This window comes from Schistocerca nitens, chromosome 10, assembly GCF_023898315.1.
Source record: "Schistocerca nitens isolate TAMUIC-IGC-003100 chromosome 10, iqSchNite1.1, whole genome shotgun sequence".
Classification (NCBI taxonomy): Eukaryota; Metazoa; Arthropoda; class Insecta; order Orthoptera; family Acrididae; genus Schistocerca; species Schistocerca nitens.
The window spans coordinates 172130149-172418506 of record NC_064623.1 but is presented as its reverse complement, the minus strand read 5'-3'; the positions used below and the strand labels follow the sequence as shown (position 1 = coordinate 172418506).

At 43.5% G+C, this 288358-nt stretch overlaps 1 protein-coding gene across 1 annotated transcript; it reads right to left on the bottom strand.

Moving 5' to 3' along the window:
- Positions 1 to 69362: 69362 nt before the first annotated feature.
- Positions 69363 to 251902, bottom strand: LOC126210197 (cytochrome P450 4C1-like). Its single transcript, XM_049939375.1, has 7 exons — positions 251789 to 251902; positions 233568 to 233817; positions 145422 to 145623; positions 138005 to 138232; positions 105828 to 106058; positions 91739 to 91939; positions 69363 to 72685 (listed from the first exon to the last, which is right to left on the bottom strand). The coding sequence occupies exons 2-7, from the start codon at positions 233780 to 233782 to the stop codon at positions 72257 to 72259; spliced, it is 1506 nt and encodes a 501-aa protein (XP_049795332.1). The 5' UTR covers positions 233783 to 233817; positions 251789 to 251902; the 3' UTR covers positions 69363 to 72256.
- Positions 251903 to 288358: the final 36456 nt, after the last annotated feature.

Sequence of the window (288358 nt, the reverse complement as noted above, 5' to 3'; positions counted from 1 at the left end):
GGTTGAGCAATGGTGGAGTTAAAATAAAGTAAAAAAATAAGTAAGTCCTGGTAATGTTCTCCACTTGTAATCATGTCAAGTAGAGATGTTTACATCTGAATGTGTTCTTACAATTTCTTTTCAAATGTTGAAAAACTGTGTAAATTTCAGTGGATAATTCAATTCAGAATGCTACATTTTTTATAATATAAATGTTTGCGTACCACTTCCAAAGTGTAAGTAAAACATTCTATTTTAAACTTTACAATAAATAAAGGACATTATGAATATGTTCTCTTACTAAAACCATATATTTATTTGGTATTTTTATTTATAGGCTTTAGTTTGTATATTTGGTGTATTGTTCTCCTTTCTGGGAGTCCCTTTGTGTATTTTACAACTGTAAAACTTTGTACTGCAACCTACTGTATGTATATTCCTTGTGCTAATTGTTAATAGAATTGTTTTTTACTGTGCTGATGTTTCTTACTGAATAAAACAGCTAAACTTACTAATTTCTGTTTTCTAAATACATTGTCAAAAGCGGACCTCTTCCCCACTCCCGAAAACTGTCACTGTGCACCATCTTGCCAAAGTGTAGCAGTAAAGCCACCAATTTTACTGATATATTTCAATGTTGTGAATCTGCATAAACTATGACATTTTCTGATTAGAAATGTGTATAGTAAAATGTGTAAGGTAAGTTGTGAAATGAATGCATGAAAACTTCGGAATACAAATGGAATAGAAATTGTAAATATTGTTCCCAATCTATGCTTGCATTCACATTACATCTGCTACAGTGTTTACAGTTTTGTTGGTAGAAATTTGGCTTTGTCGTAATAAACTCCAGCTTAGCCAAAGAAACTTTTATTAAATATATACACTGGGAACCCACTCAGAGCACAGTTTGTGTACACAAACTCTACAGCTAACAGAGAAATACAAAAAAAGTTTTCTGAATCACAATGTTCCAGGAAAGACTTGTGTAAAGGCACTGACTCTACAGACTATCCACTTACTAGAAGCAATGGAATTGCATTTTGAAGGCCTAACTAATCAAAATTATAGGCGTTAATTCTGTGGAAACAGAAACTTAGATAATGTAACACGAGCTAACAAACTAGGTGATCATGACAGTCGCTTCCGTGCTTTATGGCCGTGTGTTATACCTAGACAGAGCTACAAAGCTATGTTCTGATATTTTTTCAACACTCTCACTGAGTTGAACAGACCTACTGATTAAATGAGAGAGGAAATTATTAATAAAAATTCGTTTCATTGGAACATGATACAATGTTATTTCCATTTCCCCCCCCCCCCCCCCCCCCCGTCGTGTACAATAAAAATGCCGCATTTCTTAAAGTATGTACTCATCATTTAAAAAATATCATTTTTGCAAGTGCCTATATACGGACAAAAATTAATAAATGCCTTGAGTTTGTTACTGCATAATGCCCATATTTGATTTTGCAGAATATTGGGACCGAGTTCATTATTCATCACATTTAATATTTACGAAATACTGCTCAAGTTCCAGGTCCACATTTCATAACCATGTAATATTACATTTCAGTTATCGTGTTATGTAAAATTGGCATTCTAAAGATCTCTCTAAACATGAATTGCCGTTCGGTGAACTTCCTATATGCAATACCAAATCCTTTATAACAACTATCGTAAAAAGTCACGTGAATAGGTTAACCACCCTTAAGGTAAACAATGCTGAAACGTCAGAGTTGAGGAAAACATGGGGGACGATTCAACCTGGTTTATAGGAACTCTAGGCGACACAGTTACGTCAACTACAACCTTGTACCCCGTCACATAGGTCGACTCTTTCAGGCCGATTACCCCCTCCATGCAACTGGATTCGCCCCTTTGAATCCAGCCACGTATTGATCAGTTTGATTACAGTTAAATATTACGACTACATCACCAGTCTGGTGACATTCGACAATGAGCGAAGTATCGGAAATACGTCCTCGTGACGAATCTCACATTGAAATATCAATATACCATTCTTCTGATGTAAAATCTCCCATACTCGTTACAGTTATCGATGGGTCGAATACGCGTTTTTCGACCCCAAATCTGTAAGTTCCTTATGGCCAGTCACAGTCATTTTCTTTGCATATGTTGTATCATAAGACACAATAACTTCATGTTCAAGCAGCATATCATTTCTATTATTTATAGGCGTATAGCGTCTGATAAAATTATGGTATGTCCACACTCACATCAGCTAGGTGTCTCGATTCTCCTCAGCTGTAGGATATTATTTGATTTAGTTCTTCTAGCCAATCAGATCCGAGAACAGACTGTAAGTATTTTCAGTCAGCACTTCCAGAAGGTGCCACATCTCACCAAGACTCTCTAAAACAAGTGTTGTACAGCACAGGCGTCTAGCACTATGTGATGATTGTAGTGGTTAATAAAAAAAGAAAAGAGAGAGAGAAGAGAAAAAGAAAAAGAGGTTGCAAATGTGGGAAGAAATCGTAAACGAAAATGGTTTTTTTTTAAATCGTTAATGACCGTGAAAAAAGGAAAGAATGAAATGCATATCGGACTTCGTATTACAGAAAATCTATCGGACTTCGTTATTCGGAAAAGCTATTGTTGGGGTGGTCCTTGTGGCGTTTTTGAGCAAAAGTTAAACCAATTTCCACTACAAAACTTACTGAAAAGAAACAGAGAATAACAGAATGTAACTGACAGGCGGAAGTGGCGTAGATGAGAGATCATCCTTTACCAGGTTAACTTGTCTTCTTTCGGGCGGCGTCCAGGTTTTCAAAAAATCTCCTTCATTTCTGCGTGAAAAGTCTGCTCCGAAATCTTGCAATAGTCCAGGAACCACTAATTTATACCAATTAAAATCATCTTGATACTGTATGCAATTTAATTTACTTCGCTACTTCCATCCTCCGAATTTCTTAACAACTTCCACAACATGTCTACACATTAAAATCAGATCAAGACTAGCTAATAAGTTTTGTTTAACATCTTCATCAGATCACGTCTGCCTTCCGCTTCGGCTAACAAGAGACAACTGAAAACGGATAGAAAACAAAAAAGGTTACAATTTTGGTATTTTCTCTGCCGTCGAGCGCTCATACCGCTGCGACGGGATATTTTTATCTGAGGGAACGAGTGTAGCGCGGCGAAATTCAAAGTCCCGCTACATCGCCCCCTCGACTGTCACGCTAAAACACTTAGCGTGGCAGGCTAGCAAACCTAAAAGTCAATACATGTATGTTTTCATTGGAAAGGCCACGTGCATCCATAGGGGATAATCTTAACCAACACTTACTTTCTAAACCTATATACTAAATACAATTATTACAGTTTGGATCCTTTTTACACAATTTATATATATATATATATATATATATATATATATATATATATATATATATATATATATATATATATATATATATATACAGTTTGTGTGAACAAGCTGTTCGCCAGAGCAATTAATGTTGTGTGTCCCCAGCGTTGGTTTCCCAATGCACCTCTGGCAGCACGTAGTCTTTGTGCATGCGAAGTAGCATCACTGAATTTCGCGTGCGGCAGTTTCAAATTCGCTGTGTTATGACAGTCTTCAACAGTATTCACTCTCACATAGTGTTCTTTACAAGTTGTTATTCCAGCATAAATGGCGTGTTAAGTCCGGTGACACCATAAGATTGAGCGAGTGCGTGATCTGAAGCAACGTCCATGTCTTCTGTTACGACACAACACTCCAGGTCCTTGTGCGTTTTCGTGACTATTGTTCCCGGGGCATATATGGTCGATGTAGTTTTTAGCCTCCACATCGCCTACGACAGGTGCTGAGTTTATTGTCTCCAAAGATCTGAAGGCCGGCCAGGAACAACGGCGTCGATGTTCGCAAAGGTAGGTGTTTCACCACATTGTTTACACTTGTCAACAAACGTTCATTTGCAGTGTGAAAATCCTCATTATCGTCGAAGTAAATTGCAGTTTATATCGATTTACAAACAGTTATTTGGTTTATGCACCATAAGTTTCACAAACAACACAAAATTCGTCGTTTACAACGTTCACTGTTTAACACAGTTTGCAACACTTTTTTGCCATATTTACATTTTAACAAAGTTCACTGTGTCGCAGCATGTTTACATAGTTAATTACGAAAGCTTACATTTCGTGGTCACATTTCAAAATATGTTGACAATATGCAAAGTTTTTATACATATACAAATACATATAAATTTACAAGAATATGCATGTGAAATATCTATACTAAAAAAAATTATACTAAGTTCCATTGGCTTTCTTTTATTGGGGTATTAATTTTTTTATTCAGGTTTGGGCGTGCCAAGGGATATAAGACTTAATGTTTAAAAGCACGGGCTTTCCTTCATTTCTATGTATCTCTTTCTTTTGATTCCATTTCTTGGCTAGTGGTTGACCAGGCTTATAATGCCATACTCAGCTTTCTTCATGTCTTTTTATTCATACCTGACAGTTTACTATCACACAATATATTCTTACATTCCATAAACGAACAATACCCAGCTGCAGGAGGTGGTAGGATAATGGAGAAAGAAATAAAGATAGACTGGAAGAAACTATTCACTACCTATAAACTACCAAATCCTACAGCTAATACATAAAAAGATAACATAATACATCGTAACATTTGCATCACCTTCAAGGGGCGTGTGAAAAGGAGGTGCTTACAATTTACCAAATTATGGGTAAATGTCAGTGTCCTTACGTCAAGTCTGTGTAGTGTAACATCATGACAGATTCTCTGTTTGTGTTGTGATTGTTCATATGACTTAGTGTATTATACCTTAACAAATCCTTGCATGAGTGAATCGCATATCTGCTCAGTACTTCCTCAATATCTCCACTTCTTGTGGATACCGTCTATACAAATGGAAAATGTATCTCAGAGATTGTCTCTCTCATAATGTGTATTATATAATGACATATCAAATTTCCTCTCAAGAGTTCAACCATGAACTTTCTTCTACTTTAGTGAAGGTTAAACATAATGTATGCGGTGTATATATATCATTTCTTTCTATAAATCATAAATAAAGAACATAGTATTATAATTGACAGTAAAATGTCTCTTTCTCAGTGTCCGTTGCTCGACGTCGGCTGCACTGCTCCTTTGCACTTACCTTGCATAGCCTGAAAAGTCAAATGTCTTCAACGTAGATGTAATTTTGTCATCTGTTCGCTTAAGTGGAGGTGTTGTACGAGTCGCAAAAACAGCCTTAATAACTCTCCTATCTTTTGCTTCCTCAGGATTTTCTGTCATATGTAAGTATAAGTATAATAAAGGCTAATATGGCACTAATTTCACTTTCGTAAAAAAAAAAAAAAAAAAAAATTATACAAATGTATTCAGATGAGGGCTGTGTAAAATCTATATTTCAACTTAAGTTCCTTAAAATATCATTCTCATGTCTGAACACGAACTATAAATGTTTTCTTCCGCACAATGGCTTAACAAAACTTAACGAAAGGTTACTAAGTTACACTTCTGAAATAAATTAAAGCTTATGCGTTTACGAGCCACATTCTTATTACACTTCTTTCAACAGCTGTAATCATCATTATGTTCACTCTGCTTTTCTTGCATTCGTTCATTTTCAAGGGCACTGTAAATAGATTCACATTTAACGTCTTGTACTCACGTGTTCTAACTCATCACAAATGTTTTCCTTCAAACTGAAATTCTTACGTAATCTTAAAGATGTAGACTGTTTACTCACTTCTCTATGTAGCACAATATTACCAAAACATTCTCACTCATTCCTTACTCACATATTCATCATAATAGATATATATTCTTATACATTAAACATATTCCTCATCAAACATTAATATATCACATACGTGGGGCCATTTGGTATTTCCATTCTCATAAAACTCCAGTAATATTTTCCTCAAATAATCTGTCTCCATCAACTACTTCACAGTAACTTACCTTCTTATGTTAACCTAAATATTAACTCATTCATACTGATCATTCATTCTTACATCCTCATTCATTCTGCTACATACCTATGTCATTACTGATTTCAACAGCTGTTATCTCCTGTCATTAGAGTGCATTGAAATAACTAACTAATTGTTGATTCACCTTATAATTTACAATTAACCAATGTAACCTGCGTAGACCTCATTCCTATTTGAATATCTTTTCTCATTTAGTAAGTGTACTCACCTGGGTTTACATTCTCTTCATAATTATGTGTACAAGTGTAACTGCAGTATATAATTTCCATAAATTAACGTTTGTGTTCTTAGGCTGTATAACTTAATGTTCGTGTATTCAATACAAATATTTACGATCTCGTTCTCACAGCAACTTGCTCAAGTTCAAATTAGTTGTCATTATATTATGTTGTTTTAGTGCACAAAGGATTTCAAATGTCTGTGGGGATGCAGCCCCCTCGGCTTGTGAGATAACAGGTATTCTAGAGAGTAACAACCTGGGTGAGGTATGCTTGCTATTCTGAAAGTACCTGAGTATAATAGCTGTCATTTTCTGTTCAGTTGTTTTAATTTTGTAGACGTGGGATGTGAAAGCAAAAGAACAAGGTCATCAACCTGATAGATTTGTTAATTCCTGTTCTACTGTCATTTTGTCATCGTACCTGAGGAAACAAACCGTCTCAGCCGTTGCGTTCTTACCACACCTCACGACCGAAGCACGAGCGCTTAGCTCGGTCGTCGTCTGTTTTCCGTCGTCTGCTATGTTTGGCCGGGTTCATTGACCAGCTCCACTATGTTTACATTCCGGCCGCTTGGCGCCCACGCGTCAGCTGATGGCGCGTCGCAATTGTTATTGCTACTTCGTGGCGGGGAGTGCATAACTGTACTAGGGAACGGGGGCGGATTCCGTGGAGGGTTATGATTTGTCATGCGTGAATTTTGTGTGTTCCACATATTCTGTCGGTGATTGTTAGGATTGTTATTGTTTTGGTGGTAATTATGTCTGTTATATGTCATGTTCCTATCAAAGTAGCCCGGGTTGAACCGGTTATTCTCACGTCTCCTATTGCTGTTGTTGTTGTACTGTCTGTGATTTTCATTTTGCATGTAGTTACCATTTTGATATGGGTGATAATTATTGTTGTTATTATTATTATTCCACGAATTTCTGCGGTTGTTCCTACCGTCATACACGTTTCCATTTGAGTATGTTTCGCGCGCAGGCATCGTATTGTGTCGCGGCGTGGACGGATGGTTCCACCAACCACCGTCACTACGATTCCCTTGGGGTGGGTACTGATTTTGTTTACTAATATGCGTAAAATTTGAATGGCGTGAATCGCCTCTGTAAACTACGTCCATTTGATCTAAGAAGTTTAAGAAAGTCTTAACGTCATTCTCCGGTACTCCTATTAATCTGTCTCGGTATGGAAAGGGTAAGTGGCTCTTTAAAGTGTCAATTATAGCTGGCAAGTCGGCTGGTTTGGACCAGTACAGTGTCTTGTCTAGGTACCTCTCAAAGTATTGTCTTAATGTCTCTTTTTTAGGGTCATAGGTCTCGGGGTTGCACACTTCTCCCCTTAGACTCTGTTGCTCATTCTCGGACCAGAATTCGTCCAAGAAGGCTTGTTCGAACTGATCAAACGTAAGGCACCGCCGTTTCATAGCGGCACCCCACTTAGCTGCTCGTCCTCTCATGAGATTGGTGACGTATCTGATTTTATCGACTTCTGACCAACTACGTGGAAAAACACCGTCAAATGATCTAATAAACACAATAGGGTGGACTTTGTGCTTGTCCTCACTGGAAAATGTCTGGAAATACCCATGTCTTACAAACGTGTCATCGGCCATGCCGGTTGGTATAACTGTATTGACGTAGTTTGTGTCACTTGCTACTCGAGGTGTCGTATCGTAATATTGCTCGTTTGGTGGAAAAGAAGGCGGCACATTGTAATTTTGATTGGAAATAGGTGATTTCACAATAGGTGTTCTGTCTGTGTCATTAGCCATGGTTTTAGCTGTTTTGTCGTTTCCTAGCGATGCGTTTGCACCAATCGCCAAACACGGCACAACATTGTCTCGTAATTTTGTCACTTCGTCTTCTGTGTGTTTTGTCTCGTCTTTAACATGTGTCTTTGCTTTTGAAAGTATGTCCTGTGTAATTGTTTCAAGTTTTTTGTCCAGATAGTCGTCACACAATTTACATTCATGTACAATTCTTTCGGCCATGTTGGTGTCGTTGTTTAGTGACGCGAGGTCCGCTCGGTCTTCTAATTTTTCTATCTTTTCTTTGAGGTGGGTTTGTTCAAGAACTACCATTGTGAGTTGTTGGGTAATACACTCCTGGAAATAGAAAAAAGAACACATTGACACCGGTGTGTCAGACCCACCATACTTGCTCCGGACACTGCGAGAGGGCTGTACAAGCAATGATCACACGCACGGCACAGCGGACACACCAGGAACCGCGGTGTTGGCCGTCGAATGGCGCTAGCTGCGCAGCATTTGTGCACCGCCGCCGTCAGTGTCAGCCAGTTTGCCGTGGCATACGGAGCTCCATCGCAGTCTTTAACACTGGTAGCATGCCGCGACAGCGTGGACGTGAACCGTATGTGCAGTTGACGGACTTTGAGCGAGGGCGTATAGTGGGCATGCGGGAGGCCGGGTGGACGTACCGCCGAATTGCTCAACACGTGGGGCGTGAGATCTCCACAGTACATCGATGTTGTCGCCAGTGGTCGGCGGAAGGTGCACGTGCCCGTCGACCTGGGACCGGACCGCAGCGACGCACGGATGCACGCCAAGACCGTAGGATCCTACGCAGTGCCGTAGGGGACCGCACCGCCACTTCCCAGCAAATTAGGGACACTGTTGCTCTTGGGGTATCGGCGAGGACCATTCGCAACCGTCTCCATGAAGCTGGGCTACGGTCCCGCACCCCGTTAGGCCGTCTTCCGCTCACGCCCCAACATCGTGCAGCCCGCCTCCAGTGGTGTCGCGACAGGCGTGAATGGAGGGACGAATGGAGACGTGTCGTCTTCAGCGATGAGAGTCGCTTCTGCCTTGGTGCCAATGATGGTCGTATGCGTGTTTGGCGCCGTGCAGGTGAGCGCCACAATCAGGACTGCATACGACCGAGGCACACAGGGCCAACACCCGGCATCATGGTGTGGGGAGCGATCTCCTACACTGGCCGTACACCACTGGTGATTGTCGAGGGGACACTGAATAGTGCACGGTACATCCAAACCGTCATCGAACCCATCGTTCTACCATTCCTAGACCGGCAAGGGAACTTGCTGTTCCAACAGGACAATGCACGTCCGCATGTATCCCGTGCCACCCAACGTGCTCTAGAAGGTATAAGTCAACTACCCTGGCCAGCAAGATCTCCGGATCTGTCCCCCATTGAGCATGTTTGGGACTGGATGAAGCGTCGTCTCACGCGGTCTGCACGTCCAGCACGAACGCTGGTCCAACTGAGGCGCCAGGTGGAAATGGCATGGCAAGCCATTCCACAGGACTACATCCAGCATCTCTACGATCGTCTCCATGGGAGAATAGCAGCCTGCATTGCTGCGAAAGGTGGATATACACTGTACTAGTGCCGACATTGTGCATGCTGTGTTGCCTGTGTCTATGTGCCTGTGGTTCTGTCAGTGTGATCATGTGATGTATCTGACCCCAGGAATGTGTCAATAAAGTTTCCCCTTCCTGGGACAATGAATTCACGGTGTTCTTATTTCAATTTCCAGGAGTGTATTTCCCACTTCTTCAGTCAGCTTTTCATGGGTGGAGCTAGCTGAAGTGTGGGCCTGAGCTAACTCTTCCACACGAGTGTTGACTTCCTGCTGCACATTAACTATTTGAGTTAACTGATTCTCACATCGGGTGATATTGTGTTTTGTTTCGTGTGTGAATGTAACCAAAGTTTCTTCCTGTTTAGTGACTCGATCGGACAATGTCTCAAATCGCTGGCTGAGCTGTTGAGTGGTGTTATTTAATTCTGTCATCTGTTTTGTCGTTCGTTCAAAATTTTCGGTCATAGTATGGTTTAATATGTCAATTTTCTGACTAACGTCTCGTTTCATGTCTGCATATAACTCTAATAGTCGGTCCAGTTTGTCAGTTTCCTGTGTCCGATTTGTGTCACATTGCTGAATTTGTCTCATATTCGGTTCTGACATTGATGTTAACAATGGCGCTGACGGTCTAGTCTCGCGTCCATTCCACATTTCGTCATTTAAAGTCGCCATCTGTGTATTATCACAAATGTTGCGAGTTTGAGGCAAAACCATTGCATTGATCTGTGAATTCGTCCATGGAGGGAAACGCGGACTTTCTTGTTGGTTGCACGATGAATCTAGTTCACTTAACTCATCTGCCGGAACTATCTCTACCTTACCACGTTCCATTGTAATAGGATGTATAGTCGTAAGTCAAAAGGGAATAATATGAGTCTGATTAATAAAGATTTGACTCAAATTTAGGTTGAAATATTTTCTCGTCAATGTAAATGATTGCTGTATTGCAAACAATGGTTGAGAAAGATGCAGCAGGGCAGACAAAATTTTTCGTAACAAATGACTGTTTGGCGGTCAAATTTACGACCTTCATATGCACTTACAACAATACTATAATTACCACAACCTACAATAGAGATAGATAATTTTGGAAAAATCTAGAAGAAAACTACAGGATGTGTGGAAAGGGAAAAATGTATTCTGCAGTTGGCTATTGAATGCTGGAATGAAACATAATTGCGTGACTCACCATTAAATTTTCTGTCCTGCAGCGGCTGGTCAATCACTTCTGCGTAAATCGTATTCGTCAAAATATGGATTTTCTTAATACATCTCCATCGGATAATCACCAAAAGGTCTCAAAATAACAGTTTTCCATCAATATATGCCATGAAAAGAAAAACAGATTGAATTAGTTACAAAAATTCTTTACAATATTGTTGTATATTCATTTGCTTAGGTACAATAAAGTTGGTGTTTTCGTTACCATTTAAACTTCAGGATTTTTTGTTATTCTCTGTTGGGAAAAAATACAAAGTAAAGTTTCAAATTTGCTCAAAAACGACACATCCGAAAATTGCGTCCTGTCGCGGGAGCCAGTTGTAGTGGTTAATAAAAAAAGAAAAGAGAGAGAGAAGAGAAAAAGAAAAAAAGGTTGCAAATGTGGGAAGAAATCGTAAGTGAAAATGGGTTTTTTAAAATCGTTAATGACCGTGAAAAAAGGAAAGAATGAAATGCAAATCGGACTTCGTATTACAGAAAATCTATCGGACTTCGTTATTCGGAAAAGCTATTGTTGGGGTGGTCCTTGTGGCGTTTTTGAGCAAAAGTTAAACCAATTTCCACTACAAAACTTACTGAAAAGAAACAGAGAATAACAGAATGTAACTGACAGGGGGAAGTGGCGTAGATGAGAGATCATCCTTTACCAGGTTAACTTGTCTTCTTTCGGGCGGCGTCCAGGTCTTCAAAAAATCTCCTTCATTTCTGCGTGAAAAGTCTGCTCCGAAATCTTGCAATAGTCCAGGAACCACTAATTTATACCAATTAAAATCATCTTGATACTGTATGCAATTTAATTTACTTCGCTACTTCCATCCTCCGAATTTCTTAACAACTTCCACAACATGTCTACACATTAAAATCAGATCAAGACTAGCTAATAAGTTTTGTTTAACATCTTCATCAGATCACGTCTGCCTTCCGCTTCGGCTAACAAGAGACAATTGAAAACGGATAGAAAACAAAAAAGGTTACAATTTTGGTATTTTCTCTGCCGTCGAGCGCTCATACCGCTGCGACGGGATATTTTTATCTGAGGGAACGAGTGTAGCGCGGCGAAATTCAAAGTCCCGCTACATGATCAACATCATTTCTGTGGACGAATGGGTTGGAAAGACATCGTCGATATGGGCTGGTGTACTGCAATAAACATCGCAGCCAAAAGTGCGACAAAGGAAATGTGAGGATCTGCTAAGCCGATGGGAGGACGTCCTTCATGTCCATGACGTTACAGCCCTATTGTCTTCCCTGTTTGTACACTATAGCAGATCCAGTTGAACTCTTGCACTACTATGTCGTGCAGATGTTTACAAAATGAATCTGCCACCCCTTACAGTCGGCTGTACTTCCAACTGGTCGAAATCACAGTTCCCCACGTCAGATGAATCCTCCTTAGAATATTTAGCATACACACCTCACGACTAACTTTAGTATTACTTTCCAATGGCATAACATTACCGACAAGTAGAATGATTCCCAATTATAGGTGTATAGCGTCAGAAAAATTATGGCATCTGAGAGGCACACAAGCTGTGTATCGTTTTTCACAGCCTGCCATGGCTTCCCAGTATCAAAACCCTCCCGCTTCATCGTCGTTTTCACATGTTCATCGAGGAATAAAGGGCGTAAAACGCCCTTACATCTCTTATTTATGTTATATACGAGGCCTGTTCAGAAAGTAAGCTCCGATTGATTGCCAAATTGAAACCACAGTGAACATCAGAAATGTTTTACTTGTAACAATTAGCTACACCTTTCAGCTACTTCTCTACGTAGTCGCTGTTCTGACTTAGACTTTTGTCATAGCGTTGTACCAACGTTTCAATAGCCTCATCATAGAAGGCAGCCGCCAGTGCTTTCCGCCAATTCTCCACGCTGGCCTACACCTCGTTGTCTGTGTCAAAATGTTGTCTTCAAAGACAGCGGTTCACGTGACCAGAGATGAAACTCAGGGGGAGACAATTGCGGACTGTATTGTGGGTAATCTAACATTTCCATTTGAAAACGATGCAGGAGCATCCTCATTGCCCCTGCAGAATGCGGCTGAGAATTGTCTTGAAGAAGAAACAGCACGACAGTTATGTAATGTTAGCTGCATAGCTTCAGGCGAAATTTCTCACCAGGCCCTCGTACTAGGCGGCAGACACTATTTTCTAGACATCTTTACGCACTCACTGCGAGCTCAGAAATGAGAAGAGCGACGTGATGCTAACTGGGGTTATACTAGAGACACTACCCAACACATCTGTGCAAAGCTTTATCGGATTTTCATAGTCGTTTCCATTTCGCGACCGATCGGAGCTTACTTTCTGAACGCCCCTCGTACATTATTGCACGATAATTGGCATTTGCCAGTGCAGGAAATGATAGGCATAAAGAAGTCACGGACGCCTGATAATTCTTTCGGATTCCCTTCACGTTCAGACAGCACTTTTCCACGGCTAGAAGGCTGTCGGGTACTTCATCCGTCACTCACTAGGTAGAGCACTGACACAAGGAGAAAAATGGCACACAGACTTACAGGGGGAAATTCACAACCGTGTAGAGTATGGGACTGCACAAAGAAATTCAGAAGCATAACACCTATGATTCATCGATACGAATGACAGTCTACAGTTATCCACCTATACATCTCTCAACCTCCGTATCATGTTCCTGTGACTTTCACACTGCAAATACGTCAGTGTAACAGTGTCTGAGTCTTTACTGACAGCACAGTCTCAGTGGTAAGGGGACAAAGTGGACATCAGCACACATTGTGGGTTGTCTACATCAGAGATAATATACAGAATGAGATTTTCACTCTGCAGCGGAGTGTGCGCTGATATGAAACTTCCTGGCAGGTTAAAACTGTGTGCCCGACCGAGACTCGAACTCGGGACCTTTGCCTTTCGCGGGCAAGTGCTCTACCATCTGAGCTACCGAAGCACGACTCACGCCCGGTCTCACAGCTTTACTTCCGCCAGTATCTCGTCTCCAACCTTCCAAACTTAACAGAAGCTCTCCTGCGAACCTTGCAGAACTAGCACTCCTGAACGAAAGGATATTGCGGAGACATGGCTTAGCCACAGCCTGGGGGATGTTTTCAGAATGAGATTTTCACTCTGCAGCGGAGTGCAGAGGTTTCGCAGGAGAGCTTCTGTAAAGTTTGGAAGGTTGGAGACGAGATACTGGCGGAAGTAAAGCTGTGAGACCAGGCGTGAGTCGTGCTTCGGTAGCTCAGTTGGTAGAGCACTTGCCCGCGAAAGGCAAAGGTCCCGAGTTCGAGTCTCGGTCGGGCACACAGTTTTAATCTGCCAGGAAGTTTCAGAGATAATATACATTATGGGGCAAGCCCATTGTTCTCTTTTGACTGACAGGTCCTTAACCTATTATTCGGCCAAGAGGATTATAGCTCCCTGGGGATAATCTACCATTTTGATTCACAGGTCATTAACCAGTTAAGTGGTTTTCCAAGAGATCCGTACACATCCCCCTTCCTCTCCTCCTACCTCTCCCCCTTCTCCTCCCCCTCCCTTTCCCTCCTCCATCCATCTGGGATTTCTCGTCACTGATACAATCACACATTTGATATCAATTTGTTGCAGTAATGAATTAAACCGGTAGAGTAATTAACCCCTCCCCCCTGGGGAACCCAACAGCTCCCTCCTCCACCTTGAAATCGGCGGGAAAAACACTGATTAGCTATTTGATGGGAAATCTATTGCAATGTGTGGAATATTGTTAAAACAATTTAGACAAACTGTGGTTTATTTAAACAATTTATGAGACACGAGGTAGTGTATGAAGTATATAGTTTATTTACTCATTTGTTTAGTGGATTTGGCGGGAAACCGATTGCAGTCTATGGAATAGCGTTTAAACAATTTAGACAATGTGCGAAATACTGGCTGGCCGCTGGGGCCGAGTGGTTCTGGGCGCTTCAGTCTGGAACCGAGCGACTGCTACAGTCGCAGGTTCGAACCCCGCCGCGGGCATGGATGTGTGCGATGTCCTTAGGTAGGTTAGGTTTAAGTAGTTCTAAGTTCTAGGGGACTGATGCCCTCAGATGTTGTTAAGTCCCATAGTGCTCAGAGCCATTTGATACATTTTTGTGAAATATTGTTTATTTAAACAATTTATGGGATACAAGGCAGTGTATGGAATATAGTTTATTTATTTATGTAAGGATATTAGCGTGAAATCGATTGCAGTGAATGGAATATTTTTTAAACAATTTAGACGATGTGTGAAATATGGTTTATTTAAACAAATTATGGGACAGGAATTAGTGTATGGAATATAGTTTATTCATTTATTTACAGAATTTGGTGGGATATCGACTGCCGTGCTATGGATTAAAGCGTAAACAATTTACACAATGTATGGAATATTATATTTTTATACAATTTACGGGATGCAAGGTGGTGTATGGAATATTTAAACTATTGCCAAGCTGTTTCCTTCCGATCACAGAGAGAAACATGTAATTAAACCGTCACAGATCATTTAAACATATCTGAAAAATTTTATCGCGTCTCGCCACCCGTGTGGGCTGTCCGCAGTCAACAAATACCTGAGTCGTAATCGATCCTGAAACACTGCTGAAAGTAGTAAGTAACTAATTCCCGGCCACATGATCGTGATGTAGGGAGTACAAGGCCGACGAAGTAGCTACTTCACACACACACAAATTTACGATATCACAAAACTAGTAGCAGGCTGTCACGTAATACACTTTAAAAAAATCGCTGCATACAAAGAAAGAGGGAGATCTGTACTCTGTTTTGCAGATGACGCAGGGATTAGCATGGGATATTTTATTCCGCCGTGGACTCTAAAACTGCCTCAGCCTTGATGGTGCACTTCCTTGTGGTACACTTCACGAACTGCTTCAGAAGTTATTAAATCTGGTGTGGAATATCACATCTTGACTATGTCAGAAATGTTGCTTCAAAAGATGTGCCACAGGAAATATTAATTAAATCATTAATACAGGCGTTTAAACAATTTGCTTCACACAGTTTAAATGTACTCAGAAGAAAAAAAAGATCGTCACTGCACAGTATTTTGCGTGCAAAAACAATAGTGTTTTGTTCATGACGATAAATTTCAGTAAATAATGCAACCTTATTATTATTATTATTCGATGTCACAATTCGAAGCGGTGATGTATGAAATGATAGCTGGAACTTTAAATTTAAACATGATTTTATACCGTGTCGGTTATGGAATTTCTGAGCACTACATGTCTGATAACTATATTTCCTTTTTTAAAACGCTATACAATTCCTAGATTGGTTCTCTCTGCTACACCAGGACGAAGAAGGAGGGAGGAAAGGTCTACCATGTAATGTATAGTAACAGCCAGTGACGTGGCATGGTTGTAAGGGTTGGGGTGACTCTACAGTTATTACTGAGAGACAAAATAGTACGATAAACAATCATTTAAACAACTACTACTACCACTGCCACCGTCACTAATAATAATAGTAATAATAATAATAACTAACTTCTTCAAGGAACGATGACAAATTTGTAGAACTCCAGCAGCAAGAGAAGAAGCACATATTTTCTTGTACACAAGTGCAATGTGCCTGTCTTTTCTTTCCACGAATGACTCTATAACTCGGTCTACAAAGATCTGATCACTGGATAGCTCTCCAAGTAGTGTCTTTTCTATTGCTAATGTGCTCAAACACGACAGCCAGATGTTGGACATTGAATTCCTGAAATAATTCTTCACTCGTTTAAGAGTACTCATGCTTCATTGACTGCTTGCTGTAGTTGCGGGTATGGTCAAAACCAAACGCAGGAACATTGTTGTTTCTTCATTAAGACAGTCTAAATCATTGCTGACAATGTACTTTAAGAGGATTCTCGGAGAAAAGTGTCTTTTCTCATCAGTGTATATGTTACACAGTTCACTTTCAAGTTGTTCTCGTTTGAAAAAAGGGTACTGTTCTAATAACTGAACTTGTTTCAAGTTTGGGAATTCTTTTTGATAGTTCGGGAAACACTTTTCGCTCAAACGTTCAACAAACTGAATTTGGGGAAAGTCTTGAAATCTTGTTTCCATCTGAACAATTTGCAAATCCAGTATTTCATAACTTAATGCCCTGAGAGATGTCTTTTGACTGACACAGAATGATATGTTGCCATTCAAACACAAGCTGCATTTAATACATTCATCAACGAATGTTTCCATTCTTAATTGTCGTAAGAGTCTCAAAACAGTTCTTATTTGGTCGTGGCAAGCAGTTATACTGAAAGATTTTAACTGAAGAACATTAAAGAGATGCTCAACATAAACAAAGCATCCTCGGTATAAGCAAAGCAAGTAGCCAAACATAGGATCATCCATTCGTCATTTCATTCCCACAGCACAGCTCAAAGATTCTGGGTCCTCTGAGAGTCTGTATCATAAATTATATAATTAAAAACACTATATAGCTCTGAGAAATGGGTAGATATTGTTGAATCTGCCCTGGAACGAAACTTCCAGAGAGTGTTGCTTGGATGTGGCAGTTTAAATCCTTTCTCAGTTAGCAATACAGTTCGTTTTGACGATTTGATGAAAAACGAATGGAATGCCCTAAGATCAACATGCACACTTGTCGTATGGTTTTTGAAGCATGTAACAGTACTAAATTCAGTTGGTGTGCGTAACAATGAATAAACAGCTCATAGGGACAGAACAGCTTCACTAATTGTTGTAGTCCTCTTTCTCTGTCCGCCATTATTAAAGCGGCATCAAATGTTTGGCTAAGTACTTTTCCTTCCACATTCCATTCTTTCAATACTGCATGAATAATGTTTGACAAACCTTCAGTAGTTTTACCTCTAGAAACATCGTAAAATCCAACGAATCTTTCCTCAATTTTTTCTGCCATACAGTACCTGAATGTTATACTCATTTGACTCTTGCATGGGACGTCTAATGTTTCATCAGCCTGAATCGTAATGAAATTGCAGTTGTGAATTTCAGATTTTATTTTCTCATTAACTGCCAGAGTTATAATTTCCGTTACATGATTCTGTATACCTGGAGAGGTTCCCTTAAAGGTTGAAGATGATGGCAGATGGTCTCGGATTAACTGCTCTCCTTGAGCTAGTAAATCCAGCAATTCCAGATAGTTACCTTTGTTGCTGGAAGACTCGTCTTCTCGATGGCAGCAAAAGGCTAGTTCTTGTTTACAAAGAAATACAATTGCCTGAATAAGACGAGCCAATACTCTCCTGCTGGATGCAACTTGTTTGTTGTATTTTATTGCTGTCAGACGCACGGCTTCAGAAAGGGCGTGCTAAATTCTACTTTTGCCCAATAGCTAGAAATGGTTCTTTGTTCTGCAGGTGGCGTTTTGATATCTGATGCTTTTTGTGCTTTCCTGTCAACGTTCTTTATTGTACAAATGCACCATTCCTTTTCACCACCAAACAGAAGACATATATAACAATATAATCCGTTATTAACTGCATTCGCAGTCAACCAAGTATACTTTTCGTACAAGGCTGTCTGAAAAGCTCATTTTTGTTGGGCTTCACTGAAAACTACACTGAGTATAGGAGTAGGTCGTTTGTCCTTCAATTCGCACTTTCTTTCGTACGTTAGTGTAGAAAGAGGCGGTTTTGATAAAAATTTTATCAGGTGTTCAGTTGCTGGCTCACTCATGTTTCCGACACACCGAAAATAGGCACTAAAATCACACAAGAATAACTATGAACACAAACCGCGCGACTGTTTACTTCCGTGTTACAAGCCAGCATAGAAGCGGCAGAGACTAGTTGGGATGGCGAAGTACGTAGGGGTCATTATGGGAGTGACAGTGACCAATGTCTTACAAATATTTACTATTAAAAACAGTTCAAATGGTTCAAATGGCTCTGAGCACTATGGGACTCAACTGCTGAGGTTATTAGTCCCCTAGAACTTAGAACTAGTTAAACCTAACTAACCTAAGGACATCACAAACATCCATGCCCGAGGCAGGATTCGAACCTGCGACCGTAGCGGTCTTGCGGTTCCAGACTGCAGCGCCTTTAACCGCACGGCCACTTTGGCCGGCTATTAAAAACAGTCTTGATCACGATTTATTTATCAAGGTGACCGGTTTCGACCACTACTGTGGTCATCTTCAGACCATTGAGTGGGAACTTATTTCTATTGGAGAATCAGTACTTCTCCAACAGAGAGAAGTTTCTACACAATGGTCTGAAGATGATGATGATGGTCGAAACCGGCCACCTTGATAAATAAATCGTGATCAAGACTGTTTTTAATAGTAAACCTAGGGGTCACCCTAGGCCGCAGGCTCACCAGGAAGCATCACATCTGTGAAGTCAAAGGGAGAGCAATAGGACGCCTTCGCGCCCTGTATCCGCTGCTAAACCCGCAGTCATCATTGCCACCACAACACGGCATCACGCTATACCTAACATTGGTCCGCCCACTGTTAATGTATGCAGCCATGGTCAGGGGGAAAGCCGCAGATGCTCACATTGTGACCCTGCAGCGGATACAGAACCGCGCACTGAAGACTGCCAAGCATCTTCCGAGGCGCTACTCGACAAGCCAACTCCACGAGGACTCCAGGATCCTGCCTCTCCGAGACAGGATTCGCCAAGAAGTTCTACGAGGAAGCGGGACACTCCCGCAACTGGATCATCCGAGGACTGGGCCAACAACCTCTCAGCACAGGCCAACCACGTGTTGGCCTGACCTGCTGAGGGATCAAGTTTTACTAATTCCACATCAGACTGTGTTTATCTCTTTTACCGGCTCCACCGGCAACGACAAATCAACAAGAATGGTAAGATCTATTCTCTCCCCCTCTAACAAGCCAACCACAACAAAGGTAAAAAATTAACTATGATTGCAGTGTTGCTCACGCTGCTAAATATTACATTTTCGGGCAACAACAAAGTTATATCATGTGGCAGGTGTCATTAGAGCACAGTTAATAAAGTCATTTCTTGAAATAATGGATAAAATAGGCACTCTTCTTTTCGTGTTCCCCACGCTTGTCTCGTTGTGAACTCGTGGCTCAATCGTCGAAAATGTAGGTAGTTCTCTTGTTCGCATTGACCGCACTTTTCAACAGTGAATGTTACACTTCAGATGTGTTACGACCCGTGGCTCTATCCTTCATTCGATCCCTGCGAAACTCTACATTTCAGCAAGATAATGCAAGACCGCATGTTGCAGGTCCTGTACGGGCCTTTCTGGATACAGAAAATGTTCGACTGCTGCCCTGGCCAGAACATTTTCCAGATCTCTCACCAACTGAAAACGTCTGGCCAATGGTGACCGATCAACTGTGTCGTCTTAATACACTACTCACTACTCTTGATGAAGTGTTGTATCGTGTTGAAGCTGCACGGGCAGCTGTACCTGTACACGCCATCCAAGCTCTGACTCAATGCCCAGGCGTATCAAGGCCGTTATTACGGTCAGAGGTGGTTGTTCTGGGTACTGGTTTCTCAGGATCTATGCACGCAAATTGCTTTAAAATGTAATCACATGTAGTTCTCGTATAATATATTTCTAGGCTGAATACCCGTTTATCATCTGCATTTGTTCTTGGTGTAGCAATTTTAACGGCCAGTAGTGTATACAACAACCCTGTTTCTTTGAGTTGCAGACTCCTCGCGCTGCCCTTGCAGACAGCCACGGTGCACTGCAAGGCAAGCAGCTGCAGCTCCGACGTATACAGTACCTCTAAACAATTCCACCACGACGAAGACCCCCAGTTTAAAAGCAAACTTTCTCCTAATTTCGCATGGTATCCTACTTCCAAATGAATATAGCAATAACTATGGCCATTAACGAAACGATGGGCACGTCATAATGAACCTGGCATATAAAGCTACAAGTAAAGAAAAAAATGCATTTTTTTTACCGAATAATTTCCTTAAAGTCGTTTGAGAAAGATTGCAGGGCGTGCGCCTCGATTATCATATCGCCGACCGTGCTAAAAGTGTGGTGTCACCGCCAGACACCACACTTGCTAGGTGGTAGCCTTTAAATCGGCCGCGGTCCGTTAGTATACGTCGGACCCGCGTGTCGCCACTGTCAGTGATTGCAGACCGAGCGCCACCACACGGCACGTCTAGTGAGACTTACTAGCACTCGCCCCAGTTGTACAGCCGACGTTAATAGCAATGGTTCACTGACAAATACGCTCTCATTTGCCGAGACGATAGTTAGCTTAGCCTTCAGCTACGTCATTTGCTACGACCTAGCAAGGCGCCATTACCAGTTTATATTCAGTGTAATAATGTCTAAACAAGAGCGATGTTCTCCAATTGTGGATTAAAGTTAAGTATTCCAAGAACTACGTTCTTTTATTTATAGGATAATTACTTTACCTTGTTCCAGACCTCACGCCAATCTGCGTAGGCTTAACGCGTGCCTTTCGGCTACCTCCGAGTGGCTTGGCTGTCTTGTCACGCCACTACAAAAAGTGTCAAACGCTTGCCGGCCTCCCCTTGTGAACAAACGAAAGAACACGCCCAGCGCTTTGGACGCAGACTGCCAGCCCTGCACGACCTGTACCTCGAGGATTTCAGAAGACGACAGTACGAAGACACGCAGAAAAATGACACATAACAGTGGATACAGCATATCGCTATTTTTCGATTTGGAATACATGTTGTGGCATAGCTGCAGAGTGTGCTACTAGGCAGTGGGCGTTCAGATCGTGTAGACCATTGAAGCGTTTCTCTCTGTCTGTCTCTCTCTCTCTCTCTCTCTCTCTCTTGTTTAAAGGCTGAAACGTTTTAAATAAATCTTTTGTCAGTCAGTCACAGCAAGCAGAGAACATAATCCTAAAACCGTATTGATAACCATACCAGCGCAGCGAGAATGAGTGGCCTCCAATGACGATGAACCTAATCCACATTTTTAGACATAAACGATTAAATGCTGATGAAATATCATCAATAAACACTTCCGGGCTAAGTTGCCGTGGTCGATCTGTAAAACTTCTTCTCCCTAACGTTTCGTTCTCAACTACGGAGAACATCTTCGGAGGTGAGTCAACGACTGGCTGCTAGGAGCTGGGGCCGCCGCTTATATGGATATCGTAGGGGGCGCCACCGCACGTCACGTGGCGTCGATGTGCAGCTATCTCTGGCTATCGTCTGTTCTCTCGATTGCAGGCAATCGATTGTCACGTGATTGATGCAACGTCGACCGCCATATCTTATCCAATTTTAGTCCTTCTTCCTTACGATTAAAATTGTATTGATGTTTGTGGATTTCAATTGCCTCTCTACACATGCGTGTATAATAATGCGACGTCCTCGCTAGCACGCTGGTTTCACCAAATTTAGGGAGAAGAAGTTTTACAGATCGACCACGGCAACTTAGCCCGGAAGTGTTTATTGATGAAGACGCCGGCCGTGAAAGCCTACATGGAATGATGCTGATGAAATATGTAATTATTATACACTCATGCTCATAAATTAAGGATCATGCTGATAAACGGTGAAACAACGCTCTGGTGGGCGGTTTGCGGGTTTAAATCACCTCGGGGTATGACCGTGCGGTGCATTTGACCTGCGGTCGTAGCACGGTGCCGCTGCCAGCAGTCTAGATACGCAGACGTGTGTTGGTGCATGTCAGAGTACGGTGCAGCGAGTAAGTGTGCAGACGTTTTAAGAAGTGCTAATGGTAACTGTGTGTTGAAAATAGCTCAGAGAACACGTATTGATGACGTTATGAGGGGTAGAATACCAGGATGACTGGAGGCTGGTCAAACACAGTAGGTCGTAGCACTGACCTTCCGTGTGGCACAAAATGTGATCTCAAGATTATGGAAACGATTCCAGCAGACGGGAAACGTTTCAGGGCGCTACAGTACGGGACGTCCACAGTGTACAAGACCACAAGAAGACCGATATGTCACCATCAGTGCCCGCAGACGGCCACGGAGTACTGCAGGTAGCCTCGCTCGGGACCTTACCGCAGCCACTGGAACAGTTGTCTCCAGACACACAGTCGACAGACGACTGAACAGACATGGTTTATTCGCCCGGAGACCTGCAACGTGCCTTCCACTGACCCCTGGTCACAGGAGAGCCCGTAAAGCCTGGTGTCAAGAACAAAGTACAAGGTCATTGGAACAGTGGTCCCAGGCTATGTTCACCGACGAGTCCAGGTCTAGTCCGAACAGCGATTCTAGCCGGGTTTTCATCTGACGTGAACCAGGAATCACATACCAACACCTTAATGTTCTTGAAAGGGACCTCTATGGAGGTCGTGGTTTGATGGTGTGGAATGGGATTATGATTGGTGCACATACACCCCTCCATGTCTTTGACAGAGGAACTATAACAGGGGTGCAGTGGGTCCCTTCTTCCTGATGGATGATAACGCACAGCCCCACCGAGCTGTCATCGTGGAGGAGTACCTTGAAACAAAAAGATATCAAGAGTGGCTTCCCTGTTCTCAGACCTAAACCCCATCGAGAACGTCTGGGATGCTCTCGGTCGACTTATCGCTGAATGTCTTCAAACCCCTACGACACTTCAGGAGCTCCGACAGGCACTGGTGCAAGAATGGAAGGCTGTACCCCAGCAGCTTCTCGACCACCTGATCCAGAGTATGCCAACCAGTTGTGAGGCATGTGTAAGTGTGCATGGTGATCATATCATATATTTATGTCGGGGTACATTCGCCGGAAACAGTGGCGTTTAGTACCATATGTGTTTCGGGACGGTTTTCTCAACTTATCACCAATACCGTGGACTTAAAGATCTGTGTCATGTGTGTCCCCTATGTGCCTATGCCACCAGCGCCAGTTTTCTACATCTACATCTACATCTACATGATTACTCTACAGTTCACATTTAAGTGCTTGGCAGAGGGTTCATCGAACCACAATCATACTATCTCACTACCATTCCACTCCCGAACAGCGCGCGGGAAAAACGAACACCTAAATCTTTCTGTTCGAGCTCTGATTTCTCTTATTTTATTTTGATGATCATTCCTACCTATGTAGATAACTGAAATACGTAAATAGATTTTGCCGCAACGAAAAACGTCTTTGCTTTAATGACTTCCATCCCAACTCGCGTATCATATCTGCCACACTTTCTCCCCTATTACGTGATAATATAAAACGAGCTGCCCTTTTTTGCACCCTTTTGATGTCCTCCGTCAATCCCACCAGGTAAGGATCCCACACCGCGCAGCAGTATTCTAACATAGGACGAACGAGTGTAGTGTAAGCTGTCTCTTTAGTGGACCTGTTGCATCTTCTAAGTGTCCTGCCAATGAAACGCAACCTTTATCTCACCTTCCCCACAATATTATCTATGTGGTCTTTCCAACTGAAGTTGTTCGTAATTTTAACACCCAGGTACTTAGTTGAATTGACAGCCTTGAGAATTGTACTATTTATCAAGTAATCGAATTCCAACGGATTTCTTTTGGAACTCATGTGGATCACCTCACACTTTTCATTATTTAGCGTCAATTGCCACCTGCCACACCATACAGCAATCTCTTCTAAATCGCTGTTCAACTGATACTGGTCTTCGGATGACCTTACTAGACAACCTAAGAGAACTGTTCAGATTGTCACCCAGGTCATTTATATAGATCAGGAACAGCAGACGTCCCAGGGCGCTTCCCTGGGGAACACCTGATATCACTTCAGTTTTACTCGATGATTTGCCTTCTATTACTACGAACTGCGACCTTCCTGACAGGAAATCACGAATCCAGTCGCACAACTGAGACGATACCCCATAGGCCCGCAGCTTGATTAGAAGTCGGTTGTGAGGAACGGTGTCAAAAGCTTTCCGGAAATCTAGAAATACGGAATCAACTTGAGATCCCCTGTCGATAGCGGCCATTACTTCGTGCGAATAAAGAGCTAGCTGCGTTGCACAAGAACGATGTTTTCTGAGACCATGCTGATTACGTATCAATAGATCGTTCCCTTCGAGGTGAGTCCGCAGCTCGTGGTCGTGCGGTAGCGTTCTCGCTTCCCACGCCCGGGTTCCCGGGTTCGATTCCCGGGGGGGGGCAGGGATTTTCTCTGCCTCGTGATGACTGGGTGTTGTGTGATGTCCTTAGGATAGTTAGGTTTAAGTAGTTCTAAGTTCTAGGGGACTGATGACCATAGCTGTTAAGTCCCATAGTGCTCAGAGCCATTTGAACCATTTTTTTGAACCTTCGAGGTGATTCATAATGTTTGGATACAGTATATGCTCCAAAACCCTACTGCAAACCGACGTCAATGATATAGGTCTGTAGTTCGATGGATTACTCCTACTACCCTTCTTAAACACTGATGCGACCTGCGTAATTTTCCAATCTGCAGGTACAGATCTATCGGTGAGCGAGCGGTTGTATATGATTGCTAAGTAGGGAGCTATTGTATCAGCGTAATCTGAAAGGAACCTAATGGGTATACAATCTGGACCTGAAGACTTGCCAGTATCAAGCGATTTGAGTTGCTTCGCAACCCCTAAGGTATCTACTTCTAAGAAACTCATGCTAGCAGCTGTTCGTGTTTCAAATTCTGGAATATTCCATTCGTCTTCCCTGGTGAAGGAATTTCGGAAAACTGCGTTCAATAACTCCGCTTTAGCGGCACAGTCGTCGGTAACAGTACCATCGGCACTGTGCAGTGAAGGTATTGACTGCGTCTTGCCGCTTGTGTACTTTACATGCGAACAGAATTTCTTCGGATTTTCTACCAAATTTCGAGACAATGTTTCGTTGTGGAACCTATTAAAGGCATCTCGCATTGTGTAGTGCCACGTTGTGTGCCACCACATTGTGCAATTATCCTTAATTTATGAGGATGAGCGTATATCACGGTACAACCGTTCACCGTCTGACTTGTCTCACGCAGCCAGGGACATCAAAAGAATGAAGCGATTGCGACGTCGTTGTTCAGTAGTAAATAAGTTATCAATGTAACAAAATAAAAGAAGTGTACGTAAAAGCTGAAAGAAATTGTAGGCAAAAGGCTCTCAGGGTGCTACTGCTCAGCAATCATGAGCAAATAACGAAAGAACGCGTCATGTGTGTGGCAGTTGTACCACCGGGAAGTCCGCTCTCAATCTTTTCTCTAAGGCCCCTGAAAACTGCAGAAATACATAAAAAAATTATTTTTATCGACATAGGAATGGAACAGGTCAAATATTGCAACATTAATACAACAGACTTCTATCTACAACCAGTGTCAGCGTATCGAAACGCACACGCTTGCGGTACAAGAACAGGTCCAGAAAAGGAGCGAAAGTGCAGAAAGAAAAAATGAAGCACAAACCTTCCTCTGCTAAAACAGAAAACTTTCGCAGGTTTTTCCGCTCTTGACCTAATGATAAGAGTGTTTGGCCGTAAAATTTTACTTTGAGTTGACAAAATGAATTATTTTATAGATAAAGCAGAATAGAACTTACGTAACATGACAGTAATTACACCGTTGGATATATATATAGATTTTTGCCTTGGGTATTTTCATAATTTCACGTATGGACCTTAAGCATTTCTCATGATTGATTGGATGGTTGATTCGGGGAAGGGACCAAACAGTGAAGTCATCGGTCCCGTCAGATTAGGGAAGCCTGGATAAGGAAACGGCCATGCCCTTTCAGAGGAGCCATCCCGGCATTTGCCTGAAGTGATTTAGGGAAATCACGGAAAACCTAAATCAGGATGTCACGATGCGGATTTGAACCGTCGTCCTCCTGAATTTTTTGAAAACTTATTGCTGGGAAGCAGTGAAGGGTTTGACCCCCGGGGTAAGAAGTAGCTTATCGCCTGACTATGTATTTCTTGTATTGTTTGGCATTGATAATGGCTAGGCACAAGCCAAGATCGAGATTTCCCGAATAAAACCAGAAAAAAAGGACAACTGACTGCTGCGCTCTGTCGTTTGAAAGAACATTAAGTGGCACACACCTGAACTTAACAATAATAGGCAAAATATAGTATGTTTGTACCACACCCTTAAATAAGGACCTGAGCAGCAAGATGAATTGTACAAAGCTTGTCTTGAATGTAAGAGAACCTACAGAACTAAGCTTAGAATGCCAGAAAGAACATCGTTCAAAAGGTACTTTTAAAGTGCTCCTAATAGGTGCAAAGCTGCATGAAATGTTGTTGCACATGAGCATCACACGTTTCACGAATATCATATAGTTCTTGATACAATCAAAGTTATTTTCTTCATGGATTCTGTAAGCGATACTAGGAACAAAATCAAAACTACTAGTATTAATGCAGAAGATCTGCTTGAGCAACACCAACGTGGAATCTATAGCTTCAAATGGAGGACAATAAACCCACTGAGATCACAAAAGTAGTGGCAAAGTTCTCAAATTCCAAGAGCATGGACTACTCTGGTCATATAATTAGAAAAACAGTGCATATAATTATTGAAACATTGGCCTTCCTTTTTAATAGATGGTCAGAGTATGGAGTATTTCCTGCAATACTAAAAATATTGAAAGTTATCTAATATATAAAAATGAATCGCAAAATGTGTTGGTAAGCGCATAACTCAACAACGCCTCGACCAATTTGGTCAAATCTTTTTTTAAAATGTTCGTTGAAGTTCAAGGATGGTTTTTACGGCGAGAAAAATTAGAATTATTGCTGGAAAAACCCTAAAAATAGCCTTTTTCTTTTTGTAACTAAAACGTAGTCAATTTGAGCTTTATTGCTATGGTATAAAGTTCATATTAAAATGAATCGCAAAATGTGTTGGTAAGCACATAACTCAACAACGCCTCGACCAATTTGGCCAAATCTTTTTTTAAAATGTTCGTTGAAGTTCAAGGATGGTTTTTACGGCGAGAAAAATTAGAAATATTGCTGGAAAAACCCTAAAAATAGCCCTTTTCTTTTTCCTATACAAATGATTTGTAACTAAAACGTAGTCAATTTGAGCTTTATTGCTATGGTATAAAGTTCATATTAAATTACAAGCACTCACTGTTGTCTAAGCAATGTAGGTGTGTTCCTAACGTCAAAGATCATATCTATCAAAACAATGTGCGTGTGTGCGTTGGAGCACAGAATACATAGTTGGAGAAGTTTAATGTCGCGTTCCGAAACTCGCGTTTCTTTTGTATTAGTTTCGGCACGCGAGATAAAATGCATCAGTTTCCACGTCATTACATCAGTCAAACAAAAATCGCGTTACAATTCGTACGGCTTAAAAGGATTTGACTTCAAGTCATATAAAATTAAAAAAAAAAAAAGTTGTCTGTGACCTAATCTACTGAGTTTGCTTTTGTCAACTGATACACGAAACAAATTCGTGTTTTGTGCAGAGTGTTTACTTAGTTAGTGTTTGTTTAGTTCGTGATTAGTGAAAAACTAATTTATATTTCATATGCCTCCTATAAGACGAAGCAATTTAGGTAGAAGAACCAGAAATGCTACAAACCAAGCTAATTACCGATCTAATCGTACGGCACAAGAACGTGACGACGGAAATGAACGTGAAAGAATTCGGATATCACAAACGCGTGAAGCGCGAGCGCGACATTCAACTAATAATCGCGCAAGTTTGAATCGAGCTGCTTTCAGTTACGATGTGTCAATTGACTACAGTAACTACCAATGTGTTGTTATTGGTTCTATGAACTCGGTTTGCTCACACTGTAAGGCATTAAAATACAAAAACGAAGCCAATGGATTGTGTTGCGCAAATGGTAAAGTGAAATTGATACCATTGGACCCACCACCAGAACCATTGTACTCATTGGTTTCAGGAATAGGAACAGATTCTATACACTTTTTGACACATATCCAACAATATAACAATTGCTTTCAAATGACTTCATTTGGGGCAACAAATGTAGTTCGGGAAAATTTTATGCCAACTTTCAAGGTATGTATTATAGCAGTTACTCATAATTATTTTAGCGAACAAAATTTTCTGTCACAAAAGTTAAGATGTGTCACTAATCTTCAATTTCTTAATCACCTATATATCACTTAGTCATCATATTATATGGTGATTCAGTTTCAGTGACACTTTTATTATATTTTATATTTGATAGATATTAGTTCAAACTAAATATATACTTTTTAAGATCAAATATTATTTAAGTTTGATCACTGACAATCCATTAATTTATACCACACCATAATATTTTATTTTATTTACAGATACAAGGGCAAATATATCACAGAGCAGGTTCACTGTTACCAGTGTCAGATAGCGACAACAAATTCCTGCAAATTTATTTTATGGGCAATTCAGCTAGATATTAGTTCAAACTAAATATATACTTTTTAAGATCAAATATTATTTTGATATCAGCTGAAATCCCTAATGTACAAGTAGATCCTGGATTGCATGAGGTAGTTATCAAAAACATGATACATGGTCCCTGTGGAACTCTTAATCAAAATTCACCGTGTATGATGGATGGTAAATGTTCAAAACGATATCCACGGACATTAATATCGGAAACAATTACTGGTAATGACGGTTATCCATTGTATCGTCGCAGATCGACAGCAGACAATGGAAAATCAACAATTGTCAAATTAAATCAACAAGATATTGAAATAGATAATCGTTGGATTGTTCCATATTCACCCATTTTATCAAAGACATTCAAAGCACACATCAACGTTGAATCTTGCCATTCAGTGAAATCTATTAAATACATTTGCAAATATGTAACCAAAGGGAGTGATATGGCTGTGATTGGAATTGGTGCAGAGAATTCCAATGATGAAGTTACCCAATACCAAATGGGCCGCTATGTCAGTAGTAATGAAGCAGTTTGGCGAATATTTTCTTTTCCTATTCATGAGAGACACCCTTCTGTTGTTCACTTAGCTGTGCATTTAGAAAATGGACAAAGAGTGTATTTTACAGCACAGAACGCAGTACAAAGAGCTGCTCAGCCACCATCTACTACATTAACCAGTTTTTTTGAGACATGCCAAAACGATCATTTCGCACAAACATTGCTATATTCTGAAATGCCAAAATATTATACCTGGAATCAATCCTCAAGGAGATTTATACGACGGAAACAAGGAAAACCAGTTCCAGGATATACAGATGTATATTCCACCGATGCGATTGGCCGGATTTATTCAGTACATCCAAGCAATGATGAATGTTTTTATTTACGACTGCTATTAGTCAATGTACGTGGCCCAACATCATTCCAACAGTTACGAACTGTTCATGGTGAATTGTGTGGATCCTACAGAGAAGCCTGTCAACGTTTGCAATTGCTTGAAAATGACGCTCATTGGGAGCAAACTCTCAATGATGCTGTAATATCATCACACGCTCATCAAATACGAACATTGTTTTCTATAATCATATCTACATGCTTCCCATCAAACCCAATTGATTTGTGGATCAAGTACAAAGATTATATGTGTGATGATATTTTGTATCAAATACGGAATAGAATGGGAAATCCAAATGCATTGATTTCCATTGAGGACATGTGCTTTATAATGTCAAACAAACTATTAATTCAATTAGGCCTGACCGCGCCCAATCGTCCAATGCATGACGCTTTTAACCAAGAGTTGCACCGAGAAAAACTGTATGATCTCAACGCTTTGAAAGAATTAATTCAAACAAATCTTCCACTGTTAACTGAACAACAGAAGTATGTATTTGAAACTCTTATGAAAGTAACAAATGATGAAACTGGAGGGATTTACTTCTTAGATGCACCTGGTGGTACAGGAAAAACTTTTTTGATTTCATTAATATTAGCAACAATTCGCTCACAAAATAAAATTGCACTTGCACTCGCTTCGTCGGGAATCGCAGCAACTTTGCTTGAAGGTGGTCGAACAGCCCATTCAGCACTAAAATTGCCATTAAATATGCAAAGCAATGAAACTCCAACCTGCAACGTTTCGAAGAACTCTGCAATGGCAAAGGTTCTGCAGCAATGTAAATTGATTGTTTGGGATGAATGCACGATGGCACATAAAAAATCTTTGGAGGCTTTAGACAGAACCTTAAAAGATCTACGGAGCAATAATAACCGATTTGGTGGTGCAATGATTTTATTAGCAGGAGATTTTCGTCAAACATTGCCAGTGATTCCACGATCAACGCCAGCTGATGAACTCAATGCATGTCTAAAGTCCTCCAATTTGTGGAAACATGTCAAAGTACTTCATTTAAGCAAGAATATGCGTGTCGAGTTGCGAAATGACCAATCTGGAAACATATTCTCTAAACAACTCATTGACATTGGTAATGGCAAATTTCCTATAGACATGTTGACTGGCTGCATTAACTTCCCTCAAAGTTTTTGTCAGTTAACTCGATCAAAAGATGAACTTATTCAGAAGGTGTTTCCAGATGTTTCTCAAAATTACAGAAACCATGATTGGTTGAGCGAACGAGCTATACTGGCTGCAAAAAACATAGATGTAAATGAATTAAATTTCAAAATTCAAGAACAAATTACAGGCGAATTGAGGATATATAAATCAGTTGATTCGGCTACTAATCAAGATGATGTAGTCAACTATCCACCGGAATTTTTAAACTCGCTGGATTTGCCAGGATTGCCACCTCACAATCTTCAATTAAATGTTGGATCGGTGGTTATAATGTTACGAAATATCAACCAACCGCGTCTTTGCAACGGTACACGGTTAGCGATAAAAAAATTACTAAACAATGTGATAGAAGCAACTATACTCAAAGGAAAGTATAAAGGAGAAGATGTTCTCATACCGCGCATCCCAATGATTCCGACTGATGTGCCATTTGAGTTTAAACGACTACAGTTTCCAGTGCGGCTTGCTTTTGCTATGACTATAAACAAGTCCCAGGGGCAATCATTAAGTGTTTGTGGTATTAATCTAGAAAACCCATGTTTCTCACATGGTCAATTGTATGTTGCCTGTTCCCGTGTTGGAAAACCATCAGATTTGTTTATCTATGCGCCAGGTAATCAAACAAAAAACATCGTATACCACAAAGCACTACAATGATAATAATAATAATTATGATTCACATGATTAACAATAAAGCGATTACTTACTTTTAAATCCTTATATATGTTTTATTTAATTATTTTTTATTCACAACACCCTATCACCAGGGTGACGGTTCTGTTCAGGAGAATTTTTTTAAATACGTAGGCAAAAAAACTGCCATATTACAAATCTTTTTGACAGGACGAAGTCTGTCGGGTCAGCTAGTTTCAGTATACAAAAAAGGGGACAAACATGATCTCCAAAATGATGGCTTCTTTGCAAGAATCGGTACTGGGGACGAAACCTGGGTTCACTTCTACCAACCGGAAACGAAGAGAGCGAGCAAAGAATAGCGCAATTTCTCATCACCAAAACCAAAGAAGTTTCGAACAGAACCACCAGCAGGGAACGTTATGCTGACTCTCTTTTGGGATGAAAACAGGCGGCATTTTAGAGCATTACATGCCTAGAGGGACCACTGTCACCAGTGCATCATACACAGATCTCCTAAAATATCATCTGTGGCCTGCAATCAAATCAAAGCGACGTCGATTGCTGACAGCAGGTGTCTTTTTGCAACATGACAATGTAAGGCCCCACACTGCCCCTACGACAGTTGCAACAATCACAGACCTGCATTTTGGGTGTCTTCCTCATCCACCATACTCACCAGACCTTGCCCCAAGTGAATTCCATATGTTTGGACCAATCAAAGACACACTGGGAGGAAAGAAGTTCCTTTCTGAAGAAGAGGTACGCCACACGGTGCATGAGTGGTTGCGCGGACTACCAAAAGAACTTTTTTCTAAAGGAATTTATGCAGTTTGTAAGCGCTGGAGGACTTGCATTGAGTGTGGGGGAGATTATGTTGAAAAGTGATACAGCTTTGTACCTCTTCTGCACAATAAATAATATTTTAAAAAATATTTAAGGCTTTCATTTGACTCACCCTTGTAATTCAAAATTCTTAATGAAAGTATCCACGTGACCGCTTGGAGATCTGTGGAGAGCTATAATGGTTACGTTATTATGCACAAGTTTTACAGAGTTAAATTCCCTGACACGTTCCACATCATTACAAAGTGTCGTATTCATGATCTATGGAACAAGTATTAATCTAATCTAATCTAATCTTTCGAAACAATATGTGTCAATATTAATTTTTATGAATCTTGTACCTCCTTAACAAATCAGCTGGCCGCGCCATTTATTTCCACTTTACGGCACATCGCATCTGCAGAAACGTATCCCTGAGGAATAAAGAAATCTACTTAATTACTCCTCAGTCAGTGATCTGATACACATGTAACATCCGCAGAGATGCACCAGTTCCAACAATGTATTGCTAATGCAACACAAATTCACTTCCGTTTATTAATATGAGGATGTTCTCGAGTCATACGATAGCATTCAGTCTCACGATCTGTCCTGCGTCCTGGTGAAAATCCAAAAATCCTTGAGAAGCACCTGTTTCCTGCACCTCACGGGTCGCGCTCTGGGCTGCGAACTGAGCGAGGTGGCGAAGTGGTTGGGACAGTGGTCTCGCATTCGGGAGGACGACGGTTCAAACCCGCGTCCAGCCATCTTGATTTAGGTCTTCCGTAATTTTCCTAAATCGCCTCAGGTAAATGCCAAGACGGTTCCTTTCAAACGGGACGGTCGAATTCCTTCCCCATCCTTCCCTAATCCGACGGAATCGATGACATCACTGTTTGGCCCCTTCCCCCAAATCAATCAACATCTGGGCTGCAGTGAGTAGTTTGCTGCCGCTGCTGTTTTCTCCATATACTCTGATCAGCCACAACACCATAACCACAACCTACCATCTGGTGAGCAAGATGTATGAGACAGGCGAAATTCCCTCAGACTTCAAGAAGAATATAATAATTCCAATCCCAAAGAAAGCAGGTGTTTACAGATGTGAAAATTACCGAACTACCAGTTTAATAAGTCACAGCTGCAAAATACTAACGCGAATTCTTTACAGACGAATGGAAAAACTGGTAGAAGCCGACCTCGAGGAAGATCAGTTTGCATTCCGTAGAAATGTTGGAATACGTGAGGCAATACTGACCCTACGACTTACCTTAGAAGAAAGATTAAGGAAAGGCAAACCTATGGTTCTAGCATTTGTAGACTTAGAGAAAGCTTTCGACAATGTTGACTGGAATACTCTCTTTCAAATTAAGTCGGGTGATGCTGAGGGAATCAGATTAGGAAATGAGACACTTAAAGTAGTAAAGCAGTTTTGTTATTTGGGGAGCAAAATAACTGATGATGGTCGAAGTAGAGAGGATATAAAATGTAGACTGGCAATGGAAAGGAAAGCGATTCTGAAGAAGAGAAATTTGTTAACATCGAGTATTGATTTAAGTGTCAGGAAGTCGTTTTTGAAAGTACTGTATTTGTATGGAGTGTAGCCATGTATGGAAGTGAAACATGGGCGATAAATAGTTTAGACAAGAAGAGAATAGAAGCTTTCGAAATGTGGTGCTACAGAAGAATGCTGAAGATTAGATGGGTAGATCACATAACTAATGCTGAGATATTGAATAGAATTGTGGAGAAGAGGAGTTTGTGGCACAACTTGAAGAAGGGATCGGTTGGCAGGACATGTTCTGAGGCATCGAGGGATCACCAGTTTAGTACTAGAGGGGAGAGTGGAGGGTAAAAATCGTAGAGGGAGACCAAGAGACGAATACACTAAGCAGATTCAGAAGGATGTAGGCTGCAGTAGGTACTGGGAGATGAAGAAGCTTTCACACGGTAGAGTAGCATGGAGAGCTGCATCAAACCAGTCTCAGGACTAAAGACCACAACAACAACAACTATAGATGTAAACCTGTACAGGCAGCGTCACCTGGCAAGGAACTACTGCTAGTCAGACACACACACACACACACACACACACACACATACACACACACACACATACACTCACACACACACACACACACACACAGTGCATGTAGAATCTGTGAGCATGCTGTCCGTGTGTAGAATGGGAAAGACTTGCGAACCATTAGAGTTTGAACGAAGGTTGTCATGGCCCAGTGGCTCGGTGTGAGCATTCCGGAAGGTATACGATTTGTCGGAAGATCGAGGAGTGCTGTGGTGAGTGTCTTCAACATGTGCCGAAACCAAAGTGAAACCACGTCAAGGTGTCATTGGGTTGGTTGGCCATCCCTCATTACAGACGCAGGTCGTCGAAGGCTGGGCAGACTAGTAAAACAGTACAGGCATCGAACTGTGGCGGAACTAATATCATAGTTTAATGCTGGGCAGAGGACAAGTGTGTCTGAACACACAGTGGACCTACCACTCCTGACAATGGGTCTCCGCACCCAATGACCCATGCCTGTGTCAATGTTAACACCACGACATCGGCAACTACGACTGAAATGGGCACGTGACCATGGGCAGTGGACATTGGCGCAGTTGCAGAGCGTTGCACTGTCTCCTAAATCCTAATACCTTCTTCATCATGTATATGGGAGGGCGCGAATCCGTCGTCTTCCAGGGGAACAGCTCCTTAACATCTACGAGGGCAGTTCAATAAGTAATGCAACACATTTTTTTCTGAAACAGGGGTTGTTTTATTCAGCATTGAAATACACCGGGTTATTCCCCAATCTTTTAGCTACACAACACTATTTTTCAACGTAATCTCCATTCAATGCTACGGCCTTACGCCACCTTGAAATGAGGGCCTGTATGCCTGCACGGTACCATTACACTGGTCGATGTCGGAGCCAACGTCGTACTGCATCAATAACTTCTTCATCATCCGCGTAGTGCCTCCCACGGATTGCGTCCTTCATTGGGCCAAACATATGGAAATCCGACGGTGCGAGATCGGGGCTGTAGGGTGCATGAGGAAGAACAGTCCACTGAAGTTTTGTGAGCTCCTCTCGGGTGCGAAGACTTGTGTGAGGTCTTGCGTTGTCATGAAGAAGGAGAAGTTCGTTCAGATTTTTGTGCCTACGAACACGCTGAAGTCGTTTCTTCAATTTCTGAAGAGTAGCACAATACACTTCAGAGTTGATCGTTTGACCATGGGGAAGGACATCGAACAGAATAACCCCTTCAGCGTCCCAGAAGACTGTAACCATGACTTTACCGGCTGAGGGTATGGCTTTAAACTTTTTCTTGGTAGGGGAGTGGGTGTGGCGCCACTCCATTGATTGCCGTTTTGTTTCAGGTTCGAAGTGATGAACCCATGTTTCATCGCCTGTAACAATCTTTGACAAGAAATTGTCACCCTCAGCCACATGACGAGCAAGCAATTCCGCACAGATGGTTCTCCTTTGCTCTTTATGGTGTTCGGTTAGACAACGAGGGACCCAGCGGGAACAAACCTTTGAATATCCCAACTGCTGAACAATTATTACAGCACTACCAACAGAGATGTCAAGTTGAGCACTGAGTTGCTTGATGGTGATCCGTCGATCATCTCGAACGAGTGTGTTCGCATGCTCCGCCATTGCAGGAGCCACAGCTGTGCACGGCCGGCCCACACGCGGAAGATCAGACAGTCTTGCTTGACCTTGCGGCGATGATGACACACGCTTTGCCCAACGACTCACCGTGCTTTTGTCCACTGCCAGATCACCGTAGACATTCTGCAAGCGCCTATGAATATCTGAGATGCCCTGGTTTTCCGCCAAAAGAAACTCGATCACTGCCCGTTGTTTGCAACGCACATCCGTTACAGACGCCATTTTAACAGCTCCGTACAGCGCTGCCACCTGTCGGAAGTCAATGAAACTATACGAGACGAAGCGGGAATGTTTGAAAATATTCCACAAGAAATTTTCGGTTTTTTCAACCAAAATTGGCCGAGAAAAAAAATGTGTTGCATTACTTATTGAACTGCCCTCGTATACAAGCCCGCCTGGTTAGTTGATCGGTCTAACGCACAGCTTTCCGGAGGGGGAAGGAGCCCCTGGTCCCCGGCACGAACCCACACACTGGACTTATGTCGAGGTCAGGTGAGCCGGCTAGTCTGTGGATGGTTTTTAGGCGGTTTTCCATCTGCTGTAGGCTGGTTCCCCTTATTCAACCTCAGCTACGCCATGGAGGCGATTGCTGCGCAAACAAGTTCTCCACGCACGAGTACACTACCATTACTCTACCATGCAAACATAAGGTTACACTAGTCGGGTGTGTGCCCCCGGGGGGAGGGGGGGGGATCCACTAGGGGCCAGACAGCACAATAACCCTGGGTTCGGTGTGGGGCGGCGGAGGGGTCAAGTGGACTGCGGTGGTCATCATGGGGTTGTGGACCACTGCAGCTGCGGCGGGTTCAAATGGACCAAATGGCTCTGAGCACTATGGCACTTAACATCTGAGATCATCAGTCCCCTAGAACTTAGAACTACTTTAACCTACCTAACCTAAGGACATCGGCCGGCGCCTGCGGCGAGGATGGAGCCTCTCCGTCGTTTCTAGGTCCCCAGTTAACATACAATACAGCACCTGTACAACAGGACGGAGACAAGCTGGCTGCGTTTCCATTGTGCTCTGGGGAATATTCACATGGGCGTCCCAGGGACCAGCGGAGCTCCTGGAAGGCACCGTGACGGCCAAGGAGTATCTTACGCTGGTTGCAGTCCATATAGACCCCTTCATGAAGATCATGTTTCCCAACTGTAGTGGCACTTTTCAGCCAGATAGTGCGGCATGTCTCAAGGTCAGGATTGTGATGGAGTGGTTCGAGGAACAAAGTGGGGAACTAAAACTGATGTACTGCTGCCCTTCCCCTTTCCCACCCCACCCAGTCGCCAGATCTGAGCACGATCGAACACATTTGGGTATTGACTGGATGTGTTGTCAGAGCTCATCGCCCCTTCTCCGGAATTGACTGGAATTGGGTGACTTGTGTGTGCAGATGTGGTGCTAAGTCCCTCCAGCGACCTACTAAGGCTTCATTGCTTCCATTTCACGAGACACCACCGCTGTTATCGGTCCCAGAGGTGGACATACCGGCTGTTGGGTACATGTTCATAGTGCCGGCTGATCAGTGAATGTTTCCGCTGATGCTGCTGCTGCTGTTACTGATCCTTCTGGTGCTTGCATTTTCACTACTACTATGCTCTCCTGTGAGTTTCTAGTGTTTCTTTGAGATGTTTCTGGAGGCTGACAGTAGTCAGTCAGATGATGTATCAGGCACGCTATATGATCATCATCATCATCATCATCATCATCATCATCATCATCATCATTTAAGACTGATTATGCCTTTCAGCGTTCAGTCTGGAGCATAGCCCCCCTTATACAGTTCCTCCATGATCCCCTATTCCTTGCTAACATTGGTGCCTCTTCTGATGTTAAACCTATTACTACAAAATCATTCTTAACCGAATCCAGGTACCTTCTCCTCGGTCTGCCCCGACTCCTCCTACCCTCTACTGCCGAATCCATGAGTCTCTTGGGTAACCTTGCTTCTCCCATGCGTGTAACATGACCCCACCATCTAAGCCTGTTCGCCCTGACTGCTACATCTACAGAGTTCATTCCCAGTTTTTCTTTGATTTCCTCATTGTGGACACCCTCCTGCCATTGTTCCCATCTACTAATACCTGCAATCATCCTAGCTACTTTCATATCCGTAACCTCATCCTTGTTGATAAGGTAACCTGAATCCACCCAGCTTTCGCTCCCGTACAACAAAGTTGGTCGAAAGATTGAACGGTGCACAGATAACTTAGTCTTGGTACTGACTTCCTTCTTGCAGAAGAGAGTAGATCGTAGCTGAGCGCTCACTGCATTAGCTTTGCTACACCTCGCTTCCAGTTCTTTCACTATGTTGCCATCCTGTGAGAATATGCATCCTAAGTACTTGAAACCGTCCACCTGTTCTAACTTTGTTCCTCCTATTTGGCACTCAATGGGCATCTCGGACATATTCTGAGTCGTGGTCACCTTTGTGCTCATACGGCAAAGACTACCAAATCCACCGGTTAGTCCCTCAGCCGTTAGGGGTCAAACCCAATGGGACTCGGGGCAACTAAGGCTAGCAACCTGCTTCCCTGGTGCTTTAAATATGATGCTGGCAACAATCAGAGCAAAATGCCTCGCTATATGATCATTTTCTTCTAATTCTTCTCCGTAAACTGGTGTCATGTTGGGACTTTGCTTCCTTTAACATCTCACCGCTGGCTTGGACTGGTGTAGATCCACTGGCGGTAGAAATTACGTTCGATTCTCAGGTAACATACACTTTCCCTCCATGCGAGATACGACCTATGTAGCATCAGCTGGCACATTTGAGATTTTATTTACTATATCTAACACCTCCGTTATTGTAACGTTTTTCCCTAGTCTATTTAAGTGAAAACCGTGTGTAGTGTGCAAGCTATTCCCCAGATGGCTAATGTCCACAAATGTTGTATTTTCAAAACGACTGCAGATTTTCTGCATCTCTGTATTACCATTTTGAGTTTCCTTGTTGACGCACGTGCACCCTATCAAGTCGTGTTGAAGTGGCACTGAAAAGACAACGACAATTGTCTCTCTCAGTTTAAATAGTCTTCTTTTAGGCCTGATTAAGAAACCTTTCTTTCGCACCTTTAAAGGAAGGCGGAAAACTCTTTGTTAGTTAATAACGAAATATTTTCTGAACTCATTGGTGCAACTGCAATAAATTTCGCTCCTGGTTTTATAAAGCAGAAGACCAATGTGTATTCACAAAACATAATCTGGTGGAAGAACGACGGTGTGGTGTACTACGAAATGCTTCCCCCAGGTGTAGAAATCACTACTGCCATTTGTCGTGAACAAGTGGGACGTCTTGCAGACGCAATCCAAGAACAAGTACCTGGAAGACAACATGAAGTGATGCTACTCCAATATAAGGCCCGTCCGCATTCTGCTAGACTGAAAAAAAAAACACTATACAGGAATTCTTTTGGGAAGTCATGCCACTACCATCTTATTCACCTGGTCCTGTGCCCTCATATTTTCACTTTTTCCGCTGTGTGTTGAAAAATCTCCATAAACTTCCTTTACGGATGAAAATGCGCTCTGAACATCGTTCGGCGAATTCTTCGCCTCAAAACCTAGTGATTTGTACAGTCCAGAATCGAAAAGTTATTCCTGCACTGACAGACTGTTATAATCAGTGGAGGATAATATACAGTAGAGGACTGAAGTATCTTTTATGTGTACTTGTTGTGTTTACACTTATGGAAAAACGCTGCGAACGTATGCACGAACCTACTAATATACGCGATAACAACAATGGCTACATTAAACACTGTTGGAGGCTACCATTATAGCAGGAGTCAGTTCATTGTAGCAGAACCGCGTTCGTCACATATTTTCGTGCAACATCACCTGTTAGAAATACACAGGATTAAAAGCATTGATGGATACATCAAACGATTACTTCCGTAACCAGTTTCAGCAGAGGCCAGTGTCGGTTCACATTCTATTGTGCGTCTTCAAATGTTCCACTTCCATTTCCTGAGACAACATCGAGAGTAAGTGTTCTGACTTCACACTCAATTAGACTGCGTTCTACACAGACTCGCTTAGTCTACATTTCTATACATTTCGATGTATCCTCGATAGCGAATATAAATCGTTTATCTATTCAGTTCCCACGGATCATGAAATTTGTCACAATATTAAACCTAGTTACTTATTTTATGTTTTTCTCTTCTTTTTTTAGAGGTGTAGCTATATACAATTCTTTTCATCCGCTATTTATTTGGCCGTGTTTGTAATTACTTAGCTGAGTACCCTTACGTTTACATAGGAATTGTTTGCTCAAACAGTAAAATTGTGTGTTTCTCCGTAGAAAACACCTATGCACGGAAATCTAAAACGTATTCGCACGAATCGAAAAACAAAAATTATGGAAAGAGAATTCGTCCATCGTGTATGCAAACTAAAACGTGTATCAAAACATACACCAAGTAAAATTTGTTTAGCCTTAAGATCGACTAAATATTGCAGTAATTATAGTTAATACTTTGACTTTATTTCCTTCGAATACGAAAAAGAACCAAGCTTAACTTATTTACTAAATTAAGAAACTTTAATTATTCATTTAAAATAATAAATCTAAATCATAAGTCATATTTAAGAAATACTCGTGTACTGAATTTTACTTACTTAGCGAGCGTTTTATATTTACATGCCTTTTGTCGTGCATTGCAAACATAACTGACTGCCTTTACAGCGAAATTGTTATTTTACCATCGACATTTTATTACTCGTAGATACACTATACGTATATACCTGTCGTACATTACAATATTTGAATTACATTACGTACGTGGCGGTTCATATGTTCACATGTCACTTTCTAAACACTTCACGAGTTGAAACCACTTCTTACTACATTCTGAAATCATGTTCAGTCTCACCCACTATGTACAAAAGTGTATAAATATATGTCAGTTTGGTTAAAACCAACTGCTTACGTTTCTTTTACTGGTTAGTCCTGTGTAAGGTGTATGTAGCTACTACACAAGTATATAAGTTTTTGTAATTTAGCTCAAGTACTTTTCTCACTTATATACTACGAAATCTTGACTTCAGAATCTATAATATGTATAAATGGTGAATTGTACAAATAACTACATGCTATTCATATTTCACATAACTTCCATACGCAAATGTCTGTACTTCCTGGGCCTAGGTGCAAAATTATCGTTACACATTTATACACAAATGCATAAATTTATATTATAATATATTAGTTATGACATGGTGTAACAGAAGTTAGTACAAATGGAAGTCTTTACTGCAGATTCTTCTGAATAGCCTCTTGGAGATTAAGTCATTTTATCCTACTAGGATATGTATAAGCTACCAGGTGCGACATTCGTGTGGGATTCGGATATTCGTATACGGGCCAGTAAGTAACTGTCCTTATTTCTCTTGTGTAACAGTCACGGTTTAGTGTGTGTTCCCAGGAGAATATTTTTTTCACACACTTGAAATTTTGTGTACCTCCCAATACTTTGTTGATGGCAGAATTATAAATTTTCTGTGGCTGTAACTGCAATCAATGTTCAAGAATCTTCTTTATTCACGTCAATACCAAGCTTACATGGAAGAGAGTCTACCTACTCGTTTTTTTCTTCACGGGCACCTAGTATAACTTCAACTGGAATTTGTTGTTAGAAGCATGCGACAAGTTATTTACAATTGGCTCAAATAAAATGACATATAGAATCCATTTCGTTTGTTGTTTGTTGGTGTGGTTTGTAAGTCTTATTCCTAAATACCCTTACTGTCAGGTTGGACTCTGGATGAAATTTCGAGATGGGTGTCTGTTTAACTTTCTGATCATGCATAAATGATCTCCGTGCTTTTGAGGTAAAACTGGAAGCCTTATCAGAGAGTATTGCTTGAGGATTGGCAAGTCTTGAAATATAATCATCAGTCTCTTGATTACTTTAACAGCATTTGTAGATTTGGATGCACGTAATCTGACATACTTGGTAAAGAAATTGTACAGATTAACGAGGTGTCTAGCACCTGCTCTTGCCTGTGGGCGGGATCGAGTTACATCAATGGCCAAATTCTCTCCATGTGTAAACGTTAGAATGGGATGTAATTGTGTTACAAACGTTTAAAGGTGTAGCCTGTGACAGGTAGTGTAGGTACATCATAATCTGTGGTATGTCTATGTAAGTTAGGAACATAACAGGGTAGGACAAACTTTCTTTCGCTTTACTCCTCTCCAAAACACCCTCAAGCTAAGTGTGCAAACCAAATAAGATTATCTTGGCAGACAGAGGGAATGCATACACACCATGCATTTGAATCTGTACCTTATTGGTAAAACAATACGTTATTTTAAAACTTGTAGCATGGTGCCAATTTGTGTTATGGCTGTTGTAACAACAATTGTCTTACTATTCTCCACCTTGGATCTGCATCCTGTAGCCTTTTCGTGTCCTTGCGCAGCTCTAAATAATAACGCCTATTTTGCTGATAATATCATCAGCAACACCTTATAATTTGACATATGTCCAGTTAGCTCCACACATTGTGGAAGACCTTGAGGTAACCTACAAAGAGCGCAAGCGACATTTTCCTTACCTTTAACAGATGAAATTGAAAAACCGTAGTCCTGTATAAATGGAAATCATCTACCTAATCTTCGGTATAAGGGCTGATGATCATCTTGCCATAGTTGATGAAACTTTGTTAAGGACCATACAGCTGCAAGTGCTCCTAACTCCATCGTTGAGTAAGGCCTTTCACATCCTACTAGCGAAGCTGACAATGTTTACGTAGTTTTCTCAGTCTTACTCTGAGTAATTCGAAATAAGAAAGTTCTCAAATCAGAGCATGCTGCATCTACGGCGATGAAAAATTGTTTCTCCACACCTGGATGCTGCAAAATCTCAGAGGAAAAGAAAGCGTCTTTTATCCTCTCAAATGCATCCTGACGTTGAACTGACCAAAACCAACTAAGATTGTTATGTAATAGACTAAGTAAGATATTGCTGCTTAACAGCTGATTGAAAACCTAAATTTTCATCAACCGTTGATGTCTTTTCTTTAGAGATTCGATCAAGACTCTTACTTATCTGCTCGGGGCACTCTTTTGAAACTTACTCAAGAATTCTGTTGATCTGAGCTGCCTGGCCATCCGCTAGGCGGTCGCAATTGGCATTCACTTGATCGGTTTGTTTCTTTGCCAAACATGGAAAATTTTCACTCATCATATTAGCTAATTTATTGAAGAGTTCCTTAAATGGGTCAGTAGTTTCAGGAATCTTCTCTGCAGACTCAGACTGCATTTGTGATTCAGTCTCTGTATTATCAGAAGCCACATTTTATATTGGTGGATCGACGACAATGTCGCCAGCCATACTCGCACCTGTACCTACGTTCTCTGTATTATCCATCCCCACTTTGTGTTTAGCCAAATTTGGTCATACTATAAAGTAACAGATGTTATTAAAATCCGGTCATATATATCACCAAGAATAACTCAGTGAAATGCCATACAGCAAAACTAACTTAACACAAAATAACAAGATGGATGCCTGTACTTAAAACATGGCAACGTCCATCCATCTCGTTTACGGAGTGTTTAATAACGGCCATGTTGTGTATGAATGTCTTAAATTATGAGCTTAATAAATACTTACATTTTTCACTTATAAACATCTGAAGCATATATAAATGTACAAGTCGGTCGTAGTTCTTTAAGGCACTGTTTCAAAATTAGTGGCAACACAAAATGCAAGCATCAAACGTACTTTACTGCAACGTTTTGCAACTTTTTATGCAGTAAGGCTGTTTGCACATCAAGTATAAAGATTTTTATCCTTTTGTTATGTTTTTGTCTTATGAATTATCTCACACTTTGGCTTTAGATCAATTTTCTTGCTTCCATCCACGTTTGTTAACCCTGGCACATGCAGCAAAAGAAAAAATATTTTATAGTCATTTACACCGAAATTTCAGTTATCGGGTGAGTCAACGTTGGGGGCGATTTAAAGCGTTTGTCGCTCTCTGTTTCTCTCTCTCTCTCTCTCTCTCTCTCTCTCTCTCATTTAAAGGCTGAGATGTTTTAAAAAAAAATTTATAAGTAAGTCACGGCAAGAAGAGGTTTCAAATACCAAAACCTTTCTTTATGACTGTCATGTGCAATGAGGAAGAGTAACCCCGAATGATGATGAACCCAATCTAAATTTTTAGATAAAATGTTTAAATGATAAATTCCTGACAATTATACAGAAGTGAATGATTTTTATTCACCATCTGTATTATGTCATGGGTTCTTACACATCAAGTAGACTGTGACATATACATGGGGCGTTTGGAAAGTCCGTGCAAAAATAAAACTTACGTGTTTGGAGTAAACCTTTTTTTTTATTTTTCTACATAGTCTCCTCTACACTTATACACTTCGTCCAAAGCTGTTCTAATTTACTGACCGCTTCCGAATAATAGGAATTGTCCTAGTCTGCAAAATAGCTATTAGTTGGTGCAATCACTTCCACGTTTGAATAAAGTCTTTGTTCCGCCAGCCATTTCTTCGGGAAACAAACAAGTAGTCCGAGGGAGCCAAATCTGGAGAATAGGGGGGATGTGAAACGATTTGCAATCCTATTTTTCGACCAAAACTGTTGAGGTATGTACTGGTGCATTGTTGTGATGGAAAAGGACATTTTTGCGGGCCGATCGCCGGCGTTTTTCTTGCAGCTCGGTTTCCAAACGGCCCAATAACGATGAACAATATGCAGCTGCAATAGTGTTACCCTTTTCCAGACAGTCGATGAGGATTACCCCTAGCGAATTCCAAAAGACAGTCGACATAACGTTTCCGACCGAAGGAATGGTCTTCGCCTTTTTTGGTGCAGATTCTCCCTTAGTAACCCATTGTTTAGATTGTTGTTTGGTCTCAGGAGTACAGTAATGTATCCATGTTTCATCCACAGTGACAAAATGACGCTTAAAGCCCTGCGTATTCTTCCTGAACAGCTGCAAACCATCCACGCAACGCTTCACACGATTCCGTTTTTGGTCAAGCGTGAGCAATAGCGGAACCCATGTTGCGGATAGCTTTCTCATGTCCAAATGTTTATGCAAAATATTATGCACCCGTTCATTCGAGATGCCCACAGCGCTAGCAATCTCACGCACCTTAACTCTTCTGTCGTCCGTCACCATATCATAGATTTTATCAATGATATCTGGAGTCATAACCTCCACAGGGCGTCCAGAACGTTCAGCATCACTTCTGCCCATATGGCCACATCGAAAATTTTGAAACTACTTATAAGCTGTTCTAGTCGAAGGTGCAGAGTCACTGTAATGTTTATCAAGCTTCTCTTTAGTCTGCTGAGGTGTTTTTCCTTTCCTAAAGTAATGTTTAATCACCACATGAAATTCTTTCTCGTCCATTTTTTGGCAATCATTTGATTCACACGAATGCCAAACACCATTATGGCTGAAACATGGTGTGCGTTCTTTCCAAAGACGCTACCAACTAAACATGACCTCGATACTCGCCGGTGGTGCCATCTATCGGACTTTGCACGGACTTTTGAAACGCCCCTCGAACAGTGTACCCACCTCTGGTGGCAGTGAAGGTCTGCATTCTCGCGTGCAGACGACCATAAAAAGTGGCGAATGACAACAATCAAAAGATTGTGCCAAGCATCTTGCACCTTTCGTTGCAATCCGGATTTCGTTCTTGCATTCCCATTTCGCCATCCCTCACACGTGTTCAGTTGGCGAGAGATGTTATCTTGCTGGGCAGGGGAGTTGTTGTACACCTTGAAGATAATGTCGCAAAGCAACAGTCGTATGCGGATGTGCATTATCCTGCTGAAAAAGCAGATTACCTTGTTGTCTATGAAACGACAGTAGCATGTTTACAACTGCGCAGTCTAGCGGGCGATGGCTACTGCGCACTGCAGGAACACCAGATTTGAATGCGAGTTGTAGCTAATGGGCCCCACATAATGAAGCATGGTGTCGGACCTGTGTTTTGTGGACGAGTGCATTTCGGAACAGGTCGCTCGCCTGGTGTGTGCCACACACGTGTACATGCATCACTAGCATAGAGACAGGATCTGCTTTCGTCAGTGAGTGCCATTCCACTGTCCGGCCAACTCTTTCACGACACCCGAGCAGCTGTGCTCAGTGGTGTCATGGTCCCCTCGTTAGCCTGGCCCAGCACACGTGTTCATAGTCCTGCTACAAGCAGGTTGTCCCCAATTTTCCTTGGTGATAATACAGCAGGTGTTGCGTATGCCTGGATTTCTTCCCCGTATGTTGTTTGGTAGGCCACCGCTGTATGCTCAATGTGTCAGAGGACGTCCAGAATATGGCCCAAATATGTGAGAATGTTTCTCAGACCACGGCTAAAATCAGCGACACACCACCACGTTAACTCAGCTTCCAGCCAAATTCAAAAGGCTGTAGCTGTTCAACAGGAGAATGCACTCGGATGGCGGGACATGGTTTTACCCTAAAATGATTGTTGCATACACTGCTCTCACCTCTAAATTCAGCACAGTGACCGCCTGTAGTACCAACACAGAGGGTGCACAGCGAGACCTACTGAACACCGTGCCATCACCGATGATCATGACAAACGTAACACTAACACTAAAATCATGAGGATATTCATGTGATGAAACCAATTGCTGTGGCCGAGCGATTCTAGGCGCCTCAGTCTGGAAGCATGCGGCTGCTGTAGTCGCAGGTTCGAATCCTGCCTCGGGCATGGATGTGTGTGATGTCCTTAGGTTAGTTAGGTTTAAGAAGTTCTAAGTCTCGGGGCAGATGTGGACTCTGACCACAATCTATTGGTTATGAACTGTAGATTAAAACTGAAGAAACTGCAAAAAAGGTGGGAATTTAAGGAGATGGGACCTGGATAAACTGAAAGAACCAGATATTGTACAGAGTTTCAGGGAGAGCATAAGGGAACAATTGACAGGAATGGGGGAAAGAAATACATTAGAAGAAGAATGGGTATCTTTGAGGGATGAAATAGTGAAGGCAGCAGAGGATCAAATAGGTAAAAAGACGAGGGCTAGTAGAAACCCTTGGGTAACAGAAGAAATATTGAATTTAATTGATGAAAGGAGAAAATATAAAAATGCAGTAAATGAAGCAGGCAAAAAGGAATACAAACGTCTCAAAAATGAGATCGACAGGAAGTGCAAAAGGGCTAAGCAGGGATGGCTAGAGAACAAATGTAACGATGTAGAGGCTTATCACACTAGGGTTAAGGTAGATACTGCCTACAGGAAAATTAAAGAGACCTTTGGAGAAAGGAGAACCACTTGCATGAATATCAAGAGCTTTGATGGAAACCCAGTTCCAAGCAAAGAAGGGAAAGCAGAAAGGTGGAAGCAGTATATAGAGGGCCTATATAAGGGCGATGTACTTGAGGACAATATTGTGGAAATGGAAGAGGATGTAGATGAAGATGAAATGGGAGATACGATATTGCGTGAAGAGTTTGACAGAGCACTGAAAGACCTGAGTCGAAACAAGGCCCCCGGAGTAGACAACATTCCATTAGAACTACTGGCAACCTTGGGAGAGCCAGTCCTGACAAAACTCTTCCATCTGGTGAGCAAGATGTATGAGACAGGCGAAATACCCTCAGACTTCAAGAAGAATATAATAATTCCAATCCCAAAGAAAGCAGGTGTTGACAGATGTGAAAATTACCGAACTATCAGTTTAATAAGTCACAGCTGCAAAATACTAACGCGAATTCTTTACAGACGAATGGAAAAACTGATAGAAGCCGACCTCGGGGAAAATCAGTTTGGATTCCGTAGAAATGTTGCAACACGTGAGGCAATACTGACCCTATGATTTATCTTAGAAGAAAGATTAAGGAAAGGCAAACCTACGTTTCTAGCATTTGTAGACTTAGAGAAAGTTTTTGACAATGTTGATTGGAATACTCTCAAATTCTAAAGGTGGCAGGGGTAAAATACAGAGAGCGAAAGACTATTTATAATTTGTACAGAAAGCAGATGGCAGTTATAAAAGTCGAGGGGTATGAAAGGGAAGCAGTGGTTGGGAAGGGAGTGACAGGGTTGTAGCCTATCCCCGATGTTATTCAATCTGTATATTGAACAAGCAATAAAGGAAACAAAAGAAAAGTTCGGAGTAGGTATTAAAATCCGTGGAGAAGAAATAAAAACTTTGAGGTTCGCCGATGACATTGTAAAGCTGTCAGACACAGCAAAGGACTTTTCCAAGTTGAACGGAATGGACAGTGTCTTGAAAGGAGGGTATAAGATGAACATCAACAAAAGCAAAACGAGGATAATGGAATGTAGTCGAATTAAATCGGGTGATGCTGAGGGAATTAGATTAGGAAATGAGACACTTAAAGTAGTAAAGGAGTTTTGCTATTTGGGGAGCAAAATAACTGATGATGGTCGAAGTAGAGAGGATATAAAATGTAGACTGGCAATGGCAAGGAAAGCGTTTCTGAAGAAGAGAAATTTGTTAACATCGAGTATAGATGTAAATGTCAGGAAGTCGTTTCTGAAAGTATTTGTATGGAGTGTAGCCATGTATGGAAGTGAAACGTGGACGATAAATAGCTTCGACAAGAAGAGAATAGAAGCTTTCGAAATGTGGTGCTACAGAAGAATGCTGGAGATTAGATGGGTTGATCACATAACTAATGAGGAGGTATTGAATAGAATTGGGGAGAAGAGGAGTTTGTGGCACAACTTGACGAGAAGAAGGGACCGGTTGGTAGGACATGTTCTGAGGCATCAAGGGAATACAAATTTAGCATTGGAGGGCAGCGTGGAGGGTAAAAATCATAGAGGGAGACCAAGAGATGAATACACTAAGCAGATTCAGAAGGATGTAGGGTGAAGTAGGTACTGGGAGATGAAGAAGCTTGCACAGGTTAGAGTAGCATGGAGAGCTGCATCAAACCAGTCTCAGGACTGAAGACCACAATAACAACAATAAGTCTAGGGGACTGATGACCTCAGATGTTAGGTCTCATAGTGCTTAGAGCCATTTTTGAAACCGATCACAGTCCTCGAGGGTGTTGGATATTTTTCTGGCAGTGTATATCGCGCTCTGGAGCAGTATGTGCAGAGCTGTAAGCTGGTAAATTTTAGCACCTTCCATGAGACTGATTCAGAAAGTAAATGACAAATACCACGCAGACAGGTATAGCCGTTAGGCAGAATAATATTGATAGCAAAGCCAAGATCCATACTGGTACGTATAATTTTGAGAGCTTTGCATGTTATCTACATCTACATCTACATCTACATACATACTCGGCAATCCACCATACGGTGCGTGGCGGAGGGTACCCCGTACCACAACTAGCACCTCCTCTCCCTGTTCCACTCCCAAACAGAACGAGGGGAAAATGACTGCCTATATGCCTCTGTACGAGCCATAATCTCTCTTATCTTATCTTTGAGGTCTTTCCGCGAAATGTAAGTTGGCGGCAGTAAAATTGTACTGCAGTCAGCCTCAAATGCTGCTTCTCTAAATTTCCTCAGTAGTGGTTCACGAAAAGAACGCCTCCTTTCCTCCAGAGACTCCCACCCGAGTTCCTGAAGCATTTCCGTAACACTCGCGTGATGATCAAACCTACCAGTAACAAATCTAGCAGCCCGCCTCTGAATCGCTTGTAGGTCCTCCCTCAATCCGACCTGATAGGGATCCCAGACGCTCGAGCAGTACTCAAGAATAGGTCGTAATAGTGTTTTATAAGCGGTCTCTTTCAGAAATGAACCACATCTTCCCAAAATTCTACCAACGAACCGAAGACGACTATCCGCCTTCCCCACAACTGCCATTACATGCTTGTCCCACTTCATATCGCTCTGCAATGTTACGCCCAAATATTTAATCGACGTGACTGTGTCAAGCGCTACACTACAAACATTGCAGGATACTTTTTCCTATTCATCTTCATTAATTGACATTGATCTACACTCCTGGAAATGGAAAAAAGAACACATTGACACCGGTGTGTCAGACCCACCATACTTGCTCCGGACACTGCGAGAGGGCTGTACAAGCAATGATCACACGCACGGCACAGCGGACACACCAGGAACCGCGGTGTTGGCCGTCGAATGGCGCTAGCTGCGCAGCATTCGTGCACCGCCGCCGTCAGTGTCAGCCAGTTTGCCGTGGCATACGGAGCTCCATCGCAGTCTTTAACACTGATAGCATGCCGCGACAGCGTGGACGTGAACCGTATGTGCAGTTGACGGACTTTGAGCGAGGACGTATAGTGGGCATGCGGGAGGCCGGGTGGATGTACCGCCGAATTGCTCAACACGTGGGGCATGAGGTCTCCACAGTACATCGATGTTGTCGCCAGTGGTCGGCGGAAGGTGCACGTGCCCGTCGACCTGGTACCGGACCGCAGCGACGCACGGATGCACGCCAAGACCGTAGGATCCTACGCAGTGCCGTAGGGGACCGCACCGCCACTTCCCAGCAAATTAGGGACACTGTTGCTCCTGGGGTATCGGCGAGGACCATTCGCAACCGTCTCCATGAAGCTGGGCTACGGTCCCGCACACCGTTAGGCCGTCTTCCGCTCACGCCCCAACATCGTGCAGCCCGCCTCCAGTGGTGTCGCGACAGGCGTGAATGGAGGGACGAATGGAGACGTGTCGTCTTCAGCGATGAGAGTCGCTTCTGCCTTGGTGCCAATGATGGTCGTATGCGTGTTTGGCGCCGTGCAGGTGAGCGCCACAATCAGGACTGCATACGACCGAGGCACACAGGGCCAACACCCGGCATCATGGTGTGGGGAGCGATCTCCTACACTGGCCGTACACCACTGGTGATCGTCGAGGGGACACTGAATAGTGCACGGTACATCCAAACCGTCATCGAACCCATCGTTCTACCATTCCTAGACCGGCAAGGGAACTTGCTGTTCCAACAGGACAATGCACGTCCGCATGTATCCCGTGCCACCCAACGTGCTCTAGAAGGTGTAAGTCAACTACCCTGGCCAGCAAGATCTCCGGATCTGTCCCCCATTGAGCATGTTTGGGACTGGATGAAGCGTCGTCTCACGCGGTCTGCACGTCCAGCACGAACGCTGGTCCAACTGAGGCGCCAGGTGGAAATGGCATGGCAAGCCGTTCCACAGGACTACATCCAGCATCTCTACGATCGTCTCCATGGGAGAATAGCAGCCTGCATTGCTGCGAAAGGTGGATATACACTGTACTAGTGCCGACATTGTGCATGCTCTGTTGCCTGTGTCTATGTGCCTGTGGTTCTGTCAGTGTGATCATGTGATGTATCTGACCCCAGGAATGTGTCAATAAAGTTTCCCCTTCCTGGGACAATGAATTCACGGTGTTCTTATTTCAATTTCCAGGAGTGTATATTTCGAGTTAGCTCCCATTCTTAACACCAATCACAAATTCTTCTCAACTCATCTTGTATCCTCCTACAGTCACTCAACAGCGACGCCTTTCCGTACACCAGAGCATCATCAGCAAACAGCCGCACATTGCTATCCATCCTATCCAAAAGATCATTTATGTAGATAGAAAACAACAGCGGACCTACCACACTTCCCTGGGGCACTCCAGATGATACCCTCACCTGCGATGAACACTCACCATCGAGGACAACGTACTGGGTTCTATTACTTAAGAAGTCTTCGAGCCACTCACATATTTTGGAAACAATCACATATGCTCGTACCTTAGTTAGGAGTCTGCAGCGGGGCACCGATTCAAACGCTTTCCGGAAGTCAAGGAATATGGCATCCGTCTGATACACTTCATCCGTGGTTCACAAGATATCATATGAAAAAAGGGCGAGTTGTGTTTCGCAGGAGTGATGCTTTCTAAAGCCGTGCTGATGCGTGGACAGCAACTTCTCTGTCTCAAGGATATTCATTATATTCGAACTGAGAATATGTTGGAGAATCCTGCAAGAAACCGATGTTAAGGATATTGGTCTGTAATTTTGAGGATCCGTCCTTCTACCCTTCTGATATACAGGCGTAACCTGCGCTTTTTTCCAGTCGCTCGGGACTTTACGTTGGGCAAGAGATTCGCGATAAATGCAGGCTAAGTAAGAGCCAATGCAGTAGAGTACTCTCTGTAAAACGGAATTGCAATCCCATCAGGACATGGCGATTTATTTATTTTCAACCCATTCAGCTGCTTCACAACCCCAGGTATGTCTATCACCATGTTCTCCATATGGGATTCTGTACGAGACTCAAACGGCGGTATGTGTGTACGATCCTCCTGGTTGAAAGATTTCTCAAATGCTAAATTTAAAATATCAGCTTTCGTTTTGCTGTCTTCCGTTGCCAGGCCAGACTGATCATTGGGAACGTGCTTTGAACGGACACAGGGGAGAGCTGTTTTGAGCTGTGGAACAAGCGAGGTAGGCGGCGGGTGGTCGGAGCTTCACAAGGAGGCTTCTTTGTTGGCTGAGTGTCACCAGTGGCCGAAGTTGCCACTGGGCGAGTCTGAGACCACACAGGAGTAAGGAGGGAGATAGAGAGAGAGAGAGAGAGAGAGAGAGAGAGAGAGCGCATGCGAGACACAGAGAGACTGCTTCTCGCCGCTGAGGTTATACAGCGGCCGGAACGGGACAGAAATACGGTGCGACCATGAAAGGTGGCAGAAGCGCGAGAAATTTCAGAGTTCGGATTGGCCGAAAACGCGTAGGGTTACATGTGAGAGGAACTGGGAAGCTTGGCGGCAACAAGAGGTAGAAGACACTGGTTTCTGGTCTGGTGCTGGGCAGACACGGAGTGTCTCGTCTGCGAGTGGAGGCCTAGACATAAGCTAGAACTGACATGTGATTACATTTTCACGCAATTTGAGTGCATAGATCCTGAGGAATCAGTACCCAGAACAACCACCTCTGGCCGCAATAACGCCCTTGGTATGCCTGGGCATTGTGTCAAACAGAGCTTGGATGGCGTGTACAGCCACAGCTGCCAATGCAGCTTCAACACAATACCACAGTTCATCAAGAGTAGTGACTGGCGTATTGTGTCGAGCCAGTTGCTCGGCCACCATTGACCAGACGTTTTCAGTTGGTGAGAGATCTGGAGAATGTGCTTGCCAGGGCAGCAGTCGAACATTTTCTGTATCCAGAAAGACCTGTACAGGACCTGCAACATGCGGTCGTGCATTATCCTGCTGAAATGTAGGGTTTCGCAGGGATCGAATAAAGGGTAGAGCCACGGGTCGTAACACATCTGAAATGTAACGTCCACTGTTCAAAGTGCCGTCAATGCGAACAAGAGGTGACCGAGAGGTATAAACAATGGCATCCCTTACCATCACGCCGGGTGGTACGACAGTATGGCAATGACGAATACACGCTTCCAATGTACGTTCGCCGCGACATCGCCGAACACAGATCCGACCATCATCATGCTGTAAACAGAACCTGGATTCATCCGAAAAAAATGACGTTTTGCCTTTCGTGCACCCAGGTTCGTCGTTGATTACACCATCGCAGGCGTTCCTGTCTGTGATGCAGCGTCTAGGGTAACCGCAGCCATGGTGTCCGAGTTGATGGTCTATGTAGCTGCAAACGTCGTCGAACTGTTCGTGCAGATGGTTGTTGTCTTGCAAACGTCCCCATCTGTTAACTCAGCTATCGTCGCTGCACGATCCGTTATAGCCATGAGGATAAGATGCCTGTCATCTCGCGGTCGCAGGTTGGAACCCTTCCTCGGGCATGGATATGTGTCATGTCCTTAGGTTAGTAAGGTTTAAGTAGTTCTAACAAGGGAACCTCCCCATCGCACCCCCCTCAGATTTAGTTATAAATTGACACAGTGGATAGGCCTTAAAAAACTGAACACAGATCAATCGAGAAAACAGGAAGAAGTTGTGTGGAACTATGAAAAAATAAACAAAATATACAAACTGAGTAGTGCAAGTGTAACATATCCAACATCTAGGACTATATAACACGAAGAGCGCCGTGGTCCCGTGGTTAGCATGAGCAACTGCGAAACGAGAGGTCTTTTGTTCGAGTCCTCCCTCGAGCAAAAATTTTACTTGCTTTATTTTCGCAAAGTTACGATCTGACCGTTCATTCATTGACGTCTGTGTTCACTGTAATAAGTTTAGTGTCTGTGTTTTGCGACCGCACCACAAAACCGTGCGATTATTAGACGAAAGGACGTGCCTCTCCAATAGGAACCGAAAACATTTGATCGCAAATTCATAGGTCAACCGATTCCTCCACAGGAAAACACGCCTGAAATATTCTATACGACACTGGTGACGGCATGTGCGTCACATTACAGGAGTATGTTGTCGACCCACCTAACTTGCACACTTGGCGAATGGGTAAAAAGATTCTTCTACCTTGCCCGATTTAGGTTTTCTTGTGGATGTGATAATCACTCCCAAAAAAAGTGATGAAAACATTGAGTTTGTCGCATAAACGGCAACAAATGAATGCAACAATTTCACAGTCGCACGGTTTTCCCTGTGCTCTGTCAAAACAAACGTTTTTAACGTTTTCAAGTTTTTCCGTGTGTAGACCGTCAAATCCTGCATGTGTCCAAGCAAATCTGAACATGTCCTGGAATTTGGAGAGCAAAGTTGATCATGTCTGAGTGCATGAACTTTGATAATTGTCTGAAAATAAAAGATTAAAACTTCTCACTCGAGGGAGGGTTGAACCAGGGACCTTCCGTTCCGTAGCTGCTCACGGTAACCACGGGACCACGGTGCTCCTCAGTGAACAGGTACCTAAATGTGACATATCTTGCACACGGACTACTCAGTTTGTATATTTTGCTTATTTTTTTTATAGTTCCATACAACTTCTTCCTGTTTTCTCGATTGATCTGTGTTCAGTTTTTCATGGCCTATCCCTGTGCCAACTTATAAATAAATCTGAGGGGGGTGCGATGGGGAGGTTCCCTTGTAAGTCCAGGGGACTGATGACCTCACATGTTAAGTCCCATAGTACTTACAGCCATTTGAACCATTTGAATCTAATCAAAAATTTATAGTTATTAAAATTCTTTTTCAATAGCTGTATTTATAATAAAAAGAGGCACTGAAGGTAGAAAGAGCAATAAAAAAATCAGACTTTTCTTTCAAAATATCTTCATAAGGAATGGAGAACCCTACTATATTCTTTCTATTCAATTTTTTTAAAATTAAAGTCTCGTATCTCTGCTCCAAATCCTCTTCTCTTCTCACTTTTCTATGTATTGCAGTGTTATATTTAACCCTCCTAAATCATCTTGGACTTCCTAGAACAAACTGTTCTTGCTTCTGTTTTTTCAAACGTAGTTGAAAAGTTGTTTTGGTAGACTGATTTCTGACAATCTTTAAATGTGGCAGAAAAATTAATTTTGCTTCCTCACATTGTATTTTCTATTGATTAAAAATGCATTTTTGAGAATTTTTGGAACCTACCATGGTCCTTTGCATAATCCATGAGCAAGTTGTTGTAAATCAACGTTTGTGATTTGGTCTCTGTGACAGATATTCTAACATATTGTATTTCATCTAGTTTTCCCATAAAGAGGAGTAGCCCTATATATTATGCTAGTGTGCCGTTGGGATCCAGCACGGCGTTCCCTATTTTTTTTTTCCTTTATTGTATTTCAATTCCCCAACGGGGCGGGCTGGCAGCAGCATAGGCGCTGCTCTTCAGCCGAAAGACATAGAACAAAACAATAGAAGACATTTAAAAACAGCAAAGGAGAGAATAAAGTGAACATCGAGATAAAAAAGGGGAACATCATGGAAGACAATAGACAAAAAACGGGGTGACTGTAAAATGGAGATAAAAAAAACTGTTTAAAAGTAGCACACACAAAAAGCCACACACTGCGACGGTTAAAAGAACTCAAGGCACAGTATGACTGGAGCATAAAGGTAGCGACGGATGGCATAGCACATAATGTAACACTGACGGTGAACCTCAAGGCAGGACACAATTAAAAGCACACCTCTTGACGCACACGAGAAACAGCACTAAACACCAATGTGGCACACTGAGGAAGAGCAATACAGAGGATCTGCCAGGCGCTAGGAGATGAGGGAGACCTGAAGAAGGGAGAGAGGGGAAGAGATGGGGGAGGTGAGCGGGGGGCGCGCGAAAAAGGGCCAGGTAGGGAGGGATGTGGGAAGGAGAGAGGCAAGTATGGGGTGCAGGGTCTCAGGGGAGGGGGGGACGGAGGAAAATCCGCTCTGGGAGAAGGAGGAAAGAGGAAAAGGGGGCCCTGGGGAGAGGGGGGAGGGGGAACAAGGCCAGGTTATAGTTGGAAGGAAGGGTAGATGTCACGGCGAAGTTCGTCATCCGGGGCGTTCCCTATTACCCTCCTGAACCCACCGATTCCATATTCTGCTACCAGTCATTGGATCTCGACCAACGCGAGCAGCAATGTCGCGATACGATAAACCGCAATGGTGACAGGCTACAATCCAACCTTTAACAAAATCGGAAACGTGGTGGTATGCATTTCTCCTCCTTACACGAGGCGTCACAATAACGTTTCACCAGACAACGCCGGTCAACTGCTGTTTGTGTATGAGAAATCGGTTGGAAACTTTCCTCATGTCAGCACGTTGTAGGTGTCGCCACCGGCGCCATCCTTATGTGAATGCTCTGAAAAGCTAATCATTTGCATATCACAGCATCTTCTTCCTGTCGGTTAAATTTCGCGTCTGTAGCACGTCATCTTCGCGGTGTAGCAATTTTAATGGCCAGTAGTGTATATTGCTGGCATTGCGACTAGTGATCCCACTCCAATTTTTCAGAGTTAGTTTTCTCCACAAAAAATGGTTCAAATGGCTCTGAGCACTATGGGACTCAACTGCTGAGGTCATTAGTCCCCTAGAACTTAGAACTAGTTAAACCTAACTAACCTATGGACAGCACACACATCCATGCCCGAGGCAGGATTCGAACCTGCGACCGTAGCGGTCTCGCGGTTCCAGACTGCAGCGCCAGAACCGCGCGGCCACTTCGGCCGGCTTTCTCCACAAAAGCAGAATCGTCTGTTGCTCTGAGAAAAGAGAACAGAATTGTACTCACTTGTGGCGTTCGAATGCAACATTAAGTGTTCCTTTGCTACCGTGCACTTGAATCTACAATCATTCCAGGCATTTGTGCAAGTAGATTGTGTATCGACTGGTGACGGACTCCGCAACTCAGCAACTTACGGTCAGGATTTTTCAGACGGAAATCACGTCCACGGTTTGAGATGAAGTCGAGATTTCAGAGGGGAAAAACGAATGACGCCGGTGCCTGGGACGACTGTCGTGATCTTCACACTGAATTACCGTAATGTTTGCGCAAACAGCTGGCAAAGTAGGGAGCTGTAATTATAAATAAGTACGTGTTCCACTAGCTGTTTGCTTGAGCTCTCTAATTCTGTCCGTCTAGTTAGAGGTCAGTAGAACGATGACTTGCGTGAAAGTGTCAACCAAAGTAAGTTAGGAAATGAGGCGCGGTAAGAAATAGAGTTTCCATTGTTCCAATGGAATGGTAGTTAGTTCAAGAAGTTAAATCTGATTGGTGTTGTAATGTCTTAGGCTAGTAACATTGCTCATCCTGTTTTAACAAGTAAATTTGTCATTTGATTACATACCATAATTAAATTTATTGTCATTTCCATTAGTAGTGAACCACTTATTGAGAATACGAGTTTTTATTGATGGAAATTATTATTCAAATTTGATGCCAACGGTATTGGGGGTATTATTCGCGCAATTACACAGAGCCAAAGTCGGGTCGCACTAAATAAGAAAGGACGTTTGTATAAACATTATAACCCCGTACGTTGCATAATAAGTGGATTAACTACGGAAAAGACCCTTCGTGGTATAATAATAAATGCGAGAAATACTGGTGAAACTGAAACTGTTCCATTCCCGGCAAAAAAAGCGATCACCGAAATTTCGGCAGGTAAAACTTAATTCGTGTAAATTTTGTACATGCCTGCACGTTCAGAGACCATGAATAGTTACAACTGAAAGAAAACAGCCCTTGGTCACTATTTTTAACGATTAACCGGGTTTCAACACAGCTAGGAGTGTCTTCCTCAGAATTTAAATCAAAGAATGGTCTAAATTCTGAGGAAGACACTCCTAGGAGTGTTGAAACCCGGTTAATTCGTTAAATTTAGAGCATTCTTTGACTTAAATTCTGAGGAAGACACTCCTAGCTGTGTTGAAACCCGGTTAATTCGTTAAAAAATAGTGACCGAGGGCTGTTTTCTTTCATTTGCTTCAAAAATGGGTCTGAGCACTATGGAATTCAACTTCTAAGGTCATTAGTCCCCTAGAACTTAGAACTAGTTAAACCTAACTAACCTAAGGTACACCACACACATCCATGCCCTAGGCAGGATTCGAACCTGTGACCGTAGCGGTGTCGCGGTTCCAGACTGCAGTGCCTAGAACCGCACGGCCACTTCGGCCGGCTTCATGTGCTTAATTCGTGTGTCTATAAAAAGATCGATCAGTGAAGAGTACGACAATTTCCACCGTCATACATCAATTAAAGATGTGGCCGATAAATCCAGAAAATTCTGATCCTACATAAAATCGCTTAGTGGGTCAAAGGTAGCTGTTCAGTCACTCGTGGAACAGTCTGGTGTGGATACTGAAGTCAGCGAAAGGAAACCTTAAGTTTTAAATTTCACTTGTACAACACCGTTCACGGAAGAGGATCGCGAAGACATACCCCCGTTTAATGTTATCCAGGCTACTATTTTGAGGACATAGAAATAGATAATTGTGGTGCCGAGAACGAACTAAACGAGTTGGAAACACTTAAGTCACCAGTTCCAGATTGAATCCCATTCGGTTTTACAGAAAGTGCTCTTCCACATTGGAACATTACTTAGTTTACAATTATCACGAAACTCTCGCCAAGTACAACGTTCAAAGCGACTGGAAAAAAGCGCTGGTGACACCTGCGTACAAGAAGGGCGAAAGAACGGACCAGCAGAATTACAAACGAATATCCTTAAGGTCGGTTTGGTGGAGAATTCTTGAGCTTGTACTAACTCAGAATATGATAAGTTTCATTGAGACAGAAAACCTACTACCTCAGATCAGCACATATTTAGAAAACATCGCTCGTGGGAAACTCAACTTGCGAATCATGGATGAAGGGCAACAGGCAGATTCCGTATTCCTAGATTTCTGGCAAGCATTTGAGACGGCGCCCCCTATGCAGACTGCCAGAAAAAGTCCGAGCATAGAAATTAGATTCTCAGATACGGCAGTGGCTCAAAGACTTCTTAAGTAACAGAGTCCAGCGCGTTGATCTGGACAACGAGTGTTCGCCGCCAGAAGTGCCTCAGGGATGTGTGGCAGGACTGCTCACGTTCTGCATGTACATTCGTGCTCAAAAGTATCCGAACGACCTGAATTGCATTTCGCCTGATTCGGATGCAACCCACATAACGCAGCTGTCTAGCAGGTCCTGCCACAAATGACTGTTGATAGGGAGAGACAGATTCTATTATCTTCTGGCTACGCCAAAAGAAGAAGGAGTAATGGCATTGTGGTCTGAAATTCACATTAATCATGATATTCCTTCTCTACCAAGTAGACGTTAGGTTGAACCACAATAAAGTCAGGACTGGCGATATGTAGAAACTCTATCACCAGTAACCTTTATTATACTAGTTATTTATTTCTAGTGACGAAACAAACGCTATGTAGGGTCAGAGGACGCTTATTCCATCTTCTATTTGAGCTTCTGTATGTCGATAAAATTGTTTCTGAACTGGGAATGCAACTCAGACCGACCTTAACGCGGAATTTGTTCCCTTCGTGACAATACAGCTCGACTACAATTTGTCGTTTGTTCAAAACTGCAGATTCTTCAACATCTCCACGTATTGCGCGTGAATGGGTTCGAATCCTGGCCCAGCACTAAAGTTTTCATTATGTATTATCAAGCTCTTGCATGAGAACACCTATCTGCTGGTGGATAATAATTTTGATTTTTAATGTATTTTCAATCGTTGTCAACACTAATGATATCTGACGTTTTTAACTCCCAGAGAGACACATAAATATTTGCGAGATAACTGTAAGTTCAAGGATGCTGGTGGAGAAAAATTCGGCAGCTGACGTCTCTTTGTGTGTAGTCAACAACGATATGTGTGGGGTTCGATTCCCAGTCAGCACTAAACTCTTCGTCATATTATTTCTGCTTCAAACATGCTTACATGTCGCTGCTGGTGTAACAAACCCATACTTATCGTTTGCTTTCTGTAGAATTTAACAGCGATAGAGAAAATCCGATATGCGCAGTTGATTGTGCTTCGATAACAATCTGATTAGGTTCTGGATTCGAATCCCTGTCCAACACAAAACTTTACCTCAAGGCATTTCAAGTACGTTACTTGTGAAGAAGCAATATTTAACATCTCTCGTAGTTCCTTAACAGGTACAATAGATGCTGGGTAGGAATTCCTGTCCATTAAAAATGTTTACGTTATGTAATTTAAAGTTGATATTTGCTAATTGCTACTGTCTAAAATCGTGGTATATCACTCTCTGTATGCATACAGGAATGACAGTTTCCGTCAGTCACGAAATCTTTGCTTAGTCTGCATGACCTGGGTTTGAATCCATATGCAGAACGAGGCGGTTCGTTGTGTCATTTGAAGTTCATACATATTCTGAACTAGCTGGTCGTGAATAATTAAATTTTTAATGTCAATTTTGTGTTAAATAGTAAGTACAGTATGTTACTTTGAACGGGAAATCATGAATACGACGAACTTACTACGTGCATTACCTATCTGACGTAATAATGAGAGTGGCAACATTTCACGTATGTCATTTATTGTAATAAATGTGAGCTTACAAGCCGTAAGGACAGTCTTATCTGTGATAAGGTGTTCCCTGGTATTTGTAGTATTGTGGAATATCTTTACATCTTGAGTTATTGCGATACAGAGCAGCGTCTTCTAGTGGTGACTTGGAACCAATTTCAATAGTCAAACGACTGTATCGAGGAGCCATTAGAGGACCTGCTAGACAGCTGCGTTATGTGGGTTGCATGCGAATCAGGCGAAATGCAAATCAGGTCGTTCGGATACTTTTGAGGATGACTGTACATACCTGGTATGGCGTATCAGAGTGAGCAGCAGTCTACAACTGTTTGCAGAGGATGATTTACACCAGATTTACATTTGGTGTACTAAATGGCAGCTTGCCGAAAATGTATATAAAGGTAAGTTGGCGCAGTTAGCAGAAAAAAGGTGTCGTGTAACGCTCGAATACAGTACTAATTGCTTGACACAGTTATGTCGACTAAATATCTAAACGTAACACTGCACAGTGCACAATGTGGAACGACCTCGTGAAGTCCGTAGTAGGGAAGGCGAACTGTCCACATTGGTTTACTGGGAGAATTCTAAGAAAGCGTAAGGTAGCTCATCTGTAAACATAACTCGTCGTAGAACACTTGTGCCATCCATTCCACAGTAGTGCTCGAGTGTTTTGGGCCCTCATTAGCTCAAGGTTATAGTATACACTAAAAGACATGCAGTATTGGACGCTGAAGGTCCTCTGGATTTGCAGCAGCAGAGGAATGTTTTATACAACATTTAGTGTCTTCGAAAGTCGCCAGTGTATTCTTGTAGTCTTATTTTAATTTTTCCCACAGATAAAAGTGCAGACGTGTTAAGTATAGTGAGCGTGTAGGCCATTTTCTGTTTCCCCAGCGAACGACCCAACGATCTTCTGATGTTCTGAAGAGAATGTCTAAAAATTTCTGTTTCGAACATGTGATACATTGATCATGTTGGTGCCGCACGGATTGTCCTTTGTATATATGGGAATTCTTCTGGTAAGTGTGGCACCAAGAACATCTTCGCAGTGTACTGGCCGATGTAGATAGTGTTTACCTCTAGCTTCTTGCAGGAGATACGTGGTATGAAAGAAACCCCTCTGGGACGTTGGGACGACTTTCAGTACTGTTGATCGCGGTCCTACGTGCTAGAGCCTTGCAGAGACATGTAAGGAATCCTGATGGTCTTCACTGCGTTTAGGCCGACAGGAAGAATGAAGATCGTCAGTGTGGCTATGTAGCAGGGAGCAGACACTCAGAAATTTTAATTCAGTACTTAGATTGTTTTGTTCTTTGTAATTCGATTCACATGTCTGCACATTGCAATGTACTCCTGGCAATGTTGGTGTTCAGCTGATTTAATGATTACTTTGGCGAGGTTTAATATGAATTAATTGAAGCTGAGTAGCCAGTTTTGTAATTTTTAACTCATATAATTGTATCTCGACTTTGAATCTTTGTAAGTTAGTCTCTCAGTAATTTTATTCGTATGAAGAGGGAACAAACTCTCAAGCATTGTTCCCCATACTAGCATTATCTTTCAGCTAGAACATATGCCCCTGCATAATTTTTTTTGAGCCAAGATGTTACTTGATGCCCTGGTTAGGCAAAGAAGTTTAATGCTGACATTGAACTTTGTTCAGCAAGTTATTAGCTTTTTGCCAAGTGAACTTCAAGAAAATAATTTTTAGCTTCATTGGGTTATAAATAACAGCCAACCAGATAGAAAAAAGACTATTAAACCTTGACCATCGTTTGGACGGTCAGTTGACAGCTCGCTACTGGCTTCTGCAGAGTGTTTATTTTCCTCGAAACTCTATGTTCAGTAAGAAAACGTCTCTCGTTATATTACAATGCACTTTGTCATCCACAGTTGGTTGCTTTTCAAAATTTTAGTAATATACCATCCTAGACCTATTCCCTCCACTCCTTTCTGTGTTTTAAAGTGCGCGTCATTTACGACGGCGGCCGAGTTTAGGATCGTTCTGCGTAACTGACGTCACAAAACACAGTCAGCCAATGAACAGAGAACGACGTTGGCGAAGCTCGACTGCAGTGCAGAGCACGGACGAGTGTCTTCAGTTTTAGAAACGTTCCGTTATATATAAAGTAATAGAAGAAAAGCAATGTCTTGATAGCAGACTTTCTTTTATAGAAAGTTTGGAAAAAGCATTCTTTATACCAATTGCTTTATATTCTATTAATTAAACCAAACATGCAACAAGCCTCCTAATTCAGGCGATAGCAAGGAAAGGTGTTTGTATCATTGTCACGAACCGCTTTTTCGCAATAAAGAACGGCGGTAATTGTTTATTTCCTATCGTACTTCGACGAAATGTGAGTAATTCATAGTCATACCATCAGTGTTGTCGGTATATTGCGTGATATTTTAGAGTCCTTCAGGAGTCCTATCGAATGACAAGCTACGTTAGCCTAATGGTTAAGGTGTTTGGCTGCCAAGCGTGAAGTTCTGAGCTCATACCTTGTTTGGAGTATAATATTTTCTTTATTTAAAAATAATATCGAAGTGTCTTACATCATGAATTTTATTCGTTTGAATGAATTTTTTTGAAATTTCTAATGCTTTCTCTCTTCATTATAACCATAATAGGTTTTCGGTTTTTCTAATTTTGTCCTCCAATATTTCTTTTCACAGCAATTAAAAACAATGAGAAAAGGCACACATACAATATTCATGTTATCTCTTTTGTTTGTATATCTTCTCTTCCGCAGTCGCTGTTTTACTATTCATATTGAGATATATTCTTTTGTGACAGTATTAAAAGTATTATTTAGAGCCGAATTTGAAATATATTCCTCTTCTGAAACTGCAATAAGCTTCTTATTTAGACCAGATGCGTTTTTCTCTCTTGAAGCATCTTCAGTGGACAGTATTTTGTCTCCTCCATTACCAAGTAACCTTTCGTAGTTTTCTGCTGCGGTAACAAAATATTCAACGTTTGTGTTGACTGATCAGTGTTTTAGCAAATAAATGCTGTTTGTGTGTGCCACACACAAAAATTTCATTTGACCTAGCTCAGAGCTTTTTACTGATACACAGTATATTCAAGTCCTAATGTTTTTATAAGTCCACAGTTTTGTTTAATGTATTTTGTCTACTTCCTTTTGCTTGATTGAAGTGCTTTAAAATAAAGCCAAACGCGCCCGGTGTAAGTAAAACTTTTATTGCAGTCACGAAAGACGGAATATTTCTGAATATTACATATGATACCTATCAGGTACTTAAATTAAATGAGATATTGTTATACAGTAAATTTTATAAGAAATTTAGGTATCTTGTCCACATTTCATTCTCAACATTGTGGCAACTAAATTCGACCATACGGAAAGTATACGCTATGGACTTTCACCTCTGCAAACTTTTCAAAATTTCGTGCAATGGTTTACCACATTTAATGCTGCACAATAACTGCGTAGAAAATCGAAACAAAATTAAGTCATTTATGGGGGGAAGGTATCAGTCAAGAAGATGTGTAAAAATCAAATTTTTGGGCCAAATAGTTTTTGTGAAAGCAGTCGGAACACAATGTTTCTGCACAGGCGAGCAGTGAAGTGACGACAAAATCGCGCACAGCGCGGAATGCGGGGAGCACGTCTCTGTAGCAGCGAAAGGGTTAATGCGGCCGTGTTGGCTTCACTTCATAAACTGCGCGCTCCCCCCTAAACGTAAGCTTGCGAACTATACTATACTATGGCGCTGCTTCTCTTGGCGCGTGCGTCGTTTGCAACTGGCAACGCAGCAATCTCCCGCGTCTGGGCGTCTGGGCGTCTGGGCGGGCCGCCAAGATAAAAGAAGTGAACTATAATGTGTTTTTATCCTACCTATAACATCGTGATTTCTAGGCATATACGCTGGTTAGTGAGGCTTCGTTTACTATTCCATTGTTTATTTTATAATATCCCCTCCTAGTTTGTTAGTTCATATAGCATGCTTTATCAGTACAACCACTCCCCGTAGCATGATTCCTTACAAGTATAGATTTACCCTCCAAATTCCACGCCCCCCCCCCCCCCCCAATATTCTTTTACCAATTTGCATTTTTCTTTCACTATCTGCAGTTTCTCTGTCGCAGTGTGTCCTTTTACAGTAGACCAGCATGATACGTGTCAGTTGGATACATCTAATGTTGGGGCCCTTATGCAGTGATAGTGTTCCTGGAAGCAGTTTGCTTTGATGCCCACGCTTATCGCGGTTGAGTAATCACGCAAAAGTGCTTCTCGTGTGATCTGCACATTTTTTAAAGATTCTGCCCTGTTTACCTCAGCCTGCGGGCTCTTTATAAGCCACATGGTTTTAATGAAACTCTGCTTAACCCTTCCCCTCATCTCTCCCTCTTTTCAGCTATTTAGTTACTATGTTAATTCTGTTAATAAAATTCACTAGTGAAATCACACATGCGACTCATTGCAGCTACACGCATATTGGACACGCAGGATCGCCACCTACCAGATGTAACTTAAAGATAGCGCCTTTGCTCTTCAAACCAGTCAGCGCATGTCACTAGCTCTGACCGTGACATATTGAGGCTCTGTAGGGAGTGATACCACGTTTCGTATTTGAATGTCGGTTTTGTACTAATCTTTCAAGTGTCACACTATATGTTGTTGTATCCCTCGTCAAATATACGTCTAAAAAAATTTCATCGTTTTACGACAATGCCCTACAGCAGAGGTTCAAATGGCTCTGAGCACTGTGGGACTTAACTTCTAAGGTCATCAGTCCCCTAGAAATTAGAAGTACTTAAACCTAACTAACCTAAGGACATCACACACATCCATGCCTGAGGCAGGATTCGAACCTGCGACCGTAGCGGTCGCGCGGTTCCAGACTGCAGCGCCTAGAACCGCTCGGCCACCCCGTCCGGCTACAGCAGAGGTCCACTTTTATATAATACATTTGAAATGGTGATTAAGTGAATGACTTGGACCAGACAGAGTCGACGAATCCCACATTGACTAAGAGAATGTGATTTTACGTGAGTATGCTTCTGTAAAGAAATTTTTGTAACATTTTGTGTATTTTAATGTTACTATCTTTGTTCCATACACGATGTCGTAATCTCGTTAATAGGAATTAGATCTTCTGCAGAAGACGGTTTTAAACTGTTGAAAACAAGGTCCAGTTTTAATATGTTGCATGCATGCATGCTGTCTGTTCATTCGGACATATCCGAAATAATAGACATCAAGCGGACTCCGCAGATGTGATAATTACAAGTAAATCGAAGATGGAGGGGAGGCAATCAACGATGTCAGCAGCATCGAGAGATTATGCCGAATCAGCGACGATGATTGAAAGGTGTGTCGGACTGGGATTCCAACATGGAATCTTCTGCTGACTAGGCAGTCGCCTTAATACTGCACCACCCAGAACAAGTGACTACCGCACGACAAGTGGCGCTCGTTAGGAATGTGGGTCGGCTGTAAGGTGTACCGAGACAGTCCGCTCTCTGTCCCGGATGGCGCAACTGCCTAGTCAGCAGAAGATCCCGACTTCGAATCCCGGTCGAACATATTTTCACTCGTCATCGTTAATTCCGCTTGATGCTCCGATGAAGATCAGTAATCCCTTCCCTTTCCTTTGCTTTCTCCCTCCCCCCTTTCCCTCCATCTTCAATTCACATACAAGGTTTAAAAAACCTGTATCCTGTGGCCTTCTCCACCAGCCATCAAGGCGCCTAGAGTATCAGCAACCAAACTGACAGCCTGCAGTAGCGGGTTGCCCGCATCGCAGGCACACCGAAGCACTACACAACCGACAGGCAATATTGATGAGCGGCCACAGCAACAACCACAACAACAACACCCCAGCAAAGCCACCAGCGGCTACTAGGGGCCACTACCGGCCCACATAAACATAAGGAAGAGGTCGCTGTAGATCCCGGAACTATTTTCACACAACAAACCACGTGATGGAACATAGTTCCAAGGTACTCTTTTTTTTTTACTTTATTGTTATTTTAATACCTGTACAAATCAGGTAGGCTGGCAGCGGCACACTAAGCCGCTCTTCAGCCATAGTGTGTACAATAGTATAAGAACGGAGAATGATAATGAACACAGTGACAGGCAAAAGAGAGAGGTCACAGAGACACAAAAAAACACGGAGTCGTTCACACGTGACTATAACAACACTGAAAACACGTTGGCACGGCGCACAGAACACTGATGAATCCGACGGCACAAGTGAACGTAGTAGTGGGACGGCAGACACCAAAAACACTAAACGACGTCACACACACGAGACACAGAAGGCGATGATCTCCGGCGCGCGAATGTTCACTATGCGTGTGCTAGTCCGGGGACCTGCCAAGAGAGGAGGAGGAGGAAGGGGAGTGGGAGAGCGAGAGGGGAGAGCAGAGATGCCACGGGCAGGTGAGATAGGGGGGAGGGAGGAAGGGGGAGAGGAAGCCCGGGGGAAGAGGGGGGAGGGAGGGGACGGGGAAAAGGAAAAAGAAGGGAAGAGAAGAGAAGGGAGGGAGGGTGCCGAAAGGAAAGGACACCGGAAGTGGGGGGCGGGGCAGGGTTAAAGTTGATAGGAGGGGTAGATGGAGGGGACGAGGACATCATCAGGGAGAGGGAGCTGGCGGAAGCCACCTTGGGAGAGGGTAAGGAAGGTAGAGAGATGGAGACCGGGCGGGACGTGGGAATACAGGCGCGGCAGCGGGCAGGGGTGGGAGAGGAGCGGGGATACGAGCGGGTGAGGAGGATCAAGTTTACAGGAGGTGTACAGGATCCATATCCGTTCAAGGAAAAGGAGGAGGTGGGGAAGGGGATGAGATCATACAGGATCCGCGTGGGGGAGGGGAGACGGATGCGATAGGCAAGGCAGAGAGCATGGCGTTCAAGGATTTGGAGGGATTTATAAAGGGTAGGGGGGGCGGAGATCCAGGCTGGATAGGCGTAACAAAGGATAGGGCGGATGATGGATGTATAGGTGTGGAGGATTGTGGAGGGGTCCAGACCCCACGTACGGCCGGAAAGGAGCTTGAGGAGACGGAGTCGGGAACGTGCCTTAGCTTGGATTGTCTGGAGATGGGGAGTCCAGGAGCGGCGACGGTCGAGGGTGACACCAAGGTACTTAAGGGTGGGAGTGAGGGCAATGGGACGGCCATAGACGGTGAGATAGAAATCAAGGAGGCGGAAGGAAGGGGTGGTTTTGCCTACAATGATCACCTGGGTTTTGGAAGGATTGACCTTGAGCAACCACTGGTTGCACCAAGCGGTGAACCGGTCAAGATGGGATTGGAGAAGGTGTTGGGAGCATTGCAGGGTGGGGGCAAGGGCAAGGAAGGCGGTGTCATCGGCAAACTGGAGAAGGTGGACGGGGGGTGACGGCGGCGGCATGTCCACCGTGTACAAAAGGTACAGAAGGGGGGAGAGGACGGAGCCTTGGGGCACACCGGCGGAGGAGAAAAAGGTGTAGGAATCTGTGTTATGGATGGTGACATAGGAAGGACGGCGGGAGAGAAAGGAACCGATCAGACGGACGTAGTTAATGGGAAGGGCAAAGGTTTGGAGCTTGAAGAGGAGACTGGAATGCCATACGCGGTCATAAGCGCGTTCGAGGTCAAGAGAGAGGAAGATTGCGGAGCGACGGGAATTGAGCTGTTCGGAAAGGAGATGAGTGAGGTGAAGGAGAAGATCGTCGGAAGAGAAGGACGGCCGAAAGCCACACTGGGTAACGGGAAGGAGGCGGTGCTGGCGGAGATGCTGGTGGATGCGTCGGGTGAGGATAGATTCCAGGACGTTGCTGAAGACCGAGGTAAGGCTGATGGGACGGTAGGAGGAGACGGCGGACGGCGGTTTGCCAGGTTCCAAGGTACTCATCCGCGGAAGCGCTATAAAGGCCGGCGCTCGGCCAGTTCATCGACCGCCAGCAGACTTGGATAGCTGCCACCTCGGCAGCCCGGCCTTGATCTTCTCGCTGATCTCTGAATTAGGCTTGGTATATCGGAGAAGTCCCTGGCGGAGAATAGTTGGAAATTATTTCAGTTATTTTCTGTCTTATTCTTGTATGTAGTTGTGATTCGAAGATGGATCACTGTTTTGTGTTGTTGTTATACTTGGAGAGTTTGTTTTGGTTAATTGAACAGTCCAATAAATTGTTTTCGGACTTTGATCGTTAGTTTCTTTTGGTTACGCAGACATATCACTGTATTTTGCAACTGGTGGGCTGTTATTTCTAATTCATTGAAGCTCTTGCGTGCACAGTTGCTGAAGCGCAGTCGAATTCTAAATCTTGAATACTTAGCTTCCATCTCAATTGCTGATATTTGATGGTGGAAATCGTCAAAATTGCTTAATAAATAAAGAAATTTAAGTGATCTGCACGGTTTTATTCATAAAATATTCTGAACGTTTGCGGACTCAAAACAAGAACATAATTTCGTTATTTACCTCCAACTCCAGAACGGTAAAGAGTATTCTGCTTTTTTATTCCAGTCTCTGATCGCAAATGAATTCTTTAGACAATGACCAGTTTCAGTTTGTAATGACCATCTTCAGATCTAAAATACATAAATATATACACCTAGTAAGCAGTGAGTTTAACATAAAACAGTAATATGTATCACAACGTACTGTCATACACCAAGGAAATGTACAGATAAAATATGGTGTAACGTACCTTTTTTTAAGCCAAGTCCTAAAGCGATACGGCCATAATGACATCGTCAAAACATTTATATAATCAGCATAGCATCGTCACGTAGATTTAAAATATGGTGTAGAATAGGCCACATCGTCCACATAGTGATTATTGCCAACTAGCTACTGAGGTACAGTAGCATCCAGAAACCTGTTTGCCTACACCCTCCCTAGATGTAGCTATTGTGGGCTTGCTTATATGTAGTCATCATTTACACAAAAACATGATCTGATAAAAGCACATTAGATAAAATGCATGTAGCAGACTTATTAAAATTGATGACTATCGTAGAAACCAATTGTGATATACTAAAAGATCAATGCAGTTCCCTATGTAAAATTATTAAAAGAAAACATATGAAGTGAAAAAAAGACAGGTCAATGAACAGCGCCCTCTGTTGGGTCGGCCGCTAGGATCTCATGTAGGCGCGCACCGATCGTAAGGTCATCAGTTCTAATAAGTCTGCTACATGCATTTTATCTAATGTGCTTTTATCAGATTATGACTTTGTGTAAATTTTGACTACATATAAGCAAGCCCACAGTAGCGACATCTAGGGAAGGTGTAAACAAACAGGTTTCAGGATGTTACTGTACCTCAGTAGCTAGTTGGCAAAAATCACTATGTGGACGATGTGGCCTATTCTACACCATATTTGAAATCTATTTGAGATGCTATGCTGATTATATTTGTTTTGACGATGCCATCATGGCTGTATCACTTTAGGTCGTGGTGGAAAAAAAAAAAGGTACGTTACACCATATTTTATCTGTAAATTTCCCTGGTGTATGACAGTATATTGTAATACATATTGCTGTTTTATGTTAAGACACATTGATCAATAGATGTTTATATTTATACAGGGTGTTACAAAAAGGTACGGCCAAACTTTCAGGAAACATTCCTCACACACAAATAAAGAAAAGATGTTATGTGGACATGTGTTCGGAAACGCTTAATTTCCATGTTAGAGGTCATTTTAGTTTCGTCAGTATGTACTGTACTTCCTCGATTCATCGCCAGTTGGCCCAATTGAAGGAAGGTAATTTTGACTTCGGTGCTTGTATTGACATGCGATTCATTCCTCTACAGTACTAGCATCAAGCACATCAGTACGTAGCATCAACAGATTAGTGTTCATCACGATCGTGGTTTTGCAGTCAGTGCAATGCTTACAAATGCGGAATTGGCAGATGCCCATTTGATGTATGGATTAGCACGGGGCAATAGCCGTGGCGCAGTGCGTTTGTATCGAGACAGATTTCCAGAACGAAGGTCTCCCGACAGGAAGACGTTCGAAGCAATTGATCGGCGTCTAAGGGAGCACGGAACATTCCAGCCAATGAGTCGCGACTGGGGAAGACCTAGATCGACGAGGACACCTGCAATGGACGAGGCTATTCTTCGTGCAGTTGACGATAACCTTAATGTCAGCGTCAGAGAAGTTGCTGCTGTACAAGGTAACGTTGACCACGTCCCTGTATGGAGAGTGCTACGGGAGAACCAGTTGTTTCCGTACCATGTACAGTGTGTGCAGGCACTATCAGCAACTGATTGACCTCCACGGGTACACTTCGGCGAATGGTTCATCCAACAATGTGTCAATCCTCATTTCAGTGCAAATGTTCTCTTTACGGATGAGGCTTCATTCCAACGCGATCAGATAGTAAATTTTCACAATCAACATGTGTGGGCTGACGAGAATCCGCACGCAATTGTGCAATCACGTCATCAACACAGTGAACGTTTGGGCAGGCATTGTTTGTGATGTCTTGATTGGGCCCAATGTTCTTCCACCTACGCTCAATGGAGCACGTTATCATGATATCATACGGGATACTCTACCAGTGCTGCTACAACATGTGCCTTTACAAGTACGACACAACATGTGGTTCATGCACGATGGAGCTCCTGCACATTTCAGTCGAAGTGTTCGTACGCTTCTCAACTACAGATTCGGTGACCGATGGATTGTTTCAGGCGGACCAATTCCATGGCCTCCACGCTCTCCTGACCTCAACCCTCTTGAAAGCTCTTGTCTACTCAACCCCGGTACCAAATGTAGAGACTCGTCGTGCTCGTATTGTGGACGGCTGTGATACAATACGCCATTCTCCAGGGCTGCATCAGCGCATCAGGGATTCCATGCGACGGAGGGTGGATGCATGTATCCTCGCTAACGGACGGCATTTTGAACAATTCCTGTAACAAAGTGTTTGAATTCACGCTGGTACGTTCTGTTGCTGTGTGTTTCCATTCCATGATTAATGTGATTTGAAGAGAAGTAATAAAATGAGCTCTAACATGGAAAGTAAGCGTTTCCGGACACATGTCCACATAACATATTTTCTTTGTTTGTGTGTGAGGACTGTTTCCTGAAAGTTTCGCCGTACCTTTTGTAAGACCCTGTATATTTTAGATCTGAATGTGGACGCTACCGACTGAAACCGGTCATTGTCTAAAGAATTCATTTGTGATCAGAGACTGGATTAAGAAAGAATTTTACAGTATTAAATCACTGTTTGTACACGCGATTATGTCACAGATGGTGAAAAGATGTTCTTATGTACCAGAAGGAAGCAGAGGCACGCAAGAGACTCTTATCGGCTCCATGGTGTGAAGGCTGATGGAGACTGAGGCGTCCTCCAGGTCCTCCCAGCGGCTGTGCGGCAGGAAGCGGAAGCGCCGCAGGATTTCCGCCAGGAAGACCTTGAGCTGCAGGCGGGCGTACTGGGTGCCCACGCAACTGCGTGCGCCCAGCCCGAACGGCAGGTAGCTGCACGCGTGCTCCTCCCCTCTGGGGCCGTCCAAGAAGCGTGAAGGGTCGAACCTCAGAGGGTCTGGGTGAAACTGTGGCAGGCGTTGCGTGAGGCTGGGCACCAACAGCAGCACGGTGCCCTTAGGGACCAGCACCCGCCTTCTGGGCAGCCGGAGGTCCTCCGAGGCCACCCGGGAGATCACTGGGACCGTCGGGCATATGCGCAGCGTCTCCTGTGGAAGTTAGGTTTACGTTCTGTTCCTATCACTTCGGTACTTGAGCGGAAAAAATTCTTTGGGTTGGTAGTGAAACAGGTGTTTAACAATAGGTATGGTAAACATAGACTGAGGTGACAAATATCATGGGATAGCGATCTGCACATATGTCAGATGCTGGTAGTATCTTGTAGCTGTTGTTGTGGTCTTCATTCCTGAGACTGGTTTGATGCAGGTCTCCATGCTACTCTACCCTGTGCAAGCTGCTTCATCTCCCAGTACGTATTGCAGCCTACATCCTTCTGAATGTGCTTAGTGTATTCATCTCTTGGTCTCCCTCTACGATTTTTACCCTCCACACTGCCCTCCAATACTAAATTGGTGATCCCTTGATGCCTCAGATCACGTCCTACAAACCGCTCCCTTCTTCTAGTCAAGTTGTGCCACAAACTTCTCCCCAATCCTATTCAATACTTCCTTATTAGTTATGTGATCTACCCATCTAATCTTCAGCATTCTTCTGTAGCACCACATTTCTAAAGCTTCTATTCTCTTCTTCTCCAAACTACTCATAGTCCATGTTTCACTTCTATACATGGCTACACTCCATACAAACACTTTCAGAAACAACTTCCTGACACTTAAATCTATACTCGATGTTACCAAATTTCTCTCCTTCAGAAACGCTTTCCTTGCCATTGCCAGTCTACATTTTATATCTTCTCTACTTTGACAATCATCGGTTATTTTACTCCCCAAATAGCAAAACTCCTTTACTACTTTAAGTGTCTCATTTCCTAATCTAATCCCCTCAGCATCACCCGAGTTAATTCGTCTATGTCGGCCGCGGTGGCCGTGCGGTTCTAGGCGCTCCAGTCCGGAGCCGCGCTGCTGCTACGGTCGCAGGTTAGAATCCTGCCTCGGGCATGGGTGTGTGTGATGTCCTTAGGTTAGTTAGGTTTAAGTAGTTCTAAGTTCTAGGGGACTAATGACCACAGCAGTTGAGTCCCATAGTGCTCAGAGCCATTTGAACCCGTCTATATTCCATTATCCTCGTTTTGCTTTTGTTGATGTTCATTTTATACCCTCCTTTCAAGACACTGTGCATTCCGTTCAACTGCTCTTCCAAGTGCTTTGCTGTCTCTGACAGAATTACAATGTCATCGGCGAACGTTAAAGTTTTTATTTTTTCTCCATGGATTTTACTTCCTACTCCGAATTTTTCTTTTGTTTCCTTTACTGCTTGCTCAATATACAGATTGAATCACATAGGGTAGAGGCTACAAACATGTCTCACTCCCTTCCCAACTACTGCTTCCCTTTCATGTCCCTCGACTCTCATAACTGTCATCTGCTTTCTGTACAAATTGTAAATAGCCTTTCGCTCCCTGTATCTTACCCCTGCCACTTTCAGAATTTGAAAGAGAGTATTCCAGTCAACATTGTCAAAAGTTTTGTCTAAGTCTACAAATTCTAGAAGCGTGGGTTTACCTTTTCTTAATCTAGGTTCTAAGATAAGCCGTAGGGTCAGTATTGCCTCACGTGTTCCAACATTTCTACGGAAGCCAAACTGATCTTCCCCGAGGTCAGTTTCTACCAGTTTTTCCATTCGTCTGTAAAGAATTCGCGTTAGTATTTTGCATCCGTGCCTTATTAAACTGATAGTTCGGTAATTTTCACATCTGTCAACACCTGCTTTTTTGGGATTGGAATTATTATATTCTTCTTGAAGTCTGAGGGTATTTCGCGTGTCTCATACATCTTGCTCACCAGATGGTAGAGTTTTGTCAGGACTGGCCCTCCCAAGGCTGTCAGTAGTTCTAATGGAATGTTGTTTCCTCCCGGGTCCTTTTTTTCGACTTAGGTCTTTCAGTGCTGGTAGTATCTTATACATAAGATATACAAACGGTAGTGAATTGGAGGAGTTGTTGTTTGTACTCAGGTGAATCATTTCTAAAGGTTATGGCCTCACAAAGAGGATGAAAAGACTTTGAACAAGGAAGAGGTAGTTGGAGCTAGACGCATGGGACATACCATTTCGGAAATGGATAGGGGATCCAATATTCTGAGATCCACAGCGTCAAGAGTGTGGCAAGAATACTAACTTCACTTAACGACCCAGAGCAGCGGCGTTTGCGTCCAGTTATTAGTGCTAACAGACAAGCAACACAGCGTGAAATAACCGCAGAAATCAGTGCAGAACGTACGACTAACGTATCCGTTAGGACGGTGGGCGAAATCTGGCGTTAATGACCTGTGCCAGCAGAGGACTGGTCTGAGTGCCTTTGCTAACAGTCAGTGCACATGCTCTGCTTTCGCAGTTATGGTCAGGTACTGAAACATCATTGCTCAACATTACTAGAGGGTATTTCCACGACTTGTATCAATTGCACGACTTAATGCACTACGCCAGGCAAAATGAGGTCCGACACGATATTAGGAAGTATCCCATGACTTCTGTCGCTTCAGTGTACAGTCAGTCGCTACGAGGGCAGTTCAATAAGTAATGCAACACATTTTTTTTCTGAAACAGGGGTTGTTTTATTCAGCATTGAAATACACCAGGTTATTCCCCAATCTTTTAGCTACACAACACTATTTTTCAACGTAATCTCCATTCAATGCTACGGCCTTACGCCACCTTGAAATGAGGGCCTGTATGCCTGCACGGTACCATTCCACTGGTCGATGTCGGAGCCAACGTCGTACTGCATCAATAACTTCTTCATCATCCGCGTAGTGCCTCCCACGGATTGCGTCCTTCATTGGGCCAAACATATGGAAATACGACGGTGCGAGACCGGGGCTGTAGGGTGCATGAGGAAGAACAGTCCACTGAAGTTTTGTGAACTCCTCTCGGGTGCGAAGACTTGTGTGAGGTCTTGCGTTGTCATGAAGAAGGAGAAGTTCGTTCTGATTTTTGTGCCTACGAACACGCTGAAGTCGTTTCTTCAATTTCTGAAGAGTGGCACAATACACTTCAGAGTTGATCGTTTGACCATGGGGAAGGACATCGAACAGAATAACCCCTTCAGCGTCCCAGAAGACTGTAACCATGACTTTACCGGCTGAGGGTATGGCTTTAAACTTTTTCTTGGTAGGGGAGTGGGTGTGGCGCCGTTTCATCGCCTGTAACAATCTTTGACAAGAAATTGTCACCCTCAGCCACATGACGAGCAAGCAATTCCGCACAGATGGTTCTCCTTTGCTCTTTATGGTGTTCGGTTAGACAACGAGGGACCCAGCGGGAACAAACCTTTGAATATCCCAACTGCTGAACAATTATTACAGCACTACCAACAGAGATGTCAAGTTGAGCACTGAGTTGTTTGATGGTGATCCGTCGATCATCTCGAACGAGTGTGTTCGCACGCTCCGCCATTGCAGGAGTCACAGCTGTGCACGGCCGGCCCGCACGTGGGAGATCAGACAGTCTTGCTTGACCTTGCGGCGATGATGACACACGCTTTGCCCAACGACTCACCGTGCTTTTGTCCACTGCCAGATCACCGTAGACATTCTGCAAGCGCCTATGAATATCTGAGACGCCCTGGTTTTCCGCCAAAAGAAACTCGATCACTGCCCGTTGTTTGCAACGCACATCCGTTACAGACGCCAATTTAACAGCTCCGTACAGGGCTGCCACCTGTCGGAAGTCAATGAAACTATACGAGACGAAGCGGGAATGTTTGAAAATATTCTACAAGAAATTTCCGGTTTTTTCAAACAAAATTGGCCGAGAAAAAAAATGTGTTGCATTACTTATTGAACTGCCCTCGTAGATTACGTCGTCAAATTCCGTTGATTTTTTTTTTTTTTAAAGGTACGACTACCCAATACCTGCAGGCAGTCTCTGGTCGATTGCTCGGCAGAAGAAATTATAGCAAGCGTTCAGAAGACTGCCTGTGGGGCTGAGATGGGGGTAGGGGCAACAGTCGTTCCCGTCACGGTCTTCTTCCCCACAGCTGCCCTTGGACTCTGTTGCTGGCTGTATAAAATATATCGCCTTCATGTACGCCATTTTCGACGTGTCACTGTATTTGGTTTCTCATTTTCTGTACTTGTTCATGCAATAGCTCCATACTTAGCAATCATATAATCTAAAGAGCCAAAGCAACTGGTACATCCGCCGAATATCGTATAGGGCCCCCGCGTGCACGCAGAAGTGCCGCAACACGACATGGCATGGACTCGACTAATCTCTGAAGTGGTGCTGGAGAGAATTGACACCATGAATCCTGCAGGGCTGTCCATAAATCCGTAATAGTACGAGGTGGTGAAGATCTCTTCTGAACAGCACCTTGCAAGGCATCCCAGATGTCTGGGGAGTTTGGTGGCCAACGGAAGCGTTTAAACTCCAAACGAGTGTTCCTGGAGCCACTCGATAGCAATTATGGACGTGTAAGGTGTCGATTTTTGTCCTGCTGGAATTGCCCGTCGGAATGCGCAATGGAAATGAATGGATGCAGGTGATCAGGTAGGATTCTTACAGACGTATCATCTGTATCTAGACGCATCAGGCGTTCCATATCACTCCAACGACACAAGCCCCACACCATTACAGAGCCTCCACCAGCTTGAACTGCCCCCTGCTAACATACACGTTCCATGGATTCATGAGATTGTCTCCATACCCGTACACGTCCATCCGCTCGGTACAATTTGAAACGAGACTTGTCCGACCAGGCAACATGTTTCCACTCATCAACAGTCCGTTGTCGATGTTGACGATCCCAAGCAAGGCGTAAAGCTTTGTGATGTGAAGTGATCAAGGGTACAGGAGTGGGCCTTTGACTCCGCAGGCCCATATCAAAGATGTTTCGTTGAATGGTTCGCACGCTGACACTTGTTGATGGCCCAGCACTGAAATCTGCAACAATTTGCTGCAGGGTTGCGCTTCTGACACGTTGAACGATTCTCTTCAGTCGTCGTTGGTCCCGTTCTTGCAGGATCTTTTACCGGCCGCAGCGATCGCGGAGATTCGATGTTTTATCGGAATCCTGATATTCACGGTACACTCGTGGAATGGGCGTACGGGAAAATTCCCGCTTCCTCTCTACCTTGGAAATGCTGTGTCTTATCGCTCGCGTACCGACTACAACACCACATTCAGACTCACTTAAATCTTGACAACCTGCCATTATGACAGCAGTAACCAATCTGACAACTGCGCCAGAGACTCGTTGTCTTATATAGGCCTTGCCGACCGCAGCGCCGTATTCTGACTGTTTGCGCATCTCTGTATTTGAATACGCATGCCTATACTAGTCTCTTTGGCACTTCGGTGAACAACCGCTCCCTCGACAAAAGATCCGTACCCAAAGACTGGACAGTTGCACAGATGACACCAATATTCAAGAAGGGTAATAGCAATAATCCACTATATTACAGGCCCATATCATTAACATCGATATGTAACAGGATTTTGGAACACATATTGTGAAGACAACGGTCTATTGGCACACAGTCAAGATGGATTTAGAGAACATAGTTCTTATCAAACATAACTAGCTCTTTACTCACCCAAAGTGTTGAATGCAGTTGACAAGGAATATCAAATTGGTTTCGTTTCTAGATTTACAGAAGGCTTTCGACACTACCACACAAGCAGCTTGTAGTGAAATTGCGTGCTTATGGAATATCATGTGAGTTATGTGACTGGATTCGTGATTTTCTGTCAGAGAGGTCACAGTTCGTAGTGATTGACGGAAAGTCATCGAGTAAAACAAGTGATTTCTGGTGTTCCCCAAGCTACTGTTATAGCACCTTCTTATCTATATGAACGATTTTGGAGACAATCTGAGCAGCCGTCTTAGAATGTTTGCAGATGCTGCTGTTTGTTACCGTCTAGTGAAGTCATCAGAAGACCAAAACAGATTGCAAAACGATTTAGAAAAGATATCTGAATGGTGCGAAAATTGGAAATTGACCCTACATAATGAAAAGTGTGAGGTCATCGACATTAATGCTAAAAGGAATTCGTTAAACGTCTGTCACACAATAAATTAGTCTATGCTAATAGCCGTAAATTCGACTAAATATCTTGGAATTACAATTGAAAACAATTTAAATTGGAAAGAACATGTGGGGAAGGCAAACCAACGACTGGGATTTATTAACAGAACACTTGGAACACGCAACAGATCTACTACTCTTGTCAGACCACTGTAGGAGTACTGCTGCGTGGCGTGGGATCCTTACCAGATATTAACAGAGTGCATCGAGAAAGTTCAGCGAAGAGCACCACGTTTTGTATTATCGCGAAATAGGGGTGAGACATGATGCAAGATTTGGGACGGTTACATTAAAACAAAGACGTTTTTCGTTGCGGTGGATTCGTTTCACGAAATTTCAGTCACCAACTTTCTCCTACGATTGCAATGATACTTTGTAGATCATAATAAAATAAAGGAAATCATAAATCGCACGGAAAGATATAGGTGTTCGTTTTTTCCGTGCGCTGTTTGAGAGTGGAATAACAGAATTATTTTGAACGTGCTTCGATGAACGCTCTGCCATGCGCTAAGTGTGTCTTTTGCAGAGTACCCATGTAGATGTAGATTTAATTTAAAGGCTCTAGTCCCAAAGGGGAATATTCTTGGGAAACATGAAATCAGATATCACGTCCCGTTAATGAGCATGAAACAGTCAGTGAAACCCTGCTACTGACGATATTTTAACTACCAAAAAGGAAAACGTGTATCGTTACAAAACAGCACATTAAAGTCATTCGTCATAAAATAGTCATATTATTGCATCATTCATAAGGCATCTACTGGAACCATGGCCACAAAAACGTAGAATGAGACTGGTACTTCTCCTGTATAGGTAACATGCTGAATACGTATGATGATCGTCAATCTTATTCAGTTCTACATTGAGCAAGCAGTGAAGGAAAGCAAAGAAGAAATTGCAGTAGGAATCAAGAAATAATAACTCTGAGTATATCGATAACATTATAATTCTGTCCGAGACAGCAAAGGATTTGGAAGAGCAGTTGAACGGAATGGACGACTTGGAAGGAGGGTACAAGATGAACATGAAAAAAAGCAAAAGAAGAATAATGAAATGTAGTTGCTGAGGAAATCAATTTATGAAATGACACAGTTAAAATAGTAGATAGGTTATGCTATTTTTGAAGCAAAATTACTGGTGAAGGCGAAGGTATAGAGAATATAAAATGTAGACTAACAATGACAAGAAAAGTGTTTCTGAGGAAGAGAAGTTTGTTAACGTCGACTTAAGTTTAGGAATATTTTCTGAAGATATTTGTCAGTACTGTAGCCATGGAAGTATGGAAGTGAAACATGTGCGATAAACTGTTTACACAAAAAAGAGAACGGAAGTTTTAGAAATCTGGTGCTACAGAAGAATGTTGAAGATTAGATGGGTCGATCACGTAACATATGAGGAGGTCCTGAACAGAACTGGAGAGACGTGAAGATTGTGGCATAACTCGACCAAATCAAGGGACCAATTTTGTATTGGAGGGAAGTGTGTGGAGTACAAACCGTAGAGGGAGACCAAGAGATGAATACAGAAATCAGAATTAGACAGATGTAGGTTGTAGTACTCATTCAGAGATGAAGAGGATCACACAGCATAGAGTAGCATGGAGAGATGCATCAAACCAGCCGCCGAAATGAAGACCACGATAACTTGCCAGTCGAACCTTATCAACACAGTCACAAATACAACGTTGATCTAAGTGCCTACATGGGAATAACGTTTACTATTCTGTGCTAGAATACTTACCAGAAAAAGGAGAGGAAGAGAAAACGATAGTTTTATGCTTTTGTGCCAAATGAAGCAGACATGCACACAGAAATGAGTTAATAATATTACCTCAAGATTTTAAAGCGAGAGCAGGGAAACTCTAACTAATGTAACTGGCACAACAAATATTTCAGTCTGCGTTTTAACCAAGCCTTCATCTACCAACGATATGAGTATTCGCTGGGAGCGACATATGATTCGGATTTCACATTAAACTGTAGGTCTCTTTTCGCCACTTTTGTAATTTGAATAGTTTCGGGACATGCAAGCAGCTGGAGAGGTGTCCAGTTGAAAGACTTGCAGAATACAATTGAGCTTGAGTAATTTAAATAAAAATGGAGAAGAATTAAAATAGTTTGTCACTTATGATAACCTGAGAATTAAAAAAGGATGTTCACAGCTATACCTGCTCACCTCAAGATCATCATTCACTCACTACAGAATATTTCACGGAAAAGAAGCATCTGTAGTATCTAACACAAGGAAGTGAGATCTGTTTGAATCATTTTTCAGTAAATTCTGAAATTTATATTTTAACGTGATGAACAAGGAATAACAACACCTAAACAAATAAGGAAACAACATTCAGAGTAAATTTATTACAATACAAAAGCACATATCTATTATGCCAAATGCTAATGCAACACAGGACAGAAGATATTAAAGAACAATGGAAGAACATAAATGGTAATGTTCACAAGGCAGCTTTTGAAGTATTGCAAACAAGATTAAAGAGATATGATCAGGAGGGATTAAGAATAGGGAACGAAGAATTAGAAAAAGCAATAAGTGGGAGAAAAGGAAAGCATACCTAAAAGACTCCAGAATTAAAGAAAGGAATATCGTCAAAGAATAGCTAAACGAGACTGTAGAGAAGAATACACAACAATATGGGACAAATACACTGACGACAAAAGAAATCGCAACAACAGGAGGGAGTTGTGCGACGCAACCGAAAGTTGTTGGGCTGTTTCTACATGTGAAAGATGTGGTATGTTAGAATTTCCCACCACTCTCGTAAGAATGGCACATAAAAGAGTCTTCAATGCTTAATGTGGTGAGTTGATGTTAGTCAAGAATGCCTTAATGCTACAAAGACGCCATTATCAACACCTCACTGAGTCTGAACGAGGTAATGTTATAGGGCTATAAGAAACTGGATGTTCCTTCTGTGATATTCCAGAAAGACTTGCAGGAACGCAGCCACTGTACATGATTGCTGCCAGCTCAACAGATCGAGTTTTGTTTATTTCTCTGCTAATTATTAACTGATCTTAAAAATTCAAAATGCTATCCTAATGCGCATAAGAAGAACTATTCAGAAAAATAATAATGAATAAACTTGGATATATTTAAATACACAATTCTTCAGTTTCAAAAATTACTGTTAATATTCTGTGTTTTGCATCAAACGTGAGAGACTTCTTTCCATAGATAGTTATGAAGGCGTTTGTGTCGTTCGGTAATTTATTGCTGAGTATTGCACATAATTTCATAGTAGTCTTCTGAGTGAGAGCAATATTCTTTCTGATAGTCATGTTTATTACATAGATAGATCAATTTGTTATGAAATTAAATGGACTTACGTCTCTATCACGTTTCAGCTGGATAACTCGTTTAAAATAAAGGAAATGCATCATATGCCTTCAGATAATTCTTTGGTGGATCCAAATTTCACATTTCTTGAGGAAATATTTTGTTCCTTCCATTTTAATATAAATACTCCAAAGTTAAATGTGATCATATAATGAAGAATCAGTCAACTGTTTATTTTGTCGATTAGTCTGAAACACGACGAAAACTAAATATTGCATATCAAACTCACTGAATTAGAGAAACTTGTGTTAGCTAGCTCGAAATTTTGCTTGCCTCTTAATCTTCCTACCTCACCTGTTCGAAATTCATAAAAAAAGAGGTCTTTTAGGGTTTTCCAATATATTTTCTCATTGTTCAAGCTGATAATTTGATTCCTATTTTGCTATAGGTATATGAAGTTGAATAGATTCTGCTATGATTTTCCCTTCATTTGGTAATGTATCGTTTATTTCAGTTAGTTTCATTATAATCAGGCCACCTAAGAATAGCATCTACAGTACTTGAATACCAAGTGAAAATTACAGTACATTCTGCTTCCCATTATATTTGTTTGTAATCCCTAAAGAAACCACCAAACACTCCAACTAGATAAAGCACCACATTTTTCTTACTCTTCATTTTTCTGTTGGTAAGTATATGCCCTTCCATACCATCACCAAGAAATGAAATTAAATGTAACAAAACTGATTAGGAAATAGAAGAGGGTCTGTTCTAGACAGAATATTATTTCCTTTCTTTATGGTTATAAAATCAAATAACTTTGCCACATAATTATCAATTAGTTTTTTATTGGAATTACAATCATATGTTGTGATCAATCAGCTTCAACAGTCCTAAAGCTCATGTACAAATGTGTATGGAAAGTATGTAGCCATGCACCACCAATATTTACATTAATCCCAATATCCTTGTCAGGAGTATTTGTGTTATTACTTTTCTCATTCAAAGGGAGTGAGAGGAACTGATAGCTCTCCATTTTGTTAATTACTGGTTAAAGAATATACTTTTAATGGGACTTTTCTTAAACAACTGTCATGTAAGCTCCACTGAGGTCCATTAAATTAGCCTTTTCATCAGTTATAGTTATTTATAATTCCTGTGCAGTATCAAAACTAGGAACATGTACAGTATAATGTGGTTCATGAATTATTGGTCCACAAAATTCAGCATTAGGCTTGAATGAAGCATAATATTAGTCTCTTGATGCAGATGAACAATATGTTTTACAAAAACTCCATCAGCTAGATTAAAATTTATATTGATTAATTTGAATGGAATAATTTTAGGAACATCATTAGGAACAGTTTTTTATGGCTTGAATAGTTTGGTTACTAAATCTAAGCACACATCCAATACTATCTTTTGTATCCCTGTATAATTTAACATCACTCTTAATAATAATTCCATTTAAAATTCATCTGTGTTCATGTGGATATTACACTTTTTTGTATCCAGAAACCCTTCCTAGATTTTCAAACTACATTGGCCAACAGGAATTTCTATAATTTCTCCATCACAATATAATTCATCATTTTCTTGTGAAATATTTGGAGTTAGAAATGTTGTTTACAACCCAAATAGTGCTACATTATTAGAACATTCCCATGCAGGTATAGTCAACATTTTTGAGGAAAGATGACTTACCACTCAATTGAAATATATGACTAATCTCATATTAACAAAATTTTATATAATTAAACGAAAATATTTGGGAATCAAAAACAAGAATTCCAGAGAAGAAATCAAAAATTATACATTGGTAAACTTTTACCTAAATCTATTTGAGGCACTATAATAGGTCAAAGGGGTTGTGGGAAAACAAACCTAATGATTGATAATTATAATCTAGCTCCAGGATGGTTGAACTGGAATAAGATGAATGACATGTATGTTCATTCGAAAGGTTTAGATTAGCCGAAATATTAAGAAGTTTCAAAAGTGTGTGAAAAAATTGAAGATAAAAGTATTAAGATTACTACCTTTATTGACACCAGTGATGAAATTGTACCACTAGATAATTGCCAAGGTAATTCACCTGTAATATTCAATGATTTCATTCTTGAAATTCATAATGCAGTTACACAATATTTTACTAGAGTAAAAAATGAAGGAAAAAATTTGTTTTTATTTTGTTCATACGTATCCAAAAATTCCAAAACAATTGTTAAGTGATAATCTAATTTTTTAAATGATGTTAGACCAAATGAAAGCTAATTTAAATCACATTAATCATCAGTTTGTTGGTGGTGATTCAAAATTTGATGATTTGAAAGAAATTTGAAGTAAATGCTGGATTGATCAGTTTGGATCTTTTTTACAGTAGATATGAATAGGAAACTTAATGAAGTGAAATGCAGATATTGTACAAAATAGTCCTAACCTCATTATAAAATGAGCAGTTTAAAAGATGGTATTGCATGTTTCTTAGACCATATGATGATATTTTACTTCAAAACATACATGAATTTAAAGAAGCACTTCCCTACATAATAAAATATGAGAAATTAAGAAATTGATCAACACTATACTAGTTGTTAATGGGCTATTAAAGACCCTAAATGTGGGTCAGGTACATGTGGCTGTTATTTTTTGATAAGTGTAAAAGCAGAATAAGTTTTCTTATTTCCTTTGGAAATTCACACATAAAAATAAATTTATTAATCTACATCTACGTGATTACTCTGCTATTCACAAGAAAGGGCCTGACAGAGGGTGCAGTGAACCACCTTCAAGCGGCCTCTCTACCGTTCCACTCCCGAACGGCGCGCTGGAAAAAACGAACACTTACATTTTTCTGTGCGAGCCCTGGTTTCTCTTTTTTTGTCATGATGATCTTTCGTCACTATGCAGGTGGGTGCCAACAGAATATTTTTGCAATCAGAGGAGAAAACTCGTGATTGAAATTTCATGAGATCCCATCTCAACGAAAAACGCCTTTGTTTTAATGATTGCCACTCCAATTCACATATCATTACTGTGGCACTATCTCCCCTACTTCGCAATAATACAAAACGAGCTGCCCTTCTTTGTGCTTTTTCAATGTCATCCGTCAGTCCCATCTGATGCAGATCCCACACTCCGGAATAGGGCGGACAAACATGATGTAAGCAGTCTCTTTAGTGTACCTGTTGCACATTCTAAGTGTTCTGCCAATGAATCGCAGTCTTTGGTGGGCTATACCCTCAACATTATCTATGTGATCGTTCCAATTTAGGGTATTTGTAATTGTAATCCCTAGGTATTTAGTTGAATTTACAGCCTTCATATTTGTGTGACTTATCGTGTAATCGAAATTTAGCGGATTACTTTTAGTATTCATGTGAATAACTTCACACGTTTCTTTATTCAGGGTCAACTGCAACTTTTCGACCCATACAGATATCTTATCTAAATCATTTTGCAATTCGTTTTGATCATCTGATAACTTTACAAGACGGTAAATGACAGCATCATCTGCAAACAGTTTCAGACGGCTACGGAGATTGTCTCCTATATCGTTAATGTACATTAGGAACAATAGATGGCCTATAACACTTCCTTCGGGAACACCGGATATTATTTCTGTTTTACTCGATGACTTTCCGTGTATTACTATGAACTGTGACCTTTCGACAATAAATCACGAATCCAGTCGCACAGCTGAGGCGATATTCCATAGGCATGCAGTTTGGTTATAAGATGCTTGTGAGGAATGGTGTCGAAAGGCTCTTGGAAGTCCAAAAATATGGAATCAATTTGCCATCCCATATCGATAGCACTCATTTCTTCACGAGTATAAAGAGCTAGTTGTGTTTCGCAAGAACGATATGTTATGAATCGGTGCTGACTATGTGTCAATAAATCGATTTCTTCTTAGTACTTCATAATGTTCGAATATAGTATATGTTCCAAAACCCTACTACAAATAGACGTTAGTGATATGGGCCTTTAATTCAACAGATTACTCCTACTTCCCTTTTTGGGTATTGATGTGACTTGAGTAATTTTCCAGTGCGGATCTTTGTGTGAGTGAGCGGTTGTATATAATTGCTAAATATGGAACTATTGTATCAGCATACTCTGAGAGAAATGTGACTTATATACAATCTGGACTGGAACCCTTGCCTTTATTAAGTGATTTAAGCTGCTTTGCAACGTCGAGGATATCTATTTCTATGTTTCTCATCTTGGCAGTTGTTCTTGACTGGAATTCAGGAATATTTACTTCATCTTCTTTGGTGAAGGAAATCGTGTTTAATAACTCTGCTTTAGTGGCACTGTCATCAGTGACTTCACAGTTGTTATCATGCAGTGAAGGAACTGGTTGCATCTTGCCATTTGTGTGCTTTATGTATGGCCAGAATCTCTTTGGGTTTTCTGCCAGATTTCGAGACACAATTTCGTTGTGGAAATTATTAAAAGCATCTCACATTGAAGTACGTTCTATATTTCGGACTTCTGCAAAACTTTGCCAGTCTTGGGAATTTAGCATTCTTATAAATTTGGCATGCTTTTTTTCGCTGCTTCTGCCACAGAGATGTGACCTGTTTTATGTACCATGGGGCATCAGTACCATCACTTATTAATTTATGTGGTATATACCTCTCAATTGCTGTCGATGCTATCTCTTTGAAATCATTCCTCAACTTTTCTACGCTTACATGATCAGATCGGAATGAGTGCAGACTGTCTCTTAAAACGGTGTTAGAAGTATTTTGATCAGCTTTTTTTAAATAGATATACTTTGTGTTTCGTTTTGATGGTTGTAGTACTTACGGTATTCAGCCTAACAGTTACTGCCTTGTGGTCGCTAATCCCTGTATTCGTCACGATACTCGCTATTTGTCCATGGTTATTTGTTGCTAAGAGGTCAAGTATGCTTTCGCAACCATTTGCGCTTCGAGTAAGCTCATGAACTAATTGTTCAAAATAATTTTCTGAGAAAGCATTCAGTATAATTTCGGATGACGTTTTATGCTTGCCACCGACTTTAAATGTATAATTTTTCCAGCATATAATTTTATGTATAGACTGCCTGTAACAAGCAATAATAGCCAACTTTATGTAATGGATAAATGGGTATAAAATGGTAGTTAAAAGTCAATGATTGTTTACACACATCTTACAACTAGCCAACGTCACATCATCTTCCAGCTATGAAGTAGCTGGCTGGGACAAAAAGGAGTAACGCGAACCGTGGTGTGTGTGTGTGTGTGTGTGTGTGTGTGTGTGTGTGTGTGTGTGTGTGTGTGTGCGATAATTTTGGCGAAATCTAGGTGTTAAGGTGATAACAGTGAACGACGCGAATTATGACAAGTCTAGAAAGTTATAACTAATCTAACAAAATCTTTTGCACTGGAAGGATCTGCCAGTCATTCAGCAGACAGATTCCGCCTGCTGCCATGCTGTCGCCCTTACGTCATGAGAGAGAGTTTAAGGAAAAGGAAGATGTGCAGAAATGCACGAGGGTCTGATTGGTATTATCATGCAGATAACATAAATTATTGAAGACTGACAACAGCATTGTGGAATTGTTAACAGCATTTTGGGAAATTTAATTATGATACCCACCCATGGATACCAAACTGGGAAACCAATTATCGTTGCACATCCAAACAGTCACCTGAAGAGCGAGATACTTGCCACAACCACACGTAGAAAGATTTGCTGTGTTCCAGTCATAGCAGCCCATGTAACTGTAGCTCAAAGTAGAGGAAGAGGTTTTGCCTAACTTTGCAATTGTCAGTCCATTGTAATGCTATTTGGAATTTACTTTAGGTGCAAAGAAAGCGTACGGTAGCGTTCTCGCTTCCCACGCCCGGGTTCCCGGGTTCGATTCCCGGCGGGGTCAGGGATTTTCTCTGCCTCGTGATGGCTGGGTGTTGTGTGCTGTCCTTAGGTTAGTTAGGTTTAAGTAGTTCTAAGTTCTAGGGGACTTATGACCACAGCAGTTGAGTCCCATAGTGCTCAGAGCCATTTGAACCATTTTTTTGCAAAGAAAGATTATCCACAACCAAATTCTTTGGGTGAAATCAGAAATTTGCTTCACTTTGACACAATGTAACTTTTCTGGTAAAAATCAAGTCACAACAGATTCATTGAACGAAATACATTACAGGGTTCCACATACAATTAATTTCAGGGAAGGTAGATTCCAAATTGAGTTTCATTGAAAGAATCTGCAGGAAGTGAAGTCCACAAACGAAGGTGATAGGCTGGTACTTGGCTAGGCCCTAGTGCTTTGACAGCATCGCCATCAACATAAAACTAAAGTGAACTCTCTAAAATGTGATCCTTATGGGGATCCTTAGGGGCAATCTCTTCTTTAGGGTGCCTTCTCACACTAGTCTTGCACAGCAGTTTTATGTGCATGATAGCTCATCTAAATACTACTGTTTACTGGCACCAGCACCATCATCACCATCACCACCAACACCATCACCGTCATTATCATCACAAATAAGAATAAAAACAAGAACAACAACAATAGCAGCACGAAGTGCTGTCCATACATGCTAGGCAATAGCTTAGGCTGTTGTTTACCTAGACCCAGACACACTGACAGCAACGCCAACAATAAGAAAATGAACTCTGTATAATATGAAACACATACTGAACCTTGAGGATATTCTCTCACAACATGCCTTCTCACAGCAGTCTAGCATAACAGTATCTTATGTGGGTGATAGCTCATCTAGATGTTGCTATTCACTGGCACGACCACCACCAATACTGCCACCATCACCACAACCACCACCACCACTATCATCACCATCTCCACCATTGCCATCACAAATAACGATAATCAACCAAAGTCGCAAAGTCGTTGTACACATATCAAAGCTAAGGGATATTGTCTTCCACCACACTTTATCAGTAAGGTCTTGAGATACAGCACACACTTCCAGAATACTATCCAAGCCCACCAACCATTCTGCCACTCCAAGCCTCATTAACATTAACAACAGAAAAACTGAGTGTTGCATGACTCAGCACTCGTCGTGTACACAAGCTAGCTCACTGCAGAATTTTGTTCCTGAAGTAAGGAAGTCATTTATCAGTTACCCGCTCTGCTTTCCTTTCTGATCACAATACTGACATACAGATTTATGAGTTTGCAGAAACAGAGATGTTGCTGCACTAACAAAACAAATATGCCATCTCGAAATTACCTTGAGGACTTCCATCATAGCTCAACCCCAGAGTCACTGTCATCTGCTTGTCATTAACAGTATGCAGCACATATACACTACTGGCCATTAAAATTGCTACACCACGAAGATGACGTGCTACAGACGCGAAATTTAACCGACAGGAAGAAGATGTTGTGATATGCAAATGATTAGCTTTTCAGAGCATTCACACAAGTTTGGCGCCAGTGGGGACACCTACAACGTGCAGACATGAGGAAACCCTCCAACCGATTTCTCATACACAAACAGCAGTTGACCGGCGTTGCCTGGTGAAACGTTGTTTTGATGCCTCGTGTAAAGAGGAGAAATGCGTACCCTCATGTTTCCGACTTTGATAAAGGTCGAATTGTAGCCTATCGCGATTGCGGTTTATCGTATCGCGACATTGCTGCTCGCGTTGGTCGAGATCCAATGACTGTTAGCATAATATGGAATCTGTGGGTTCAGGAGGGTAATAAGGATCACCGTGCTGGATCCTAACTGCCTTGTATGTCGACATGACAGGCATCTTATCTGCATGGCTGTAAAGGATCGTGCAGCCACGTCTCGATCCCTGAGTCAACAGATGGGGACGTTTGCAAGACAACAACCATCTGCACGAACAAAAAAAAAATGGCTCTGAGCCATCACGAGGCAGAGAAAATCCCTAACCCCGCCGGGAATCGAACCCGGGAACCCGGGCGTGGGAAGCGAGAACGTTACCGCACGACCAGGAGATGCGGGCTCTGCACGAACAGTTCGACGACGTTTTCAGCAGCATGGACTATCAGCTCGGAGACCATCGCTGTGGTTACCCTTGACGCTGCATCACAGACAGGAGCGCCTGCGATGGTGTACTCAACGACGAACCTGGGTGCACGAATGGCAAAACGTCATTTTGTCGGATGAATCCAGGTTCTGTTTACAGCATCATGATCGTCGCATCCGTGTTTGGCGCATCGCGGTGAACGCAAATTAGAAGCGTGTATTCGTCATCGCCATACTGGCCTATCACCCGGCGTGATGGTATGAGGTGCCATTGGTTACACGTCTCGATCACATCTTGTTCGCATTGACGGCACTTTGAACAGTGGACGTTACATTTCATATGTGTTACGACCCGTGGCTCTACCCTTCATTCGATCCCTGCGAAATCCTACATTTCAGCAGGATAATGCACGACCGCATGTTGTAGGTCCTGTAAGGGCCTTTCTGGATACTGAAAATGATCGACTTCTGCCCTGGCCAGCAAAGTCTCCAGATCTCTTAGCAATTGAAAACGTCTGGTCAATGGTGGCCGAGCAACTGGCTCGTCACTATAAGCCAGTCATTACTCTTGATGAACTGTGGTATCGTGTTGAAGCTGCATGGGCAGCTGTATCTGTACACGCAATCCAAGCTCTGTTTGACTCAATGCCCAGTCGTATCAAGGCCGTTATTATGGCCAGAGGTGGTTGTTGTGGGTACTGATTTCTCAGGATCTATGCACCCAAACTGGGTGAAAATGTAATCACATGTCAGTTCTAGTATAATATATTTGTCCAATGAATACCCATTTATCTTCTCTTCATAGTGTAGCAATATTAATGGGCAGTAGTGTACATATGGCTCCCACCTTGTTCACTGGATTACCTTAACTCTATTACACATGCAGTTACATGTGGCTAGACTAGTAATCTAGACTAGTACTCTAGCCCTCTCTGATGCTGTAGAATGTCGAAGCAAAATTAAAAAAATAAAAACACATCTGGGCCCCAACACTCTGGCACAACCACCAACAGCAACTCTGTACTAAATTCCGCCCCAACAGGCCATGAAGGCCCAATGGTACTGACCAGCCACCGTGTCATCCTCAGCCCATAGGCATCATTGGATGTGGATATGGAGGGGCACGTGGTCAGCACAGCACTATCCTGAATATATGTCAGCATATGAGAATGGAGCCACTACTTCTCAATCAGGTATCTCCTCAGTTTGCTTCACAAGGGTTGAGGGCATCCTGGTTGCCAGCATCACTTGGCAGACTGGTTGGTGACCCATTAAGTGCTGGCGAAGCGCAACAGAGCTTAACTTCAGTGATCTGGCGGGAACCAGTGGTACCACTGTGGCCAGGCCTTTGGGAACCATCTACAGTGATCAACCTAAAATTTTGGGTTGTGTTCTTGTTGCATGCATCATGACTACTGCCTTGGTTCACTTAGGTGTTCGTATTTAATACCACAAGTACCATAGTCGTACCTAGTACCACTATCACAAATACTACCAACACCAACACTTACAAGAACAACCTAAACTTTAGTCTGTCATCTGTATGTGGATAACTGGAGGTAGCCTCTCAGTACCCCTGATGCTTGCAGATGTGAGTCACAGCAGATGCTAAGTGGTAATTACCTTGGTATTGCAATACCGTATAATATCGTCACCACAATCAAAATATAAACAGTCGCGTCTATGTATCTGTGTATATTGATGCATATGTGGAGCACTGGGGACGTTCTCCATAGCAGACTTTGTGACCACACCCAGTATGCAGTTGGCGGCAGCTCACCTTGATGATGCTCTCCAGCACCCTGAGGCTGTGCAGGTCTGCGAGGCTGGCAGCCCGCAAGTAGTCATCCCCGTCGCCGAAGACGTCCCTCAGCTCCTTGTGAGCTGCGTCCTGCCACTCGGGGTGGAGGGCCAGCAAGGCCAGCACGAAGCAAATTGATACAGCCACTGTCTCGGTGCCGGCCATCACCACGTTCACGAGCTGCAAAGCGTTTCAGTTAGGCTAGCTTACAAATGGTTCAAATGGCTCTGAGCACTTTGGGACTTAACATCTGAGGTCATCAGTCCCCTAGAAGTTAGAACTACTTAAACCTAACTAACCTAAGGACAGCACACACATCCACGCCCGAGGCAGGTTTCGAACCTACGACCGTAGCGGTCGCGCGGTTCCAGACCGTAGTGCCTAGAACCGCTCGGCCCCCCAGGCCGGCACTAGCTTACACACGCTGTTCGTTCTCTAAATGCACAGCAAGGAATAACTTTGTATAACAAATAAAAAACGCACTAGGAGCCAAAATCTACACAAGCACAAGGACAGAGGAGAGTTGTAAAATGAATCAGTTGTTCAAGATTTACTTTGACACTCTACGTCGTCGGTTGCTGTGGTGCGAGATATGTATAATAAATAAGCCCCAATATTTTTCAAGCGTATGTAAACACAGAAAAGATTTTTTTACAAGCTTCAAATTTGTGTACGAAGTTTCGAGGAATTCCGACAAATGGAAGTCACGAAACGAACCATCGAACTGATGTAATTCCAAGACACTCATTATGAGAAATGTTCTGTAATTGAATTCCTGGTTGTAGAAAAAGGACTGTAATAAACTTTCACAAACGGTTTTTTGATTGTGAGAGAGTTGTTGTTGTTGTGGTCTTCAGTCCTGAGACTGGTTTGATGCAGCTCTCCATTCTACTCTATCCTGTTCAAGCTTCTTCATCTCCCAGTACCTACTGCAACCTAAATCCTTCTGAATCTGCTTAGTGTATTCGTCTCTTGGTCTCCCTCTACGATTTTTACCCTCCACGCTGCCCACCAATACTAAATTGGTGATCTCTTGATGCCTCAGAACATATCCTACCAACCAGTGAGAGAGTAATCCAAAGGTAATATAGATGTAGGTCATAGGAGAAGTGTTGGGCCATGGGTAACGGAGAGCAGGAAGTACGCTCCTTCAGCAGCCATGTTTAGACGTCTAGTCAGAACCACTGCAACCGACGTGGTGAATGGTGCAGTTGCTATTATGTCAAAACTGGCAGTGTGTGTTCAGTGACAGAGACTCATGGATATTCAATGGTTTGCTCAAGATAGAATCTGTGAATAGCTTTAACAAACTATAAGATTAAAGAGAAAATAATTCATTTTCTCTGAAATATTGGAACATATTGATTCCAATGAGAGACCTTTTAGTCATGAACGAAACCAGGATGCATAACTTTGAACCGGTAACAAAAAAGCAGCCACTAGATTGGTACCACCAGTAGCTACCAACAAAGAAGAAATTTGAGGCAGCTCCTTCTGCTGGGAAAGTTATGATTACAGTCTCTTGGATTAGCGTTGGTGTGTTGGCAAAAGCGTTAACCAGTTCTTCATAGGCAAAGTGAGGACTTTTAACAAACTCAAGAACGATTTCCGACGTTTCCGCTCTGACAACAAAAAAAAAAAAATGGTTCAAATGGCTCTGAGCACTATGAGACTTAACTTCTGAGGTCATCAGTCCCCTAGAACGTAGAACTACTTAAACCTAACTAACCTAAGGACATCACACACATCCATGCCCGAGGCAAGATTCGAACCTTGGACCGTAGCGGTCACGCGGTTCCAGACTGTGGCGCCTAGAACCGCTCGGCCACTCCGGCCGGCGCTCTGACAACAACGCGAAAGAAATCTTGACCTGGCCATGCATGTCAGCATACAACTCTCAGAACCTGGGAATACATCACCATATTGTGTTGGACATCATTGCCTCATCCACCCTGCAGTCCATACCTTGGGCCCTGGGACTTCCATATATTTGGACTACATATGGATTCGCTAAATGCGATACACTTTGAAGACAGTGAGACAGTGATTCCTGCAGGGAAAATATGGCTATGGGCACCTGACGAGAGGGTTTCCTCCAGTAAATACGTACTATTTATAACTGGCGGGAGAAGAAGACACATTTCCGTCGACACTTACAGACGAGTTTCTGGGATGGCCGGGGGTGTGCACTGGTTCTCTGGCAAAGTTGTATGCAGGCGCAGCACAAGAAGGTCGTTCGTGAATACAAGAACTTATTTATTGTCATTTGTTTACCGTCACTGGACGTCAAAGACGAGCAAGGCGAAGACATTATCATAGTGTGGGGAAGCAAATGTCATTGCTGTGTAGTAAGAGTGAGGAGATAGACGGGGAGTGTAAGACCTCCCCCCTACTGCACACTCAGCCTCAAGATCAAACCGAGCGCACCCTCTGCTTCTAATGGTGGCAGACAAAAGTTGCACTCCCGTGAAACGCAAAAATATAATACTATTAATAATTTGTAATTTTTCATAGAATAGTGTAGAATTATGTACGCTTAAGATATACTAAGTTTGAGCAAAATCCAATAAGTAGTTTCCACAACAAAATCGCTATTTTTTGTAATTTTAATCTGGTAGGGAGATACAAATCTCAAATTTTGACAATTACGTATTTTCACTTTAAAATTTTATGCAGAATGTTTGGGAACGTTATTTTCAGTACTTTTTGCGATTTTTAAGGAAATGTGAATTTTGAACTAAGATTAGAGAGCTTAGTTGGTTATTCTGTAGAAAAATATGACTGAGATTACACAAAATACATTGCGTTTAACTGATTTTAGAATGGCATATAGCGATAACAAAAGAGGAAGTTCTGATGGTTGAACCCACTCACGATTCTATTGAAAACATCGTGAAAGTCATGATGAATAAAATATGAAAGCAAAATTCCAGCGAAATGTTAATTAAGTAGAGATTTACAATCTGATGAGTTACAGAAGCTAAACGATCTCCAATGAAGAAGCCTTTAGTACACTCCTGGAAATTGAAATAAGAACACCGTGAATTCATTGTCACAGGAAGGGGAAACTTTATTGACACATTACTGGGGTCAGATACATCACATGATCACACTGACAGAACCACAGGCACATAGACACAGGCAACAGAGCATGCACAATGTCGGCACTAGTACAGTGTATATCCACCTTTCGCAGCAATGCAGGCTGCTATTCTCCCATGGAGACGATCGTAGAGATGCTGGATGTAGTCCTGTGGAACGGCTTGCCATGCCATTTCCACCTGGCGCCTCAGTTGGACCAGCGTTCGTGCTGGACGTGCAGACCGCGTGAGACGACGCGTCATCCAGTCCCAAACATGCTCAATGGGGGACAGATCCGGAGATCTTGCTGGCCAGGGTAGTTGACTTACACCTTCTAGAGCACGTTGGGTGGCACGGGATACATGCGGACGTGCATTGTCCTGTTGGAACAGCAAGTTCCCTTGCCGGTCTAGGATTGGTAGAACGATGGGTTCGATGACGGTTTGGATGTACCGTGCACTATTCAGTGTCCCCTCGACGATCACCAGTGGTGTACGGCCAGTGTAGGAGATCGCTCCCCACACCATGATGCCGCGTGTTGGCCCTGTGTGCCTCGGTCGTTTGCAGTCGTGATTGTGGCTCTCACCTGCACGGCGCCAAACACGCATACGACCATCATTGGCACCAATGCAGAAGCGACTCTCATCGCTGAAGACGACACGTTGTAACGACAACTGTACTTATAAAAAAAATTTTTTTTTAATTTAGACAAATTAATGTAAGCAATGTTTTGAACTTCTTTTTCGGTTTGTATCGTGATGTTAAAGAAACTATGAGTAACTTTTGAAATGAATATTATTACTTATGTTGGATTTCAAATAATGTGGTAATCAAAGGGAAGTGTATTTAATGTTAAAACTATTGTAAGATGTGAAAATTGTAATTTATACACTTGGTCCATACGTAGGTAATGCATTAGGATATGTGTAGTAGAAAACCTGTGGTGAATACCCTACCTGTAGGGGAGCGGGAAAAGGTGGAGGCAGGCGAGGCGGGAAAACGCACACTGGGCGCGGTTCGGCACAACGGGCTCAGTATAACAGTCGGAGGCGAGCAACAGTCGGAGTTGTGAATCGGTCAGAGGAACACGTACTGTACCGAGGCGGCTACCCAGGAAAAGTGGATTCCATTGAGCCTCGGATGCACCGATTCCAAGGACTACTTGGCGTGGCTATATTCTGAGGCACAAAGTTGGAAAGATTACGACGCTAAGAAGATGGAAAGTGCCGATGTAGTGTGAGCCCTAGCCGTGCTTGTATGTGTGCCGTGCTGCCCGCTATCTCGCTGCCCGCCAACCGTCGCACCGACTTGCACAGGTCAAACATTTGTTTCATCTTTAGAAGTGTATCTGTGTGGACCAGTGTCGAAAATGTTTCTAACTGTTCAATAATAATGTGACTTTTACCAGAATTGCCTTAGCCATGACTTATCCTGATCACTGACCTAGACAGGATCCTTACCTCGTATTGTGCAACCCGAGTATCCTGAACTGAAAGTTTAAAAATTAGTGTTAATAAGGATTATCAGTAGATCAATCTATGCTATAAAGAAGTTTAAAAGTTCTGTGTGTTATTGCAAATGTTGGTAAAGAACAAAAGTATGACTAAATTGGAAGAGAGTTTTTTGAATTGAGTTAGCGATGTTATATAATTAATTTGAGACAGAACTAATGACAGTTAAATTATTCAGAAGTAAGACAAAAGAGTAGTTATCCATAGATTGATAATTTTGAGTGATAATTTGCCTTTTAATACTTAACAGTTTCAGTATAACGACCATAACAGTTTCAGGGCCCCCCCCCCCTTCTCTTTTCCATGCTTTCAAACCTTGAAATGTGCTGATCAGATTTGACCAGTAAAGTTCTATATTAATCCTAAGTGTATTAGTGTTGTTTTCCAATTTTAATAGTGACATTGTATGTGTGCTTTCAAAACTGCTCATTCTAGGACAATCTATGCCCGATTTCAGTCTGATCAATATAGCAAATGCAGTTCGTAGTAATCATTGCTGTGTGGTGTTGTGTGAATTTATCTCGTCCAAATTAGTACAAAAAGAGAAAACTTTAGTTCAGTGGATTTTTCTGGTTCCAAACTTTGCCATATAACGCATCATTACTACGTGTTACTATGCTTGTACATGCACCCACTTGTACAAGGAAAAACTCACTCATTGCCTAAGTAGGCTGGCGACCGAATTATTAATTATAGGTAGCATCTACTGTGTATACTTCTTGTCCATGCGAACGAGCAATTATACTTTACATTTGCTTGATGCATCACTGTAGTTATCGACTGGGTACAAGTCCGATCTTGCTTCTATTAGGTACACGCGGTCAACTTATGTACTAAAATCCTTGTTTATAAGGTGAAGCCCGTGAACTTATTACAGTACAGGCTTTATACAGCTAACGTACGTCCGATAGGGCGGGAGCGTTACAACGTCTCCATTCGTCCCTCCATTCACGCCTGTCGCGACACCACTGGAGGCGGGCTGCACGATGTTGGGGCGTGAGCGGAAGACGGCCTAACGGTGTGCGGGACCGTAGCCCAGCTTCATGGAGACGGTTGCGAATGGTCCTCGCCGATACCCCAGGAGCAACAGTGTCCCTAATTTGCTGGGAAGTGGCGGTGCGGTCCCCTACGGCACTGCGTAGGATCCTACGGTCTTGGCGTGCATCCGTGCGTCGCTGCGGTCCGGTCCCAGGTCGACGGGCACGTGCACCTTCCGCCGACCACTGGCGACAACATCGATGTACTGTGGAGACCTGACGCCCCACGTGTTGAGCAATTCGGCGGTACGTCCACCCGGCCCCCCGCATGCCCACTATACGCCCTCGCTCAAAGTCCGTCAACTGCACATACGGTTCACGTCCACGCTGTCGCGGCATGCTACCAGTGTTAAAGACTGAGATGGAGCTCCGTATGCCACGGCAAACTGGCTGACACTGACGGCGGCGGTGCACAAATGCTGCGCAGCTAGCGCCATTCGACGGCCAACACCGCGGTTCCTGGTGTGTCCGCTGTGCCGTGCGTGTGATCATTGCTTGTACAGCCCTCTCGCAGTGTCCGGAGCAAGTATGGAGGGTCTGACACACCGGTGTCAATGTGTTCTTTTTTCCATTTCCAGGAGTGTAGTTTAGTACGCAGAGGGGGAGCTTTTCGAGAACAGAGGACTGGGACTAGCAGTTCAGCAGCCACCATTTCACTCCACAGTCCCCTCTGAACTGGACCGAGGTTATACAACTAATGGCGACCCGCCTCGTGGCTCACTCTCTCGCAGTCGCCAAGAGCGCGTGTCACTGTCAGTATCGCGTTCCAAGATGAGTCGAGTCGTGATGTAATCTGCAACTGGAAATGCGAGCCATCGAGTAGCCGTGTATGGAAATCTTTGAGTGATAACGCGAAACCTTAACATCGCATGGGATAGAACAGGTTGAATTGAACATTCCGTGAATTGCAAATACATGAGATGCCTCCTTCGTTTTGGTATAATATGGTTTGTGTGCTGCCCATCATATTCCAAGCTTCGAATCGCAAATGGAGTAGAAATTTAGCATTTTCAGGCGTGTAACAAACAGAACCTTGAGTTAATACAACTAATTGTTTCAGAACTGTAGTCAACACGAAATGGAGTTATGAGAAATCTAGGCTCTGAAATGTGCCAAATGATGATTGATGTAGTAATAACTGATAGGCTTTGAAAATGATTTTGTGTCTGTCAATCAACTGTTTTTCGAAAATACGTTTCCATTGAAGACAGTGAACATTTCATTTATCGCTGTCATTTCCTTACTCTTTTTTAAGTAAAGTGTACGGCATAACTTCTCAAGTCAGGTGAGCTAAAATGTGAACAAGTGGAGTGCTCATGATGAGTATCAAGTTTTAGACTACTTCTGTATGCTCATCAAAGGAATTTGCAACCCCTTGTGACGTAGCAGTCATAAAAACGAAGAGACAGAACCTATACACCACCCCACAGTGGCATCTCTCAGAACCTTGGCCTCTAGCCTGGCCTTCCTGCTGAAACCACTGAGTGTTTGCACCCGTTGTAGCCGCTGCTGCATCGAGGATATCTCGTGGTACCCTGCCATAATGTGGATGGTCCTATGTGACTGCCTTGCTGTGAATACCCCGCCATGGTACAGAGCGAGGAAGTCCGCATTGGTAACCAAGCGAGGTGGCGCAGAGGTTAGCACACTGGACTCGCATTCGGGAGGACGACGGTTCAAACCCGTGTCCTCCTGATGTAGGTTTTCTGTGATTTCTGTAAATCGCTTCAGGCAAATGCCAGGATGGTTCGTTTGAAAGGTCACAGCCGACTTTCTTCCCCATTCTTCCCTAACCTGATGGGACCAATGACCTCACTGTTTGGTCCCTTCCCCTTAAATCAACCAACCAACCATCCTCACTGGTACCTCGGCTGAGGCAGGAACGACTGGAAACCCTGTGTCGTTCTTCTGAGTAGACAGCAAAGTGCTGAGCTGCCAAAATGCTTGCATGCTCAAGCGGCAGACTGATTCGAGACCTGGTGATGGACTGTATGTCACATTGCTGCCCATCTCTTTGCCAATGATGATTGGTCCAGAATGGGGTTTGAATGCAGCTACTCATTGCTAACTTGCGGAAGTGACCATGTTTGTGTCTTGTTTAGGAATTTTCTGAAACAGAACCAATGGTCGAAGCGGCTGTTGGCGATTGGAACTTGATCAAACCAGAGTAGATTTGAGACGGCTGGCCCATGGCATTGACACATGTAACAATGTCAGTGAAACACCTTGTTGCTGCTGAGGGTACTGAGCAGGAAGATCAACGACCATCAGTGGTAGATGGCACTCTCCTGAAGCTCCATCCTGAGCTCCAAACACTGCTAAATTTAATACCTTTACGATTCCTTTCCCCTAGGAAAAATCAAGCTCCCAGACTTCTCTAAAAACAGGCTGTAATGTAAGCACTGGTTTTTTTTATACAGGGTGTTACAAAAAGGAACGGCCAAACTTTAGGGAAACATTCATCACACACAAATAAAGAAAATATGTTATGTGGACATCTGTCCGGAAACGCTTAATTTCCATGTTAGAGCTCATTTTAGTTTCGTCAGTATGTACTGTACTTCCTCGATTCACCGCCAGTTGGCCCAATTGAACGAAGGTAATTTTGACTTCGGTGCTTGTATTGACATGCGACTCATTCCTCTACAGTACTAGCATCAAGCACATCAGTACGTAGCATCAACAGGTTAGTGTTCATCACGATCGTGGTTTTCCAGTCAGTGCAATGTTTACAAATGCGGAATTGGCAGATGCCCATTTGATGTATGGATTAGCACGGGGCAATAGCCGTGGCGCAGTGCGTTTGTATCGAGACAGATTTCCAGAACGAAGGTGTCCCGACAGGAAGACGTTCGAAGCAATTGATCGGCGTCTTAGGGAGCACGGAACATTCCAGCCTATGACTCGCGACTGGGGAAGATCTAGAACGACGAGGACACCTCCAATGGACGAGGCAATTCTTCGTGCAGTTGACGATAACCCTAGTGTCAGCGTCAGAGAAGTTGCTGCTGTACAAGGTAACGTTGACCACGTCACTGTATGGAGAGTGCTACGGGAGAACCAGTTGTTTCCGTACCATGTACAGCGTGTGCAGGCAATATCAGCAGCTGATTGGCGTCCACGGGTACACTTCTGCGAATGGTTCATCCAACAATGTGTCAATCCTCATTTCAGTGCAAATGTTCTCTTTACGCATGAGGATTCATTCCAACGTGACCAAATTGTAAATTTTCACAATCAACATGTGTCGGCTGAGGAGAATCCGCACGCAATTGTGCAATCACGTCATGAACACAGATTTTCTGTGAACGTTTGGGCAGGTATTGTTGGTGATGTCTCGTTTGGGCCCCATGTTCTTCCACCTACGCTCAATGGAGCACGTTATCATGATTTCATACGGGATACTCTACCAGTGCTGCTACAACATGTGCCTTTACAAGTACGACACAACATGTGGTTCATGCACGATGGAGCTCATGCGAATTTCAGTCGAAGTGTTCGTACGCTTCTCAACAACAGATTCGGTGACGGATGGATTGGTAGAGGCGGACCAATTCCATGGCCTCCGCGCTCTCCTAACCTCAACCCTCTTGACTTTCATTTATGGGGGCATTTGAAAGCTCTTGTCTACGCAACCCCGGTACCAAATGTAGAGAGTCTTCGTGCTCGTATTGTGGACGGCTGTGATACAATACGCCATTCTCCAGGGCTGCATCAGCGCATCAGGGATTCCATGCGACGGAGGGTGGATGCATGTATCCTCGCTAACGGAGGACATTTTGAACATTTCCTGTAACAAAGTGTTTGAAGTCACGCTGGTCCGTTCTGTTGCTGTGTGTTTCCATTCCATGATTAATGTAATATGAAGAGAAGTAATAAAATGAGCTCTAACATGGAAAGTAAGCGTTTCCGGACACATGTCCACATAACACATTTTCTTTCTTTGTATGTGAGGAATGTTTCCTGAAAGTTTGGCCGTACCTTTTTGTAACACCCTGTATAAGTATTTACAGTTTCTGTCCCCTACTTCACCCACAGGGTCACTTGGTTCTTCATACCATTTACAATTACTTTTTGACCTTATTAGCATGTGGCATATGTACTACGTTTCTCTTTATGAGTGATTCTCTTCTGTCTCAGGCTATTTCTCGTTGCTGCCACTTTTACTGGATTTAACCCATTGGCTGAAGGTCGGCAGGGGTGACATTGGGGTAGCTTTCTCTTTGAACTGGTATTGAGTAATAACTATTATAGCTAAAATCAGACAGGGAGCTGCAGCTGAGGTTCGTATAGTTACGAGTTGGTGCTGATATTCTGTGCAGTACCTTTTCGTGTGTTCTAATGGATGCTCCTTTGATATGAATCTATTTTCCACAGCTAACGTCCGCTTTAGAGAGGCGAGCAGAGATGGTTCTAAAGTGGTATTCAAGTAAGTTAGGTTTTCAAAGAGTTGGTTGGTAAGTACATTAAAATGTGGGTGATATTTAGGGTGGACGTCCCAGTGATGGTTGCGTGTAATTCAAAAGTTTGTCGGGAAACACTGCATCGTGTCCTATTGATCAAAAACCTTTAACCTTGTGACCCTACACACTGCATGCCACTGTAATGTCCATGCTCGTAACAAGTAAAAATACTAACCAGTGGGTTTGCCACGTATTGCAAGCAATGTTATAAAACTCTTTGGAAATATTCTGGTTTCTTTGTGACTATTTTCTTAAGAGCATTGTCTTGCAGACTTTTGGGAGCAGAATCAGGTGAACTCACACGACCTGGGGATAGTGTGTTCCAATGTGTAGGGCAGATGATCTGCCTTGCCTGCTGTGCAGTAATTCTTGCATCGAGAGTAGTGTGTTGTACTTTATGTCCAATACTATCATTCATCTTGCAGATATAAAATGTTTTAGCAAAAAATATTTATTATTACAGCTAAATACACATGAATTACATGTACACATATACACACGTCCACCCAAACACTACCTTCTTGTTCTTCTATCGTGCTGAGAGTTAACCATTACTTCCACATCAAATAAGCGAGCACTCACCACAGAATAATAAAGATACTAATGTTTTACTATCCTTAACAATATTTTAATAAAATTACACGCACAATTCCTTCAGTCCAATAACCAAACATAATATTTCATTTATGTTCATTGGTAATCCCCTTTCATGAAAATAATACCGCTGTGCCTTGTTATGTCTTAAAACGTAGACACAAATGTAAGCTGTACACTGATAGGCTAGAACATTATGACCACCTACCTATTATCGATATAAATCCGACCAAGGTGAAAGCACATCCAGAAGTCGTGCTGTTGGGTGGCCACCCTTCATTACAGATGTCAGATGTTGTAGGCTGGGCAAACTGGTAAACCATTACAGGCAGCGAACTGTGGTGGAACTAACATCAGATTTTAATGCTGCATGGAGTACAACATACAGTGCACCCAACACTACTAACAATGGGCCTCTGCACCTGACAACTCATGCATGTGCCAATGTTAGCACCATGACATCGGCAACTACGACTAAATGGGCACGTGAACATCAGCACCAGACTTTGGTGCAGTGGCAGAGTGTTACATGGTCTGATGAATCCTGATACCTTCTTCATCTTTGCCTTTGGGAGGGTGTGGACGCGTCGCCTTGCAGGGAAAATCTCCTTTACATCTATACTGCAGGACAGAGGCAATATGCAGCGGTTACATTATGCTCTGGGTAACATTCATGTGGGCATCCATGGGCTCAGTGAAGCTTGTGCAAGGCACCATGATGGCCAGAGAGTATCATGCTCTGGTTACAGATTACGTACATCCCTTCATGAAGATAATGTTTCTGAATGGCGGTGGCATACATCAGCAAGACAGTGCCCCATGTCATAAAGCTAGGAGTTTGTTGGAGTGGTTCAAGGAAAACAGTTGATGTGTTGGCCCCCTCACTCGCCAGGTGTGAAACCGATCGAACACATTTGGGAATTTACAGGAGTTAGGTGACTTGTGTGTGCAGCCTCATTGCTTCCATGCCACAATGCGTCGCTCCTGTTATTCGTGCCAAAGGTGGACATACCAGCTTTAAGGTAGGTGGTATTGTTCTGGCTGATTAGTGTATACACACATAGGCCTAGTAATTAATAAGACAAGGTATAAAATTCATGTCACATCACATCCTCACCTATCTTGTAATCTTCCTTGTGACCTTCAAGAGTAAGGTGTGGTTTGGGATAACTGTAAACGTCTCCTGCTTTGTTTCCCTAATTTTAGCCTGCTCTTTATTTGTCCTGGGAATTCCCTGCCCCCTCTCCCCCCCCCCCCTGTCCTCCTCAATGTGCTGCCAGAAATGGTGCTCCTTTGAAAGTGGGAACAAGACCTTACATGTACCACTGTGGCACAAGTCTGAAGTCGTAATTTAACGTTAATTGGTGATGCCATTTCTACCACTTGATAGAGTAGCTCCTAAGGCCTAACAAAATTTTCAGTCTGATCATTTGGTATGTATGGGTTGGTTAATGTAATTCCTTGTCTGACATTATATTCCTGTTGTTCCAAGGCTTTAGCGTTAATTCTTCTAACCTGGCGCCAAATAATTTTTTCGCATTTTTAAGGGAGTTTTTGCTGATCATATATCTTTTGCTGGGTAGATCTTACAGAGCCGGAAAGGAGAGGGTGTCATTTGAGCGAAAGTAACCCTGGACAAGCGTGTACGCCCCTGGATTTTTGAATTATTTGTCAATGGTCCATATGGGAGTAGGGCATCCCAGACAGTCTGTTTATAGTTGCTGTAGTAATTCAATATTTTTCTTGTCATCTAGTTGACTATTTCAGTTCGGCCATTTACTTGTGGCCACTGATTTCTGACCCTGCGTTCCTTAATGTGTAATTGAAAGGACAATTGCTGTATTACATTGGACATGAAATTCCCTCCTTGGTCTGTATTCCTGTCTCAAGTGTTCCAAATTTTAGTATCGACTGGTTCACCATCACCTGGATCACTGTTTCTGTTTGTTGGCTAGGCATTTATATCATGGAAATAAAATGTGAAAAAGATCTAGTATTCTCAGCACATAACCATTACCTCCTCATGTTTGAGAAAATGTTCTGAGTATGCCCATGCCAATCATCTGAAATGGTTTATCTGCCTTTATTAAACTCTGCAGTGTAATATTTTAACGACTGTATTCCACTCTCTGCATGCATCTCACACAAATTTAGCTGTAATGGATGATGTCTCCTTTGTTTGTCATCTGCGAGTACTTCTGTGCAGCTCTGCTTCCTGGTGCTTTGGTGCTTTTTGGCCACTGCATCTGGCTAGAGGTGAATCATGAGCCTGACTCAACACATCATTTTGTAATATCACTGGTACCGCTATGCATTACCCACATCTAATCTTTCTACACAGCACTCCATCTTCCACACTGAATTGTGTCTGTTAGCAATTGCTGACAGTCTGGATCAGCACTTTGTCCTTCTGTCCATTCATCTGTGTCTACTCTCACACATTCTATAGTGTATATTTTGCGACAGAGATGGTAAGGCTTTCCTGTGTAATTTGTCCAGTTGATGTACTAACTGAAAACAAAAATCAGCCATTTGTAATACTTATCTAATTAAACATCTAGCTAGATATTTAAGGCGCAGTAACCATTTCAGGGCAGCATGATCATTTGCTGCTTTGAAACATCGTCCATACAAATGGCAGCTGAAGCAATTTACTCCATATAATAGTGTTAGCATTACTTTCTCAGTAATCAAATAATTTTCCTATTTTACTAATGCATCTTAATCTATATACTATTGTATGTTCTTATTCATCTACCTCGTGGCTTAAAATGCACCTTGAGGCAAACCTGTCAGTATTGCATATCAATACAAACTGCAAAATTGGGAACTGCAGTAGTTGCATGCAGACATTTCAGATTCACGAATGCCATTACACAATGTGGCGACCACTGAAACATTGCTCTTTTTTTCAATAATTATGTGAGACATCTTGCAGTTTTAGTGAATATAGGAATAAATTTTCTGTAAAAACTGACTATCATTAGATTTGTGAAGCCTCCATGTCTACTGTAAAGATATCTATGGAAACCAGTTTGATATAGTGGTTCCTTTGGTAAGCATAAAAGAGTGGGCAGTTTAAGTCGTTTCATGTATAGGTGCCTGTAGACCATACATTTATGGTTGACAGACATGTGTATTCTGCAAGTTGTCAACCAGCTGCAGTCCCATTCGTCCATTTCTACAAGATGGAATTACAGAAAACAGTAGAGAAGAAGTTAGATAACTAGGAGATGCATGAGGCAGCAGAGGAGCAAGAGAAGGAGGAGGAGGAGGAAAAGGCGAAGAAATGGATGAAGTGAAGGACAAAGCAGTACACAATGGGCAGAAAGAGGAGAATAATGAAAAGAACGAAGCCACCCTGGGTGTGCCTGTGACTCACTTCGTCTCGAACCTCGCTGACTGGCAACATGGTCTGTCCGCCTGGCTTGACGAGAGCTTCCAGTAGATTCAGATGTTTCTTTGGAGATCGTTCCTTGATGGCTGCTGACCTCATGGCGATGCACTGCATGATCTGGTCCTGCAGTATTTGCACGTAGTCGAACACTCCACGCCCTGTGGGGGTCAGCCGCATCAGTAGCTTACTCTGCAGCCATGGTCTCATCATAATCGTCTGGAAACAGCAAACGCCATGTGTCACTCGTCAGTGGTAGTCTTCACTCGGAGGGAACACAGTAGACCAAGCAACGCTGTTCTCCATTAATCAGATAAACTCCAAACAATTACGAATACAGTCCAAACTCTCTATGAAAAATTGGGAATGTGTGTCTGTAAACTGCTAACGCTGTTCATGGCAGGCGGTCTCAGTTGTGGGCTGCCTGTGTAACAGCTTCAACGAAAATTATTTCCTTCAGTATCTCATAGAACTATTATATAAAAATTTTATATGCTGTAATATTCTACTCATTAGGAAGTATAATCTTATGATATAAGTTTGACACAGTAAGAGAAGTATTATACATAGAAACTGTGTATACGTCATGATAAAGCAAAACCGAAAGTGCACAAATTACCCATACAATATTCATCCAGCAATTGCGACTGGCGACTGAGAGCTCTGAGAGAGTTCCAACAACCTTTACACAATATTTTAAACCTTCGCGAAACTTCTTCTCGCTGACATCGTCCAAAAAGTTGGTAAAAGGAAAAATTTTTGTTGTCTTCTGAACTTTCGCTGTTTATGCGCTAAAACTTTAGCATGAGGCAGCACATTTACATTGATTATTTCATTATTACTGATTCTATTTACAATACATTATAAAGACAATGTCCACACATACCACTTAACGTACCTGCAAAGTTATGTCACTTCATGGAACATAGTTCAGAAGATATGACGCCACGCATATCTAAATGAAGGAGAAAATAGGTTTCGCTTAAACGAAGCGCAAATTAGCTACACTGTTTTCATCCATTGTTAGATAATGACAGGACTTATATGCAATAATCTTTAATCATAATTTCAAATATCACTTGTCACTTGCACGCTTAACGTCAAATATTTAATACACAAATCATTTACAAAGAAATCATAGTGTGAAGCTGTGGTAAAAGTGAGAGTTCTATTCTTTAGAAAATTAGTGGTCGGGTGTTTGCTTGTATAAGAACTATTACGTAATCCATGTCCAGAATTAAAACACTGATGAGGCAGCTAAACTGTAACATATGAGTTGCTGGCCACAACTGCGTGCTACATTTTAAACACCAGAGCCAGTTTTCCAGTCTCTGGGAGACGAGAACTATTCTTCAGCCTGGAGTTAACGGCTCGCTTTCCGTTAATTCAGCCAAATTTTGCTGATCTGCCCAGGCCCTGCTGATTTTCAAAGTCAAGTGTTTCCCATAGCATGGCCAGTATTTCCTAGCACCGTTTGGAGGGTTGGCAGCAAGTGCTATAAGCACTAGCGGGAAAGGGCCCATTGAAGTACCTACATTTTGCTTCAGAGGCAGATTCGCCGAAATGTCCTGATATGAAATAAGTTTTTTGAGCAGCGCTCGTAGTTTGCAATGTCGGGGAATCTCACAAAGGTAGCATGGGGATCATGCACCCTGCTAAGTATAGCGGAGGCTTAAAAGATGTTGTGGGCAGGTCACGAAATTTTTGGAGGTTCTGAGATACCAAACTGTATCCTACTTTGAGGTACCAAAAGAAACTAGGACCCTGATAACAACATACATCAGCTTTTTGCTTATAAACTTAAATTTCTATTGTGCAGTTTACGAATTTTAATTAAATTGTATATTATAAGCAAACTGATCATTCGAATCTTCAGAGGGAGGCTTGAGGTTATTGAAGTAAATGCAACAATGCTCAAAACTTCTTAAAACATAACTGCGTCAAAGAGCTTTAGGACCTATGTGGTACTGAGGTAACATGCTCAGTTGAGACATTGTAGGTTTTTAATATTGCCAAGATAACACATATTACATTTTATTGTTAAATTCTTTATTGATCTACCAAGCCATCGCACATCCATTCTTCTACTTTGCGGGCGTAAACTTAACTTGTTCTTTATCAAACGTGACAGGTCTGTTACTTTCCCAGGTTATACTCATCCACTCTTTTTTAAGCTGACATTCAAGGTTATATTCTGTCTGTACATATTTGCACTAAAAGACTTTACAAACAGCATGAAATTTCTTAAACACTCATCAATGGCTCGAACACAATCATCCGTTGTACTCTTTAAACATTAATTCATTCTTATTCATATTCCAGAAAATTTTTTATATTAACCTCATTCACACTCTTGTAAAACATGGAAGGTAGAGCACCATAACAAAACTATAAAATTTTACATCATCACATAGTAAGAAAGACAGTATAAGATACACAAACATAAAAGTATATATAGCAGCAAAAGTAATTCGAAATTCAGATACATGACATAAGATTTACTTACATGACAGTACGTAGAATAATATCCTCACATCGAATATTACCAATTCGAGAACAACTACCAAATTCATATTTCCACATACAATTTACACGTTTATCACTGTATGTGAAATGCAGTACAAGTCCGTAAACAATATTTAAATTGGTATGTTCATTGTTAAATTATAGTTATATGTTTAACATTTTCAGAAGTGGGTTCTCCACAAAAGATCATGATTACGTAAGACAAAAATAACAAAATTTCACAATCATGACTCATAATGTTCATTCATAAGAACTACAGTTCCAGAAAGAATATAATACACACAAAATACGTTAGAGACACAATGAGTTTTTCGCAACAGAATCGCAGTATCACAGACCTGGTACGAGAAGAATGCCATTAAGATCGATGACACTTTTCATGGAAGCACGTTTATTTCATTGTAGCAGATTGGCCCTAGTCTGACAACAGGCAAACTGACAGCAATGCAAGATCATACGCTGTGTTATGTTTTTCCTTATGATTTTTGTCACATACACACACACGCATTGAATTTCAGTTCAGTAGTTCAGAGCGTTGGGTGACTTGCCTATGCAAGTCTATGATTAGATCATAGCTGCACACATCAAATTTTTAAATGCATGAGTCGGGTTGAGGTTGAAACTGCGTCCTTGCCAATGAGGGATTATACTCCTTCTACCTTCAGAGTTATGGATTGTGAACTGTGTCTCTGTAAGGAGGTGGTCAGACTTCTGCTCTTTCTCAGTAACAGTCTACCCGTTTATTTGATACGAAATCACAGTCTCATGGTTCCGTAAGTATGAAAACACTTTCTCATATTTTTTGGGTAATACGCAACAGTTTGTTGACAGGCTGAGTGAATTGCCCCGTTGACGTCATAAACAGTCTGTGTGCGCAAATAGTGTTGCAGGTACTCGCTCTGTAACACTAGTGCCTGATACTGCTATACCATGACCTCTAAGGTGGAAGCAGTTCGTGTAATGAAATTATTTTTATTAAAACAATTCCTGTATAAAGAAACAGAGCAGTGTTACCCTCTGAAAGGAATTTTGTAGTGTTGACCATGATGTACCTAACGGAGGTGTTTTATTGGAAGTGGAAGTCACAATTACGTAAATATTTAAACACTAAAAAACTATAATTTACCTATTCACAGTGTCCAAATGATGATAAAAACGTCGCCAGTCTAATTAGGCATGCGAATAAGTAACATTCTTGTTCAAGAAAATAGATATGAGTAAAGTTAATGGAAACACACAGCCTATATAAGGCTATTTGCATAAGGACAACAGAAAATGACATACACTTTTGCCTCCAAGGCTTGATCAAACTGAATGGTTTCAATAATATTACTATTAAAGTGCACTTTAGGAATATACAGTCTAGCATAGACTGAGTCTCACTTTTCAAACATTTTCCTATCTGACATGAGATGTGAATAAAGTTCACTCCAAAATTATAAATTGATCATAGGTTTAATCTTTCTATTACCAATTACTTTTCTATCTGACATGGAAAAAAAGTATTTCACTAGCAAACTATTTCTCACTGTCCTCTGAATAAAAGAAGTTACTGTTTTCAGAGGTAGTGGTCGTTTTGTTACTTGTTACCTAGTATAAGCACAATAGACAAACTTTGGATCCTGTTACGCTATTAATATGCACTTCCAATACCGAAGAGAGACAAGCATGTAGCAAACATGAGTATATAACTCTCCACAAGTGCAGTTCACGACTTTTAATGCAGTGAGACACAATATTGAGAAATCTGTAAGAAACTTACTCACCTTTTAAAATTTACAACAGGCAGCACTATGATCATTAACTAAGCAAAACTTTATAAGCCTCAGTTTTAAGAACTTTTAAATTTTAAAAGTAACAGCAAATTGTCTTTATTACCACTGTCTTCTACTTTCAAGTCAATGATTAAATAGGTAACTTTGAAAGTCCACAAAACTTTAAAGTGAACTGTTTCAATCACTCGGAGGCTTTCACAATGCTACATTTATTACCTCCTACAATTTTACCAAATCCACAGTAAATGTGACTACTACCTTCTTACTAAATATCAAATAACATTATTTAATTAACTGTTTCGCTTTGAGGCTTTCATTTTTTCCACAACAAGGACACTCGGTAATCATAGTTCAAACGGAGAGGAACCTGAGAGGTGTTGTGATAAGGAAAAAATGAAGGTAGGTACATAAATTCAGTTATAAGTTACCTCATTTTTAGCACACTAAAACATCCAATGAGCTGTTCCTTCACTTTACATATTTACAGTTGTTTGGTTCCTTTTCAGTGATTGCACAACGTGGTGGCGATTGCATGTCGGTGGATGGATTTTCAGGCAGAAATGCTGGACTCTGTCATTTCTTGGTGGCGATGACAGGTACCAATTCCAGAATAGTTCCAGCTCTTTATCCGTCCATCCAAGGCATTGGAAAGTGGCACGAAAAGCCTCTCTCGGCACCATCACAATACAAAACTTTTACATGAGAAGCTGGCAGTTTGGTAGCTCGTCCCCGACTGACTCCTGATTCCACCTTTCTTTCCATGCCCACCACATTTTGCGCGCGCTACGCAGGTCCACACCACCTTTTACTTACAAAATAGCTAAGAACCCTATGTGAAGGTCAACAGTTTACATAACAGCAACCAAACATATTAAATAAAACAGAACATGGGCACATATTGACATTTCTACAAAAAAATTATTTAAACAAAATTATTCAACCTCAAAGATAACCAAAGAGATTATGTGAGAAAGACCAAACATATCATTTGCTCTTATTGTGCATATTACAGAGATTACACTTTATTACAGTATCGAATTAATCATACACTAATTACAGACGTTCAACGATGGGATGTTGAACAAAATGTATGTATTTTGTAAGCTATGGTGTTACAACTCGTCCGGGTAGTGGTGTGGCTGTGGGACACCATCTGGTGCAGGTGGCGAGTCAGTGGCGCCCTGTCAGTTCCTCAGAGTGTTGGCTTAGGCCGCAGGGCTCCCCTTCTCTTGTCGACAGGTAAGTCACGGCGCGGGGACGCCGCAGGAAGTGGTTTCAGGTCGCAGGCAGTGACCAGAGGTACATTCTTCAGCTGTCCAGCTTGCTGGCCCAGTTTTACATACTCCGTATGTGTGGGTAATGGCAGTTTCACTGTGGTTCAGCGTCTAACCATTCTGTGTTTCTACATCCCATCTCTGTTTCTGCCACAAATCTGTCCCCATTTGATTTTTGTGACTTGATACGAGTTTACAGACTTTCATTAACAATACAGTTCACATTAATACAAATACAGTCTGTTTGTACAATCCTTTTGCAATAGCTTTTTACCATTACCTTACATCAAGATGTCAGTTTTAGTCTCAATTAATTAATTTATTTATTAATTTAAAGTGCATTTTTAAAACTGTAATTACTTATTACCTCTTATCCCTTTAATACTTGACGTTTACGAACTTAAAATGCATCCTTACTAAATCCTGACCTCCAGCAGTTTCCAGCTTCCCATTTCTAATGAAAATTCATGATCTCATAGGAAGTTTTTAAAGTAGAGTACAAAATTCTTTTGGTTGGGACCTCAGACCTTCTCTCAATTATCCATGCATCGCTATGTGATATATGCTATGTGGTTTTCCACCATTGCGTTATGAGCCGAAAGTATTGTCCTGCGATTTCCTTATTAATGTTTGATCTGACTGCTTGTAGCTCTTTCACAGAAGGGATAAAAACGTTACAGTCAGCGAGACTGAAACCGCGAACCGTAACAGACGCTTTTTCACAGGTCAGCACATTACCATAGAGCTGGTTTAGATGTATGTGTCTTGGCTTCCTCTTACGAGGCCATTAGTGCCTAGAACTCGTGAACCGCTGTTTAATGGTGAAAAACTTACTATGCTGCACAACAGGTAACGCCTCTTTCCGCTGCTGACAAGCGAATTTTCGGTTTCTAGGAATACATAACTTTATTTATGAAATGCCACATTTGCATACCTCTTGCGTATGACACAGCATACCAATTAAACACAGACCCGATCGAAATCCAAGCGAGTAGTATTTTACTAATTTCTGCCGACAGAGGCACCCTTATGTACAGACACTTAGTTTCATTAAAACAGAGTTTCGTCGTAAGGTCATCGTGGGTAGTTTTACTTCATTTCTTCTATACAGTGCACAATTTTCGTAAGAGTTCTTTTAGTGTTGTTAAAACAATAGTAAACATGAGAGAGAAATGAATCATCAACGATATATGAGAATTCTCTGATGTTATCTATAACAGTCTGACAATAAACATGCAGTTTATTAATTACATACATGTAGAAAACTTGTTCTGAGTTAAAGCTGTCAAACAAGGTTTGAAGGAGAATAAAATGCCACTACCACACGACAGCTAATGTAGAAAATACTTTTCTGACGTATTTTGGCACGATGCGCTCTCCTCAAACATAATAGAAAAGTTTCGAAATGCATCTGCTGCCTGGCCGTCTATTAAACCTGAAAAGAACAAAATGTCACAGAAGTTAGCCCTTTCTCCACATGCGACTATTTTGGGTAGAGAAGTAAAGGGAATTATGTTCGAAGTTCCATTAGAATGATAAATTCAGCAGACACCAGAATTGTGTTTTAAAAAATGTAGCCGTAAATGTACTCGCGACGTCTTATCTATTGTGCACAACACTTACAGTTGCGCTACCAGCTAACACGTAACTATAGCAGCTCCAGAAGTGGACAACAATTCCTCCAGAACTTCCATATTCCACAGTGCTGTGAGATAATGCATATGGCCGGATCTAGACTTCTGAGAGACACACAGTTACAGCTTTTCTTTCGCACTGCACGACGTTTTCAACAAACACATAGCGCAATAGAGTAGCTCAAGAGGAAATGAACGCTTCCTGTTTAAATTTCTGCATCCTAAACTGTTGGCAGCTCTGTGTAGGTGGCAGTTACGTGACTTTATTTCGGTGATTACAAAATAGAGTCGAATGTATGCACTGGGTTGCCGAGGCAGCTATCTCATGGCGATTCGGTCAACCAAGTAAATGAATGTACTGAACATGCTGCAAACCACTACTCTAGCCTGTGTAACAAAATATTCATTCAGTGTGGCGCAACGGCTTTACGATAGAAATTGAGTCACAGAGAAGAGGATTTGGTGATCTGTTGGATGGATATGGTCTGGGTTCGATTCCAACTTCTGCCAATGATTTTTGATAGGGAGATGCACATTCTATTCTCTTCTGGATACACCAAGTGAAGAAGGTATAATGGCATTGTGGTCTGAAATTACATTAAACATGATTTGCCTTCTCTACCAAGTAGACGTTAGGTTGAACCACAATAACATAGTTTTAATGGTTGGCACTCAGAGTATTTATAGTCCAGCCAATCCGAGCAAAATTAGTATGGTAAAATTGAGAAATATGAGATGTCCTTTTAAGAGCCAGTCGGTACAAAATCTCTTATCCTTTTAACTACTTCTTCGTCTCGCCATTAGGAGCCATCTCCTCCGATGGATTACGCCGCCGTTCAGGGTACATCTCTGGAGAGATGAGTTGAGAGACTAAGAAAGATTTTGGACAAATCAAAACTTAGCTGCCACCAAGGCCCGATTCTGCAGCCGCTTCAGCCTCCGCACAGACACAGATACGGAGAGATGAAGCCACAGCAGTGAGATGGCGCGTTGCTAGAGTAGAGTCATTTTTATAGAATTTCAGTAAACTCGAGATTCACTCTGAAGACTTTCATTCAGATTCAAATGAGCAATTAGCCTCCACAGGTGGATGGTATTTCCTTCTCTGGTACTACCCGTCTTTTATATTGAGATAGTGACCATCACTGTACACCTTCATTATTGCCATTGTTTTAGTTTTGTATGTGTTATTAGAAACTTACGCCAGTCACTTCAGTCAGATGTGCTAAGGTGTTACTGTAGAAACGTAGCTGCTGTTTCTCACTGTATTTTCTACAGGGTGTTAGAAAAAGGTACGGCCAAACTTTCAGCAAACATTCCTCACACACAAAGAAAGAAAATATGTTATGTGGACATGTGTCCGGAACCGCTTACTTTCCATGTTAAAGCTCATTTTATTACTTCTCTTAAAATCACATTAATCATGGAATGGAAACACACGGCAACAGAACGTACCTGCGTGACTTCAAACACTTTGTTACAGTTAATGTTCAAAATGTCCTCCGTTAGCGAGGATACATGCATCCACCCTCCGTCGCATGGAATCCCAGACGTGCTGATGCAGCCGTGGAGAATGGCGTATTGTATCACAGACGTCCAAAATAAGAGCACGAAGAGTCTCTACATTTGGTACCGGGGTTGCGTAGACAAGAGCTTTCAAATGCCCCCATAAATGAAAGTCAAGAGGGTTGAGGTCAGGAGAGCGTGGAAGACCATGAAATTGGTCCACCTCTACAAATCCATCGGTCACCGAATCTGTTGTTGAGAAGCGTACGAACACTTCGACTGAAATGTGCAGGAGCTCCATCGTGCATGAACTACATGTTGTGTCGTACTTGTAAAGGCACATGTTCTAGCAGCACAGGTAGAGTATCCCATATGAAATCATGATAACGTGCTCCATTGAGCGTAGGTGGAAGAACATGTGGCCCAATCAAGACATCACCAACAATGCCTGCCCAAACGTACACAGAAAATCTGTGTTGATGACGTGATTGCACAATTGCGTGCGGATTCTCGTCAGCCCACACATGTTGATTGCGAAAATTTACAATTTCATCACGTTGGAATGAAGCCTCATCCGTAAAGAGAACATTTGCACTGAAATGAGGATTGACACATTGTTGGATGAACCATTCGCAGAAATGTACCCGTGGAGGCCAATCAGCTACTGATAGGGCCTCCACACGCTGTACATGGTACGGAAACAACTGGTTCTCCCGTAGCACTCTCCATACAGTGACGTGGTCAACGTTACCTTGTACAGCAGCAACTTCTCTGACGCTGATATTAGCGTTATCGTTAACTGCACGAAGAATTGCCTCGTCCATTGCAGGTGTCCTCGTCGTTCTAGGTCTTCCCCAGTCGCGAGTCGTAGGCTGGAATGTTCCGTGCTCCCTAAGACGCCAATCAATTGCTCCGAACGTCTTCCTGTCGGGACACCTTCGTTCTGGAAATCTGTCTCGATACAAACGTACCGCGCCATGGCGATTGCCCTGTGCTAATCCATACATCAAATGGGCATCTACCAACTCCGCATTTGTAAACATTGCACTGACTGCAAAACCACGTTCGTGACGAACACTAACCTGTTGATGCTACGTACTGATGTGCTTGATGCTAGTACTGTAGAGCAATGAGTCGCATGTCAATACAAGCACCGAAGTCAACATTACCTTCCTTCAATTGGACCAACTGTCGGTGAATCGAGGAAGTACAGTACATACTGACGAAACTAAAATGAGCTCTAACATGGAAATTAAGCGTTTCCGGACACATGTCCACATAACATGTTTTCTTTATTTGTGTATGAGGAATGTTTCCTGAAAGTTTGGTCGTACCTTTTTGTAACACCCTGTAGATGTTATGTCTGGTGTGCTCTAAGGTAATATGGTTTTCTGCGTTTTGTTCACAGTAGTCCGTTTTCTGGACTGTGCTAAAATCAGTATTGCTCCTATTCCCACTTTCTAGCCCGTAAAAATAGTCACTGTTGGACACCTTACAATTTGAGAGATCATATCTACACCACCTACACTGGCTGTAGTGTGCCTAGTATCCCGCTGCAGCAACTCGGAAAGAACGTCTGGTCAAGCGAGTAACAGCGCGCTGCGGCCCATCCAGCGCGCTCTTCTGAGAATCCCCCCAGGGGTGATCCCTCTGTCTGCCTGCAGCGCCTCTCCCAGCTCGCCTGGTCAGTGGCAGCTCGTCACAGTGTCCTTCCAAATGCCTACACGCCTAATGATTTTTCCACCGTTTGCAAGCTCTAGGGACTGACAGATGAGATATGAATATGAAGATGGTATCTGTTCTTTCGGACATCTTCCAGCTCTCGAAGACTGAAATTACAATGAAATCCAGGCCAATAGCTGGTTGAAGGTGTTGATAAAGATCAGCGGGGACAGTTGAAAATGTGTGTCTGAAAGAACAGATACTATCTTCGTATACAGGGTGAAAAGTATTTAAACCGACAAACTCTGGGAGGTTGTAGGGGACATCAAAACAAATATTTTTCCCTCATGTCATTTTTTCCTAGGAGGCTTATTTAAACCGGTGGAGTTGTTAGAGGTCGTATTATGATCTTCAGTTGTTAGAGGGCGTATTACACTCTTCAGTTGTAGGCAACTTCTGTCCACCAGTGTAGTAGTGCATTGTCTCTGTTTACTAATGGAGCGATACCCCTGGAGTGAGTACACTGATATCGTTGGTGCGTACTACGTAGCGCACCACAACGGACGAGCTGCACAGCGGGTTTATCAACAGTAATATCCTAATCGCCGTATCCCGCATCATACGACCTTTGCTGCTGTGTACCAACGTCTGCGTGAGACCGGGTCATTTAGCAGATTACCTGGACAGGGACGCCGTCGCACGGTAAGAACGCTGCAATTTGAGGAAGCTGTCTTGCAGCATGTGGAGCGGGATCCTTCAGTCAGCACTCGTGCAATTGCACGTAACATGGGGACGAATCAGACGAATGTCCTTCGAGGGCAATTGTTACGTCCATTTCACTTACAGCGTGTCCACAGCCTGGAGCCAGTTGATTATCCACCTAGAGCACAGTTTTCGCAGTGGTACCTGGAACAGTGTGAAATGCATCCTACATTTCCATCCTCTGTGTTGTTTACCGATGAAGCAACGTTCGGGCGAGATGGAGTCTTTAACATGCACATTAGCATGTTTGGAGTGAGGATAACCCATATGCCACACTTACTAGCGCTCATCAAGTGTGGTTCTTCGTTAATGTGTAGGCTGGTGTTGTTGGGGACTGTTTAATTGGTCCGTATCTGCTACATAGGCCATTAAATGCCAGGCACTATTGGAATTTTCTCGCCAGAGCATTGCCAGAATTGCTGGAAAACGTCACGCTCCCTACAAGACAACGCATGTGGTTCCAACATGACGGGGCGCCGGCACGTTTCAGCCATCGTGTGCGTCAATTCCTGGACCGACGGTTCCCAAAACCGTGGATTGGCAGAGGCAGAGTGTTTGTTGGTTTAATTAATTTGCCACCAGAGAAATCTTCCTCTACCGGTTTAAATACTCCTCATAAAAAAATGACATTAGGGGATAATGTTTGTTTTAATGCCCCTTCAACCTCCCAGAGTTTGTCGGTTTAAATACTTTTCACCCTGTAGATAAGGTTTACCGGCCAATGATCTTCTTCACTGCTGATGCACTCACATTGCCCGAACTCTTAAGGGAATCGGTAGACTGTCTGCCGCGAGTAATGGGTATAGGCACTACAAACTTAGTATGTGGACGGTAAGTTGGGAATGTGGGTGTCACAGGGACTGTGCCAGAGATAAGTCCCTGCAGTCACATTATTGTCTGTGTCCTCGATGGCCCTTTCAAAGTTCAGTTCGGTACGTTAACTTTACCTTCGTCCAAAGGTGGCCTTAACCTCATTAATGTACACAAACAGGGACCAGCATCATCACATACCTCATTCAGCGGTGGAAGCCTCATAGCCTTGACCCACCCGTTAATATCACCGGCATTCCACTTTCTTACCGACATGTGCGACTGTACTACATGGAAATGTGCTACATTCGACACAACATCGTCGATAACGGAAGCCTGACGAACATGAAACTTTATGCCCTTCTCATGACAACAAACCACAGAAATCATCTCGAAGAAAAACGTCGACATACACATTGGAGTATAGTGTGGCGTAATGTGCACAGCGGCATGTTACCATCACGCGTCGTAGACGACTGGTATGTAACAGTCAACGATAAAGTAGCAACGAATGAAAAGCTACATAAGGTAGGCCTTCATCCAACGCCGAACTGTAACGCATGCGGAAGAGTCGATACGCTTATTCATAGGCTCACGCGCGGACATGCAGAAGAAATTACAACATTTCTTCGTCAACGATTGTCGGTGATAGACCGTACGACGCTGAGTGGTGTAGACCTTTTAGAGATCACTCAGCCACAAAAACTGAGATATCCACGAGCATCAAACAACGCTGCAACTTGGATCATGGGCCACACAGCATCGTTTATTACGCGGAATAGGCATGCTACTTTCCTAGACTATTAATCTAACACAGAAAATGAACACTTTAAAATGAGCGAACATTGTGACCACAGGAGGATATTTGGAAATATTCTGCAAATCATAATTGACGGTTAAATACTTCAAATACAATATTTCGGATAGCAGAGGTTGCCAGTGATCTGTATGTATGAATCCTAATTGCTTCCTGGGACTTTAGTTCTTGCCGGAATTTTAAGATAATATCCAGAAGCTCACCAATGCAGAAGGCATTTTTTCTTTCCCATTTTCGTTTTAACATTTTCCTTCTCTCGCAGAGCAGCGGAGCATCTTTCCTTCAACAATGAAGTGGCAGTCCTTTGTGCACCATAAAATTTTCTGTTTACTACTTAGCAGAAAGAAACAAAAAGAATCTCAAGAAGACATTTCATTTCTTATATTGAGCAACGGCAGCCTGGAAATGATATATACTTTGTTCATTCTATTCTCATTACAAATTGGAGCAAATGTTTATTTTCCCTTCCTTATAAAAAAAATAAATTAAATTAAATAAAACAAAAAAAACAACCCTCAAGAAATCATTTCATTTCCTATATTGCGCAACGGCAGCCTGAAAAAATAAAAATAAAAAAAATAAAAAATAAAAAAAGAAACAGAAAATGGATAGTGCGTCTGCAAAAATAAAAAAAGCTCTTGCCCGCGAAAAGCAACAAGAGAAAGGTCGGACAGAGCGTCTGCCATGTAAGCAGGAGATCCCGGGTTCGAGTCCCGGTTGGGACACACATTTTCCACCGTCCATATTGATATTTTTCAACACGTGTAAGCAGTTAAAAAAAATCGGATAGAACGTCTCCTATGAAAGCAGAAGATGATGCTGGGTTCGAGTCCTGGGCGCGGCATAGATTTTCAACTGTCCCCTTTGATCTTTATGAACGTCTGTGAGTTGCTAATGGTCTGGATTTCATTGAAATTTCATTCTTTGCTCGATGAGAGAATACGGAACAAAAATGTCTCATTAAATTATAATGGAAATGCATGGTGTGAGTGTTAGAGACCGTTTATTCAGTCATACTTTGTTACAGAGGTGGTCTAATACAAGCTGTACCATGCAGCCCGTTATGGTATGCATGGTTTGCTTCCAGAAGGTGGCAGTGTTCCTCATATGTCATGCCCCAGAGCCTTCTCCTGCCATAGTAATTGATAATGTTGTATCCGGTTCACTTCTCTTGCTGACTCACTTTGTAGTGGATGTGATACAGCGTTGTACACAGTGGTTCCGTATTCGAGCTTTGCGAAGTTGTGTTTAGTGAAGGAAAGGCACGCGGCAACGGGCTGCGGGCAGCGAGGTTGTATCAGGAGACCTGTCCCCGTCATCAGCAACAAACAGCATCCAAAGTTTGCACCAGTGATTAGCCATTTGTCTGAGCAGGAAACCGTGAAGGACGTACCCGAAATGTTCGGACACCAGGCTTGGAGGAAAATGTGATTAACACTGTGGAAGGCGACCGCCATGTCAGCACCAGGCAGTTGACCCTCCAGTATATGGTAAGCCATTCTCCATGGCATCACTTAGATCGTGTGCAGGGTTTACGAGCGACAAACTTTTCACCTCGGATGCAGTTTTGTCACTGGTTTCTTCACCAGGCAACCACGATTCTGGGATTTGCGTCATCTATTCTATTCAGAGATGACGCCACATTTACGCAGAGTGGTATCTGAGCCAGATCGCTGGTCGATCATCAGCGATCGGCTTGTTATCTTTGGCGCGTCCCCGGGCATGAACATCTTTGCAATTTCGGCTGGGGCGCGCGGGACGGCAAGAGGCAGTCGGCTTGGGGCGGCCGGTGAGACGGCAGGAGTTGTGGCTCGGGCGTAAGCACATGTGTGATGTCTGTTACGCTGGGGCTGTTTGCGAATCGTGAAACTCCTGCGGCGGTTACTGGTTGCCTGGAAGGCATTTCGTATAAACTGTACCAAGCACCGCGGTGAGAGGGGAGTCCGGAGTTGGTGTTGGCCGAGATGTTTGTACAAATTGAGGTGCCTGTGTGAGAAGCACGGCGTGGGCCTGTCGGTTGCTTCGTCCTTCTGGCAGCCACCGCAAGCGGATGTTCGGCCGGAATGTCTACAGTTTGTGGTGAGCATAGTGTGAACAAGTTCTCGTAGAATGCGTTCCCGACCTGACTCTTAGCCCGTGTTATTTGTGGGTGCTGCCCCCTTGTCTGTTACTGCTTCCGGGTGTCCTGTACGATTTCACAGCAAAACTGTGTTCTTGTGGCATTCTGTGTTTCCGGCTCAGCCTCCGCCTAGAAAAGGGAAAGATTTGGAATCCTTAATGCTGTAATTTAAACATATATAAAAAAAATTTTAATTCCTGTTCAGTACCAGACAGATTCAAATTCAGTTTGCCTGGTTATTGGCTTAACTCGCGCTTCACGCACTAAATCAGCTGATATTGAAATTGTTTTTTTTTTATTCCTATTTAATGTCAGACAGATTCAAATTCAGTTAGCCTGGTTATTGGCTTAACTCGTGCTTCACGTACTAAATCAGCTGATATTGAAATTGTTTTTTTTATTCCTGTTTAATGTCAGACAGATTCAAATTCAGTTTGCCTGGTTATTGGCTTAACTCGCGCTTCACGCACTAAATCAGCTGATATTGAAATTGTTTTTTTTTATTCCTATTTAATGTCAGACAGATTCAAATGTAACTTCATTTATGTATTTGAAATAAATGTGTTGGATTGACCTTAATGAATTATGTGCAATCGAAGTAAGGGACCCTGTCCTTCATTAGTGCTTAACAGTGGCGTGCGGTTCGGGTTGTGAGTCCCGTGCTCGGATCAGTATCTTCAACTTTCATAACAGTCATCTGCGGCATAGTATGCAGAACCCCCATGGTATGGTGACAGCGAATCATCAGCATCGGTGCAGCCGGAATGTGTGGGCCTGGATAATTCGCGAGTGTATTTTGGGAGCAGTCTTCCTTCCACATCGACTACCAGGCCGGAACTACGGGCGTTACTTGCTGTTGACTTTGCCAACCCTGCTGCAAGAAGTGCCATTGATGATTCGAGGGGTTATATGGTTGCTACAGGGAGCTCGAACCCACTTCGCCGTTAACCTCCGGACGCATCTGAATTGTGTCTTCCCTGGTCAATGAATCGGACGAAGGGGTCCAGTTTCATGGCCTGCTGGTTCACCGGACCTCAACCTGTGCAATTTCTGGTTATGGGGCCATCTAGAAAGTATCGTGTGTGCAGAACCCATTACAGATGTGGAGATACTGCACCAGCGTGTTCATGCTACCTTTGACACTTGCCTGGCCGATGTGCACGCGTGAAATAGAATATGCTAAGGCGCGTACACGCACGCGTTGAGGCCTATGGAAACCATTTTCAACAAAAACTGCAACTACAGGTGCATGATGAAGCGTGTATTGGACCGCAAACTCTGTAGCAAAGTTTGACTGAATAAATGGTCTCTATCACGGAAACCTTGCATTTCCGGACGTAAGTTCATTAGACCTTTCTTGTTGCGTATCCTCTCGTCGCTCAATCCCTAGAGCTTGTACACGGCGGGAACAATCGCTCTTTATACATTACTATGATCGGAATAAAAATGTAAATTAAGATAATTAACTACCAAAAACCACTGGTGCTAATACAAATTTCATTTCTCGGTGTTGCTTAACTATTCTGTTCTAATGGGTCCTTGAGATGTACTTAAGGACAATATTATAGAAATGGAAGAGGATGTAGATTCCATTAGAACTACTGACAGCCTTGGGAGAGCCAGCTCTGACAAAACTCTACCATCTGGTCAGCAAAATGTATGAGACAGGCGACATACCCTCAGACTTAAAGAAGAATATAGTATTTCCAATCGCAAAGTAGGCAGGTGTTGACAGATGTGAAAATTACCGAACTATCAGTTTAATAAGTCACGGCTGCAAAATTCTTTACAGACGAATGGAAAAACTGATAGAGGCTGACCTCGGGGAAGATCAGTCTGGATTCCATAGAAATGTTGGAACACGTGAGGCGATACTGAACCTACGACTTATCTTATAAGATAGATTATGGAAAGATAAACCTACGTTTCTAGCATTTGTAGACTTTGAGAAAGCTTTTGAGAATGTTGACTGGTATACCCTCTTTCAAATTTTGAAGGTGGCAGGGGTAAAATACATCGAAAGGATATTTACAATTTGTAAGGAGACCAGAAGGCAGTTATAAGAGACGAGGGGCATGAAAGGGAAGCAGTGGTTGGGAAGGGAGTAACACAGGGTTGTAGCCTCTCCCCGATGTTGTTCATATTGAGCAAGAAGTAAAGGAAACAATATAAAAATTCGGAGTAGGCATTAAAATCCATGGAGAAGAAATAAAAACTTTGAGGTTCGCCGATGACATTGCAATTCTGTCACAGACAGAAAAGGACCTGGAAAAGCAGTTGATTGGAATGGACAGTGTCTTATATATATAATGAACATCAACAAAAGCAAAACGAGGATAATGGAATGTAGTCGAATTAAGTGAGGTGATGCTGCGGGAATTAGATTAGGAAATGAGACACTTAAAGTAGTAGATGAGTTTTGCTATCTGGGGAGCAAAATAACTGATGATGGTCGTATTAGAGGGGGTTTAAAATGTAGACTGGCAATGGCAAAGAAAGCGTTTCAGAAGAAGAGAAATTTGTTAACATCGAGTATAGATTTAAGTGTCAGGAAGTCGTTTCTGAAAGTATTTTTATGGAGTGTAGCCATGTGAAACGTGGACGATAAATAGTTTAGACAAGAAGAGAATAGAAGCTTTTGAAATGTGGTGCTACAGAAGAATGTTGAAGATTAGATGAGTGGAACACATAACTAATGAGGAGGTATTGAATAGAATTGGGGAGAAGAGGAGTTTGTGGCACAACTTGACTAGAAGAAGGGATCGGTTGGTAGGACATGTTCTGAGGCATCAAGGGGTCACAAATTTAGCATTGAAGGGCAGTGTGGAGGGTAAAAATCGTAGAGGGAGACCAAGAGATGAATACACTAAGTAGATTCAGAAGGATGTAGGTTGCAGCAGGAACTGGGAGATGAAGATGCTTGCACAGGATAGAGTAGCATGAAGAGCTGTATCAAACCAGTCTCTGGACTGAAGACCACAAAAACAACGTGAGTTATGGAGCAGTTTTAGAAAAAACAGTCCCATTCAAAGCGAAGAAGAATACTAATGATAACATTGTGGAATCTGAGACAACGAGGAGTCAAAGGTTGAAAGGTAAACGACACATTCCCTACCTTCCGAAACTTTTTAGTATTAAATAAACGAGTTCATAGCTATCAGCGTGATGAGAAGAAGAGAGGGGTAGTGATGAGTAGTGTGCGAACGATTTTTCAGCGAGGTTTAAGCTGCTGAAGCAGTATTTAAACAATTACAGTAATGAGAGGATTGGATGAGATATAGGATTTAGTTGCGCAATAAGGTCTTGAATGTTAATGCTGATGTAGCAAGATGCAAAGTGTTATTATTATTGGCTGCCTAAGGGAGTCGAGGTAACAGTGTTTAGCAACAAACGACCGAGTGCCAAGCTTACGTTGTTGTAGTTGTGTCTATGCCAATAACATGAGCCACTGTGTGCCTCATTACTTTTGTAACCTACTCCATGTAAAGGTATGTGTGCACTAGCAACCCACAGAGTATGACTCGTCTGTGTATTACGGGCGGTCCTGGGGATGAAGATATCGACTTCGCCTCGGTCAACTGCCAGCCGAGTACAATCCACCAGTGACCCAGTGACCGGACGACAACGGGCAGAAGCCTATTCGGAAGGTAGAAGAGCAGCTCTCGCCTACTTGGTTACAGTTCATCGTCCAGGGCTGACTTACAGGGAACGTCGTTTAGTGAAGTCTTACAAGTGAACAGACAGTTGTTGCATTTGCATTTGCTATTAGTGTGAAGTTCACCAACCATTATTTACACTTAGCCATTGAGAGCTTTTTTGTGTTATATTACTAGCAGTGTTGCGGATTTCATTATTCAACTAAAGTGCGCATCATTTATGACGGCGGCCGAGTTTAGGTTCGTTCTGCACATCTGACGTCACATAACACAGTCAGCCAATGAACAGAGAACGACGTTGCCAGAGCTCCACTGCAGTGCAGAGCACGGACGAGTGTCTTCAGTTTTAGAAACGTTCAGTCATACATAAAGTAATTGAAGAAAAGCAATGTCTTGATAGCAGACTTTCTTTTATAGAAAGTTTGGAAAAAGCATTCTTTATACCAATTACTTCATATTCTATTAATTAATTAAACCAAACTAGTAATAAGCCTCCTAATTCAAGTGATAGCTAGGAAAGATGTTTGTATCCTTCTCACTAACTGCTTTTTCGCAATAAAGAACAGCGGTAATTGTTTATTTCCTATTGTACTTCGACGAAACGTGAGTAATTCATGATCATACCAACACTGTTTGTCGGTATTTTGCGTGATGCTTTAAAATCCTCCGGGAAATATACTGAATGATGTGCTGTGTTAGCGAAATGGTTAAAGTGTGTGACTACTACGCCAAAGGTTCTGGGTTCAAACTTTGATCGGTGCTCAATATTTTCTTTATTTAAATACAATATGGAAGTGTCTTACTTCATGATTTTTATTCGTTTGAATGTATTTTTTGAAATTTCTAGTGTCAACTAAAATCGACCATACGGAAAGTTAATGCTGTAGACTTTTACCTCTGCAAACTCTGAAAATTTCGTGCAATGGTTTACTACATCTAATGCTGCACAATAACTGCGTTGAACGTCGAAACAAAATTAAGTCATTTATGGGGGGAAGGTATCAGTCAAGAAGATGCGTAAAAATCAAATTTTTGGGCCAAATAGTTTTTGTGAAATCGAATGATATGTGTCTCAAAGCAGTCGAAATACCATGTGTCTGCACAGGCGAGCAGTGCAATTATGACAAAATCGCGCACAGCGCGGAATGCGGGGAGCACGTCTCTGTAGCAGCGAAAGGGTTAATGCGGCCGTGGTGGCTTTACTTCATAAACTGCGCGCTCCCTCCTAAACGTAAGTTAGCGAACTATACTATAGAGCTGCTTCTCTTGGCGCGTACAACTGGCAACGCAGCAATCTCCCGCGTCTGGGCGGACATGCGCGAACCGCCAAGTTAAAAGAATTGAACTATAGTCACAAAGATAAGTAAACCGTTTTAACTCATCCGTTTGACTTTGTTACTAATTTGTTATAGTGTATTAGAACCTTCGTTCTCTTATCCTGTTACCTGAGCCTGATGTATAGCTGTGTAGTAGTGGCAGCGAAAAATTGTCTTAGCGGTGTACTACACCAGAAGCAGTCTCACGAACTCACAAACTCGGCCTGCCGTAACAGCAGTGGCAACTCGACGCCCACAGCAGTAGCGACGAGGCCTTTACAAAACTGGCGACGAGGGGTTATATGTCAACACAATTAGGATATTTTACAGCAATAATAGTAGGAATTTGTAAAAGTACAAAGCAGACGTAATACAGAGTACAGTACAGGTATGGCAAATACGTAGAATATCTTACGAACATGCAGTTACGATCTACATCTACATCTACATCTATACCCCGCAATCCACCATACGGCGCATGGCGGAGGGTACCTAGTACCACAGCTACCATCTCCTCTCCCTGTTCCACTCCCAAACAGAACGAGGGAAAAATGATTGCATATATGCTTCTGTACGAGGCCTAGTCTCTCTTATCTTATCTTTGTGGTCTTTCCGCGAAATGTAAGTTGGCGGCAGTAAAATTGTACTGCAATCACACTCAAATGCTGGTTCTCTAAATTTCCTCAGTAGCGATTCACGAAAAGAACGCCTCCTTTCCTCTAGACTCTAGAGACTCCCACCCGAATTCTTGAAGCATTTCCGTAACACTCGCGTGATGATCAAACCTACTAGTAACAATTCTAGCAGCCCGCCTCTGAATTTCTTCTATGTCCTCCCTCAATCCGACCTGATAGGGATCCCAAACACTCAAGCAGTACTCAAGAATAGGTCGCACCAGCGTTCTATAAGCGGTCTCCTTTACAGATGAACCACATCTTCACAAAAGTCTACCAATGAACCGAAGACGACTATCCACCTTCCCCACAACTGCCATTACATGCTTGTCCCACTTCATATCGCTCTGCAATGTTACGCCCAAATATTTAATCGACGTGACTGTGTCAAGCGCTACACTACTAATGGAGTATTCAAACATTACAGGATTCTTTTTCCTATTCATCTGCATTAATTTACATTTATCTATATTTAGAGTTAGCTGCTATTCTTTTCACCCATCACAAATCCTGTCCAAGTCATCTTGTATCCTCCTACAGTCACTCAACGACGACACGTTCCCGTACACCACAGCATCATCAGCAAACAGCCGCACATTGCTATCCACCCTATCCAAAAGATCCTTTATGTAGATAGAAAACAACAGCGGACCTACCACACTTCCCTGGGGCACTCCAGATGATACCCTCACCTCCGATGAACACTCACCATGATCCAATTAGGAAACTCAATGCTTTGTGAACTCATGATAAGTTCATGATCCTTGTGTTTCAGAGCTGTCCTACGAAATGTAGATTGTAAACAGAGAATGGTAATTCAAGGATGAGTCTGCCACTTTCCACTCCAGTTGCGGCCAGGGGTAGGAACCTATATTCCTCTCCGCACATGCCAACTTCGCCCACAGGTAGACAAGTATCCTCTCGGCGGCCGGGTTTTCTGTCTGCCTGCCCATTCCAACAGAGCCGAGACACTTCTACAGGTGATTAATGGGCGCTTCACCTTCTCATGGTAGTCACTAACCCACCTGTTCTTCATCTCATGAGGCGATGTGATGAAGGTCATTCAACCACGCTGGCAATGTGAACTTTCAGCCGGGCTTGCACTCCACCGCCGTCATCAACAAACATGAGTGGGAAGTCTACAGAAGGAACTTTCCAAAAACATTGTGTGCTACACATGTTTCAAGTTACACATTTGTGGACGAACACGAACTCTTGTTATGCACTTCAATTCCCAGTCATGCTATTCATAGACAAAATAGTACTGCTACTAACGACATTATCTTCTTACATTATGTGTTTATTGGAGAACGAAGATTTTTAATGACAGTCACGAAGCCTCAAATAATTTTTCTGTTTTGTGGCACTTTTGTGACTGCTCACAGATCTAGTGATGACTAGTGAAATCGTAAAGCACGGAATCGCCGAAATTTATAAAGCTGAACACACTTAGTAATGTGGAAAAGACCTAATTTTTAATTCGGACCTGTGAATCTTGTCACTTTTCTGTGAGAAGATCTACTGAGACTGTAAGCACTAATCGTAAGGTTTCCATATTTTCTTGTGTATCGAGCCTTCCGTAGAAACAATGCATATGACGAACTATGTATTACCTAACAGTGAACTGATTGTTGTATTTTGTAATTTTCTTTCTGTACCTTTCAGGGACGATTATAAAGACACACATTAGTAAGTAAATCTAACACGTGCTATCAACAGTGTCGCAATTTTTGAGCGCTTAAGAACTTGTCAATTTTGAGAGAAAAAATGTTATATTTGCATCACTTAAGATCGATGTTGGCCTGGCTGACATCAGTGTTTGTATATGAGCAGTCATCGAGAGCATTAGTAGTCACTTTTGTAATTTCCATTTGTTGCATTTTTAATTTTTAGAATTTAAAAATTTGTACTGCCACACCCCCATACAATAACACAACCCTAATACACTGGCGTACAAGTCCGCAGCTCGTGGTCGTGCGGTAGCGTTCTCGCTTCACGCGCCCGGGTTCCCAGGTTCGATTCCCGGCGGGGTCAGGGATTTTATCTGCCTCGTTATGACTGGGTGTTGTGTGATGTCCTTAGGTTAGTTAGATTTAAGTAGTTCTAAGTTGATGGACTGATGACCATAGATGTTAAGTCCCACAGTGCTCAGAGCCATTTGAACCATTTGAACTGGCGTCCAAAATTAAAGCAACAAACCACTGTTTCCACGTCCTGTGTCTAATTCACGATATAATCATACAAATTGTCAACCAGATGTCCGTACGATCGGGTTCTGCAACGAAGATGGCATTCTGGTCAACGGACAACCACGCCAACGATGATGTCACGGTAGCTATGAAACGAATTAATGTGTTCCAGGTAGCCCCATATCCATAATTGTTGTGTACACAGTCACAGACGGAGCAGTATGGCACAGAGAACATTCTGCAAGACTCTCTGCAAAGGAGGGCCAGAGAATTAAAGGAAGCAGGACAGTCGCAAACGGATGTGAGCCGATGGCTTACAAGGGAACCTCCCCATCGCAGCCCCCTCAGATTTAGTTATAAGTTGGCACAGTGGATAGGCCTTGAAAAACTGAACACAGATCAATCGAGAAAACAGGAAGAAGTTGTGTGGAACTATGAAAAAAATAAACAAAATATACAAACTGAGTAGTCCATGCGTAAGATAGGCAACATCAAGGACACTGTGAGCACAGGAGCGCCGTGGTCCCGTGGTTAGCGTGAGCAGCTGCGGAACGAGAGGTCCTTGGTTCATGTCTTACCTCGAGTGAAATGTTTATTCTGTTTATTTTCGCGAAGTTATGATCTGTCCGTTCGTTCATTCACGTCTCTGTTCACTGTAATAAGTATAGTATCTGTATTTTGCGACCGCACCGCAAAACCGTGCGAGCTATATTTGCTGGTTTCATATTGCCCACGGAATACTTTCTCACGTATTTAATGCAATCTCGTCCAAAGTAGCAAACAGTCAACTGCCAGCCAGCGAGCCTCATTAGCAGGAATACTCTCTCTTCCGTGCGCTGTAGTCGACTGACTTCGTGTGTTTCGACGTTTGTTTAGGTGTAGCGTTCGACGTTTGTTTAGGTGTAGCGTCCCCATACTACGGCGCAGTTACCTCGCATGGACGGACGGACAGATAATAATTGTCGGAAAATAAAAAAAAATTAAACTTATCACTCGAGGGAAGACTTGAACCAAGAACCTCTCATTCCGCAGTTCCTCACGCTAACCACGGGACCACAGCGCTCCTAAGAGTATCCTTGATGTTGCCTATCTTGCGCATGGACTACTCAGTTTGTATATTTTGCTTATATTTTTCATAGTTCCACACAACTTCTTCCTGTTTACTCGATTGATCTGTGTTCAGTTCTTCAAGGCCTGTCCACTGTGCCAACTTATAACTAAATCTGAGGGGGGTGCGATGGGGAGGTTCTCTTGTTAGTGTGAATCGTTTCTTGTTTCCCGGATGTGGCGACAGTGTATAGAGACTGAAACTGTATCCCAAACACTAGAGCAGGCCAACCAAGTGTGACTTCAAAGCAGAGGACCGTTATTTGGCTGTAAGGACACGACAGTAACGCTTTAATACTGCACGACAACTGGCATGTGAGTTCACTGTATCCATGGACGTGTTGTATCGGGGCAAACGATGCAGAAGGTTCCGGCAGAGTGGCCTTTATTGTCGGAGGCCTGCTGTATGTGTACCTCTGACTTATCTTCACAGAAGGGAAGGTCTAGACTGGAGTCATCAACACGCCACCTCGGCGGTCGAACACTGGGCCAATGTTATTTTCACAGATGAGTCCCGATTTAGTCTGGAGAGTGAGTCTCGATGGATTCGCATCTGAAGGGAAAGTGGAACACTATTTCGAGACCCCAAACATCGTGGAAAGAGACTAATACCGAAGACGACAACTAATGGTGTGGGCAGGGATTATGTTGACCACTCGAACACCTGTTCATGAAACTGTACGGTTAAATCTGCAAGGTTTTACTGCTATCAGGTATCGTGACGAGATCTTGGTACGACATATGCGGTTGTTGTGAAGTGCTGTGGGCCCAGACGCCGTACTGGTGGATCATAATGTTCGACCTTACAGAACACGAGTGGTTGTTGTTTTCTTGTAAACGGAAGATACGCACACGGGGCGTGACCTGCTCGCGCCCCCAATTTGAGTCCCATAGAGCACGTCTCGGTGCACTTGGGAGACGGGTTGTATCACGTCAGTATCCACCAACAACTCTCCAAGACCTGCAAGCATCTCTACGGTAAGAACTGGCCTTACTTCCTCAGCATGAGATTGATGACATCATCCACTGCATTCCCTAACGTAGTCGAGCCTATATTACTCCCTGAGGTGGTCAAACGCCTCACTGAGCACATTAACCAGCTCTGTGTAAATCCGCTAAGTTGGAAAAAATCGAGGAAAACTGTTGGCTTTCATTATGTATGTTGCAGGTGTCCACGTTCTGTATTCTTTACATTGTTTTTATTTTAGTATCACCTGTTTACACTGTTTTGAGGCAAAATATACGCAACCCTGCAAAATTTCCGTTTGTTGCTTTAATTTTGGACACCTGTGTATTAATTGTTTTGGCCGGCCGAAGTGGCCGAGCGGTTCTAGGCGCTACCGTCTGGAACCGCGCGACCGCTACGGTCGCAGGTTCGAATCCTGCCTCGGGCATGGATGTGTGTGATGTCCTTAGGTTAGTTAGGTTTAAGTAGCTCTAAGTTTTAGGGGACTGATGACCTCAGACGTTAAGTCCCATATTGCTCAGAGCCATTAGAACCATTTTTTTTTAAATTGTTTTGCAACTTCTTGTTGTTTTGAACGCATGTCGTTCTTTTATTATTCTACGTGATTTACTGCACATCTGTTTTATACATGTCATGATTTTATTCAGTATAAAATACTATGTACTTGCAGTTAAATGAGAATTTACTAATGAATATCATCGATTGATGTGTAGTATCGAAGGAGTGGGAGTGGATGTCGGCAGACAAGAAGGGACTAGTATTCACCGATATCGGTGGCGCCATTATTTCGAGGGGAAAAGGCAAGGAGGGAATGAAGAGGGGAAGGGGAAAGCGATACAGCAATGTGGGGAGGGAAGGAAAAGTGGAGTCCTTATGAGGTGAAATGTGAATGTGATTAGGTAGTTGGTGGGAATGTATCACGCGGCCAAATTCCTCTGAAACTGGCAAGAAATATTTCAGAATTTTTATGTTCATTTCCCTTGCTCAACTAGTCTATCACTGACACTGCATAGTAACTGGAGACAAGATTCCGTACCTCCAGTGAAGTCACTTTGTTAATCTCTGTTCACCTCTCTTTTGATTATGGGTCACTGTCTGGGTCTGCCAATGGTAAGCAAGGTGCACTCAGCCTTTGTGTGGCCAATTGAGGAACTACTTGATTGAGGAGGAGCGGCACTGGTCATGAAAACTGAACAACGGCCTGTAAATCTGTGTGCTGACCACATGCCCCTCTGTATTCACATCTGGTGATGCCAAAGGGCTGAGGACGACATGACCGCCGGTCGGTACCTTTGGGCCTTCAAGGTCTGTTCAAGAGGTATTTGTCTCTTGTGGGTATGGTAAGGGGAGTGCACAGTTGGGAATCTATCAGCTGGTTAGCATAAGATATGAACCTTAGAGGAAACAGGCTACCATAAGGATGTTCAGAGTCAGAGGCTTGGTTTCAGCTTCAAGTAGCCAGACTGAGGAAGCAGGCTACCATAAGGATGTTCAGAGTCAGAGGCTTGGTTTCAGCTTCATGTAGCCAGACTGAGGAAGCAGGCTACCATAAGAATGTTCAGAGTCAGAGGCTTGGTTTCAGTTTCATGTAGCCAGACTGACACCCAAGTCCATTCATATCCCTCATCCCACCTTCTCTGAGTTGGACACGAGATATCTTTTTTTCTGTCGAGAAGACATTAGCATTGTTCGAAGAAGCCTTTTAAAAAGATAAGGAATTTCTAGCCATGTGTCGCCTTCCACAGGCCAGCATCTTCGGTACCTCGGGAGGGACACCACAAAATAATATTCGGCTTAAATTTTAGAACCTAGAGTTCGGTTTGGATCCTACTGTTACTTTTTGTAGAGCACACATTCTCGGCCACGCCTGTGTGTCGGCCATATCTGTTTGGAAATTTTTCGATGGAGTGGTATAGATTATCTGCCTGCCTCCAGACCCTGGAGCACTATTGGTTGGAAACAACAAGTGTAGGAGATTGTTTCAAACTTTACTTGAGTTCCACTGGACAGAACTCTCAATGACTGCCACCAGTGACGGGCGAGATCCCTTCTCTGACAGTAACAGAAAAGTTGCAGAGCGCCCAGAAAGAGAACACCTCATGCTGACAGTTTGAAAAGACGCTCCTAGGATCTGGAAGAATAATGCCAGACGCTGCTGGGAGAGGGTGGAGCAAAGGCAAGTTCCTGGATGGCTGATGAGACGAGCCTTAAGGTCGCTCGGAAGGATGTATCTACTTGAGTGGTGAGTAAAAGAGAGAGACGTGAATTCACTCTCCAGTCGACACACCTACTGTCTGGCACATCACACTTTACTTGTTGCTCTGACGTCGACATGCATAGAAGTTACTGGAGCCTCGAGAGGAGCAAACGTGCTGAGAGGTGATGCAAGATTTGCGTGAAGAGCTTCACTGGAAAGATAGATCGCATTCAACTGTTTACTTGGTCGCCATTACGTCTTACCCTCAATTATCAGTCCGCGGCATAGTCAATTTTTGAAGGAAGGAACTAGAATAGGATGGGGTTTACGGTTCTTGAAAGCCATTCAGTACTTTAGCTACGTTAAGAGGCTATCACAGTACTTAAACTATGCAGTTGTGTGACTATAGGACTTTACATGTACTTCCTAAAGCAACTGTGAATAGAGCATATTCCTAGCAAATAAATATCTAATTAACAAGACTTCTGTGTGTTTATACATTGACTATCTTGGTGTTTCGGATACAACTCCTGCTGATGTTGTGCACCTACAATATCTAAACTGTGAAGGTGACAACTAGGGTTGTCTGGGTTGGGTATGGAGTCTCAAGGGAAAAATAAAGCTGAACATGGTCTGTTGGATTCCGAAGATGACAGAATTTTACATGCATTAGCACTGCTTGGTCTAGGCTCCTTCATACCTTGATTTCTAAGACCACAGGAGAGCAGTGTGCTGACCACATACCCCTCCATACTGCATCCACCTGACGCCATAAGGCAAAGGAAGACACAGCGGCCATTAGGCATCATTTGGGCCTTCACAGCTTGAAGCCTGATGAAGAGCTCGTTTTAGTGCCATACAGGACCCCAACTCCTAACATACTTTTGATACCACCACACAGATCAACCCACTGCTAGGATATTTACCTATGTACATGAGGACTCTATTTTGGCCGCCCAAACCAAACACCAATATTTCAGACTCCGTCATCGACTGTTGTGAAGTTTGTAGCCAGTGCCAGTTCTCTAAATGTTCTAAGTTGTTAGTTACAAAAAACGTCTTCTTCCCCCCAGAGGTCTCCATTTGAGTTCATGGAGCGTTTCCATAATACTCCAGTTTTGATCAAAACTACCGCAATAAAACAAGCAGCAGGCCTCTGCACTGCTTCATGTGTTCCTTTATCCGACCTGGTGGGTACCTGAAACGCTCGAGCAGTTCTGGAGAATGGGCCACACGAGATTTCTGTATGCAGTCCCCTGTTTGGATGAACTACACTTTCCAATAATTCTCCCTACAAACCGATTTGGCAGTCACATCCCTAGAACCGACCTCACTTTCTCATTCCATTACATTTCACTCTGCAACTTTGCATTTATTCCTTTATTTGATCATATGGCTAGGGCCCCCCATCGGGCAGACCGTTAGCTGGGTGCCAATCTTTCAGTTTGACGCCACTTTGACGACCTGCAGTCGATGAGGATGATAGGATGATGATGAGGACAGCACAACACCCAGTCCCTGGTCGGAGCTTCTCAACCATCTGACTACAAATAACATATTATCTAGAGCACAGTTTGGATTTCTGAAGGGTTCTGATATCGAGAAGGCTAATTCATCAAACAATAAGTTACAAGCTGCAGGTATTTTCTGTGATTTGTCAAAGGCATTCGATTGTGTGAACCACAACATCCTTTTAAATAAGTTAGAATTCTATGGTGTCACGGGCAGTGCTGCAAAATGGTTCAAGTCATACCTCACTAACAGGAAACAAAGGGTATCAGTGCAAGGGACTAGAGAATTAAGTCATCAGTCATCATTAGAATGGGAAGAAATTACGTGGTGTCCCACAAGGATCCATCTTAGGGCCATTGCTTTTTCTCGTGTACATTAATGATTTCTCATCAGTTACACTGCCAGAAGCAGAGTTCGTTTTGTTTGCAGATGACACAAGTATTGCAATAAATAGTATGTCGAGTGTAGTTCTAGAAAGATCTGCTAATGATATTTTCATGGATATTAATAAATGGTTTAAAGCCAACTCACTGACATTAAACTTCGAAAAGATTGTAAGAGGTTTCCACCCTTCATATGCATAAACTATGAAGAAGAGCAGATAGAAGAGGTTTACAGTCTTAAATTCCTGGGATTGCAACTCGATAATAAATTCAGTTGGGAGATGCACACCACAGAACTGCAGAAACGCCTTAACAAATCTGTATTTGCAACTCGAGTGTTAGCAGACATAGGTGACATAAAAATGAAAAAGCTTGCATACTTTGCCTACTTTCATTCCATAATGTCATATGGTATAATATTTTGGGGTAACTCATCAAGTCAAACAAAAGTTTTCAGAGCCCAAAAGCGTGTAATACGTATTATTTGTGGAGTAAATTCAAGGACGACCTGTAGAAACCTCTTCAAAGAATAACTACTGCCTCTCAGTATATTTACTCCTGAATGGAATTTGTCCTAAATAATATATCTCTTTTTCCAACAAACAGCTCAGTTCACACATACAATACCAGGAACAAAAATGATCTGCACAACGACTTAAAAGCACTTACTTTACTTCAAAACTGGGTCCACTACGCAGGAACACTCATCTTCAATAATTTGCCAGCAAACACAAAAAAAAATTATTTCCAAATAAAGATCAGTTTAAAAGGAGCCTGAAAGACTTACTCGTGGCCAACTCCTTCTATTCCACTGACGAATTTTTTAATAGAAACAAATGATGTATTGTTTATATTCATACTATTAGTATTGTTATTTCAGCTTAAAAAATTGACATATTCCACATCCACGAGGATCTCCTCAGCACGGATCTATGGAACGAAAAACTAATCTAATCTGGAGAAATTTCCCCGACCCAGCCAGGAATCGAACCCAAACCCAGAGGACTGTCAGTCCGTCACGTTGACCATTCAGCTACCGGGGGCGGATACCTAGAAATTTAACAGTGACGACTTGTCAACAAGCGCAATACCAATTTTCTTCTCACCCAAATTAACTAATATTTTTCCCAAATTTAGACGAAGTTTCCATTCCTAACACCAAATTGTTACTGCATCTAAGTAATCTTGTATCCTCTAGTGTTATTCAACGACAACCGATTTCGGCATACTACAGTGTCATCAGCAGACATTCGGTGATTGCTACTCACTTGTCTATCACATCATATACAGGGTGTAACAAAAAGGTACGGCCAACCTTTCAGGAGACATTCCTCACAGACAAATAAAGAAAAGATGTTATGTGGACATCTGTCCGGAAACGCTTAATTTCCATGTTAGAGCTCATTTTAGTTTCGTCAGTATGTACTGTACTTCCTCGATTCACCGCCAGTTGGCCCAATTGAAGGAAGGTAATGTTGACTTCGGTGCTTGTGTTAACATGCGACTCATTGCTCTACAGTACTAGCATCAAGCACATCAGTACGTAGCATCAACAGGTTAGTGTTCATCACGAACGTGGTTCTGCAGTCAGTGCAATGTTTACAAATGCAGAGTTGGCAGATGCCCATTTGATGTATGGATTAGCACGGGGCAATAGCCATGGCGCGGTACGTTTGTATCGAGACAGATTTCCAGAACGAAGGTGTGCGAACAGGAAGACGTTCGAAGTAATTGATCGGCGTCTTAGGGAGCACGTAACATTCCAGCCTATGACTCGCGACTGGGAAAGACCTAGAACGACGAGGACACCTGCAATGGACGAGGAAATTCTTCGTGCAGTTAACGATAACCCTAATGTCAGCGTCAGAGAAGTTGCTGCTGTACAAGGTAACGTTGACCATGTCACTGTATGGAGAGTGCTACGGGAGAACAAGTTGTTTCCGTTCCATGTACAGCGTGTGCAGGCACTATCAGCAGCTGATTGGCCTCCACGGGTACACTTCTGCGAATGGTTCATCCAACAATGTGTCAATCCTCATTTCAGTGCAAATGTTCTCTTTACGGATGAGGCTTCATTCCAACGTGATCAAATTGTAAATTTTCACAATCAACATGTTGGGGCTGACGAGAATCCGCACGCAATTGTGCAGTCACGTCATCAACACAGATTTTCTGTGAACGTTTGGGCAGGCATTGTTGGTGACGTCTTGATTGGGCCACATGTTCTTCCACCTACGCTCAATGGAGCACGTTATCATGATTTCATGTGGGATACTCTACCTGTGCTGCTAGAACATGTGCCTTTACAAGTACGATACAACATGTGGTTCATGCACGATGGAGCTCTTGCGCATTTCAGTCGAAGTGTTCGTACGCTTCTCAACAACAGATTCGGTGACCGATGGATTCGTAGAGGCGGACCAATTCCATGGCCTCCAGGCTCTCCTGACCTCAACCCTCTTGACTTTCATTTATGGGGGCATTTGAAAGCTCTTGTCTACGCAACCCCGGTACCAAACGTAGAGACTCATCGTGCTCGTATTGTGGACGGCTGTGATACAATACGCCATTCTCCAGGGCATCAGGGATTCCATGCGACGGAGGGTGGATGCATGTATCCTCGCTAACAGAGGACATTTTGAACGTTTCCTGTAATAAAGTGTTTGAAGTCACGCTGGTACGTTCTGTTGCTGTGTGTTTCCATTCCATGATTAATGTGATTTGAAGAGAAGTAATAAAATGAGCTCTAACATGGAAAGTAAGCGTTTCCGGACACATGTCCACATAACATATTTTCTTTGTTTGTGTGTGAGGAATGTTCAAAATGGTTCAAATGGCTCTGAGCACTATGGGACTCAACTGCTGAGGTCATTAGTCCCCTAGAACTTAGAACTAGTTAAACCTAACTAACCTAAGGACATCACAAACATCCATACCCGAGGCAGGATTCGAACCTGCGACCGTAGCGGTCTTGCGGTTCCTGACTGCAGCGCCTTTAACCGCACGGCCACTTCGGCCGGCTGAGGAATGTTTCCTGATAGTTTAGCCGTACCTTTTTGTAACACCCTGTGTAAGGAAAGTGGGCAGTCATATCTCACTACGTAGATGGGTCCTGAAGACACCAACGTCTCTAATAAACACTCGCCGTCGAGGACAGTGTAGAATGTTTTCTACGATAAGGATCGTAAGTTGGCTTATGGGTACAGATGTAGACTTAGCAGCATAAAATGCCGTCGTTGTAAAGAGAGTCGGTAATCTCGCCGTTTTAATCTGCCTTACCTGGATGGAACTCATGGCGCCACACAAGGCGGTAGAGACCTCCTCCTCTGGCATGGGGCCCGGCAATATGACGTCAGGGTTGACGCGAATGAGAGTGCTGGAGATGGCGCGGAGGGCTGCCACAGCCGCAGGTGGGTGGACTTCGACAGTGGCGCCTCCAGTCCTGGCCAGACGCTCGCTCAGGTAGAGACCACCCTCGTGGAAGGCCTCCAGGAATCCCTCCAGCAGCTGGAATTCGGCACACACTCTCAATGAGCTTCCTCTCCAACTCCAACTGGCTGAAGGTGGAGATTATATACACGATAGAAACCAGAGAGTGCAGCTTCTTTGTTCATCACATAGCAAGACGCACGCTAAATTGGAACGATCTGGAACTGTGTGCCACAGGATTTTGTTCGGTCCGCGAAGATAAGCCAAAACATTATGACCACTACCCAACCGTGAGTGTGAACGCAGCATGGTGACGTTCCAGGCACCTGACGCGCTACGAATATGTAAGCGGAATAGAGACGGAGCCGGCCGCTGTGGCCAAGGGGTTCTAGGCGATTCAGTCCGGAACCGTGCTGCTCCTACGGTCGCAGGTTCGAATTCAAATGCTTCTAATGGCTCTAAGCACTATGGGACTTAACATCTGAGGTCATTAGTCCCCTAGACGTAGAACTACTAAAACCTAACTAACCTAAGGACATCACACACATCCCTCCCCGAGGCAGGATTCGAACCTGCGACCATAGCAGCAGCGAGGTTCCGGACTGAAGCGCCTAGAACCGCTCGGTCACACCGGCCGGCTCGCAGGTTCAAATCCTGCCTCCGGCATGGATGTGTGTGATGTTAGGTTAGTCAGGTTTAAATAGTTCTACGTTCTAGGAAACTGATGACCTCAGATGCTAAGTCCGATAGTGCTTACAGCCATTTGAACCATTTGAACAGAGAGGGATGGGGATCACTCTAGCGAAGATATGCGCTGCCAATGGGGAAATCCATTGAGATAGGTGACCTGTGAACGAGTATCTTGAAGACTGCCAAGCTGGGCGAATATTCATATGCTACTGTCGTGAGCGTCTTTTGAAAAAGGTACACTACTGGCCATTAAAATTGCTACACCAAGAAGAAATGATAAATGATAAACGGATATTCATTGGACAAATATATTATACTAGAACTGACATGTGATTACATTTTCACGCAGTTTGAGTGCATAGATCCTGAGAAATCAGTACCCAGAACTACCACCTCTGGCCGTAATAATGGCCTTGATACGCCTGAGCATTGAGTCAAACAGAGCTTGTATAGCGTGTACAGGTACAGATGCCGATGCAGTTTCAACACGATACCACAGTTCGTCAAGAGTAGTGACTGGCGTATTGTGACGAGCCAGTTGCTCGCCCACCATTGACCAGACGTTTTCAATTGGTAAGAGATCTGGAGACTTTGCTGGCCAGGGCAGAAGTCGATCATTTTCTGTATCCAGAAAGGCCCTTACAGGACCTGCAACATACGGTCGTGCATTATCCTGCTGAAATGTAGGGTTTCGCAGGGATCGAATGAAGGGTAGAGCCACGGGTCGTAACACATATGAAATGTAACGTCCACTGTTCAAAGTGCCGTCAATGCGAACAAGATGTGACCGAGACGTGTAACCAATGGCACCTCATACCATCACGCCGGGTGATAGGCCAGTATGGTGATGAATACACGTTTCTAATGTGCGTTCACCGCGATGCGCCAAACACGGATGCGACAATCATGATGCTGTAAACAGAACCTGGATTCATCCGACAAAATGACGTTTTGCCATTCGTGCACCCAGGTTCGTCGTTGAGTACACCATCGCAGGCGATCCTGTGTGTGATGCAGCGTCAAGAGTAACCGCAGCCATGGTCTCCGAGCTGATAGTCCGTGCTGCTGAAAACGTCGTCGAAATGTTCGTGCAGATGGTTGTTGTCTTGCAAACGTCCCGATCTGTTGACTCAGGGATCGAGACGTGGCTGTACGATCCGTTACAGCCATGCGGATAAGATGCCTGTCGTCTCGACTGCTAGTGATACGAGGCCGTTGGTATCCAGCACGGCGTTCCGTATTACCCTCTTGAACCCATCGATTCCATATTCTGCTAACAGTCTTTGGATCTCGACCAACGCGAGCAGCAATGTCGAGATACGATAAACCGCAATCGCGATAGGTTACAATCCGACCTTTATCGAAGTCGGAAACGTGATGGTACGCATTTATCCTCCTCACACGACAACGTTTCACCAGGCAACGCCGGTCAACTGCTGTTTGTGTATGAGAAATCGGTTGGAAACTTTCCTCATGTCAGCACGTTGTAGGCGTCGCCACCGGTGCCAAACTTGTGTGAATGCTCTGAACAGCTGATCATTTGCATATCACAGCATCATCTTCCTGTCAGTTAAATTTCGTGTCTGTAGCACGGCACCTTCGTGGTGTAGCAGTTTTAATGGCCAGTAGCGTAGAAAGACAATGAAACTACTACTAACCTTTAAATGGTACGACGTACACGACTCTTCACAGAGCGTGGAGCTCGGAGGACTGTCTGTTCTGTAAATTAGGATGGATGTTGGTCAATGGCATCTGTGCCCAAAGAGCACAATGCTGGTACATGCTCAAGCGTTTCAAAGCACACCGTTCATCGTATATTGTTGAACATGGAGCTCCATAGCAGACCATCCCTATGTGTTCACATGTTGACCCAACGACGTTGTCAGTTGCGACTGCACTGGGCGGGGAATCATCGGGAGTCGAGCGTCGATCTATGGAAATGTGTCGGCTTTTCGAGTAAACCAGATTGATGGTAGTGTCCACAAGAGGCTGTCATCGAGGTGAACGTCCACTCGAAACGTTCAGCGCTCGATGGACACAGGACGGTGCGAGCAGTACTATCCTATGAGGAACTCTCCTTCGCTTGCATGAGACATGTGGTGGTAATCGACGTCTGCAGCTGCTAACTACCTGCGTCCCTTCATGCTTGACGTCATTCCCAACGGCGATATCATCTTCCCAGCTGTATAATGTCCGTGTGTCAGAGCCAGAACCGTGCTACAGTTTTCTGATGAGCAGTTTAGTGAACGCACCTTGATGCCTCGGCGACTTAATTCGCCTGATGAAAATCCTGTGGAACCCTTCCGGGTCTCTATCGGGAGCCATCATCGCGTTCGCAAATCAGCGGACCCGAATCACGAGAGCTGTACGCAGACATCTAATGCCACATACTTTCACAAATTCGCCAACAAACTGTTACATTCCTGATATGTAAAATCAGCGATGTAATTCTTATTCCAAGGACGGGAAAACGAGCTATTAAGCAGGTAGTCATACGTTTTTCTCCATCAGTGTATCTTCGGTCCACTGTGGTTTGTAGCTTATAACACTTTTCATCCAGATGAAGATGATTATATTGTGGAATGAAAAATTTCTTTCGTTTTCTTTTGAAATCCCGTGTTAACATCATATGTTAGACGGTAACAGTACTGTTGAAGGGTACCAGTCCCCAGGTGCATGATATTGAAATAGTGATAATAAACAGCTTACCGCCTGTCTATGATGTGAATAAAATGTTCCTTTATGTGCAAACACAGCAAAAAACTTATATATATAACTACAAAGAACGAAACTCGTCTAGCATGAAGGGGGAAACCAGATGGCGCTGTGGTTGGCCTGCTAGATGGCGCTGCCATAGGTCAAACGAATATCAACTGCGTTTTATTTAAATAGGAACCCCCATTTCTTAATACATATTCGTGTAGTACGTAAGGAAATATGAATGTTTTAGTTGGACCACTTTTTTCACTTTGTGATCGATGGCGCTGTAATAGTCACAAACGTTTTATCTCTTGCGAACAGAAACCAGACTGTCGCCTTGTTTTTGTACTTGTGTGTGTACTATGTTACTTGTCTGATTCCTGTGCCTTTTATTAACGTTGCCAACCCCTTTTGCTTTCTGTTTTAACTTTCCGCATTTTTCCGCCATTTTACACTTGACGTCACCGTTTTATCGCCTGTTTCTCTTGTTTCTTTTCTTCTTCCGTTTTTTAAAATAAAAGTCTGTAGAGCAGCGTACTACGCTACTGCCAGCCCGCCCCCTTCGGGGGGAATTGAAAATCAATAAAGGAAAAAAAAATGTACCGTTTACCTATTGCTGAAAAGGTCGACATCGTGTTGATGTATGGCTATTGTGATCAAAATGCATAACAGGCGTGTGCTATGTATGCTGCTCGGTATCCTAGACGACATCATCCAAGTGTTCGGACCGTTCGCCGGATAGTTACCATATTTAAGGAAAGAGGAAGTGTTCAGCCACATGTGAAACGTCAGTCACGACCTGCAACAAATGATGATGCCGAAGTAGGTGTTTTAGCTGCTGTCGTGCTAATCCGCACACCGCTAACAGACAAATTGCGTGAGGATCGGGAATCTCAAAAACGTCGTTGTTGAGAATGCTACATCAACATCGATTACACCCGTACCATATTTCTATGCACCAGGAAAAGCATGGCGACGACTTTGAACGTCGTGTACAGTTCTGACACTGGGTACAAGATAAATTACGGGACGATGACAGATTTTTTGCACGCGTTCTACACTCCTGGAAATGGAAAAAAGAACACATTGACACCGGTGTGTCAGACCCACCATACTTGCTCCGGACACTGCGAGAGGGCTGTACAAGCAATGATCACACGCACGGCACAGCGGACACACCAGGAACCGCGGTGTTGGCCGTCGAATGGCGCTAGCTGCGCAGCATTTGTGCACCGCCGCCGTCAGTGTCAGCCAGTTTGCCGTGGCATACGGAGCTCCATCGCAGTCTTTAACACTGGTAGCATGCCGCGACAGCGTGGACGTGAACCGTATGTGCAGTTGACGGACTTTGAGCGAGGGCGTATAGTGGGCATGCGGGAGGCCGGGTGGACGTACCGCCGAATTGCTCAACACGTGTGGCGTGAGGTCTCCACAGTACATCGATGTTGTCGCCAGTGGTCGGTGGAAGGTGCACGTGCCCCTCGACCTGGGACCGGACCGCAGCGACGCACGGATGCACGCCAAGACCGTAGGATCCTACGCAGTGCCGTAGGGGACCGCACCGCCACTTCCCAGCAAATTAGGGACACTGTTGCTCCTGGGGTATCGGCGAGGACCATTCGCAACCGTCTCCATGAAGCTGGGCTACGGTCCCGCACACCGCCGCTCACGCCCCAACATCGTGCAGCCCGCCTCCAGTGGTGTCGCGACAGGCGTGAATGGAGGGACGAATGGAGACGTGTCGTCTTCAGCGATGAGAGTCGCTTCTGCCTCGGTGCCAATGATGGTCGTATGCGTGTTTGGCGCCGTGCAGGTGAGCGCCACAATCAGGACTGCATACGACCGAGGCACACAGGGCCAACACCCGGCATCACGGTGTGGGGAGCGATCTCCTACACTGGCCATACACCACTGGTGATCGTCGAGGGGACACTGAATAGTGCACGGTACATCCAAACCGTCATCGAACCCATCGTTCTACCATTCCTAGACCGGCAAGGGAACTTGCTGTTCCAACAGGACAATGCACGTCCGCATGTATCCCGTGCCACCCAACGTGCTCTAGAAGGTGTAAGTCAACTACCCTGGCCAGCAAGATCTCCGGATCTGTCCCCCATTGAGCATGTTTGGGACTGGATGAAGCGTCGTCTCACGCGGTCTGCACGTCCAGCACGAACGCTGGTCCAACTGAGGCGCCAGGTGGAAATGGCATGGCAAGCCGTTCCACAGGACTACATCCAGCATCTCTACGATCGTCTCCATGGGAGAATAGCAGCCTGCATTGCTGCGAAAGGTGGATATACACTGTACTAGTGCCGACATTGTGCATGCTCTGTTGCCTGTGTCTATGTGCCTGTGGTTCTGTCAGTGTGATCATGTGATGTATCTGACCCCAGGAATGTGTCAATAAAGTTTCCCCTTCCTGGGACAATGAATTCACGGTGTTATTTCAATTTCCAGGAATGTATTTAGCGACGAAGCGTCATTCACCAACAGCGGTAACGTAAACCGGCATATTATGCAGTATTGGGCAACGGAAAATCCACGATGGCTGCGACAAGTGGAACATCAGCGATCATGGCAGGTTAATGTATGGTGCGGCATTATGGGATGGCAATCTAAATGGTGCAATGTATGCTGATTTCCTGCGTAATGTTCTACCGATATTACTACAAGATGTTTCACTGCATGACAGAATGGCGATGTACTTCCAACATGATGGATGTCCGGCACATAGCTCGTGTGAGGTTGAAGCGGTATTGAATAGCATATTTCATGAGAGGTGGATTGATCGTCGAAGCACCATACCATGGCCCGCACGTTCACCGGATCTGACATCACGGATTTCTTTCTGTGGGGAAAGTTGAAGGATATTTGCTATCGTGATCCACCGACAACGCCTGACAACATGCGTCAGCGCATTGTCAATGCATGTGCGAACATTACGGAAGGCGAACTACTCACTGTTAAGAGGAATGTCGTTACACGTATTGCCAAATGCATTGAGGTTGACGGGCATCATTTTGAGCATTTATTGCATTAATGTGGTATTTACAGGTAATCACGCTGTAACAGCATGCGTTATCAGAAATGATAAGTTCACAAAGGTACATGTATGAAATTGGACCAATCGAAATAAAATGTTCAAACGCATCTACGTTCCGTATTTTAATTTAAAAAAAACCTACCTGTTACCAACTGTTCGTCTAAAATTGTGAGCCATATGTTTGTGACTATTACAGCACCATCTATCACAAAGCGAAAAAAATGGTCCAACTAAAACATTCATATTTCTTTACGTACTACACGAATATGTAATAAAAATGGGGGTTCCTATTTTAAAAAACCCAGTTTATATCCGTTTGACCTATGGCAGCGCCGTCTAGCGGGCCAACCATAGCGCCTTCTGGTTTCCCCCTTCAAGCTAGACAAGTTTCGTTCTTTGTAGTTTTTCCATTTGACGCTTATTTCGTGAGATATTTGGCCCGGTCACGATCAGTGGGCCACGCTATCTTACACATTCCTGTTAAGTCTTTAACAAACACTTTAGTCAGCTTAGAGTACCTTGTGTGAATAACCAGTGCAGCTGCCATTAAAGTATGCGTTATGCATAGGCATATCGTAAAATATAAATTTTCATGGCCGGCAATGTGAGACTGAGTAGTTTTATTCTGCTATTTAGGACGTGGTCAGATTAGCTTCTGTTTGAAATCCAATTTTAAGTTCGCGCCTACGATTTACATGCGAAGGATGGTTGTAGCGAGACAGGTTGTGCAAAAGCCACCAGCACCCTTGAAGATATCCTCTGAAATTCATCCGATCACGGGACAGTAGTCCAGAACATTTTAGTAAGTTATACCTGGGCTAGCCAACTCACCTCAGAATGGAATGTTGGGTTGATGAGCTTGCGGTGCGTCTTCCACTGGCGCCCATTGACGGAGAGTAAGCCATCGCCGGCAAAGGTCCGTATAGCGTGACACAAGAAGGGGTCACGGTCTACCATCTTGGATGTCAGCATGATGTGTTGAACATCGTCTGGGTGCACCACCATCAGCACCAGCACTGGACCGATGTAGAACCTGCCACCATAATAATAAGGGTACCTACATGTTCATGGACTGGCAGAAAAACAACCGTATGATAAGTAATATCAGTGTGACACGTGCTGGAAGATCTTGGCAAAAATCTGGAGATCGCTCCAAACACTTTTTATATCTGTGTCCACAAAGATCCAACTGTGCCAATGGAGGACAGTAATGGAAAATGGTTGGCAAACTGTATCTCAGGCAGATTCGATGCACAAATCTTGAAACATGCAAGTCCTCAAAGCAGTGGTACAACCATTACCTCAAGAAGGAACAAACAGTACATCAGGATCTAAATCTTAGCATACTGCCTGTATTAGTTCAGACCATATGCTATCTCAAGCGAAGTTTCTACGCCAAGCCACTCAGAACGCATTCTGCCACGCTGTGGTAGTATCTAACACAAATGTACCCATCACTTTAGGACATTCTGAAGTGGTAATTGTGAAAAAACACTCAGCATGAAGTAAATTATGTTTATATGCCTCTTGATCCGTAAGGCTTTGCGACTTGTTGATAACAGTAGTTGACCCAACAGTACAGGTGACACCAATGCATGTCCTCAAACAGCAGCCCCAGAGAAACATGCATGCGTAACATCAATGTTGCTGTTACATCAAGATTTCAAGCGACCAAGATGGGTATTAAATAAGTGGTCAATGTGTCACTCTGGTAACAAGATACCAGTTGTGATGTTGGCTCATAAGAGTCAGAAATAGTGAAATACTGTAACTCTATATATTTGGATCTGGGGTCAGCCTTACATCAATAATGAGAATTTTGGTTGGATGTAAATCGCATGTTTACGTAATGCATGTAGAATGTGCATCACTCAACCAATATCTCAGCACAGTCGTACCAACATGATTATGAGGCAACTGTCTATGCATTATTGCTATCCAATTTCCCCAGAGATGTATATGGCCGGCCAGTGTGGCCGAGCGGTTCTAGGCGCTTCAGTCTGGAGCCGCGCGACCGCTACAGTCGCGGTTTTGAATCCTGCCTCGGGCATGGATGTGTGTGATTTCCTTAGGTTAGTTAGGTTTAAGTAATAAGTTCTAGGGGACTGATGACCTCATATGTTAAGTCCCATAGTGCTCAGAGCCATTTGAACCATTTTTGTGTATTGTATAGTGGGTCTTGAAGAGTGGCTGCCACATCCCTGGATTTATGGTCGTTAGATTTCTATATGTGGAGCCATTTTTTTTTATTGCGTGGGGAGTGAAGATCCATAAACTTTGCACAATTTGGGGAACAAATTTTTTAATGCTTGCACTCACATTCCAGTATATGTGTTGATAACTGATTATCAACAGCATTTGTACCATAGTATGTGCAGGACAAGTAGCCAGTCTGGAAATATTATAGGGTTTTGATATAAAATGTAATTCTAAATTTTTCATCATTTTTTTAGGTTATGAGTCTTGTGCGAGTTTTCTCAGAACCTACTTGCTGGGTAAAACCATGGCGACTGGAGACAGCGTTGTTTTCGGTATTTTGCTGACAGAAACAACCACAGGTGCTACCACGGTGAGCCAATTGGAAGCGTGGGTGAAGAGTCATGTGGTGGTTGATGGCTGATTCTAGGACTGGAGTCCACTTTACACGAAATGAATTTGCAGCCGTGAATAAGGATAACCTTCAGCTGTAGAATGGAATGACGACAATGAAAATTTGTGCCGGACCGGGAATCGTATCCAGATTTCCCGCTTACCACGAGCGGTCGCCTTACCATTTGCCTATCCACACACGACTCACTATCAGACCCAAACTTTCACGTGTCGTCAACCATGCATCTGTAGTCGCCGCAGTGCCTGTACCCATGGACATGCATGCATGACCCAAGGAACTTTGCATCGTAATCGAAATAATACAGGCCCTGCAATATCGTATTGAAGAGCCCAGCTTGTGTTGCAGGCACAGAAAGTATAGCAACAATGATCCGTCTGTGGCTCTGTGTCTTCTTGATCAGCCATTAGCTAATTCAGATATGAACATTGTCCCTCTCTTGCTACTTCTCGACCCACTATGTTCACTGGGACGGGTGTCTGGCTTCAGAGTCTAGTTGAGGTGAGTCTTATATACACTACTGGCCATTAAAATTGCCGCACCTCGAAGATGACGTGCTACAGACGCGAAATTTAACCGACAGGTAGAAGATGCTGTTATATGCAAATGATTAGCTTTTCAAAGCATTCACACAAGAATAAGATTTTCACTGTGCAGCGGAGTTTTCACACAAGGTTGGCGCCGGTGGCGACACCTACAACATGCTGACATGAGGAAAGTTTCAAACCAATTTCTTATACACAAACAGCAGTTGACCGGCGTTGCCTAGTGAAACGTTGCTGTGATGCCCCGTGTAAGGAGGAGAAATGCGTACCATCACGTCTCCGACTTTGATGAAGGTCGGATTGTAGCCTATCGCGATTGCGGTTTATCGTATGCCGACATTGCTGCACGCGTTGGTCGAAATCCAATGACAGCAGAATATGGAATCGGTGGGTTCAGGAGGGTAATACGGCACGCCGTGCTGGATCCCAACGGCCTCGTACTTCTAACAGTCGAGATGACAGACATCTTATCCGCATGGCTGTAACGGATCGTGCAGCCACGTCGCGATCCCTGAGTCAATAGATGGGGACATTTGCAAGACAACAACCATCTGCACAAACAGTTCGACGACGTTTGTAGCAGCATGGACTATCAGCTCGGAGACCATGGCTGCGGTTACCCTTGACGCTGTATCACAGACAGGAGCGCCTGCGATGGTGTACTGAATGACGAACCTGGATGCATGAATGGCAAAACGTAATTTTTTCGGATGAATCCAGGTTCTGTTTACAGTATCATGATGGTCGCATCCATGTTTGGCGAGATCGCGGTGAACGAACATTGGAAGGGTGTATTCGTCATCGCTATAGTGGCGCATCACCCGGCGTGATGGTATGGGGTGCCATTTGTTACACGTCTCGGTCACCTCTTGTTCGCATTGACGGCACTTTGAACAGTGGACGTTACATTTCATATGTGTTACGACCCGTGGCTCTACCCTTCATTCGATCCCTGCGAAACCCTACATTTCAGCAGGATAATTCACGACCGCATGTTGCAGGTCCTGTACGGGCCTTCCTGGATACAGAAAATGTTCGACTGCTGCCATGGCCAGCACTTTCTGCAGATCTCTCACCAGTTGAAAACGTCTGGTCAATGGTGGCCGAGCAACTGGCTCGTCACAATACGCCAGTCACTGCTCTTGGCGAACTGTGGTGTCGTGTTGAAGCTGCATGGACAGCTGTACCTGTACGCGCCATCCAAGTTATGTTTGACTCAATGCCCAGGCGTATCAAGGCCGGTATTACGGCGAGAGGTGGTTGTTCTGGGTACTGGTTTCTCAGAATCTATGCACCCAAATTGCGTGAAAATGTAATCACATGTCAGTTCTAGTACAATACACTCCTGGAAATGGAAAAAAGAACACATTGACACCGGTGTGTCAGACCCACCATACTTGCTCCGGACACTGCGAGAGGGCTGTACAAGCAATGATCACACGCACGGCACAGCGGACACACCAGGAACCGCGGTGTTGGCCGTCGAATGGCGCTAGCTGCGCAGCATTTGTGCACCGCCGCCGTCAGTGTCAGCAGCCAGTTTGCCGTGGCATACGGAGCTCCATCGCAGTCTTTAACACTGGTGACATGCCGCGACAGCGTGGACGTGAACCGTATGTGCAGTTGACGGACTTTGAGCGAGGGCGTATAGTGGGCATGCGGGAGGCCGGGTGGACGTACCGCCGAATTGCTCATCACGTGGGGCGTGAGGTCTCCACAGTACATCGATGTTGTCGCCAGTGGTCGGCGGAAGGTGCACGTGCCCGTCGACCTGGGACCAGACCGCAGCGACGCACGGATGCACGCCAAGACCGTAGGATCCTACGCAGTGCCGTAGGGGACCGCACCGCCACTTCCCAGCAAATTAGGGATACTGTTGCTCCTGGGGTATCGGCGAGGACCATTCGCAACCGTCTCCATGAAGCTGGGCTACGGTCCCGCACACCGTTAGGCCGTCTTCCGCTCACGCCCCAACATCGTGCAGCCCGCCTCCAGTGGTGTCGCGACAGGCGTGAATGAAGGGACGAATGGAGACGTGTCGTCTTCAGCGATGAGAGTCGCTTCTGCCTTGGTGCCAATGATGGTCGTATGCGTGTTTGGCGCCGTGCAGGTGAGCGCCACAATCAGGACTGCATACGACCGAGGCACACAGGGTGGGGAGCGATCTCCTACACTGGCCGTACACCACTGGTGATCGTCGAGGGGACACTGAATAGTGCACGGTACATCCAAACCGTCATCGAACCCATCGTTCTACCATTCCTAGACCGGCAAGGGAACTTGCTGTTCCAACAGGACAATGCACGTCCGCATGTATCCCGTGCCACCCAACGTGCTCTAGAAGGTGTAAGTCAACTACCCTGGCCAGCAAGATCTCCGGATCTGTCCCCCATTGAGCATGTTTGGGACTGGATGAAGCGTCGTCTCACGCGGTCTGCACGTCCAGCACGAACGCTGGTCCAACTGAGGCGCCAGGTGGAAATGGCATGGCAAGCCGTTCCACAGGACTACATCCAGCATCTCTACGATCGTCTCCATGGGAGAATAGCAGCCTGCATTGCTGCGAAAGGTGGATATACACTGTACTAGTGCCGACATTGTGCATGCTCTGTTGCCTGTGTCTATGTGCCTGTGGTTCTGTCAGTGTGATCATGTGATGTATCTGACCCCAGGAATGTGTCAATAAAGTTTCCCCTTCCTGGGACAATGAATTCACGGTGTTCTTATTTCAATTTCCAGGAGTGTATATTTGTTCAATGAATACCTGTTTATCATCTGCATTTCTTCTTGGTGTAGCAATTTTAATGGCCAGTAGTGTAACTGAATTGTCTGAATGTATTGATTTTTTACTTGTCAAGTATCGTCTGTCATTTCAAAACACCCATCAAACGTCCAGATCCTCATCCGTCTTACGCAGGTGCCGCTTCTATGACAGTACAAATTGCTGTCAGAAGTGGGATTCCCCACCCTTAAGTCCTAAATGAGGCCATTAATATTTCGGTTCATGTGTAACGCCTCTTGTCAGATGAGTAAATGTCACTGCTTTTGCCGTGCCACGAGTCTGGCTGCAGTTGCCTCTCAAGCGCTCAATCAGCGTATTCCACCACTGCAGCACAGGCAGATTCCGGCCTGCTGTTGGTTGTGACCAGCCAGATGGTCCTGCCTGGGTGTGTTTCAACAGCCCTTACCAGGGCAGTGCTATCACATCAGTACCTGCAGCCCGCCACTGTACATCCCTCTCTAGCTGCCCTGACGGAGTGTCCCGCAATCATCTCTGGATAAACATCAAGAGAGCCGTGTAGCAGCCACGTGTTGGATATACGCGCCACCATCATCCCAGCGCCTCCTCTCTGGTTCCACGTGCCTGAGGCTCCACTAACATGCGCCCCTGCTGAAGCCACCCTCCACGCCTCACACTGCATCATTCACGGCTCGTCACGTGAAAGACTGTTAGTGTCGCTACAGGTTTTTCTTTAGAGCCATCTAGCTGCTAATGCGAATGCGAGTCTTCGAAAGAGCGAGGCGCCACACTCCTGTTTTCAGACACACAATCCTGAGTTGATCGACCAACCTGTTCGTATAAGTGCAGTTGAACTATTTTGTCTATTCGTTTCGAGTACACATTGTGCCTACCGCAAGCTCGAGCAGAGTTGTCTGGCTGAGACCTGCAAGATGAGATAGCTACACTTACGTTATGAAATCTGGGATTAGAAGAGTAGTTACAACAAGACAAGAGTCGCCTTCTGCTTACAAAGTTAACCAAAGTATACAAGCTACATAAAATCAGGCCACTCTTGTGTGAAAAACTGACGTGGCAGGCAATTTCCCTCTGTTCATTTTTATATGCTCTTTGTTGGGAAAACCCTCTGGAAATGGTGCCAACCCAATGTCTTCATAGCCATTTGACATTTGTAACTGTCATAAATGCCTGAACATATGTGAAATCAGTAGAAACTTAAAATAATGCCAACAGGTTTCAGGTAATACACTCCTGGAAATGGAAAAAAGAACACATTGACACCGGTGTGTCAGACCCACCATACTTGCTCCGGACACTGCGAGAGGGCTGTACAAGCAATGATCACACGCACGGCACAGCGGACACACCAGGAACCGCGGTGTTGGCCGTCGAATGGCGCTAGCTGCGCAGCATTTGTGCACCGCCGCCGTCAGTGTCAGCCAGTTTGCCGTGGCATACGGAGCTCCATCGCAGTCTTTAACACTGGTAGCATGCCGCGACAGCGTGGACGTGAACCGTATGTGCAGTTGACGGACTTTGAGCGAGGGCGTATAGTGGGCATGCGGGAGGCCGGGTGGACGTACCGCCGAATTGCTCAACACGTGGGGCGTGAGGTCTCCACAGTACATCGATGTTGTCGCCAGTGGTCGGCGGAAGGTGCACGTGCCCGTCGACCTGGGACCGGACCGCAGCGACGCACGGATGCACGCCAAGACCGTAGGATCCTACGCAGTGCCGTAGGGGACCGCACCGCCACTTCCCAGCAAATTAGGGACACTGTTGCTCCTGGGGTATCGGCGAGGACCATTCGCAACCGTCTCCATGAAGCTGGGCTACGGTCCCGCACACCGTTAGGCCGTCTTCCGCTCACGCCCCAACATCGTGCAGCCCGCCTCCAGTGGTGTCGCGACAGGCGTGAATGGAGGGACGAATGGAGACGTGTCGTCTTCAGCGATGAGAGTCGCTTCTGCCTTGGTGCCAATGATGGTCGTATGCGTGTTTGGCGCCGTGCAGGTGAGCGCCACAATCAGGACTGCATACGACCGAGGCACACAGGGCCAACACCCGGCATCATGGTGTGGGGAGCGATCTCCTACACTGGCCGTACACCACTGGTGATCGTCGAGGGGACACTGAATAGTGCACGGTACATCCAAACCGTCGTCGAACCCATCGTTCTACCATTCCTAGACCGGCAAGGGAACTTGCTGTTCCAACAGGACAATGCACGTCCGCATGTATCCCGTGCCACCCAACGTGCTCTAGAAGGTGTAAGTCAACTACCCTGGCCAGCAAGATCTCCGGATCTGTCCCCCATTGAGCATGTTTGGGACTGGATGAAGCGTCGTCTCACGCGGTCTGCACGTCCAGCACGAACGCTGGTCCAACTGAGGCGCCAGGTGGAAATGGCATGGCAAGCCGTTCCACAGGACTACATCCAGCATCTCTACGATCGTCTCCATGGGAGAATAGCAGCCTGCATTGCTGCGAAAGGTGGATATACACTGTACTAGTGCCGACATTGTGCATGCTCTGTTGCCTGTGTCTATGTGCCTGTGGTTCTGTCAGTGTGATCATGTGATGTATCTGACCCCAGGAATGAGTCAATAAAGTTTCCCCTTCCTGGGACAATGAATTCACGGTGTTCTTATTTCAATTTCCAGGAGTGTAGTTGAAGAGTTAATAGCCAAGTGCATAGGAAAAGACGTTTGAGTTACCACAAAGACAAGATGTCTTTCGTAATCAGTGGGTAGGAGAGCATTTGGAAATTTTTTCTGATAGAATACGCACAGTTTTGTGCCATAGGAATGGAGTTGGGCCAAGTGAGAAATGGTATGTCAGAGACGAGAGCAACAGATTTATCTAATGGTGAATAACTCCACGTATTGGTTACGAAGTAAAATGTGAGTGGTCCTTGTCTTTTCATGAAGTGGCTCATCTTACTCTTTGGACAGAGGTGGCTGCACTTTTGTTGAGATGTCTTCATGTGGTAACAAATTGTAGGCGATGTGAATTAGCGTTTCACATCACTGATGGGTCGTGGGCTCCTTTCTGCCCTTACTGTAAGAAATTGGCCACTGAAGTACCACTTGCCGCCACCCATGGGAAAAACTGACGCCGCGCAGAGTGGCTGCGCAGCCCTTCCCTCTGGAGGTTCGAGTCCTCCCTCGGGCAGGGGTGTGTGTGTGTTGTTCTTAACATAAGTTAGTTTAAATTAATTTAAGTAGTGTGTAAATCTAGGGACCGATGACCTAAGCATTTGGTCCCTAGACACATTTGAACATTTGAAAAACTGAAATGGGACATGGCAGGATTTCGATGTTTTTAGAGATTTGACAGTTCCTCCAAGGCCTAGTAACTTAGGAGTCGTGGGTTAGCGACGACATATTGTTGCATTTGCTCGGTTTCGTTTTCGCGCCCAGGTCTATTCCGTCTACCATTATCTTTTCTATTGAAACATGATCTTCTTTGTTAATGCCATTCTGTATTCCCATAAGTGAAGAATATACACTCCTGGAAATTGAAATAAGAACACCGTGAATTCATTGTCCCAGGAAGGGGAAACTTTATTGACACATTCCTGGGGTCAGATACATCACATGATCACACTGACAGAACCACAGGCACATAGACACAGGCAACAGAGCATGCACAATGTCGGCACTAGTACAGTGTATATCCACCTTTCGCAGCAATGCAGGCTGCTATTCTCCCATGGAGACGATCGTAGAGATGCTGGATGTAGTCCTGTGGAACGGCTTGCCATGCCATTTCCACCTGGCGCCTCAGTTGGACCAGCGTTCGTGCTGGACGTGCAGACCGCGTGAGACGACGCTTCATCCAGTCCCAAACATGCTCAATGGGGGACAGATCCGGAGATCTTGCTGGCCAGGGTAGTTGACTTACACCCTCTAGAGCACGTTGGGTGGCACGGGATACATGCGGACGTGCATTGTCCTGTTGGAACAGCAAGTTCCCTTGCCGGTCTAGGAATGGTAGAACGATGGGTTCGATGACGGTTTGGATGTACCGTGCACTATTCAGTGTCCCCTCGACGATCACCAGTGGTGTACGGCCAGTGTAGGAGATCACTCCCCACACCATGATGCCGGGTGTTGGCCCTGTGTGCCTCGGTCGTATGCAGTCCTGATTGTGGCGCTCACCTGCACGGCGCCAAACACGCATACGACCATCATTGGCACCAAGGCAGAAGCGACTCTCATCGCTGAAGACGACACGTCTCCATTCGTCCCTCCATTCACGCCTGTCGCGACACCACTGGAGGCGGGCTGCACGATGTTGGGGCGTGAGCGGAAGACGGCCTAACGGTGTGCGGGACCGTAGCCCAGCTTCATGGAGACGGTTGCGAATGGTCCTCGCCGATACCCCAGGAGCAACAGTGTCCCTAATTTGCTGGGAAGTGGCGGTGCGGTCCCCTACGGCACTGCGTAGGATCCTACGGTCTTGGCGTGCATCCGTGCGTCGCTGCGGTCCGGTCCCAGGTCGACGGGCACGTGCACCTTCCGCCGACCACTGGCGACAACATCGATGTACTGTGGAGACCTCACGCCCCACGTGTTGAGCAATTCGGCGGTACGTCCACCCGGCCTCCCGCATGCCCACTATACGCCCTCGCTCAAAGTCCGTCAACTGCACATACGGTTCACGTCCACGCTGTCGCGGCATGCTACCAGTGTTAAAGACTGCGATGGAGCTCCGTATGCCACGGCAAACTGGCTGACACTGACGGCGGCGGTGCACAAATGCTGCGCAGCTAGCGCCATTCGACGGCCAACACCGCGGTTCCTGGTGTGTCCGCTGTGCCGTGCGTGTGATCATTGCTTGTACAGCCCTCTCGCAGTGTCCGGAGCAAGTATGGTGGGTCTGACACACCGGTGTCAATGTGTTCTTTTTTCCATTTCCAGGAGTGTAGATTGAGGATAAACTGCAACAATACAGAACTAATAGTAAGTAGCAGAATGAGAATACTGAGAAACTAAACATCAAAACTGGTTATCATATAGTAGACGAAGTAAAGTAATTCGCCTACCTTGGAAGGAAAGTAACCCACGATGGACGTATCACGAAGGACATAAAATGCAGTGGCAAAGAGAGCGTTCCTGGTCAAGAGGAGTCTACTAGTACCAAACATAGGACTCAAGCTGAGGGAGAAATTTCTGAGAATGTACATGTGGAGTACAGAATTTTTTGTTGGTAATCATGGACTGTGAGAATGTCGAAACAGAAGAGAAGCGAAGCAAAAATATGGTTCAAATGGCTCTGAGCACTATGGGACTTAACTTCTGAGGTCATCAGTCCCCTAGAACTTAGATCTACTTAAACCTAACTAACCTAAGGACATCACACACATCCATGCCCGAGGCAAGATTCGAACCCGCGACCGTAGCGGTCGCGCGGTTGCAGACTGTAGCGCCTAGAACCGCTCGGCCACCGCGGCCGGCGAAGCGAAACATTTGACATGTGGAGCTACAGAAGAAAGCTGGAAATAAGATGGGCTGATACGGTAAGGAATGACAAGGCTCTTCACGAATCGGTGAAGAGAGGAACATATGGAAAACACTGACAAGGTATAGGGCCAGAATGATAGGACATCGCTTAAGGCACCAGTGAACGAATTCCACGGTACTAGAGAGAGCTGTAGAGGGTAAAAGCTGTAGATGAAGACAGAGACAAGATTACATTCAGCAATTATTTGAGGATATAGCGTGCCAAAGTTACTCTGAGATGAAGATGTTGCCACAGCATAGAATTTCATTGCAGGCTACATCAAGCAGTCAGAAGACTAAAAATTAAAATAGAATAAAATAAAAATAAAAAGTTTACAATACAAGTTTTCTACTTATATCGTAAAATACTTTCACATTAATTTGAATGTTTTTATTGCAACACTGATGGAGTATTCACCGAAAGAAAGTCATGAATAAGCCTCAAGAGCTTAGCTGTATGCAATCGGCTTCCAGACATGCATGCACCCACAAGTTTTGTGGAATTTACACTCTCAATGATTGTAAGTGACACCTGTTCTGTCGTTTAGAATTTTTCTGATTCTGATATATGTTAATCTGTATTCTACAAGCTAATCAAAAACGCAGTTTAAACACTATGGGATCTATGGGCAATTATCAAACATTTGAAGTATACAAAATATATAGGTACCTTTTCGCAATAACTATATGTTTGAGTGCACAAGTTGATAATGTAAATTAGTTTTTTTGCTGATGGTGCCCAATTAAAAACATCCTTTGCTTGTTGTACCCTCTGACTTTTGTAGTTTTAAGTCATCCATTATATTTGAAAACACTGTTCTCTTATGCTGCATGGTCCTATGCTATTGTCACTGACATGTCATATTTAGTAAATACTTAAGGTATTAGACCATAATTTTAACAATTGCTTCAGGCCATTGGAAGGTACCTCACCAATTTCCAAACGCATGTATGTAAACCAAATTTGTAGAATGTAAATGGCGCCTTACGAAAAGGAAGGTGGTGGGAATATACATCTACGCCAGCTGAGCAAGGAATGTCAACAAATAGAATAAACTGCCCATCTCTGGTTCCACCATTAGAATAAGCCTGGTAAAAGGGAAGGGGTAGGGATTAGGTATGGTAGGGTGTGAGGGAAGGACAAGATATCTGCCAGCAATGCAGTCTGGGTTCTTATGCCCCAAACCAGCCTACTGTCAACAGTGTCAGATGTTGTCACTGTGAACGACCCAGGGAAGCAAGTACTCGTGTGAGATAAGATGGAAACTGACTGTTCATTTGGCACTTATAACTAAATTAAAATAAAAACTATGTACTGCTATTACATGTTAATTGTTTGATACTGTGGGAGTCTGTAGGTATTTTATTTAGTTATATCAATTTGCTGTGTGAGGCACATATCTGTTTTACATATTTCTATGAGTGTACATATATTGAGATTCGATAAGTAAAAATATTTCTCAAGCCTGTATACTAATAAACGCTTTCACTCTATATTCTCTTACTCGTACATTGCATTATTAAATTTATTGCCTTTTGTGCCTAACAGGTCCACTCCAAACCAAAGTTCGAGTAACCTTCGCTTGTGGGATCCCTTTGAAATTACGAAATGAGTAATCGCCGAGTCGCCTGTAGAAACACTATCGGGCTACTTTAGTGCAGTTCAGGAAAGGTGCAGCTTCAGTTTTGCAGATAAAATTGAGTGACTAATTGTAGGTGAAACAGACCAAAAATTTTCCCACAATAGCTTTACTTATTTCCATGCTGAAGGTCACTTTTACTAATTATTAGAAAATGGAATATCCCTCAGTATATCTAAAAAATGCACTCAACTGTAAATAATACTCTTCGTTGAAATTATAATTTCAATTTTAATAGGCCTACACTTACATGAACCAACAATGGGCAGTAAGAACAGCAATTTCAACAGAATCACCACAGGAGAAGTAAATGATTTTACGTTGTTTCGTCACATATATACTTTGACATAAGAAACAATTGAAGCAAATTATGATGTATTCTATGTCACATCATTCATTAACTTATAGACCTTTGTCGTGATACATAATTCTCTTACGCAACTTGCCTCTTTTTTAATTACAATTTATCACTCATAAGAAAGGAAACATGAATAACATAAATATAGAAAAGAGACGCTACACACATTCATTTATTACTGTTATACTTTTTTTAGTAGATCGTGACAACTACTGCCATTGCCAACGAAGTTCCAGAACAGATTTTCGTATGTCTAAAAAAGGAATAAATGTTGTTTTCATATTATCTGGTATGTGTGCGTCCTTGAAATGACCTTGGCCGTATTGCCGCACAGACTCACTAGGTGGCAGTGCTATGCTTAGCAACACACTGTTTCGGTTCTTGGCGCATTAGTTACTGTGACACAATGGATGTTGATTGTGAGCAAAGAGTGAATATGAATTTCTGCGTTAAGCCTGGGAAAACCCCTAGTCAAATGTGGACAATGATTAAGCAAGAATATGCATGCCAGGCACATTCAACAACTCGTGTTTTCGAGTGGCACAAAACGTTTCGTGAAGGCAGACATTCAGTGCAAGACGATTCCAGACCTGGTCGCCTATCTACAGCACATACCGATGCAAACCAGAGCGTGTAAGATAGTTATTTCAAGAACACTATCATATAACTCTGACTGCATTATCAGATTAACGTAATTTTAATCGTGATGTGTGCCGTAAGATTTTATGCGAAAACTGCCGGAAACCGAAACTTAATGCAAAAACACACTAACAGACGAACAGAAAGACGAATGAGGAAAACTTTCTGCTGAACTACTGGACAGAGTCAGATGTGTTCCACATTTCAGTCATGGATTATTGCTGGGGATGAAAGTTGGTGCCACAAGTATGAACCTCATATGAAGTGTCAAAAGTGCAGAACGGATGAGTTCGAATCACCGGCATCGAGAAAAGTCAAACGACAAGGTTCGGGAACAAAGACAATGTTGATCGCATTCTGTGATAGTAAACGATTAGTTCACCATGAGTATGTTCCCCCAGGTCAAACAGTGAACCAAACTCATTACATCGCAGTCTTGAAACGTTTGAGACAACCGATTAGACGTCGCTGTTATGATTGTGGCATTCTCAGGATTGATTCTTACCGGACGCCATTGCAATACCCCATACGCTTTATCTGTTACCGATTAACTGGCCAGACATTCTGTTATTGCCTTCTGTATCCGCCATATTGTCCTAACCTCTAGCCTTGCTATTCTTTCTTGTTTCTGCAAGCTTCATTAAGGTATCGCAGACGTCAAACAGGCTGTGACCAAAGAGCTTACAAGCACCACAGCTGAAAATTTCCCTGCTTGCTTCCAAGACCTCCCGAAACGTTGGCAACTTTGTAGATAGCCAAGGCAGTTATTTTGACAGCGGCTAGCGTCATTGCTTGGTAAATACGTACAATTTTCGATTTAAAAAGAAAAACTTTCCTGGAAATTTTATGACAAAGAGAATACAAAATTGTTAAGGCTTTCGTGGCCACTTGTTGACAAACTGCCTATTGGCTTCTGTCTCGGGTTCTTCGGCCGACGTTCATCTAATGATTTTTCTGACGTTTCGCCAGCACGAGTGGCTGGCATTGTCAAAGCTTCACCCTCCATTGCCGGTGGTGAACTGGAGGCGAGCTCGCGGCCGCAGACTATATGTACCTGGCGCGCCAACGTCCGAGGGCTTCTCCGCGGTCATTTCCGGTGCGGTTCTCCTCTTGCTACCTGCGACGGTCGTTCGCTGCAGTACGGGAAGCCAGGATCCGTTTACCTTAAGGCTTTCCTCTTTCTTGTTGAAACTGTTCGCGTGTTTTTGGATTTCTACAGCTTCTCTGAACAAGCGCGTGTGATAGTGCTTCTCTACAGCCAGAACTTCCGTGTCGGCGAATTTTATTACGTGGTCGGTCTCATTCAGTGCGTGCTCTGCCACGGCCGATTTCTCCACCTGCCCCAACCTGCAATGTCGCTTATGCTCTTTGATCCTGGTGTTAATGGATCGTCCAGTCATTCCGACATAAACTTTTCCGCATGTGCAAGGTATACGGTATATTCCCGACATTGCAAGTGGGTCTCTTTTCTCCTTCGCCGATCTAAGACACTCTTTGATCTTCCTTGTCGGTTTGAAAATCGTCTTTACGCCGTGTTTGCGCAATATACGGCCGATTCTGTCCGTCACTCTGGGAATGTATGGCAGAAAGGCCGTACCCGACATTTCTTTTTCTGGTTCCTTACTTCGCCGAGTGTTTAGCTCTGTTACACTTCTAATGTAATTTGTGGAGTACCCATTGCTCCTCAGAACAGTTTCCAGGTGTTGCATTTCTCGTTTGAGGTGTTGAGGCTCACATATTCGTCCTGCTCTCGTTACGAGCGTACTAATCATGCCTCTTTTCTGGCTCGGGTGGTGGTTTGACAGTTTGTGCAGGTATCGGTCCGTGTGTGTCGGTTTTCGATACACGCTGTGTCCCAGGTTTTCGCCGTCCCTTGTGACCAGCACATCTAGAAATGGCAGTTTCCTGTCCTTTTCTACCTCCATGGTAAATGTTATGTTGGCATGGAGGCTGTTCAAGTGTCTCAGGAATTCACCGAGCTGTTCTTCACCATGGCTCCACACCACGAAAGTATCATCGACGTACCTGTACCACAGCTGGAAGGCGTCGCCATGGGTAGTCCTCTCAGTCCAGTGGTGGCCAACTTCTTCATGGAACAATTCGAAGCACAGGCACTGGACTCGGCGACTTGCAAACCTAAGGTGTGGTACAGGTACGTCGATGATACTTTCGTGGTGTGGAGCCATGGTGAAGAACAGCTCGGTGAATTCCTGAGACACTTGAACAGCCTCCATGCCAACATAACATTTACCATGGAGGTAGAAAAGGACAGGAAACTGCCATTTCTAGATGTGCTGGTCACAAGGGACGGCGAAAACCTGGGACACAGCGTGTATCGAAAACCGACACACACGGACCGATACCTGCACAAACTGTCAAACCACCACCCGAGCCAGAAAAGAGGCATGATTAGTACGCTCGTAACGAGAGCAGGACGAATATGTGAGCCTCAACACCTCAAACGAGAAATGCAACACCTGGAAACTGTTCTGAGGAGCAATGGGTACTCCACAAATTACATTAGAAGTGTAACAGAGCTAAACACTCGGCGAAGTAAGGAACCAGAAAAAGAAATGTCGGGTACGGCCTTTCTGCCATACATTCCCAGAGTGACGGACAGAATCGGCCGTATATTGCGCAAACACGGCGTAAAGACGATTTTCAAACCGACAAGGAAGATCAAAGAGTGTCTTAGATCGGCGAAGGAGAAAAGAGACCCACTTGCAATGTCGGGAATATACCGTATACCTTGCACATGCGGAAAAGTTTATGTCGGAATGACTGGACGATCCATTAACACCAGGATCAAAGAGCATAAGCGACATTGCAGGTTGGGGCAGGTGGAGAAATCGGCCGTGGCAGAGCACGCACTGAATGAGACCGACCACGTAATAAAATTCGCCGACACGGAAGTTCTGGCTGTAGAGAAGCACTATCACACGCGCTTGTTCAGAGAAGCTGTAGAAATCCAAAAACACGCGAACAGTTTCAACAAGAAAGAGGAAAGCCTTAAGGTAAACGGATCCTGGCTTCCCGTACTGCAGCGAACGACCGTCGCAGGTAGCAAGAGGAGAACCGCACCGGAAATGACCGCGGAGAAGCCCTCGGACGTTGGCGCGCCAGGTACATATAGTCTGCGGCCGCGAGCTCGCCTCCAGTTCACCACCGGCAATGGAGGGTGAAGCTTTGACAATGCCAGCCACTCGTGCTGGCGAAACGTCAGAAAAATCATTAGATGAACGTCGGCCGAAGAACCCGAGACAGAAGCCAATAGGCAGTTTGACAAAGAGAATACTTTTTCTCTATTTTGTGTGAGCCTGTTATAATCATTTTCGATTAATCGATATGAGCACTGTGGCTGCCTCTTTCTGTCGTCACTGTAGTGATTCTACGTACACTGGCCTGAAAACTAAAGTAACAAACGGAAATTTGGGAAGGTTGCGTTTATTTTGCCACAAAACTGTATAAATAGGTGATAGCAAACTAAAAACAATCTAAAGAATACAAAACATAGACACCTGCAACTTGTGTAATGAAAGACAGCAATTGTATTCCTTTTTTTCCAACATAGCGGATTTGCACACAGCTGGTTAACCCTTTCATGAGCCATGGGAAACATGCTTCCCACTACAATGAACTCGCTCCTAGTCCCGTGGGATTCACAGTTCCCACCTCTGTACGATGCTACCACCTAGTAAACAGTATAGGGTACTACTTCCAATCAGAAATTCCCGCCGCTTCTGCTGTACCTTCGCGCAGAGGCATTGTATAGCTGAGTGTTGCTCTGTAGAGGAGCGTTTCAGTTGGGTTGGGTTGTTTGGGGAAGGAGACCAGACAGCGGGGTCATCGGTCTCATCGGATTAGGGAAGGAAGGGGAAGGAAGTCGGCCGTGCCCTTTCAGAGGAACCATCCCGGCATTTGCCTGGAGTGATTTAGAGCAATCACGGAAAACCTAAATCAGGATGGCCGAACGCGGGATTGAACCGTCGTCCTCCCGAATGCGAGTTCAGTGTCTAACCACTGCGCCACCTCGCTCGGTGAGCCTTTCAGTGCTGTTTGCGTGACATTTTGTGATTTTTTCGTCAAAGCTATAGTATAAGGTAAATACTTTTGATTTACCCAAATTTATGAAGGAAAACGAAAAATTGGAACGAGGAGAATTCCAGTTTGAAACAAAAGGAGCCATTTCTGCAGTAAAATGGATGGATAACCGTCCACTCACTCTGCTGTCCTCAATTCATGACCCATGAGAAACAGCCACAGTGAATAGGAAAAACAAGGATGGTACTAGTACAGAGATTTCTTGTCCTGAAGTTGTGGCAGAATACAACAAAATAATGGGTGGTGTCGATAAGTTTGATCAATTACGGAAAAGGTATGCTACTGGCAGACGTTCTGTAAAATGGTGGCACAGAATATTTTATTTCCTGGTGGACGTTGCTGCAGTGAACAGTTTTATCCTGTAGAAAATAAGTAAAAGATAAAGTGGACAGCATGATCAGCTCACATACAGGATCCATCTAGCCAGACAATTGATCGCTGGCTTCTCACCCCAAAAAAGGCGTGGACAAAAACCTGTCTTTCTGGCAAAAAGAGGTAAAGTACCCGAAGATTTTCGTCATGTGGCTGTAGGGGAGCATCAACCCATTTTAGGAGAAACCTACTGGACGTGCCGTCATTGTAGTACCAAAGCTGCGGAAAAGAGCACTCGCTGTGTTTGTACATATTGTCAAATACCACTTTGCGTAGACCCATGTTCCAGAAAATTTCATGGCAAGCAATTGTGAACAGTCATTGTAACAAGAGAAGTAAATTTATCAAATAAATCTGACATATATTGAAAAAGTTATTTTTGTCATTTAACTCCAAGGAAGGTCAGTGGGAGGAATACTTCCAACCTTGTTGTGTGACCTCACTTTCACAGTTGGAGCAAATTTGATATTCTGTATGATAAATATACCTATCTGTTAACTACTATCTGCTCTCCATTCATTTAAAAAAACTGCTCAATAATTTTGCCCACGAAAGGGTTAATGTGCTCAGTTTGGGGTTTGTCCAGCTCTGGGAGTAATATAGGCCCGACCACGATAGAGCATGCTGCGGATGATGTCATCAATCCCATGTTGAGGCCATAACGCCAATTATTCCCTCAGAGCTGCTCGCAGGTCTCAGATAGTTGCTGGATGGTGACATGATGCACCCCAGACGTGCTCTATGGGATTCGATCTGGGAGAGTGATCCGGTCACGCTATGCGTGCAGTATCTTCGTTGCCAAGAAAATGTCAGCCACTCGTGTGAGCCGTGCGTGGCTCGTGTTCCCGCCATCATGTATTTTACTCCATTTTTTTAACGTACTCCCACCTCACTACGTTAATTTTAATTACTACTGTCACTGAGTTGCTGCTTTGCCTGACCGTGAGCGGCGCTAGCAGCGCGTTTCGATGTATCCCTTCGACCATAAATACAATAGACTGGCCCTGAAGTCATTTTCGTGGCTCCAACATCTCTGGGCTGAAGTCACGTGAATGTTGGCAAAACGGTTGTTTCGTGTTGCGCTTATGGCTGTACTCAGCGTTTTGTCGGGGCAAATGGCATTACATTTGCACATGCGTTTATTTAAATCTGCTGAAGTGAGTTTTATATGTTTTTTACACTTGAAATAGAGTATCACGTAAATTAAAGTGTTGAAAGTGATGCCTGTAAAGTCAGACTCATATTACATTTTGGAAAGTGTCTGTGATAATTCGATTACAGAAGTAAATATAATTGTTTCTCGTTCCTACTCATAGGTTGCCTAAGGATGAAAACCGAAGGCAGCTTTGGATACAGGCCCTGAAACGGAAAAAGCTTTAAGCCATCTGCACATACGCGCCTTTTTGTATATACAAGTGATATTATAATAAGGTAAGAGCACCTATAGTCGACACATGAAGAGCATTTTTTTCCACCTTCTAATACTATTAAATAAATGTAGGCTCCAAAATTATTTTCTGAAACTTAAAAGTCTCACCTTTCATCTAAAATATCATTTTTTTTAAACTGATAGTTTAAACTCTTGTAAAAATAGTAGGAACTGAACCTTTGAAGTGCACCTAAAATTGATACTCTAAAATGGACCTGCTCCTAAAGTCGACAATTTTGGCACCTATAGTTGACATAATTCCCATATCCCATTTTCTTTTATAAGTGACTAGAGATGAAAACGCGGCGAATCCAATGTTTAAAGTTTTGACACGACCCCACTCTTACTGTTTAAAAGAATTTTAACGACATTTTACTTTAATTGATAGTTTATAGTAATTTCGTCCCGCTGCCCACCAGATGGGCGTTTGATGTATTTGTTAGATTTTATAAATGGTACTGTGAACAAATCCAGGTCAAATGTAGTTCTGGCATAATTTTTCGCACATAAGAAAGTAATTTTTGTTTGAAGCGTTTGGCAGTAAATTGAGAAATGTGGGGAAAATACGATACAAACATAGGATGGCAAACGCTGATTTGAAATCCCGCCACGTTTTGCCAACAGTCATGTGGTTTATGTTGGAGCCACACCAGCCCTATAGCTTCTGCACAGCAAGGCCAGTCTACTAGTATCTATGGTCGAAGATATATCCTCTCTCGTAGTATCTTTGCTCTGCTGCTATTACGAGGTGCATTCATGTTCTAAGGCCTCCGATTTTTTTTCTAATTAACTACTCACCCGAAATCTATGAAATTGGCGTTACTTCTCGACGTAATCGCCCTGCAGACGTACACATTTTTCACAACGCTGACGCCATGATTCCATGGCAGCGGCAAAGGCTTCTTTAGGAGTCTGTTTTGACCACTGGAAAATCGCTGAGGCAATAGCAGCACGGCTGGTGAATGTGCGGCCACGGAGAGTGTCTTTCATTGTTGGAAAAAGCCAAAAGTCACTAGGAGCCAGGTCAGGTGAGTAGGGAGCATGAGGAATCACTTCAAAGTTGTTATCACGAAGAAACTGTTGCGTAACGTTAGCTCGATGTGGGGGTGCATTGTCTTGGTGAAACAGCACACGCGCAGCCCTTCCCGGACGTTTTTGTTGCAGTGCAGGAAGGAATTTGTTCTTCAAAACATTTTCGTAGGATGCACCTGTTACCGTAGTGCCCTTTGGAACGCAATGGGTAAGGATTACGCCCTCGCTGTCCCAGAACATGGACAACATCATTTTTTCAGCACTGGCGGTTACCCGAAATTTTTTTGGTGGCGGTGAATCTGTGTGCTTCCATTGAGCTGACTGGTGCTTTGTTTCTGGATTGAAAAATGGCATCCACATCTTATCCATTCTCACAACCGACGAAAAGAAAGTCCCATTAATGCTGTCGTTGCGCGTCAGCATTGCTTGGCAACATGCCACACGGGCAGCCGTGTGGTCAGCCGTCTGCATTCATGGCACCCACCTGGATGACACTTTTCGCATTTTCAGGTCGTCATGCAGGACTGTGTGCACAGAACCCACAGAAATGCCAACTCTGGAGGCGATCTGTTCAACAGTCATTCGGCGATCCCCCAAAACAATTCTCTCCACTTTCTCGATCATGTCGTCAGACCGGCTTGTGCGAGCCCGAGGTTGTGTCGGTTTGTTGTCACACGATGTTCTGCCTTCATTAAACTGTCGCACCCACGAACGCACTTTCGGCACATCCATAACTCCATCACCACATTTCTCCTTCAACTGTCGATGAATTTCAATTGGTTTCACGTCTCGCAAATTCAGAAAACGAATGATTGCACGCTGTTCAAGTAAGGAAAACGTCGCCATTTTAAGAATTTAAAACAGTTCTCATTCTCACCGCTGGCGGTAAAATTCCATCTGCCGTACGGTGCTGCCATCTCTGGGACGTATTGACAATGAACGCGGCCTCATTTTAAAACAATGCGCATGTTTCAATCTCTTTCCAGTCCGGAGAAAAAAAATCGGAGGCCTTAGAACTTGAATGCACCTCGTACTTCCTGGTCGTTGTCTGCCGTTCGGCAGTTCGGGTGGGGAGTTCGGGTCTGCCAGTCAGTCGGAACGTGCGAGGAGGAGAGTTCACAGCCGCAGTTCGGTCCCAGAGTCGGGCCCTGGCAGTCAGTTGCGTCGCGTCTGGAGCGCAGCCCGGGCCAGCCAGTCGCCGGTTTGGAGCAAGAGTGAGCCCTGCGTGGACATCGCCCGCCCGACCGTTGCCGCCACGCATCACTTAAGCTGGGACTGACTGTTGGTGGATTCTTGGTCTGTCGGTTGGTCCGAGGACCAACCTGGCGGTCTCTGCGCAGTGTCGGAGTCTGTCTGTAGCTGTCCGATCGGTACGAGCATCGTCACTCGCCGACTCAGGACGTGAAGGTTGAGTGGTTTTGTTGAGCATTACCTTCTTGGTTCCGGCGTTGCTGTTGTGGAGTTTTTCCTGTGAGCAACAACGAGTGACGTGTTCGAGATAGCCGCCGTCATGTGGAATTGATCAAATTAATTTATCCATAGGCAAGTGCACCAGCGCAATTTTCTGCCTTGTGGCCATCAGTGGTCTGGTTACCTGCCCTGGCCGCTAACGTTAATTCAGGCAGTGTTCCTTTTGGGTGAAATTAACCGTATTGTCTTGTTTCGTAGTTAAGTGAACCAGTGGAATTTTCTGCCTTGTGGCCGTTAGTGTTCTGGTTACCTGTCCTAGCCGCTAACGTAGTTTTTAGGCAGTGTCTTTTCCTCACCTGTTGTTGCTGCCCAACATGGAGTGTAGTTTTGGCAGCTCAATTTACATACGCGTTTGTTTGGGGATATACTTGTAATTTTTTGGGAGGGGCCTTGAATTCTCATGTACTTCGTCGTGGCAAGCAAGGGGTAGGTTGGTCGGTCCGTGACTGTCCCTTGGTAGGGTTCGCACGAATTAAGTGTAGTTGGACTCACCACCTGTCTCGCCTAAGTGAACGAGGGCAGACCGATCCACTGGAGACTCCAGAGTGCCGCTCCCTTAATTATTCTTTTGGTAGTGTTAATGTTGTTGTAATTTAATTGTTTTTTATATTTTTAAATTGGCAAGGGTAGTCGTGGGACTTCAGCCCTGGAAACATGTTCTCAGAGTTTCCTTCAAGTCCAAACATTACCGCCTTCTGCTCTTGAAAGGTTATTGTAATTTCCTCTGAAAGATTTTACAAGTTATTGTGGACCTTGCACCGTTGGTGTTGTTAAAAGGACATTTTTAAACTTAATGTATTGTTTTACCGATTTTTGCAGTATATACTACCTTAATTTGCAGAATTTAACTTTGTGGCCTTCAGCCATCTTATTATGTTTGTTTGTCTCTTTCTGTGCACCTTGTGGTCCATCAACCCTGTTACTACTACTACTACTACTACTACGTGATCAGGCCCAGTGGACCGCACGCATCTACAAGTTTCCTCCTCCACTGTATTCTGTCCATTGCTGCTATCCGCCATCCGTTCACATCTATTGACACTTGGTTTAAATCTTCATGGAGTCCATCCCTGCAACACTTCTTGGGTCTCCCTGGCGGTTTCTTTCCTGCAGGTGTCAAATGCAAGAGTTTCCGAGGCCATCTGTGATCCTCCATCCGGGCCATATGGCCGGCCCACCGCATTAGTTTGGCTTTGACAGTTCCTGCTATGTTGGGCTGCTGGTATAGTTCCTCAAGCTCTTGGTTGTATCTGATCCTCCATTCCCCTGTATCTACATCCAGAACTGGACCAAAGATCTTCCGAAGCAGTTTTCTCTCAAAAACAAGGAGCTTATGGAAGTCCTGTTTCCGGATACTCCTTGTCTCACAGCCATATAGAACAACAGGCTGGATCAGGGTTTTGTACAGTCGAATCTTGAACTGTCTGGAGAGATATTTGGACTATCAGCCCTGTTAGCATCTGAAAACATTGTGGCCTTCTACCTTCAGTAATCATCATAGCATATTTGGAATTTTGAAGATTTAATCCGGCGGCCTTCGCATATATGAATACGATTTACCTTATTTGTAAATTTAACTATGTGTCATGTCTTTTAAAAACTGAACTTATTCTAAAGCATCTGTTTGGAGGCCTTCAGCCGCGAATAAAATTTAATTCTCTCAAAAGTGTATTTGTGAACTAGATGATAAATTACAATTGTGAAATGAATCCGGACCGCAACTCCCTTGGCACTTTCTACAATCCTAATTACCTGTTAGCCCTGCGTGATTTAGCGGGCGTTTCACTGTGCCCTATGAGGTCGAGCATTATCGTACGTTAAAACAAAGTCTGGCCCGCAGGACCTTGCAACAACCGCACATGAAGTCTCAAAATCTCGTCTCGATACCTGAGAGGGCTTAACATCTGTGGCCATCAGTCCCCTGAGAGCAAGTACACCTTGCCGATTCGCCTGTACAATTTCATGACGATGTGTTCCAGTGTTCGACATAATCCCTGCTGACACCATTGGCGATCTTCCTCGATATCGGTATCTTTCGACAATATTTGGGTCCCGAAACCATGTTCCCTGTTCCTTCCAGATGTGAATCCGTCGGCAGTCACTCTCCAGACCAAATCGTGCTTCATCTGTGAAAAGAACGTTGGCCCATGTTCGACCATCCAGGTGGAATGTGAACGACTCGACTCCAGACGTTCCCTTCTTTGAAGGCGCGTCAGATGTACACACACAGCACGTCTCCGAGAATAAAGGCCATTGTGCCGAAGCCTTCTGTACACCGTTCACCTCGATACAGTGGATGGTGGGAGGCCAGGTGCCGGCTTCCGTGCAGTAGTAACGCGGTATCGTCCTGCCCTCGCAGCCAAATAACACTCCTCTTTTTCTGGTTCAAAAATGGTTCAAATGGCTCTGAGCACTATGGGACTTAACATCTGAGTTCGTCAGTCCCCTAGACTTAGAACGACTTAAACCTATCTAACCTAATCACGTCACACACATCCATGCCCGAGGCAAGATTCGAACCTGCGACGGTAGCAGTCTCGCAGTTCCAGAGTGTAGCGCCTAGAACCGCTCGGCCACCTCGGCCGGCTGTGTTGTTGTTGTTGTTGTTGTGGTCTTCAGTCCTGAGACTGGTTTGATGCAGCTCTCCATGGTACTCTATCCTGTGGAAGCTTCTTCATCTGCCAGTGCCTACTGCAGCCTACATCCTTCTGAATCTGCTTAGTGTATTCATCTCTTGGTCGCCCTCTACGATTTTTACCCTCCACGCGGCACTCCAATGCTAAATTTGTGATCCCTTGATGCCTCAGAACATGTCCTGCCAACCGGTCCCTTCTTCTGGTCAATGTTGTGCCACAAACTCCTCTTCTCCCCAATCCTATTCAATACCTCCTCATTAGTTATGTGATCTACCCATCTAATCTTCAGCATTATTCTGTAGCACCACATTTCGAAAGCTTCTATTCTCTTCTTGTTCAAACTATTTATCGTCCATGTTTCACTTCCATACATGGCTACACTCCATACAAATACATTCAGAAACGACTTCCTGACACTTAAATCTATACTCGATGTTAACAAATTTCTCTTCTTCAGTAACGCTTTCCTTCCATTGCCAGTCTACATTTTATATCCTCTCTACTTCGACCATCATCAGTTATTTTGCTCCCCAAATAGCAAAACTCATCTACTACTTTAAGTGTCTCATTTCCTAATCTAATTCCCTCAGCATCACCCGACTTAATTCGACCACATTCCATTATCCTTGTTTTCCTTCTGTTGATGTTCATCTTATACCCTCCTTTCAAGACACTGCCCATTCCGTTCAACTGCTCTTCCAAGTCCTTTGCTGTCTCTGACAGAATTACAATGTCATCTGCGGACCTCAAACTTTTTATTTCTTCTCCATGGATTTTAATACCTACTCCGAATTTTTCTTTTGTTTCCTTTACTGCTTGCTCAATATACAGATTAAATAACATGAGGGACAGGCTGCAACACTGTCTCACTCCCTTCCCAACTCCTGCTTCCCTTTCATGCCCCTCGACTCTTATAACTGCCATCTGGTTTCTGTACAAATTGTAAATAGCCTTTCGCTCCCTGTATTTTACCCCTGCTACCTTCAGAATTTGAAAGAGAGTATTCCAGTCAACATTGTCAAAAGCTTTCTCTAAGTCTACAAATGCTAGAAACGTAGGTTTGCCTTTCCGTAATCTATTTTCTAAGATAAGTCGTAGGGTCGGTCTTGCCTCACGTGTTCCAACATTTCTACGGAATCCAAACTGATCTTCCCCGAGGTCGGCTTCTACCAGTTTTTCCATTCGTCTGTAAAGAATTCGCGTTAGTATTTTGCAGCTGTGACTTATTTAACTCACCAGATGATAGAGTTTTGTCAGGACTGGCTCTCGCAAGGCTGTCAGTAGTTCCAATGGAATGTTGTCTACTCCCGGGGCCTTGTTTCGACTCAGGTCTTTTAGTACTCTGTGAAACTCTTCACGCAATATCGTATCTCCCATTTCATCTTCATCTACATCCTCTTCCATTTCCATAATATTGTACTCAAGTACATCGCCCTTGTATAGACCCTGTGTTAGAAACTGTAAAAACCGAGTCTTACTGTGGTTTAGCGTTAGTTTATTTTCTACGAGCCGTGAACTTATGTCATAAACTGCACAATTTGAAACAGTGCCAATGTTGCACGCAGCATCATTTACTACTAAGCTAATGTCATCAGCAAACAGAAATATTTTAGAATCACGTGTAATACTAGAGGGTATACAGTTTATATAAATAAGGTACAGAAGCGGCCGCAGCACCGATCCCTGGGGCACCCCCATTTGGCTTTGCCTAACTCAGACCCAACAACACAGCTATTCTCAACGCTGTGGATTATGACCTTTTTCTGTCTGTTGTTACAGTAAGAGGTGAATCAATTGTGAGCTGCTGCCCGTATTTCATAATGCTCCCACCTCTGGAGCGATATTTTGTGATAAACACAATGACACGCACTAGTTAAATAAAAAAAGGTGTCTAGCGTTCGAACCCTTTTGTTTAATCCATCCAGTACTTCACAGAGTAAGGAGAGTATAGCATTTGTAGTTTTCAAACCACTCCTAAAACCGAACTGATAGCAAATCACGTGAAATAAAATAATCAATTGTTCTTACATAGACAGTCTTTTCAAGAACTTTAGCAAACACTGATGGCCAAGAAACAGGTCTAAAATTGTCTATATTACCCCTTTCTCCCTTTTTATACAACGGCTGTACTATTGAGTACTTTAATTGTTGAGCAAACTGGCGATTCTTAAAGGAAAAGTTACAAACGTGGCTAAGTACAGGGCTTCATGTGCAGCACAATACTTTATTATTCTGTTAAGCACTTCATTATATCCATGAGAGTCCCTAGTCTTCAGTGATTTAATTATTGACTCTCTGTCCCTCTTGTTAGTATCACATAGGAGTATTTCAGACATCAACCTCGGAAAGGCATTTTTCAAGAGTGTTATATAATTCCCCATAGAAACTAAGTTTTTATTTAATTTACCAGCAGTGCTTAGAAAGTGGTTGTTAAATACTGTACATATATCTGACTTATCAGTAACAGAAATATTTTTACTACGGTTCAAAAAATGGTTCAAATGGCTCTGAGCACTATGGGACTTAACATCTGAGGCCATCAGTCCCCTAGAACTTAGAACGACTTAAACCAAACTAACCTAAGGACATCACACACATCCATGCCTGAGGCAGGATTCGAACCTGCGACCGTAGCAGCAGCGCGGTTCCGGACTGAAGCGCCATGAACCGATCGGCCACAGCGGCCGGCGCTTTTTCTGGTGTCACACGTGGTCGGTCCTGCCATTATCTTCGGGATAAAGTTTCGGTCTCCTCATCAGAGGTACAACAGAACCATTCACATTAAGCTATCGGGCCACAACAATTTGCGACTGTCCTGTTTCTATTCTTCCTATGGCAATCCATTGCAGGGAGTCTGGTAAGCATCTTCTTTATGCCATATTGCAGCGTCTGTGACTGTACACAGCGACTGTGGACGTGGGACTGCACGGCTAACACTACCCCGTCTGGTAGGTACCGTGACGTCATCACTGGTGTGGTTGTCCGTTGACCGGAGTGACGTCCTCCGTACTGCACGCGATCATACGGGCATCTGTTGACAGCTTGTATGATTATATCGTGAATTAGACGCGGGATGGGGATATCGCGGTTTGGTGCTTTGATTTTGGACACTAGTGTATTTGGCGAATGAGCTTGTTTTCCAAGAAATAGGATTAATTCGCAGGTCTCCAGCCATGTGGCTCGGCTCATTTGAGAGACATTTCGCCACTCTAGACACTAATTCCAGTCTGTTCTGTGTTCTAAGGTTGACTATTGTGGCCTGGTTCCTGCTGTAGAAAGAACGCATGCAAGTGCGTAAAGGTTTTGTCGATAGGATGTACCTCAGGAGTAGGTAGGTATCCAGTGTCTAGGAGATGGTTGCAGGGTATTAAATTAGAAAAGTCTGAGTTTACTACTAGACCTAAATCGTGTAATTATTGTCTATCCTTACGGCACACAGAAATGAACTCTGAAATCTCTCGTGCAAGATGGGGTGCTCACGACCGGAGAGCAGCGGAAGGAAGGCCTGGGCGGTCCGAGAGTTGCCTGAGAAGAGACCGGCCGAATTTCAGACGTCCACTCTCCTAAGCTCCCCCAGGACCACACGTGACCGAATTAATGCCTGTGATTGGCTTCGTCCTATGCAGTTCGTTCTCTGACAGCGTCAGCGATACTTAGTTGTGGAGCTACCTTCTCAGCACAGTCCACATTCCCATCACGTGGATATAGGGGGAAGTGGCTGGCATTCGGATAATATCCGGTGTCAGCCAGCCCAGCTTACGAAAGACTTGGTACCTATCCAAAAATGAAAATTTAACTAAACAAATCAATTTTTTGCATATTACGCCTGCCAACGTTCCACAGGATGACTTTCTTTGTCTGCTCTGTGTTGTTGTGTATGTTTCACAAAGGTTAAACAACAGAGTAAGACTATTTCTACTCGTTTACAGTGGTGAAACTCGCTGCGAGAGGTGAAGTTAGACTGGCATTTCTTATCTTCAGTTGTCCTGTGAACAGACGTGAATCATTGTACTTACGCGCTGTAAATACAGGATGTTTCCAAAAGAAAGAATAGCCCAAACCATACCTGATTTTTGACGGTATTAAATACTCAACCTGGGACTTGCTAGCAAGGAAATGTGTGTTGTTTGAATGGGGCGTGACCTAGATATTCAGAAACGTGCCGTTAGATGTCAGTAAATGCGTATTCTCAGTTTTCAGTCAGTCACAAGTAAGATGGCGTTCCATTAACAGACGGCGTTTTGCGCGCTGCAGTTTGCAAAGAATAGTGATTTCGGTCCAACGTGCTTTTCGTCGGCGTTTTGACAACGATCCGCTTGCACTCAAAAACATTCATCGTCGGTATCGCCAATCTGAAGACACAGATTGCTTGTGCAAATGCAAGAGTCCAGGTCGACCTCGCGCTTCTGATGACGTGGTGGAGAGAATTCGGCAAGGCGTTTGAGACGAGTCCACAAAAGTCTACTCGCCGCGCAATCAGAGAACTGGCAAAGCCTCATACGATTGTCTGGCGAGTGTTAAGGCGTCGTTTGGCCTAATAAACCACACAGACTACAATTAGTGCATGCTCTTCGATTTGTGAGAAAAGTAAATGGGTTCATTTCAGCAGTGCTCTGCTAAAGGACATGGAAGACGACATATTTTTACCACAGTTCATTTTCATTTATGTACATATTTCATATGAGCGGTAAAGTAAACGTGCTCACATGGGGACTCCAGAAACCATTATGACATTATTGAGCACGAAACAGAGTGACCTGAAGTGAACGTTTCTTGTGCCATTCCTCGTGAAAAAGTGTGGAGTCCCTTCTTTTTTCAGGAGAACACAGTGGCTGGAATGAGCCGTTTTTAAATGCTGCAGAAATAGCTTTTTCCACAACTTCATGAGGACTCCGATGACTTCATTTTCCAACGGTATGGAGCTCCACCACAATGGCACAAGGATGGACGTCAGTTTCTCAATGACACTCTGCCTCAACGCTGGATAGGGCGCAAGGGACCTCGAGACATCGCCCTGCATTCTTGGCCCATGTCACTTTTTCTTGTGGTAATATGTCAAGGAAAGTGTGTTCATCTCCCCTTTTACCTCGTGACGTAGAAGAAGTGAAGAACAGAATAATACCCACCATGTTGTTGTGTGGTCTTCAGTCCTGAGACTGGTTTGATGCAGCTCTCCATGCTATTCTATCCTGTGCAAGCTTCTTCGTCTCCCAGTACTTACTGCAACCTACATCCTTCTGAATCTGCTTAGTGTATTCATCTCTTGGTCTCCCTCTACTATTTTTACCCTCCACGCTGCCCTCCAATGCTAAATTTGTGATCCCTTGATGCCTCAGAACATTCCCTACCAACCGGTCCCTTCTTCTTGTCAAGTTGTGCCACAAACTTCTCTTCTCCCCAATCCTATTCAATACTTCCTCATTAGTTATGTGATCTACCCATCTAATCTTCAGCATTCTTCTGTAGCACCACATTTCGAAAGCTTCTATTCTCTTCTTGTCCAAACTATTTATCGTCTATGTTTCACTTCCATACATGGCTACACTCCAAACAAATACTTTCAGAAACGACTTCCTGACACTTAAATCTATACTCGACGTTAACAAATTTCTCTTCTTCAGAAACACTGTCCTTACCATTTCCAGTCTACATTTTATATCCTCTCTACTTCGACCATCATCTGTTATTTTGCTCCCCAAACAGCAAAACTCATCTACTACTTTAAATGTCTCATTTCCTAATCTAATTCCCTCAGCCGGCCGAAGTGGCCGTGCGGTTAAAGGCGCTGCAGTCTGGAACCGCAAGACCGCTACGGTCGCAGGTTCGAATCCTGCCTCGGGCATGGATGTTTGTGATGTCCTTAGGTTAGTTAGGTTTAACTAGTTCTAAGTTCTAGGGGACTAATGACCTCAGCAGTTGAGTCCCATAGTGCTCAGAGCCATTTGAACCATTTCTAATTCCCTCAGCATCACCCGACTTAATTCGACTACATTCCATTATCCTCGTTTTGCTTTTGTTGATGTTCAACTTATATCCTCAAGACAATATCCATTCCATTCAACTGCTCTTCAAAGTCCTTTGCTGTCTCTAACAGAATTACAATGTCATCGGCGAACCTCGATGTTTTTATTTCTTCTCCATGGATTTTAATACCTACTCCGAATTTTTCTTTTGTTTCCTTTACTGCTTGCTTAAAATAGAGATTGAGTAACATCGGAGATAGGTTCGTGCTGCAGTTGGTAGAGACAGAGCATTTGTAATAGCATAACTAAAAATTTAAGATTTTGTTAGAATTTTGCAATCCACTACAGATTTGTAGTTGAGCCGTGCTAAAAATTGCTGTTTTCAAGAGCGCGCCGCACCGTTTCTGGCGGTGGCGCCGCTGTGGCAATCGCAGCTTTGGCGTCTCCCTCTGGTGGTAAAGGGGAAAGGTTGCCTGTTCACGTGCATTAAGGGGCGCTATGAGCTATGAGCTCGCCAGTCGGTCAGTCTGGGTCACTCTCGTTCCCAGCTTGCTAGTCTGTCTCTCGTCCGCATTTGTGAGGCAGTTAGTGTCTGTCTGTCGTTCGGGGTGCTAGTATGTCTGTCGTTCGGATCAACCTTTAAAGCCGGCAAAATGAGAGTCTTTCGACTCCGCCAGTAATAGAACTCAGCTAGTGGTAGCCCGGTTGGGGCTTAGTTCCTGCATCTGAGTCTGCGCGTTAGACCCCCAGTCTGCTCGAATTCGCTCAGGCAATGGTGATTGGCGGTTGGATCGATTCGTTGGTCGGTCATGCACTGAGACACGAGATGACTTGTCCGTCTTGAGCGTCGGCGCGTGTGAGGTCGCCACGTGAGTCCAGTAGGCCGCGGCGTATAGCGAGGGGCAGTGACTCCGCGGTCGACACAACAGGAGTCGACCCACGACATCAGTCTGGCCGGTGCGAGCTGCGACGCCGTGAGACGGGAGATCGGCGCGCCTTCCTGCGTCCGTTGAAGCGGCTGGCAGCGGACGGCTCGGGAGAGCGATTAGGGGGTGCTGCGCCAGGTCTTCTCAAGAAATCGCAGTTTATTAGAAGTTAAGTGATTGGTGATATGTTGTTTGATTTACTCTTGTTAAATTCTACTTGTTTTCTTGGTGAGGTCACCAGCCGTTTTGCTTTCGGGTCGTCCCACCATTCTTCTCCGTTTGCCCACCCGCGGGAAGGTGGTTGTTTATAAATTGGGTGGTCCGTGTTACCCTTGTGGAGTAGGGGCGGGTTAGAGCAACCTGCGGTTCGGGTTGTTCAGTAATCTCCCTATCAATCTACCATACGTTAGTTGTCGGATTTGGTGTGTTAATGAATTTATTGCTTGGAGTGTAACGGCCTAGTATCTGAAATATGTTTTGATATTTGGAAATTTTGATATTATTGCCTATGATCTTGAGAGGCGGTATCTGTACACTGTAGACCATCTAAACTATTGTTTGGCCAACCTTGTAGAATTATATATGAGATTGAATTTCATGGGCTTTTATTTTAATGATCATTTTAGTATATAAAGTTGCCACCCTTTCACTGTAAGATTTTTCTTGGAAGTTAAAATCAAGTTGCACCTTCGATGGCAAGGTTAACATTTTAATTGTTAGTGTTTTGTACCATTTCTGTCCCTCCTACGGGGGGTGCATAGTTTGTGTGCTTGTGTAAATTGTTAAAACTCTTAGTTTAAATTAATCTGGTGTGTTGGAGATTTGCACCAGTCTAGTGTTTCAGAGGCTGTTGTAAGCGGTTGTAACGAGGCCATGTCAAAAGGGAGCGGCAAGGTTCTCTGCCCGAAAGCTCATACAGTAAAAACTTGTTTCTTTCTGCCTCTGAATAAATTGTAACTTTGATATTTAGAGGGTGCTTTCTGATTATAATTTAAAATCTGCTTTCTTTTCAAAAATGTTTTTAGGCCCTATTAAAGTGAATAAAATTCCCATTTGTTAAAAGGAATTTGGTTATGATTTCATCAGTTATTCCCTGGCAACTACACTCCTAGAAATTGAAATAAGAACACCGTGAATTCATTGTCCCAGGAAGGGGAAACTTTATTGACACATTCCTGGGGTCAGATACATCACATGATCACACTGACAGAACCACAGGCACATAGACACAGGCAACAGAGCATGCACAATGACGGCACTAGTACAGTGTATATCCAACTTTCGCTGCAATGCAGGCTGCTATTCTCCCATGGAGACGATCGTAGAGATGCTGGATGTAGTCCTGTGGAACGGCTTGCCATGCCATTTCCACCTGGCGCCTCAGTTGGACCAGCGTTCGTGCTGGACGTGCAGACCGCGTGAGACGACGCTTCATCCAGTCCCAAACATGCTCAATAGGGGACAGATCCGGAGATCTTGCTGGCCAGGGTAGTTGACTTACACCTTCTAGAGCACGTTGGGTGGCACGGGATACATGCAGACGTGCATTGTCCTGTTGGAACAGCAAGTTCCCTTGCCGGTCTAGGAATGGTAGAACGATGGGTTCGATGACGGTTTGGATGTACTGTGCACTATTCAGTGTCCCCTCGACGATCACCAGTGGTGTACGGCCAGTGTAGGAGATCGCTCCCCACACCATGATGCCGGGTGTTGGCCCTGTGTGCCTCGGTCGTATGCAGTCCTGATTGTGGCGCTCACCTGCACGGCGCCAAACACGCATACGACCATCATTGGCACCAAGGCAGAAGCGACTCTCATCGCTGAAGACGACACGTCTCCATTCGTCCCTCCATTCACGCCTGTCGCGACACCACTGGAGGCGGGCTGCACGATGTTGGGGCGTGAGCGGAAGACGGCCTAACGGTGTGCGGGACCGTAGCCCAGCTTCATGGAGACGGTTGCGAATGGTCCTCGCCGATACCCCAGGAGCAACAGTGTCCCTAATTTGCTGGGAAGTGGCGGTGCGGTCCCCTACGGCACTGCGTAGGATCCTACGGTGTTGGCGTGCATCCGTGCGTCGCTGCGGTCCGGTCCCAGGTCGACGGGCACGTGCACCTTCCGCCGACCACTGGCGACAACATCGATGTACTGTGGAGACCTCACGCCCCACGTGTTGAGCAATTCGGCGGTACGTCCACCCGGCCTCCCGCATGCCCACTATACGCCCTCGCTCAAAGTCCGTCAGCTGCACATACGGTTCACGTCCACGCTGTCGCGGCATGCTACCAGTGTTAAAGACTGCGATGGAGCTCCGTATGCCACGGCAAACTGGCTGACACTGACGGCGGCGGTGCACAAATGCTGCGCAGCTAGCGCCATTCGACGGCCAACACCGCGGTTCCTGGTGTGTCCGCTGTGCCGTGCGTGTGATCATTGCTTGTACAGCCCTCTCGCAGTGTCCGGAGCAAGTATGGTGGGTCTGACACACCGGTGTCAATGTGTTCTTTTTCCATTTCCAGGAGTGTATAATGAGCTCTAACATGGAAAGTAAGCGTTTCCGGACACATGTTCACATGACATCTTTTCTTTATTTGTGTGTGAGGAATGTTTCCTAAAAGTTTGGCCGTACCGTTTTGTAACACCCTGTATACCACGTACTATAGATGTTCACTGAACTGACGAAAGTCGTGGGCAAGCAATAAGCGCATATCCAGATGGCGGTAGTATCACCTACACAGGGTAGTGGATCGGTAGAGCTGTCATTTGTACGCAGGTGATTTGTTATATGACAAATATATGCTTTCCTCATCACATTTGTCATGTTCTATGAAAGTTGCTTTCCATTCGAACGTTCTAAACAGGATACTAGCAGTAAAAGGCAGCCTGGCTGGCTGACTAGTGGATATCATGTAGAACAAAGTGGCAATCACACCAAAATGTTAGAAGCAGTCACAATGAAACTACATGTTCCCATTACAAACAGTACTGTACGGGGCTTAAAATGTTATTAGGAAGGCAACAAGTACGTGGTACGCAAATAGTATAGTTAATCCGCAGGAGAAAATTGAAATCGCATGACCAGCCGTGTAGGAAGTGGCTGCTCAGCAGCACAAGATCTACAATATAATGTCAGTTCATAGTAAAAATATTTCTGTTACTGATAAGTCAGATATATCTAAGTATTTAACAATCACTTTCTGAGCACTGCTGGTGAATTAAATAAAAACTTAGTTCCTATGGGGAATTATATAACACTCTTGGAAAATGCCTTTCCGAGGTTGATGTCTGAAATACTCCTCTGTGATACTAACAAGGGGGACACTGAGTCAATAATTAAACCACTGAAGACTAAGGACTCTCATGATTATGATGGTGTGCCTAGCAGAATAGTAAAGTATTGTGCTTCACATGAAGCTCTATACTTAGCCACTTTTGTAATTTTTCCTTTACGAATCACCAGTTTCCTCAACAATTAAAGTGCTCAGTAGTAAAGCCGCTCGATAAAACGGGAGAAAGGGGTAAGGTAGACAATTTTAGACCGGTTTCTATGCCATCAGTGTCTGATAAAGTTCTTGAAAAGGCTGTCTGTGTAAGAACAATTGATAATTTTATTTCACATGACTTGCTATCAGTTCGTTTTTAGCAGTGGTTTGAAAACTACAAATGCTATACTCTCCTTAATCTGTGAAGTACTGGATGGATTAAACAAAAGGGTTCGAACGCTAGACATCTTTTTGATTTAACTAGTGCGTCTGATGGTGTTTATCACAAAATATTGCTCCAGAGGTGGGAGCATTATGAAATATGGGCAGCAGCTCACAGTTGATTCACCTCTTACTTTAACAACAGACATTATGCACAGTGTTGAGAATAACTGCGATGTGGGGTATGAGTGAGGCAAAGGCAAATGGGGATGCCCCACGGATCAATGCCACTAACTTAGTAGTAAATGATGCTGTGTGCAACATTGACACTGTTTCAAATTGTGCAGTTTATGACATACGTTCATGGCTTGTAGCAAATAAACTAACGCTTAATCATAGTAAGACTCAGTTTTTACAGTTTCTAACACACAATTCAACTGAACCCGACATTTTAATTTCACAGAATGAGCATATGATTAGTGAAACTCAGCAGTACAAATTTCTAGGTTTTCAGATAGATTGTACACTGTCACGGAAAGTTCACGTCCCGGATGTTGTTGAAAGACATAATAGTGCCATTTTTACTATTCGAACGGTATCTGAAGTAAGTGATAGTCCGACACAAAAAGTAGTTACTTTGCCTATTTTTATTCATTTATCACGTATAGTATTACAGTACTGGCCATTAAAATTGCTACACCACGAAGATGACGTGCCACAGACGCGAAATTTAACCGACAGGAATAATATGCTATGGTATGCAAATGATTAGCTTTTCAGAGCATTCACACAAGGTTGGCACCGGTGGCGACACCTACAACGTGCTGACATCAGGAAATTTTCCAACCGATTTCTCATACACAAACAGTAGTTGACCGGCGTTGGCTGGTGAAACGTTGTTGTGATGTCTCGTGTAAGGAGGACAAATGCGTACCATCACGTTTCCGACTTTGATAAAGGTGGGAGTGTAGCCTATCGCAGTTGCGGTTTATCGTATAAAGACATTACTGCTCGCGTTGGTCGAGATCCAATGACTGTTAGCAGAATATGGAATCGGTCGGTTCAGGAGAGTAATACGGAACGCCGTGCTGGATCCCAACGGCCTCGTATCACTAGCAGTCGAGATGTAGGTCATCTGATCCGCAATGCTGTAACGGATCGTGCAGCCACGTCTCGATCCCTGAGTCAACAGATGGGGACATTTGCAAGATAACAACCATCTGCACGAACAGTTCGACGACGTTTGCAGCAGCATGAACTATCAGCTCGGAGACCATGGCTACGGTTACTCTTGACGCTGCATCACAGACAGGAGAGCCTGCGATGGTGTACTCAACGACGAACCTGGGTGCACGAATGGCAAAACGTCATTTTTTCGAATGAATCCAGGTTCTGTTTACACCATCATGATGGTCACATCCGTGTCCGCGGTAAACGCACATTGGAAGCGTGTATTCGTCATCGCCATACTGGCGTATCAGCCGGCGTGATGGTATGGGGTGCCACTGGTTACACGTCTTTGTCACCTTTTGTTCGCATTGACGGCATTTTGAACAGTGGTCGTTACATTTCAGATATGTTACGACCCGTGGGTCTACCCTTCATTCGATCCCTGCGATACCCTACATTTCCGAAGGGTAATGGATGACCGAATGTTGCAGTTCCTGTACGGGCCTTTCTGGATGCAGAAAATGTTCGACTGCTGCACTGGCCAGCACATTCTGCGGATCTCTCACCTATTGAAAACGTGGCCGGCCGCGGTGGTCTTGCGGTTCTAGGCGCTGCAGTCCGGAACCGTGGGACTGCTACGGTCGCAGGTTCGAATTCTGCCTCGGGCATGGATGTGTGTGATGTCCTTAGGTTGGTTAGGTTTAAGTAGCTCTAAGTTCTAGGGGACTGATGACCTAAGATGTAAAGTCCCATAGTGCTCAGAGCCATTTTTGAACCACAGAAAACGTCTGGTCAATGGTGGCCGAGCAACTGGCTCTTCACAATACGCCAGTCACTACTCTTGATGAACTGTGGCATCGTGTTGAAGCTGCATGGTCAGCTGTACCTGTACACGCCATCCAACCTCTGTTTGACTCTATGCCCAGGTGTATCAAGGCCGTTATTACGGCCAGAAGTGGTTGTTCTGGGTACTGATTTCTCAGTATCTATGCACCCAAAGTGCGTGGGAATGTAATAACTTGTCAGTTCTAGTATAATATATTTGTCCAATGAATATCCGTTTATCATCTGCATTTCTTCTTGGTGTAGCAATTTTAATGGCCAGTAGTGCATATTTCGGGGTAACTTTCCTATTTTAAAAGAATATTTTTGGCCCAGAAACGTGCGATTCGGCAATGAATGGTGTACGTTCGCAAACTACTTGCCGACCGGTGTTTATTATTCTGGATATTCTGACATTGGCTTCTCAATATATATATATAGTCATCCTCAGCCCACAGGTGTCACCGGATGCGTATATGGAGTACTAGGCAGAATTCCAGTCTACATCTGGATCGCACTTCCGTGACTCTTGTGCAGATAGGTGTGTAGTACTCGTATACTGCTGCATGCATTTTCAATAAACTACAACAAGAATCCAAAAATATTAGCAATAATCCAATCGCTTCCAAATTGAAGAACTTCCGCGTGGGTGACTCCTTCTATTGTGTTGAGGAGTTCCTTGAAAAATTAAGCTGATACCTATTTTATTATTGCGTTTACATAAAATTATGGCTTATTTCTTTTTGGATTCATACACATTTTATTTTACATTGAACCGCCAGAGAAACTGGTATAAGCAGCGTATTCAAATACAGATATATGTAAACAGGCAGAAACCGGCGCTGCGGTTGGCAGCGCTTATATAAGACAACAAGTGTCTGGTGCAGGTGTATAGATCTGCTCCTACAATGGCAGATTATCAAGATTTAAGTGAGTTTGAATGAGGTGTTATAGTCGGTGCAAGAGCAATTGCACACAGCATATCTGAGATAGACGATAAACTGTGGATGTTTCCATACGACCATTTCACGAGTGTACCGTGAATATCACGAATGCGGTAAAACATCAAATCTCCGACGTCACTGCGGCCAGAGAAAGATCCTGCAGGAATGGAACAAACGACGACTGAAGAGAATGCTTCAACGTGACAGAAGTGCAAACCTTCCGCAAATGGCCGCAGGTTTCAGTGCTGGGCCATCAACAAGTCTCAGCGTGCCAGCCATTCAACGAAACATCATCGATATGGACATTCGTAGCCGAAGGCCCACTCGTGTATCTTTGATGACTGCACGACACAAAGTTTTACGCCTCGCCCAGGCCCATGAACACCGACACTGGACTGTTGAAGACTGGAAACATGTTGCATGGTCGGACGAGTCTCGTTTCAAATTGTATTGAGCGAATGTGCGTGTATTGGTATGGAGACAAACTCATGCCGGCCGGTGTGGCCGAGCGGTTCTAGGCGCTTCAGTCTGGAACCGCGCGACCGCTACGGGTGCAGGTTCGAATCCTGCCTCGGGCATGGATGTGTGTAATGTCCTTAGGTTAGTTATGTTTAAGTAGTTATAAGTTCTAATGGACTAATGACCTCAGAAGTTAAGTCCCATAGTGCTCAGAGCCATTTGAACCAACAAGCTCATGAATCATTGGATCCTGAATGTCAGCAGGGGACTGTTCAAGCAGGTGGAGGCTCTTTAATGGTGTGGGGAGTGTGCAGGTGGATTGACATGGGGCCTCTGATGCGTCTAGATAGACTCTGACAGGTGGCATGAACGCAAGCATCCGGTTTGATCACCTGAATCCTGTCATGTCCATTGTGCATTCCAATGAATTTTGGCAATTCATCCAGGACAATGCGACGCCTCACACTTCCAGTATTGCTATAGACTGACTCCAGGAATACTCTTTAGAGTTTAAACACTTCCGCTGGCCACCAGACTCCCCAGACATGAACATTATTGAGCATATCTGGGATGCTTTACGACGTGCTGCTCAGAAGAGATATCCATCCCTTATTACTCTTACGGATTCATAGACAACCCAACAGGATTCAGTTCCCTCCAGCACTACTTCAGACATTAGCCGAGTCCATGCCACGACGCGTTCCGGCACTTCTATTTGCTCAGGGGGTTCCTAGTTCGCCCCGATAGCTGAATGGTCAGCATGACGGACTGCCGTCCTAAGGGGCCCGGGTTCGATTCCCGGCTGGGTCGGGGCTTTTCTCCTCTGAGAGACAGGGTGTTGTGCTGTCTTCACCATCCTCTCATCCCCATCCGGCGCGCAGGGCGCCCAATGTGGCGTCAAATGTAAGAAGACCTGCACCAAGGCGGCCAGACCTGCCCCGTAATGGACCTCCCGGCCAATGGCGCCAAACGCTCACTTCAATTTTCAGGGGGTTCCTACACGATATTAGGCTCGTGTGCCAGTTTCTTTGGCTCTTCAGTGTATCTGTTATTACTTTGATGTTGTAACTTCATGTACTGTCACGTTTCATTGCCTTAGATATGTGCTACTCAGTTTGATCCTATGGAACTAGACGTGTAAAATAAGAGAAAAAATTTGGACAGCTTTCCGACATGATTACCGTCACAGAACGGGAATTAACAGATTTTTAAAGAAGAATGGTAGTTAGAGCTACACTCCTGGAAATGGAAAAAAGAACACATTGACACCGGTGTGTCAGACCCACCATACTTGCTCCGGACACTGCGAGAGGGCTGTACAAGCAGTGATCACACGCACGGCACAGCGGACACACCAGGAACCGCGGTGTTGGCCGTCGAATGGCGCTAGCTGCGCAGCATTTGTGCACCGCCGCCGTCAGTGTCAGCCAGTTTGCCGTGCCATACGGAGCTCCATCGCAGTCTTTAACACTGGTAGCATGCCGCGACAGCGTGGACGTGAACCGTATGGGCAGTTGACGGACTTTGAGCGAGGGCGTATAGTGGGCATGCGGGAGGCCGGGTGGACGTACCGCCGAATTGCTCAACACGTGGGGCGTGAGGTCTCCACAGTACATCGATGTTGTCGCCAGTGGTCGGCGGAAGGTGCACGTGCCCGTCGACCTGGGACCGGACCGCAGCGACGCACGGATGCACGCCAAGACCGTAGGATCCTACGCAGTGCCGTAGGGGACCGCACCGCCACTTCCCAGCAAATTAGGGACACTGTTGCTCCTGGGGTAAGGGCGAGGACCATTCGCAACCGTCTCCATGAAGCTGGGCTACGGTCCCGCACACCGTTAGGCCGTCTTCCGCTCACGCCCCAACATCGTGCAGCCCGCCTCCAGTGGTGTCGCGACAGGCGTGAATGGAGGGACGAATGGATACGTGTCGTCTTCAGCGATGAGAGTCGCTTTTGCCTTGGTGCCAATGATGGTCGTATGTGTGTTTGGCGCCGTGCAGCTGAGCGCCACAATCAGGACTGCATACGACCGAGGCACACAGGGCCAACACCCGGCATCATGGTGTGGGGAGCGATCTCCTACACTGGCCATACACCACTGGTGATCGTCGAGGGGACACTGAATAGTGCACGGTACATCCAAACCGTCATCGAACCCATCGTTCTACCATTCCTAGACCGGCAAGGGAACTTGCTGTTCCAACAGGACAATGCACGTCTGCATGTATCCCGTGCCACCCAACGTGCTCTAGAAGGTGTAAGTCAACTACCCTGGCCAGCAAGATCTCCGGATCTGTCCCCCATTGAGCATGTTTGGGACTGGATGAAATGTCGTCTCACGCGGTCTGCACGTCCAGCACGAACGCTGGTCCAACTGAGGCGCCAGGTGGAAATGGCATGGCAAGCCGTTCCACAGGACTACATCCAGCATCTCTACGATCGTCTCCATGGGAGAATAGCAGCCTGCATTGCTGCGAAAGGTGGATGTACACTGTACTAGTGCCGACATTGTGCATGCTCTGTTGCCTGTGTCTATGTGCCTGTGGTTCTGTCAGTGTGATCATGTGATGTATCTGACCCCAGGAATGTGTCAATAAAGTTTCCCCTTCCTGGGACAATGAATTCACGGTGTTCTTATTTCAATTTCCAGGAGTGTAGATGCTTGAAACATTCCATTTGGGAAATGCTTAAGCAATTCAGTATTCCGAGACCCACAGTGTCAAGAGTGTGCCGAGAATGCCAAATTTCAGGTATTACCTCTTATCACAGACAATGCAGTCTTTACTTAACGATTGAGAGCTGCAGTGTTTGCTTGTGTACAGATTTCAGTGCTAACAGGCAAGCAACCTGCTTCAAATAACCACAGCTATAATGACTTTTCTGGAAACTGGAAATCTACTCTGTAGGAATCAGCATGGGTTTCGAAAAACACGATCGTGTGAAACCCAGCTCGCGTTATTCGTCCACGACACTCAGACGGCCATAGACACGGGTTCCCAGGTAGATGCTGTGTTTCTTGACTTCGGCATGGCGTTCGATAGAGTTACCCACTGTCGTTGAATGAACAAAGTAAGAGCATATGGACTATCAGACCAATTGTCTGATTGGATTGGAGAGTTCCTAGATAACAGAACGCAGCATGTCATTCTCAATGGAGAGAAGTCTTCCCAAGTAAGAGTGATATCAGGTGTGCCGCAGGGGAGTGTCGTAGGACCGTTGCTGTTCACAATATACATAAATGACCTTGTGGATGACATCGGAAGTTCACTGAGGCTTTTTGCGTTGTAACAATGGAAAATTGTACTGAAATGCAGGAGGATCTGCAGCGAATTGACGCATGGTGCAGGGAATGGCAATTGAATCTCATTGTAGACAAGTGTAATGTGCTGCGAATACATAGAAAGAAAGATCCCATATCATTTAGCTACAATATAGGAGGTCAGCAACTAGAAGCACTTAATTCCATAAATTATCTGGGAGTACGCATTAGGAGTGATTTAAAATGGAATGATCATATAAAGTTGATCGTCGGTAAATCAGATGCCAGACGGATTCATTGAAAGAATCCTAAGGAAATGCAATCCGAAAACAAAGGAAGTAGGTTACAGTACGCTTGTTCGCCCACTGCTTGAATACTGCTCAGCAGTATGGGATCCGTACCAGATAGGGTTGGTAGAAGAGGTAGAGAAGATCCAACGGAGAGCAGCGCGCTTCGTTACAGGATCATTTAGTAATCGCGAAAGCGTTACGCAGATGATAGATAAACTCCAGTGGAAGACTCTGCAGGAGAGACGCTCAGCAGCTCGGTACGGGCTTTTGTTGAAGTTTCGAGAACATACCTTGACGGAGGAGTCAAGCAGTATATTGCTCCCTCCTAGGTATATCTCGCTACGAGACCATGAGGATAAAATCAGAGAGATTAGAGCCCACACAGAGGCATACCGACAATCCTTCTTTCCACGAACAATACGAGACTGGAATAGAAGGGAGAACCGATACAGGTACTCAAGGTACCCTCCGCCACACACCGTAAGGTGGCTTCCAGAGTATGGATGTAGATGTAGATGTAGATGTAGGTATCAATGTGGGACGTACGTCGAACGTATCTGTTAGGACAATGAGCCGCGCACGGCTCGCTTTTATCCCATTTATTGTTTCCGCGCGACCGCTACGGTCGCAGGTTCGAATCCTGCCTCGGGCATGGATGTGTGTGATGTCCTTAGGTTAGTTAGGTTTAAGTAGTTCTAAGTTCTAGGGGACTGATGACCTAAGAAGTTAAGTCCCATAGTGCTCAGAGTCATTTTGAACCATTTATTGTTTGTCATCCTCTATTACGGTACTGCAGCCTCGTTTCTTATTCCATTTAGTGGCGTCACTAACTTTGTAAGTAGGCTGTTTGGGTTTTTTTATTGGTAACGCCACCTCTGTATGAAAATCACTGGCTGTGCTGTGTGCAGTCTGTGGCTGCTTTGCATTGTTGTAATACTCGCCATTGTAGTGTTAGGCAGCTGGCTGTGAACAGCGCGTAGCGTTGCGCAGTTGGAGGTCAGCCGCCAGGAGTGGTGGATGTGGCGAGAGAGATGGCGGAGTTTTGTAATTTGTCATGAACTGTTATATATATGATGATATCAAGGTAAATACATTGTTTGTTCTATATTAATATCTTTCATTTGCTAACTATCCCTATCAGTAGTTAGTGCCTTCCATAGTTTGAATCTTTTATTTAGCTGGCAGTAGTGGCGCTCGCTGTATTGCAGTAGCTTGAGCAGCGAAGATTTTTGTGAGGTAAGTGATTTGTGAAAAGTACAGTTTAATGTTAGTCAGGGCCATTCTTTTGTAGGGAATTTTGAAAGTCAGATTTCGTTGCGCTATAAATACTGTGTGTCAGTTTAAGCTCAGTCCTGTAAAATTGTTCAAAAGGGGATGTTTCATATGTCGACCCTTAGCCGAGGATACCTCACTGGAATCTTCTGATTTTTTTTTCTTGTAGTTTGTGTAGTTAGTGTAGTTTTTGTTTATTGCCAGCGTGTAATTATAGAGAGAATTTCCATTGTAGTTGTAGTTTTTCATTGTTGTACAGTAAAACAGTTGTGGCATGCATGTAGATTTGCACCAAGTATTTCGCAGCTGCAATTAACTAGATATTATTTTCAGTGTTATGTTAATGTGTTCTCTTATTTTTGCTCTTCAAATTGTGCTTTTCTGTGTTATCGTGTGAAATATTGTGACAATAATGGCGTGTGAAAAACGTAACACTAGGCTACAAAGTAAACTGAGAAATAATAGTGACAACGAGCGTAGCTTATCAGCACCACTGTGTAATGAATTAACAGACATTCAAAGTAGTAATTTGGTAACTGTGCATAGGGAAATGGAGCGGGCGTCAAACAATGGCGTAGGCAGTGAAACAATTAGTGAGCAGGGAAGCATTATCGATCGATCGGTCGGCAATAGCTCGGCTCAGGAATCCGAAATGACACGACACGATCTCGCAAATACTGTAGATTCAGGTTTTGGATCCTCACCGTTTTCTCAAATAAGTCAAGACACATTTTCTGCTTGTCAAAATGTGAATGTTTCCGGTGCAAATTCACTGCCGAAAAGCACTGAGGAACATGTTTCATACACCAGTGCATTGTTATTACAATTAATACAACAAATGGGACAAACACAACAAAAGCTTCAAAAGTTAGACACAATGGAACAAAATCTTCGAAAGTTAGACACAGTGGAACAAAATCAGAGACAAACACAGCAACAGTTAGACACAATGGAACAAAATCAGAGACAAACACAGCAACAGTTAGACACAATGGAACAACATCAGAGACAAACACAGCCACAGTTAGACGCAATGGAACAAAATCTTCAAAAGTTAGACTCATTGGAGCAAACTCTTGAACAAACAAGTGAGGATTTAACTAATGAGTTACATCACATTGAATCGAAATGTCAAAAAGTCTGTAATGACGTAAAAACACAAATTTGTGAGCATTTCCAACCTATTTTTTCGCGTCATGAAAATGCACTACAGAATCACGAAGCAGCCATAAAAGAACTGCAAACTACTGTTCATGAAAATCATGAGACATTGCAAGCTAAATTTGACTCAGTTGCATCTACCGATTCGGTTACGCAACTTGCAAAAACTCAGGAAAACTTGAAGGACACAGTAGATTCGATTTCAACACAAATAGATACTCTGAAACCTGGTTCAGAAAAACACACTGAGGAAATGTGTTCACTATCGGAGAAAGTAGCCGGACTTTCGGATCAGTTCACTAACTTATCTACAAAGGTAGATGAGGATCTGAATGACACAAGACCGGTAGTCTTTAACGACACAGAAGAGTGTGAACAAATTAGGAAATTCAAACAAAATCAGAATCAAATAAATACGCAACACCAAAGAGAAATCCGGGAAGAACAAGATCAGTTGGCACAGGTAATACAAGAATTACGTATTTCAGAGGACACTCGCGCTCCAACACGGGAAGAGGGATATAGAAATACGGAAAAGCCGCAACATAATAACACAGGGCATTTCGGAAGTTATGAAAGAAATTGGCAATGTGCACTGAATTTTGAGATGGAACCGCCGACACGACCTAACAATGACCGATATGCTACTCGCCGACACAATGATTTTTACTATAAGTTGTTAAAAAGAAAAAAAAAAGGGGGGGAGTCAGAATAACTTCAGACGCAACAGTTCGGCGCACAGTTACGATTCAGGGAGAAATTCTCCACCACATGACCGATAAGAAAGAAATTATGTAAACTACCGACATAACGACAGACCTGAATTTCATCAGAACTGGCGGGATTATAACAGAGCTGGGCCCTCTCGGCAAGGCGAATTTGTAGAAGTTCGGTCTCCTAATCCCAATAACGATGCGCGCCAACAAAGAAACAGACAATGACCCGCACCGCAGGCAGACACCTGCACTGGCTGGCTCCGAGAAAAATAACATAGACGCTAACCTTGAGAAAAATTCCAGTATTCTTTACCGACGTATACCACATGATAATTGCGTTAAAGTTGAAACTCTGCGTACTAGGAAGAGCAAAGGTTTACACCACATATCACACGTAAAACCGTTTATTGAGAGATAATGTGCTTTTTTAACATGAGATTTTAATGCAACATTTTGGTTTATTTGAAAATACATTCTGAAATTAAAGTGCTTTCTGTGAGATACCAGATGACACAGTGGTTAGTTTATGTGACAGCTACACGATTTTATCACGACGCTATTAATGAGTGACAATATACAGTGTTGCTTTTGCAGTGTTTCTGTTTTATATCTGCACAGTTTTCTGAATTCTTCTGGAAAGAAAAACACGTTTTAGTAGTAACTTTTGTGGTATAGCAACAATGAGACAGCCTTTTTCGTGGCACAACAATACGTTACAGTACAGTACTTTCTTCATCACAACAATAAGCGTAATAACTACGATATCTATACACAAAGCATTTCACTTTTGTTTATCATGAGGTAAGTACATTGACTTCTGCAGAACTTAGCTTTCGGAGGACGATAACTACGAGATTTCCACAGAGGTTATCTTACAACATGACGCACAGTTTAGCGCTACAGTACACGTATTTGAGTGATTAATGTTGTACTTAAAACAGTTATTTTTAAAGATTTTTGATTTACAATGATACAGAGGTTTTCCATGATACATTTCATTCCATTGCTGTAATCTGTAACACCTGAGGGTATAATCACATTAATCCTCAGGGGGGTACACGCCTACTTTGTGTACCACGTGTTTGGCAAGCACAAGGAGCCATAGCTAATATGGTATTTGCTTATACAACTTTACACATCGGTACCATATTTCTCTAACACACAAATTACACAGCTATCTGATCATTTAACTGAGAGATAAACATTTTTTTTGCTGCATTAGTGACAGATGTTTACGTAATTACACAGTTGAATAACTTCACACTTATGAAATTGCGTTTTGTCAGTACTTTGTGAACTGTTCATATTTTTTCGGAATTTGTGATACTGTGAGAGCTTTGAATGATGTATTTGGTATGAGATCATGATTTTTAAGGTACGTTTGAGGTATATGACACTATTGAAATGAGCAGAGAATTTTTTTAGGTTTTGAAATTATTGGAGGAAGCTACGACGATTTTGAGATTTGACTGAGGTGTTATGATGTTATTTTTACGACGGCGATGTGTATTATGCTGCTGAGGTATGTTTATGGTCAAGAAGTTGATGCTATATGAGGAATTTGATTATGCTACGTATTTCATATGATGAAATATTAAAGAACCGTCGACGAATATATATATGTGTAATAAGGTAAGGAGTAATGAGTAGCGGTTAGGGACTCTTGACTTGTGAAAAAGGATGTTGGAAACCAAGAATCGTACTTTAAGAGTTATGAAATGTGTGTAAATGCGTGAATGTATCACAATGACGGCGAAAATTTCTTGGACACTGTTATATTCATAGGATTTTGTTTCTACACATTTGCAACGTAAATTCTCGACCTGTGAAATTTTTATATGAGACTGTCACTGTAGCGGAAACTGCTGTCGTAAATATTTCCGTAAGAAAGTTAAGTGACCACCTGCACGTGCATCGTGGGCACACAGCTGTGTCAGACACCTGGAGAACAAGCCATTAGGGTGTGCCTTTCCGGAAGCACAGGTAGAAAAAAAAAAGGGGGAGGCCATTATCCTCGCTATTGACATTTCCTTGTTGAAAGCATACTGTGGAGCTCGTAATTTATGATATTTACTGAAATGCCTAATTAAATGACGAGAAATATTTTTACATCTGCACACCTGATTACGACAAGCGTCTTTCTACGAGAGTTGTGAGAATTTCTACTAACTTATGAAATGTCACATGACTATTGAATGATATTTTTATGCTTTGCCTTTCATAGTTGCTTATTTCATTTGATATCTAGTTTCCAGCTGTGTTGCAGCATGGGTTTTATAAAAAAAATTCATTTGCTAATGTGAACACTTTCTGTCAACAGATCTATTAAATAATTATTTTATGACCCACATTCTTCGAAAAAGGAGCTCTTGGAATGGAAAGAACAATAAGAAGGGACTAATAACAGGAACTGCATACATAATTTTCTTTTCAACTACTTGGTAATTTTTTTTCGTAGAGTAAGTTTTTGTGATGCATCACTCTAGTGTTAAGATGTGACGTAAGTTTTAAACATGGCCATTTTTACTGTATTATTTTTTCTGCTTGAGCTATGTTATGTTTAGGTATAAGTTGCTGCTGCTGTTTGCCAGGCATAGTGCTACTGAATTTTAATTTGTCTTACTCTTCTAAGCTAGTTTTACTAATGATTTATTTTTATTGTTTGCTGCACATTGCCTTATATTAGTTTTAATATTACAATTGCTTTGCTAATTTCTTAATGCTGCTTGCTTCGCAAATCTGCATTTTTTTTTCATTGCTGTTTATATTAATTGTTTTATGTGATGCTGCATTGCCTCGTCCCTTGGTATATATATCTGAGCTCAGTAGATTTAAGTTAGCTTAAGTTGGGGTAGACTATATAAGAAACTAACTATGATGAATTGGAAGCAATGCATTAACAAGGTATATGAAAAAGATTTGGGCCAAATGAGTATTGTACAATGAGAAATAATTATTTTGAGAGAAATATGAATAGAATACAGGAAGGAGGTTTAGATAGGACCTTTTGGAAATAATGAAGAACGCAGGGAGATCTCCGAGAAGTAAAGAAAGTTTTGTTTGCAAAATACTGCAGTAAAACAAACCCTGTCCTTTCCTTTTTTGTTATCCCTATGTGTTTGTGTACCCTTGTGTATTTGTTTTCTTCCTGTCTCTGTGTAGTTTCATAGAATTTTTTCTTCTTCTAATACTAAGCTATATTCACTATGATGAGGAATACTGTTATCCTCAAATATAATTGGTATTAATAATATGTTATTTAACTTGTAAATATGCTTAGATATTATTTATACTGTTTTGTTTTAATGCTCATGTGTGAAGTTGATGTTTCGAAAGTTATTCTGAACTTTTATGTATCTACTTATCTCATAATTCCTGTAACACTGATGTATATGTCTATTTTTATTCTTTTGTAAAGCCTGTTTTACTACAAATGTTATCTGTATTGTTATGTTCTTTAATGATGTATTTTGTATCTTTGTAATTGTATTCTTATGTTATAAAATTGTAATTGACACCAGGTCATCAAATTAAGTAACTTGTAAGTTCCATTTCACTGCTCACACATTTCTGTTGGTCATAGTATATGGACAACATGTGAGAAGTAGGGACTGTTAGTGTTTGCACGTGTGTTAATAATTCAGCAAGGGACTGGATAACAGCATTACTGGTTCTAAGGACAATTCCAAAAAACTTTGTGAGTCCACAAGTGGTGGTTATGGTCTTGCTACATTATCCGCAAGACTCTTCGATGGTGATTGTGCACCTGCACAGTCGCAGCAGATGGCTGCTGGCCATCTCTACAAGGACTGCAGTGGGTCTACACCTTTGCTGACTCACCACTACCATTATTTCTACAAGGACTGCAGTGGGTCTGCACCTCTGGTGGCCCACCAATACCACAATCTCTACCAGGACTACAGTGGGTCTACTCTGTGATGACCTACCTACCAATATTCTTCAAACCTTCGACTGACTCCGCTGTGGGTTTGCTCTGTTGTGGCCCATTACCTGTCTGCATGTCGAGTCAGCACTGTCTTTCCGTTGGAAGGACAACACTACTACTTCAAGACTGCATGGAAATCCACTACGTCTGTGTGCATTGTCTTTTACTGCTCAGACTTTGAGAAAAACACGGCAATTTTTGTGTGATCAACGATCAGGACTGTCTTTATGGACTGTGAGAAAATTTTAGCTCTTGACCAACATTGTATCAATAAGTGTGTGCATTTGATTTCTTTGTTATTGTAATTGTGAAAAAAATTTTAACAAATATGTATTGGCCAGTGCCCAAAAAAAATTTTTTTAATTTTTTGTGGGTAGCATGGGGGCTATGTAAGTAGGCTGTTTAGGTCTTTTTATTGGTAACGCCACCTCTGTATGAAAATCACTGGCTGTGCTGTGTGCAGTCTGTGGCTGCTTTGCATTGTTGTAATACTCGCTATTGTAGTGTTAGGCAGCTGGCTGTGAACAGCGCGTAGCGTTGCGCAGTTGGAGGTGAGCCGCCAGCAGTGGTGGACGTGGGGAGAGAGATGGCGGAGTTTTGTAATTTGTCATGAACTGCTATATATATGATGATATCAAGGTAAATACATTGTTTGTTCTATATTAATATCTTTCATTTGCTAACTATCCCTATCAGTAGTTAGTGCCTTCCATAGTTTGAATCTTTTATTTAGCTGGCAGTAGTGGCGCTCGCTGTATTGCAGTAGCTTGAGCAGCGAAGATTTTTGTGAGGTAAGTGATTTGTGAAAAGTACAGGTTAATGTTAGTCAGGGCCATTCTTTTGTAGGGAATTTTGAAAGTGAGATTGCGTTGCGCTAAAAATATTGTGTGTCAGTTTAAGCACAGACTTGTAAAATTGTTGAAAGGGGACGTTTCAACTTCCTGCCTTTCTTGCCCATGAGCGACAGCAGCAGCAGGTATCGATAAGTGCAACTGTCGTACCATCTCTGGAGCGACCGATAGTATTTCCAGGTCGTCGTGTGTTTGGCAGTCAGTCGGAGACGGCCAGCAGTTCAGTTCGGACCTGGCAATGAAGTCAGTTGGAACGCGTCAGCAGTGGAGTTCGAACCTGGCATTCCGACAGCTGGGACGCGGCAGAAGTTCTGTCGGGTTGGAGCGGCAGTGGGGTTCATATAGCCATGACTCGTTCGACCGTGGGCGGCACACATGGCTTGAATGGGGCCGGTGTTGGTTGATCGCCGGTTGGTCATCTTAGCGGACGACGTATATTTGCTCGCCGACCGCTTACGGGTCAGCGGCGTGTGTCTCAACTCGTGGTTCGTCCTGGTGATTGCACAGTCACTGCTGTTAGCATGGTCCCGTTCTTCGTCCTAGTGTTTGCGAAACTGTGTGTAGCTTGTGATGTCGACTGTCCAGTTATCTTAGTGCTGTCTCCGTGCTGATGTGTAGCAGCTGGTCGGCTGGCATAGTCGCGACGTAGCCGCAGTGGGGCATGCAAAGGCAGGGAGGCGTCAGATGATTGCCGACTCGCATGATTGGAGTGGGGACGACTTGGTTGATCGTCGGTCGGTCGTCTTGTCCGACGACGTCTATTTGACCGGCGATCGCGTATGGGTTGGCTGTGTGTGCCGACTCATGGTTCACCAGCCGATGTGGCCGAGCGGTTATAGGCGCTACAGTCTGGAACCACGCGACCGCTACGGCCGCAGGTTCGAATCCTGCCTCGGGCATGGATGGGTGTGATGTCCTTAGGTTAGTTAGGTTTAAGTAGTTCTAAGTTCTAGGGGACTAATGACCTTATATGTTAAGTCCCATAGTGCTCAGAGCCATTTGAACCATTTTCGACTCAAGGTTCGTCCTTGTTACTACACTGTCACTGCTATTAGAATCGTCTAGTTCGTCGTGCACCTGTTCGTGGAACTGTGTGTAATTTGTGTGATTTTGACTGACAATTTTAATGTCGGCACACTGGCTCTGAATCGGTCGGTTGGGTTGTCATCGGATCGTGAATGGTTGGCCCGATTGCCTGTCTCACCTAAGCGAGCGTTAGTGTTTGAATTCCAGGCCAACCCTCGAACATCTGAGCGCCCTTGGGTGTATTGGCCCCCCTTTTTAAAACTTTTTCTTGTTGTTTGTACTTGTATCGCTTCTAGCCTATTTTTTTTTTAAATTAGCGTTGTTTAGCTCTTGGGGCCTTCAGCCTAGTTTAAAGAACTGTTTTATGTAAGACCGTAATTTTTTAAAGGTTTGTAATGTTGTTGAATCTTAAGTCTTGGGCTTCAGCCGATTATGAGTTGTTGTGATCTTAAGGCCTTCAGCCTAGTTTAAAGAACAGTGTCAAGTAAGGCCTTTGCCGTTTAAAAAAAAAATTTAAGTTGTTGAATTTTAAGTCTTGGGCCTTCAGCCGATTTTTAGTTCCAGTTGTTCCTAAGGCCTTCAACCTAAATTAAAGAACTGTTTCACGTAAGACCTTTGGTATTTACGAAAAATTAATGTTATGGAGTTTTAAGTGATAGGCCCTCAGCCGATTTGAATTTAACTTGTTACCTCAGCCTAACTAAAGAACTATTTTAAGATAAGGCTTGCCTTTAAAATTTCTGATTATGCTTGCGTTTTAAGTTATTGGCCTTCAGCCGTTTTTAAATTAAAGTGGCTTTTTGCCGGTAGTTAAGTCCCAAAGACGAAAGCAGTTTGTTTTTTAAAAAAAAAATTTTCGGCTCTTGTAATGTTTGATCACACAATAAAGTTTTATGTTTGAGTGTAACTGACAGCCCATTATTTTGGCCCCTTTCCACAATTTATACTATCTGTCTTGTCCTGCGGGATTAGCAGGGCGTCTCAGACACTATGGTGAAATTTGGCGTTAATGGCCTACGGCAGCAAACGAGCAACGCGAGTGCCTTTGATAGCAGCACGGCATCACCTGCAGTGCCTCCCTTGGAATCATGACCACATCCTGGATCCTAGACGACTGGCGAACCGTGACTTGCTCAGTCGAGCCCCGATTCGATTTGGTGCTCGTTGGATGGCAGGGTTGGAGAGTGGCGCAGATCACAAGAAGCCGTGGATGCAAGTTGTCAACAAGCCACTGTGCAAGCTGTTGGTGGTCCCGTAATGTTGCGAGGCTGTGTTTTCATGGAATGGACTCAGTCCTCTTGTCCAACTGAACCAGTCATTGAACGGAAATGGTGATGAAACTTCCTGCAAGATTAAAACTGCGTGCCGGAGCGAGACTCGAACTCGGGACCTTTTCCTTTCGCGGGCAAGTGATCTACCAACTGAGCTACTCAAGCACGACTCACGCCCCGTCCTCACAGCTTGGGTAGCTCAGTCGGTAGAGCACTTGCCCGCGACAGATCAAGGTCCCGAGTTCGAGTCTCGGTCCGGCACACAGTTTTAATCTGGCAGGAAGTTTCATATCAGCGCACACTCCGCTGAAGAGTGAAAATCTCATTATGGGAATGGTGATGTTCAGCTACTTGGAGACCATTAGCAGTCATTCGCGGATATCATGTTGCCAATCGATGAAAGAGTTTTTAAGGATGACAGTGGCCATGTCACGGGGCCACAATCGTACGCGATTTGTCTGAGGCAGAGTGTGGACAATTCAAACGAGTGATCTGGCCACCCATCGACCATTTATGGACACAATAGAGAGATCAAAATCCTGCACTGACAACACTTTCGTAATTATTGACGGCCTTAGAGTCAGCATGGCTCAATAATTCTACACGCGCTCCCGACAACTTGTTGAGTCCATGTCACTTTGAGGTGCTGAATTACGACGTGCAGAAGGAGGTCTGACACGCTGATAGGAATTATCCAACGGCTTTTGTCGTTTCAGTGTAGTGGGCCCGCTCATTACCCCATTACTCATTATAGTTCAATTCTTTTATCTTGGCGGCTCACGCATGCCCGCCCAGACGCGGGAGATTGCTGCGTTGCCAGTTGCAAACGACGCACGCGCCAATAGAAGCAGCGCCATAGTATAACATAGTTCGCAAACTTACGTTTAAGGGGGAGCGCGCAGTTTATGAAGTAAAGTCACCACGGCCGCATTAACCCTTTCGCTGCTACAGAGACGTGCTCCCCGCATTCCGCGCTGTACGCGATTTTGTCATCACTGCACTGCTCGCCTGTGCAGACACTTGGTGTTCCGAATGCTTTGACAGACTTATCATTCGATTTCACAAAAACTATTTGGCCCAAAAATTTGATTTTTACACATCTTCTTGACTGATACACCCCACCCCCCAATAAATGACTTAATTTTATTTCGATGTTCAACGCAGTTATTGTGCAGCATTAATTGTAGTAAACCACTGCACAAAAGTTTGAAGAGTTTGCAGAGGTAAAGGTCCATAGCGTATACTTTCCGTATGGTCGATTTTAGTTGCCACAATGATGAGAATGAAATGTGGATAAGATACCTAAATTCCATATAAAATTTACTGTATAACAATATCTCATTTAAGTACCAGATAGGTATCGTATGTATTATTGAGAAATATTCCGTCTTTCGCGACTGTAATAAAAGTTTTATTTATACCAGAGTCATTTCGCTTTTTTCTAAAAAGTTGTGATTAAACCAAGTTGGCGAAGTACACAAAACTGAATTGTGGACGTAATAAAACATAGAAACTAATATATGTTATCAGTGAGGCGCAGTGTGCAAACAATTTCTGTTTGTCACAATGGACAACAAATACTTACCAAAACATAGATCAGTAGACGAAAACATTGAATATGATGATGTTGCCAAAGCAGCGAAGCAAAGAATTGCGTCAGACAATCAAGTAGCTCTGCAACGTACGAGCCGAAATTCTGCTCTAAATAATACTTTTAGTACTGTCGCAAAAGAATATATCTCAATACGAATAGTAAAACAGTGACTGCGGAAGAGAAGATATACATGAATATTGTACATGTGCCTTTTCATTGTTTTTAATTGCTGTGAAAAGAAATATTGGAGGACAAAATTAAAAAAACCGAAAACTTATTATGATCATAATGAAGAGACAAAGCACTAGAAATTACAAAAAATTACATTCAAACGAATAAAATTCATGAAGTAAGACACTTCGACATTGTTTTTAAATAAAGAAAATATTAATCACTAAACAAGGTTTGGACTCAGAACCTTCCACTTTGCAACTACACACCTTAACCATTATGCCAACGTGGCTCGTCATTTAACAGAATTCCTGGAGGACTCTAAACAATCACGCAAAAAAAACGACAAACACTGTTGGTGAGACTAGGAATTACGTTTCGTCGAAGTACAATAGGAAATAAACAATTACCGCTGTTCTTTATTGCAAAAAAGCGGTTCTTGAGAATGATACAAACACCTTTCCTTGCTATCGCCTGAATTAGGAGGCTTATTGCTTGTTTGATTTAATTAAGTAATAGAATATGAAGCAATTGTTATAAAGAATGCTTCTTCCAAACTTTCTATAAAAGAAAGTCTGCTATCAAGACATTGCTTTTGTTGAATTACTTTATTTATGACTGAACGTTTCTAAAACTGAAGACACTCGTCTGTGCTCTGCACTGCAGTCGAGCTCTGGCAACGGCGTTCTCTGTTCATTGGCTGATGGTGTTTTGTGACGTCAGATGCGCAGAACGAACCTAAACTTGGCCGCCGTCGTAAATGACGCGCACTATAGTCCCGTAAGACTTCGAGCTTGGTACACATTTGCACTGAAGGGATCGCTGGCCGTCATCACCTTCGTTATATGCGTGCTGTCTCTCCTGCCGGACATGTCCGCAAGAATAGACACCACGTGTATAATATTTGAATATGTTAAGGTGCGTACACGCTGAGAGCGCTGAACCGGAAAGGGTGCGCCAGTTGTAGGTACATGAATGGAAAATTGCGCCGTCCAGAGAGCTCTGGGTCCAAGGAGTTCTGCCAATCACCAGTAGATGGTAAAGGCGTCGTTTCCATAGATGTGATTGCCAAATTCTTGAGAGTCAAGTTCGTTTGCCATGAAATATTTACATGGTGGCGCACGAAATGTGTTACCAATTGTTTCTTTCACAAATTACTACGCACATTAGATATCCCGCTGGGATCTCTACAGCAGTACCAGCAGAGCTTGGAAAAACAAATGAGTTACGAAATGATGTGCAATTCACGATACTGCCGCTAGGAGACTAGTAAGCAGCAATGGCTGACAATGGAAGACTGACGACACAGCAACGATCGGCAATTGTGTTACTTTTTCATGAAACGGAAAGCCTTGTTGCGACTCAAAGGCATTTTCGACAACAGTTTGACACACGATGGGTCCCTTGCAAGAAGACCATCCACAGGTTTTACGATAAATTTCTACAGGAAGGAACAGTATTGGAAGCGAAGCGACCTCGGTCTAAGCCTGTTTGCTCCCCGGAGAATATTGAAGCGGTACGAGTTGCTGTACAGAGAAGTCCCGGGAAATCGTGTAGAAAGGCAGCAGTGCAACTGGGAATATCCAGACGCTCCGTTCAACGCATTCTTAAAAGTGACCTCCATATGTACCCATACAAGATGACCTGTGCACAGAACCTCACTGAAGAACACAAGGAGCCGAGACTACTGTTTGCTCATTACGTGGAGGATAGGGAAGAAACTCTCAACAACTTTTGGTTTACAGACGAGGCGCATTTTCATTTAGACGGTGTAGATAACAAACAAAACGTATGCTTTTGGGCCACTCAAAACCCACAAGTGCTTCATGAACAACATTATGCTCCGAGGATTACAGCGTAGGCTGCAATTTCCAGTCACGGACTTACTGGACCCTTTTTCTTTGAAGAAACTGTGAACAGCAAGCGTCATTTGAGTATACTTCGCAATAGCTTCATTCCACAGCTTCTTGCTACTGCCTTGCCCTTCAACACGCAGTGGTTCATGCAAGATGGAGCAAGGCTACATACCGCAAACACTGTGTTGGAGTTTTTAGACGAGCATTTCGACATGCAGATCATTTCACTCAGGTTTCCAGTTCGCTTCAATGACGGACAAAATTGGCCCCCCAATAGTCCAGACCTCAATCCATGTGACTTTTTTCTTTGGGGGCACCTAAAGGAAAATATTTTCCCCAAACGTCCATGTGATTTAATGGAGCTCGGAAGACTTATTCTTCAAGTTTGCAGTGAAATTACGGACGATATGTGCCGTAGGGTAGCCACTAAATTCAGTGTTCGTTTGAAGGAAGTGGAGATATTGAGCATGTGCTGAGTTAGAACAAATCTCCATGGTCGGCTCTTCATTGTAGAATATGTTCCTTTCAGATTGTATTGACAATAAAGTTTACATTGAAAAACAAAGTGATAACACATTTTGTGCGCCACCCTGTATAAGCGGTAAAGGCAAAGGTTCCTCGTAAGTCAGTCTACTATAAAGAAAAATTGTATCTAAATCTCCATAGCGGTTCCTCAGACATGGCTGGACATACAAAGCGCAGCGCACAGAAGATTTATCTATTATTATTTTGACAGATACTGAACCTACGTCCATATCTACATGTATAGGACTATTCTGCAATTCACAGTTGAATGCCTGGCACTAAGATCATAGAACTATCTTCAATCCCTTTCTCTGTCTTTCGACTCTCGAACAGAGCACGGAAATAAGGAACAGTTAACTCTTTCACTACTAGCTCTTATTACAATGACCATTTCTCCCTATGTAGAGCTACAACGAAATATGTTCGCATTCTGAGGAGAAAATTGGTGATTGAAATTTCATGAGATCCTGCCGAAATGAGAAAAACCTTTGTTTTAATGATTGCCACCCCAACTTGCGTATCATATCAGCTTAACGATATTACAAAACGAACTATCCTTCTTTGAACTTTTTCGATTTTGTCCGTTAATCCTCTTTGTTGCGGATCTCACCCCACACTGCAGTAATGTAGAAGACAGACAGACCTAGTGCAGGCAGTCTCTTCAGTAGACCAGTTGTATCTGCTGTCCCAAAAAATCGCAGTCTTTGATTCACTAATCCCACAACATTACCCATGTGACCATTCCAGTTTACGTGATTCTTAATAGTAATCCCTAAGTATTTAACTGAATTTACAGCCTTTATATTTGAATAATTTATCATGAAACCGAAATTTTGTGGAGCCCTTGTCGTTCTCGTGTGGATGGCTTCATACTTTTCAATATTTAGAGTCAGTTGTCACTTTTTGCACCATACAGGTTGAGCCGTGTGTGGCTCGTGTTCGTGCCATCTCTTATTTAAAATCTAGTTTCTTTACCGTACTGCCACCTAGATATGGTAATTTTCAATTACTGGTGTCACTGAATTGCTACCATGCCTACCCACGAGCGGCAGCAGCAGCGCTTGTCGATATAGGCCCTGCCGTATTATCTCTGCTGGACTGCTATTACTTCCCGGTCATCGTGTGTCATCCACTCAGTTGGAACGCGCCAGCAGTGGAGCTCGGTCCTGGCAGTGTTTGGGTTGGCACGCGGCAGAAGTTCAGTCGGGGCGCGGCAGCAGTGAGGTCCGGACCGCCATGACTCGCCCGACGGTTGCCGACACACATGATTTGAGTGGGGACGACATGGGTTGGCCGTCGGTCGGTCGTCTTGTCCGTCGAGGTGTATTTGGCCGGCGATCACTTATGGGTTGACTGTTTTTTCTTATGGTTTTAGGGCGCAGAACTGCTACGCTCATTAGCGGCCGGTCTATGACTCAGGAAAAGGTAAAGAAACAAAACTGGAAACCAGCAGCAATGGGAGCGAAACTCAAAAAAGTGGGGAAACTAAAAGCAGAAGGAAAGCTTTAAAAAACCACTATGGAAGGGGGATTGTTTGTCCCCAAAAAGAGCTTCAAATGACTGACGTCATCTCACTGGCACTAATAAACTCGAGAACGCGATCAGCTGAGCGCGTGTCATCTGCTAAAATGGAAGATATATCAGGCGACAGCTGTAGACGGGCGCGTAACGGAGTAAAATAGGGGCACTCAAGTAAATGTTGTCTCACCGTCCACAGTTGAGAGCAGTGGGGACAGAGTGGGGGAGGATCGCCACTTAAAAGTTGTCGATGGCTAAATAGTTAAAATTACCTCCTCCCGACGACGCGTTCGGCAGGCAGAGGTCCTAGCATAGGGAAGAGCTTTCACGTCCTGCAATTTATTATTGGGAAGTGTCGACCAATGTGCGTGCCATAGAAGAGCAACACGACGACATAAAACGCTCCGTAGATCGGTGAAGGGAATCGTGCAAATAGCAGGCTGAAGAAGAGAGACTGCAGCCTTGGCCGCTATATCGGCCGCCTCATTTCGAAAGATATCAACATGTCCTGGGATCCAGAGGAATGCCACAGAGACGCCCCCCAAGCGGAGCAATTGCAGGCAGTCCTGAATCCGGTGGACCAGAGGGTGGACAGGGTAGAGAGCTTGGAGACTAAGGAGAGAGCTGAGAGAGTCTGAGCAGGTAACGTACTGTATCCGCTGATGGCGATGGATGTATTGGACAGCCTGGAGAACAGCGTAAAGCTCCGCAGTATAAACCGAACACTGGTCGGGAAGCCGAAATCGATTGGGGGTGTCGCCAACAATATAGGCACTCCCAACACCAAACGATGTTTTTCAGCCATCAGTGTAAATAAATGTGGTATCCTTCATTTGTGCACATAGAGCAGCAAAAGCCCAACGATAAACAAGAGAAGGGGTACCATCCTTGGGAAACTGACAAAGGTCACGGAGCAGGCAGATCTGGGGTCGGAGCCAAGGAGGTGCTGTACCCCAAGTTGTCAAGAATGTCTTAGGAAAGTGGTTCAAATGGTTCAAATGGCTCTGAGCACTATAGGACTCAACTTCTGAGGTCATTAGTCCCCTAGAACTTAGAACTACTTAAAACTAACTAACCAAAGGACATCACACACACCCATGCCCGAGGCAGGATTCGGACCTGCTACCGTAGCGGTCTCGCGGTTCCAGACTGCAGCGCCTAGAACCGCACGGCCACTTCGGCCGGCCTAGGAAAGTGCAAGGAAAGAGAATGTGGTAGTTGACGGAAGATGACTCCCGGTGGTAGTAGGGAGGAAGGACGGCCTGCATAACCTAAATCCAAGGAGGCGTCGAAAAAAATGTTCTGGGCCGGATTAGCAGGCATCGAAGACATATGGCTAGCATAACGACTCAGAAGGACAGCTCGCCGATTGGACAGCGGAGGTTCAGCAGTCTCAGCATAAACAAACAGGGCTAGTGTAAAAAGCTCCATACACTAAACGTAATCCACGGTGGTGGACAGAGTCGAGACGCCGAAGAATAGACGGCCGAGCAGAAGAGTAAACTATGCTTCCATAGTTCAATTTCGAGCGCACTGAGGCGCGACAGAGGAGAAGGACCACTCGGTCCGCTCCCCAGGAGGTACCATTCAGGACACGGAGGGTGTTGAGGGATCGCAGGCAGCGAGCCGAAAGAAAGGAAACGTGGGAGGACCAGCACAGTTTTCTGTCAAACATAAGACCCAAGAATTTAGCGACGCCCGTGAAAGGAAGGCTGACAGGGCCTAGATGTAAGGAAGGCGGAAGAAACTCCGTACGACGCCAAAAATTGACACAAACGGTCTTACTGGGAGAAAAGCGGAAACCGGTTTCGATGCTCCAAGAGTGGAGGCGATCGAGACATCCTTGAAGACGTCGTTCAAGAAGGCTGGTCCGTTGAGAGCTGTAGTAGATCGCAAAATCGTCCACAAAGAGGGAGCCCGAGACATCAGGAAGGAGACAATCCAAAATTGGATTTATGGCAATGGCAAACAGTACAACACTCAGCACGGAGTCATGGGGTACCCCGTTTTATTGGGAGAAAGTACGGGAGAAAGTAGTGTTCACCCGCACTTTAAATGTGCGCTCTGCCATAAATTCAGGAAGAAAAAGAGGCAGCCGACCTCGAAAGCTCCAAGAGAACAGCGTGCGGAGGATGCCTGTCCTCCAACAGGTATCGTATGCTCTCTCCAGATCAAAAAATATTGCTACTTTTTGGCGTTTCTTGAGAAAATTGTTCATGATATAAGGGGAGAGAGCAACAAGATGGTCAACGGCAGAACGATGCTTTCGGAAACCGCATTGGGCAGGTGTTAAAAGACTTCGGGACTCCAGCCACCAGGCTAAACGGCAATTCACCATACGATCCAGAACGTTACATACACTACTCGTGAGAGAAATGGGCGATAGCTGTAGGGGAGATGTTTGTCCTTTCCAGGTTTCGGAACAGGAACGACGATAGCTTCCCGCCATCTTCTGGGAAAAGTACCGTCGGTCCAAATTCAATTATAGAGGCGAAGGAGGTAACACAGACGATGTTATGATAAATGCAGCAACATTTGGATGTGGATACCATCCGGTCCTGGGGTTGAAGAGCGAGAGGAAGAGAGTGCGTGTTGGAGTTCCTGCATGGAGAAAACAGTATTACAGCTTTCGCGATTTTGAGAGGAGAAAGCAAGAGATCGCACTTCCGCTGCACGTTTCTTAGGGAGAAAAGCTGGCGGGTAATTTGAAGAGCTCGAAATCTCAGCAAAGTGTTGACCCAATGAGTTAGAAATTGCGACAGGGTCCACTAATGTATCATGCGCCACAGTGAGCCCAGAGACCGGGGAGAAACTAGGCGCGCCAGATAACCGTCGAATCCGACTCCAAACTTCCTAGGAGGGAGTGAAAGTGTTAAATGAGCTAATAAAGAAGTCCCAGCTTGCCTTCTTGCTATCGCGGATGACGCGACGGCAACGCGCTCGGAACTGCTTATAGCGGATACAGTTGGCCAAAGTAGGATGGTGTTTGAAAACGCGAAGAGCACGCCGCCGCTCACGTATTGCGTGAGTGCATGCCTCATTCCACCAAGGAACTGGGGGGCGCCGGGGCAAATCGGAGGTGCGAGGTATTGAACGTTCCGCAGCCGTAAGAATAACTTCTGTAATATGAGTGACCTCATCATCGACGCTAGGAAAGTGACGGTCATCGGATGTCGCTAGAGACGAAAAAAGTGTCCAATCGGCTTGGGCAAACTTCCAGCGTCTCGAGCGCATACTCGGCAGTTGAGGCTGCAGTCTAAGGACAAATGGAAAATGGTCACTCGAGTGTGTATCAGCAAGAGCGAACCATTCGAAGCGCCGAGATAGCGGAACAGTGCCGACCGAAAGGTCCAAATGAGAGACGTTTGTCGTAGAGGCAGAGAAAAATGTGGGGACGCCAGTGTTGAGGCAAACAAGATCCGCTTGGTGGAAGACGTCTATCACTAGTGAGCGGCGCGGACAAGGACACGGAGATCCCCAAAGCGTGTGGTGGGCATTGAAGTCCCCAAATATGGGGGCGGAAGCTGACCAAATAGATGAAGGAGATCAGCTCTTACCATTGGTGTGGACGATGGAATGTATACAGTACAAATAGAAAAGGTATATCCAGAAATGGAAAGACGGACAGCGACAGCTTGGAAGGAAGTGTTTAAGGGGATTGGGTGATAATGGAGAGTATCATGGAGAAGAATCATGAGTCCTCCATGTGCTGGAGTGCCTTCAACAGAGGGGAGATCAAATCGGACTGATTGAAAATGGGGGAAACAAAGCGATCGTGGGGATGCAGCTTTGTTTCCTGAAGACAGAAGAGGACCGGCGAGTAGGATCGTAAGAGGATCGACAATTCATCCCGATTGGCTCGAATGCCGCGGATACTCCAATGGATAATGGACATAGGGTGGACAGAAAAGGGAAGAATGTGACCAAGGTTGTCCTCAACTCAATGACTGCTCAGAGCCGGCGACCGACAGCGTGGAACGGCATCCAGCCGAAGGCAGAAGATCCTGATCCATAGGTTGTTCAGGAGCAGCTCCTGCCACCAGCGACCGGCCAGTTGATCGGCCGCCAGCAGTGCGCTTCGGCGACACAGAAGACAGCCGAGGGCGGCTACCAAAAGGTGGTGCTGTAGATGAGACACGCCGTGGCGGAGAAGGAGAGGAACTGGGTTTCTTATTAGCATTCTTGGAAACAGGACGTTGAGAGGAAGGAGGAATCAATGGTTGCGAAGTCGGGGTACGTAAAAATTCTTCACCAGTAGCCGCTTTTTTGCGAGTGTCTGATTTTGGGGCTCGGGATTTAGCAGAACCCGATGAAGGGTGAGCCATAGAGTGAGCAGGTGAGAGTGGGGAGGTTGAACGGGCGATCTCTGCGCTGGCCGATCTGACGACCGTGGCACTAAAGGTGAGATCACAAGTCTGCGTGGCTGCCTCCTTTGTTGGCCGAGGAGAGGCAAGGACAGTGCTGTATTTACCTGCGTGTGGCACAGTGGGCTTTCGACTGGCGAATAACTTTCAAGAAGCAAAGGTCGACACCTTTTCCTTCACTCTGATTTCCTGAATGAGCCGTTCGTATTTAAAAATGGGGCAACCTCTAGAGGAAGCAGCGTGGTCACCCATACAGTTGATGCAATGGGGCGATGGAGGACGACAAGCACCCTCATGGGCATCCTTGCCACACGTAATGCATTTGGCGGGATTGGAACAGGACTGGCTGGTATGATTGAACCGCTGACACCGATAGCAACGCGTAGGGTTTGGGATCTAAGGGCGAACAGAAATTATCTCATAGACCGCTTTTATGGTCGGTGGAAGTTGAACTCTGTGAAATGTCAAGAAAACAGTACAGGTTGGAACGATGTTCGTGTCAACTCTTTTCATGTCTATGAACAGCCGTTACGCCCTGGTCAGACAGGTAGTTGTGAATTTCCTCGTCAGACAATCCGTCGAGGGAGCGTGTATAAACGACCCCACGTGATGAATTTAAAGCACAGTGCGCTTCCACCCGGTTAGGGAAGGTGTGGAGCAGTGAAGTACGCAGCAATTTTTGTGCCTGGAGGGCACTGACTGTTTCCAACAGCAAGGTGCCATTTCGTAATCAGGAACAAGACTTTACAGGACCTGCAATAGGGTCGACACACTTCTGAATAATGAAAGGGTTGACTGTGGAGAAGTCTTGACCTCCGTCCAACCGAGAAACAACAAGGAACTGTGGCAACTATGGAAAAATTGTCCGTGGCTGAGACTCATCGAACTTTTGCTTGCGAGCAGACATAGTAGATGATGAGGAAACCATTGCGGAAGTATCCCCCATGATCACCAGCGTCTCCCATGGCGCGCTCCTTCCTTGTGGGGGCCCTCTCTGAGGGCACTCCCACCTTAGGTGATTGTTCACACCTCAGGTCTACCCGGGGCAGGAAATTACACGTTACCCCGTCATTGGCTACGCAGGGGAATGCGTGGATCGGCCTTCAGACACGCACAGGGAGGAAAAAAGAAGAAGGGAGGAACGAAGAAAAGGAAAGGAAAGGAAAGAAGAGGGGTCTCAAATGCCACAGCGGACATAATGGTAAAGAGAAGAGGTAAGGAAAAGAGGACAAAGCAAGGACAAAGACTTGTCAGCAGAGAAGCGAAGAAGAGAGTTTTAGAGTTTCGAGCGTCTGTCTCCGGATGTAGATACTGAACATATTCCAAGAGGGGGAGAAAGGGAATGGAAGAGGCGGAGGAGAGGGGGGGGGGAAGATGGGGGAAGGGGAAGGATGCGGAAAAGGGAGGTATGCAGCCTGGAAATGAAGAAGGGCCACACTAGCTCGGGGTCCCGTGTTCGCTACGCACTTATCCACAAAAGAGTTGTGGACCCCTGGGGGGTTTGGGTTGGCTGTGTGTGCCGACTCTTGATTCGTCCTTGTTATTGTACAGTCACTGCCGTTAGCGTTGTCTAGTCCTTCGTGCAAGTGTTCGTGAAACTGTGTGTAGTATGTGTGATTTTGACTGACAAGTAATTTTAAATGTTGTCGGCATACTGGCTCCCAGTCGGTCGGTTGGCGTGGAGCAGCGAGGAATTCTCGGCAGGGCGTAGTTTGGCCGGGGCCCGCTGGCGGTCTCTACGCAGTGTCGGAGTGTGTGGCGCTGTTCCCATTGCTACGAGGTCCGCGGCTCACTGACCCTAGACACGAAAGTGGAGTTTTGATTTAACATACCAGCAAGACAAGACTGTTCACATTGCGGCGTTTGGAGTTCGTTGTCGGCTGTTGGGATATTCCCACGTGGTTTTCAAGTTGGAAAATTCTGGCCACCCTCCGGTGGAGTTTCACTGTATTTGATTATTTGAACTGAAGTGCACCAGTGGAATCTTCTGCCTTGTGGCCGTTAACGTTCCGGTTACCTGCCCTGGCTGTTGGCGTAATTTCAGGCAGTGTAGTTTCCTCATCGTGTTGTTGCTGTCCAGTATGGTGTGTAGTTTGACAGCTCCATGTATGATTTCTAGAATGAAATTTTCACTCTACAGCGGAGTGTGCGCTGATACGAAACTTCCTGGCAGATTAAAACTGTGTGCCGGGCCGAGAGTCGAACTCGGGACCTTTGCCTTTCGTGGGCAAGTGCTCTTCCGACTGAGCTACCCAAGCACGACTCACGCCCCGTCCTCGCAGCTTTAATTCCGCCAGTACCTCGCCTCCCACCTTCCAAACTTCACAGAAACTCTTCTGCGAACCTTGTAGAACTAGCACTTCTGGAAGAAAAGATATTGCGGAGACATGGCTTAGCCACGGCCTGCAGATGTTTCTAGAATGAAATTTTGACTCTACAGAGGAGTATGCGCTGATATGAAACTTCCTGGCAGATTAAAACTGTGTGCCGGGCCGAGACTCGAACTCGGGACCCTTTGGAAGGTAGGAGACGAGGTACTGGCCGAATGAAAGCTTTGGGGACGGGGCGTGAGTCGTGCTTGGGTAGCTCAGTCGGCAGAGCACTTGCCCGCGAAAGGCAGAGGTCCCGAGTTCGAGTCTCGGCCCGGCACACACTTTTAACCTGCCATGAAATTCCATATACGATTGGTAGTGGGTGCCAATATCTTTTACGTTGTTCCCCTCAACTTCCTGTTGTGCCTCGGTTGAGGTGGCAAAAGCCAAGCAGGCAACCACTCTCTTCATAAAGTCTACTAACAACCAAGACACGAAAACAATAAAATAAACGTTGACAAAAAACAGCAACCCAAGACGAGACAACCTACTCATTAAGTCAATAAGAAACACGAAGACAGCTGTGATTGTCGAAGCAGCAACACAGGAGGACTGTAAGAAAATAATAGAAAAGACGAAAGATATTGAGAATATCGCGTGTGAGGGGCCCAGAAAGCGGCGACCTTTGGTGATAGTCTATCGAGTGACAGACACTATCTCGGATAGAGAATTTCTTGAATGTCTATACGACCAAAATCTCAGTGATGATTTCACAAAAGACGAATTCGACAAAGACGTGAAAATCAGATTCGGCACAGGGCCCAAAGGAAAGGGATACAACCATCAAGTGTTGGAAGTCACACCCAGAATTTATTGGTAACTCACCAAAAAAGGAAGGGTGTACATAGACTTCCAATCCCTATCTGTCAAAGACTTTACATCAGTGAGCCAGTGTTACAGCTGTTGTGACCTTTGCCATGCAACCAAAGCCCGCGCAGGTGTGGTAAAAAGGGCCACAAACGCGCGGACTGTCGTGCATCAGAGCCCATCGATTGCATTCCGTGCAGGAACAGAAACCGAATTTGCAATAAGAGCAGGGGTGGCGTCTGCCAGACCTACAAATAGCTGCTTGATAGACTAATTGACAGTACTGACTATGGCAACTGAACACCCCCCTGAGTCAACCAACATGCTCCATAAATCAACCCCTGAAAAAATAAGATCATACAAGTCACCATCCACCAGGCACAGAAACCATCTACGTGCAATACTCTGGCGTAAGAGGCAAAAACTATTACCTGACGACTACCCCAACAATGGTCACATTCCAGGCTTGATACACAATACAAACCTGGAGGACAGCCATCATGCAATCAGTGAATACATAGACGACCTAACACTCACAGGACAAATGTCACCAGAAGCCGCCAAACTAATCAAAAGACAAATAATGTACTGGATGACATTCCAGACGCCCGTTATGAACAGGATAGACGAACTCGAAGACGAACTACTGAGTATAGACATGATAACCCCAAATCCTGATACCGACAGACCAGAAAACCATACCACACATGACCAACCAAAGCAACTGCACAAAACAGCGTTGCTAACCACTCAAGATCACCCATCCACTCCAGCACAACGACGCACATACGACACTACAAAATGCGAAGGACGCTTCAAACCAATCAAATTCTTACAAGGTGAGACCTTGAACCCAACGGTGCTAAACACAACCGTAACGCAAGCAAGCACAGCTGGAGTCCAAACGGAAAACATGGACAAATCAGACACCTCAGACTGTAATCAAGTCTATTATTGCCCTTACGCCAGAGATTGTAGTGTTCATAACAATGATATTCGAAACAAACGAATCATCACAGCCTTTAGGAAACTAAAACCGCATAGAAAACCCAAACAGCCTAAGAGAGTCAAGAAAGTGAAAGCGTGTGACGACCAATCGCGGCAGTCGCAGGCTGCCTCAAAACCTAGTGATACGAAAGTGCATACCCCTGATGATACCAACACCTTCGCAGCCCCCCCAACCAACAACCTCAATGCCGACGCCCAAGGAAAACCCCACAACAACCAACGAGGAAGCCAATCCAGCGCCCCCCGCAGAGGTGCACAGCAACACCACTACACCATCACGACACGTCACGGCTGCAGAGACGCCAACACACGCCATCGACACCGATAGTTTTAGTTACGACAAGCTAGATATAAATGTAAAATTAAGTAGGCTAGAAAAAAGAGACATCTTAGAGACGGCAGAGCGGATGCTCATCCGCACCCTACACCCGTACGGCCAATCTGTTTGTTTCCCTACATCAGAGCAAACCGACAGACTGATTCTCAAAACGGAGAATATTCCAATAGATCCAGACAGCCTACTAGACCTGCTCATGCAGGTGTGCGCCCGCAGGGAGGAACCATTCGATATGGACAAGCTTTACAAGGATCACGTAAGGGCTCATGGGAGAACATACTTCGATTACAGTCAAACTGGCAGCAAGTGCTACGCCACCGTTAAACACCCAAACTGCTAATAGCACAGCTTAATGCTATGCGGAGTATACTTGTAAATTCGGAGCTCCCACGGGTCCTAAGTGAACTAAAAAGTGACATTCTGTGCATACAGGAGCCCTACACTAGACGAGGGCATATACCCAACTTTCCTCCAAGTGCGATGACAGTTGCGGAGGGTACAGGCTGCATGGCATCTGTCATAATCCTAAACAAAGAAATACATCCAGTCAAAATTACAGAACTCTGTTCCGAGCACCTAGTTGCAGTTGAAGTCACACACAAGGGGGAAACTTGGATCAACGCGTCGCTCTACGCCCAATTCTGTCACTGCATCAAACCATACGCAGACCTCATCAGAGATGTTGCGCAATACGCTGGCAACAAAAAACTTCTCATCTGTGCAGACATAAATGCCAGATCAACCCTCTGCCATTCAGACAGAACTGACGACAGAGGTAGAATAATAAATGACATCATCCAAGAAAACAGACTACACGTACTCAACAAGGAAGGACATCACCCGACTCACATCGGACACAACGGTCATTCATCAAACAGAGACATCACCCTCGTTAATAATGCCGCCATCAACCACGTACGAGACTGGACCGTACATGACCAGATCACTGCTAGCGACCACAACATCATCACGCTAACCTTAAGTTGTACACCAAACGTCAACACAGAAACCCTACCAAAAAGACTATTATTTGACAAAACAGACTGGGACAGGGTCAGACAAAAAATACATGAGCACATACCGCAAGACATCACCGGCAGTGTTGATTACAGAGCACACATGTATACAGATATCATCACACACACACAGAACACCTGCATAACCACACAAAGAATGACAAAACACCAAAATATTCCCTGGACTACACAATTAACAGGACTCAAAACGTAAACGTGAGCTTTACCAACGAGCAATTTCAGATAGAGAAAGACAATTACGACTACACGACCACCGGCTTGCCAAGGACAAATATAAACCTGAGCTGAATCAGACCAGGAAAGACCATTGGAACAGCCATGTAGCAGCACAAACACACCTAAACATTTGGGGGGAACCATACAAAACCGTGACAGAGAAAATTAAGAGCCCACTGGTTCTGGGAACGCTGCGACAAGAGGACGGTGCGATGACTAAGGGCTGGAGACGGACAGCGGAGTTCCTGCTGAGCAAATGAGCAAACTCCTGCCCGACGACATCGCAGACACAGACACACCACAACATGCAGCACTGAGACGCGAAGTAGACACAGTATACACCACACCAACCGTCACCTGTCCATTTGCGCAGGAAGAAGTGGCGACAGCGATCTCAGAACTCAAAAACAAAAAGGCGCCTGGACCGGATGGTATCCACTCTGAGGTACTGAAAGAAATTGCACCGCAGATCACCCCGTTTCTCACAACGTTGTTAAACGATGCATTAAGGCTGGGCCGTGTGCCTGCAGTGTGGAAGACCTCTAAGGCGGTTGTCATCAAAAAGGCTCCAGACAAAGACCCATCAGACCCCAAGTCATACAGACCAATTTGCCTTATCAATACACTCGGTAAAGTACAAGAAAAACTACTTTGCAAAAGACTACAAGCACACCGAACACTACGGAGACTGACACCACACCAATACGGCTTCAGGGAAGGGAAATCTATAGACGACGCAACTAACAGAGCACTCGAAATAGTACACGACACACCCTCCAAATACACACTTGCAATTATGATAGACATCTCAGGTGCCTTCGACAACCTCTGGTGGCCGGCCTTGTTCAAGAGGCTCAGACACCTGCAGGCACCGGAGTCTCTGTCTAATAGTTTCATGGACTACTGCAGAGACAGAACGTTCGTTTGGCAAATGGACAACCAGAAAGTGACTAAACGAATTACAAAAGGCTGTCCACAAGAGTCGATCTGCGGCCCCATCTTCTGGGACATAGTTATAGAACCGCTCCTACAGTTACTAGAGGAGTACATCTTGACAGATGGAGTTGTCGCTTATGCTGATGATCTACTCGTCGTAGTTTCAGCAAACAACCGCGCCCAGCTAGAAGAAAGAGCCAATGGAACACTTAGGACAATAACCCAATGGTGCATAGATAATAAATTAAAGATAGCAGGAAACAAAACAACTTATACATTGCTAAAGGGTATCCTGCGCAGGAACCCAATAGTAAAAATCGGGGACACAAACATAAAAAAACTAGCAGTCACACGCTATGTAGGAGTATACATTGATGAACGATTGAACTTCCACGAACACATGCGAATATGCACAAACAAAGCAGAAAAGATACTACACAAACTGGCTAGGCTAAATTCGGAACAATTCAGACTACCCCTGTCAGTGACACTAACATACCATTGCGCTCTCTTCGAGTCAGTACTATGCTGTGCTGCCAGTACATGGGACCACAGGTTAAATCTCTCAACCAACAGAACCATTGTACGTCGAGTCCAAAGAAGTGTTCTACTTCGACTAACAGGGGCATTCAACACAACATCAAATGACGCACTATGTGTCGACATGGGAATCTTCCCCATAGATATCACCATCAGGTACCGCGCAGCAATGTACTGGCTTAGGATGGGGAGAATAGACCAGGTTCGGCAGATCACTGGTGTACCGATTGAGACAGCACGCCAACTCAGAGCATAGCGAGTGGATGCCTGGCAGAGCGAGTGGGCCAACATTTCATCACAGGACATGGCCCTTATCCCACGCACCTGTAACGCGTGAGTCTGCAGCAGACTAATAGATGCACATGCGGGGAAGAAGGTTCCCCTGAACATACAGTCTTCTTCTGCGGACAACGCACGAACATAAGACACACAGTACACATAAATCGCCTGAACACACAGAACGAACTACATGCCATAATACGCGACCCGGAAAGGTGGACTGGACACAACAAACTAACGGACAAAATCTCGAAGATCCAACAAATAGAATACTTGCGCAACAGACCCTACCGAAGGCAAGTCGGTCCAAACAGACGTCACGATGCCCAGGGGGACGTAGATATGATTAGCACCACGAGTGATGAAGAAGAAACAGGTACAGACCAGGGCACCAACACATTGAAGCGTCCCGCGCGGATGATCCATAGTGTCAACCAAGTCAAATTCAAAGAACAGAGTGGAACAACCGACAAGAGGTGCACAAGTCACACACAATCTAAAAACAGATTGCACCTTACATGTAAATAGTTAACAGCACCTCCATGTCTAATAAGAGCTTAAAGCTAGGTACCTCTTCAAGGGACCTACGCCTTCCGTTAAGAGGCAGCGCACAATCTGGATGGAAGGATCTTAATTGTGGTCTCTCTCTTTTGAGCCCAACCCGACGGATACCTATGGTAGATCGGGGAAAACCACCGTTCAGGCTGTGTTGCTGGTGGGGCCGGAAGGTGCTAACTGCAACACCACGTATCATTGTAAGTTTCATTGGCTCAGCGTGAACTGTTTGTACAACCAACCTACACAGCCTATACCTCAACCTCCACTACACTAATAACTTCTGATCAGAAGCTTAAAGTCAGGCACCTCTTCAAGGGCCCTACGCCCCCTGCTATGAGGCGGCGCACGTCGTAGATGGAAGGATCTTAATTGTGGTTCCTCTCTTTTGAGCCCAGCCCGACGGATACCTATGGTAGATCGGGGAAAACCACCGTTCAGGTGGTGTTGTCGGCGGGGCCGGGAGGTGCTTGCGCCTGATGTACTCTACTAGGAGCCTTGTAGGCTCAACACAAACCGTTATCATTACTTTTACTATTACCACTATTACTATTACCACAAGTACCCTTTCATTAGCAACTTTGAGCCAAGCACAAAATCAGTTACCTCTCTATTGTATATCGTAAATACACTCCTGGAAATTGAAATAAGAACACCGTGAATTCATTGTCCCAGGAAGGGGAAACTTTATTGGCACATTCCTGGGGTCAGATACATCACATGATCACACTGACAGAACCACAGGCACATAGACACAGGCAACAGAGCATGCACAATGTCGCCACTAGTACAGTGTATATCCACCTTTCGCAGCAATGCAGGCTGCTATTCTCCCATGGAGACGATCGTAGAGATGCTGGATGTAGTCCTGTGGAACGGCTTGCCATGCCATTTCCACCAGGCGCCTCAGTTGGACCAGCGTTCGTGCTGGACGTGCAGACCGCGTGAGACGACGCTTCATCCAGTCCCAAACATGCTCAATGGGGGACAGATCCGGAGATCTTGCTGGCCAGGGTAGTTGACTTACACCTTCTAGAGCACGTTGGGTGGCACGGGATACATGCGGACGTGCATTGTCCTGTTGGAACAGCAAGTTCCCTTGCCGGTCTAGGAATGGTAGAACGATGGGTTCGATGACGGTTTGGATGTACCGTGCACTATTCAGTGTCCCCTCGACGATCACCAGTGGTGTACGGCCAGTGTAGGAGATCGCTCCCCAAACCATGATGCCGGGTGTTGGCCCTGTGTGCCTCGGTCGTATGCAGTCCTGATTGTGGCGCTCACCTGCACGGCGCCAAACACGCATACGACCATCATTGGCACCAAGGCAGAAGCGACTCTCATCGCTGAAGACGACACGCCTGTCGCGACACCACTGGAGGCGGGCTGCACGATGTTGGGGCGTGAGCAGAAGACGGCCTAACGGTGTGCGGGACCGTAGCCCAGCTTCATGGAGACGGTTGCGAATGGTCCTCGCCGATACCCCAGGAGCAACAGTGTCCCTAATTTGCTGGGAAGTGGCGGTGCAGTCCCCTACGGCACTGCGTAGGATCCTACGGTCTTGGCGTGCATCCGTGCGTCGCTGCGGTCCGGTCCCAGGTCGACGGGCACGTGCACCTTCCGCCGACCACTGGCGACAACATCGATGTACTGTGGAGACCTCACGCCCCACGTGTTGAGCAATTCGGCGGTACGTCGACCCGGCCTCCCGCATGCCCACTATACGCCCTCGCTCAGAGTCCGTCAACTGCACATACGGTTCACGTCCACGCTGTCGCGGCATGCTACCAGTGTTAAAGACTGCGATGGAGCTCCGTATGCCACGGCAAACTGGCTGACACTGACGGCGGCGGTGCACAAATGCTGCGCAGCTAGCGTCATTCGACGGCCAACACCGCGGTTCCTGGTGTGTCCGCTGTGCCGTGCGTGTGATCATTGCTTGTACAGCCCTCTCGCAGTGTCCGGAGCAAGTATGGTGGGTCTGACACACCGGTGTCAATGTGTTCTTTTTTCCATTTCCAGGAGTGTAGTTTAGCAGGCTGGACATGGAGGTCTTAGTCTTAGTTTCTAGCTTTAACGTACCCTAATCTTAGTTAAGTTAGTTTTCAGGATGGTAGATGTTAAAGGAATGGTGAGCGACGGTCAGCGTCTTGAGGGTCATTCCAAGACCCGGGCCGCCGCCCACAACCAGGTGACGGGCAATATTATACCTATCCCTTCTCTATTCAGTTCTCTTCCTTCCTTCTTTCTAAATATTTAATTTCGTTTCGTTTATTAATATCTTATTTGATTTTGTATTAGTTATTTTTTCTAATGCTGCACACACACAAAAAAAAGATATCAAATGGATCTAAACAAATAGAGCCCGCCTCCACGTGGCGGGACACGGGCAACGGTGTGAGTGGGGACGGGAGCCGGGGTGGTGTTACTTTCAGTCACTCCGGACCCCGGACCCAGTCACAGTGGCTAAGTGGCAACATACGACCCACCATAAGAAATTAGACGGAGGGTCATAAAATGTAAGCAGCTAGTGAAAAGTGAAAAGTGTGCCCTGGTCGGTTGAAGTGGAAGTTACCTCGTCGGTGAGTCCGTTGACTGTCGGTCAGTTGGGTTCTCGTTGGATCGTGAATGGTTTACCCGACTGCCTGTCTCACCTAAGTGAGCGTTAGTGTCTGAATTACAGGTCGATCTTCCAACATCTGAGCGCCCTTGGGTGTACTGCCCTATTTATTTTTTTAAATTTGTTCTTGTTTGTACTTGTATGGTTTCTAGCCGATTTTTTAAATAATCACAGCTGTTTTGCTCTTTAGGCCTTCAGCCTAGTTTAAAGTATTGTTTCACGTAAGCCCTTTGGCATTTTAAAAATTTTAATGTTGCTTAATTTTAAGTCTTGCGCCTTCAGCCGATTTTCAGTTTAAGTTGTTTGCTCTTAAGGCCTTCAGCCTAAGTTAAAGAACTGTTTCACATAAGGCCTTTGGTATTTAAAAAGTAATGTTATGGAGTTTTAAGTGTTAGGCCTACAGCAGATTTGAATTTAACTTCTTTACTGCAACCTAACTAAGGAACTGTTTTAAGATAAGCCTTGCCTTTTTAATTTCTGATTATGCTTGTGTTTCAAGTTATCGGCCTTCAGCCGTTTCTAAATAAAAGTGGCTTTTAGCCAGTAATTAAGTCCCAAAGATTAAAGCTGTGTGTTTAAAAAAAAATTTTTTTTGGGCTTTTGTAATGTTTGATCAAATAATAAAGTTGTATATTCGAGTGTAGCTGACAGCCCCTTATTATGGCCCCTTTCCACAATTTATACTATCTGTCTTGTCATGTGGGTTTAGCAGCGATTCTCACAAGTATCTTGTCTAAATCATTCTGCAATTTCTTTTTATCATCTGACGACTTTATAAGACAGTAAATCACAGCATCATGATAAACAATCTGTGTGCCACTCAGATTGTCCCCTAAATCGTTTATGTAAGTCACCAACAACAGAGGGCATACACACGTCCTTGGCGAACGTCAGATGTCAGTTCTGTTTCACTCGATGGCTTTCCCTCAGTTACTAGTATCTGCAATCTTTATGAAAGGAAATCACGAAGCCAGTCGCCCAACTGAGACGATACTAAGCAGGCATGCAATTTGATTACAGGTGGCTTGTGAGGAACGGCGTCATCTACATCTACATCTACATCTACATACATACTCCAAAATCCACCATACGGTGCCTGGCGTAGTGTACCTCGTACCATAACTAGCATCTTCTCTCCCTGTTCCACTCCCAAACAGAACGAGGGAAAAATGACTGCCTATATGCTTCTGTACGAGCCCTAATCTCTCTTATCTTATATTTGTGGTCTTTCCGCGAAATGTAAGTTGGCGGCAGTAAAACTGTCCTGCAGTCAGCCTCAAATGCTGGTTCTCTAAATTTCCTCAGTAGCGATTCACGAAAAGAACGCCTCCTTTCCTCCAGAGACTTCCACCCGAGTTCCTGAAGCATTTCCGTAACACTCGCGTGATGATCAAACCTACCAGTAACAAATCTAGCAGCCCGCCTCTGAATTGCTTCTATGTCCTCCCTCAATCCGACCTGATAGGGATCCCAAACGCTCGAGCAGTACTCAAGAATAGGTCGCACCAGCGTTCTATAAGCGGTCTCCTTTACAGATGAACTACATCTTCCCAAAATTCTACCAATGAACCGAAGACGACTATCCGCCTTCCCCACAACTGCCATTACATACTTGTCCCACTTCATATCGCTCTGCAATGTTACGCCTAAATATTTAATCGACGTGACTGTGTCAAGCGCTACACTACTAATGGAGTATTCAAACATTACGGAATTCTTTTTCCTATTCATTTGCATTAATTTACATTTATCTATATTTAGATTTAGCTGCCATTCTTTACACCAGATTGTCACGAATCCTGTCCAAGTCATCTTGTATCCTCCTACAGTCACTCAACGACGATACCTTCCCGTACACCACAGCATCATCAGCAAACAGCCGCACATTGCTATCCACCCTATCCAAACGATCATTTATGTAGATAGAAAACAACAGCGGGCCTACCACACTACCCTGGGTCACTCCAGATGATACCCTCACCTCCGCGGAACACTCACCATCGAGGACAACGTACTGGGTTCTGTTACTTAAGGAGTCTTCGAACCACTCACATACTTGGGAACCAATCCCATATGCTTGTATCTTAGTTAGGAGTCTGCAGTGGGGCACCGAGTCAAACGCTTTCTGGAAATCAAGGAATATGGCATCCGTCTGATACCCTTCATCCATGGTTCGCAAGATATCATGTGAAAAAAGGACGAGTTTCGTTTCGCAGGAGCGATGCTTTCTAAAGCCGTGCTGATGTATGGACAGCAACTTCTCTGTCTCAAGGAAATTCATTATATTCGAACTGAGAATATGTTCGAGAATCCTGCAACAAACCGATGTTAAGGATATTGGTCTGTAATTTTGAGGATCCGTCCTTCTACCCTTCTTATATACAGGCGTCACCTGCGGTTTTTTCCAGTCGCTTGGGACTTTACGTTGGGCAAGAGATTCGCGATAAATTCAAGCGAAGTAAGGAGCCAATGCAGTAGAGTACTCTCTGTAAAACCGAATTGGAATCCCATGAGGACCTGTCGATTTATTTATTTTCAACCCATTCAGCTGCTTCACAACCCCAGGGATGTCTATCACTATGTCCTCCATACGGTAATCTGTACGAGACTCACACGGCGGTATGTTTGTACTATCCTCCTGCATGAAAAATTTCTCAAATGCTAAATTTAAAATTTCAGCTTTCGTTTTGCTGCCTTCCGTTTCCAGGCCAGACTGATCAGTGAGTGACTGGATGGAAGCCTTCGTCCCGCTTACCGAGACCAGAATTTCCTTGGGTTTTCAGCGAGACCTTTGCTAAGGTATGACGGTGGTAGTGGTTGAATGCCTCGCGCATCGTTCTTTTTACAGCAGCACGAATCTCTACTAACTTTTGCCTGTCATTCTCCCGATCTTTCTTGTACCGCGAGTGCATCTGCCTTTGCTTCCTGAGCATTCTCCGAATTGCGCTGTTAAACCACGGTGGGTCTTTTCTGTCCGTAACCCACTTTTTCGGCACATACTTGTCCAATGCGTGATTTACAATGTGTTTAAAATTGCCCATAATTGTTCCACGTCCATCGTACCGGATGTAAATGAAGTCGATTCATTTACTAAATGGGATGCTAACAACTGCTTATCTGCTCTTTCTAGTAAGAATACTGTCCTAGCCTTCTTGACCGACTTTTTAACTTTCGTTACTATAGTCGTAATGACAACATCATGATCACTAATTCCTGTCTCAACATTGACACCGTCGATGAGGTCTGGTCTGTTCGTGGCTACCAGGTCTAAAATATTTCCATTACGCGTTGGCTGTCGATTTAGCTGCTTAAGACAGTTTTCGGATAATGTGTTCAAAAGTAATTCACACGACGGCTTGTCTGTACCACCTGTAATGAATCCACAGACATCCCAGTCTATACTAGATAGGTTGAAGTCGCCTCCGACTAATATAGCATGATCCGGGTACTTCTGCGATACAGAATGTAGACGCCCTTTGAATGATTGTAGAACTGTCACGGTGGAACCTGGTGGCCGGTAATAGCACCCCACAATTAACTTTCTTTCCCCTAGCCCTGTTAAACGTGTCCAGATAACTTCACAATCACACTCTACTTCGACCTCAGTAGACACAATATTTTTGTCAACACCTCCTACGGTGTCTAATCTGTCTTTCCGATACGCGTTCCAACCCTCACTAGATATTTCAGAACTTCCTATCGCGTCAAATGCGACCTGGAAATCTAGAAACACGTAATGAGATTGAGATCCCTTTTGATAGCACTCAATACTTCATGTCAATAAAGAGCTAGATGTGATTAGCAAAAACGGTATTTTCTGCGTCCATGTTGGCTATTTGTCACAAATGGTTATCTGCCAGGTAACACAGCACATGTTCGGAAATCCTACTACAAATCGAGGTTATTGATACGCCTCAGTAATTCAGTCGATTACTCCTATTTCCTCTCTTGAGTACTGGTGTGACCTTGCGACATTTCAGTCTTTTCTCGAACTAGCGGGGTCTATATGATTTCTAGGTACGGAGCTATTGTACCAGCATAGTCTGAACGGAACTTAACTACTAAACAGCTTGGATCGGAGGCCTTGCTTTGTTAAGTGATTTAAGCTGCTTAGTTACACCGATAATATCTACTTCGAAGCTTCTCACGTTATTCGTCAGTAACACTAGCATCGCTATCGCTCAGTGAAGGTATTCATTGTCTCTGGCCGCTGGCATGCTTTACGTACGACCAGAACCTCTTCGAATTTTCTGCCAGATTTCGAGACAGAGGGTCTTTATGGGAACTACGAGAACCGTCTCGCACTGTAATCAGCGCTAAGCTCCGATCTTCAATAAAACATGGCCTGTCTTGGAGATTTTACGTACTTTTAAATTTGACACGTGTTTTCCGTTGCTGCTTCAACAGTGTTCTGACATGTTCTGTGTACCACGGTGGTACAGTAACATTTCTTATTATTTATTTGCTACATATGTTTGACAGAGCACTGAAAGACCTGAGTCGAAACAAGGCCCCCGGAGTAGACAACATTCCATTGGAACTACTGACGGCTTTGGGAGAGCCAGTCCTGACAAAACTCTACCATCTGGTGAGCAAGATGTATGAAACAGGCGAAATACCCTCAGACTTCAAGAAGAATATAATAATTCCAATCCCAAAGAAAGCAGGTGTTGACAGATGTGAGAATTACCGAATAATCAGTTTAATAAGCCACAGCTGCAAAATACTAACACGAATTCTTTACAGACGAATGCAAAAACTAGTAGAAGCCGACCTCGGGGAAGATCAGTTTGGATTCCGTAGAAACACTGGAACACGTGAGGCAATACTCACCTTACGACTATCTTAGAAGAAAGATTAAGGAAAGGCAAACCTACGTTTCTAGCATTAGTAGACTTAGAGAAAGCTTTTGACAATGTTGACTGGAATAGCCTCTTTCAAATTCTAAAGGTGGCAGGGGTAAAATTCAGGGAGCGAAAGGCTATTTACAATTTGTACAGAAACCAGATGGCAGTTATAAGAGTCGAGGGACATGAAAGGGAAGCAGTGGTTGGGAAGGGAGTAAGACAGGGTTGTAGCCTCTCCCCGATGTTATTCAATCTGTATTTTGAGCAAGCAGTAAAGGAAACAAAAGAAAAATTCGGAGTAGGTATTAAAATCCATGGAGGAGAAATAAAAACTTTGAGGTTCGCCGATGACATTGTAATTCTGTCAGAGACAGCAAAGGACTCGGAAGAGCAGTTGAACGGAATGGATGGTGTCTTGAAGGGAGGATATAAGATGAACATCAACAAAAGCAAAACGAGGATAATGGAATGTAGTCGAATGAAGTCGGGTGATGTTGAGGGTATTAGATTAGGAAATGAGACACTTAAAGTAGTAAAGGAGTTTTGCTATTTGGGGAGCAAAATAACTGATGATGGTCGAAGTAGAGAGGATATAAAATGTAGACTGGCAATGGCAAGGAAAGCGTTTCTGAAGAAGAGAAATTTGTTAACATCGAGTATACATTTAAGCGTCAGGAAGTCATTTCTGAAAGTTTTTGTATGGAGTGTAGCCATGTATGGAAGAGAAACATGGACGGTAAATACTTTGGACAAGAAGAGAATAGAAGCTTTCGAAATGTGGTGCTACAGAAGAATGCTGAAGATTAGATGGGTAGATCACATAACTAATGAGGAGGTACTGAATAGGATTGGGGAGAAGAGGAGTTTGTGGCACAACTTGACCAGAAGAAGGGATCGGTTGGTAGGACATGTTCTGAGGCATCAAGGGATCACCAATTTAGTATTGGAGGGCAGCGTGGAGGGTAAAAATCGTAGGGGGAGACCAAGAGATGAATACACTAAGCAGATTCAGAAGGATGTAGGTTGCAGTAGGTACTGGGAGATGTAGAAGCTTGCACATGATAGAGTAGCATAGAGAGCTGCATCAAACCAGTCTCAGGACTGAAGACCACAACAACATGTTTCAACTACCGTCCGTACTTTCTCTTTGAATCCAAACTACGTCTAGTCTACCCTTACATGTAGTGAAACGACTGCGACTCTGTCTTAGGAAGCAATGAAGCCAATTTTTATCTTTTTTTCAGTGGATGTATTTTGTGTCTTTCTGTGTGGATTTGGATGTCACGCTATTTAGCCTCTCTACAACGACATTGTAGTCACTCTTGTCTGTATCCTTTACAGTGCTCCTTATCTGAATAAAGTCGACCGAAGTAACTCTGTGGTTAGCACACTGAACTTGCACTCTGGAGGACGATGGTTCAAATGCGCGTCCGGCCAGCCTTATTTATGTTTTCCGTGAGTTCGCTAAATCGCTTGAGACAATTGTCGGGGTGGTTCCTTTGAAAGGGCACGGCCAATTTTCTTCTCCAACCTTCCATAATCCAGGCATGTGCTCCGTGGTGTGAAACATTGCTTGTTGCAAAATGTGATGAATCTAGGTGAACGTGTAGTACCCAACAGATTTTGAAGCATGAGTTTGCTTGTAGCAAAATATGTGACATAAGTGGCCGCATCTTTTTATTACATTGACGTAGAATTTTAAACTTTTTACCTCTCCAAGGAATCGTAAACCTTCGTACTTAACATAAATTTCATCTTCGTAGCTCTAACAGCCCCTTAAAACAGCCTGCCGCAGTGGCCGAGCGGTTCTGGGTGCTACAGTATGGAACCGCACGACCGCTACGGTTCGAATCCTGCGTCGGGCATGGATGTGTGTGATGTTCTTAGGTTAGTTTAAGTACTTCTAAGTTATAGGGAACTGATGACGTCAGAAGTTAAGTCCCATAGTGGTCAGAGCCATTTGAACCATCCTTAAAACAAGGGGTCTTAATACACATACAGACAGACAGTCGAACAACAAATGAGGAAAAAATATTTTTCCCTGGGATGTAATTACAAACTCGAGTGTGCGTATATGCGACACATATGGCTGTATGTTTTGATAGCACTGACTTAGAAACTTAAATTTTGTATACCGCCAAGGACTCGTGGACCTTAGTATGTGGAAATTCGAAATTTATGTTTCTACCCGTCCTTGAGAAAAGAGTTTGTTAACAGCTGGACAGATAGATGGACAACAATGTTATCCTGTACACAAACGGGGCTAGGGAGCGGGGTTGTTGCCTCTGGCTCCTGAAAACAATGCGGGGACAGAAAGTGATTGCTGCATGCCGCTTATGAGAACAATGTACAGGAGGTCGAGTGGTCGGCACACACCAAGTGGACGTCCAGGGCTGGCGTCAAACAATAAAACAGAAAATTAGGTCAAATAAACACAAGTTATTTCAATGTACAACTAGGGAGGAAGTTACCAGGTGTAGACCAGTCTAGAAGGACCTTCGACCATAGATACTAGTAGACTGGCCTTGCTGTGCAGAAGCTATAGGGCCGGTGTGGCTCCGACATAAACCACGTGACTGTTGGCAAAACGTGGCGGGATTTCAAATCAGCTGTTGCCATCCTATGTGTGTATCGTATTTTGCGCACATTTCTCAATTGACTGCCAAACGCTTCCAACAAAAATTACTTTTTTTATTTGCGAAAAATTATGTCAGAACTACATTTGACCTGGATTTGTTCAAAGTACCATTTATAAAATCTAACAAATACATCGAACGCCACTCTGGTGGGCAGCGGGACGAAATTACTATAAACTATCAATTAAAGTAAAATGCCGTTAAAATTCTTTTAAACAGTAAGAGTGAGCTCGTGTCAAAACTTTAAACATTGGATTCGCCGCGTTTTGAGCTCTAGTCACTTATAAAAGAAAATGGGATATGGGAATTATGTCAACTATAGGTGCCAAAATTGTCGACTTTAGGAGCAGGTCCATTTTAGAGTATCAATTTTAGGTGCACTTCAAAGGTTTAGTTCCCACTATTTTTACAAAAGTTTAAACTATCAGTCTAAAAAACAATTTTTTGGATACCAGAATAAGCTTTTCACTCTGCAGCGGAGTGTGCGCTGATATGAAACTTCCTGGCAGATTAAAACTGTGTGCCCGACCGAGACTCGAACTCGGTACGTTTGCCTTTCGCGGGCAAGTGCTCTACCAACTGAGCTACCGAAGCACGACTCACGCCCGGTACTCACAGCTTTACTTCTGCCAGTACCTCGTCTCCTACCTTCCAAACTTTACAGAAGCTCTCCTGCGAACCATGCAGAACTAGCACTCCTGAAAGAAAGGATATTGCATGGTTCGCAGGAGAGCTTCTGTAAAGTTTGGAAGGTAGGAGACGAGGTACTGGCAGAAGTAAAGCTGTGAGTACCGGGCGTCAGTTGTGCTTCGGTAGCTCAGTTGGTAGAGCACTTGCCCGCGAAAGGCAAAGGTCCCGAGTTCGAGTCTCGGTCGGGCACACAGTTTTAATCTGCCAGGAAGTTTCAATTTTTTGGATAAAAGGTGAGGCTTTGCGGTTTCAGAAAATAATTTTGGAGCCTACATCTATTTAATAGTATTAGAAGGTAGAAAAACATCCTCTTCATGTGTCGACTATAGGTGCTCTTACCTTATTATATACCGAGCGAGGTGGCACAGAGGTTAGCACACTGGACTCGCATTCGGGAGAACGACGGTTCAATCCCGCGTCCGGCCTTCCTGATTTAGGTTTTCCGTCATTTCCCTAAATCGCTCCAGGCAAATGCCGGGATGGTTCCTTTGAAAGGGCACGGCCGACTTCCTTCCCCATCCTTCCCTGATCCGATGAGACCGATGACCTCGCTGTTTGGTCTCTTCCCCCAAACAACCCAACCCCAACCTTATTATAATCTCACTTGTATATACAAAAAGGCGCGTATGTGCAGATGGCTTAAAGTTTTTCCGTTTCAGGGCCTGTATCCAAAGCTGCCTTCGGTTTTCATCCTTAGGGAACCTATGAGTAGGAACGAGAAACAGTTATACTTACTTCTGTAACCGAATTATCACAGATACTTTCCAAAATGTAATATGTCTGACGTTACAGGTATCACTTTCAACACTTTAATTTACGCGATACTCTATTTCAAGTGTAAAAAACATATAAAAGTGACTTCAGCAGATTTCAATAAACGCATCTGCACTATCTTTGAAACACTTACACGGGAAATGCCATTTCCCCCGACAAAACGGTGAGTACAGCCATAAGCGCAACACGAAACAACCATGTTTTGCCAACATTCACGTGATTTCAGCCTAGAGATGTTGGAGCCACGAAAATTACGTCAGGGCCAGTCTATTATATTTATGGTCGAAGAGAAGGACGAACAACCTAAATAAAGGGGGCAACCGGAGGGGGAGCCGGCTGACCATAAGTACTGTGTTGGTCGGTCTTGGGTTCCAGAGCCTACCAAGGAAGACTACTGCTCTATTCCAGGTGTGGATCACAAGAGAGAAGCAACTGTGTTCTGCTCTGCAAGACACTCCTGCGCCCATACATGTGCCTTTTCCTCCCACACATGCGACTGGATAAAACTCATGGCGTGAATTTACTATTAATTTCTTCAGAGGACTGAGGGAGTCTCTTGTCAGCAGCTTGAACAGGACAGAACTGCCCCTGTTGTGGAAGGTAGGCACCTGTGGTCAGGTCTACATCTACGTCTACATGATTACTCTGCAATTCACATTTAAGAGCTTGGCAGAGGGTTCATCGAACCACAATCATACTATCTCCCTACCAAAAACTGAGTTCATCGACGAACAACGAACTTAAACAGGTGTCTTACGACGTCCGCCCCGAGCGGATACAACGAACGAAAGCGAACAAAATGAGATTTAAAAAAAATTAAAAAAAATAGATGGATAGAGCGTCTGCCATGTAAGGAGGAGATCCCAGGTTCGAGTCCCGGTCGGGGCACACATTTTCATCTGTCCCCGTTGACGTATAACACCTGTAAGCAGCTAAGGGTGTACATTTCATTGTAATTTCATTCTGTTTGTCACACTTAGTTTATGACAGTGCGTGTAAGACTTCAAATGGTTCAAATGGCTCTGAGCACTATGCGACTTAACTTCTGAGGTCATCAGTCGCCTAGAACTTAGAACTAATTAAACCTAACTAAGGACATCACACACATCCATGCCCGAGGCAGGATTCGAACCTGCGACCGTAGCGGTCGCCCGGCTCCAGACTGCAGCGCCTAGACCCCCACGGCCACTCCGGCCGGCGTGTAAGACTATCTATTATTCAATTTACGAGACAGATCGCGTTTACACTTTGTTTTTTTTTTGGGGCATTAGAATTGTGCACGTTGCACATGTTGAAAATATCAGGGCTTGATCAGTACTGCTTATGGGATTAGTCTGCACTTTTAATCTCCCACACACACACACACACACACAACTTTCACGCATTAACAGCACCTGAAGTGGTTTGAAAGAGGCCTCAATGTGGGTTTTCATTTGGCCAGCTGGATGAATTGCGCAGTATTCATATTTTTGTATCATTTGGATGCGACAGTGGCCTGATGTTGGACCACATGGGAATATGAATGGAGGCACACATGCCGTTGACGCACCTTTCGTCCATGCCTGTTGACAAAAGGGAGGATCGTCTTGCATCAAAGCCTTCTGACTCGTGCGTGCCAGCTGAGAACAGGTGATGGACTCCCAGCGACATTTTGTGCCACTGGTGGGAGACTTGTAGCAGGTGGACTACGGAATTACTGTCCCACGCGTGGGCTGCCATTGACTCCGCGACACAAATGGATGCGTTTTGCAAAGGTGAAATGAAGTAGGATCATGAACTGTTGACAAACTGCATCACATCAGCAATGGATCATAGCAACTCATTACCGCAAACGATTATTGTCGTCCCGTATGGTGACGACTTGGGAGGGGTTCGATTCTTCCAGTGTCTTGGACAGCCACAGCTGAGTGTTACTTCTGACGTCATGGGGTGGGCAGCGATAGATCTTCAGGTCATGGCTGGCAGTCACTCAAGGAACGGTGACGAAACAGTGTGTTAGCTCCCATGTGACAGCTCTCTGCTGACTCCTTCAACAGGCTAATGCTCATTTAGAGATCGCCTGTGTCCCTACCAACTATCTGGCGATGTTGAGGTGTCCCCATTGTCAGCAAAATCCTCCGGTCTGTTCCTGATAGGTAATCAGCGGGACCACCTCGGACATCAGCTCTGTAGCAGTTCTAATATTCAGGATGTCGAGGACACATTACAAATGTAGGGGGACGAGCGTGCCTCGGGAGAGGAAACGACTTCATACTGATAAGCACTGATAAGGGGCTAACACCGCCAAGTTCTTTGTAAATTTTACTCCGTAGGGTAATCACTGAAATGACATAACATACTTTCTCAACACATGAAGCTCCTCCCCTTTATGGTGATTAACCTTTTTTGTGACATTTGATCTGTTTTAGCATCTACATATCAGAACAGCTGCAGTTCGTGGATCAACACTAGCGCAGGCTGTGTATCTGCTGCAGTGCTGTAAATAAAAAAAAAAATAATTCAGATGGCTCTGAGCACTATGGGACTTAACAGCTGAGGTCATCAGTCCGCTAGAACTTAGAACTACTTAAACCTAAGGACATCACACACATCCATACCCGAGTCAGGATTCGAACCTGCGACCATAGCAGTCGCGCGGTTCATGAGTGAAGCGCCTAGAACCGCTCAGCCACGGCGGCCGGCCCATTGTTGTCAAATGCTGCCCATATTGTAATCAGTCTTCCAGGAGACGCCACAAGCTCCCCTCATCAAACTTCTGTTCTGGCGTTCGACATCTCTTTATTTGCACAGGGAAAATTTTCCCTCGTGCCAGATGATGAAACGAGTCGATTGCACAGACGTTCCAATGAGATGATTAACCCACACTGCACGGACGATGTAGTTCAGGCCGGTAGCGGTTCTGTGATGTTTTGGGGGCTTTTTCCCTGCTATGACCTGGTCCCACACATCAGCTTACCGTGAACATGAATTAGGATGGTCATTTGAACAATTTCGGCGTCCAAATGTTGGCATTTCCCTTCTACACCTTCGTGGCACGTATGTTGAGGAGACACTTGTCTTCGAAGATAAGAACAGCAGTGTTGACAGGGCTCCACACCCCCCCCCCGCCCCCCTCAAGAACACCCAGACACACTGTCTCTCTTCAACTGGCTCAATCTTAACCAGGTACCAAATATAAGAGACTGTTTGCATCATTGGATGAAACGCCACAATTAACATTCTCAGAATGTGATAGCTCTACAGGAGCTAATCATCAATGAGTTACCACTGCTGCACATTTTGAAGTGACAGATAGGTACGGCTAACTAGAGTGGATTTGACGGATGGGGAAATGTTGCGCAAGTCCAAATGCAGGTGAGCGTAGCCACCATATGGCGTGCTGAATTACTGAGATGTGGGGATTTCGAAATGTATAAGTACTCTGTACATACATCTGCAAACAAGCAAAAAAATAATCACGAAATTTATTTTTCGAAATGATGACAAAAATTTATGATTGTCCTTAGATCGTTAAGAAAAGCAGTGGACCCAGAACAGACACGTGACGGTTACCTCAATAATTCCTGGGCGATAATTTCCAATTTTAAGAGGGTTGTCCATAAAACAATGTCCCAATTATTTTCCACAATGAAAAGCATGTTCATTGGCATTGAATGAAATATATTTGGAAAGCTTAGACTCAAACCTACTTGTCGACATAATCACAGTTGGGATCAATGCATTTTTGCTTGTGGTGTACCATCTTCTGTATGACCGCACAAGTTCGCAGCTCGTGGTCGTGCGGTAGCGTTCCCGCTTCCCACGCTCGGGTTCCCGGGTTCGATTCCCGGCGGGGTCAGGGATTTTCTCTGCCTCGTGATGACTGGGTGTTGTGTGATGTCCTTAGGTTAGTTAGGTTTACGTACTTCTAAGTTCTAGGGGACTGATGACCATAGTTGTTAAGTCCCATAGTGCTCAGAGCCATTTGAACCATTTTATGACCGCACTGTAGAACTCTCCCACAGTGCCACAAAGGTAGCTTAAAATATCGTCTTTCAGCTACTCTCTGGTTATGAAGTGCGTCCCACTCAGGTATTTCCTCAATTCCGTGAAGAGATGAAAATCACTTGGGAATATTTATGGGTTGCACGGCCGGTGTGTGACAGCATCCCAACATCCATATTTTGTTCATGAGATTTGTTGTGACACGGGTGATACGTGAACGAGCGTTGTTCTGATGAAAAAGCACTCCCTTCGTGTGATTGTGCTCTTGTTTTGGATCACATGGTGAAGGTTCTTCAGCGTCTCACAGTAGCCGTCGATTGCTGTACCGGCGGGCAAGAATTCGCACAACAAGAACCCCTTCCTGTTCCAAACCATGCTCGCCATCAATTTTCCCGGCGGACATTGTTTATTTAAATTTCCGCAGCTACTTCGGCGCTGTATCTTTCCACCGACAGGATTGTTGTTTCGTTTTAGGTGTTATTAGTGGACCCAGATCTCGTCCTCATTGTCAATAGAGTCTAAGAACTCCTCACCATCAGTTGCGTAGGCCTGATGAAATTCGAGGTCCATTTACATGCGTTTCCGTTTGTGATCTTCCGTAAGCATTCCCAGGACCAACATTGCACAAACCTTGGCATACCTTAAATGGTTGCCAAAATTTTTTCAGTCATGATCCTGGTGACATCAGGGGTCATCTCACAGAGCTCGTGAATTGTCAGCCTTCGATCTTTCACCATTGCTTCTTCCACTTTCGCAGTCGTCTCGTGCGAAACCGATGGCCGTCCAGAACACTGTCCGTCATGGGCGTCTGTACGTCCGTCTTTGAGTTCCCTCCACCATTTTCACGCATGTTCTCCGCTCATACGCGTATCTCCATAGACCTCACACAGTTGGGAATGAATGTCTACCGGCATAGTCTTTTTTTGCACACAGGAAACAAATCACAGAGCGTAATTCTCTTCTGGGGTGAGATGCGGATCGGCGTCCCGTCTCTGAAGGCTGCCAAGCCAAGACTGATCGTCGCAAACAGCTCACCGAGGCGAAAAATGAGTGAGGGAGAACGAAGCTAAACACCATTGTTGCCGGATGCAGTGTAATGGCGTTCCTCGCGACTGCAGGTACTTGGCAATCTTATTTTACGGACACCCATCGTATTTAGTACTAAAAGAATCGTTGATCATCTACATCTACATCTACATGATTACTCTGCAATTCACATTTAAGTACTTGGCAGAGGGTTCATCGAACCACAATCATACTATCTCTCTACCATTCCACTCCCGAACAGCGCGCGGGAAAAACGAACACCTAAACCTTTCTGTTCGAGCTCTGATTTCTCTTATTTTATTTTGATGATCATTCCTACCTATGTAGGTTGGGCTCAAGAAAATATTTTCGCATTCGGAAGAGAAAGTTGGTGACTAAAATTTCTTAAATAGATCTCGCCGCGACGAAAAACGTCTTTGCTTTAATGACTTCCATCCCAACTCGCGTATCATATCTGCCAACTCTCTCCCCTATTACGTGATAATACAAAACGAGCTGCCCTTTTTTGCACCCTTTCGATCTCCTCCGTCAATCCCACCTGGTATGGATCCCACACCGTGCAGCAATATTCTAACAGAGGACGAACAAGTGTAGTGTAAGCTGTCTCTTTAGTAGACTTGTTGCATCTTCTAAGTGTTCTGCCAATGAAACGCAACCTTTGGCTTGCCTTCCCCACAATATTATCTATGTGGTCTTTCCAACTGAAGTTGTTCGTAATTTTAACACCCAGGTACTTAGTTGAATTGATAGCCTTGAGAATTGTACTATTTATCGAGTAATCGAATTCCAACGGATTTCTTTTGGAACTCATATGGATCACCTTACACTTTTCGTTATTTAGCGTCAACTGCCACCTGCCACACCAACATCAATCTTTTCTAAATCGCTTTGCAACTGATACTGGTCTTCGGATGACCTTACTAGACGCTAAATTCCAGCATCATCTGCGAACAACCTAAGAGAACTGCTCAGATTGTCACCCAGGTCATTTATATAGATCAGGAACAGCACAGGTCCCAGGACGCTTCCCTGGGGAACACCTGATATCACTTCAGTTTTACACGATGATTTGCCGTCTATTACTACGAACTGCGGCCTTCCTGACACGAAATCACGAATCCAGTCGCACAACTGAGACGGTACCCCATAGGCCCGCAGCTTGATTAGAAGTCGCTTGTGAGGAAAGGTGACAAAAGCTTTCCGCAAATCTAGAAATACGGAATCAACTTGAGATCCCCTGTCGATAGCGGCCATTACTTCGTGCGAATAAAGTGCTAGCTGCGTTACACAAGAACGATGTTTTCTGAAACCATGCTGATTACGTATCATCTTTGCGCCTAGTTCCCTAACGCTTCAACTTGTGCAAAACTAGACATCGTCCACAATTATGCTATTTATTTTCGGAGACCAGGCAGCATCATTTCTGTGTGTGTGTTATGTTACGGCTAACCACTCTCCCAGCTCACCTAGTCAAGTCTCCGTATTGGTCGTAGAGGTCTCGTAGCTTGCGGACCGTCAGTGGTAGCTCGCGGAATTGCAGGATGTTCCCGATGATGGGCAGTGTGGGTGGCCCCGGAGCGTCTATGAGCGGTCTGGTGGCCCACAGCCTCCAGAGCACCGCCACCACGCCGGCGCAGCACCACACCACCACGAGCACCAACAGCCACAGCCACCACGCCATGGCCCAGCAGCTATCGACGGTTGTCGATAATCGACCTGAAGTCAGAAGCACAGCTGGTCACACATTTCGTAGTTGTCAATACTGTGCACGGGTTTCATTTTCCTCTTCACAATTGGTGGATTAACAGGACTAGTACTAGCAAATTCGTCCCTTGACATTCAGAAAGAATGGTAAATACTACATGTTTCAAGCAACAATATTGGGGTTACGAAGCTGCTGCGTTCGTAAGTATTACACGATGTGGAAAATATTTTTGTGAATAAACCGTATGGGTCACACGACACACTTGTTAGCCAAAACATAATGACCTGCTGATTTATAGTGGGCTAGTCAACTTGTGGAACGCTGCACAGTGGCTGTCCTATGTGACCTGGGTTCGACATATCTGTTGTTGTTGTTGTTGTCTTCAGACCTGAGACTGGTTTCATGCAGCTCTCCATGCTACTCTATCCCGTGCAAGCTTCTTTTTTGTACTTACTGCAACCTAAATCCTTCTGAATCTGGTACTTACTGCAACCTAAATCCTTCTGAATCTGCTTAGTGTATTCATCTCTTGGTCTCCCTCTACGATTTTTACCCTCCACGCTGCCCTCCAATGCTAAATTTGTATTCCCTTGATGCCTCAGAACAATATCCTACCAACCGGTCCCTTCTTCTCGTAAAGTTGTGCTACAAACTCCTCTTCTCCCCAATTCTATTCAATATCTCCTCATTAGCTATGTGATCTACCCATCTAATTTTCAGCATTCTTCTGTAGCACCACATTTCGAAAGCTTCTATTCTCTTCTTGTCCAAACTATTCATCGTCCATGTTTCACTTCCATACATGGCTACACTCCATGCAAATACTTTCAGAAACAATTTCCTGACACTTAAATCCATACTCGATGTTAACAACTTTCTCTTCATCAGAAACGCTTTCCTTGCCATTGCCAGTCTACATTTATATCCTCTCTACTTCGACCATCATCAGTTATTTTGCTCCCCAAATAGCAAAACTCCTTTACTACTTTAAGCGTCTCATTTCCTAATCTAATTCCCGCAGCATCACCCGATTTAATTCGACTACATTCCATTACCCTCGTTTTGCTTTTGTGAATGTTCATCAAATATCCTCCTTTCAAGGCACTGTCCATTCCGTTCAGCTGCTCTTCCAGGTCCTTTGCTGTCTCTGACAGAATTACAATGTCATCGGCGAACCTCAAAGTTTTTATTTCTTCTCCATGGACATTAATACCTACTCCGAATTTTTCTGTTGTTTCCTTTACTGCTTGCTCAATATACAGATTGAATAACATCGGGGACAGGCTACAACCCTGTCTCACTCCCTTCCCAACCACTGCTTCCCTTTCATGCCCCTCGACCCTTATAACTGCCATCTGCTTTCTGTACAAATTGTAAATAGCTTTTCGCTCCCTGTATTTTACCCCTGCCACCTTTAGAATTTGAAAGAGAGTATTCCAGTCAACATTGTCAAGAACTTTCTCTAAGTCTACAAATGCTAGAAACGTAGGTTTGCCTTTACTTAATCTATGTTCTAAGATAAGTCGTAGGATCAGTATTGCCTCACGTGTTCCAACATTTCTGCGGAATCCAAACTGATTTTCCCTGAGGTCGGCTTCTACCAGTTTTTCCATTCGTCTGTAAAGAATTCGCGTTAGTATTTCGCAGCTGTGACTTATTCAACTGATAGTTCGGTAATTTTCACATCTGTCAACACCTGCTTTCTTTGGGATTGGAATTATAATATTCTTCTTGAAGTCTGAGCGTATTTCGCCTGTCTCATACATATTGCTCACCAGATGGTAGATTTTTGTCAGGACTGGCTCTCCCAAGGCCGTCAGTAGTTCTAATGGAATGTTGTCTACTCCCGGGGCCTTGTTTCGACTCAGGTCTTTCAGTGCTCTGTGAAACTCTTCACGCAGTATCAAAGCTCCAATTTCATCTTCATCTACATCCTCCTCCAATTCCATAACATTGTCCTCAAGTACTTCGCCCTTGTATAGACCCTCTATATACTGCTTCCACCTTTCTGCTTTCCCTTCTTTGCTTAGAACTGGGTTGCCATCTGAGCTCTTGATATTCATACAAGTGGCTCTCTTTTCTCCAAAGGTCTCTTTAATTTTCCTGTAGGCAGTATCTATCTTACCCCTAGTGAGATAAGTCTCTACATCCTTACATATGTCCTCTAGCCATCCCTGCTTAGCCATTTTACACTTCCTGTCGATCTCATTTTTGAGACGTTTGTATTCATTTTTGCCTGCTTCATTTACTGCATTTTTATATTTTGTCCTTTCATCAATTAAATTCAGTATTTCATCTGTTACCCAAGGATTTCTACTAGCCCTCGTCTTTTTACCTACTTGATCCTCTGCTGCCTTCACTACTTCATCCCTCAGAGCTACCCATTCATCTTCTACTGTATTTCTTTCCCCCATTCATGTCAATTGTTCGCTTATGCTCTCCCTGAAACTCTGTACAACCTCTGGTTTAATCAGTTTATCCAGGTCCCATCTCCTTAAATTCCCGCCTTTTTGCAGTTTCTTCAGTTTTAATCTACAGGTCATAACCAATAGATTGTGGTAAGAGTCCACATCTGCCCCTGGAAATGTCTTACAATTTAAAACCTGGTTCCTAAATCTGTGTCTTACCATTATATAATCTATCTGATACCTTCTATTATCTGCAGGATTCTTCCATGTATACAACCTTCTTTTATGATTCTTGTACCAAGTGTTAGCTATGATTAAGTTATGCTTTGTGCAAAATTCTACCAGACGGCTTCCTCTTTCATGTCTCTCCCCCAATCCACATTCACCCACTATGTTTCCTTCTCTCCCTTTTCCTACTCTCGAATTCCAGTCACCCATGACTACTAAATTTTCGTCTCCCTTCACTACCTGAATAATTTCTTTTATCTCATCATACATTTCATCAATTTCTTCATCATCTGCATAGCTAGTTGGCATATAAACTTGTACTACTGTAGTAGGCATGGGCTTCGTGTCTATCTTGGTCACTATAATGCGTTCACTATGCTGTTTGTAGTAGCTTACCCGCACTCCAATTGTTTATTCATTATTAAACCTACTCCTGCATTACCCCTATTTGATTTTGTATTTATAACCCTGTATTTACCTGACCAAATGTCTTGTTCCTCCTGCCACCGAACTTCACTAATTCCCACTATATCTAACTTTAACCTATCCATTTCCCTTTTCAAATTTTCTAACCTACCTGCCCGATTAAGTGATCTGACATTCCACGCTCCGATCCGTAGAACGCCAGTTTTCTTTCTCCTGATAACGACGTCCTCTTGAGTAGTCCCCGTCCGGAGATCCGAATGGGGGACTATTTTACCTCCGGAATATTTTACCCAAGAGGACGCCATCATCATTTAACCATACAGTAAAGCTGCATGCCCTCGGGAAAAATTACGGCTGTATTTTCACCTTGCCTTCACCCGTTCGCAGTACCAGCACAGCAAGGCCGTTTTGGTTAATGTTGCAAGGCCAGATCAGTCAATCATCCAGACTGTTGGCCCTGCAACTACTGAAAATGCTGCTGTCCCTCTTCAGGAACCACACGTTTGTCTGGCCTCTCAACAATACCCCTTCGTTGTGGTTGCACCTGCGGTACGGCCATCTGTATCGCTGAGGCACGCAAGCCTCCCCACCAACGGCAAGGTCAATGGTTCATGGGGGTAGTCGACATATCTATTGTAGGTAACATATGTACGAGGGTAACCCCAAAAGTAAGGTCTCCTATTTTTATAAGTACATAGACCTGTTTATTTCTGCAATGGTTTACATCAGTTTACATCTTGAACATTTAGCTGTTTTTCGACATAATCACCATTTCTGTCGATGCATTTTTGTAGACGTTGTGGCAGTTTTTGTATGCCCATGTCATACCAGCCCGCCGCCATGCTGTTTAGAAAGTTATGAACCTTTTCTTCCACCTCGTCGTCGGAGCTGAATCGATGGGACCACAGTTAACTTTGACAGGGACTGTGGGACTCTGAAAAACGTCAAACGTGCAGTTCAGAACCGGAGAAGAGGAATGTTTAGCAAGGGCGTACACATTCTCCATGACAACGCTCGCCCACACATTGCTCGGCAAACTGTTGCTCTCCTGCAACAGTTTCAGAGGAACATAATCACCCACCCACCCTGTAGTCCTGACTTGGCACCCAGTGACTATCATCTGTTCCATAGGTTAAAAGAACATTTGGCCGGAAAGCGATTCAGCTCCGACGACAAGGTGAAAGAAGAGGTTCATAACTTTCTGAACAGCGTGGCGGCGAGCTGGTATGACATGGGCATACAAAAACTGCTTCAGTGTCTACAAAAATGCATCGACATAAATAGTGATTATGTCGAATAATAGCTAAATGTTCAAGCTGTCAACTGATGTAAACCATTGTAGAAATAAACAGGTCTATGTACTCATAAGAAAATAGGAGACCTTACTTTTGGGTTTTCCCTGGTAACAAAATGACACACCTGCAGGTGTCCTTTTGATGTTATTTATCACATAGCAATCAGTTTTGGTGACTGGTGGCTGGTGTTTGAGACACAACATCGCTGTTACAGTAGCCTATGGAAGCCAGTTCATAGATGTTGGCCACTGGTGGGATTGTGTATATGACTGGGGTTCACCCTCTCAGCGTCAGTTAAGGACTGGAGATGATCCACTGTGTCAACAAAACTGGTTGTTACACAGGATGAGGCGAAAGTCTGAATACACGAGTATAAAATTCTAACAGTGTTGAGGAGTCATTATGGCCTCTGGTATGGGGTGTCTGCAGGGCACGACTTATAGGAGCTATGGTGAAAGTGACGACCATCTTGAACTCCACCATCTTGGATTTGGGTTACGTGTTTCAAATGGGAAGGGGGTCATATGGCACATCATTTTAAACTGCCTCTTCCTCAGGAACACACGTGTGAAATCTGTTTTAGGATATCTTTGCTTGTGTAGGAGTTATGATCTCGGGGTCAGGGATTTTCTCTGCCTCGTGATGACTGGGTGTTGTGTGATGCCCTTAGGTTAGTTAGGTTTAAGTAGTTCTAAGTTCTAGGGGACTGATGACCATAGATGTTAAGTCCCATAGTGCTCAGAGCCATTTGAACCACTTAGTTACGATCTGTTAAACTTTGAAATAGCAAGGAAGTGATCAATTCTTTTTATTGTTGCACGTGAACCACAGTGGCACTTACACAGCAGGCATGCAATGAAATTGTGTTAATGAGTGGTGGACGAAGTACCAGAGTGACTTCCCCTGACTTCCCCGGCATCTTGAAACAAACATTTTTCATATGACAGTATCCAAGTTACTGTACAAATTTCGTGCAGCAGGTTCTGTGGTGGGGACAAACTACGCAATGGACGCCCAAGAACAGCCACTCACGAGGAGGTTGCAATAGCAATTGTGGCAACATTTGTGAAAAGTCCACATCCCAGTACCCACGGATTATCAGCAATATCTGGTGTCAGTCACCATTCAATCCTGCGTGTGTTGTACACACACCAATGGCACCCATAAAAATTACATGCGCAACATCGTGTCTCGGAAAATGACTCTGATCGGTGCTTGCTGTTAGCAGAATGGGCTTTGGATCAGTGTAAAAGTAATACAAACTTCATACGACCGGTGTCGTTCAGTGACGAAGCTAGTTTTTATGTGCAAGAAGAAGTAAACCAACAGAATCATCATTACTGGTTAGCTGCAAGCCACTTGTGAGTGGCTCCCTGTAAATGTTTTGGTGCTGAAAAGTGATGGTTTGGTGTGGGATTTTGGAACTAAGATTCGTGGATCCGGTGTTTATTGGTGGAACATTGAATTGGGAGAGGAATATTACACTACTGGCTATTAAAATTGCTATACGAAGAAGAAATGCAGATGATAAACGGGTACTCATCGGACAAATATATTATACTAGAACTGACATGTGATTCCATTTTCACGCAATTTGGGTGCATAGATCCCGAGAAATCAGTACCCAGAACAACCACCTCTGGCCGTAATAACGGTCTTGATACGCCTGCGCATTGAGTCAAACAGAGCTTGGATGGCGTGTATAGGTACAGCTGCCCATGTAGCTTCAACACGATACCACAGTTCATCAAGAGTAGTGACTGGCGTATTGTGACGAGCCAGTTGCTCGCCCACCATTGACCAGACATTTTCAATTGGTGAGAGATCTGGAGAATGTGCTGGCCAGGGCAGCAGTCGAACATTTTCTGTATCCAGAAAGGCCCATACAGGACCTACAACATGCGGTCGTGCATTATTCTGCTCAAATGAAGGGTTTCGCAGGCATCGAATGAAGGGTAGAGCCACGGGTAGTAACACATTTGAACTGTAACGTCCACTGTTCAAAGTGCCGTCAATGCGACCAAGAGGTGACCGAGACGTGTAACCAATGGCATCCCATACCATCACACCGGGTGATACGCCAGTATGGCGATGAAGAATACACGCTTCCAATGTGGATTCACGGCGATGTTGCCAAACACGGATGCGACCATCATGATGCTCTAAACAGAACCTGGATACATCCGAAAAAATGACGTTTTGCCATTCGTGCACCTAGGTTCGTCGTTGAGTACACCAACGCAAGCGCTCCTGTCTGTGATGGAGCGTCAAGGGTAACCGCAGCCATGGTCTCCGCGCTGATAGTCCATGCTGCTGCAAACGTCGTCGTACTGTTCGTGCAGATGGTTGTTGTCTTGCAAACGTCCCCATCTGTTAACTCAGGGATCGAGTCGTGGCTGCACGATCCGTTACAGACCTGCCGATAAGATGCCTGTCATCTCGACTGCTAGTGATACGATGCCATTGGGATCCAGTACGGCGTTCCGTATTACCCTCCTGAACCCACCGATTCCATATTCTGCTAACAGTCATTGGATCTCGACCAACGCGAGTAGTAATGTCTTTATACGATAAACCGCAACTGCGATAGACTACACTCCGACCTTTATCAAACTCGGAAATGTGATGGTACGCATTTGTCCTCCTTACACGAGGCATCACAACAACGTTTCACCAGGCAACGTCGGTGAACTGCTGTTTGTGTATGAGAAATCGGTTGGAAACTTTCCTCATGTCAGCACGTTGTAGGTGGCGCCAACGGCGCCAACCTTGTGTAAATGCTCTGCAAAGCTAATCATTTGCATATCACAGCATCTTCTTCCTGTCGGTTTAATTTCGGGGCTGTAGCATGTCAGCTTCGTGGTGTAGCAATTTTAATGGCCAGTTGTGTAACATGCTCAGTGATTATGTGCATCCAATGTTGTTAATCGGCAGGGTGAGTTCCCAGCCGTCTTCAACAAGATGGTACACCTCCCCACTATGCTACTGATGACTGTTTCTGGATGAACAGAAGGTAACTGAATTGGTAGGATGGGTTCTGTCGAATTCTCCCATGATCTTACATCTCTCGACTTTTATTTGCAGCAACATCTGAAATCTACTGTGTGTGAAGTAAAAATCAATAGTGTTGGCCATCTTTAGCGATCCATTGAGGAGGCGTGCGTCTCTGTTGACCCACAGATACTGCGGCGTGTGCGGCAGGACTGGCAAAAATGGCTCCGATTTTGTGTCCGGCGTACAGGTCACATAGGGCATACTCTGTAACGTCAACTCTGACAGGTGTCCTAAAATTTAACAGGTCCTAACACGAATTATTTACAAACGAATGGAAAAACAGGTAGAAGCCGAACTCGGGGTAGATCATTTTGGATTCCGTAGAAATGTTGGAACACGCGAGGCCATACTGACCCTACGACATATCTTAGAAGATAGGTTACGGAAATGCAAAACTACGCTTCTAGCATTTGTAGTCTTGGAGAAAGCTTTTGACAATGTTGACTGGAATACTCTCTTTCAAATTCTGAAGGTGGCAGGGGTAAAATACAGGGAGCGAAAAGCTATTTACAATTTGTACAGAAACCAGATGGCAGTTGTAAGAGTCGAGGGGCATGAAAGGGAAGCAGTGGTTGGGAAGGGAGTTAGACAGGGAGAATAAATAAAAACTTCGAGGTTCGCCGATGACATTGTGATTCTGTCAGAGACAGCAAAGGACCTGGAAGATCAGCTGAACGGAATGGACAGTGCCTTGAAAGGGGGATATAAGATGAACATCTACAAAAGCAAAACGAGGGTAATGGAATGTAGTCGAATTAAATCGGGTGATGCTGCGGGAATTAGATTAGGAAATGAGACGCTTAAAGTAGTAAAGGAGTTTTGCTATTTGGGGAGCAAAATAACTGATGATGGTCGAAGTAGAGAGGATATAAATGTAGACTGGCAATGGCCAGGAAAGCGTTTCTGATGAAGAGAAAGTTGTTAACATCGAGTATGGATTTAAGTGTCAGGAAATTGTTTCTGAAAGTATTTGCATGGAGTGTAGCCATGTATGGAAGTGAAACGTGGACGATGAATAGTTTGGACAAGAAGAGAATAGAAGCTTTCGAAATGTGGTGCTACAGAAGAATGCTGAAGATTAGATGGGTAGATAACATAACTAATGAGGAGGTATTGAATAGAATTGAAGAGAAGGGAAATTTATGGCACAACTTGACTAGAAGAAGGGTTCGGTTGGTAGGGCATATTCTGAGGCATAAAGGGATCACCAATTTAGTATGGGAGGGCAGCGTGGAGGGTAAAATCGTAGAGGGAGACCAAGAGATGAATACAGTGAACAGATTCAGAAGTATGTAGGTTGCAGTTAGTACTGGGAGATGAAGAAGCTTGCACAGGATAGAGTAGCATGGAGAGCTGCATGAAACCAGTCTCAGGACTGAAGACCACAACAACAACTTCTCGACAAGTTCATAGGTGTATTTCTGAGAAATCAGAATAATGTGATACATGACCTCCTTCCCATCTGAATCACGTACTCCAAATTCAAGATGGCGGATTTCAGGATGGCCGCCGCTGTTGCCACCGCTGCTATAGAGTTGGGCTCGTAGCTGCAGACACCCCGCACCGTTCGACTTTGGTAGGGTACATCCAGACTTTTGTCTTAACCTGTGTAATAAATAACATCGAAATGACGGCTACAGGTGTTTCATCGCATTACATAAGTGAACAGTGGATGTCCCACCGACCTTCAGTCAGAAGCATGGACATATCTTTGGTAGGTTTGCGGTGGAGCGATACGCCACTGGTAGGTGACGCAGTTATGGCCCAGTGGTTTGTGTGCGCGTAGGTGGCACCTGATAGTGTCGCAGAGGAGTTCCATCGGGCTTAGAGCAGGCGAATCTGGTGCCCAAGACATCAACATAACTTCACTGTCATGCTCCTCAAACCAATGAAGCACGGTTATGGCCTTGTTGCAAGACGTCTTCACCATCAGGAAAAACATGAAAGATGAACGGATGCAATTGCTCCGCAGTAGCCTTAGAGTACTACGACACGAAACGGACGCTCGGTAAAAAGCTTTATGACCAATTAATTGGTTGGTCAGAAAACAGTGTTCCTTTTATGAATGCTGCTCAACCTTCTCTCTCGGTATTAGATTTATTAACACAGCCTTTACTGCAATCAAGCTTTCATTTCTTGGTACATAAGATACACACTTCTCCACTTGTTCACTATTTATTTATTTATTTACTGTTTTACGTATTTTTTAAATACAAAAACCTACATAATTCTTATAGGCGAGAAAGAGAATAGGTCCTACAAAACACATATCCTTATTCGAAATAAAACGTTCGATGTAACTACGAAGTGCACAATAGCGCACAAAGAAATCGCCCTAGAGTTGTCTACTGATGACAAAATTAATTAAACAACATCAAAAATGTACCCAGACATAAAACCGAACGCTTTCATATCAAATACAAAAAAAAAAAAAAAAAAGAAATAAGAGATGACTTGGTGTCCCTTACATCAGTTAAGAGGTGGGAAAATATTAGAGTGAAATGAACAATGACTCAATCCATATTCACTAAGGGGAGTCCTCCAAAATTTCAATTGACTATGTAATTACTATTTCCTTTTGAATATAAGGCGTCAAACTATCGACCTATTTATAAAATGACACGTCCACCATACAAATAGGAACTGACACAAAGCAAACTGTATCGCAATAGGCAGTGTGGAGATGGAACAAGTTAAAAGTAAGGGAGCTGTGAGAAAACAAACCAGACACCAAAGTATAAGCCCACTAATTAAGCAACACACTGCCGAAAAAAGGGGAAACAACTGCGAGCGAAAAGCAGTTGTTAAATGGCCTCATACTATAAACCAGTCATGGAATGGTACAATACTAAATCGACACCCACCAAATTATGAGGAAAACCAAGGCTATAAAGCAATTAATATACACTCCTGGAAATGGAAAAAAGAACACATTGACACCGGTGTGTCAGACCCACCATACTTGCTCCGGACACTGCGAGAGGGCTGTACAAGCAATGATCACACGCACGGCACAGCGGACACACCAGGAACCGCGGTGTTGTCCGTCGAATGGCGCTAGCTGCGCATCATTTGTGCACCGCCGCCGTCAGTGTCAGCCAGTTTGCCGTGGCATACGGAGCTCCATCGCAGTCTTTAACACTGGTAGCATGCCGCGACAGCGTGGACGTGAACCGTATGTGCAGTTGACGGACTTTGAGCGAGGGCGTATAGTGGGCATGCGGGAGGCCGGGTGGACGTACCGCCGAATTGCTCAACACGTGGGGCGTGAGGTCTCCACAGTACATCGATGTTGTCGCCAGTGGTCGGCGGAAGGTGCACGTGCCCGTCGACCTGGGACCGGACCGCAGCGACGCACGGATGCACGCCAAGACCGTAGGATCCTACGCTGTGCCGTAGGGTACCGCACCGCCACTTCCCAGCAAATTGGGGACACTGTTGCTCCTGGGGTATCGGCGAGGACCATTCGCAACCGTCTCCATGAAGCTGGGCTACGGTCCCGCACACCGTTAGGCCGTCTTCCGCTCACGCCCCAACATCGTGCAGCCCGCCTCCAGTTGTGTCGCGACAGGCGTGAATGGAGGGACGAATGGAGACGTGTCGTCTTCAGCGAAGAGAGTCGCTTCTGCCTTGGTGCCAATGATGGTCGTATGCGTGTTTGGCGCCGTGCAGGTGAGCGCCACAATCAGGACTGCATACGACCGAGGCACACAGGGCCAACACCCGGCATCATGGTGTGGGGAGCGATCTCCTACACTGGCCGTACACCACTGGTGATCGTCGAGGGGACACTGAATAGTGCACGGTACATCCAAACCGTCATCGAACCCATCGTTCTACCATTCCTAGACCGGCAAGGGAGCTTTCTGTTCCAACAGGACAATGCACGTCCGCATGTATCCCGTGCCACCCAACGTGCTCTAGAAGGTGTAAGTCAACTACCCTGGCCAGCAAGATCTCCGGATCTGTCCCCCATTGAGCATGTTTGGGACTGGATGAAGCGTCGTCTCACGCGGTCTGCACGTCCAGCACGAACGCTGGTCCAACTGAGGCGCCAGGTGGAAATGGCATGGCAAGCCGTTCCACAGGACTACATCCAGCATCTCTACGATCGTCTCCATGGGAGAATAGCAGCCTGCATTGCTGCGAAAGGTGGATATACACTGTACTAGTGCCGACATTGTGCATGCTCTGTTGCCTGTGTCTATGTGCCTGTGGTTCTGTCAGTGTGATCATGTGATGTATCTGACCCCAGGAATGTGTCAATAAAGTTCCCCCTTCCTGGGACAATGAATTCACGGTGTTCTTATTTCAATTTCCAGGAGTGTATTAGCACAAGCTTACATACCCTAGAAGTCCCGAGCCACATAGTAAAACTTGTGATACACAACAGTAGCTCATAACATACTCAAAACTCACTGCTACCATCAGGCTGACATCAATCCAAAATCAATAAAATTCGTAAAATACGTATATATGGGAATATGTCAGTGAGTCTAAAAATGTAACCTGCTAAAAATGGTATGCAAACGAGTTAATTTCAACAAATAAAACCGTAAGGAATAGCAACAACCTCACCGTCCTAAGTATCAAGAAGACATCACTATCATAAGGAAAATCGCATCATAGATGCGTATAAGCTTACAAAAGACCAAAACAAGATCAATAACACAAAAGTGATGTGTACCAATAGTATAAGCATTATAAAGTGAGATCCAGGGTGTTGCAGGTGTTATCTTGGTTTACCTGTATTTTTTACTTCCTTTTTAACTCAAGTTCTTATGTCTTTGACCATTATGTTTCCTGTATTCCACACTTTTGTCCATCTGTAGTCTTTTTGTCTTCGATTCTTGGTATGCATTTACTATGTTACCATTGCGACGCATTGGTTTGTCTGACTGTGACGTACGGTAGGTCCCCTTACGGCGAGCATTGGTATGTCTCATGGATCTAAGTCGTTTCCGCAACAGTACAGCGCCAGTAACATCAAACCACGGTGTTTAGAAAGTTCGCCACAGTCTGTCGTTTTGGACAGGGGTCCACAATTTTCTACGTTGGAATTTCAACAGTTTTGCCTACAAAATGGAATTCAACATAACCGAACACCACAATTCTACCCTCAATGAAAGGTTGAAGCCGAATGTTTCACTCGCACTTTCAAGGCGTAGATATCCAAACACCGTGTTTTACACTCGTGGGGAAAATACTTTGTGACTGTTTCTCAGCGCCTGTTATACTTTGCCGCTTCTAATCGCTTCGCCGGCGTAATTATTACATGGGCGTCGACCCTGCACCCTGTTGCCACTATATCAACATCGACACTCTGCTTCAGATGTCGACTTTGCAATGAAGGACAATGTTCCTCACCAACCCCCAGAAATGAGTCCGATATTGCCACTCGAACAACTGTCTAAGTTCATTATACCGTTCGTGGCAAATTGGACACATATCGACGACATCAAAACCTACTTCGTTTGTGTGACTGTTGTGATCTTGTCATAAATTTTCACGTTCCAGAAATGCTAGTTCCAACACAGACTACTGCCATCAAGCAGCCTCTTCCGGCCCCTGACGTTTGAGTGGCATGGGTGATCAGACGACTCTGCAGATGATGATGATGATGATGATGATGATGATGATGTTTGGTTTGTGCGGCGCTCAACTGCGTGGTCATCAGCAGCTGTACACATTCCCATTATGTACACAGTACAATCCAGCCACTTTTGTGAATGATGAGGACAACACAAACGCCCAGTCCCCAGGCAGAGAAAATCCCTAACCCGCCTGGGAATCGAACCCGTGACCCTGTGATCCAGAGGTATCAATGCTAGCCACTAGACCAGTAGCTGCGGACACGACTCTGCCCTTACTTGCCCACACCATCGATGCCACAGCTGCAGTATCCGCCAACATTCTGAGTGACATCAGTCACTGACATCAGGAGAGCATCATCTTCGACATCCTCAGCAGTGCCTGTGCTGGACACGCCGGTGGCGCTGGACAGACCTCTGGTTTTCTGGCAGATATTCCTAGGGTATCTGCAAAACAAATGTTGGGATGCGGGTTACCCGACACCATTTTCCATCACGCTGCGTTTAGCCATCAGCAGCAAAACGGCACAGACCTCTCCCACGTCGTCGGCTACCCCACGCTAAGAATTAATAGTGCTCAACTTTTGCGGTGGTGGGCGGGTGAGGAGGAATGCGGTAACGTCGGTGTCATCATTGACTACACACAGTGCATTGTGTCACACTCACATCTCTGCGGACTAGACATTAAAACTGGCTGCCGTGGCGCTACACACAACACCAGAGGGCGTCAAATTCGTGCCGACTCACTGCCTGCAAGTGTGGCTGGTCCAAGGACCTATTTAAACCGCTGCCCTCAGAGCTCTGCCTCTGGTTGTCCTCTGACAACTGCCTACCAGACTGCACAAGATTTGCAATGAGGATAGAAGAGCATAGTACGATGCAACTAATCCAAATACACTCAGGCTGTGATTTAACACTGTACTTCAGCCACTGATGCACAGTACTACTGAACTGACAGTGTTTGGGAAAGATGCATTTGAGAATAACAAATATATGAAGTATTCTCAGCTTTCTGATCATTTTGTAAATATGCAAATAAACTTGTTCATATTGTAATCACAAACTAATTTGTGAAGTGTGTGTTGTAACATCATCCACCCACAGCTACAACAGGTTCTATGTTACAGATCAAGGTTAATGGAACAGAAAATGGTTCAAATGGCTCTGAGCACTATGCGACTTAACTTCTGCGGTCATGAGTCGCATAGAACTTAGAACTAATTAAACCTAACTAACCTAAGGACATCACACACATCCATGCCCGAGGCAGGATTCGAACCTGCGACCGTAGCGGCCGCGCGGTTCCAGACTGTAGCGCCTTTAACCGCTTGGCCACCACGGCCGGCGGAACAGAAACAGAAAGTATGAATTTGTGCAGGATAAATTACGATGGCAAGAATTTTACTTGGCGCAATAGAACAGAGTGGTAGGGAAACTAGCTGGTACCTCACTTAAGATTCACATGGGGCATTTTGGAGGAGAAGTCGCTGTAATAAATGGAGTAAATCGTGACCATATTGGAGCAGTATTTGAGAGAATTGGAGTGGCTAAGCTAGAGGATACTGAAAACTGTTCAGGTTTAGTTTCAGCTAGAATTACTGAAACATCTGAAACAGACACTTTTGTTTTATCACATGGGAAAGCAGAAGTACATATGAACTCAAGGGTCAAAATAATTTATAGCAGTTAAAGCAATTGTGACGTAGGTGTACATGCATTGATAAGTAATTAGAGGAATTGTGTAAACAGCGAGGGAGAACTTATACAAAGTGAAGTAGAGACTAGTATTGATGATGCTTGTAGTAATGATGCTGTAGAACATATTTGTTATTGATATGCAAGTGTCAATTAATGTACATGATAATTTTATTATACTGGTGATGAAGTGGTTATTAAAGTATGGATGTATGGTAGTAAGAATATTGCTCTTGGAGGTTGCCCTAATGTTCTAATGAAACATGTGTTTTCCTCAATGATGAACATGTGACTTCAAATAAAGGAATGAATCGTGAGGGAGAACTTATACAAAGCGAAGTAGATACTAGTGTTGATGATACTTGTAGTTATGATGCTGTAAAATATATTTTTTGTTGATATGCAAGTGTCAATTAATGTAAATGATAATTTTATTATACTGGTGATGAAGTGATTATTAAAGTATGGATGTATGGTAGTATGGATATTGCTCTTGGAGGTTGCCCTGATGTTATAATGAAACACGTTTTCCTCAATAATGAACATGTGACTTCAGATGAAGGTATGGATTGTTACTGGATGGGAAAAGAGAAGGCTGACTATAGTCTTTGTGCCTAAGTATCCTATGCTAAAGTTAATAAAAGTTTGCCACCAGATCAGTTTGTCAATTGAAGTTCGAGAGGAGTGTGAGGAACAAGAAACTGAAAGTATATTCATTGAATTACTTAAAGAGGATATAGAAATGTATGTGGGGAAACACATAAGAGTGTTTATACAGTGGCGGAAGAGAATAGAGAGGAAATAGAAGTTGATTTATTGGGAAAAGAAATAAACAGGGTAACTATTGGAAAAGTCCTACCAAAGATTGATATTATGATGGGAATAGTGGTGTAAAATGAGGCAATATTGGATTTTGGTTATTAGGTATCTTTTTTGTAACAAATTAGGTGTAAGGATACGGTCGTACTACCGCTAACTGGGGCCTGTAGCAGTACAAATGTGAAGGAAATTTTATTAGATTTCAAAATCAGTTACCATCTTTTTAATACAATTCATATTGTAATCTCTATGAATATTATACCAGGAATTATTTTTGTATAACTGTGATTGTAACATAATAGTAAAGGTTATAATGGTAGAATTAGATACTGGAGGGTGCCAGAAAGGATCTGATTTGAAAGGGAATTAAAAAGGTGCGAATAAATGGATCAGTTGCAAAAGGAATATGAGGAGAGCGAGGAGATGTGCACTACAGAACAAATATATATGATGGTTGAGATGGTTCATTTATCTGAAGAAGAGAAAATGCAACTTACTTCCTATAGTGTAGATACAAACAGTTGTTTTCAGATAGGCCTACGGAGTTGTTGACTAGAATACACTTTGAGAGTGATACCACATGAAATAATTATGGTCAAGTCATTTTTTTATTGTTATGGCAGATCAAGTGGTAGTGATGGCTAGAGTAAAAATGAAGTTGGATTGGAATGTAACAGAGTTAGGCAGAAATGAAAAATATAATTCCAATATTGCTCTATAAAAAGAAGGATGGGTCAGTGAGGACAGTGTTAGGTGCAAGAAAGCCGAAGAGGTTAATAATTAAGGAGAATCATTAGCCTGAAAATATGAATGAACTGTTAGAGAATTTCTATAGTGTGAAGTTTATGTCTAGTGCAGATTTAACGTCTGGGTTTTGGCAGGTGCCATTACCTAAAGCCGTGATGTCACAACTGTGAAGCCAAAATACCTTTGTTCTTAGCTTGCATGCATAGGATTGTCTAGTTTTCGGAAGTAGACATGCGTGGTCCTTGGGTGCACAAATCGCTCATATTGCGACAGGAAATGTATAGGAATGTTATTTCATGTGTAATATAGAGGAATCGCAACATTTGTCATACATTTTTGACCTCTTTATTGCAAATCGATTTCAGCTACCGTTTAGCTATCTTCACTGCATTACATCCAACTTATGATGACTCATTGTAAAAATAATAGCACATGGTACCACTTGACGCTACCGATTTGTTTCTTGTTTGTAATGTTAAATGGTACCATGTCCTAATATATTTACGATGTGTCATCATGACTTGGATATAATGCACTGAAGACAGCTAACAGTAGCTGAAATCGATCTGCAATAAACAGATAAGAAATTTATGACAGATGCTGCTCTTTCTCCTGTCTTGGGCCTCATTAATACAGTCATGGAGCACGCTGTTCTTGATAGAAAGAAAGCTGAATATTTCATGCATAAACTGTCTCGGTAGCCTGTTATTTTGCCACTTTTATTACAAACAAATTTGTCCTACTTCTTTAAGCGTTCTGTAGCATATTTTTCGCTTGTACGATTTCAGATTTTCGAAATAACAATATCAGAAAGCTCTATGGGAGAATACCATGAGAATAAAGAAATGGCGAACTTCTACACAGGACCATTTTATGTTGCCAGCATTTTCAGGAAGAGGATATCGGCCCAACGTAGCTTCCAACAGTTCATCTTACGGAAAATGCTGCTCCATTTTGCTAACGCAAATACTTCCAAAATGGAGCTTAAATATTAGATCCCAATTTCATGGCGTGCATTAAATATATGTGCACAATATAATCGAGAAGTAATGAATGATTTATTTTTTCAATATTAATGTTCTGAGATCATACACTCATTTTAGCAGTTAACAGTGCCATAATTTAATAGGTCTTAAGTATAAGTAGGACGCTGTGTAGTTTTACGATTGTAGCTACTTCCATAAAAACTAGTGTTAGCAGAAAAATCATTCACAGTGATATCGATTTACTTAAATTTGTTTCTAGATATCACAAGCAAGATGTACAATATGTATTTCTTTGATGTTAGACTTGTTTTCATTTGCGTTTGACACGTGGTGTAACAGCATCTGTCTATGCACTGAATATTTTACTCATATGTTTACGTTCGAGATAATCCAGCTAGTGAATGTTTTGACTGGGCAACAAATTTGCATTTAAACTTTTTAACTGAGTGATTGTTTTTATGGGTTTGTATATACGTTTACTCTGCCCTGTGCTAGTTGTTACGATTGAAGTGTTTCGTTTATTCTGGAACAGCTACTGCAGAAAGTAATAATAATTTATCTGCACTAAAAACTTGGTCATGTAATGCTAATGTTACCCATCTGTTTTCTAGTGTCGCCAAAAGGCGTTCTCCTCTATCCAAACAAACCACGTCATGGCATTGTTGGTCATATCAAGAGGAACTTGTACAGTATTTGAAGAAAATATGCAAAACCGGAAATAAATCAGACTTACCACGCAGCAACGTGCCCCCCAAGGCCTTGCAGAAGCAAACCTATACCGAGTGCAAACGTGCATCCAGTGTAGCATAAATGAAGAGTTGTCGCGACGACGTCCTCGAACAATAAGTGGTATCAAGGTAACGCACCCGGTTTTGCAAGTGATGCATTATGTATGTCCACGGAATTCAAAGATACAATGGATAGTGAGGTTATAATTAACTGTGTAAACAATACTTAATTTCCGGACGTCAGGGCTTACATGAGAACCTACCATCACTTGATAATCACTTCTTATTACAGCCTAGTATGCCTCAGACAATGAGAAGGCTGAAAGAGTTTCTCCCACAGAAACAAAAGTGAATGCAGACACAGTACTCTAATTATCTTTAAAGGACAGTGAACTAGATTAATGATAAAGTACACTGGCTAAATAAGTTGTAAGACTGTTTTGTTTGTGAAAGTGAGATAAAGATTTAATTGCACAAAGTACTGGAGTATTTGTTCGTTGAATATAAAACGATCAATTAAGTGCATAAGCCGTTTGAAGTAATTACAATTTACAGGCATCATAATTGAATATAAGTGCATTACTGATTATAATGGTAAGTTAAAATCATGACTGAAATACAGATATTGTCGTTTTTGAAAAACTGTCAAACGAAATTGATTGTGTGTAGAAACACCTACACATCTCAAAAGGGACAAAATGTGTAATACAAAGTTAGGCTTTACCTGATGTTTAGTGTAAGTTTATGGTTTTAGTAGTAACTCTTGCCGGCCGGGGTGGCCGAGCGGTCCTAGGCGCTACAGTCTAGAACCGCGCGACCACTACGGTCGCAGGCTCGAATCCTGCCTCGGGCATGGGTGTGTGTGATGTCCTTAGGTTAGTTAGGTTTAAGTAGTTCTAAGTTCTAGGGGACTGATGACCTCAGAAGTTAAGTCCCATAGTGCTCAGAGCCATTTCAACCATTTGAGTAACTCTTGATTGCAACTAAGCTTAGTGAATATTTTTCATAGTAGTAACTCTTGATTGCAACTAAGCTTAGTTAGTAATTTTCATTCAATATTATCGTATACGCCTGCATCTGACTAAAATGTTTCACAAGCTGCTACATGGTTGCGAATAAAGCAGTGACCCGAATACAGAATACATTTCCTTCACGTTACATCTATGGTCACAAATTATTGGTCATGAAACTACAGGTTTCGACCTATAATGACCATCTTCAGATCTCCAGCAAAATATGGGAAACATAAATATACTTGGTTTAAGAATCATGATAGAAGGTTGTATACATGGAAGAACCCTGGAGATACTAAAAGGTATCAGATAGATTATATAATGGTAAGACAGAGATTTAGGAACCAGGTTTTAAATTGTAAGACATTTCCAGGGGCAGATGTGGACTCTGACCACAATCTATTGGTTATGACCTGTAGATTAAAACTGAAGAAATTGCAAAAAGGTGGGAATTTAAGGAGATGGGACCTGGATAAACTGAAAGAACCAGAGGTTGTTCAGAGTTTCAGGGAGAGCATAAGGGAACAATTGACAGGAATGGGGGAAAGAAATACAGTAGAAGAAGAATGGGTAGCTTTGAGGGATGAAGTAGTGAAGGCAGCAGAGGATCAAGTAGGTAAAAAGACGAGGGCTAGTAGAAATCCTTGGGTAACAGAAGAAATATTGAATTTAATTGATGAAAGGAGTAAATATAAAAATGCAGTAAATGAAGCAGGCAAAAAGAGATACAAACGTCTCAAAAATGAGATCGACAGGAAGTGCAAAATGGCTAAGCAGGGATGGATAGAGGACAAATGTAAGGATGTAGAGGCTTATCTCACTAGGGGTAAGATAGATACAGCCTACAGGAAAATTAAAGAGACCTTTGGAGATAAGAGAACCACTTGTATGAACATCAAGAGCTCAGATCGAAACCCATTTCTAAGCAAAGAAGGGAAGGCAGAAAGGTGGAAGGAGTATATAGAGGGTCTATACAAGGGCGATGTACTTGAGGACAATATTATGGAAATGGAAGAGGATGTAGATGAAGATGAAATGGGAGATACGATACTGCTTGAAGAGTTTGACAGAGCACTGAAAGAACTGAGTTGAAACAAGGCCCCCGGAGTAGACAACATTCCATTGGAACTACTAACGGCCTTGGGAGAGCCAGTCACGACAAAACTCTACCATCTGGTGAGCAAGATGTATGAAACAGGCCAAGTACCCTGAGACTTCAAGAAGAATATAACAATTACAATCCCAAAGAAAGCAGGTGTCGACAGATGTGAGAATTACCGACCAATCAGTTTAATAAGCCACAGCTGCAAAATACTAACACGAATTCTTTACAGACGAATGCAAAAACTAGTAGAAGCCGACCTCGGGGAAGATCAGTTTGGATTCCGTAGAAACACTGGAACACGTGAGGCAATACTCACCTTACGACTTATCTTAGAAGAAAGATTAAGGAAAGGCAAACTTACGTTTCTAGCATTTGTAGACTTAGAGAAAGCTTTTGACAATGTTGACTGGAATAGTCTCTTTCAAATTCTAAAGGTGGCAGGGGTAAAATACAGGGAGCGAAAGGCTATTTACAATTTGTACAGAAACCAGATGGCAGTTATAAGAGTCGAGGGGCATGAAAGGGAAGCAGTGGTTGGGAAGGGAGTAAGACAGGGTTGTAGCCTCTCCCCGATGTTATTCAATCTGTATATTGAGCAAGCAGTAAAGGAAACAAAAGAAAAATTCGGTGTAGGTATTAAAATACATGGAGAAGAAATAAAAACTTTGAGGTTCGCCGATGACGTTGTAATTCTGTCAGAGACAGCAAAGGACTTGGAAGAGCAGTTGAACGGAATGCATGGTGTCTTGAAGGGAGGATATAAGATGAACATCAACAAAAGCAAAACGAGGATAATGGAATGTAGTCGAATGAAGTCGGGTGATGTTGATGGTATTAGATTAGGAAATGAGACACTTACAGTAGTGAAGGAGTTTTGCTATTTGGGGAGCAAAATAACTGATGATGGTCGAAGTAGAGAGGTTATAAAATGTAGACTGGCAATGGCAAGGAAAGCGTTTCTGAAGAAGAGAAATTTGTTAACATCGAGTATAGATTTAAGTGTTAGGAAGTCTTTTCTGAAAGTGTTCGTATGGAGTGTAGCCATGTATGGAAGTGAAACATGGACGGTAAATACTTTGGACAAGAAGAGAATAGAAGCTTTCGAAATGTGGTGCTACAGAAGAATGCTGAAGATTAGATGGGTAGATCACATAACTAATGAGGAGGTAGTGAATAGGATTGGGGAGAAGAGGAGTTTGTGGCACAACTTGACCAGAAGAAGGGATCGGTTGGTAGGACATGTTCTGAGGCATCAAGGGATCACCAATTTAGTATTGGAGGGCAGCGTGGAGGGTAAGAATCGTAGGGGGAGACCAAGAGATGAATAGACTAAGCAGATTCAGAAGGATGTAGGTTGCAGTAGGTACTGGGAGATGAAGAAGCTTGCACATGATAGAGTAGCATGGAGAGCTGCATCAAACCAGTCTCAGGACTGAAGACCACAACAACAACAACAACAAATATACTAGCAGATTGTCTACAGCTTAAAACGATAAAATAGACCATAATGAAAAGTACTTTGACATTCATGTACATTTTTGCTTTTTTAAGTATGAAGAGGCATACCTGTTCTATAAAAACATGTCCTAATGTACTGCAGCCGTAGTGACATCGCCACAAGTTAAACACAAAATTAGAACCAGTATCGTTAGATGTACATAAATAACAGCATATACAATATTCATCTTGAGAGCAGCGCTACAGTTCAAAACAAACTGCTGTACAGTAGCCACAAGATGTTTGTGTTGCAAGAGCACCAGATGTCGCTACTGTAGGCATACACGTGTTCTTCAATAATTAGCGTTAACCGAGGGCGCTGATTATGTGTGGCAGTCTTTTTCTTTCGCTGTGACTTCTTTAGCTACTTTTTATAATTTTTAATGTTATTCTGTGCACTCTGAATCGCTGTTTATTATATAAGTCATTACCTATAATATTGCTTCTGGAGCATATATGACTTACTGTATCTGAACTCTTCCACTTTTTAACTATCTAACTTTTGTCGTGTTTTATTTCATCGATTTTTATTACTGTGTTGCCTCTTATAACTTATAAGCCCATTACAATCTTTACTGATTGTATCCCCCTTTATTTTAAGTTTTTCAATTAATTTTTGCAAATACACTCCTGGAAATTGAAATAAGAACACCGTGAATTCATTGTCCCAGGAAGGGGAAACTTTATTGACACATTCCTGGGGTCAGATACATCACATGATCACACTGACAGAACCACAGGCACATAGACACAGGCAACAGAGCATGCACAATGTCGGCACTAGTACAGTGTATATCCACCTTTCACAACAATGCAGGCTGCTATTCTCCCATGGAGACGATCGTAGAGATGCTGGATGTAGTCCTGTGGAATGGCTTGCCATGCCATTTCCACCTGGCGCCTCAGTTGGACCAGCGTTCGTGCTGGACGTGCAGACCGCGTGAGACGACGCTTCATCCAGTCCCAAACATGCTCAATGGGGGACAGATCCGGAGATCTTGCTGGCCAGGGTAGTTGACTTACACCTTCTAGAGCACGTTGGGTGGCACGGGATACATGCGAACGTGCATTGTCCTGTTGGAACAGCAAGTTCCCTTGCCGGTCTAGGAATGGTAGAACGATGGGTTCGATGACGGTTTGGATGTACCGTGCACTATTCAGTGTCCCCTCGACGATCACCAGTGGTGTACGGCCAGTGTAGGAGATCGCTCCCCACACCATGATGCCGGGTGTTGGCCCTGTGTGCCTCGGTCGTATGCAGTCCTGATTGTGGCGCTCACCTGCACGGCGCCAAACACGCATACGGCCATCATTGGCACCAGGGCAGAAGCGACTCTCTTCGCTGAAGACGACACGTCTCCATTCGTCCCTCCATTCACGCCTGTCGCGACACCACTGGAGGCGGGCTGCACGATGTTGGGGCGTGAGCGGAAGACGGCCTAACGGTGTGCGGGACCGTAGCCCAGCTTCATGGAGACGGTTGCGAATGGTCCTCGCCGATACCCCAGGAGCAACAGTGTCCCTAATTTTCTGGGAAGTGGCGGTGCGGTCCCCTACGGCACTGCGTAGGATCCTACGGTCTTGGCGTGCATCCGTGCGTCGCTGCGGTCCGGTCCCAGGTCGACGGGCACGTGCACCTTCCGCCGACCACTGGCGACAACATCGATGTACTGTGGAGACCTCACGCCCCACGTGTTGAGTAATTCGGCGGTACGGCCACCCGGCCTCCCGCATGTCCACTATACGCCCTCGCTCAAAGTCCGTCAACTGCACATACGGTTCACGTCCACGCTGTCGCGGCATGCTACCAGTGTTAAAGACTGCGATGGAGCCCCGTATGCCACGGCAAACTGGCTGACACTGACGGCGGCGGTGCACAAATGATGCGCAGCTAGCGCCATTCGACGGACAACACCGCGGTTCCTGGTGTGTCCGCTGTGCCGTGCGTGTGATCATTGCTTGTACAGCCCTCTCGCAGTGTCCGGAGCAAGTATGGTGGGTCTGACACACCGGTGTCAATGTGTTCTTTTTTCCATTTCCAGGAGTGTATGTACATGCCTGCAGTAGCGACATTTGGTGTACTTGCAACACAAACATCTCGTGGCTCTTGTACGGCAGTTTGTTTTGAACAGTAGTTCTGCTCACAAGAGGACTATTGCATATGCTGTTATTTGTACACACGGTGATTCTAATTAAAGTTAAACTTTCAAACCATTGTCGAAATAACACCACTGGTCAGAATGTTGTCAAATTTCAACGGAGTGTTATCGGAGAAGGAGGAAAACGTATGGCACAAGAAAAATAAATAGTTTCAATATGTAGCAATAGATGGCGCTGTAAGCATCATAATTTCGTAGTGGTCGATTACGAATGACAAATGAATCATACAACAACGCCTAAGGTGTACGTCTGACGTTAAACAAACTGTATTACTCAGTGTGCATGGGTGTACAGGTGGGATACTGTTAGTTACGTAAGCCCGTGTTACTGGCACAAAACATGTTCAACATGCTGTCCACCGTTTTCTGCAACAAGTTGAAATCGCGAAGCAACATGTTCCACAACTGATCGAAGTGTTTCCGGGGTCACGATCAGAAGGTGTGGCACTATGCGTGACTTCAACGTAGCTAAGTTTGCAATCGGAATACTGACAAGGGAACCTCCCCATCGCTCCCCCCTCAGATTTAGTTATAAGTTGGCACAGTGGATAGGCCTTGAAAAACTGAACACAGATCAATTGAGAAAACAGGAAGAAGTTGTGTCGAACTGTGAAAAAATAAGCAAAATATACAAACTGAGTAGTTCATGGGAAGATATGCAACATCAAGGAGAGTGGGAACGCGGGAGAGCTGTGGTCTAGTGGTAACGTGAGCAGCTGCGGAACGAAAGGTCCTTGGTTCAAATCTTCCATCGAGTGAAAAGTTTAATTTTTTATTTTCAGTTTATGTGACAAACTCTTAAGTTTTCATCACTTTTTTGCGAGTGATTATCACATCCACAAGAAAACCTAAATCGGGCAAGGTAGAAGAATCTTTTTACCCATTCGCCAAGTGTACAAGTTAGGTGGGTCGACAACATATTCCTGTCATGTGACGCACATGCCGTCACCAGTGTCGTATAGAATATATCAGATCTGTTTTCCTGTGGAGGAATTGGTTGACCTATGACCTTGCGATCAAATGTTTTCGGTTCCCATTGGAGAGGCACGTCCTTTCGTCTACTAATCGCACGGTTTTGCGATGCGGTCACAAAACACAGACACTAAGCTTATTACAGTGAACAGAGACGTCAATGAACGAACGGACAGATAATAACTATGCAAAAATAAGGAAAATAAAATTTTCGCTTGAGGGAAGACTTGAACCAAGGACCTCTCGTTCTGCAGCTGCTCACACTACCACGGGACCACGGCGCTCCTGAGCTCACATTGTCCATGATGTTGCCTATGTGGCCCAGTTTGTATATTTTGCTTATTTTTTTACAGTTCCACACAACTTCTTCCTGTTTTCTCAATTGATCTGTGTTCAGTTTATCAAGGCCTATCCACTGTGCCAACTTATAAGTAAATCTGAGGGGGGTGCGATGGGGAGGTTCCCTTGTGAGCACAGCATCTTTCAGACAGCAGCCCCACAGCCAGAAGTCACACGGATTAAGATCGGCTGATCGGGACGGCCAGGCTGTAGGGAAACAGCGGCTGATTATTCTAGCATTTCAAAAATGGCGCTTCAGCAGCTGCTTAACTTGATTTTCGATGTGCGGAGGTGCGAAATCTTGCATAGAAACGATCCCATCCACACATCCACGCTGTTGGAGAGCTGGAATGGCGTGGTTGCGCAAAAGACACTCATAGGACTTAGCGTTGACGGTACAGCTAACAGGACCGGAAGCACTTGTTTCTTCGAAAAAATATGGCCCTACGATAAATGATGCCTTTTCAGGATGAAGTGCTACTGGTTGATTTGCGTGTGGGTTTTCCGTTGCCCATATTCGACAATTCTGCGTATTGACATAGCCTGTCAGATGGAAGTGGGTTTCGTCTGTCCACAAAATCTTCCACAGCCAATCATTGTCGACTTCCATGCGAGCAAGAAATTCTAAAGCAAAGGTCTCTGTTGCCGGCAGGTCAACAGGAAGCAACTCGTGCACACGGGTGATTTCGTACGGGTAGCAGAGAAGGGTGTTTCGTAGGATTTTACGCATCGTGCTCACGGGTATGTCCAGTGTTCGGGCAGTTCTCCGTGCACTACACGTTTGCACACCACCACTCGTCTCGTCCTGCATTGCTGTGGCCACTGCTTCGACTGACGTCGAATCAATTCGATCGTCTTTTCGAATTTCCGAATCACTTTCTCCAGACCTACGGCAGTCATCGAACCAACGCCTTTTTTCAAACCCTTCAGTGTCCGGAACTTCTGCAAAGCGACGTGTGCACGGTCATCATTCTTGTAATACAGCTTTACAAGCAGAGGGCGTTCCTGCATTGAGAGTCACGGCGAACGTCGCAGACGCGGAAAGGAGGAAAAGCCTGTTTTTTTTTCCTTTTTTTTTTCTTTATTGAATTTCAATCCCCCCGAAGGGGGCGGGCTGGCAGCAGCTTAGTATGCCGCTCTTCAGCCGACAGATGTTGTGACAAAGATCAAGAGAACAAATAATAAAAAACAGGCGATAAAATGGGAGACTTAGAGAGTAACAAGGCGAAAAGAAATCGTGGAACTTAAAACAACAACAGAGGGATGATGATGCGAATAAAAATACATACGAAGCAGACAGGGAAAACAGTAGACAATTAAAAAACACGGCGACAGTCTGGATTCTGTTCGCAAAAGACATAAAATTCACACCTAGCGACAGCATGGTTTCTGTTCGCAACACAAGAAAGACAAACAACACTGAATAATCACTGGAACACTGCACTAAAAAGTTGGCAAATGTGACACCACAGTCGAGAGCAGGTGGGGGGAAACTGGACAGAAGATGGGACAAAAAAAAAGGGGGTGAAAGGAGAGTAAAAGCGAAGGGGGGAACCGGGAAAGGAGCTGATGGAGGATGAGGACCCATAAGAGGGGTGGGGGGCAGATGCGACAGGGAGCTGGGTAGGCAGAGGAGGGGAATACAAAAGGACTGGGGGAGAAGGGAGGTAGGGAGAGGTTTAGTGGGGAGAAAACAGGACGGAAGGGGAGGGGGAAGAGGGAGCCCAGGGAAAGGACAGAGGAAAGGAGGGGGAGTGAGGATCAGAGTTGATAGGAAGGATAAATGGAGGGAGAGATGGCATCATCCGGGAGGGGGAGTTGACGGAAGCCACCTTGGGAAAGGAGATGGAGGGTGTAGAGATGGAGGGTAGGGGGGGACACAACGGTGAAGACGGGGCAGGGGGCGGGGATGGGAGAGGAGTGGAGCAACCAGGGGGTGAGTAGGAAAAGCCGTGTCCCCGGCATGTATATACCAACTTCAGTGGGGCGAGGGCATTACAAGTGTTTTCATTGACATATTCTGACACATACAGCGCCATCTATTGATGAATTTTCACACGATTTTTTTTTCTTCTGCCATGCGTTTTCCCCCTTCTCCTATAATATTCCTTTGCAATTTGACGTGATTCTGACGAGGGTGATATTATTCCTACAGCGTTTTGAAAGTTTGACTTTAATTATAATTACCCTGTATTTTTGACGATGCTGGTGCTAATATTGTGTTTAACTTTACACGATGCCACTACGGCTGCAGTACATTTGGACATGTTTTTACAGAACAGGTGTGCCTATTCATACTTAAAGCGCACAAATGTACATGTATGTCAGTGTACTTTTCATTATGTTCATTGTTTTAAGCTGTAGACAATCTGCTAGTGTCTTTATGTTTCCCATATCTTGCTGGAGATCTGAAGATGGTCATTATAGACCGAAACGGGTAGTTTCATGACGAATAATTTGTGATCATAGACATAACGTAAAGGAAATTTATGACTAAAATGTGTCATTTTACTGCTTACCATTGGTTTGGTCTGAGCAAGACGGCTGACTGCCCCACCCCCCGACTTCCGGCATTACCTTCTCCCAGTAAAAGTAACTCCCTCTACCTTTATCCTTACCTCCAATAAAGTTACAGTTTTTCAATAGAAGGGAAGATATCTATGATCATGGAAGTGCTTTTGGATATTCAGGCTCATCAGTCATGTCGGTCATGGCTTGACCTCTTCATCACAAGAAGGACATGGTATCAAGAAAATCAGTAGCTGGAGGATGTGTACAAAGAAATTCATGAAGAACCAATGACTGCCAATCTCAGTAAAGGTAAACTTCTACAATCAGGGTTAACATTCTTAGGGGTCCTGCTGACTGCCAAGGGCATTTTCGTAAGTAAAGGGAAGTTCAGAGCTATTGCCGAATGTGAAGTACCGGTAGTTAAGAACAGAGAGCAATAAAGTTTTTGTTGGATTATGTTCTTTTTACAGAAAATGTATTAGTGGTTACAGTTTAGGTCAATTCTTTGTAGGTTATTGAGAAAGAGTGTGACATGGAACACGACTGGTTAATATAAGAGGGAGTGTAAATCCATGAAAAAAGCTTATGCAACTGCAGCATATTATACCATCCAGAAATGTCTCTAGCTTTTGTATTGCATCTGATAGTTCATATAATGGAGTCAGGGAAGCTTTGTTTCTGGAGAAAATACTAAATGCAGATGTAGAACAACGATATATTACATCTACAAGCAGGTTGCTGAGCGAACATTAATTAATGTACAGCGTCTCTGAGAAAGAGTTACTGCAATAGTACTTTGTTTTCAGAAGTCTAGAATATATCTGCAGGGCAGAAAGGTAGCGTTTTTCACTGATCACGAAGCATTAAGCTACCTCCAAGAATGAAAACTGTTGAATGGCAGGCTCATGAGATGGGCCATGTTCCTTAATTATGAAATATGTCAAAGGGACGGAAACGAATATCGCATTTACCTTAATCTGGGGATGAATATGAGGAGGAAATGGAAGATAAAGAATATCAAATACTATACATGAACAGGTGGGGAAGAGAAAGGACTGTTATCAATCTGTAAGGCTATAACAAGACTACAGAATAGGGTTCAAATGGTTCAAATGGCTCTGAGCACTATGGGACTTAACTTCTGAGGTCATCAGTCCCCTAGAACTTAGAACTACTTAAACCTAACTAACCTAAGGACATCACACACATCCATGCCCGAGGCAGGATTCGAACCTGCGAACGTAGCGGTCGCGCGGTTCCAGACTGTAGCGCCTAGAACCGCTCGGCCGGAACAGAATAGGGATCAGTGATTAAAATTTATTAATGCCTACTTTACATGAAAGAGTTTGAAAAAATTGGGAAATATTTTAAAAAATCAAAGGTGTATTGTTTGGGTGTTAACCATTACACGGCGAGTAGTGGAAATTAGGTCTTCATATGGTCACGTTGAGACTCTGATATATTACTTTCACAACATTATTTAGTGAACTCACAAATTACTAATACGTTTTGACATCACCTGTGCGACTGATGGACGAAGGGATAACGTTGATGAAAACGAAGTCTACGGAAACCAGTTACTGTTGCTGGCACCTATTTCGATTGCACATAAAGTTGGACTCTTCCTACACGTTGCTCAGCTGGCCAGGAAATGGAGTAGTGAAACGCTGAAACTGGTTGCATATTAAAGTGCATTCGAAATAGAGACAGATGAAGGTGTTTTTGATTTTAGATTTTACATTTTATATTGAACAGCCGAAGTCCCTCACGATCATGTGCAAACACGGAGTTGCAGAGAGTATGCCAGTGGTTTTCTGAACACTCCCCCACCAGTTACTTCTCGACTGGGCTGCAAAATCATGTTATTTGAAGCCCACAGGAAATCTGTGCGGCGTTTTCAAACGGAAGGTACACGCAGGCATCGCCATCCCCGCAATTTGAGGCGACTGAGCGGTCAAATCTTGGGAGAGTGGCTTAATTTGGGTTAGATGTACCTGCACAACTTTGTGGACTCAATTCCTAACCGAATCCAGGCAGTTAGCAAGTCCAGGGGCGGAACTACACGGTATTAAATTATGCTTGTAATGATTTCTGTAGGTGTGACTGATTTCTTGTCTGACGAGCTAACATACACACTTAAACATACATAGATGCATATATAGATACACACACGATGTACACCCATTTTTATTACATGTATGGATGTTTCCATTTGGTTACGTGCTTTTTAAACTATTTCATTATGCAGAATGAGATTTTCACTCTGCAGCGGAATGTGCGCTGATATGAAACTTCCTGGCAAATTAAAACTGTGTGCCGGACCGAGACTCGAACTAGGGACCTATGCCTTTCGCGGGCAAGTGCTCTACCGCCCGCGAAAGGCAAAGGTCCCGATTTCGAGTCTCAGTCCGGCACACAGTTTTAATCTGCCAGGAAGTTTTATTTCATTATGATTACTCACGACTAAATGCTCAGTGAGCAGGGCATAACCAAACCCCTAAGTTAACAAAGGAGGCACGCGCAGAGCCGAGGTTGTGCACTCGTCATCTGGTGGTCGGTTAGGAACAAACTGATTTCAAATTACAATGAAATGAACACCCTTAGCTGCTTACAGGCGTTGACGTATGGCAACGCATATAAGCAGCTAAGGGCGTTCATTTCATTGTAATTTCATTCTAACGAGCTGCATGGTCACCGATGGTATGTCCGAAAGAAAATATACCATCTTAGTGTATAAACTGATTTCAACTGACGATTGAGTCCTCAATATTTATCACTTACCGTAACCTAACAGTGCAGTCCCACCTTACATGAGAAAATTCTTGGAAACCCACCATGTTGTAAGATATGATATTCTACTCATTTTCTTTATCTGGGTTAGAACTAGAAATATAGTCATTTAAATTGAGACAAACGTTCTCAAGTATCGTGCAATTTCCGAACATTCCAGGCATTTAATTTTGTTCACAACTGCAAACTGGTCTCTTATCCGTATCACCAATCCCAAAGAAAGCATATGTCGGCAGATGTGAAAATTACCAAACTATCAGTTTAATAAGTAACAGCTGCAAAATACTAACGCGAATTCTTTACATACGAATGGAGAAACTGGTAGAAGCCGACCTCGGGGAAGATTAGTTTGGATTCCGTAGAAATGTTGGAACACGTGAGGCAATACTGACCTTACGATTTATCTTAGAAGAAATATTAAGGAAAGGGAAACCTACGTTTCTAGCATTTGTTGACTTAGAGAAAGCTTTTGACAATGTTGACTGGAATACTCTCTTTCAAATTCCAAAGGTGGCAGGGGTAAAATACAGGGAGCGAAAGGCTATTTACAATTTGTACAGAAACCAGATGGCAGTTAAAAGAGTCGAGGGGCACGAAAGGGAAGCAGTGTTTGGGAAGGGAGTGAGACAGGGTTGTAGCCTCTCCCCGATGTTATTCAATCTGTATATTGAGCAAGCAGTAAAGGAAACAAAAGAAAAGTTCGGAGTAGGTATTAAAATCCATGGAGAAGAAATAAAAACTTTGAGGTTCGCCGATAACATTGTAATTCTGTCAGAGACAGCAAAGGACTTGGAAGAGCAGTTGAAAGGAATGGACAGTGTCTTGAAAGAATGATATAAGATGAACATCAACAAAAGCAAACGAGGATAATGGAATGTAGTCGAGTTAACTCGGGTGATGCTGAGGGAATTAGATTAGAAAATGAGACGCTTCAAGTAGTGAAGGAGTTTTGCTATTTGGGGAGTAAAATAACTGATGATGGTCGAAGTAGAGAGGATATAAAATGTAGACCGGCAATGGCAAGGAAAGCGTTTCTGAAGAAGAGAAATTTGTTAACATCGAGTATATTTAAGTGTCAGGAAGTCGTTTCTGAAAGTATTTGTACGGAGTGTAGCCATGTATGGAAGAGAAACATGGACGATAAATAGTTTGGACAAGAAGAGAATAGAAGCTTTCGAAATGTGGTGCTACAGAAGAATGCTGAAGATTAAATGGGCAGATCACATAACTAATGAGGAGGTATTTAACTGAATTGGGGACAAGAGGAGTTTGTGGCACAACTTGCCTAGAAGAAGGGATCGGTTGGTAGGAAATGTTCTGAGGCATCAAGGGATCACAAATTTAGCATTGGAGGGCAGTGTGGAGGGAAAAAATTGTAGAGGGAGGCTAAGAGATTAATACACTAAGCAGATTCAGAGGGATGTAGGTTGCTGTAAGTACTGGGAGATGAAGAAGCTTGCACAGGATAGAGTAGCATGGAGAGCTGCATCAAACCAGTCTCAGGACTGAAGACCACAAGAACAACAACAACATCCGTATCACTGACTGCACCAAACGAAGCTGAGTAGGTTTGGTTGTATGGTGCGTTGAACTGAGCCCTGTGATGAAGCACGCAGCTTTTCATTGGGTTTCTCTAATTATTTTACAAATCCAACTTGATAAATGTCCCAGGCCGATGATCAGTTCTGAAGAATCGGTCATACAAGGTATCCGTGAGGCACGTATTTCGTGGATAAACCACATTTCCTTGAGATTCTCCCACTGATTTCTCCTCCGCTTTTCCTAGGTTTACCGTTACTGCTGGGTAATTTAAAGTCCCTTCCACTGTCAGTTATTTCATGCCAAAAGCGTAATCAAGCACTAATGGATCTCTTCATCTATTTATGTGGAATAGGGTTAATTTGCTTACGTTCACGGTTACCTAGCAGTCCAGCCAGGAATAACAGATCGTCCTCTTGTCCTCCTGCAACTCGCTACGGTCTCTGAACGACGCTGTCTTCTTAGAGACAACTGTATGATCTGCGAATAGCTTCAAAATGTTCCGATGTTATCCACTAGACAAATTACACGCAGATCAGCCAGAGCTCCTGCGAAACGCAACTCGCCCTTTTTTCACATGATATCTAGCGAATCATGGATGAAGGGTATCAGACGGATGCCATATTCCTTGACTTCCGGAAAGCGTTTGACTCGGTGCCCCAGTGCAAACTAAGGTACGAGCATATGGGATTGGGTCCCAAGTATGTGAGTGGCTCGAAGATTTCTTAAGTAATAGAACCCAGTACGTTGTCCTCGATGATGAGTGTCCATCGGAGGCGGGGGTACCATCTGGAGTGCCCCAGAGAAGTGTGGTAGGTCCACTGTTGTTTTCTACCTACATAAATGATCTTTTGGATAGGGTGGATAGCAATGTGCGGCTATTTGCTGATGATGCTGTGGTGTACGGGGAGGTGTCGTCGTTGAGTGACTGTAGGAGGATACAAGATGACTTGGACAGGATTTGTGATAGGTGTAAAGAATGGCAGCTAACTCTAAATATAGATAAATGTACATTAATGCAGATGAATAGGAAAAAGAATACTGTAATGTTTGAATACTCCAGTAGTAGTGTAGCGCTTGACACAGTCACGTCGATTAAATATTTCGGCGTAACATTGCAGAGCGATATGAAGTGGGACAAGCTTGTCATGGCAGTTGTGGGGAAGGCGGATAGTCGTCTTCAGTTCATTTGTAGAATTTTGGGAAGATGTGGTTCATCTGTAAAGGAGACCCCTTATAGAACGCTGGTGCGACCTATTCTTGAGTACTGCTCGAGCGTTTGGGATCCCTAACAGATCGGATTGAGGGAGGACATAGAAGCAATTCAGAGGCGTGCTGCTAGATTTGTTACTGGTAGGTTTGATCATCACTCGAGTGTTACGGAAATGCTTCGGTAACTCGGGTGGGAGTCTCCAGAGGAAAGGAGGCGTTCTTTTCGTGAATCACTACTGAGGAAATGTAGAGAACCAGCATTTGAGGCTGACTGCAGTACAATTTTACTGCCGGCAACTATCATTTTGCGAAGAGACCACAAAGATAAGAGAGATTAGGGCTCGTACAGAGGCATATAGGCACTTTTCCCTCGTTCTGTTTGGGAGTGGAACAGGGAGAGAAGATGCTAGTTGTGGTACGGGACCGAGCGAGGTGGCGCAGTGGTCAACACACTGGACTCGCATTCGGGAGGACGACGGTTCAATCCCGTCTCCGGCCATCCTGATTTAGGTTTTCCGTGATTTCCCTAAATCGTTTCAGGCAAATGCCGGGATGGTTCCTTTGAAAGGGCACGGCCGATTTCCTTCCCTAACCCGAGCTTGCGCTCCGTCTATAATGACCTCGTTGTCGACGGGACGTTAAAGACTAACTACCACCACTACCCACAGTTGTGGTACGAGGTACCCTCCGCCACGTACCGTATGGTGGATGGCGGAGTATGTATGTAAATGTAGATGTAGAACATTATCACCACCTACCTTATAGCCGGTATGTCCACTTTCGGAACAGATAACAGCTGCGACACGTTGTGGCATGGAACCAATGGGGTCTCGACAGATCGCTGGAGCGAGTTTGCACCGCATTTCGGCACACAAGTCACCTAATTGCCGTACATTATGGGGAGCGTGCGTCGAGTTCTCAAGCCACGTTCAGTTACATCCCACATGTGTTCGATCGAGTTTCAATCTGACGAGCTGGGGGGGGGGGGGAGGGGGGAGGGCAGCACATCAATCGAAACTCGCCTCTCTGCTCCTCGAACCATTCTGTCCCACTCCTGGCCTTGTGACATGGCGCATTATCTTGCTGAAAAATGCCACTGCCTTCGGGAACGTGATGGTCATGTAGGGATGCACATGGTCTGCAACCACTCTACAGTACTCCATGGCTGTCGTGGTGCCTTCCACTGGACTCATGGATGTCCACATGAATGTTTCCCAGAACGTAATGGAGCCGACGCCAGCTTGTCTCCCTCCTGCAGTACAAGTGTCAAGGAGCTGTTCCTCTGGAAGACGACAGATTCACGCCCTCCCATCGGCATAATGAAGCGGGTACCGGATCGATCAGGCCAGGCACCGCCCTGCCACTGTGCCAGCGTCCAGTGCCAATGATAATTTGCCCATTTCAGTCGTAGCTGCTCATTTTGTGGTGTTAACGTTACACGCATGGGTCGTTGGCTGAAGAGGGCCATCGTTCGGTGCAATGTCTACATCTACATCTACATTTATACTCCGCAAGCCACCCAACGGTGTGTGGCGGAGGGCACTTTACGTGCCACTGTCATTACCTCCCTTTCCTGTTCCAGTCGCGTATGGTTCGCGGGAAGAACGACTGTCTGAAAGCCTCCGTGCGCGCTCTAATCTCTCTTATTTTACATTCGTGGTCTCCTCGGGAGGTATAAGTAGGGGGAAGCAATATATTCGATACCTCATCCAGAAACGCACCCTCTCGGAACCTGGACAGCAAGCTACACCGCGATGCAGAGCGCCTCTCTTGAAGAGTCTGCCACTTGAGTTTGCTAAACATCTCCGAAACGCTATCACACTTACCAAATAACCCTGTGACGAAACGCGCCGCTCTTCTTTGGATCTTCTCTATCTCCTCTGTCCACCCAATCTGGTACGGATCCCACACTGATACCGAACGAGTGTTCTGTAAAACACCTCCTTTGTTGATGGACTACATTTTCTAAGGACTCTCCAAGTGAATCTCAACCTGGCACCCGCCTTACCAACAATTAATTTTATATGATTCTTCCTCTTCAAATCCTTCCGTACGCACACTCCCAGATATTTTACAGAAGTAACTGCTATCATATAATCATACAATAAAGGATCCTTCTTTCTATGTATTCGCAATACATTAAATTTGTCTATGGTAAGGGTCTATTGCCACTTCCTGCATCAAGTGCCTATCTGCTGCAGTTCTTGCATTTCGCTGCAATTTTCTAATGCTGCAACTTCTCCGTATACTACAGCATCATCCGCGAAAAGCCGTATGGAACTTCCGACACTATCTACTAGGTCATTTATATATATTGTGAAAAGCAATGTTCCTATGTTTTCAGACACACTTGTACTCTGCCCAGCGTTAAAGTCTGATGTTAGTTCCACGACAGTTCGCCGCCTGTCCTGTTTTACCAGTCTGCCGTCTAAGACATTTGTAATGAGGGTGGCTGCCCAATCCCACGACATGGTTTCACCTTGGTTTCGCCACGTCTTGAAGACACACACCTCAGCACTCCTTGAACACCGGAAAATTCGTGCAGTTTCCGAAATGCTCGTGCCGAGTCTCGGAGGCATTACAATCGGCTCTCGTTCAAACTCAGACAGACCGCATGCCTTTTCTATTCTACAAGTGGATGGCACACCGACATACTATATGCACCGTGCATTTGTCTGAGTAACAGTCATTCTTCACCAAGTGATGCTGATATCGTCTCTACGATTTATATCGATAGTACGTCGGCGGTCATAGTGTTTTGACTGATCAGTGTGTGTGGTATCAGGATTTTATGCAGTGTGCTATCTTGAATGGAGGGTTGTCGTCATAAGATGTAATATCAGGCGTTTCCAAGGGAAGTGCGCTGGAAACACTTACGGAAGCTTCAAAAATTCGATTTTTAGATTTTAGCATATTTGAAATGCCTGGTCTCTCCCGCGTGAAACAGTTTTTGTTTTATATAAATAAGACAATTTTTTCGTGAGATATGGTGGTTTTCCTGACGCCCTGTGCAATCTGGCATTTAAATGCCACGTCTTCTTCTTTGCGACATGCAGAGAGCTAATGCATAGCATTTAATTAAATGATATGAAATTAAACCCATATTTAGAGATCTTTGTAAAGATGTTGAAGAAATGTCTCCATGGGAAAACACAAAATTTAGATGAATGTGTGAATTCTGTCATTTGGAACCTGTTATCGAAAGCTATATTTGTTCAGCTTACAACCCTCAAATTTGGTGTTTATGATGGTATTTTATGCTTCACTGATAGTGTCATTAGAAAACTGGATGTTCTGGAATTATTGGGCATACAATGTAGTGGACACACTGCAAAATCCTTGGTGCAAACAGATAAAGAGAGAATCCGCAAAGCAGATATTACTAATTTAAAATGCACAAAAGAAACCAGACAGAAAAGGAGACAGACTAGGAGAAAAGAAGAAGATCAGTATGTTTCAGATGATGCTCAGTATGGTGCAGGAAAATGTTAGTGGTAAGTAATTTTCATCAATAAATATACAAGAATTACAATATTAAACTTTAAATGGATTTTTCTCAAAACTACATTTTTTTTTACTTTCAGGTACCATTATTTGATAAACTAACGGGGTTATAAAGATGAAATTTGGTCAATTTGTACTGCAGATGGTAATAAGTTATTACAAGTAAATTCATTAAAAAATCAGAAACTGTTTTATAATAATTAATGTACAAGAAAAGTTAAATTTTACTACTAAAACAAAAAAATTTTTTTCTTCAAAACCATAAGAGGTATTATGTTCATTTTAGTTGTAAATTGAGGCATATATGTAAAAATTTCATTGTTTTATCAGGTATAGTTCTTTTGAAAAGTGTATCTACTCAAAGTGTAAAATACGAGTAGCATTGGCAGAATAGGGATAAAAATGGCCTTCCATCTCCCGATAACGACCAGCCACACAATATTAATAGTAGCCTGAGAATTTCTGCAGGTGATACAGTTATCTATAAAGAGGTACAGTCTGAAAATAATTGGGCAAATACTCACACTGAATGAAGAATTCAAAGTGGTGCAAAGACTGACAATCCAGCCAGTAATACTGAATAATGTAAAACAGTGCACAAAATGAAACAATGTGTGCTCTGTGTGTACATCATTAAAGAGTCGTAACTGGAATCCGCCAACACATCCAAATACTTGTATGTAACAGTTTGTGGGAATCTGAAAAGGAATTAAAAGGAATTGAGTCAGGCAGCTGGCAGATACACTTCACTGGCGGATAGTAGATAAATGCAGTCAGTCGGCGAAGGAGAGTGCTTACAAAACACTTGCGGGACCCACCCTAGGACACTGCTCAAGTGCGTGGGACGCATAACTGAAAAGGACTAACAGAAGAAGCTGAATCTATACCTTAAGTATCCAGAAAAATTAATTTGTCTCATGAAAAAAGTATAAGATTGAAAAACAAGATAGATGATCTTTTTGTATGCCTCGATGATATGGAAAATTACAACGTGCTTCTCTGGGCACCACGTAACCCCAGTAATGGAGAAGTTAAATTTAAATAATTATAAACCGGCACCATTTTCGTGTAGAGTTCACAAGGGAAAAGGAGGAGTTTCAGCATATTTGTCAAAGTTGGATACAAAGTAAAAAGTATTGAAATAAATAGTTTTCGTGTTGATCACAACCTAGGAGCATGTGATTGTGATTTGTTACTGCAGAATACGTTCTCATAATAGTAACAGTCTACAGATCTCCTCCAGGAAACTTTCAGCTTTTTACGCGAAATCTGGATGCAAGAAGAAACAGTTAGTAGGTTATGAAGATTTCAGTAGTGTGCTAAGGCTGAAACAATTAATGCATTCCCAGTTATTACTGGACTATCTGGTCATGATGCACAATTATTGAAAATAAACAATGTGACACTCTGCAGTAGTGAAGCAGGTTCATACTAAGCAGTAAGGCTTATTAATGAGAACAGGATACAGCATTTTAAGAGTAAGTCGAAGGACGTGGTATGGGATGGAGTACATAAAAAGAGATATCCCTGTCAGATTCAGTTTATTCCATAGTAAATTTATGTCAGTATTTGAAAGTTGTTTTCTAAAGAACTATCAAGAAAATCCATTAAAGAACAAGTAAGTTGTGAATAACTAAAGAAAATAAAATTTCATACAAGAGGACAAAGGAAATTTATATAATGGCCAGAGTAAGCCAACATCTTACAGTTCTTCCACAATATAAAAAACACTGCATTATTTTAAGAATAGTCACTAAAGTGTCCAGAAGTATGTATTTCTCACAGTAATAAATAAAGCAAATAATAAGATTTAAACTGTATCGGATACTGTCAAACGGAAAACTGACAGCCAGTCAGTGTACAAGCTAAAAGGTAATCTTGACAGTTTTCACAAGCACTTTCAACAATCACTTTCTAAACGTAGTAGCAAAAATAGGATGAAATGGTTCAGTTGAAGAACCTAGACAACATTTGGAAAATGTCATTTTACAATACTTTAAGTAACTGGAACAGCTCCAAATTCCTCCACTGAAATTAAATTACTCAAAAATGTAATATACTTCCAAGTAGACTCAAACTAAAGTAGAAACAATTTTCTTACCATATCACAGTTTGGTTTCCAAATCGGTTTCTCTTCTCAAAATGCTATTTATACATTCACATATCAAATCCTAAAAGCCTTAAATAATAAATTATCGGCATTTTGTATTTTTATTGTATTTCCAAGGCGTTCTATTGTGTAGATCAAGTTACTCTCTTACAAAAATTCAAGTTTTTTGGGATTGATGGCTTTACACACAGCTGGTCTGAATCACACTTAACAAACAGCATCCACAAATTGTGCTCAATGGTTCAAACAATCTACGAATGGCAGAATGTTTTATTGACTGGGGAGAAATCACAAAGGTAGTCCCAATGTGTTCAATTTTCGAGCCACTCCTATTCCTTATACAGGGTGTTACAAAAAGGTACTGCCAAACTTTCAGGAAACATTCCTCACACACAAAGAAAGAAAATATGTTGTGTGGACATGTGTCCGGAAATGCCTACTTTCCATGTTAGAGCTCATTTTATTACTTCTCTTCAAATCACATTAATCATGGAATGGAAACACACAGCAACAGAACATACCAGCGTGACGTCAAACACTTTTTTACAGGAAATGTTCAAAATGTCCTCCGTTAGCGAGGATAAATGCACGGAATCCCTGATGCGCTGATGCAGCCCTGGGGAATGGCGTATTGTATCACAGCCATCCACAGTACGAGGACGAAGAGTCTCTACATTTGATACCGGGGTTGCGTAGACAAGAGCTTTAAAATGCCCCCATAAATGAAAGTCAAGAGGGTTGAGGTCAGGAGAGCGTGGAGGCCATGGAATTGGTCCGCCTCTACCAATCCATCGGTCACCGAATCTGTTGTTGAGAAGCGTACGAACACTTCGACTGAAATGTGCAGGAGCTCCATCGTGCATGAACCACATGTTGTGTCGTACTTGTAAAGGCACATGTTCTAGCAGCACAGGTAGAGTATCCCGTATGAAATCATGATAACGTGCTCCATTGAGCGCAGGTGGACGAAACTAAAATGAGCTATGACATGGAAATTAAGTGTTTCCTGACACATGTCCACATAACATCTTTTCTTTATTTGTGTGTGAGGAATGTTTCCTGAAAGTTTGGCCGTACCTTTTTGTAACACCCTGTACATGTGGATGACCTTCCGTTTAACATTCAACATGCAGAAATGGTACTTTTTGCACATGCTGTGATAAATCTCATTAAAGAGAAAGCAATAGAAGAGATGGTAAATGTATTATTCAAATAATCAGGAAGTGGTCCTCAGAAGATGGACTCTCCCAAAATTTCGAAATAACTCATGATATTCAGTCCCATACAACAAACAGAGTCATACCATCAACTGATGTGGCATGTGAGCAGGCGTCTGTAAATAGGTTCTTCATATTCATGAAAACTTGAAATGGATGAAGCATTTTAATGAGCTTCTCAAACAATTAAGTCTACTACTTTTGATCTTCATATAAATCCTAATCTTGGAAACAGGGGCATCAACATTGTGTGAAGTATTTCACATATTACTTGTCAACAGTACCTTAGGGTATAATTTACTGGGGTAAATAATCGCTTAGAAAGAATAATATATAACGTTCACTAATGGATGTGAGGGAGGTATCTCATCTAGAAGCTACATATTTAAACGTGCTGTCACAATACATAAATTCACTAATGAAATTCGTGATAAATAATCCATCAGAACTTGAGAAGAGCGATGTTGTCCATATGTACAACACTAGAGGAAATTTGACCTTTGTTACCCATTATAAAAGCCGGCAGTGGCAGACAGAGGTGTTCAAATGTAGCAGCAGAAATTTTTGATCGTTTGCCCAATAACATTAAATGTTTGACAGATAGTGGAGAATGTTTTAACTCAAGCTTAAAACCATTTTTCCTCGACAACTCCTATTGTATTAACGAATTTCTGCTTAAAAAAGAAAATGCTTGTTTTTAAATATAGTTGCATGATGTATGTTTGTTACCATTAACATTAATGATGTATAGTTATCTTATAATCTGACTCGTTCCACACCATTTCGATAAATGAAACTATCAAGCGAATTATGGAAAATGTAACTAACACATCAACTAACTAACCAACTAATACATTAGCATTATATGTCAGTTGTCTCAGATTAGATTAGATTAGATTAGATTAATACTAGTTCCATGAATCATGAATACGATATTTCGTAATGATGTGGAACGAGTCAAATTTTCCAATACATGACATAATTAAGTTAATTTAACAACATACTTAAGTTAATATAACAACTTTTTTATTTGTTGTGTTTTTAATTTATTTATATTTTATTTTTTAAATATTTTTTTGTTTTTTCTTTTTTTCTTAATTTATATCTAAAAATTCCTCTATGGAGTAGGAGTTGTCATTCAGAAATTCTTTTAATTTCTTCTTAAATACTTGTTGGTTATCTGTCAGACTTTTGATACTATTTGGTAAGTGACCAAAGACTTTAGTGCCAGTATAATTCACCCCTTTCTGTGCCAAAGTTAGATTTAATCTTGAATAGTGAAAATCATCCTTTCTCCTAGTATTGTAGTTATGCACACTGCTATTACTTTTGATTTGGGTTTGGTTGTTAATAACAAATTTCATAAGAGAGTATATATACTGAGAAGCTACTGTGAATATCCCTAGATCCTTAAATAAATGTCTGCAGGATGATCTTGGGTGGACTCCAGCTATTATTCTGATTACACGCTTTTGTGCAATAAATACTTTATTCCTCAGTGATGAATTACCCCAAAATATGATGCCATATGAAAGCAATGAGTGAAAATAGGCGTAGTAAGCTAATTTACTAAGATGTTTATCACCAAAATTTGCAATGACTCTTATTGCATAAGTAGCTGAACTCAAACGTTTCAGCAGATCATCAATGTGTTTCTTCCAATTTAATCTCTCATCAATGGACACACCTAAAAATTTGGAATATTCTACCTTAGCTATATGCTTCAGATTAAGGTCTATATTTATTAATGGCGTCACACCATTCACTGTACGGAACTGTATGTACTGTGTTCAAAAATGGCCCTGAGCACTATGGGACTCAACATCTTAGGTCATAAGTCCCCTAGAACTTAGAACTACTTAAACCTAACTAACCTAAGGACATCACACACACCCATGCCCGAGGCAGGATTCGAACCTGCGACCGTAACAGTCCCGCGGTTCCAGACTGCAGCACCAGAACCGCACGGCCACCGCGGCTGGCTGCACTGTGTCTTATCAAAATTCAGTGACAGTCCATTTACAAGGAACCACTTAGTAATTTTCTGAAAGACAGTATTGACAATTTCATCAGTTAATTCTTGTTTGTCAGGTGTGGTTACTATACTTGTACCATCAGCAAAGAGAACTAACTTTGCCTCTTCATGAATATAGAATTGCAAGTCATTAATATATATTAAGAACAACAAAGGACCCAAGACTGACCCTTGTGGAACCCCATTCTTGATAGTTCCCCAGTTTGAGGAATGTGCTGATCTTTGCATGTTATGAGAACTACATATTTCAACTTTCTGCACTCTTCCAGTTAGGTACGAATTAAACCATTTGTCCACTATCCCACTCATGCCACAATACTTGAGCTTGTCTAGCAGAATTTCATGATTTACACAATCAAAAGCCTTTGAGAGATCACAAAAAATCCCAATGGGTGGTGTTCGGTTATTCAGATCATTCAAAATTTGATTGGTGAAAGCATATATGGCATTTTCTGTTGAAAAACCTTTCTGGAAACCAAACTGACATTTTGTTAGTACTTCATTTTTACAGATATGTGAAGCTACTCTTGAATACATTACTTTCTCAAAAATTTTGGATAAAGCTGTTAGAAGGGAGATTGGACGGTAATTGTTGACATCAGATCCATCCCACTTTTTATGCAAAGGTATAACAATAGCATATTTCAGTCTATCAGGGAAAATGCCCTGTTCCAGAGAGCTATTACACAGGTGGCTGAGAATCTTACTTATCTGTTGAGAACAAGCTTTTAGTATTTTGCTGGAAATGCCATCAATTCCATGTGAGTTTTTGCTTTTAAGCAAGTTTATTATTTTCCTAATTTCAGAGGGAGAAGTGGGTGAGATTTCAATTGTATCAAATTGCATAGGTATGGCCTCTTCCATTAACAGCCTAGCATCTTCTAATGAACACCTGGATCCTACTATATCCACAACATTTAGAAAATGATTATTAAAAATATTTTCAACTTCTGACTTTTTGTTCGTAAAGTTTTCATTCAATTTTATGGTAATACTGTCTTCCTCTGCTCTTAGTTGACCTGTTTCTCTTTTAATAATATTCCAAATTGTTTTAATTTTATTATCAGAGTTGCTGATTTCAGACATGATACACATACTCCTGGATTTTTAATAACTTTTCTTAATATAACACAGTAGTTTTTATAATGTTTGATAGTTTCTGGGTCACTACTCTTTCTTGCTGTCAGATAAATTTCCCTTTTCCGGTTACAAGATATTTTTATACCCTTAGTAAGCCAAGGTTTGTTACAAGGTTTCTTACCAGTATATTTAACTATTTTCTTGGGGAAGCAGTTTTCAAATGCATTTACAAAAATGTCATGAAATAAATTATATTTTAAATTGGCATCAGGTTCACGGTACACCTCATCCCAGTCTAACTGCTGTAGGCTTTCCGTGAAATTTCCAATTGTTAAATCGTTGATTGAACGTACTACTTTGGAGGACTGTTTAGTATTGCTGAATGGAGCTATGTCATATATTGTAACTAGCTGTGCACCATGATCAGAAAGACCATTCTCAACAGGTTGAGCATTTATCTGGTTTTACTTATCTTGGTCTATAAAGAAGTTATCTATCAGTGAGCTGCTATCCTTTACCACCCGAGTAGGAAAATCAATAACGGGTGTCAAATTGAAAGAACCGAGTAATACTTCAAGGTCATTTTTCCTATTACCCTCTTTCAGAGAACCTACATTGAAGTCCCCACAAATAATAATATGCTTCCCCCTGTCTGACAGATAGCACAATAAGGAGTCCAAATTTTTCAGAAATATGTAGATGAAAATTTCCTGATGGGGACCTATATACAGTTACAATTATAAATGTGCCTTTCTGTAATATAAGCTCACAGGCACATGCTTCTATATGTTTCTCTACACAAAACTTTTTTGTTTCTATACTTTTTGCACAATGATAACTTTTGACATATATGGTAACTCCTCGTTTCTCCATATTTTCTCTCATTACATGTGCAGAGAGCTTATATCCACTTACATTTACCTTTTCCATATCAGTAACAATGTGATGCTCAGACAGGCATAGTATATCTATTTCATCCTCAGCTTCTAAATCTTCTAAACAAACGAGAAACTCATGTATTTTATTCTTTAAACCCCCAATATTTTGATGATATATACTTACATTATTTTTAATTATACTTTTATGGGAACCTTTCCTTATTCTAACATTTGCAGTACTCTCCTGTCTGAGTTTCTCATTGTGCTTAGGCCTAGTTCCTATACCAGTGGTCACATGGTGTTCAGAGAGGCAGATTATGTCAACTGGGTTGGGTGACTTTAATTCATCAATGCAATTACCTAGGACTGAGATACAACTTCGTGGAGATAAAATTTCTGGTGATTGGTGAAAATTTATAATTGACAGTTGTGATTGGTGATCAAATGTGCTAGAATTGTGTTGTTTAATTTCTTTCTTAAACTGAAGATTTGTTTCAATCCTGACTTCTCGTAGAACTTGACATCTTTCTGTCTTACCTATCCTAAAAAAGCTGCTGCTCCAACACCTGTAACCACTGGTATTTTACCATTCATGGCAGTGCCTCCCCCCCCTTAAATTTCCTGCTATTACCCCAGCCAGTTTCCCCTCCCCTTTCCTGTTGAGATGTAGGCCGTGCCTGGTATAGTCCCACCTATTGAGAGAATCAACAGGAACCACACCAATATGAGCCCCCGCACCCGACCCAAGCGGCCGTTCCATCTTCAAATTAACTCTCCCAACAGAAGAGTTCAAATGAGGCCGGTCATGGCGTCTCAGGACAGATACAAATTCAACACTGGTGTGTCTCGATGCCGACGCAATCTTTACCAGGTCACACTCTATACTGTACCCAGGATCTCTGTCGATGCTGTTCCCTGGCCCTCCCACAATAACCACGGTGTCTTCCCTGGTAAATCCTTTACAGAGTGAACCTAAATCCTCTGTCACCTGATCCAGACTAGCACTTGGTTTGAAAAAATTTGTGACCTGGTATTCTGGTCCTAATTCCTCCTGCAGAAGTTGGCCTACACCTCTGGCATGAGAACAGCCTAACAACAAAACTTTCTTCCTTTTCGATGACTTTCCTACATTCTTTTTCAATTTCCTATTGAAAGTTTGTTGTGTCCTGTCTACACCTACCTCTGCTTGAGGCTCATTAGTTTCTAACTGAAGCAACAGGTCAAACTTATTATTGACATTCACCACAAAACTGTGAGACTTAGTTCTAGGCCTGTTCCTTCTGCTACCTGTTGCCACTTCCCACCTCTCTTTGCGCTTCTCCCTCCTTAACCTGTCCAGATCTTCCCTAGCCTGATCTAGCTCAGCCTGAAGGGCAGCAATTTTCCCCTCCTGTTCCACTATCTTCCTATCTCTGCTACAAATCCTACATAACCACAGATGAGCCTGATCCACTTTCCCAACACCCACGCTACTGCAGTCCCCCCAGTGAAAAAAACTACTGCATCCATCACACCAAACCCCGGAACTAACAATTCTACGGCAAGTCAGGCACTTCTCATTCATGGCAAAAATAATACTTTAGCTAGAATAAATCAATTAAATTACCGAAAATCAAAAAAGACGTTACAAGAATTAAGCCTATTCACAAATGTATATAAGCAAGTATCTGATTTAAAACTCCACTGTTTTTCTGAGATCTGTATTAAAACAATGAAGGTATACGCTATTTATTATATATTTCACTCGATGGAATGAAAACAAGGACAATTAAACGAGATACTTTAACTTTGATTCTCCAAAAACGTTTCGAGAATTAGGCCTATAAACAAATGTATATAAGCAAGTTTCTGATATAAAGTTACGTTGTTTTTCTGAAATCTGTATTAAAACAATGAATTTATACGCTATTTACGGTAGTTTACTTATTTGTTACCGAGAAACTAGTTAAATTACCGTGAAACAAGAAACAAACACGTTTACAAAATTTAAGCCTAAGCGCGACTTCGCGAAGTTACGATCTTTTCGTGTTTTCTGAAAAAAAGTCACACCTTTAACGGCAAGACTAAATGATACACTAATGCACGTATTTAATTTGTTGTCGGCGTTAAACTAAATTATATTCCTGTCAAAATCACTTAACTTTCTGGAAATGGTTTCTGGCGTCACTTACTCGGCGGCCATCTTGGAACACAACCCTAGAAACATTCACATTGTCTGGCAAAGTTACTCTAATGTGACTCCTTTTGTTGTAACTTTATTTTCAACAGTTTCAATAACAACTTCTAGCTTTCATTTTATTGTAGATATAATTTTTAGAACAAGTTATCAGTAAAGACCTTTCTCTTGATGTGCCAATATCATCAACCTTCCCATGTTATAAAAACACATGTATGTTGGTAACTTAGCTATATGAAATTTTTGCAGAATTTAACTTGCAATGTTAGGTTACACACAAAAAGTCTATGTGTATTATAATACAGTTGTTGGTGTATGAATAAAAGTTTTTATGTGGCTTGTTTAAAATTTTATTTATTTTTACACTTTTTGTGCTTTTAGGGTATAGCATTTACATATAGAAAAAGCAAGTGGACAAAGAGTGTGCTGTTGTTCATTTGTGCCCCTGTCATCCACATCCCTTACTGCAAAGAAATCACATTTACTTTGAACTTCATCCATGAGGCGAAGGCATTATTTTATATAAAGAATATTTAAATTGGATTGTGAAGATACTGAGGCAAATCCTACATACAAAGTAAATAAAGATGGTTTGCTGTTGTAACGTAATATGAGAGAAGCTTAAGATCTAGATTTCACCGTACACACGGTATTTAGTTTTCAAAAATGCAGTTGTTGCTTTGCAGTGAAACAGGGTGCGAGCCACAGATAGAGGAAAAAATAAATGTGTCACAAATCTTTGAAAATATGTTGTTGCACATCTCGCGTTAACCACTGGAAACCCAGCATTACTACATATTAACACAAAGGCGTGAGGATACATCTCCCAAAGTCACCCACAAAGCATGCTCTCTCACTGCTATAGCGTTACAAGAAGAACATGCGCCAACTACCAAAATTTGAATTATTCTCGTTAATTATTTTTTTAATTTACTTGCTTGGCGCATGTATGCCGTGCTACGCTTCTTTCTGAAAACAAGGGCACAAACGGTCCCATGTACGTTAAATCTGGTCCGATTCGCGATAGCTCACGTACATCAAAAGCAAAACTCTCTTGCACTGATTTTTTTCACCTAAGAATGTAATTCAAACAAAATAAAAAATCTGCAATCTGGTTAATGAAAGGACAGATTTTTTACTTTCATTGTATTCTACTATTGGTTACTGACAATCTCGCGAAAAGATTGTCAATGCTCAGTTCTCTTTCCTCCTTGAAATCTCACAATAAATCCGTTTTCTGTGTCCTTAATGACACAGATCATTTTCATTTTTATTGCAGAAGGAGACAGCACGTTTCCTTTCTCCATCCAAAAAGCAAGGACATACTTAAGAATAATTAATTTGTACCTCGCCATACAAGAATTATTATCGTTTTTGGTAATTGCATCTATACCACTCTTTTAAAAAAATGAGTTGGCGCTGTTTCGGTTTTCTCAGTCACTCACAGATGTCACTCTCATCTGCAAATTCACGTTTTCTCTATAGAGTCCTCCTTATTGCCAACAGATGGTAACGATCTCGTCTGTTACGGATCGTCTCTCTCTCTCTCTCTCTCTCTCTCTCTCTCTCTCTCTCACTCTATCATTTGCCGCATGGAAAACGAAATAAAAAGCATTTACATTACTGCTGCTTTCTCTTTACCTCTATAGTTTAAATTATATTGCATTTGTGCGGTGCGAGAAGTTTCGTGCATTTCGTTGGAGACGAGAGCTACACAGCTTGCGAAAGAAAATCGCGTGGAACAAAATGTGTATACGCCAAAAAGTGCTACCTTACACAATATAAATAGCACACTGCGGTGTTTTAATTTCATTCTGTGTTACCAGGTGTAGATGTGAAACATATTTCACTGTCACGTTTCTTTTCACTTTTAATATGTTCAGTATTTGTATAACTGGAGTCTATACACCATGACGAAGCTGTTTCTGAATATAATAATAAAGGAAATAGATAGATAGCGGCAGAAGACAGTACATAAACAGGTCATTTCAAATGACAAAAACCTATATAGCAAAAAACTGTTTTGAAATACAAAACAAAGACACAGTCAAACAGTGGTAGGGCCCGACACACTGTGTGCAGCAGAAATACTTACACTAACGAGATTTGGGGATGTTGAAAAACAGGATAAAGCTGAAAGCAGAACTCTAAGGAAAATACTGGGACCTACAAGCAATAGTAAAGCTGGCTACAAATTAGGACCAAGTATAGAGCTCTATTTGAAATGGGAAAGCTAACTGATGTAATGAAGAAAAAATGAGTACAGTTGTAAGGAGACATATACCGAATGGATAATAACAGATTAACCAAGCACAGCTTCAACCTACTGAACAGCTAGCTACAAATCCAAACCTACATGGTTCACCGGAATTGAGAAAGATGCGAAAAACATAGGAATTAGAGTGGACATATTAAGTAACGGAATGCGCAGGAGAGCTTCTGTAAAGTTTGGAAGGTAGGAGACGAGATACTGGCAGAAGTAAAGCTGTGAGGACCGGGCCTGAGTCGTGCTTCGGTAGCTAAGATGGTAGAGCACTTGCCCGCGAAAGGCAAACGTCCCGAGTTTGAGTCTCGGTCGGGCACACAGTTTTAATCTGCCAGGAAGTTTCAAAACCAATGTCTGTTTATCGTACCCTCCAAAACGGTAATTCGACTAAATGGAAGGAAACAAATTTCCTGAATTTGTCTCCCGTCGTTGTGGATATTTTGTGAACACAAACCCCTAGAATTAATTTGCGCTTTTATTTACAACGTCGTTTCGGGACTGCCATCATCACATCAAAATTTGGAATTTGTAATACAGATATCAGTGTCAGAACGAATAGAATCTCTCCCTAACCTATTAAGCGTAAGTTTTACTGACATTGACGCTGAATTTTGTCTTTTGAATATGGCTGTGATCAGCAAACGCAATTAATTGGAATGTCACGAATTTACAACCAACATGTTGCAAACAGAATTAAAATTCTTTAACTAGTTGTCAACGCCTTCTACAGGGTGAAAATCATTTAAACCGACAAACTCTGGGAGGTTGTAGGGGACATCAAAACAAATATTTTTCCATAATGTCATTTTTTCCTATGACGATTATTTAAACCGATGGAGACCGTATTACACTCTTCAGTTGTTAGAGACCGTATTACGATCTTCAGTTATTAGAGGCCGTATTACGATCTTCAGTTGTTAGAGGGCGTATTACGCTCTTCAGTTGTAGGCAACTGCTGTCCACCAGTGTAGTAGTGCATTGTCTCTGTTTACTAATGGAGCGATACACCTGGAGTGAGTACACTGATATGGTTGGTGAGTACTACGTAGCGCACCACAACGCACGAGCTGCACAGCGGGTTTATCAACAACAATGTGCTAATCGCCGTATCCCGCATCATTCGACCTTTGCTGTTGTGTACCAACGTCTGCGTGAGACCGGGTCACTTAGCAGATTACCTGGACAGGGAGGCCGTCGCACGGTAAGAACTCTGCAATTTGACGAAGCTGTGTTGCAGCATGTGGAGCGGGATCCTTCAGTCAGCACTCGTGCAATTGCACGTAACATGCAGACGAATCAGACGAATGTAAGAACAGTCCTTCGAGAGCAAATGTTACGTGCATTTCACTTACAGCGTGTTCACAACCTGGAACCAGTTGATTATCCAGCCAGAGCACAGTTTTCGCAGTGGTACCTGGAACAGTGTGAAATACATCCTACATTTCCATCCTCTGTGTTGTTTACTAATGAAGCAACGTTCAGGCGTGATGGAGTCTTCAACATGCACAATTCTCATGTTTGGAGTGAGGATAACCCACATGCCACAGTTACTAGCGCTCATCAAGTGCGGTTCTTCGTGAATGTGAGGGTTGGTGTTGTTGGGGACTGTTTAATTGGGCGTATCTGCTACCTAGGCCATTAAATGGCAGGCAGTATTGCAATTTTCTCTCCAGATCATTGCCAGAATTGCTGGAAGACGTCCCGCTCCCTACAAGACAACGCATGTGGTTCCAACATGACGGGGCGCGGGCACATTTCAGTCGTCGTGTGCGTCGATTGTTGGACCGACGGTTCCCAGAAACGTGGATTGTCAGAGGTGGTCCTGTACATGGCCTGCTCGATCCCCAGATATGTCCCCTCTGGACGCTTTTGTGTGGGGAGAGATGCGCAATCCTGTTTAGGCAACTCCTGTTGCATCAGAAGAAGATCTGGTTGCCCGGATAGTAGCAGCAGCAGGATCAATTCAGGATACTCCTGGGGTTTTTGCCCGTGTCAGACAGAACACGATCCGACGGCGTAACTTTTGTTTACGTGCCAATGGAGGAATTTTTGAGAATCTACTGTAATTATAATTGGGTTGTGTTAATTTGCTATCTCCTGGTCATAAAAAGAAATGGAAAAGTGTTGGTTGCTTTAATTAATTTGCCGCCAGGGAAAACTTCCTCTACCGGTTTAAATACTCGTCATAGAAAAAAATGACATTGGGGAAAAATATTTGTTTTGATGTCCCCTACAACCTCCCAGAGTTTGTCGGTTTAAATATTTTTCACCGTGTAGGGGCGCCTTCTTCAGAAGAAACTGTTACCTTACCTAACAATATCACAGGAAGGTACGTTAATGGCAGGTAGGTATTAGAACAAACAATTAATTTTTACACATTAAATTGCATAAAAATACTCACATGTGGTTAAAAGGAAATTTGAGAGACATCTCTCTAGTCAAAACATTAAAACCACAATTAATACATTTTCCACCTGAACACATAACAGGAATAGTCAAATTTTAAAGCAGTATAAAAATATGCCACTAAGGGCACTGCACTGGTACAGGACACGAGTGAGTAACTGCGACTGCATGAGCGTGCCGTAGCTCAAATGGTTCAAATGGCTCTGAGCACTATGGGACTTAACATCTGTGGTCATCAGTCCCCTAGAACTTAGAACTACTTAAACCTAACTAACCTAAGGACATCACACACATCCATGCCCGAGGCAGGATTCGAACCTGCGACCGTAGCAGTCACGCGGTTCCGGACTGAGCGCCTAGAACCGCATAGCCACCGCGGCCGGCGTGCCGTAGCAAATGAAGCGCCATCTAGTAGTAGAATTTACAAAGGTTTAACAACACCTGTACGAAATTAATATAACACTGAGCGACAGATTAACAAGATATAAATCATAAAAGCACGGGAGGGGAAACAGTATTTAAGGGCTTAACAGGGAAGCCGATAACGAACATTAGCTATCAGACATCTTTACGTAACGGCTTTAAGCCATTGAAAAAATTTTTATTACGCGACTGCAGTTCCTTAAAAATGGATAACGCTTGTCAAACTAGAATAGCCCATGATGCATGTAGCATCGTCAGTCGTTGTTTGTCTGACGCTGAGAGTACGATTAGCCGTGACAAAAAAACATTTAATGCTATTAATAAGAAGCTTAAAGAAAATGATGCTCTTGTAACGAGGTCAGATAAACAAAATTCCGTGATTATTGCTACCAAACACGAATATGTAAGACCTTGCCGTTTTTTGAGGAGAACAGTATTTCTGAGCTGCGAGACAATTCCATAATTGCGTTCTCAATTTAAGTTGCATAAGACTGGTTATCCAATTCGTCCCATTTCTAGTAGCATGAATAGTGCGTACCACACCTTAGCAAAGTTTCTGCACTATATATTAAAAAAAAGCCTTTGTGTACCAAAATAATTTTTCAGTGGTGCATAGCCAGAATGTAGTTCATAAATTAAAATTTTGGAATGTGATCAAGAGACCGAGATTGTTTCGATTAATATTAAGAATGTACGAGTATATACGAATGTACCTGTACTCACGACCTTAGATATTGTGGAAAAGTTTACGGTTTTTTAAAAAAGACATTACTGACGAGCAAATTACCGATGTCATGAATTTACTACATACTGCGTTGAAATGTAATTATTTCGAATGTAATGGACAGTTATACCAACAACACGACGGACTCGCTTTGGGCAATCCGTTAGCAAGTGTCTTACCCGATATCTTCATAAATTCCTTAGAAGAAAATTTATTTAAAAAATTTTCAGCTTCAACATTAGGTATTTTATTTTATTGCCGATACCTTGTTGACATTTTGATTATTTACAAAGGCCCTGAATCTGGTACTGACCGTCTGCTTAAAATCTTCAATGAACTGCACGAAAAAATGACGTTCACATGTGAGCGCGAAAATGAACATCGTCAGTTAAACTACTTGGATTTAGCATTAACGATAACTGACGACAGAATACCGTTTAACATTTTTCGCAAAAGAAACATACATGGACCAAATTGTACCAGACTCTGCAACGCATCGCAAATCCCGTAAAAAAGTCTTTTCCACCCAACCATCCATAGAGCTGTTTCCACACCACTGTCCGCTGAAAATCTTGCAACTGAGATGAATCTGTCAAAAACCATTGCAGTTAATAATGAATATAAGCAGACTATAGAAGATAAAATTTTCAGAAATAAGACCATAGCCAAAATTACTACTGGAGCCTACAAGCCTTAAATACTGTTTCCTCTCCCGTGCTTTTATGACTTATATATTGTTAAGGGGTGTAAGTATGGTGAAATTGTCAAAAAGTGGCGTTTTCTGATTATTATCTCTCAATAATATTTGATATCTCCTGAATAATTTGACGTGTCATTTGTCGATTAATTCCAATTGGAAGTGTAATTTTTATCATTTCAAAGTTAATTCTACAGGTGTAAAATAGTCCGGTTTTTCTGCATTGACTTGCTGTCTCTGGAACTATTCAATTTACAAGGCTGTGATTTTCAGCTATTTATACATACATGGACCAAATTGTACCAGACTCTGCAACGCATCGCAAATCCTGTAAAAAAGTCTTTTCCACTCAACCATCCATGGAGCTGATTCCACACCACTGTCCGCTGAAAATCTTGTAACTGAGATGAATCTGTTAAAAAGCATTGCAGTTAATAATGAATATAAGCCGACTATAGAAGATAAAATTTTCAGAAATAAGACCATAGCCAGAATTACTACTGGACGGCCGGAGAGTCCGTGCGGTTATAGGCGCTACAGTCTGGAACCGTGTGACCGCTACGGTCGCAGGTTCGAATCCTGCCTCGAGCATGGATGTGTGTGATGTCCTGAGGTTAGTTAGGTTTAAGTAGATCTACGTTCTAGGGGACTGATGACCGCAGCAGTTAAGTCCCATAGTGCGCAGAGCCAAGAATAATACTCTCTGCACTCCTTTTAATAATGAATTGGACGAAAAGAAAAAAATATTTTTCCATTCCGTATATAGGGCCAGTATCTTACAGAATTCAACGATTACTCAGGAACAAATGTAACTGCAACGTAGCCTTTTCCACTAACAACAGCTTGCATAGAAACCTTATACACTCCTGGAAATGGAAAAAAGAACACATTGACACCGGTGTGTCAGACCCACCATACTTGCTCCGGACACTGCGAGAGGGCTGTACAAGCAATGATCACACGCACGGCACAGCGGACACACCAGGAACCGCGGTGTTGGCCGTCGAATGGCGCTAGCTGCGCAGCATTTGTGCACCGCCGCCGTCAGTGTCAGCCAGTTTGCCGTGGCATACGGAGCTCCATCGCAGTCTTTAACACTGGTAGCATGCCGCGACAGCGTGGACGTGAACCGTATGTGCAGTTGACGGACTTTGAGCGAGGGCGTATAGTGGGCATGCGGGAGGCCGGGTGGACGTACCGCCGAATTGCTCAACACGTGGGGCGTGAGGTCTCCACAGTACATCGATGTTGTCGCCAGTGGTCGGCGGAAGGTGCACGTGCCCGTCGACCTGGGACCGGACCGCAGCGACGCACGGATTCACGCCAAGACCGTAGGATCCTACGCAGTGCCGTAGGGGACCGCACCGCCACTTCCCAGCAAATTAGGGACACTGTTGCTCCTGGGGTATCGGCGAGGACTATTCGCAACCGTCTCCATGAAGCTGGGCTACGGTCCCACACACCGTTAGGCCGTCTTCCGCTCACGCCCCAACATCGTGCAGCCCGCCTCCAGTGGTGTCGCGACAGGCGTGAATGGAGGGACGAATGGAGACGTGTCGTCTTCAGCGATGAGAGTCGCTTCTGCCTTGGTGCCAATGATGGTCGTATGCGTGTTTGGCGCCGTGCAGGTGAGCGCCACAATCAGGACTGCATACGACCGAGGCACACAGGGCCAACACCCGGTATCATGGTGTGGGGAGCGATCTCCTACACTGGCCGTACACCACTGGTGATCGTCGAGGGGACACTGAATAGTGCACGGTACATCCAAACCGTCATCGAACCCATCGTTCTACTATTCCTAGACCGGCAAGGGAACTTGCTGTTCCAACAGGACAATGCACGTCCGCATGTATCCCGTGCCACCCAACGTGCTCTAGAAGGTGTAAGTCAACTACCCTGGCCAGCAAGATCTCCGGATC

Coding starts and splice junctions, on each gene's coding strand:
- LOC126210197 (XM_049939375.1), bottom strand. CDS start 233,782: ATGGCGTGGTGGCTGTGGCTGTTGGTGCTCGTGGTGGTGTGGTGCTGC. Junction 145,624..233,567: donor CAATACGGAGACTTGACTAG/GTGAGCTGGGAG, acceptor TTATGGTGGCAG/GTTCTACATCGGTCCAGTGC. Junction 91,940..105,827: donor TCAGCGAGGTTCGAGACGAA/GTGAGTCACAGG, acceptor AACGCTTTGCAG/CTCGTGAACGTGGTGATGGC.